At 51.7% G+C, this 283,168-nt stretch overlaps 5 protein-coding genes and 1 non-coding gene across 8 annotated transcripts; 3 read left to right on the top strand and 3 right to left on the bottom strand.

Moving 5' to 3' along the window:
• Positions 1 to 43,756: 43,756 nt before the first annotated feature.
• LOC128060023 (beta-galactosidase-1-like protein 2) lies at positions 43,757 to 94,419 on the bottom strand. The gene is made up of 24 exons (XM_052652228.1): positions 94,312 to 94,419; positions 85,138 to 85,280; positions 78,924 to 79,019; positions 78,640 to 78,837; positions 72,249 to 72,317; positions 68,312 to 68,407; positions 66,850 to 66,958; positions 63,790 to 63,882; positions 62,805 to 62,886; positions 61,974 to 62,038; positions 57,457 to 57,541; positions 53,832 to 53,969; positions 52,855 to 52,935; positions 52,039 to 52,142; positions 51,386 to 51,535; positions 49,747 to 49,815; positions 49,272 to 49,359; positions 47,813 to 47,900; positions 47,378 to 47,489; positions 46,806 to 46,922; positions 46,322 to 46,687; positions 45,718 to 45,798; positions 44,663 to 44,757; positions 43,757 to 43,862 (listed from the first exon to the last, which is right to left on the bottom strand). The coding sequence occupies exons 1-24, from the start codon at positions 94,417 to 94,419 to the stop codon at positions 43,757 to 43,759; spliced, it is 2,739 nt and encodes a 912-aa protein (XP_052508188.1).
• A 9,952-nt stretch (positions 94,420 to 104,371) lies between these two features.
• ACAD8 (acyl-CoA dehydrogenase family member 8) lies at positions 104,372 to 120,117 on the bottom strand. The gene is made up of 11 exons (XM_052652290.1): positions 119,964 to 120,117; positions 113,914 to 114,014; positions 113,337 to 113,506; positions 112,661 to 112,770; positions 112,298 to 112,374; positions 111,907 to 112,044; positions 108,718 to 108,853; positions 108,539 to 108,636; positions 106,119 to 106,271; positions 105,847 to 105,949; positions 104,372 to 104,842 (listed from the first exon to the last, which is right to left on the bottom strand). The coding sequence occupies exons 1-11, from the start codon at positions 120,070 to 120,072 to the stop codon at positions 104,790 to 104,792; spliced, it is 1,248 nt and encodes a 415-aa protein (XP_052508250.1). The 5' UTR covers positions 120,073 to 120,117; the 3' UTR covers positions 104,372 to 104,789.
• A 170-nt stretch (positions 120,118 to 120,287) lies between these two features.
• Positions 120,288 to 124,565, top strand: THYN1 (thymocyte nuclear protein 1). Of its 2 annotated transcripts, none has more exons than XM_052652291.1 (7): positions 120,288 to 120,453; positions 121,500 to 121,681; positions 122,517 to 122,585; positions 122,905 to 122,997; positions 123,435 to 123,530; positions 123,738 to 123,888; positions 124,384 to 124,565. In XM_052652291.1, the coding sequence occupies exons 1-7, from the start codon at positions 120,420 to 120,422 to the stop codon at positions 124,428 to 124,430; spliced, it is 672 nt and encodes a 223-aa protein (XP_052508251.1). In that variant the 5' UTR covers positions 120,288 to 120,419; the 3' UTR covers positions 124,431 to 124,565. The 2 variants fall into 2 exon arrangements, with proteins under 2 accessions (XP_052508251.1, XP_052508252.1); XM_052652292.1 differs by lacking the exon at positions 120,288 to 120,453 and adding an exon at positions 121,134 to 121,290.
• Positions 124,566 to 124,909: 344 nt separating this feature from the next.
• VPS26B (VPS26 retromer complex component B) lies at positions 124,910 to 139,893 on the bottom strand. The gene is made up of 6 exons (XM_052652448.1): positions 139,616 to 139,893; positions 132,460 to 132,616; positions 130,059 to 130,223; positions 128,345 to 128,520; positions 127,141 to 127,283; positions 124,910 to 126,345 (listed from the first exon to the last, which is right to left on the bottom strand). The coding sequence occupies exons 1-6, from the start codon at positions 139,836 to 139,838 to the stop codon at positions 126,199 to 126,201; spliced, it is 1,011 nt and encodes a 336-aa protein (XP_052508408.1). The 5' UTR covers positions 139,839 to 139,893; the 3' UTR covers positions 124,910 to 126,198.
• A 793-nt stretch (positions 139,894 to 140,686) lies between these two features.
• Positions 140,687 to 204,014, top strand: NCAPD3 (non-SMC condensin II complex subunit D3). Of its 2 annotated transcripts, none has more exons than XM_052652446.1 (34): positions 140,687 to 140,768; positions 141,695 to 141,849; positions 144,427 to 144,589; positions 145,888 to 146,072; positions 146,632 to 146,799; positions 146,881 to 146,942; positions 147,133 to 147,220; positions 149,205 to 149,338; positions 153,026 to 153,098; positions 154,138 to 154,263; positions 154,428 to 154,680; positions 155,054 to 155,107; positions 155,682 to 155,771; positions 168,026 to 168,099; positions 168,622 to 168,756; positions 169,506 to 169,726; positions 176,174 to 176,365; positions 176,687 to 176,784; positions 176,872 to 176,987; positions 184,372 to 184,479; positions 186,796 to 186,910; positions 187,000 to 187,110; positions 187,776 to 188,014; positions 188,119 to 188,198; positions 196,029 to 196,166; positions 196,312 to 196,445; positions 196,852 to 197,051; positions 198,738 to 198,848; positions 200,275 to 200,397; positions 200,848 to 200,984; positions 201,106 to 201,227; positions 202,176 to 202,274; positions 203,347 to 203,515; positions 203,594 to 204,014. In XM_052652446.1, exons 1-34 carry the CDS (start codon positions 140,705 to 140,707, stop codon positions 203,697 to 203,699), a joined length of 4,443 nt encoding a protein of 1,480 aa, XP_052508406.1. In that variant the 5' UTR covers positions 140,687 to 140,704; the 3' UTR covers positions 203,700 to 204,014. The 2 variants fall into 2 exon arrangements, with proteins under 2 accessions (XP_052508406.1, XP_052508405.1); XM_052652445.1 differs by having other exon boundaries at positions 168,023 to 168,099.
• Positions 175,718 to 175,790, top strand: TRNAS-GGA (transfer RNA serine (anticodon GGA)). Its single transcript has one exon. It is a non-coding gene; the product is annotated as a tRNA-Ser (tRNA).
• Positions 204,015 to 283,168: the final 79,154 nt, after the last annotated feature.

Genomic DNA, 283,168 nt, shown 5'->3' with positions numbered 1-283,168 from the left:
AATGAGATGGGAATACCAGAACACCTGACCTGCCTCTTGAGAAATCTGTATACAGGTCAGGAAGCAACAGTTAGAACTGGACATGGAACAACAGACTGGTTCCAAATAGAAAAAGGAGTACGTCAAGGCTGTGTATTGTCACCCTGCTTATTTACACAGAAGTTGTAGTGGTTATACCTTCATTTACTATTACTCAGTTGGTACAGTGTGAAATGCCACATGCTTGTAAGTTCTGAGATTTTTTTTTCTGAAAATGATACCAAATTGCTATGATTTATTCAGTAATCCTGGATACTTTGGTATTATGTAGGAACTTGGATGATCCTTTCAGTTTTATTCAGTACTGTTATTTTTTAGAGACCATGTACATTTCAGATCATCAGCAGTAATGTAGCAGATAGGTGAATTTCTGTTTTAGAGAGGATTGCCAGGTATTATACTCTCACAGGTTCTTAGGAAATTTTGTGGAATGTTTAAGAGTTACTGAAATTCATTTATGGAATATTTTCATGGAAAGGAAATGGCAATCCACTCCAGTGTTCTTGCCTGGAGAATCCCAGGGACGGGGGAGCCTGGTGGGCTGCCGTCTATGGGGTCGCACAGAGTCAGACACGACTGAAGTGACTTAGCTTAGCTTAGCAGAGTATATCATGAGAAACGCTGAGCTGGAGGAAGCACAAGCTGGAATCAAGATTGCCGGGAGAAATATCAATAACCTCAGATACGCAGATGACACTGCCCTAATGGCAGAAAGTGAAGAACTAAAGAGCTTCTTGATGAAAGTGAAAGAGGAGAGTGAAAAAGTTGGCTTAAAGCTCAACATTCAGAAAACTAAGATCATGACATCTGGTCCCACCACTTCATGGCAAATAGATGGGGAAACAGTGGAAACAGTGGCTGACTTTATTTTTTAGGGCTCCAAAATCACTGCAGATGGTGATTGCAGCCATGAAATTAAAGACACTTACTCCTTGGAAGGAAAGTTATGACCAACTTAGACAGCATATTAAAAAGCAGAGACATTACTTTGCTAACAAAGGTCCGTCTAGTCAAGGCTATGGTTTTTCCAGTGGTCATATATGGATGTGAGAGTTGGACTATAAAGAAAGCTGAGCGCCGAAGAATTGATGCTTTGAACTGTGGTGTTGGAGAAGACTCTTGAGAGTCCCTTGGACTGCAAGGAGATCCAACCAGTCCATCCTAATGGAAATCAGTCCTGAATATTCGTTGGAAGGACTGATGCTGAAGCTGAAACTCCAATACTTTGGGCACCTGATGTGAAGAAGTGACGCATTGGAAAAGACCCTGATGCTGGGAAAGATTGAAAGTGGGAGGAGAAGGGGAGGACAGAGGATGAGATGGCTGGATGGCATCACTGACTCGATGGACATGAGTTTGGGTGAACTCTGGGAGTTGGTGAGGGACAGGGAGGCCGGGCGTGCTGCGGTTCACGGGGTCAGAGTCGGACACGACTGAGCAGCTGAACTGATCGTGTGAGAAGCTACGGCCCTGTAGATTCTCTTTAGACAGATGTGTCTGTCACACGTTTGAATCGCAGGGGGACGGGTGCAAGGGGCCAACCGGAATATCCTCCGCCTTTGGGTGCACAAGTCTTGTTCTGGTCCTCACTCCTACCACTTCCAATTTTTTAATTTTAAAAAAGTCCAGATAAACCTTACATTTTAGGAAAAGATAAATAAAAGTCTTATTTTGGCACAGAATCATGTCAGAAAGGAAGTTGTATGATATTTGGGCAAATTTATGCTTTCTAGCAATCACAAACCCCACTCATCCCAAGAACAAAATTCAGAGTTTACTGACAGAAAATATGAAACGTGTCTAGGGAGGCTGATGTTTTTCTCAGCATCAGAGTTTCCAGAAAACACACACTCAGGCGCATGCACACCACCGCATGTTCTGAAGCTGTGTGCCACCCTTGCACACTCTGGACGTTAAGAGCTGCTAGGAACACAGCGAGGCTTCCCTTCTGGAACAAAGACAAGCCGCGTTTACTTTGAAGTGTTTTTTTCCAGCATTAAGCAAATATTTGTCAGCTAGAGAAAGTTAAACCCAGGAGAGGCAGAGAGGAGAGAACACACAGAAAGCCGAAGACCTGGTGCAGTGGGGGGGGGTGGGGGGGGGGTGTGGCTGGGGCTGACCCAGGGCTGGAGCCACCTCGAGTCTCCAGGGCGCAGTCTCGCCCCCTGAGCGCACTCCCCAAAGCCAGTATCTTCAATCCGCTGTTTTTAAGACATAAAATTGCCCGAAAGGTGTTAAGACTGTGATAAAAGCGTGTTGGTATAATTGGAATGAGAGACGGCCCTCAAGACACATGGGGAAGGTGTCACAGGGGAGGCCCCTTTCCGCCTGTGCAGGTGTGTCCCAGACACACACCCTCACCTGCCCTGGTTCCTGGTGATGCTGCTGAGCAGCAAAGAGCACAGTCCTTGGGACTTCCCTGCTGGTCCAGTGGCGAGAAATCCATGCTCTCAGTAAAAGGGGCCCAGGTCTGATCCCTGGTTTGGGAGCTAGATCCCACAAGCAGCAACTAAAATTTGGCCAAGCCAAATAAACAAATATATTGTTTAAGTGAGCTAGGATTCACACAAATTATTGCAAAAGTAATAAATGAAAAAATAGCACAGTCCACTAAACACCAGGGTATCCTTAAGCTATTTAAACAGTACCAGATTCTCCTTTTTTTTTTTTTTTCCAGATATTAAACTTGTCAACATGGGCTATAAAAACCATGAAATCCTTAGCCCAGCCCTGTGTCCTTTGTTTTTATTTCTGGGAGAAAATGTGAATAACTCAGTGCTACAGAAGAAATCCTTACCCCTTAACCTGCTGAGAACTACAGGCCTGTAGACACGCCCTACTCCTGGATTAAGAACACATTTACTCCATCAGGATTTAGCAATACCAGGACTGTACTGCAGAGACGCTGCTACTCCAGACGTGTTTGCTGAGGAGCCAAGACTTCGGGTTTTTAAAAGAGTAGCAAGAGGTGCCTTCAACATACTCCTTTGCAGAACACTTGATTGCTCTTGACCCTGAGCAGAGCATGAAAGTCTCACATCACTGGGCAGGGAGGCTACAGTTCAGTGACCCAGGCAATGGGGCTGTAAACAGTGGCGTGCGGGCAGATCGTACCTAATACCCACAACGGTAACCTGCACAGGCCAACTTCCCCATGCTGGGTGTGCAGAGAACAGAACAAAGCAAGTGTTCCTTGAAGAACGGGGTCCTGCTGACCTCCTCCCCTCCCAGGACTCTCCCGCTGCTCCCAGTGGAGACAGGGGTGGACGAGAAGTGAGGAGAGGACGAGGAGCCCAGTTTCCATGTCAAGCTGCCAGAGTCTGGAGCCAAGAAACTGTGAGCGTGGGGAGTGCGGGGGACTCCTGGGATAAGTGAGCGTCATCTCAGCCCTGGACGAAAAGAACGCGGAAAACCGCTGTCCGTGAGGTGCACGTACATACCTGTGGCTGATTCATGCTGCTGTTTGGCAGAAACCAGCACAATTCTATAAAGCAATAAGCCTTCGATTAAAAAATAAGTTAAAAAAAAAAAAAAGAAGAAGAAAATCCTTATCTTTGGAAAGCGAGAAAGGAAAATGGGTCCAAGTCGGGACGGTCAGTCAAGGCCTACCCAGAAAGGCACATCCGGGGTGCTGGGGGCCTGTGTGTTTGCCAGGCTGCACCGGCTCCAGCGCTGGCCTGGGCGGTTCCCAAAGGCCACTTTGCAGCTCAGCCTCTGGGCAACTGAAAAGCAAGGTCTGGCTCAACAGCGTCCATTCGTCCAGACGGGATCAACAGCGTTTGGGTTCACTGTGTGCGGAGCACGGTTTCGGGTGCCAGGGAGGCTTCAGTGGCCCCTCTCTCGGAGAAGTCTGCCCGGCTGAGGAAGCAGAACAGCAAAAACGCACAAACAAATCAGTCCCGTGTGTTCAAGGCGGCACCAACCCTGGGCTCTTTAATCCGCGGGAATGGGCCAGAGGCCAGAGGAGGGGTCGGGGGAGGCCACTGGGCCCCAGCTGCAGCTCGGGGAGCCAGAGCAGGAATGGGGGCGGCTCCCTGGGGGGCTGGTCCAGGGTGGGCCTGGGTGTGGGGAGCAGGCGCTCCCCCCTCGGCGGTGCTGTGTCCAGGGACCCCGCTTTCGCGCCCGGCACCTTGGAAGCAACAGCTGGATTGTGGCCTTTCTGTGTCTCAGGGATGATTTGCTCCAATCGCTCGCGGTCACGTTTCGTCCTGTACCCACAGTTGCTTTGTATCTGTCGGTCCAGATACTGGTCCAGGTACAAACACCACAAAACGCCCATGTCCCAGCCTGGCTCCAAGGCAGTGAGTTCCACAGCATGAAGGAAGCGGATGAGAGAAGCGGGTGTCGGGGGTGCTATGTACAGAGGAGACCTCACCAAGAGGGCATCGCCGAGCAGAGCCCTGAGTGGTCGCCTGTGTACGGGGCTGAGGTATGGCTGGCCAAGCAGAGAGGGCCCCGGGGGGCAATGCCCAGGGGTCCAGGCCTGCAGGGAGGAGGCCAGGGGAACCAGGACGCCGACAGGCAGGCCTTCCAGAGCAGAGCTCTGACTCAGGCAGTCAGGGAGCCAGGGCAGGCTCTGGGCGTGGCGTCCACTGTGTTTCCAAAGGTCATCTGGGTGCCAGGAGTGGGCGGCAATACAAGAAAGGGGACCGACCGGAGGCTACTGCAGGCGTCCGTGTGCTAAGACAAGCGGCTGCCTGGCACGGGGCGGACTCTGGTCCCTGGGTTGTTTGTGGGGCAAGAAAAATAAGGAGGATTCGAGAATGACTCCGTCACGCTGGGCCTGAGAAAGAGGAGGAACTGGGGTTGCCATCCCTGGGATGGAGGAGACTGGGAGGGTCAGCCTGTCCAGAGGCCCAGAAGCCCAGCTCGGGCCGGCTGGTTTGGCCCGCAGAGGGTTTGGTCCACCGAGGACTCTGGCCACTGTGATGCAGGGGCGTGTGGAGGGGCTGGGGCAGCGGAACGGGCTAGGGAGGAAAAGGGGCCTTGGGGGGACGCAGACAAGCCTCCTTCCAGGGTATCTGCTGGCAAGAGGGAGAGAGAAATGGGAAAGCGGCTGCGGCTCGCAGCCCTGAGCCGAGGACACTGCCCAGTCCTCATCTCCGTCTCGGGTGGGAGATGGACTCCCAGTGCTGGACACGGACATGGGATCGTGATCAAAGAGACGGAAGGCAGCGAAGCAGAACGGACGCGGGGCATCTCGTCCGCCACATCCCGGGGCGTCGTGGGTAGGCTGGGCCGTGGAAGCGGGCTCCGGGGTGAGCAGACAGGGCCACGCATGGCAGCACGCCTGCCTGGTGGCTCAGCGACTGCAGATACGAGCCGTGTGAGCTGTCAGCGCGAGCGAGCACCAGCCGCGCCCTCGGAGCCTGTCCTGAGTATCTGAACGTTCGCTTTCAAAGGTAGGCGCGCGCGTGTGTGGGAGAGGCCGCAAAGTGAAACATTAAACCTGCATTGAGTTGAAGTAAAATAAAGCAGGGGTTAAAGACTACTATGAAACTATCAATATCACCTACAGAAACAATCACTAGGAGCTTTCATACACTTTCATCCTCCTGGACTGTGGCTCAGAGGGTAAAACCATCTGCTTGCAGCGCGGGAGACCCGGGTGCGTTCCCTGGGTCAGGAAGATCCCCTAGAGAAGGAAATGGCAACCCACTCCAGTACTCTTGCCTGGAAAACTCCATGGATGGAGGAACCTCGTAGGTTACAGTCCATGGGGTCACAAAGAGTCAGACACGACTGAGCAACTTTGCTTTCCCTTTTCATATACTTAAGCACATTAGGAAATAAGCTGACAGCTAACAGGAATGTTAAGAATACAGTAGCTTTGTAAGTGTGGGAAGACTATGAAATCCTTTTGAACCAAGAGATATATGAAATAGATATATCTAAAAGACAATTTTAAATATAAATTATATAGATATTAGATATTCACAAAATTTAAAATTTTAAGATACTGGTAAGAATTAGGTATATTTTTAAAGATTGTTTTAATCACAGTTTTTAATCATGGTTGAACTGTTTGTGTTCACTGTTCCTAACATTACACAACAAGCTTTTCAAAAACTGGATTTTAGTATTTAATTTCATTTTAGCCATGTGTCTTGGGAGGCAAGCTCTTCGTTGGAATTCTTACCATTCTGAATAAAGTTGGGAGGAACTTCGATGAGGGGGACGAGCTCCGGGATGACGTGCAGGTGCCTCTATCAGGAGTCGCGTTTGATCCAGAAAAAATAAACACTGGGAGACGCGAGTGGTAAGCAAGCAGCAGGCACATCTCCTCCCACTGGACCAGCCTCAGAAGCACACGGTTCTTGCGGTCCTTTAGTTTCTTATAGCTTTGAGCTTTGTCCTTGTTGTTCAGGTGTTCAGTCGTGTCCGACTCTCTGCGACCCCATGAACCGCAGCACGCCAGGCCTCCCTGTCCGTCACCAACTCCCAGAGTCCACCCAAGCCCATGTCCATTGTGTCAGTGATGCCATCCAACCATCTCATCCTCTGTCATCCCCTTCTCCTCCTGCCCTCAATCTTTCCCAGCATCAGGGTCTTTTCCAATGGGTCAGTTCTCCGTATCAGGTGGCCAAAGGCCTGGAGTTTCAGCTTCAGCGTCAGTCCTTCCAGTGAACGCTCAGGGTTGATTCCCCTTAGCACTCACTGGTCGGATCTCTGAGTTTCTTCCCAGTCGGTTTTCAACTGCCGAGGGACCTTTACACCTGCCCAGATTGTGACTCTCAGACGCCAGGTTCCTTCTACGAAACAAAAGATAAATACAGGAAACCTTTTCCCTGAGTTTATATTTTGCTACATACTAGTCGCGATGTTACAAAATATATACTTTGTATCTCAGGTATCTGTACAGAAAGTTTTCTTGAAGTTCAACAGTGTGTTAGACAATAATGAATGTAACTATGCTTCTTATTTTGGTGCCATTAGAGCTTTTCCACCACACTCTGCAGATAACAGTAGCATCAGAGGAGGACGAGCAAACGGCGAATGGGTTCGTTGCCTGAGCCTGCTGCGGAAGGAACACGGCTTGAGGGGCTAGCTGTCCTGACATGGCAGGCGCGTAACAGGTTATTCGTGATTCTCAGAAAGCACCAAGACGGAGTGACCCTCACTTGCGTCCCTCCCCTGAAACGCTTCACATCCTTTACACCTGGGAGACGTGGTTAGACTGCTCCTGACGCCTTGCTGAGCTGGCGCTCTGTGTTGGATGCTGAGAACACACTGGTGGATGAGACATCTGCCTCCATTCCGGCACCACTGGGCTTCTGGAAGGAAATGGGCCCTTACATCTTCCTCCCAGTTTTACTGAGACAGAGTCAACATCAGCATGGCATGCATTCGAGGTGTGCACCGCAATGATCTGACTCACATAGGTCATGAAATGATGATCACAGTAAGTTTAGTAAACCTCCATCACCTCATTTAGATACACAATTTAAAACAACAGAAAATAATTAGAGCAGGGATAGGAAAGCAGAAGAGGAGCAAACCAAAGACACAACAGTCATCCAAAGAAAGACACATCTCCTCGAGCCTTAGCTTCCTGTCTGGGCATATCTGAGGTATGCTTTCTTGCGGTCTGATGGTTCTGATTTCTGGGTTTCTCCACAGACTCCATGGGTTTAAGTCTAAAGCCCCAGAGAATAAGGTCCTTTGGAGGAGCTGTGTGGTTCATGGCAGAATTCTCCTTCGTCGAGCCAGCCATTCCCAACAGTGGAGTAGAAAACAGTCTCACTTTGTCCTCCTGCCAAACAGGATGGCTCCTTCTGCCCTCTGGACACCAGACTGCTTGCTAAACTTCTTGAAGCCTCTACATAGCATAATGAAGTGATGTCGGGTTTTGGTGCGCTGCTTTGCGTTCAAGCCAGGTGCTGTATTTTGATTATAAGCACAGTTTGTCCTCCACATCCACAGGTAACACATCCATGGTTCAGCCAACCGAGAATCGAAACCTACTCGGGAAAACAATTCCAGAAAATTCCCAAGAGCAAAAGTTAAATTTACCATGGGCCAGTAACTATTTACTTAGCATTTACATTGCATTAGGAATTATAGGTAAGCTAGACAGGATTTAAAGTGCGGTACAGGGAAGGATGTGTGTGGGTCATACGCAGATGGTCTGCTCACCGTGTTTTGTAAGGGGCTTGAGCACCATCGGGGGGCCTGGAATCAGTTCCCTCAGACATGGAGGGAGGGCTGTAAGCGACTGCCTCCCAGGGCTGCCATTTGAGAGAGCTAGTTGCAGTATTCATGACCATGGGGCTCCCATCACCAGTCTGTCCTCAACCAGTAAGAGCTTTGACTGCACACAGACGGCTCAGGAGTCATAAGACAGATGCTCCATGCCAGGCCCTGTTGTCACATGCGTGTCACAACCAACAATCACACTGTTGTTCCTTCTCTGACTGGATGACCCAGCAGACCACCAGCGAGACACACAGACTGGAGGGAAAAGCCTGAAGACATCACTCACTGCCCCTGCACCCCTGCAACTACACACACACACACGCACACACACACAAATACACACACACACATTCCCAAATGCACACACACACATGCACGTGCACACAAATACACAAATACACACATACACACGCACACACAAATGCATGCACGCACATGCACACGCACACATGCACATGCGCACACACAAATACACATGCGCACACACATGCACACAAATGCACGCACACACGTGCACATGCACACAATTACACACACAGAGACACATTCACAAATGCACACGCACACACATGCACACACACACAAATACACACACATTCCCAAATGCACACACATGCACATGCACACACGCACACGCACATACACAAATGCACGCACACACACATGCACACACACAATTACACACACACATGCACACACACACACAAATACATTCACAAATGCACACACGTGCACACACATTCACAAATGCACGCGCACACATGCACATACACACAATTACACACAAATACACACATGCACACGCACACACACAAATGCACGCACGCACACACATGCACACACACAATTACACAAATACACACACATTCACAAATGCACACACATGCATGTGCACACAAAATACACACAAATACACACATGCACACACAAATGCACACACGCACACATGCACACGCACACACAAATACACATTCATAAATGCACGCGCACACACATGCACGTACACACAATCACACACACAAATACACACATGCACATGCGCACACACACAAATGCACACACGCACACATACACACACACAAATACACACACACATTCACAAATGCACACACATGCACGTACACACAATTACACACACATGCACACACACACATGCACACACACACAATTACACACAAATAGACACACACACATTGACAAATGCACGTGCGCACACATGCACACACACAATTACACACACATGCACACGCACACACAAATACACACACATTCACAAATGCACACACATGCACGTACACACAATCACACACACAAATACACACATGCACACGCACACACACACAAATGCACGCACGCACATACACACACACATTCACAAATGCACACACACATGCACGTACACACAATTACACACATGCACACACACAAATGCACGCACACACATGCACATGCACACAATTACACACAAATAGACACACATTCACAAATGCACGCACACACATGCACGTGCACACAAATACACAAATACACACACATGCACACACAAATGCACGCATGCATGCACACATGCACACGCACACACAAATGAACGCACGCACACATGCACACACATACACAAATGCACACACATGCACGTGCACACACACACATTCACAAATGCACGCACACACATGCACGTACACACAAATGCACACGTACACACATGCACATGAACACACAAATGCACGTGCGCGCACACGCACACACACGCAACACAAATGCACACGCACACACATGCACACACAAGCACACACATTCACAAATGCATGTGCACACCCACACACACACACACATACACAAATGCACACACGCACACATGCACAAATGCACGCACGCGCGCACACACACACACACACACCAGGAGTCTGCAGAAAGAACATACAACACGCTGTCTTCACTCTTTCTTCAGCCAAAGACAGTTCCCTTTCTCCCAGCTGAGTATGGAGAGCAGAAATAAAATGCGTTTATTTGTATCTGCCCCAAAAGCACTTTAGAGCAGAGACTAAAGCATGCTGAAGGCTGAGCATCTAACTGGCAAATCCATTGCTGAAGATTTTGGGGACGTTTTAAAGGCTGAAATCAGCATCATGTGAAATTACTGTAATAAACATAGTGATTTCACTGTTGACTTTTGGGGCATTTTCAATTGCTGCTACTGTAGGCAATGCTCTGTGATATTCTGGATCTAATCTCTGGCCTGAAAGTGTGCCTGGGGATGGACTCAGGCAGTGCAGAAGGCTGTTGGGACCCGGCCCTGCCCACCTGCGGACGTCTGTGCTGAAGACACCTGAGCCTCTCTTCTCCTTCTCGAACAGGACAATCTGGAAGGACAGGCAGGGCGGCGGAAGCAAGGGTGAGCCCCACGCAGGGTGAGCAGGCCAGGGTGAGGGCAAGTCAGCCATAAAGGGAGGCTGGGGCCACCCACCTCATTGGCGCCAGGCTGGAGCCAGGAGCCAGGCAGGTAAAGCGCTTCCTGAGGCCCAATATTCCAGTAGCGCCCAAGGTTACGTCCGTTGATGAACACACACCCATGATTCCAGCCCTGCAAGGGAAGCAGGCTGCAAACCCAGGAACAGCGTCCCTGCGCGGCCCCCGCAGTGAGCCACAGGCGAGGCTCCTGGGCGTGGAGCGCGGAGGGGGGTCCACCCAGGAGGCAGAGTCCGAGGCTCCCAGGCATGGAGGGGGCCAGGGGGCACAGGCGAGGCTCCCGGATATGGAGCGCGGAGGGGTCCAGGGGGCACAGGCGAGGCTCCTGGGCATGGAGCATGGAGGGGAGTCCACCCGGGGGGCAGAGCCCAAGGCTCCCGGGCATGGAGCACGGAGGGGAGTCCAGGGGGCACAGAACCCCTACCACCCCGGGGGCAGCCTGAGGCTCCCGGGCATGGAGCACAGAGGGGAGTCCAAGGGGCACAGCCCGAGGCTCCTGAGGGGCAGCCCGAGACTCCGACCTGTGACAGGCGGTGCTGTTTTCAAACAGCAGGGCTTCTCCTTCCAGAAAGAAGGACGAGGTACTAGGGGTGACTGCCACTGTTGACGAGAACCATAAAATCTATGTGGCTTTAAGCATCTGCCTGTGACACGAGGGTGACTCGAGGACCAATACCCGGGGGAAGACAGGGAAACAGTGGGAACGAGAGGTGCCGGCTCACCCTGGAAGGGGAGGCGAGAAGTGGAGTGGAGCTTTCGTGCCTCACACACACCCAGGTCTCATCCGGAAACACTGGGTGTCCGAGAGCCTCACTAGCTAGTCTGCTCTGCACGGGGCCCTGTGGGGGGGGGGGCACACTGGGAGGCGCGTTGGCAGTGCTCCAGCGTCTGTCTCCGTCGTGATTTTATGGTGTCGCTGCTGTGATAACTTGTTGCTCTGTACATGCGTATTTTGTGCATCATGCAGGTATTCACAAACAGGAGATATATTAGGTAGAAAGTAACATCCTAGGAAAGGAGGGAAGCTGGAGAACACACTTCATGGAGCAACCTCATTAGTGTAAAAAGGTGACATGTGGGTGTCCAGGCACAGCTACTCATGAAGCCACGCGTGAAACCGTTGGCTGCGCCCAATTCTGGGGAGCAGAGAGGAGTTGGGGGGTGGGTGGGGAGAGACCCACACCCTTTGCTGTCTGCGCATTATTATTGTTTGAACTTTTCCACTGTGCTTTGACGTATTCTTTATTAAACAACAAAACATTAGGAGGGCTGAAATCTGCTGGAAACCTGGGTTGAAGTGAGGAAGGGAAAGAATGCGGGGGCCTCCCTTCCAGATTCTGCAAGGACAGGCGTGCGTGGAGGGGCACCACTTACAGGCAGCTGGAGGAAGGTGTCCTGTGGAGAGGAGCCAGCCGTCAGCGTGCCCAGGTAGAAGGCAGGGCTCGAGGAGGGGCCCCCGAGAGGCCTCCAGGGTGCAGAGCGGAGCCTGGGGGCCACACATGAGGGGCAGGAAAGCCTTTCCCAGTGCCAAGGCCCACCTGACCCCGGGCCCCCACAGGACAGGCTGACCCCTGACCTCCCCTGCAGGATGGGCTGACCCTGGGTATCCTACAGGACAGGCTGACCCCTGACCTCCCGCACAGGACATGCTGACCCCTGACCTCCCCACAGGATGGGCTGACCCCTGACCTTCCCATGACCTCCGCCACACATGGGCTCACCCGAGCCCCCACCCCACAGGAAATGCTGACCCCTGACCTCCCCCACAGGACGGGCTGACTCCTGGACCCCCCACAGAACATGCTGACCCTGGGCCTCTCCCACAGGACATGGGTTCTGTGTTAGGGGCTCTGCTGGAACCTGGATCCTCGATAACCCTGAGCACCTCACTCTGGGGCCATGAATCTTGGCCCCTCATCTGCAAAGGGAGGAGTTGGAGACCTCGAGCTCCCTGGTCTCCAAGGTTGGGCCAGCCCGAGAGCCAGGGTCAGGGTCAGAGTCAGGGTTAGGGTTAGAGTTAGAGTTAGGGTTTAAGGTCAGGGTCAGGGTCAGGGTTAGGATTAGGGTTAGAGTTAGGGTTTAAGGACAGAGTCAGGGTCAGGGTCAGGGCTAGGGTCAGAGTTACTGTCAGAGTCCAGTTTAGGGTCAGTGTCAGGGTCAGAGTCAGGGTTAGGGTTAGGGTTAGGGCCAGGGTCAGGGTCAGAGTCAGGGTTAGGGTTAGGGTTAAGAGTTAGGGTTTAAGGTCAGAGTTAGGGTTTCGGGTCAGGGTCAAGGCCTGGGTCAGGGTCAGGGTTAGGGTTAGGGTTAGAAGGAAGGTACTTCTTGAAGAATCGCATTTTCAGTTCCAGAGAATAGATGGTGAACCAGTCCAGAGGAATTTTATCCAGAGTAACAGGTCCGATCAATCCTGCAGGGGGGAGACAGCAGAGGTAAGATGGTGGGGACACTCTCCGGTGTCCAAGCACAGACTCACAGTCCGGAGTCATTAGTGACTGGGGCTCGCCCCGGTGGGGCACGGACTGGTCTGACCTGCGTGACTGAGGGTCTCCAAGCCACCGGGAAAGCTTCCCACCCAGGCCCTGAACTTCCCCTGGAGTTCCCCAGAGGGGCAGGGTCCCGCTGCAGACAGCCAGGATGCCCCCACCCGGCAGTGGGAGTCGACAGGACGGAGGGTGGGGACGGGTGCCGCGGGTCCCCACACCCAGAGGCAGCCTCTCCTGGGGCTCAGACTTTCCTCCCACCCCACCCTCAACCTTTGGGTCCAAGCCATGAGGCAGGGAGGGCACGGCTGTCACGAGAGCCCACCTTTCCGCTGGTTTTGAATTTTCCATGAAAAACTGACTCGACCTTGATTCTCCACCAGGATCCTTAGAAGCTGACATTCCTGGTTGGGACAGACCAGCTCATTGGATACACGGCCACGGAAGGCTTTCCTCTGGAGCCCAGTCTTCTCAGAGTCCCAGAGGGAAGACAAGCGAAGGGGAGAAGCCGAGGGCCCCCAAGGACCCCGAGTGCTCCGCTCCAAGGGTCCTGCCTGGCCCACCCTCACAGAGGCCTGGGGCTCAGCAGCAGTGTGAGAGCGCCAGCCAGGGGCTTGGCAGGAAGCGTCCACCCTCACCCAAGTGCAGGAGCTGAAGCCCAGGGCACATGAGGGCCAGGGGCATGCATGTAGGCTCGCAGCCCTAGCCCTTCTGCCAGGACCCTGAGGGGCCCATCGCCCCCGGCAGATGGGGAGGTGGGAGGGTCTGCCGCTGGAGGCCCGGGTCTAGGGCAGCAGCTTGACTTTCGAGTTACATACCGTGATTGGAGGAATGTCTATGTCCCGATGAACATCGGTAAGAATCCCTAAACTCGTCTCATTCAAAAACACCTGTGAAAGAAGAGCTGGCATCGGACGGACAGGCCCACCCAGAGGAAGGGGGCAGATCGGGCTTGGGGCAGTCTCCAGGAAGGGAGCCACCAGCCTGCTGTCCATGGGCGGCCAGAAGCGGAGGCCCCAGTAGACTTACAACGCGACAGGTAAGTGGGCCTTTTCCACCCCAATCAAGCCTCACACACAGAGGTGCTTAAAAGCATAGCAACCAGCAAAGGGGCCCACGGCAGCCCCCACGGCAGAGCTTGGCTGATGTCCTGCCTGCAGCCAGACGCCCAGCCCCACCTGAGCCTCGTCTTGCGCGTTGGCATGGAGCCGGCCCCCGGAGCAGATGGTCATCTCATAAAGCACGAACCCGAAGGACTGGCCGTTGCCGTTGTTGGTGGGCAGGTTCTCCATGTTAATCGGAACGTTAGAGGTGACTGGCTGAGAGGTGGGCAGGGAGCCAGGGTGAGAACCAGGCCCTTCTCGCTAAGATGCTGGGCAAGCTTGGCTACGCCTCCTAACGGTCCCCGAGAGCCCTTTGATGAGATGCCGTGTGACGACACCTGTGCCCTAGTGTCCAAGGACTGGGAGTCTGGGGTTGGGCAGAGGGGCCCCCACTCTAATCCTGAGAACCAGCAGCATCAACGACTGTGTCCCAGCTCGACTGCCAGGGAGCTTCGCTACCGCAGCGTGCGCGGCATGGCTCACTGGTGGCAGGAGGCTCAGCACAGGCGAAACCCTGTGAGCTCAAGTGGGAACGCCTCCCAGGGCCGCCCCTGGGGCTCCAGGGGCTCAGACGCTGCGCTCCTCGTGTGGGGGGCCTGGCTTCAGCCTCTGGTCAGGGAACTAGCTCCCATATGCCACAGCTAAAGATCCCCCGCACGGCAAGTAACACAAAGAGCCTCGAGTAAGACCTGGCACGGCCAAAGCAACGCTCGCAAAGCAAATTAATACAGATAAAAGAGCTGGCATCTTCCAAGCAAGGCTCTGCTCCTCTTCTGCAGGGACACGGACCCTAGTCTTGAGGGGAGCAGGGGGGCCCCGCCGTCGGACGAGGTGGTGCTGGAGAGAACGCAGAGCCCAGCTGCACGGGCTGCTGGCTCGGCCACGCTCAGGGCGGGGCCTGCAAGCAGGGGTCTCCGCAGTCCCATTACCCCTCAGGCCCCCCACTCTTCAGTTCACACCCATTCAGGGTCTTCCCAGGAGGCACCCTCACTCTGTCCACTGGTGCCAAACGTGGACAAAACGTAGAAGCATGTCCCTGCTTCCACAGAAAGCCCCGAAGGCCTCCCTGCTCTGTGGCCTCGGCCCGGCCCCAGCCCCCGTGGCCCCAACAGCAACCCTCAGTCCCCAGAGCCCAGGGTGCTCACCCTCTGCAGGTAAGGCAGGGCCTCCCACAGCGGCAGGTAGTGAGATAGCTTCAAGGAGGGGTACACCACCTTGGGAGTGGGACTCGGAACAGGGGGCAGGGGCCTGACTGCAAAGGAAACGGGCAGAGGGAAGTGTCCCCTCCTTCCCCACACCGCCCCGCCCTCCCCGGGATCTCAAAAGCGCACCCTGGGGCCATGGGAGATGGGGGGGCCCCAGCCCAGTGGGGTTCCTCGAGCCATGAGACGCTGGGAGATCAGATCCCCAGGGAGCTCAGAGCAGGAGGTCTCTGCCTGACGCTGCCCCTGCCTGGCTCCCTGGCACGTGGGAGGCGTCCCCCTAACGTGATCTCCACAGATAGAGTTCACAGCGTGGCTCTCAGGAGTTCATGAGGGCGTCTCCATGCACAGAGCTGTGTCAACAGTCGTCCCAACTTCTAGCGGACAAGCACTACTCTCTTCACATTTAGAGAAGACGCTGTCACTTAAAGGGCTTAAAAACAACACGGCTCTCGGGTGGGAAAACCAGGGTTTGAATGAAGGCAGCCCCTGCCCTCAAAGTGCCTTTTAAGTTTCTGCCCACAGGGAACCGTTCCCTCTCCTACCCCCTCCCACAGCTTCCCGAGGACGGCCAGTCCCCCAACAAAGTGGCAGCTGAGTACCCAGGATGGATTCAAAGAGGCTCCGGAACATGAAGTACTTGGCGGTGTAATCCCCAGCTTCCGTCAGCACCGCGTCGTAGTCTGCAAGACACCAGCCGCCTTCGCTGGGCAGGGCCCCCGACCGGCCGCCCTCTCTGGGCAGGGCCCCCGACCGGCCGCCTTCGCTGGACAGGGGACCCGACCGGCCTCCTTCTCTGGGCTGGGCGCCCCCCACCGGCCGCCTTCTCTGGGCTGGGCGCCCCCCACCGGCCACCTTTGCTGGACAGGGGCCCTGACTGGTTGTCTTCACTGGGCTGGGCCCCCCACGGGCCGCCTTCTCTGCGCAGGGCCCCCCACCGGCCACCTTCTCTGGGCTGGGCCCCCCCCACCGGCCGCCTGCTCTGGGCTGGGCACCCCCCCACCAGCCGCCTTCGCTGGGCAGGGCCCCCGACTGGCTGCCTTCGCTGGGCTGGGGCCCCTGAAGGAGGTGGGAGCCGACTTCCTGGCCCAGACCACTCTGACCATCCCTGCAGCCAAGCCCGGGTCCGAGGCCACGGCCACCAGGCCTGCCCTGCTTCCTTTCACAGACACTCATCTGCCCCCAGCCCAGCCACCCAGGAGGCCTCCAGGGCCCACACAGCACCACCCCGGGTTCTACCAAGAAACCCAGGTCAGGGGCCCGTGGTCAGGACGGGCAGGGCAGAGTGAGAGGGCACGGTGGCCCCTCTGTGGCGAGGTCAGCCTGCTCTCTGCACTGTGCGCATCTCAGAGGAAGGCAGGCAGAGAGAAGGGAACTCTTGGTGCTCAGCGTAGATTAGGGGTCAAGAACCCCGCGGTGCTTGAGGGGCCTCCCCGGGCAAGCCGCGGGGCCCCAGGCTCAGGGTGGCCCCTCCCGGAGAGCACTTGCCGTAGCTCGTGGTGACACCTCTGTGCTTCTCGAAACTCGTGGCCCCGTTCATGAAGCCAAAGTTGGTCCCCCCGTGGAACATGTACACGTTGAAGGAGATCCCAAATCTGATAAATTCGGACACGCTCCTTTCCACCTCTGCAGAGGAGGAAGTCGAGAAGTAGCGGAGGTCACAACGTCAGAGACGACAGAATCTCTGGGAAAGCCGCTCCTCTCTGGCGCTGCCCCACAGTCAGCCCAACCGTGTGTCCCTCAGCGTCCACGGAGATTCTAACCAGACAGCAGGCGGAACTGACCACCGCGACCCTAGGAAACTAGGCTTGTCCATACCAAGCAAGTGTTAGTCGCTCAGTTGTGTCCGACTCTGCAGTCCCATGGGCTATAGGCCCCCCGTCTCCCCTGTCCATGCAATCATCCAGGCAAAAATACTGGAGTGGCTCGCCATTCCCTCCTCCAATACTAAGAGCCTTTCCAAAAGTTACTTCTCCCAGAGAATTTCACTCTGAGCCTCCTCCATTAAATAGCAGCCTGAGAGCCTCTGCATCACTTAAGGATCTCATGTTCATTCAATGTTTTGAAATTATACAAATAATTTGTCTATTCTTGTGAACCACCTGCTCAGAGGGTGCCTCTGGGGCCAGTGGCCGCCACACTCTCATTTGTGACCCATGGCCATCTCCACGCCAGCCCTAAAGGAGGCAGCCTGGCCGGAGGTTCGCCAGGTGTGGCTCAGCACTGGCTGTGCGCCTTGCGGTCCGTCTGGCCATGCTCAGCCCACTTTCTCTCTCAGAGCCTTGGCTCCCTTGCCTGCTGAACAGAGGTCCTCACCCCTCCCCCATCACAGTGGCTGAGAATTAACTAATAGGGAGAGACACACACGGCGCCTGCCAGACGCGTGGTCGAAGCCCGGTGCTCACTTGTGCAGTCCGGAGCCATTTTTGTTTCCTTCCTATTTTGCAGTTCAAAGCAGGCCTTTCTCAGTTCCCCACTATCTTTCGATTGTTGTCTATTTCTGGTACAAGTGAGCTTGCTTTTGTAAATATCGTTAGTAGAAAAACACTTCTATTAACAGCCTCCTCCCCGCACTGCTCTGGGTGGTTCACCCGGATCCACACTTCCTCCTGACAACAGGGCTCTGGGGAAGAGGCGGTTTCAGGGGCCGCCTCAGCAGGGCCATAGAGCTGGGCCTGAGACCCTTGCTGCTCTGGCTCCAGGATCTCCAGTCACTCCTGCCTCCTGGCCCCTCAGCTGCAGAGGCCACTGTGACTGTCAGGAGGTGCATCCCGCCCTCAGAGACCGTGCGGGACCCCCCAGCAGCCGGCCCTGCCTCTTCTGTCCCCGCACCTGCTTGGTCAGGGGTGGGGGACTCTTCACTGAGTGTCTTCCCGACCACCTGTCCGTCCATGGAGCGGCGAGCCTCCGGGGTGTGGAGCCAGTGGCTCAGGCCCCCGCCCTCAGGCTTGGCCGCGGCCCTCCACAGCAGGTGCGGGTCGAGAGCTGACGGAGAAGCGGGGCAGGGTGAGCGGCCCTCGAAGGGCAGATACCACGGCAGACTCACCGCTCACGCCCATCACCCTGTGATCGACTCCCCAGGTATCAAACCAGCCGACCCAGAATTCCATGATCAAAATGGGCTTGTGTCTCTAGGAACAAACCAAATCGAATGCTAAGTCTGACGCCAGGAAGAAGGGAGGTCAGAAGATCTGTAGATGACAACTCAGCATCGGAGGGGCTCCCTCTGTCCACGCGTCCCTGCTGGGCGTGGACGCTCCCTGCCCCTCTGCCCCTCTGCACCCAGCGCACCTCTGCAACCACCCATACCAGTGGCTCCTGTTCCCCACAGGCCCCAAAACACACCCCACATGTATCAAGACAGAGGGACAAGAAGAAACGCAGAGCCGGGGGTGGGGGCTAACTGCCTGTCCCAGGAAGTCAGAAAAGAATAAGCCGAACAGCTGATCAAAAGGAGTAATGGCCTGATGGCTGGTGCTGAGGGCGTCCTGCGCTCATAACAAGGACGGCGGGGACCCGTGGCCTGGTGAGGACAGGCTGAGAGCGGCACAGACCACACGCAAACCCAGAGCCATCAGCTCTCTCCTCTCAATCAATGGCCTGGGCTCTGATCACCAGTGAGGGCAGAGCTTACCGGCAGTGACGCCCGCCAGCCTGACCTGATGGAAACGTACACGCAGACGCAGAGCAGCACCATGCCCGCGCACAGACCAGGAATGGCCGTGGCGTAAGCCGCAACGCAGACCGCACAGACAGAGAGCAGAGGCCACACCAGGTGAGTTCTCGGACTTTCACAGTGCCAAAACAGGAATCACCAGCAGAATGATATCTAGGAAATCCCCAAACACTGAGAAATTAAACAGCATGCTTCCAACGGATACATGGAGTAAAGAAACAAAAAGTCAGTGATTAAATTCAATGAAAAGTTAATGCTCTGAACATTTTTAAAAACATCCCCTGAAAATTAAAAAAAAAAATACAGCATTTAAAAATTGGTGGGATGGAGCAAAACCAGTGTACACAGGAAAATTCATAGCACTGAATGCTTGTGTCAGAAAAATAGAAAGTCTCAAGTCAGTAACCTAAGCTTCAACCAGGAAAAAAAAAAAAAAAAACGAGTTAAAGTAGAGCAAATTCTATCCATTAAGGAAGTGTGAGGAAGAAAGTGTTAGAGATTACAGCAGAAATAAGCAGAAAACAGAAGCATAATAGGGAAAAAAGCCAAAATCTGGTTCTCTGTAAATATCAACAAAAGTGATAAGCTTCAAGTCACACTGACCAAGATCTTGTTAAAAAGAAGAGTACATGAAATTGTCAATAACAGCAGTGGAAGAAAGGTCATCATTACTTACAACAAAGGCATTCAAAGGATAGTGATGGATCGTTACAAACACTCTATGGTCGTGAATTCAAAGCATAGGTGAAAAAGGATAGAATAAAGACACAAGCCACTAGAACTCACTGAAGAAGCAGTAACCTGAACCACGCTGTATCCAGTAGAAAAATTAAATTTCTAATAAAAGGCTTTCTAAAAAAGAAAACTTCAAGTCCAGATGCGCTCAATGGTGAACTTTACCAAACGGTGAGTTAAGATATACTAACATTTCTACACAATCTCTTCCAGAAGATAGAAAAGGAGAGCATTTTATGAGGTCAGCATGACCCAAACTCCAAAATCAAATAAAGGCATTTCAAGAAAAGAAAACCAAGTGTCAGCATTCCTCACGAACCCGGAAGCAAAAGTCCTCAACAAAATCTGAACGAGCTGAAGCTGGCAGAATGTAAAATGAGACTACTCCACTACCAAGAGGGATTCGGCCTGAGAATGCAAGCGTGGGTCAGCATCCAAAACACAAGCGACCTGTCGGTGCCAGCGAGGCGGGGAGCGGTGCCCTGAGGTTCGTGCCCGGCGGGAGCTCCAACGGCAGGAGGGACGCGGCCGCCCATGGGAGGGGCGCGGTGGCAACTGAGGCCACAACACGTGGGCCTCAGAGTCGTCAGGAAGCACAAGAGACTGGATACCAGAGGCCCCATTTTGATGAACCGTCCAGAAAAGGCCGATGGACTGCTGCCTGGGGCGGAGGGAGGGAGGGGAGCTAGCTGGAGGAGGAGGCCTTCTAGGCAGGCGCCGGCTGCAGAACGCGCCATGCTAATCATACGCTTTCCATGGGTGGATTCAACGGTGTACAAAACGTTCGTTCTTCAGTAAAACTGCTTTTAAAGGAGCGAGAAGAAAACAGCAGCAAGGGAAGCGCTGCCCTCGGCACAGCTCCCCGCTTCCAAAGAGGCCGGAGGCACAGCAACCGGCGAGCAAAGGGGCTAAAACCGAGGCGGCTCCCCTGGCGGGCTAGTGGTCAGCGCCTGGCTTCCTGACGCAGGGGGTGTGCGTGGGATCCCTGGTCAGGGAACTAGGGGCCACATGCCTCTTGGCCAAAGAGCCAAAACAGAAAACAGAAGCAATATTGTGACAAATTCAATAAAGACTTTAGAAACGGTGCACATCCAAACATCTTAAGAAAAGGGCTGTGAAGGCGGGTGGAGGCCGAGGGGAGGGTGCTGTGGCGCAACGGGGCGCTTGCGCCTGGAAGGGGGCGTGGGCAGGCTGGGCCTGCAGGCACAAGGAGCCCGCGGAGTTCTGGCGGAGCAGAGCTGACCCCGAGCACCGGGCCCCACTGAGCCGGGAGAGAGGGTGCCGGCCTGGCGCCGTGTCTGTCCATGGCGCAGCTCACGGGGCCAAGGGGCAGAGCTGCCCAGCGTGCCTCTGGGGAGACTTCTCGGCCACGGCCCCGCGCCAGGCACCCACGTTCACCCCGCTCTGTCCCTTGGGGCCTCCTGGGAGGCACTCCCGGCATTGCCCGAGACAAGCGGCACCGGTCCGGAAGCTGGGCCCAGGGCCTGTCCTCGAGCAGCTCTGCCCAGGCCCGCGGCCGTCACCTACCTGCAGCTTGTACAGATGCTTGAACGAGTCTACCTTGAACGCCTTCACGTTGATGCTGGCCAGCACTGCAGAGACAGGCAGGGCGGGGGTGCTGCTGGGGCCCGCCACCCCTGACGTGGGTTGGGGGGCGCCCTCGGGGGAACGGCCCCTATTCATGCCCTCACACCCCTGGCACTTTGGGGACAACGTGAGGGAAGAAAGGCAGTTCAAAGCAGCCCTGCTGTGTGCAGAGACGTGGACTAGATCAAGGTCACTCGACTCACGTGGACCTGGGACCCCCAGACCTGTGGTCAGCACAGCGTCCACGGCTAGCACGCTCTCCACGGTCAGCACACTCCACGGTCAGCACAGGGTCCACGGTCAGCACACAAGGTCAGCACACTCCACGGTCAGCACAGGGTCCACGGTCAGCACACAAGGTCAGCACACTCCACGGTCAGCACAGGGTCCACGGTCAGCACAGCGTCCACGGTCAGCACAGCGTCCACGGTCAGCACAGCGTCCACGGTCAACATGCTCTCCACGGCCAGCACACTCCACGGTCAGAACAGCGTCCACAGTCAGCACACAAGGTCAGCACACTCCACGGTCAGCACAGCGTCCACGGCCAGCACAGGGTCCACGGTCAGCACAGGGTCCACGGTCAGCACACAAGGTCAGCACACTCCACGGTCAGCACAGCGTCCACAGCCAGCACAGCGTCCACGGTCAGCACAGGGTCCACGGTCAGCACACAAGGTCAGCACACTCCACGGTCAGCACAGCGTCCACAGCCAGCACAGCGTCCACGGTCAGCACAGCGTCCACAGCCACCACAGGGTCCACGGTCAGCACACTCCATGGTCAGCACGCTGTCTACAGTCAGCAGTATGAGCGAGTATCCCACCGAGAAGGGGCCCTGGACACATGCTGCCCTGGTCACTGCCCCTGCGGCTAGAGCCTTTTGATTCTGTCCTCCACTGCTGAGTGACATCCCCTACCACCTGCTGCCCGGGGGCGCTACGTGCCCACAGTGACCACAGCCGGGGTCCCAGCTGGCTCTGGAGGCCAGGCCCCACTCAGCACTGCCTCCTGCCACCAAACAGCTCCTAGGCCGGGCAACGCTTGACTCTGAGCATCTCCAGCTCCAGCCCAGACTCTAAGCCACAGGAAAACTGGGAAAGAGGGAAAGGTGTGAGGAAGAGGCTCCAGGGAGACGTCAGGAGTGAGGACCCAGGAGCCTGTCCACAGGCATGCCACCCCCAAGCCCAAGTCCTCACCAGGGCAACATGGTCAGGCCTGGGTCCACCCCTGACCTCGAGTTCTCACCAGGGAGACATCATGCCCAGGTCCACCCCTGACCCCAAGATCTCACCAGGTGACATCATGCCCGAGGCCACCCCAACCCCGAGTCCTCCCCGGGACGACGTCACGCCCGCCTGACATCCTGGCACTTGGGGGCAGGCGTGGGTGTGCGCTTGGCCCTGCTGAGGCTCCTCTGGGAGTCAGCGGTCTGGCCGCAGCCTCGCCTCTCCCCTAAAATAAGTCTGACTTCCTACCTCCCTTTATGTGCCCTCTCGTCACTTCCTCTGTGCTGTCTGCGGTCAGGAGCAGCCCTCCAATGCCCCTCTGCTGCAGGGCCTGTGGAGAGAGTCGGACAGGATGAAATCACCCCCTTGTTTTCCTTGAAAGAGGGAAATACAAGGCAAGTAGGAGGCAGGTATGCTGGGGCTCAGGCAGCAGCGTGGGCGCTAGACAGGAAGGCCCGCGTCGGCACTCTGCACAGGGCCGCTCCGCAGCTGGAGGCTGGAGGCTCCGGCCAGCCTGCCATCTTCCCAGGGGTGGGCACACGGCGGGAGTGAGCCCTGGTACCCTGTGGCCGTGGCTCAAATGAAGAGGTCAGAGCTGAGACCACAAAGGGAATGGGGGTTCCTACGTCGGGGGAGAGACAGATGTGGAGAGATAGATACATGGGTGAGACATACAGAGATGGACCGATAGATAACAGGCAAACGATAGATGTGTGGACAGATGACATACAGGCAGACAGATAACAGGTAAGTGACAGATGTGAGACAGCTGACATACAGGCAGAAAGACAGCAGACGCCGACAGATGATGGACGGGTGGCTGACAGCGAGAGGGGCGGACAGGAAGGGAGACAGGAAGGGAGACAGCAAGGGAGACAGGAAGGGAGACAGGAAGGGAGACAGGAAGGGAGACCGGAAGGGAGACCGGAAGGGAGACAGGAAGGGAGACAGGAAGGGAGCGATCACTAGACAGGCGTGTAGATGAGAGACGGACAAGGGAGCCTTGGGAAGGGCGGGACCGCGGGCCAGAGAGGTGAGCGTCGCAAATCCGGGTCCTGTCTGGACTCAGGGACGCCCACCCTCCCTGGGAGGTTGGGGGGGGGGGGTCCCATCTGGAAGCCACGCGCACTCAGAGAACACGCAGCAGACAGATGCCTGGGCCGAGGACCCCCGGGCCGAGGACCCCCGGGCCGAGGACCGCGTCTGTGAGTCCTGCGCTCACCTAGCCAGCCTGGGGCCCGCAGTGAGTCTACGGCCACAGTCTGCAGATCGAGCAATCAGAATCTCGCTGAATGAGACGGACATGGGGGGCCGGGGCGACAGTGGCTGCAGGACCCCCCCCCCACTGTGCACGCCCGAGGCGGGCAAGACACGTGGGACCCCCCGCCTTACACTCACGCCCTGGTTGCTTCCTGAGGGCTGCGGGCTGGGGGGGGATCTCACCCCGGGGAAGAGCACTAGGACCGCGGGTGCCCCCCAACCTGAGACGCCCCCCAGACGGCAAAGATGTCCCTGGAAGAGAGTGTGCCCACGTCAGGGGCCGCAGCGGCACGGTCACCGCCCCACCCCCCACCCCCGCTCGGGTGAGGCAGCAGGGAAGGAGCCGCACGTTCACCCCATGCCAGCGCCGCCCCGGCCTCCCTGGCCGCCCTGGCCACGGGCGGACTCACAGGGACGCTGAGCCGCGGCCCGGGGGGTGGACGCCCAGCCGGAGGGCGGCAGACGGCTCACCCGCAGCAGGTAGGGCATGTAGGCCGTGTCCTTGTAGAAGAAGCCATACTCGTTCTCCACCTGCACCGCGATGATGGGGCCTCCCCGGCGGTACTGGGACAGGATGGCAGGCCAGCGGCTGAGCCCCGCAAGCGAGGTCCGGGAGCCGCTCACTCACGGGCCCCAAACCTGCGGCCCGCCGCCCACCCCCGCCGTCCACCCCCGCCGTCCACCCCCGCCGTCCACCCCCGCCGTCCACCTGCTCGGGAGGCGGGGTTCCGTGCTGGCCCCTCCCCTCCTGCGCCCCATCCTCCCCCACAAGACCCGCTGACTCCCATCACCATGGAAACCACCCAGGGAGCTGGAGGGGGCACTGGCTCAGCCCGCAAGCCCCCTCCAGGGGCTCCAGCCCCTGAGCGCCCTGGCTGCCCTCACGGCCTCTGTTTCTCCCTTGCACCCACTGCTCAGAGCACCCCGTCAGCTGCTGAGCCATCGACGGGCCCCTGGACGTGCGAGCACACGTTCTTCGAGGCTGACGGTGATCTCACCCACCGCCCTGCACTCTAAGTCCCTGCTCCCTGAAGCCCAGCCCACCGCGGGCAGAGTGGCAGCCGCCCCCCCTCCAGCCCTGCAGCTCTGCCGGGCGACCGCAGGCCACCCCTGTGAGGGGCACGTGCTCAGCTCCTGAGCTGGATCCGGGAAGCTGGCTCTAGAAAAGGCGCCGCGGGGCGGGGGTCTGGAGTTCCCGCTGCGGGCGGTCAGCTCCCTTCTCTGTGGACACAAGCCGGGACGGCTGTGGTCCTGCAGCAGAGGATGGCGGGGTGCAGCTATCTGCCTTCACCTGGAGCGGAGCCACCCTGGGGATCAGGTGGTCAAAGTACTTGTTCACGGCGTTCACAAAGCTGTGGTTGGTGGTCCTCAGCTGCGACGCGGGGTCCTGCAGTAACCAGCTGGGGTGTGGGGTGGCAGGCTCAGCAGGCGGGGCAGGGTCCCGGGTCCACCCTTATGTCCAGTGCCCGGGGGCTTTTGGGCCCGTCCCAGGAGGGGCTGCAGGACAGGCGTTGTGAGGATCTGTGAACACTCTCCTGCCTTTGTCAATTCATGAAAAGCCTGTGCTGTGAGCAGTGCACAGGCTTAGGGACAGAGTTAGCTCTCTGTCAGGAGCCGGCAGCAGGAACGAAGCAGCCCCAGGTCACCTGCAGGGTGTGGGTCCTGCTCCTCAGTCAGACTGCAGACACGCCCGTCCCGGAGGGCAAAGCCTCTACTGACCAGGAGGCAGACTGTCCACGGAGGGGCGTGTGGGCCCACGGGGAGCCCACGAGCTCCAGGGATAACGGAAGAGCATCAGCACCTGCCTTGCTGTGATGACAGCGAGACCCAAAACAGGCGCCATTGTCCTCGGACTGGACCCAAGGGTCAGCAGAGCTCCACCAAGGCCGCGGCTCCTGGCCGGCCCCGCTCACCTGGGCAGGCCCCCGAGGTCCATCTCACTGCAGATGTAGGGGCCTGGACGCAGGATCACCCACAGCCCCACCTCCTCCGCCAGCAGGATGAAGGCCCTGGGGGGTCGGGGTCACCAACTCTCAGGGCTTGGAGCCCAGGGGCCCCTTGCCCAGTGCCCCTTCCCCTTGACGGCCCAGCCCTCCCTGGGGGGCTGGGGACGCTGAGGGCAGGACACCTGGCAGAGCAGAGATGCCCCGGGGTCACCGCCGAGCCCCCAGCGTGGGATGTCAGTGCGGCCGCTCTGGGGCACGAGCAGAAGGAAGCACTTCGCCCGGGGTGTGGAGTCCTGACCAAGGGCCCGACCCAAGGCCCCCAGCCCAGCAGGGATCGCCCCGCAAGCCAGGCACCAAGGCCCCAGCCCAGCAGGGATCACCCCACGAGCCAGGCACCGAGGAACGGCTGTGGGGCTGGACTCGGGGGCCAGGCCCGGCCTGGGGGTGGCAGGGTCGTGATGGAGGGCGTGGGGCCGGCACAGGGTCCCCAGCCCAGCAGGGACTGCCCCGCAAGCCAGGCACCTGGGAACGGCTGTGGGGCTGGACTCGGGGGGCAGGCCCGGCCTGGGGGTGGCAGGGTCGTGATGGAGGGCGTGGGGCCGGCACAGGGTCCCCCTACGGCCCCCTCTGCCCAGATGCCCCGTGGGTCCCCGCCCCTCAGACCCCCGGGCCCGCCCGGCCGGGTCACAGAACCTACTCCAGGTCCAGGTTCCCGGAGAAGTCGAATGTGCCTCTCTCCGGCTCGTGGAGGTTCCATGGGACGTAGCTGTGGCAGGGAAGAGGGAAGTACAAACAGCATGCTTTTATTTCTTTCCTCCAAACTGCCAGGCCACTCCCAACCCCTGAGAGAGCTCTACTGTGGAAAAGCTGAAGTTTCCACTGGCACTTCGACCTTGTCACACACACAGTGGTTATTTCCAGTAGCTCCTTTCTCTGTTATCCACTTGTGTTCTAAGCTGCCAATAATCCTATGGCTCTAAATTCCTTGAGTTTATGCATAAATTTTCCCACTCACCATCCTACCCTTTGTCATATCCATTAGAAATTCAAAGAAAAGGTGAAAACCATAAGTGTCTATATATACCTCCCAAATATTGCTAAAAATTAATCAAAATAACAACAGACATGGGATTTCTATGAGGTGCAGGAGGGCCGAGAGGAGCTACTCCATGTTCAAGGTCAGGAGGGGCGGCCATGAGGAGATACCCCTCGTCCAAGGTAAGAGAAACCCAAGTGAGATGGTAGGTGTTCCAAGAGGGCATCAGAGGGCAGACAGACTGAAACCATAATCACAGACAACTAGCCAATCTGATTACATGGACCAGAGCCTTGTCTAACTCAATGAAACTAAGCCATGCCTGCAGGGCAACCCAAGACAGGCAGGTCATGGTGGAGAGGTCTGACAGAGTGTGGTCCACTGGAGAAGGGAATGGCAAACCACTTCAGTTTTCCTGCCTTGAGAACCCCATGATCAGTATGAAAAGGCAAAAAGATAGGATACTGAAAGAGGAACTCCCCAGGTCGGTAGGTGCCCAATATGCTATTGGAGATCAGTGGAGAAATAACTTCAGAAAGAATGAAGGGATGGAGCCAAAGCAAAAACAATGCCCAGTTGTGGATGTGACTGGTGATAGAAGCAAGGTCTGACGCTGTGAAGAGCCATATTGCATAGGAACCTGGAATGTCAGGTCCATGAATCAAGGCAAATTGGAAGTGGTCAAACAGGAGATGGAAAGACAGAACGTTGACATTCTAGGAATCAGCGAACTAAAATGGACTGGAACGGGTGAATTTCACTCAGATGACCATTATGTCTACTAATGCGGGCAGGAATCCCTTAGAAGAAATGGAGTAGCCATCATAGTCAACAAAAGAGTCCAAAATGCAGTACTTGGATGCGATCTCAAAAACGACAGAATGATCTCTGTTTGTTTCCAAGGCAAACCATTCAATATCACAGTTATCCAAGTCTATGCCCCAACCAGTAACACTGAAGAAGCTGAAGTTGAATGGTTTTATGAAGACCTACAAGACCTTTTAGAACTAACACCCCAAAAATATGTCCTTTTCATTATAGGGGACTGGAATGCAAAAGTAGGAAGTCAAGAAACACCTGGAGTAACAGGCAAATTTGGCCTTGGAATATGGAATGAAACAGGGCAAAGACTAATAGAGTTTTGCCAAGAAAAAGCACTGGTCATAGCAAACACCCTCTTCCAACAACACAAGAGAAGACTCTACACATGGACATCACCAGATGGTCAACACCGAAATCAGATTGATTATATTCTTTGCAGCCAAAGATGGAGAAGCTCTATACAGTCAGAAAAAACAAGACCAGGAGCTGACTGTGGCTCAGATCATGAACTCCTTATTACCAAATTCAGACTTAAATTTAAGAAAGTAGGGAAAACCGCTAGACCATTCAGGTATGACCTAAATCAAATCCCTTATGATTATACAGTGGAAGTGAGAAATAGATTTAAGGGACTAGATCTGATAGACAGAGTGCCTGATGAACTATGGAATGAGGTTCGTGACATTGTACAGGAGACAGGGATCAAGACCATCCCCATGGAAAAGAAATGCACAAAAGCAAAATGGCTGTCTGGGGAGGCCTTACAAATAGCTGAGAAAAGAAGAGAAGCAAAAAGCAAAGGAGAAAAGGAAAGATATAAGCATCTGAATGCAGAGTTCCAAAGAATAGCAAGGAGAGAGAAGACAGCCTTCCTCAGCAATCAATGCAAAGAGACAGAGGAAAAGAACAGAATGGGAAAGACTAGAGATCTCTTCAAGAAAATTAGAGATACCAAGGGAACATTTCATGCAAAGATGGGCTCAATAAAGGACAGAAATGGTCTGGACCTAACAGAAGCAGAAGATATTAAGAAGAGGTGGCAAGAATACACAGAAGAACTGCACAAAAAAGATCTTCACGACCCAGGTAATCATGATGGTGTGATCACTCACCTAGAGCCAGACATCCTGGAATGGGAAGTCAAGTGGGCCTTAGGAAGCATCCCTATGAACAAAGCTAGTGGAGGTGATGGAATCCCAGTTCAGCTATTTCAAATCCTTAAAGATGATGCTGTGAAAGTGCTGCACTCAATATGCCAGCAAATTTGGAAAACTCAGCAGTGGCCACAGGACTGGAAAAGGTCAGTTTTCATTTGAAATCCCAAAGAAAGGCAATGCCAAAGAATGCTCAAACTACCACACAATTGCACTCATCTCACATGCTGGCAAAGTAATGCTCAAAATTCTCCAAGCGAAGCTTCAGTATTAGGGGAACTGTGAACTTCCAGATGTTCAAGCTGGATTAAGAAAAGACAGAGGAACCAGAGATCAAATTGCCAACATACATTGGATCATTGAAAAAGCAAGAGAGTTCCAGAAAAACATGTACTTCTGCTCTGTTGACTATGCCAAATTCTTTGACTGTGTGGATCACAACAAACTGTGGAAAATTCTTGGAGAAATGGGAATACCAGACCACCTGACCTGCCTCCTGAGAAATCTGTATGCAGGTCAGGAAGCAACAGTTAGAACTGGACCTGGAACAACAGAAAAGGAGTACGTCAAGGCTGTATATTGTCACCCTGCTTATTTAACTTATATGCAGAGTACATCATGAGAAATGCTGGGCTGGAGGAAGCACAAACTGGAATCAAGATTGCTGGGAGAAATATCAATAACCTCAGATATTCAGATGACACCACCCTTATGGCAGAAAGTGAAGCAGAACTAAAGAGCTTCTTGATGAAAGTGAAAGAGGAGAGTGAAAAGTTGGCTTAAAGCTCAACATTCAGAAAACTAAGATTATGGCATCCAGTCCCATCACTTCATGGTAAATAGATGGGGAAACAACGGAAACAGTGTCAGACTTTATTTTTGGAGGCTCCAAAATCATCACAGATGGTGACTGCAAACATGAAATTAAAAGACGCTTGCTCCTGGGAAGAAAAGTTTTGACCAACCTAGATAACATATTCAAAAGCAGAGACATTACTCTGCCAACAAAGGTCCATCTAGTCAAAGCCATGGTTTTTCCAGTGGTCATGTATGGATGTGAGAGTTGGACTATAAAGAAAGCTGAGCGCTGAAGAATCGATGCTTTTGAACTGTAGTGTTGGAGAAGACTCTTGAGAGTCCCTTGGACTGCAAGGAGATCCAACCAGTCCATCCTAAAGGAAATCAGTCCTGAATAGTCATTGGAAGGACTGATGCTGAAGCTGAAACTCCAATACTCTGGTCACCTGACTTGAAGAGCTGACTCATTTGAAAAGACTATGCTGGGAATGATTGAAGGCAGGAGGAGAAGGGGAAGACAGAGGATGAGATGACTGGATGGCATCACTGACAGGGTGGACATGAGTTTGGGTAGACTCCAGGAGTTGGTGATGGACAGGGAAGCCTGGAGTGCTGCAGTCCATGGGGTCACAAAGAGGCGGACAGGACTGAGCGACTGAACTGAACTCCATCATTACCAGGCTGACCTGGGTGGCCCTACCTGGCATGGCTCACGGTTTCATTGAGTTCGACAAGGCTGTGGTCCATGTGATCATTTTGGTTAGTTTTCTGTGATTGTGGTTTTCATTCTCTCTGCCCTCTGATTGGTGAGAATAAGAGGCTTATGGAAGCTTCCTGATGGGAAAGACTGACTGAGGGGAAAACTGGGTCTTGTTCTGATGGGCGGGGCCATGCTCAGTAAATGTTTTGTCCAATTTTCTGCTGATGGGCGGGGCTGTGTTCCTTCCCTATTGTTTGGCATGAGGCCGGAGCCTCCTGGACACTCACAGGCAAGTCCGGCTCAGTCTCCTGTGGGGTCGCTGCTCCTTTCCCCCAGGTCCTGGTGGGCACAAGGTTTTGTTCGTGCCCTCTGAGAGTCTGTTTCCCCGTCCTGTGAAGTTCGGTAATCAAATCCCACTGGCCTCCACAGTCAGACTCCCTGGGGAGCCTCAGTCCCTTTGCCAGATCCCCAGGTCAGGAAATCTGTTGTGGGCCCTAGAACTTTCTTAACAGTGTGAGAACTTCTTTGGTGTAATTGTTCTGTATAATTGAATTTCCCTGGTGGCTCAGCTGGTGAGGAATCCGCCTGCAATGTCGGAGACCTGGGTTCCATCTCTGGGTTGGGAAGATCCCCTGGAAAAGGGAACGGCAGCCCACTCCAGTGTTCTGGCCTGGAGAATCCCATGGGCGGTACAGTCCACGGGGTCACAAAGAGTCGGACAGACGGAGCGACTTCCACTCACACAACTGCTCTGCAGTTTGTGAGGCGTATGTATGCTCGGCGGCTCTATGGTGGGCGGGGCTAACGGTAAAAGAGGGGGTCCTCCACGGAGAAGGTCCTTCAAGGACTGAACTGAGCTGAAGTGGTGGCAGGACTGACTGTGTTTCAAGATCTCCTGTTGTGAGAAGGAATGAAAAGTTGGTTTGCTCAAGACTAAATATGCCTGGAAAAGTTTATACCTAGACATTGAGAGAACAGAATGAAAAAGCTTTGCTAAATGAGGCTTAAAAGTGATTTACTGTAAAGAAAACTTCTTAAAAAAGTTGAAACAGAAGTATAGAAAAGATATACATGAGTAAGAATTAGTCTCAGTTCAGTTCAGTCGCTCAGTCGTGTCCGACTCTTTGCGACCCCATGAATCGCAGCATGCCAGGCCTCCCTGTCCATCACCAACTCCCGGAGTTCACTCAGAACTCATGTCCATCGAGTTGGTGATCCCATCCAGCCATCTCATCCTCTGTCATCCCCTTCTCCTCCTGCCCCCAATCCCTCCCAGCATCAGTCTTTTCCAGTGAGTCAGCTCTTCGCATGAGGTGGCCAAAGGACTGGAGTTTCAGCTTTAGCATCATTCCTTCCAAAGAAATCCCAGGATGGATCTCCTTCAGAATGGACTGGTTGGATCTCCTTGCAGTCCAAGGGACCCTCAAGAGTCTTCTCCAACACCACAGCTCAAAAGCATCAATTCTTTGGTGCTCAGCCTTCTTCACAGTCCAACTCTCACATCCATACATGACCACAGGGAAAACCATAGCCTTGACTAGATGGACCTTAGTCGGCAAAGTAATGTCTCTGCTTTTGAATATGCTACCTAGGTTGGTCATAACTTTTCTTCCAAGGAGTAAACGTCTTTTAAATTCATGGCTGCAGTCACCATCTGCAGTGATTTTGGAGCCCAAAAATATAAAGTCTGACACTGTTTCTACTGTTTCCCCATCTATTTCCCATGAAGTGATGGGACCAGATGCCATGATCTTCGTTTTCTGAATGTTGAGCTTTAAGCCAACTTTTTCACTCTCCTCTTTCACTTTCATCAAGAGGCTTTTTAGCTGTGTCTAGCACTCTTAAAAAGCAAGCAAAATGGATTTTAAGGCAAAGAAAACCCCACACAAATAGAGGTTGAGAGGCTTCAAGTAGGAATAAAAGGAATGAAGCCTCAAGAGGATGTGATAATCACGGCGTTGCAGGTTCTGAATACACAGCTTCAGGGAGAAGGTTACTGAACCAGAGGGGGAAAGGGTCCATCCACAGCCACAGTGGAGAGTTAAAATACTTCTCTACAAGACAAAGACAACAACAGCAAAAAAAAAAAAAAAAAAAAAAAAGGTAAGAACATAGATTTGAACAAGACAGTTGAAAGACTGAATCTAATAAATACATGGAAAGCGCAGTGGCTGACTGTGCAGAACACACAGTTAGCACGCAAACGCGAGGTGCGTAAATCTCAACCAGCGCCAAAAATCCCCATCTCTTAGTCTGTGATCCCAGGGCAAATGCAACTAAATTGGAAGTTTATATAGAGAAGATTAATAAATATACAAGCTAGTTCTTTGAAAAGACTTAAAGTCTACATAAGATTCAGGGGAAAAAAGCCCCCAAAACTCTGGGACTTCCAAGAAAGAACTTTTAAAGTCCCAATCAATCTGAACGAATAAAGGAAAGGGAAAAAGAGTATAGCATAAAACAGGAAACACTTTAGAGCAGAAAAGTGAAAGTCGCTCAGTGCTGGCCCACTCTGTCACCCCATGGACTATACCATCCACAGAATTCTCCAGGCCATCAAACCCAGGTCTCCCGCATTGCAGAATCTTCACCAGCTGAGCTATGGGGGAAGCCCTTTAGAGACATGAATTAAATAATAACTATTCAAGAGAGTTATACTGTCCCTAAAACCTTTACCACACAACCACAAAAGATAGTAGTCAAGAGTTTGACAAGTGAACTTCAAGAAACATTCAAGGTAAAAATACTTCTTTTGCAAAATATTTTCAGTGAATAAAAAAAGAAGATAAAGTCAGCTCACAAGTGTATTGTAAGATTGATTTAGAAACTGAGCAAGACACTCAGAAATAAAATTTTAAGTCAAGTTTAGTTATCATCATAAAGGTACATCTCTGAAATAAAACACTAGCACTCCAGTTCAGCAATCTGCCTGTGGGTGCCCACAGCTGCACATCTCATAACCAAGCAGAATTCATCCCAGAGCCGTGGATGGCTAAATATCAGGAAATAAACTTTTCAGTGTAATTTACTGCTTTAACGCACTTTCCTGGTGGCTCAGACGCTAAAGCATCTGGCTGCACTGCAGGAGACCTGGGTTTGATCCCTGGGTCAGGAAAATCCCTGGAGAAGGGAATGGCAACCCACTCCAGTATTCTTGCCTGGAGAAGCCCATGGACAGAGGAGCCTGGGGCGGCTACAGTCCACGGGGTCCCATAGAGTCGCACAGGACCGAGCAGCTTATCACTACTGCTTTAGCAGAAGAGTGAAGAAAAACCGTCTCATCCCTTCAGTACATGCAGAAAGACCTCAGCAGAACTCAGTAATACTTTGTGGTTAACGTCTCTGCACATGAGATGAGCCAGTTACCAAATGACGGCTCCCAGCCTCCAGTCCCCGGTGCCGGGCAGGTTGGTGCTGACCAGCCCTGGCCCTCAGTGAGTGTGATGCTTAGCTCTGCCACCAGGGGGCGGTGGGGACACTCGGGTGCAAAGGGCTTCTGCTCTGAGTCCAGCTGGGAGTCAGTGGTATGGGGATAGCCAGTGGTCCCTGCTTCATCCAAACTTCAGTGCGGTCTAAGCGTCAATCGAAACGACTAGTGGAGGCTTAACCCAGGAAGGCAAGCGGACGGAAACCTTTTGGAATGAACGTAACCAGCGCAGGGACCGATGTAGACGTTAAATTACCGCGCCCCCGGGTGTCTGCTACCACGTTTCTGCTCTTTCCTCTACGTATGGCAAGCCCTAGATTCTCGGGACTGCCCTCACTTTTTCTTGACATTACCAAACAAAACCCCAAAGCCTGACCATGGAAACAACAGACCTTTCTGATTGCTGGTGACATACGTCTCATCAAGAAGCAGAAAAATAAAGTTTAGCACTGGGGCCAGTGGTTAAGACGCTGGGCTTCTGATGCAGGGAGCACAGGGTCAGGTCTGGCTGGGGCACTGAGATCCCACATGCCGCAGAGCAGGGCCAAGAAAAGATACTTTTAATTAAATAAGTAAAAATAAAGTTGAATAGCTATTTAGGGATCGCTGACCTAAATAACCTACAATAATCATTCAGTTACTCCCTGTTCCAACAATTAGAAGATTTAGGTCGAGGGTAATGATGTTTAAGAACATAATATAGGAAATGAATTTAGGTTACTGTCACTTTGAAGAGATAAGAAAACCAGAAACTCTGCTTCATAAAATGATGAAATACCCTGCCAAGGGCACTTGGACTTGATAACAAAACCTCACAGGGAGGGGTGCTAAGCTCCAGGCAGGTAACCCAGCTGCCCAAGCCGAGTCCAGTCCTGAGGGGCTGCGGGCCCTGGGGCCTGCCTGACCCTCCAGCAGGCCCTTCAAGGCCACCGTCGACGATCCCCGCCCCGGGCCCCTCTTCCCAGGGCAGGGAACACGGGCCCGAGTTCTGGGGGAGGGGCTCTGGGCTCTGGGCTCCGGGCGGGTGGCTCCACGGGAGGGCCTCCCTGCTGGCCAGACCCTGGCGCGTGTTCCTGGAGCTCCTGTGCGTCCGTTCCGGCCACGTCCACAGACTTTCCCTCTTGGACTCACTGTCACCCCAACACCATCAGCTCCTGCTTCCCTCAGCTTCAAGACGTCTGTGGAAACGGTCCCTTATGAAGGGACCACCACTGTTCCTCTTTCAAATATGGCTTTTACTTGGGACGTGGCTTTTTCTCCACCAGCCAGGTGCTTGCAGGCAGGAACCTCTGCTCCACTGCCTCAGAGGCAGCCTCGCTCCCCTGAGGGCTGTGGCAGGTCACTGGGCAAAACTGACCCTGGAACCCGGCTGGCAGAGCCCCCAGGGTAGGGGACCGTATATCCACAGTTGTCAGGACCACGTAAGGCCCCGAAGACGCTTAGAAATCCCACCGTCGTCAGCACACCTTAACCACATCCCCCCTCGACACACAGTCAAGGTAAACGCCACACTGACTGAACCGGGCTCGCTTTTCTTTATGACGCCACCATTGGGTGCATACACGCACCGGCACTATGACAGGCCTTTTCCTAACACGCGCCCTTAAGAGGCAAACTGCCCTGCGTCGGGAAGATCCCCTGGAGAAGGAAACGGCAGCCCACTCCAGGACTCTTGCCTGGAGAATCCCAGGGACAGAGGAGCCTGGGGGGCCACAGCCCACGGGGTCGAAAGAGCCAGACACGACTGAGCAGCCCACTCATTCCTCCCAGTGCTCATTTCACAGACGCGCAAACGTGTGAAAACAACGTGCGTTTAGAGGGGAAGGGACAGTTGAGCACTTTGGGAAGGTCAGGTACAGGCTGCTGTGTTTAAAATGGATACCCAACGGGGACCTGCTCTACAGCACAGGGTACTCGGCCAACTCATGCGGCAGCCTGGATGGGAGGAGGGTTTGGGGGAGCAAGGACACGTGGATATGTATGGCCGAGTCCCTTCACCGAAACTATCACAACGTTGTTACCAGCCATACCCCGATGCAAAATGGTTTTGGTGTTTAAAAACAACAAGCCTTTACCTAGAAGTCTACGTTGAGCGTCTGTCATAAAGCAGCTCTCCTAAGGAGCCCGGGGCCCTCCTACTGGGAAGGCTCCTGAGCGAAGCCTGCCTCTTACCCTGTTCCCCGCGACCCCACCCGCGGACGGACCACGGCACTCTAAGCACACGGCTGAGGGGCACGAGCCGTGAACGGCACGCCCGGGACCCGGCATCGCGGGCTCCGGCCCCCGCATCCGAGGCCCGCGCGGCGCTCACGCACCGGGCCCCGCATCCGAGGCCCGCGCGGCGCTCACGTGGTGACGGTGTTGAAGCCGCAGGCCCGCAGCTTGAGCAGCCGGTCTCTCCAGGAGGCCCGTGGCACTCGGAAGTAGTGTATGGAGCCCCCGAGGAGGAGGAACTCGTGGCCCTCCAGCGTGAAGTAGGGGTTGCGCCCGGCTTGCTCCTCAGTCTGAATCCCCCACGAGCGGTTCTGCAGCTCGCGGGGCGTCAGGTGCGACCAGTCGAACCTGCCGGGGGCCCAGAGGAAGAGGTGGCGGCGGGCAGAGCGAGGCTTTGGGGCCCCGCGCGGAGAGAAGGCGCGGGGCTCAGGCGCGGCCGCAGTTTCAGCCCAGAACGGAGGAGGGGCCCCCTGCTCAGGCAGACCTGCGCGGGCTCGGATGCAGCTTTCCGTGTTCGAATATAAAGTTATTTCTGTGTTTCGCCGGAGGAGCAAAACCCGATGAGGCAAATGGCAGGAAAAGGACGCACAGGACTCTTCTCCAGGAGAGACGGGGGCTGAAAGGACAAGGAGACCGCCCGTGACCCCGGCAGGCGAGGGAGGCCGAGGGACCCGGGAGCCGCGCCGGGCGGCCGGGCGGCCCGAGCGGCCCCGTGCTGAACTGGGGCCGCCGGGGCTGCCCCGCCGCCCGCCTCATTCTGCTCTGAGGGCTGCCTGTGGACTTTGCCTCCTAGAGGCCTGCGGCCACGAACAGGGCAGGAGGGGCACCGGGCGGGGTCCCGGGGACGTGGAGGAGGGGACGGGGCCGCCCTTCTTCCCGGGGTGCTGGGCCGAGGCGGGCTTGGCCGGGGCAGAAGCCGCGCTGGGGGACTGCCGCCCCGGGCAGATCTGGGGACCGCGAGGCCGCCCGCCCCGGGCGAGGGCCCCAGGCTGACCGCGGCAGACGGCGGGAGGCCTCGGAGGCTCCGGGGCGAGGACGGGGAGAGGCGAGGGGGCCTCAGGGAGCCCGCGCCTGGAAGGCCCACGGGCCGAGGGGATGGGGGTCCTTCACCTGGAGCGCGGCGGGGAGCCCATCCCCGCGAGGGGAGGCGTCCAGGTCCCCCGACGCCGGGACGAAGCGGAGGGAGCAGCGGGTCGGAGGCCTCTGCGCGCAGACGCTTTCCAGCTGCGGGAAGGAACCGGAGGGTTAGCTTGAGTTCCCGGGACCGAAGGGCGCGAGAAGAACCCGAGGGCGGAAGCGCAGGGCAGGCGGTCAGCGCGCCCCGTGGCCCAAGGTCCACTACGGAGACGCTCAGCAAGGAGGCCACCGGGCGCGAGGGCTCCCCATCCCGCCGCAGGAGACGGAGAGAGTCACGGGGCGGGGTACAGAGGGACGCCGGTGGACGGAGAGTCCGTCCAGTGTCCGCAGCGAAGGCGGGGGCACCGCGGAGGCCTCGTTGCTGGGCACCAGGGGCGTCGCGGCGTCTCCTGCCGGAGGCTGCCGGCGGACCTTCAAGCCGGGTATCCGTTCTGCGGGGACTGCCTGGTGCAAGGCGGAGGCGAGGTGAGAGACAGGTCATCGAGGAGCCGGGGGTCCCAGGAGGAGCACCCGAGCCCTTCTCCTGGTCCCTACGCTCTGCGAGGACATGGAGGGATTTTAGGAGAATTTCCAGGTGAAATGGGGAACTTCTGGTAATTGACTGATGAAGCAGGTGCTTCAGAGAGAGGAGGCGGACGGCTCCCGCGCTGGCAGCCCAGGCGAGCCGGGTAGTCAGTGGGGATGTCTCCTGAGACCAGGAACGCAGGTCTGGGTAGAGATTTGAACACGCTGAGCCCTGTCTGGAACACCTGGACCTGAAGTCCTGGGATGAAAAATCTCTTTTCAGAGACTGGAAAATCAGACAGTCCTTGGCCTTTTCTCCCTGAAGCCCTTTGCTTTTCCTCTGCCACTGGAAGGAGCAGAGCCCATGGCACCAGGTCGAAATTAAGACCAGAGTTTTCCGTGAGCATGTGGGTGTTTGTTACTCTTGCCTGGCTCATCACAGGTACGTGTCCATCCTTGAGACCCGACCTCCCTGAGAATTTTGTACAATGTCCCTCTTTCTCTCATTCTTAGGTTGGATGCTAGGGGCTGCCTTGACTTTCCACTCCTTAAACACAGAAGCGCAATGTTCCATTTATTTGAATATACCTTGTTTTATAAATCTGGTTTTACAGCCACAAAACTGTATTCTTTTTTATCAAGATTGTAAAACTATTCTAGGGCCAATTTAGAAAAAGCTTGTCTATTTCTACCAAAGGCCATGCTGACATTTTGATGGGAACTGTGTTAGACTTTCCCCCTCCGTGAGGAAGATTTAGCAGCCTCACTGTGTTGAGTCTTCAAATCTGTGAACCTGCTGTTTCTGAATTCATTTCGGTCTGCTATCACTTTGGGGGGTTCCCTCATAGCTCAGATGGTAAGGAATCCACCCGCAATGTGGGAGACCTGAGTTCAATCCCTGGGTTGGGAAGATTCCAGTATTCTGGCCTGGAGAATCCCATGGACTGTATGTATAGTCCATGGGGTCAAAAACAGTTGGACACGACTAAGCAACTTTCACTTTTTTGATCAGCGTTCTCTGTTTTTTCCATGCATAGTTTTTAGTTGTATACCTCGGCGTTTCATTTTCTTTTGAGCTATTTTAAAGTCACTATTTGTTTCTGGTGGTGCTGGGCCTTTGTTGCTGCACAGACTCCCCTCTGCTTGCAGTGTGAGGGGGCTGCTCTCCGGCCGCGGTGTGCAGACTTCTCATTGCCGTGGTTCTCTTGTTGGGGCGCATGGGCTCTGGGGCCTTCGGGCTTCAGGACTCGGGGCTCCCGGGTATAGTTGCTTCAGGGCACGTGGGATCTTCCCTGACCTGGGCCTGGACCCATATCCTCTGCACTGGCAGGTGGATTCTTTAGCACTGAGCCCCCAGGGAAGCCCCTCTTTTGAGCTATTTTAAATGGCTTGGTATTTTCAAGTTCAGTCTCAACAAGTTCATGGTTAGCATAGAGAAATGCAGCCGGACATCTTGTGTGGATCTGGTATTCTGTGACCTTGGTATTCTCTCTCATTAATTCTACACAGTTGTTTTGAAACCCAGTTCCACGGGACTTTCTAAAGAAGCGGTTATGTTGGGAATTCCCTGGTGGCCCAGTGGTCAGGACCCGGTGCTTTCACTGCCAAGGTCCCACAAGACACATGGCCCAATAATAATAATAATAATAATAATAATAATAATTAAATAAATAGAAGAATCTGGGATAGAAGAAGCAGAGCTGAAAATTGAGGGAAAAAAATCTTTTAAAACAGAAAGTCACGTTATCTGAAAATACAGGGTTTTTTTTTCTTTCCAATCGCTCCAATGTCTTATTAATTCTTCTTATCCCATTGTGGTAGCTGGAGTTCCCAGTACTATCTTGAATAAGAGTGGTGAGAACCATCCTTACCTGTTTCCAGGTTTCGGGTAGCAAGCAGTTGTTTACCACTAAGTGTAATGCTAAGTGTAGGTGGGTTTGTATACATTGTTTATCAATTTGAAGTGGTTTCCTTATAGCCCTCTGTTAGAGGGCACTCTAACAGAGCAAGTTGGTGACACTCGTCGAAAATACAGCAACACTTCTGCTCGGAAACATCTGACCTTCAGAGTAAGAGGGGTAAACAGGGGTCAACCAGGGAAGTGTGGCTGAGAAGCTGCCTGCGGTCCAGGAAGACACCACACGCTTAGAACAAGCCCACGCTCCGGAGCCCAAGCACCCTGGAGCCCGTGCTTCGCACCAAGAGAAGCCAGGGCCCACAGCTAGGGGCAGACGCTGCTCCCTGCAACCAGAGGAAGCCCGTGGGCAGCAGCAAAGGCCCAGCTCAGCCAAAAGCGAAAGACAAGATGACTCAAAAAAAAAGGGCGGGGAGGGCGGATAAAAATGACTACAGTCTGTCGGGCCAATGCCTGAGAGGTTTTGCTTCCAAACTCGCTCGCACTGATCCAGCTTTGCTGCCAAATAATTTTAGAAGACACTTCAGGCTTTAGTGTTTATGGGCGTAGAGATTACAGAGAAGGGGTTGCATGCGTGTAAGTGTTAGCTTTCTTCCTGGAACGTGCATGGCTCTAGTTTCAAGAGGCCAAATGGACAGATCCTCCAATCTTGCCCCCTGAGCCGAGCACCGGGAATAGTCGAGGACAGACTCCACGTGAAGCAGCTAAGCAGAGAAGTAAACTCAAAAGCAAGGGGAAGCAATGCCCAGCGGCCCAGAGATCAAGACCCCCAGCAGACCGAAGTGTGTGGATCATGCTCAAGGGGAGGCCGCTTAGAACGGCCGCGGGGAGGGCCTGGGCCTCTAATGAAGGAGAGAGCTGTGGAGAAAGGGCGGAGCCCCGGGCCGGGGGTCGGAAGGGGTGCCGGGCCGGGTCGCAGCCTCTGGGGGGGCCCTTGGGCCCGGGGTGGGGGCCGGGGTCGTGGCCTCCCTGTCGCGCTGGCCCGCAGAGGATTCCTGCACTGGCTGTCTGTATTAGACAGTAAGTCCCCGACCGACGCACCCTCCAGCTTTGAGTTTCCGCAGGTGGAAACCCGCGTGTGCACGTCCAGCCCGGTGAGTGAGTCCCCGTGCCTGGTGTCTGTCGTCCTTGCGCGCGCCCTCTATCGTGGCTGTGCGGTTGTGCTTTACGCCCAGTGCCCTGTAGAGGGCGGGAGCACACACCACGTGGGCCACTGGGTACTGGCGCACAGTAGGGGTTAAAGGGAACAAACTTACAAGAGGGAAGTAGCCAATTTGCACAACCCCCAAATTCTGACCACCCCGGGGCTTCAGCCAGGGGCTCAGTGTGCGCCCCGGCCCAACCTGGCAGGGCCCATGTACTTACAGGGCCCCGGGTCGGAAGCAGCTCTGAGTCCACGTACGGAGGTTCCCTGTTTGAAGAAGTGACCGTCTCAGGAAAAGCTCCGCTGGCTCTCAGCTGAGCTGAACCGACCGCTCGTGCGGAGGCCGTCTGCGCTCAGCCCGCCGAGGCGAGGCGGCCGGAGCCTCCGGGCCACCCAGTCCCCTGGGTCAGCACACTGCCAGGCCCCAGGACTCACCAACCGTGCCAGCGCTCCCCACCTGCCTGACTGATGTGCAGGACGGTGATCCCGCCGAGAGTCAGGCGTCTGGTCTGGGACGCATGGACGTGACGAGGAGTTCCCGTGATGGGTCACTGCCTGGGACGCCGGTGGAGGCTGCCTGGGGCTGTCTGGCCCAGACGTACTGGAGGAGGGCGCGTTTCTCAGTCCGCATCGGCCCCCTCCCACCTTCCATCCTCTGCCTTCGCTTGCTCAACGGCCTGAGACTGATGTCCCCCCTGGGGCTGCACCAGTCTACCTGCCTGCGTGTGTGTGCGCCAACCACCTGCCTGCTTCCCGAGCAGTGAGCTCCACAGTTGCTCCGCTGTCATTCCAAGGCACCTCCAACAGGGGCGGCCGGGGGCTGCCCAGGGCAGTCAGCGTCCAAGGCGCTCCAGGTGTCTTGGCACCAGCCACGGCCTGCAGCGTCCGGTCCCGGGTGGTGGGTGAAATGCGGGTCCCGGCCCACTGGGGGGGTAAGTGTGCCAGGCTGCGCTCTTCAGCAGGAGCAGCCTGGGGGGTCAGCCCCCTGCGAAGGCCGGTGGCACAGCCGCGCCGCCCCAGTGGGCCCGCCCGCTTCCGCTTGAGCTGTTTCCCCTGTGAACCAGGCATCTTTTCAGGTGCTGAGTCTCATGGGCAGCACCCCAGCCCAGTAATTTACTGCCTGTGTGTGTGCTGAGTTGCTCAGTCATGTCCAACTCTTTATGACCCCACGGACCGTAGCCCTCCAGGCTCCTCTGTCCATGGGATTCTCCAGGCCAGAATACTGGAGTGGGTCACCATTTCCTTCTTCAGGGTTTCTTCCCGACCCAGGGACTGAACTCAGGTCTCCTGCATTGGCAGATGGTTTCTTAACCACCGAGCCCCCAGTGAAGACCCAGTGATATCTTAGGCAAAGGTATTAATCATCTGAGAGTGGGGAGAAAGCCCGCTGTGTGTGAAGTGATGCTGGTCTTTGCAGCCCAGGAAAGCTCATAGCAGGAGGCGTCATTTTCATGTCATGATGGAACTCTTTGGAATTTCTCTCATAACACTGAGATTTCATTACAAGAGGACCTTTATCAGGACGAGAATGCTGGATCAGATACTCAGGACTTTCCTCACTATGAGGCAACCTGTTTTCCATCGTCTCTCAGAAAAAAGGCACAGTCTTCACAGCTGAGCGCACGGGGACAATGAGCGGAGGAGTGCATGGTCAGAGTGCAACGGGCCCCGAAGCGGAAAAGCTCATCGCTGAGCCGTGTCCTGCTCTTTGGGACCCCAAGGACTGTAGCCTGCCAGACTCCTCCGTCCATGGGATCCTCCCGGAAGGAATACTGGAGTGGGTTGCCATGCCCTTCTCCAGGGCATCTTCCCGACCCAGGGACTGAACTTGGGTCTCCTGCACTGCAGGCAGGTTCTTGACCATCTGAGCCACCAGGGAGCCCCAACAGGCCCTGAGGTGGCCGGCAATAGTCATTCTGTGAGATCGGTCTACTCTCTTCTGGATGACTTCCAAGGCTGCTGGTTGCAGGAGTCCGCTGAGAGTTGGCATCTGTCTAGCTAGCTGGCTGATAGGGGGTTTATTGTTTTTAAATGAATTAAGCAATGGGTATTTACAATTTTTAAAAAACTTCACACCTCCATGATGCTGTGTGTCTGTCAAGACACCCCAGACGACTCCAAGGCCGACCGTGCCCTAGGGCCTGAGATGGTTCTCGGGTTTTGGTGTTTACATCCGGCATGCTGGTGAGCAAAGTCCGAGTTACCCTGAAAGCGTGGGCGGCTGTGTCCTGTCGGCTCCGCGGGTGACCTGCTGCACGCCTGTGGTAAAGAGCCCCTGCCTTCACGGCAGCAGCAACAGATACTTTGCTGGCTCTGGACATGCCCGGGCCTGTTGTTGGACGTCATCCCTCCTTCCCAGAAGGTCCCAGTTGCCTCTTCCTTTCCATGGGTTTCAGGAGCAGCATAACAAGAGAAAACGCCCTGCTTTGAGCTGAGAGACCCTTTGCACACGGCCGAGACAGAATCCAGACATGTCCGACTCCCAGAGGCCGGTGGTCTGTCCCGGGTTCCCGACGAGTCTGCCCCGGGTCCCCGATGAGTCTGCCCCCTGCCCTCTGCTGCTCTGCGCAGAGTTGCGTCTGCTCACCCCCGGGAACAGCCATGAATGTGATTTCTGTTATGCACCGAGCCCGTATCTCCGAACCAACAGAGAGAGCAAGTCCACCACAGTAATGCAAAGGCAAGAAGGGAGTTTATTTCTAGCGCGCTAGGGCCCAAGTCTCTTCCAGCAGAGTGGAATCCGACAAGAGCCCTGAACAAAGGAGTATGGCGGCTTATATACAGGCAGTTCTTTGTCTCAGTTACAGGAGTAGCTGGCGTTACATGATTGGCCAGGCAGGATGAGCGCATGTCCTGTCTCTTTCTGGTAAACATGACTCAGGTCCTAGAGCCCGTAGTTTGGTCCCTAACAATTTCAGAGGGTGGTGCTCCGACGGTTGGGGGACAAACAGACCCACCAGCCCTGTCCCCAGAACGCCACATGCTCTCAGCCCAGTTCCACGATCTCTTTAGCGTCGGCAGGCGACCACCCAGGGGTCGGCTCTCCCGGGGCTGTGGGCACGCTGGGGACCGTGACCAAGCCACCCGTGGGGCTTTGGGAGGCGGGGAGCCCACGGTCACTGTGTGCACCCGCAAGGGCAGTCACGGGCTGGGGTGGAGACCCGGGCCTCCCCGAAGGACAGCAACCCTCGGCCCGCCCTCAAGCTGATGAGCATTGTCTTCCCCCAGGTGGGCTGCCGAAACGAGCGCAAGTCCATCTGCGGTCGGCACCTGAGTAGGGAAACTTGTTTCAAAGTGGGGAGCCAGGGGAGGGCTCCCCCTGATAGAAACCGGCTGAGCTTCTCAAGTTGCAGCGGGGTCTCCCCTCCCCTGGGGCTCTTCTGGCAGGGGCGGGAGCGGGCAGCCCCCTGTGAACACGCCCTGGAGATGCAGGGACCTGCACGTGGGCCCACGGAGGCCACATTTCCCTGCCAGGGCCCGCCTCCCAGCCTGCCCCGGGAGCCTGGAAGCCAGGGCCCCTGAGATGCAAGCAGCGTGGAGTCACCTTGCCGAGGTTTTTGGCACAATCTAGGTGGGGATGTTGGATGCCTCTCCATTCCGCTTGCCGCAGTGACTCCGCCACGCCTAACGCTGAGAGGGATCCCAAAGACCCAACAATCGAAGAAAGCCGCCCGCCGACCCTATGACTCACACGGGCAGAGGACGGCCGCGCGTGTGTTTTGTTCACAAGTTACCGGTTTTCTGTGCAAGGCGCTGCCCTTGGTTATGGATGGGAAACAGCACTGAAGGGCCCCAGAGGCCTCTTCCTGCAGATCCGAGGCTTGGGGAGAGGTCTCGGCTGGCCGGAGCGCAGCCACCGTGCCCAGAAAGGCCCATGATGAGGGAAGCAGGCCTGACGCCGATGGCGGTGTCCACGCCGGCTGTCACCCCAGGGGTGGGGTTCTCCTGGCACCCGGTGAGCAGACGCCAAGCGAGCAGCCTGACAACCTGGGGGGCACAGGGCACCCACCCCTCAGCCACGAGGCTGGGAGGAGGGCTGTGCGGGCCGAGGTCATGCACGCGGAGGGCTGGGTGGGTGGGGGGACGGCCTCAGTCCAGCAACACCTGAGGACCTGGAAGGTGCCCGCATTCTGGGGGTGTGGCCCAGTGCCCACCCGGGCCCTCTGGGGGTCTGTGCTGCACACCTGGGGGGGCCCATGGCGGGAGCAGCACGTCTGACCATCTCGCGGGGGTCACACGCCTGCACTTCCTGAGAGCGTGGGCGATGAGGGCAGCGCCCCCGACCACCTGGTCCACACCAGGCCGTTGCCTGGACACGGAGGGTGCCGGCCGAGCACTTGCGACCCTGACTGGTCGACTGGGGCGGCGAGTGTAGCCCCCGACCTGGCCCAACCGCGGCCACTCAGCCCACGGCTCGGAGCTCCTCAGCTGCCCGCTGCATGGTGCCCGTGCACCTCGCGGGGAGCCCCTTTCCGCAGGGCCCGTCTGCACTGGAATCTGCAGGCCTGCCCTGCCGGGCACCAGGCTGCCCCACCCAACTGTGGAGATGCCCCTGGTGCTCCCCACTGTGGCTCAGAGCAAGGCGTGTGCCCCAGGGGGACCCGGAGCAGGAGAGGAATCCACCGGTGCTGGAAGTCAGGGGCCAGGGGAGGGGCGTGGAGTGGGATGGGGGCAGGGGGATGGGAGGGGGGCTGGGGAAGGGGGAGGGAAGGGAGGGGCGCTGGGGAAGGGGTGGGGGAGGGGCTCCGCTCGGGACCAGGCCACTTGGAGTCTTGAGCCTCCAGAAAGCAAGGTTTCCACAGGAGTGTGGAAAAGCAATGATGTATGGAATGAGACTTGGGAAGTCAAGGGAAAAGCTTTCTTCACACTGAAAATAAGAAATGCGCATGAACTGCCTGCCAATCCCTCACTGAGAGCTCGTGTTTTATTCGATTTCTCGGGGGACACCTCTTGTTCCAGATCGGCACTTGCGGGGTCGAGTGCACCGAGCACCTCTTCACCACTGTCCTCAGGGGTCAGCAGCTTTTCCTGCGGAAGCACGACAGAGGGCCGGCTGCGGTCAGCTAGCTGTGTTTATTGTGCTGCTGTGACAGGGAAGCTGACCTACGCCAAAGGCGGAGTGGGCCGGCTGGCGGGGAAGCAGACGGCAGACCCGGTGCAACACGGCTTCACGGAGCCTCTGGGGTGGTCCCGGCGACTAGGTGGGCCTGGAGGACTGGCAGGCACTCAGGGCTCTGAGACGGCTCGGCTCAGCCACACCTCCGTTGCGTCAGAGGAAGGGTGGGCAGTGTGACTTAGCTCTCAGTACCCTGAGGAGGAGGGGCGGGTGGTGATTTAGCTCTCAGTACCCTGAGGAGGAGGGGCGGGTGGTGTGACTTAGCTCTCAGTACCCTGAAGACGAGGGGCGGGTGGTGTGACTTAGCTCTCAGTACCCTGAGGAAGAGGTGGGGGTGGCATGACTTAGCTCTCAGTACCCTAAGGGGGAGGGGCGTGGTCTCCCTTAGCCCCAGCCTGCCCTGGGGGAGCGGGTGGAGGAAGCAACCCGCCTCACAGGCCCCGAGGAGGAGGCCGCTCCGCACTGGGGTCCGGGCCCCACTCCCACCGAAGCCGCGAGGCGGGCGCGGTCAGCTCGGGCGTTCTGGCTGGAACGCACACCCCCTGCCCGGTGACGCCCAGGAAGGGCCCAGGGGCCACGGCAGCAGGAGACACAGCAGACGCGGCCGTGAGAACCTCGGAGAGGCCGGCAGGGCTGGTGCTGGGGCGGGTAGTGCGTGACCGGGACCGGGAAGCGCGCGCAGACGCCTCGGGAGGCTGCGAGCTGCCGGAGCCGCTTACGGGGAGGAAGCCGCTTACCCAGCTGGGAGGCGTTGGTGAAGCAGATGAGCAGGGTGGACTTGAGCTCCTCAAACACGACGATCTGCGGAGAGGCAGGGGTGCCCCTGAGACACACGCTCGGCCGAGGCCGCTCGGCCGAGGCCGCGCGGGGCGAGGCGAGCGCGGCCTGGGGTGGGGAGAGGTGCAGAGCAGGAGGTCACCTCATTTAACCCGGGCTTGAGCCAGGGTCCCGGGACGTAAAGCGTTTCCTGGGGCCCGAGGTTCCAGTAGCGCCCCAGGTTCTGTCCGTTGATGAAGACCACTCCTTTTGTCCAGCCCTGGAAGACATTGAAGCAGAGTTGCAAGACACACACACACACACACACACACACACACACACACACACACACACATCCCGATGCAGACTGCAACCACAGCCACACTCAGCGCGCAGGCCCAGCTGCGGCCCTCAAGGGGCAGTGACCTGGAGAGTCTGCGCTGCTGCCCCCAGCCCTGGCTCCCGCTCTGGGCCCCCAGGAGGGAGGCCCTGGGTTCCCACTCACCTTCCATGTGCACCCACCTCAGGGACAGGTACTGCCGTGTCCCCACCACGTCCCCACTGCCGCTCCCCCCAGGACACAGGGCAGCAGGCAGCTTGGGCATGTTTTTTTGGCCTCCCTCCCCATCCTGAGTCAACGCCAGGAAGGGGCAGCCCCTGGATGGCCGTGGGGTGGCGGAGGTCTCCTGGGACGGAAGCTTGGCTGGGGACACAGCCGGGAAGAACACCACTCACCTGCAGGCTCATGAAGGTGTCCTTGGGTTGACTGCCGACTCTCAGGTGGGCAAGGAAGAATGCAGGGCCTTCAGTGTGGAGAAAGCTGGGCTTCCAGATGTTGGGAAGTTTCCTAGGGAGAGTCAGACCAGTAGACAGGTTACATGGTCCTTGACAGCATGTCAGCTGAGCCTTCGGACGGCTGTCTCCTCCCTGCTGAGCCCAGTGTCCCCTCCCGTGGCCCATCCGGGGCCCACAACGCAGCAATGAAAGAGCAGACCAGGGCTGCAGAGTGGGGGCAGTGACCACTCTGCCCTGGACAACCAGGAGACGTGGGGTCACTCCTTCAGTGCTCTGGGTCTCTGCCTCATGTGTGAACACAAACAGGTCTGGCTGGCTGGCCTCTGGTCTCCGCATCTGCGGTCAGGCACCTGGAGCCAGTGGTCGGGCACCCACCTCCGTATGAATTTATTCTGCATCTCCAGGCTGTAGATTTTAAATTTTCTCAGTGGAGAACCGTTTAGATAGATGTTCCCAGTAAGACCTGCAGAAGAGGGAGAGAGGACACTGAGGCAGGGAAGCTACAGAGAAGTGCCCCGAACCCCTGAAGGAGGGTGGAGGAGGCCAGGGGAGGACGGGGAGGACGGAGGATGCCAGGGGAGGACGGGGAGGACGGAGGATGCCAGGGGAGGATGGGGAGGACGGGGAAGACGGAGGATGCCAGGGGAGGACAGGGAGGATGGAGGAGGATGGGGAGGATGGAGGAGGCCGGGGAGGATGGAGGATGCCAGGGGAGGATGGGGAGGACGGGGAGGATGGAGGAGGCCGGGGGACGGGGAAGACGGAGGAGGATGGGGAGGACGGGGAGGACGGAGGAGGCCGGGGAGGACGGGGAGGACGGAGGAGGCCAGGGAGGATGGGGAGGACAGAGGAGGCCAGGGAGGATGGGGAGGACGGAGGAGGATGGGGAGGACGGAGAGGACGGAGGATGCCAGGGGAGGACGGGGAGGACGGAGGAGGACGGAGGATGCCAGGGGAGGATGGAGGAGGCCGGTGAAGGACGGAGAGGGTGGAGGAGGCCAGGGAGGATGGGGACACTGGAGGAGGCCAGGGAGGACGGAGGAGGACAGAGGAGACCGGGGGGGAATGGGGAGGACAGAGGAGGATGGGGAGGATGGAGGAGGCTGGGGGAGGATAGGGAGGACGGAGGAGGATGGGGAGGATGGAGGAGGCCAGGGAGGATGGAGGAGGCCAGAGGACGGGGAGGGTGGAGGAGGCCAGGGAGGATGGGGAGGACAGAGGAGGCCAGGGAGGATGGGGAGGACGGAGGAGGATGGGGAGGACGGGGAGGATGGAGGATGCCAGGGGAGGATGGAGGAGGCCGGTGAAGGACGGAGAGGGTGGAGGAGGCCAGGGAGGATGGGGACACTGGAGGAGGCCAGGGAGGACGGAGGAGGACAGAGGAGGCCGGGGGGGATGGGGAGGACAGAGGAGGATGGGGAGGATGGAGGAGGCCAGGGAGGATGGAGGAGGCCAGAGGACGGGGAGGGTGGAGGAGGCTGGGGAGGATGGGGAGGACAGAGGAAGATGGAGGAGGCCGGGGGGGTATGGGGAGGATGGAGGAGGATGGGGAGGACAGAGGAGGATGGGGAGGACAGAGGAGGCCAGGGAGGATGGGGAGGACGGAGGAGACCAGGACACAGGCATGGGCCCCAGGGAGGGACCATCAGCACTCCCAGGGCAGCACTCAGCCCACTCTGCTCTCCGAGGGCGCTTCTGCAGCCTCCTCCCAGAAGAGGCAGGGCAGTGCACGTCCTCAGTGCTGGGAGAGCACCTTCGGGGGAGCCTAGCAGGACATGGCCCTCCTCCCCTTGAAGCCTACTCCCATCCTGGCGCCCCGCGGTCCTGAGCCCACCTTTCCTCTCCTGGTTCATGCTGGTCCCGGAGGCAAGCCGGCCTTGGTTCTCCACCAGGATCCGCAGCGTCAGGAACTCCTTGTAACGCTGCCCAACACACACCAGCTGGAGGGGGCTGCTCAGGCCTCTTCTGGAGACCACTGGGGCCCCCCTGAGACTGGGATGATCTCGGAAACTGGGGGCTGTCAGAGGGTGGGGCTCGGCACCCCAGACCTCAGCTCTGGGCCAGGCAAACCCTGCAGCTCCTCCTCCACCCCCCTCCCATACTGGGCCGTCAAGAAATGAAGAGTCATTGAACATTCTACTGGAGACTTCTGAGGCTGGTGCTCAACCCAAGGCTTTCTGAGCAGCAAACACCCAGGGCGGGACCACCCTGCCACCCCGGGAGGAGCGCACAGCTTAGCCGTGTGGGGCCTCTGCGAGGGGTGAGCCCAGGGCCCCGGGGGCTGGAAGCCTGGAACCGTGGGGTATTACGTCGTTGGGAAGAGTCAGCTTTTGATGCGCGTCATCCAGGACTCCTATATACTTGTCATCCAAAAACACCTGCCAAAGGGAGCGGGGAAGGCTGGGGGCGTGGGTAAGGCAGGAAGGGGCGAGGCGCGGGGTCCCAGGGGAGGACTCAGTCTGCCTCTGGGAAGGCGACACGCTGACGCCGGTCCACAGGCACTCTGAAGGCGGCTGGGCCCAGGGGTGTGAGGTGAGCCCTGAGCGCCTGCGGGGGCCATGGGGACTGGGGAGGGGGGCGGAGGGCGGCGGGCACCACGACGGACACCCCGAAGCACATGCCGACGAAGGGCCGGCGGGGGCTCCGGGGCAGAGACGCTGAGACTGTGTCCCCACCCTCCCCACTGCCCACCATGCTCTGTCCACCCCCGACGCCCCCGCAAGGCTGCTTGAGCCCCACAGGACAGAGAAGGGCACGCAAAGGGCTCCACAGAGGGTCTGAGTTAGGTCATCCAAAAGGGATCTGACTAGGAGACTGTAAAAATCAAGATCCACGAGGATCCAAAATGCCAGTGTACGCAGAACAGATTCACATCTATGCGCACCAGGGCCCCAAGACGAGAGCTGCAGGCTCGACAGCCGCTGCTTGAGGGACCACCGCCGAGTGACTAAAGATCCCCCCGCAGCAGTGGCAGCCGCGCAGCACACACAGTCCCAGCCCAGGGCTGAGCAGGGCAGAGCCCACCCTGCGCTCGCGGGTGGGGGAGCCGTTCTCAGACCCAGGAGCACGAGGGAGAGCGGCGGGGAGCGCCTGGGAGTGGAGGCAGTCAGGACGGGACTCGCCCTGGGGAAGGAACTCGGGGGGCCCCACGAGATGGGGACACAATGAGCCCTCTGAGACAGGAAGGTCAGGAACGGGGTCTGACGCAGCTCCACCAGGGACCCGGCAGACAAGGCGAGGGGGAGGCCCGGGCTGGGTGGGGTGGCCACGGGTTGGGTGCAGGGCTGCGGCTGTGGCTCCTCTAAGGAGCTCACGACGCATTGGGTGTGTTGAGTCTGAGAAGCCACAGGAGCGTACGTCCAAGTGAAGACACGTATTCAGCGAACAGCAGGGAAAGAGAGTCTGTGGCTAGGAGGCCACGATGAGTGTGAGGGGACACGGATCCTGGGGTGACGGGACCACAGGGGTGGGAGGGGCCTGCAACAGCCCCTGCGCAGGGCGGGCAGGAGGGGCCCCAGCGCCCCTGTTTTCTGGGCAAGGTCACTGCACCTCTCTGCGGCTTCCTTGCTGGTAACAGGTACCTTAGATGGGAGTTTGAAGAACTAGAGGCGCAGATCCGACCACGACGCTCCAAGGAAGCATCTGGGGCCTCTGCCCGAGGCACAAGGGGGCGTACGCAGCCCCTCCTGGGTCTCCTCCAAGGGCGGCATCACGTGCACTCAGGCTTCGGCGGGCACCCCCCCCCCCCCGGGACACCGAGTGCCTTAGACCCGCGGGAGCAGTGGCTGACATGTGAACACCAAGCGTTTCACCGAAGGGACCAGGGGTAAGAAACAAGGGCAGTTTCCCACACGTCAGGAAGAGGCCGGCCTGCTGTTCAGACGTTCAGCCACACGGCGGGGTCTCACCAGCAGAGAAGGGCACACTCCGCCCACCCCTGCCCCCTACCTGGCCCCGATCCTTCACATGGCCATCTGAGTTTAGGACGCCTCCTCTGGTGATGACGGTCTCATAAAGTATATACCCAGCGGACTGGCCGCTCCCTTCGTTCACAGACAGCTGTTCCATGGAGAGTGGCCCCGTGGACCTCACGGGCTCCTGCAGAGACGGGAGTGGAAGCCAGGCTGAGCGGTGGCCTCATCACAGGCCAGGAAGCTCAGGGAGCACGGGGGCAAGTGAGCGCCCTGCAATGACGAGTCTGCAGCAGCTGCTTGGTGGTAACCAAGAGGGGCGGGAAAGGGGTCCCCAAGGGAGGGGATGGTATTGGGCTCCCAGGTGGCTCAGCAGTAAAGAACCCGCCCGTAGTATGGGAGACTCAGAAGGTTCCATCTCTGGGTGAGGCAGATTCCCTGGAGGAGGAAATGGCACCCCACTCCACTACTCTTGCCTGGACAATCCCATGGACAGAGGAGCCAGACTGGCGACAGTCCACGGGGTCGCAAAGAGCTGGACACAGCTGAGCGACTCTGAAATAACCTAGGTCTCCTAATCTGAACTGTAGAAGGAGAAGGGACTGAAACCGCAAAGACTGCCTTCTGTCCCCCGTGTTCATTCCCTCCCCCGCCGAGTCCTGAGCTCACGTCCATGCGCAGGGGACTCACGTCCTGGTGAATCAAGGTGTCCCACAGGGAAATGAAGTGACCTGCAGCCAGGGGAGCGTACGTGTCCTTAGGTCTGCCGTCTCGATGCTGGAAGCTGGGAATCTCTGCAAACCACAAGCAGGAGGCTGGCTCCTTCCCCAGACCCGCCCAAGGGTGTAGCGCCCTCTGCTGCCCCCGGCCAGCCTGCCCACCACCACGGACGGCCCACGGGGGCGGGGGCTGAAGGGAGGGAGTCCTCCTGCACCCAGAGGCCTGCCCCGGGCGCCCTGAGGGTCAGAATCTCCTGAAAGCCAGCGGGGGGACGTGCGTGCTCAGATCCTGCCCCCTCCTGCACCCAGAGGCCTGCCCCGGGCGCCCTGCGGGTCAGAATCTCCTGAAAGCCAGCGGGGGGACGTGCGTGCTCAGATCCTGCCCCCTCCTGCACCCAGAGGCCTGCCCCGGGCGCCCTGCTGGTCACTATCTCCTGAAAGCCAGCGGGGGGACGTGCGTGCTCAGATCCTGCCCCCTCCTGCACCCAGAGGCCTGCCCCGGGCGCCCTGCTGGTCACTATCTCCTGAAAGCCAGCGGGGGGACGTGCGTGCTCAGATCCTGCCCCTCTCCCCACTTCCACTCAGACACGCGCATCTCATGGCTCTGGGGAGGGCCTGGACCCTCTGGTTTCCACCGACAGCAGGGCTGGGGGGACCGTGTCTCGTGCAGTCCGAGTCCCCAGGCCCTGCGGATAAAACACGCTGGGGAGAGCTGGACTCCCCCAAGGACCACGTCTGCGCCCCCCCCCCCCACAGCCCAGAGCCCTCTGGAGGGCGGGGCGGGCACCTGCAGCGGGGCGAAAAAGCTCTCGAAATGCAAGATACTCAGGTGTGCAGTCTCCGTCCTCTGTCAGCAGCGCCCCGTAGTCTGAGAAACAGAAACAAGCCGGTCACCTTCCCTGAAAAGGCCCGACTTCGGGAGGGAGTTTGGCACTTGGTGCTGAGTCAAAGGGCCCTTCGTGCAGCAGCTCTGGGAGGAAGACCTTGAGGCAGGAAGGTGCCCGATGCCGGCTCCCCTCGGTCCCCCAGGAGGGACAGACGGCAACCCCGGGGGTGTCGGGAGCCCAGGCTGGAGCCCAGTGCTGGGACCCGCTGGTCTCCAACCAGACCCCTTCCCCTCTCTCACCCTCGCTGCCTGCTTGGTCTCTGAGCAGAGTCGCAGACTGGGGGAGACCTAGTCATCAACACCCAACACCCGGGATAGGGGGATCAAGGGAATGGGTTTCACAGTGAGCCCCGAAGAACAAAGGCTTGTGGAGTGAATCGGAGTCAGTTGAGCTAAGGCGGAACCTAGAGCCTGTTATAGAGAGTGAAGTAAGTCAGAAGGAGAAAAATAGATCTCACATGTTAACGCACACACGTGGAACCTAGAGAAATGGTACCGATGAGCCTAGCCGCAGGAGGAACAGAGCGAACGGCGGCGCGGGCGTCCAGGCGGGAAGGGAGGGCAGGCGGGCGGGCTGAGAGCCGCGTGACGCACGACCGTGGGTAGATGGTGGCTCGTGGGAAGGTGCGTCTCGCACCGGGAGCCCAGGCAGCACTGTGCGCCCCCCTGGAGGGTGGCTGGGGCGCAAGGACCCCTGTGGCCGATTCACGACGGCGGGAAGACGCAGCCCTCCGCCAGTTAAAACTAAGGTTTTCACAAACGCTGCACAGCGGCCGGGCAGAGCTAAGCTACCAGCTTCCGTGCTCGCAAAGGACCCTGCCCGCGACTGCGGAGGCGGGGCAGCCGCGGGCAGACGGCGCGGACCGACCGGGACTTGCCGTAGCTGGTGACCATAGGGAGGCGATGGCCGGGGAACGCGGCCCCGCCCGTGAAGCCGAAGTTGGTGCCGCCGTGGAACATGTAGAAGTTGAGGGAGAACCGGAGCTGCAGCATTTCCCGGACACTCGCCATCAGCACTGCAGGGGGCGGGGAGGGGGAGCCTGGTGACTTCAGGACCGCACGTGGGGGGCGGGGGGAGGGGGAGGGGTGGGGGAGGGGAGGGGAGCGGAACCTGGTGACTTCAGGCTGGGGTGGCTTCAGGCTGGGGTGGCTTCAGGCTGGGGTGGCTTCAGGCTGGGGTGGGGGGGTGGGGGCCAGGCAAGGGGGGAGCGCAAGGGGGGAGCGGACCCTCGGTGACTGACGTCAGGACTGTTACCGGTGGGGGGCGGGGGAGGCGGGAAGGGGAGGGAGGGGAGGGTGGATGGGAGCGGAGCCTCCCTGACTTCAGGACTGCACATGGGGGGCGGAGGAGGGAGGGGGAGCGAGGGGGAGGGAGGGGGAGCGGAGCCTCCCAGGACCGCAGGTGTCAGCGGGAGGGGGAGGAAGGGGGCCGCGGGGATGAGAGGGGGGCGCCCCGCGGTGCCATCAGGGCCCCGTGGGTCTGATCTCTCCAACATCTCTGTCTCCGGGTGTCCAGCTCGTGCCTCTGAAGCACGGATCGACCTGTCCGTGATGGTCTGAAGTCACTGCCCCAGGAGCACCGACCCTCCAACCACCTCCCGCCTGTGGCTCCTCCCAGAAGGCGGGGCTGGCAGAGGATCTGGGCCCACAGCACCCCACTCCTGGGTGGAGCCCCACTAGCTGTCCCTGAACTGCCCCCCAGAACAGCTGGCTCTCTTGACTTTAGAGCTTCAGTCCAACAGGCAAAGTCACTCCAGACAGAATAATCACCAGGTCACGCTGACACGCGGGGCAACCCTCCGGTGTGGCTCAGACACAGCCACTGATACAGACACAGAGACAGACAAAGAGACAGAGACAGACACACAGACACACACAGACAGACACAGAGATACACAGGCACACAGACAGACACAGACACACAGACACACACACAAACACACACAGAGATACAGACACACAGACAGACACAGAGACAGACACACAGACACAGACACAGAGATACACAGGCACACAGACAGACACAGAGACAGACACACAGACACACACACAAACACACACAGAGATACACAGACACACAGACAGACACAGAGACAGACACACAGACACACAGACACACAGAGACAGAGACAGACAAAGAGACAGAGACAGACACACAGACAGACACACATAGACAGACACAGAGATACACAGGCACACAGACAGACACACAAACACACACAGAGATACACAGACACACAGACACAGAGACAGACACACAGACACACAGACAGACAAAGAGACAGAGACAGACACACAGACACACACAGACACAGACACAGAGATACACAGGCACACAGACAGACACAGAGACAGACACACAGACACACACACAAACACACACAGAGATACACAGACACACAGACAGACACAGAGACAGACACACAGACACACAGACACACACACACAGAGATACACAGACACACAGACAGACACACAGACAGACACACAGACACACACACAAACACACACAGAGATACAGACACACAGACAGACAGAGACAGACACACAGACACACACAGACACAGACACAGAGATACACAGGCACACAGACAGACACAGAGACAGACACACAGACACACACACAAACACACACAGAGATACACAGACACACAGACAGACACAGAGACAGACACACAGACACACAGACACACAGAGACAGAGACAGACAAAGAGACAGAGACAGACACACAGACAGACACACATAGACAGACACAGAGATACACAGGCACACAGACAGACACACAAACACACACAGAGATACACAGACACACAGACACAGAGACAGACACACAGACACACAGACAGACAAAGAGACAGAGACAGACACACAGACACACACAGACACAGACACAGAGATACACAGGCACACAGACAGACACAGAGACAGACACACAGACACACACACAAACACACACAGAGATACACAGACACACAGACAGACACAGAGACAGACACACAGACACACAGACACACACACACAGAGATACACAGACACACAGACAGACACAGAGACAGACACACAGACACAGACACAGAGATACACAGGCACACAGACAGACACAGAGACAGACACACAGACACACACACAAACACACACAGAGATACACAGACACACAGACAGACACAGAGACAGACACACAGACACACAGACACACAGAGACAGAGACAGACAAAGAGACAGAGACAGACACACAGACAGACACACATAGACAGACACAGAGATACACAGACACACAGACAGACACAGAGACAGACACACAGACACACACACAAACACACACAGAGATACACAGACACACAGACAGACACAGAGACAGACACACAGACACACACACAAACACACACAGAGATACACAGACACACAGACAGACACAGAGACAGACACACAGACACACACACAAACACACACAGAGATACACAGACACACAGACACAGAGACAGACACACACACAAACACACACAGAGATACACAGACACACAGACAGACACAGAGACAGACACACAGACACACAGACACACAGAGACAGAGACAGACAAAGAGACAGAGACAGACACACAGACAGACACACATAGACAGACACAGAGATACACAGGCACACAGACAGACACACAAACACACACAGAGATACACAGACACACAGACACAGAGACAGACACGCAGACACACAGACAGACACACACAGACAGACACAGAGATACACAGGCACACAGACACAGAGATACACAGGCACACAGACAGACACAGAGACAGACACACAGGCACACACACAGAGACGGACACACAGACACACAGAGACAGACACACAGACACACACAGAGATACACAGACACACAGACACACAGACAGACACACAGACAGACACAGAGACAGACACACAGAGACGGACACACAGACACACAGACACACAGAGAGACACAGAGATACACAGTCACACAGACAGACACAGAGACAGACACACAGACTCACAGAGACAGACAAAGAGACAGACACACAGGCACACACAGACAGACACAGAGATACACAGTCACACAGACAGGCACAGAGACAGACACACAGAGACGGACACACAGACACACAGAGACACACACAGACTCACAGACAGACACACAGACACACACACAGACAGACACACAGACACACACACAGACACAGACACACAGACAGACACACAGACACAGAGACAGACACACAGACAGACACACAGACACACACACAGACACAGACACACAGACAGACACACAGACACAGAGATAGACACACAGAGACACAGACACACAGAGATACACAGACACACACACAGACACAGAGACAGACACACAGACACAGACACTGGCGCTGCACACAGGGCCGCCCACCCCGTCAGCCTCAGGGACCCTAATCAGCGGGCAGGAGGCAGGCCAGTGCCCTGGGAGTCCGCCGACACCCCCCTCAGAGACAAACAGGGGCGACATGCGACTCACTGTGCAGGTCCAGGGTGTTTCGAGAAGAGCCCCACCCGTCCGGAGACCTGGCGGTGTACACCATCATCATGACCGGGCCAGGGCCCTGCAGAGGCGGAGAGTGCACGCATTCAAGCCAGCCGCCACCCGGGCCGCCTCACCCGCATGCATCCTCACGCCCCTGACTGCTCTCGCAGCACACGCCCAGCCTGGCCTGCCTCTCATGGTCTCACTGTTACGGCTTTGGAGAAATCTCTTCATCCCCCGGACCAACCCCAGGAGAGGTCTTGTAGGGAAGCACCTGACCCAGAGAAGGCACTGAAGATGTCGAGAGCCAACTGCCAACAATGCAAGCCCAGCGAGAATCCCACACAATCCCCAGCTCCTGCTCCGCCCTTGGCCAGCCTGAGCCACCCCGAGGCCCTCCACCGTCCCAGCCCGAGCCACCCCAAGGCCCTCCACTGCCCCATTCTGAGCCATCCTGAGGCCTGAGGCCCTCCAGCATCCTAGCCCGAGCCATCCTGAGGCCCGAGGCCCTCTACTGTCCCAATCTGAGCCATCCCGAGGCCCTCAATCGTCCCAGCCCTGAGCCATCACAAGGCCTGAGGCCTTCCAGCACCCCATCCCGAGCCATCCCGAGGCCTTCCAGCGTCCCAGCCTGAGCTGGCCTGGGGCCCTCCTCCATCCCAGGCCTTCAGGACCTAAGAGCTCCGCATTCAGGCTCACACACTCCACAGTTAAAGTCAATGCTGCTCCTTCCAGCTCTGAAAGTTAATGCAGCCTTGGAATGTCTGCTCTCAGCGCAGGGACCCTTGCCCCCAGCCACCCGCAGCATTCACATTCCTGCCTCAGCTGATAAATGCTTCAAAGAAAGTAAGACAAAAATAAGTAAACTAACAAAACCACTGCCAACTTTGTGCAGCACAAAATCACGTGAACTTTTCATTCATTTCTGCCTGGCATCCTGTACTTCAACATTTTAAAAATATTCTACTGAATTCCAGAGATAACGTGCTCACTTCTCTAAGTCTGAGTCAAGCTTCCCAGGTGGCGCTAGAGGAAAAGAACCTGCCTGCCAGTGCTGGAGACACAAAAGTCATGGGTTCGATCCCTGGGTCAGGAGGACCCACTGGAGGAGGGCATGGCAACCCACTCCAGTGTTCTTGCCTGGAGAACCCCACGGACAGAGGAGCCGAGTTGGGCATGGCTGAGCAAACGCACACAAATGGAAGCTGTGCATCTCAAGTCCCTGCAGCTTCCTCCACCCCAGCCCCGCAGGACCCCCACACTACAGGCCCTCACGTCGGGAAGAGGGCTCTGGCCGCCACCCCATCCTCGGGAGGGCACTGACCCCTGCAGACACCCTGCCTTTGCAGGTGATGGCGAGTTCATCACGAGACAGTATATTCCATTTCTGGAGAATTCAGATTGCGAGAAAGTACAACCCCTACATACAGCCAATAAAGTTCTATTATTCCTTGTACCCACTGAAATTAATTCTGTTCCCTAGTACCCGAAAAAATTTCCCCTTTTTCGTGAAAATGCGCCAAAATTTTGAAGATGCCACTAAATGAATCTTCCCTTAATGTGAGATTCACTCCCAATTCCTTCTTTCTCTTGTTTGGTTTTTTTTTTCGGTAGGAACATCTATGTCACATTCTTTCAACCAACTTCGATTGAGCGAGTCAGTGCTGTTCGCCCCCGGCATCAGGCGTGCATCCGAGATGCCGCTGGCCCTGTCGGTGTTTGTGCCCTTCCTCCAGCTTCGCCCATCTCCCTGGCGCCCCGCGGCTGCTGGCAGCACACGCCTCTTCAGGGCGATAACTGTTTCCTCCCTAAACACCTGCAGACGAGACCGCTGCATCAGAGGCGGTTCTATTCCCCCTCGAACCTCCACACGGACTTCCACGGTGGCTTTGAAGAGTTGCTTCTTTGCTAAGGCCTAGCAGGTCTTAGGGGCACAGTCCCTGTTAGCCTTCAGAGCTGGGTGTTCGAGAGCCCACTGTTCGGGTAGGAGTCCAGGAGTTAGGCATCAGGGCTGGCACAGGCTGAGCTGGGGGCTGCCTCTGGTGGCACGGTACTGTGTCAGGGTGGAGTTCTTGGCAAGAGTGCGTCTCAGCCTTTCCAAACCACTTTCATGTACGTTCTCATTCTTCCGCCCTGACCCTCTCCTCACTGGAGGAGTTCAGAGGGCAGATGGTATAAAACAGGGAAAGAGCACGGGATCTGGAGGCAGAAGGACTGGGTTAGAACCTGGGTTATTCTGTTACATGACTGACCACAGATGATCTCAAAGCCGAAATTTTACCTTTCTGAATCATGGTTCCCTCATAGGCAAGATAAGGATAGGACCAATAGCTTCTTACATGGCAATGTAAGAAACAAACATTAAAAATGGTGGGGGGGGGAGTATGTAAACTAAAACTTGCATATATAAATATTATCATAGAATGTTTTCTTAGCTTGTGTTACAAGCTTTCTCCATAGTTGACTTGTTTACCACCTGTCTCTTACCACTAAAATACAAGTTCCAAAAGTGGTGATTTTGTAGGGTTCCTTCCCTGCTTTATCCACAATGCCTTGACAAAGACACACCTAACTGGCACCTCTGCTGTCCTTGTTTAGTTGCTAAGTCATGTCCAACTCTTTCGTGACTCCATGGACTATAATCTCACCAGGAGTCTCCAGGCAAGAAACTGGAGCGGGCAGCCATTTCCTTCTTCAGGGGATCTTCCTGACCTAGGGATCAAACCCACAACTTCTCCCAGGCAGGTAGATTCTTTACCACTAAGCCACCTGGGAAGCCCAGCTGGCACATAGAAAGAAAGAAAGTGAAGTCGCTCAGTCGTGTCCGACTCTTTGCGACCCCATGGACTGTAGCCCACCAGGCTCCTCCGTCCCTGGGATTCTCCAGCAAGAGTAGTGGAGTGGGGTGCCATTTCCTTCTCCAGGAGAACTTCCCAACCCAGGGCTCGAACCTGGATCTCCCGCTTTGTAGGCAGACGCTTTAGCATCCGAGCCACCAGAGAAGAACTGGCACAGAGCAAGTGCTAAAAACATTTACTGGCTGATTTGTTTAATGAATAAATGAACTCAGTTTTAGGACTTTATTAATTATAGTTAGGATAATCATTTTTAACTCCTGAATCCATACTGACTGTCTCATATTGTTCCATCACCACCACCACCACCACCACTATCACCGTCACCACCATCACCACCATCATCACCATCACCACCATCACCACCACCATCGCCATCATCACCATCATCATCACCACCATCGCCATCACCGCCATCATCACCATCATATTCTCAGTGTCTGCTCTGCCCCAAGAGTTACATTCCCTCTCCATATTTTCTCAGGATTCACTGGCCCCAGTCCTCGCAAATCTCTGTACTACTTGTACCATTTCCCTTGTACCAGGGACCAACAGCCCTTGATGTTGGTCCAGTTGTTAAATGGCTGGATACTCGGCACTTTGTATCTTTGCACTCTTCTCTAAATGTTGGTTCTATCTTAGACTGAAGAAGGAGAGAATCAGGGAGCTAACTATTTTTTTAGAATTCCAGGCATTGTCTTGTCTTGATGGAAATTAGGAGAGTGCTCCCTTCCTTCTAATACTGCAGAGCTCAGACAGGTGCAGAGTGAAGCATTCAGCCACTGGTTTCTTTTGGTGGTAGAGGTTTGTGTGGCCTCTGATTCCCCCTAATGCTTCTATTGGAACCGGCACTTCCTACTGAGTTCTGTTTACTTTTGTTTCTTGTCTTTCTCATTGGGCCACAGGTAAATGTGAATGAGGCTTTTCATTCAAAGGGTAAAAACTTTTGCAAACTGACTTTAGGTCCACTTTGGTTTGGAAATCTCAATAAAGGTGGAATGTTACCCATATTATCAGGCAGATTGCTATGGCAAAGAGTGACATCTGTTTAGCAAACTGCATGTGGAATGGAGAGCAATGCGTGATGTATAAACTCCCAGTGAGCGTCACGGCTTTCTGTGTGCAGGGCATCCTGAAACAAGAGGCTCTGCTGGCAGAGCCAGAAGCTCAGGCTCTGGAGCCATGACCTGGGGCCCCAGCTGGTTCCTAGTGTTGCTCCCAAACTGGCGGGGTGGGGGGGTGGGGGCAGTGGTGGAGAGGGCATAGCGCCTGGACTGTGGGGGGAGAGGGCAGAGACTTTGGGCTGTTGGGGGAGAGTGTAGCCCCTGGACTGTGGGGGGAGAGAGAGCGTAGCCCCCTGGACTGTGAGGGGAGAGTGTAGCCCCTGGGCTGTGGGGGGAGCAGAGCCCCACCCTTAGTGAGGACACTCTGCTGCGGTGCGCTGGCTGTGCCACCCTGAACCCCCCTTGCGGCTGGGGGCCAGGCCCTGTGGGCACTTGGATGCCATGGCACCGGAAACCACAAGAGCCGGCATTTCCAGCGTGTAGCAGATCCAGGTGTTACCTGAGCGAGTCAGAGCTGAGAAGTGCCTGAACATCTGAGCCCAGTCCTCCCTGAGAGGAAGGAAAGCACCCCGCGCCTCTGAGCTGCCCTCACCTGAACTGAGGAGAGCTGTTCGTACGTTTCCCGCCTTATGCTCTTCATGTGGAGCGTGGCGAGCACTGCGGAGGGAAGGGGAGATGAGAGGCGTCCGCCGCTGGCGGGGCGCCGCCGCCCGCCGCCCGCGGGCGCTGCTGGTGCAGGCGCGGCCGCGTGTGTCCCCGGGCTCGAGCAGCGCGCTCAGGCACACGGCGCCTCTGCTCAGCCTTCGCTGCGAGTCACCCGGAGGACAAGAAGGGCGGAGTCCCCCGGTGTGCTCGTGGATAAAGAGCCCGCAGAGGAAGCCGAGCCCGGGGCGGGGCGGCCGGAGACCTCGGGCCGGGTCTCCCGGGCCCAGCGCGGGACGCTGTGTCTCTGCCACCGCGAGGCGAGCGCCACCACCGCGCCAGGGAAGAGCGGGCGGAGGGCCAGGCCCGGGCCAGGCGGGCTAGAGAAGCCCGCGGCACCGCTCTCCAGCTCGTTCGCGTGACCCTTCCTCCGGCCTGTGCGCCCACCCGTGTTTCCCCCTGTGACTCTCCTGCACGTTTCCTCGCGGCTTTTATGCCCGGACTCTTCGCCCCACGCGCTCCCAGGGCGGGCCTAGGGCAGGACTTTTTCTGGAACCCTGCTCTCTCCCGGGGATTCCGGCCTGGCCTGGGGCAACTGCAGAGATGCCTCGGCTGCGCCCCGGGGCCGGAGGCCAGCAGGGAGACGCGGGGCTGCGAGGGGGCCTCATCTCGGGGCCACGGGCGCCTGGACACGGCCCGGCCCAGAAAATGGGGCAACGGAGCCTCAGACAGACGCTCAGACTCAGCCGGCGGCGGAGGCGGGCAAAGCCCCCATGCATACCGGTAGGTGTGTGTCCCTTCAGGAGTCCCTGGCCCGTGTCCGCCGTCATGAGCATCGTCTTGATCCCTCTGCTCAGCAGTGCCTGTGGGACAGTCGGGAAGATGAACGGTGGTCCACAGCCCTGGTGGGCGGGAGGGGGGTGGTGTGGGGCGCTACCCAGGAGAAGGCGAGGGTCGGGGCACCGGAATGAGCTGAGGGGAGGGAAGGCAGCCTCACCACCCCCCACACCCATTGCTGGTAAGTTGTTCAATGAGAACAGCTGAAAGGGACTTAAATGCAACCATCAGCAACGACCTGAAATGGACACCAACCACACTCCAAAGACAAGCATTTTCATAATGGATTAAGGAAAACAAATTCTTCTAATTATATATAGAGTATGTACCTGAAGTACGTGGATACAGAAAAATCAAAGACGAAAGGTTGGAAAACCCTGTACTATACAAACACCAACCAAAAAAGATCTGTGATGTCCACAGAAGGGAAGATTATTGTGACTCACTCTGTGCTTCAGAGGCATGCAGGTGTCCCAGGCCCCTGTCTGGGGGGAAAGCCTGGGAGCACCAGCCGCACGGCTGCGGCCTCGTCCATGTGCAGAAGAGCAGCACGATAGTGTGCGACTCTGTCTTTTCGCTGCAACCGAGGCGTCCTCTGATTTCTCTTTGGTTTTCAAAAACTAAAACTCTGGACTGTTCGGAAGTCAACACTACAAACTCGTTAGAATGAATAACTTTTCTCTGCCCTATAGTTTGAAAAAGAAGACACAGAGAAGCCCCCAAGTGGTCACAGCATTGATTCGTGAGCTCCGCAGGTTTACAAAGTACTCCGTGTAAGACTTTGACACTTGAAAGTTCTTCATCCACTGCTAACAGATGCTGCGTCCCAGATGGTACCTTGAGAGCTCTAGCTGCTCAGAATGTTGGCTCCATGAATCAGCAAAGTGAGAAAAGCATGTAAAGACGGAGGAAAATGAAGGGGCACTTACGTTTTTAACGTACAGCATGTATCTTTTATCCAGATTATAGGAACCGTACTCATTCTCCATCTGCACGGCAATAATGGGGCCCTCTTCTTGGAACTGGGGGTCAAGGAGACGAGAATCTGAGGATGAGTCAGCTGGTGGGGAAAGGCTAGACTGACTTTCTCAATTTGCTACTGCACACGCGCGTTCAGAGTGCCATAGCAAATAACCTGCTCCTAAACTCAGCCCCGAGGACATGGCGGTGGGGGCAGTTTCCGTCACCAAGTCAGCAGCCGCCTCGTGGGGTCAAAGCCTCCAGCACCCTGCCTTCCCCTGTGCCCCCACGGAGCAGCGCCCGCTGACTCCCCTAGTCCAACACCTTAAGCAGAGGCTTAGACCTCCGCCCAGCCTTCCTCCAGGGCACCAGGGAAGCAGGGGCGTGGCCCTCTCCTACATCACCCCCCCTCAGGGACCCGCTCTGCTTCCGTCCCTGCACCCCCATCTTCACTTGCCCGTCGCCGCCACAGGGCCCCTGTCCTCCCCTCCCTCGTGGCCTCCCTTTGTGGTCAAGCGGTGCAGCAGCTCTGCACGCCCCGCGCCAGCCCACCGCTCGCGGCCCTGTCCTCTACTGTGGCCTCACGGACGCCCTCTGCATTCCACCCTGACCTTCTCTTTGCTAAATGGATACAATCCCTCTTCTCCCTGGTCTGACTTCTCTCCACCAACAGTCTCTCCTCGTCCAGGAAGCCCTCCCTCCTGCAGCACCCTTCCCGGGCTCTGCACTCGCCAGTCACCCCTCAGCCTCCTCCTTGAGCTCCTCTCCCCCCGCCACCTCTTCCCCAGACCCAGGAGCCTGTGGGATCCCGTGGCTTCCGCCCTCTCAGCTACACACTCACGCAAATGTCTCCTCCTCCCCCTTCCCAGCCGACTCCCTTCTGCGATGCTCACACGCCCCATCAGCCCTGTCTTTGCAGCTCTTGCCAGCCCCGCAGCCATGTTTTCTCTCTGCCCCTCGCACCTGCCATGTGCTAGCCAGTTTCACTACACTCAGCTCTGCCCTTGGAGACATGTGGCCACCAGAAGGTCTCCTCCTGGCACGCAGGACTAAGGAAAAGGGCATTGCTCCCTCAGAATTAGACGACACACCAACAATGAAAGGAAGAAGCCAGCTAGCTCCCAGGATGGTGGTCTACACACCAATGCCTGTACTCGTGGCCCGGGAGGACCTGGGCAGGGAGAGCTGAACCGGGCCAGACTCGGCAAGCAGAGCGCAACCAGCTGCGCTAGAGCTGAGTGGGCAGAAAAGAGCCTAAAACAGTTTCCCAAATCTGTGTGCTTCCCAGGGGGCTCAATGGTAAAGAGCTTGCCAATGCAAGAGACGTGGATTTGATCCCTGGGTCGGGAAGATCCGCTGCAGTAGGAAATGGCAACCCATCCTAATGTTCTTGCCTGGAAGAGCCCATGAACAGAGGCGCCTGGTGGGCTACGCTCCACAGGATTGCAGGAGAGTCGGGCATGACTCAGTGACGGAGCGGCACACACAGGAAGAAAGCCACAGCACCGGGAGCTGCCCAGTAGCCTATTGGTTAGGGCTCCAGGCTTTCCCTGCTGTGGCCCAGGTTCTACGCCTTGGTTCCCCAACCCCACAAGCTGTGTGGCACAGCAAAAGATAAGTGAAAACTTTTTAGGTGGCATCCCTGGTGGCTCAAAGGGTAAGACCCCCAACTTTGGCGGCTCCGGGTTTTGTGCTCACCAGGCAACCTTCTGATTACTGATTTTGTCTTGCAAGCGCTCCAAGATGGGGAGTGTCCTGATCTGGGGTGCAGAGAGTGTGCTAATTCACACTAGAACTGTCTTTGATGATGAAAATGTTCTGTGTTCTCACCGTCCAGTGTGGTAGTGACCATCCACAGGTGGCTACCTAGCGCTTGAACTGTCTGGTGTGAATAAAGAGCTAAATCCTTTATTTAGTTTCAATAGATTTTAAGTGAAATAGCCTGTGGTGGCCAAGGTTACCACCCTGGCCAGCACAGCTCCAGGGCCGCAAAGGACCGCCCCTGTGTCTCCGGTCCCCAGCTGCACACGGACCAGCCCTGCAGCCAAGTCACCTCGTCTGCTGACTCCAGGGCACACTCAGTCAGGAGCCAGCTCTGCCCCGAGAAGATCCACACCACCTGAAGCCGTGCCTGGCCACGTCCAGGCCTGTCGCTACCCCTACAGTAACATCCCTTTCCAGTGATTGCTGTGAGGATAAAATATGCTCCGTAAACACCAAATGCCTAATAAAAAACTTGATGCAGGCGTGCCAAGTCACTTCCGTCGTGTCCGACTCTTTGCGACCCCATGGACTGTAGCCCGCCAGGCTCCTCTGTCCATGGGATTCTCCAGGCAGGAAGACTGGGGCGGGGTGCCGTGCCCTCCTCCAGGGGTCAAACCCGAGTCTCCTATAGCTCCCACGTTGCAAAGGGACCCTTTACCGCTCAGCCCCCAGGGAAGCCCAGTAGAAACCTGATGCTGGTAGACGCCTTTGCTCCTTCCCTCTGCTCATTTGCCACCTACTTACACAGTCCTTCGTGCATTTTCCAACCTTGCAGCAGTATGGCGGCACACTATTTCTACTGAAACGATGAATGTGTATGCCACCATGGTTTTATTGCAGGGGGAGAGATATTAAAAAAACAACCAAATGGCAGTTTCTACGGCATCACTGACCTAAGGCCATCTGTGTCATCTATCACTCGTGAAAGACTGACACATCGCTGTCTTTAGCAGGTTAGTTAAGACATTCTGGTGGCCGTCATAAATCCCCACTTGTGGTGCTGGAGAGCAAACAAACAATGCAGAAGACAGGAAAATATACAGAGCGCGGCTCCCAGCACCCTGCCAGAAATGGCATGCCAGTAAGGCAGGAGGCGAGGAACAGGCCTAAGAGCAGGAGCAGCGTATTTCTTAAGTGAGGAACTGGAATTAGCTGCTATACATGCTTCCCGCTTATGAGTGAGAGAAAGTAGGCTGAGCCCTGCCCAGGAAGGCCATTCAGGCAAGTACCTCCCTTGGTCACAGAGATGGGGAATCAGGTTTTACCTGGAATCCTCTAATCCTGGGAATCAGGTCATCAAAATAGCGATTCACTGCTGCTGTGAAGCCCTTGTGAGTTGTTCTCAGCTTCATGTGAGAATCCTTGAGTAACCAGCTAGGAGGGAGAAGGCGAGACTCAGCCTTGGGGTGGGAGACAGCAGACAGAGAAGTTCACGGATCTGAGGCTGGAGAACGTGAACAGCCCGGGTTCACATGGCCAGACGAGCAGCAGGCTGAGGTGCTAACCCGTCTCTAAGAAGAAGTCGTCTGTGTTCGGTCACACACATCTCAATACCTCAACCGCCACCTCTTGCCCCCAAATGCAACTGAGGCTTGGGGACGTGGAAGCATCCAGGGCAGGGTCGCTGAGCTGCAGCCCACAGGCCAGGTCAGAGCTGCTGACTGTTCCTATCAATAAAGTTTTATTGGCACTTGGCCCACCCTTCGCTTGCTTACATGTCATCACAGCTGTGCTCCTGAGGCAGCGGCAGAGATGAACTTCGCAACAGACACTGTCTGTGCCCCCTGAAAGCTGAAAATATTGATCATCTGGCCATACCTTACCTTAGTCATACCAAACCTTAGTCTGGTATGAGATTTTTTTAAACAAATGTTTCAGAGTTTTTTAAAAAATGTTTTTTAATGGAATATTATTTGGTCATTTAAAAAATGAGGAATTGGTTCATGTTAAAGCATGTACAGACTTTGACAACATTATGCCAAGGGAGGGGCGTCCCTGGCAGCCCAGTGGTTAGGGCTCTGTGCTGGGCTCAGTCACTAAAATCCCATGAGCTGCATGGCACAGCAGGAAAAAAAATTATGCCAAGAGAAAGAAACCAGGCACAGAGGGGCGCGTAAGGTACAATTCCATTTATATGAAGTGTGCAGACTAGGCAGGCCCACAGAAACCGGAGGGAAAGCAGCGGTTGCCAGGGGCTGGGGGTGGCCGGGCCGGGGCTTGCTCTCCGAGCAGCAGAAAGCGTTCCGGAACAGGGCAGTGGTGACGGTTGTTCAACATTTTGATGCACTCGACTGCCACAAAATTGCATCGTTTTACATGGTAAATTTCATACTATGTACATTTCACTACCATTTTCAAATGCTAAGAAAAAAGGCCCTCTTTGAAAAGAGGTAATCAATCCAATTGTGTTCTATTATTAGTATCATCACAGAAGTTAGAACTTATGAAGATACTGATTGCATGATACGATTAGCCAGTAGCTTTCGTTAAGGAAGAGAAGGAGTCCACCTCTGCACTGCAAGGGTGAGATGCAGATTTATACAGACAGACACCGTATCGTTCTCGGTATTCTTTTTTTTTTTTCTTTTCGTTCTCGGTAAAGTGCATTTTCTAGGTCATGAAGCGGAAGGGGTGCGAGGCACGGACTAAAAGCACCCCTAGGAAACCAAGCGAGACTCTCTGCTCCGACTTGCTGCCGAACAGGCGCGGGGCGCGAGCACGGCTCACCTGGGCAAGCCTCCGAGGTCCAGGTCGCTCCCGACGTAGGGGCCGACGCACAGGATGACCCACAGGTCCACCTCTGACGCCAAGGATATGAAGGCGCTGAGGAGGGGGCAACAGCGGCAGTCACCAAGAGCGGAGCCTGCAACCGCCGCCTCCGCGAGGCCTCTCCTGCGGTTAGGCCAGGTGGAAGCAACTCCCAGCCTGCTCGCAGAAGTCCCTGCCGGAGGCAGGACCCAGGGACGGGGCCTCCTTCCACACAAAGGCCCTAGTCCAGAGGCCCCGAGGGCAGGACGCATACGACTCGCAGGAACCCCGGCCACACTCCGGCTGCCCCCTGGACCAGCGCGGAGCCTCCTGTCCCCACGAGGGCACCACCCAGGACCCGCCCTCACGAACCCCGCTGGCTCCTCCTTCCTTATCTCCCACTTCCAGTCTGCCCCGAATCAGGTTTATTCCTTGCAGTTAATATTTCTGACCGTGAAATTCCTCTTAATTTTCACCGCTACCACCCTGCGTAAAGAACTCGCATCCATTCCAACGGCTTCCTCCCTCCCTCCTTGCCGCCTCTCTTCCGATGCCGATGCCGCTCCAGGCAGCGCAGAATCATCCAGGACAAACACGGGAGTAATGTGTACCGAGCATCAGCACTCAGTTCACTCAGCTCTGCAATTATCTTCTCTCTCAATTCTATCACATAGGGATCAATATCACCTCCATTTTACAGATAAGAAAATAGGCACTTAAGGAGTCAGAGGTCACATTCCTGGGAAACCGGAAGCGTTAAAAGACAATCCGCCTCCAGAAAAGAAATCTTAACTGTGTTATTCTGCCTCTTAGAAATACCACCAGCACGCAAATAGTAACTTCCTGAATTTCCCGAATTAAAATTCCCCCAGTGACTTACTTCATAGCCCATCCGGAACGGATTTCGAATTTTGCAGCACAGCACCCAAAACGGGCCAAGATAAGCTTGACTCTCTCTCCAGCTCTATTTTCTGACGTTTCCTCTACTCAGAGCCAGCAGGAGGGTCGGATGGCGCTACTGCCGTTCCAGGACAATGTGCAGTCAGTCCCAGGACCTGCTCCTTGCCTCCCCGGCACGCGCTCACCGACACATCCTGCCGCCTGGCATTGACCTGGGCGGATCCCAAGCCACCAGGACAGAAGCAGAAGCGAGTGCTCCCGCTGCCAGAAACCCCCCTCCGCCTGCTTCCCGCTGTGGGCCCCGTGCGGGGGCGGGCGCCGTGGCTTGAAAGCTAGGTGCTGGCAAAAGCTTAAGCTACGAGAGAGAAAGACCCTGAAGCCCTGGTTCTCTCTTGGAAGAGCAATGCACACTCACTGTGAATATCTGTTTTAAACCTTCCCTAATGAAAACAGATCTTTATTGACAGATGATGTCGGGGTTCCCTCGCTGCAGCAGGAACGTCAGTCTAACTCAGGTCAGCGCCCTCCCGCACCTATGACTGCTCCGATTGTGGCCTGAAATCACGTCTAACAAACTCCTGCTCGGAGTCCCAATGTACTGGAGCTACCCCTCTGCTGTTACCCACCCCAGGCTGTTCCCCTAGTTTGGGTTACGAGTCCTCAGCTGCTATTTGCCTCCCTCTAATGTCTGAGGAGGTCTTACAAATAGCTGTGAAAAGAAGAGAGGCGAAAAGCAAAGGAGAAAAGGAAAGATATTCCCATTTGAATGCAGAGTTCCAAAGAATAGCAAGGAGAGATAAGAGAGCCTTCCTCAGCGATCAATGCAAAGAAATAGAGGAAAACAACAGAATGGGAAAGACTAGAGATCTCTTCAAGCAAATTAGAGATACCAAGGGAACATTTCATGCAAAGATGGGCTCGATAAAGGACAGAAATGGTATGGACCTAACAGAAGCAGAAGATATTAAGAAGAGGTGGCAAGAATACACGGAAGAACTGTACAAAAAAGAGCTTCATGACCCAGATAATCACGATGGTGTGATCACTCACCTAGAGCCAGACATCCTGGAATGGGAAGTCAAGTGGGCCTTGAGAAGCATCACTATGAACAAAGCTAGTGGAGGTGATGGAATTCCAGTTGAGCTGTTTCAAATCCTGAAAGATGATGCTGTGAAAGTGCTGCACTCAATATGCCAGCAAATTTGGAAAACTCAGCAGTGGCCACAGGACGGGAAAAGGTCAGTTTTCATTCCAATCCCAAAGAAAGGCAATGCCAAAGAATGCTCAAACTACTGCACAATTGCACTCATCTCACACGCTGGCAAAGTAATGCTCAAAATTCTCCAAGCCAGTCTTCAGCAATACGTGAACTATGAACTTCCAGATGTTCAAGCTGGTTTTAGAAAAGGCAGAGGAACCAGAGATCAAATCGCCAACATCCGCTGGATCATTGAAAAAGCAAGAGAGTTTCAGAAAAACAGCTATTTCTGCTTTATTGACTGTGCCAAAGCCTTTGACTGTGTGGATCACAATAAACTGTGGAAAATTCTGAAAGAGATGGGAATATCAGACCACCTGACCTGCCTCTTGAGAAACCTGTATGCAGGTCAGGAAGCAACAGTTAGAACTGGATATGGAACAACAGACTGGTTCCAAATCGGGAAAGGAGTATGTCAAGTCTGTATATTGTCACCCTGTTTATTTAACTTATATGCAGAGTACACCATGAGAAACACTGGGCTGGATGAAGCACAAACTGTAATCAAGATTGCCGGGAGAAATATCAATAACCTCAGATATGCAGATGACACCACCCTAATGGCAGAAAGTGAAGAGCAACTAAAAAGCCTCTTGATGAAAGTGAAAGAAGAGAGTGAAAAAGTTGGCTTAGCATTCAGAAGCTCAACATTCAGAAAACGAAGATCATGGCATCTGGTCCCATCACTTCATGGGAAATAGATGGGGAAACAGTGTCAGACTTTATTTTGGGGGGCTCCAAAATCACTGCAGATGGTGACTGCAGCCATGAAATTAAAAGACGCTTACTCCTTGGGAGAAAATTTGTGACCAAACTAGATAGCATATTAAAAAGCAGAGACATTACTTTGCCAACAAAGGTCTGTCTGTTCAAGGCTGTGGTTTTTCCTGTGGTCATGTATGGATGTGAGAGTTGGACTGTGAAAAAAGCTGAGCACCAAAGAGCTGATGCTTTTGAACTGTGGTGTTGGAGAAGACTCTTGAGAGTCCCTTGGACTGCAAGGAGATCCAACCAGTCCATTCTAAAGGAGATCAGTCCTGGGTGTTCATTGGAAGGACTGATTCTAAAGCTGAAACTCCAATACTTTGGCCACCTCATGAGAAGAGTTGACTCACTGGAAATGACTGATGCTGGGAGGGACTAGGGGCAGGAGGAGAAGGGGACGACAGAGGATGAGATGGCTGGATGGCATCACTGACTCAATGGACATGGGTTTGGGTGAACTCCGGGAGTTGGTGATGGACAGGAGGCCTGGCATGCTGTGATTCGTGGGGTCGAAAAGAGTCCGATAGGACTGAGCAACTTAACTGAACTGAACTGACTGGTAGACAGTCTTATTCCACAGCACAGCACATAGTCTGTGTATTTCCAGCATCAAAGACAGTTAGGATTACAGTGGATGGAAGATACCTAGTTTTGAACAATTACTCTTACTGTATTACATCTCAAAACTCCTACAAACTATAGTTCAGAAATTTCCTCTTATAATTGAAATAGTGGGGTCCCCGCAGTAGATTAGGGCTGCAGGGACGCTGTCTGAGCAACACGTGGGTGAAATGTGCAGCGGACATGGAGGTCTGGGCTCCACCACTGACAACAGGCTCCCTGCGCAGGGGGCTGCCATCTGGGGGATGGAATCATCAGAGCTTCCAGGGGATTCCCAGAGGGAAAGCAAGGTGACTCTTGCTTCATCTGACCCTACAGAGTCAAACTCCCGTCTGTGAGCCAGAGAGGCAGCGACTTAGACAGGAAGCGTACAGCAGATCCAGGCCTCCCCTGTAGTGAAAGTGGCCTCTTCTTGGTTCATGAAGGCTCCAAGGAACATGCCTGAAACAGAGGAAAAAGAAACGTGAAACCTTTCTATTTTACAATTATGAGTCACATAATATTAGATTATACAATATTATCTAAATGAAGACAAAATGAAATCCAGCACCCAATAGTATAGCATTCACAACACCCAGTATACCCATTTAAAGCTTACTAGGTACGCCAAACTCACTCTCCATAACAAGCAAGCAAAGAAATCCAGAAAAACTGACGCATAAGCCAGAAAAAACAGTTGAGCAACAGAAATAAACCCAGAAACGACATGCAGGGTGAAACTGGCAAAAAATGTTAACAAGGTATAACAAACATATACCATATCTTTAATAAGTAGATAAAAGCATGATCATAATGAAGAAAATGGAAGATATAAAAAGGATCCCAAAGGAACTTTTAAATTTTAAAAAATATAATATCTGAAATCAAAAATACTCTAGATGCAATTAAGAGCAGGAAATGAAAAGTATACCACTGATACTAACAACAGAACACAAACCGGAATAGAATCCCAGGATGTTTTAAGATAGAGCAAAAGAAATTACCCAAACTGGAAAACAGGAAAACCACTATAAGTTAAAATGAACAAAGCATCAGTAATATGTGGGATCTTATCAAGATGTCCAAGTCCCAGGGGAAGAGGGGAGACAAAATTACTAGAAGAAATAGGAAGTTTTACCAAATTTTGGCAAATTGATGAAAACTATAAACCTACAGTCCCAAGAACTTCAATGAAGCACAAGTGGTGGTGGGGGTGGGAGGCGGAACTCTACACCAGAATGCATCAGAAGCAGATAGCTGAAAAGCAATGACAAAGAAAGCGTCTTAAAAGCAACCAGAGAGAGGAAAACGAGAAATTACACAAATAATTTTTTTAAAAATATAAGAACTGCAGAAGAGTTGCCATCAGATAGCGTGTGAGTCAGAAGATAACAAAGAAACATATTTAAGGTGCTGAGAACGAAGCGCCAAACAACAAAAAAATCAGTCTAAAATGCTATACCCAGTGAAATTATCCCCCAAAATTTAAGATGAAAGAGAAATATCCTTCAGAGAGATGAAATCTAAGATAATTCATGATCAGCTGACTTCGGCAAGTCTCTCAGCAGGAAGAAATGACACCCGGTAGGAACAGTCACCTGCACAAAGGAATGAAGAGCATCAAAAGAAGGCAAATACATGGGTAAATACAAAAGATATTTTGTCACCTTGACTTTATCTCGGATGTAACTGGATGTTCAAACCAGGAAAGGAATGTTTCACGAATTTCATAGTTTTAAACAATAAGGCTCGTGACACAGCATGGCACAAAGGAGGGTGAGATGCAAACACATCAGGGCAAGATGCTGCGGCCCCAGTGTGTTACTGTTAGAAAGGAGGACAAGTTAGAATTTAGGTAAAGAACTTTATATAAGAACTTAGGGAACAAATCCAGGATCCTTAAAAAAATGATTCATATCCCACTTTTAACAGTGGACCCATCATCCAGACAGAAACTCAATAAGGGAAATTGGACCCAAGCTACACATTAGGCCAGAAGAACACGTGTTGGTGCGGTGCTTGACGGAATTACACACAGTGATGGGAATGAACAAGCTAGAGCATGGCAGATCGTGGAGGAAGCTCACAAACATGATCTTGAGCAGAAGATCAGACACAAGAGTAAAGGCTGTACGATTCCAGGTGCATAAAGTTCAAAAGAGGCCACGGTGATGTATGCGTTGGAGACATGCTCTGCAACCCCTCTGCCGGGTGGTCCTGACTGCAGGCGATGGGAAGGCTTCTGAGGCCAGGCCACAGGAGCACGTCCATGCGGCTAAGCTCACAGAGCTCAGTGCTTAGATACTGGACACATGCCAAACTTCAATAAAGTGCGACTATGAACGTGAATACAAGACAGCGACGAAGCCAGGCTTCGACAGTACGTGAACCGTGAACTTCCAGATGCTCAAGCTGGATTTAGAAACGGCAGAGGAACCAGAGAGCAAATTGCCAACATCTGCTGGATCATCAAAAAAGCAAGAGAGTTCCAGAAAAACATCTACTGCTTTACCGACTCCGCCAAAGCCTCTGACTGTGTGGATCACAGCAGACTGTGGGAAGTTCTTCCAGGAGGAGGCAGGAGGAGAAGGGGACAACAAAGGACGAGATGGCTGGATGGCATCACTGACTTGATGGACATGAGTTCGGGTGGACTCCGGGAGTTGGTGATGGACAGGGAGGCCGGGCATGCTGCAGTTCATGGGGTCGCAAAGAGTCAGACACGATGGAGCGACTGAGCTGAACATTACCAGTGAGGCTGTGCTGGGGAACTTGGACCAAACATTCCGCACCCTGTGCGCCCCCCACCCCGACAAAGCCTGGCTGCTGAGCTCGGGCTCAGGTCTCACCACCCCTCCCTCAACGCCTGCCATCTCTTGGGCTAGAATCTCACCATTCTAGCTCTGCGGCTCCAGCTCGCCAACCACAGATCCTGAGATTTCTCATCACTGTATGAGCCAGTTCCTTAGCTCACACACACACACACACACACACACACACACACACACACACACCCCACCCCCGCTGGCCCTGCTTCTCTGAGAAGGCTCCTACCACAGTTGATGACATTCATTCAGAGCAGATGGCCAGGGCTGAAGCCAGCTGCCGGAGCCGGGGTTGGCAGCAACATTCACTCTGTAAGTGACGGCTCGCCGGAGGCTCTGTATCAATGAGCCTGAGAGGCAAAACCTGCAGAAGCCCCAGGGTTCTCGCTGTGAAGGTCTCAGACAGATCCCTCTCGCTTCCCACAGGGTTAGGGGAGAGTGGGCATTTTAAAGCACGTCCAGGCTCTTCTGTCCTTGACAAACGCCCGCCCTCAGCTGAGAGTACCATTGCCAGAGCTGCAGGGGACATTCCCCAGACGACCACGGGGAGGAAGAGAAGCATGCAGAGCCGGCCTTACGCGGCCAGCTCGGGGCAGAGACCCACCGAGGCCGACGGCACTCGGCCTCCGCCCTCCCCTCGCAGCGCGTCTGTCTACAGGCCTCCCATAGACAGAAGGGCTTACAGCCAGAGGCACTCTAGGCCTCAGGCCCTGCTTAGGGGAAATCTCCAGGGAAAGCCAAAGGCGGCGGGGAGACAGCAGCAAGGACGCAAGAGGAGAAGTTCTTCTGAAACCAGTCAGAGCAGCAGCCCCGCACACCAGACAGACGTAACAGCTCCCACACAAGCCTGCTGTGCCAGGCCCTCTCGCCCGCGCCAGCTTGCCCGGCTTTCGACAGCAAGCTGTAAGACAGGCAGAAACAAAGGCCACTGCTAAGGAGGCAAAGCAGATGAGAACCAGGCTTCGACATGGGAGACACCGTGGAGTTACTAGACCGGGAATTTAAAACAGCTCTGCCTCAGGTGCGAAAGGAGGAAGTGGACAGTGGGCAAGGTGGGCAACATGAGCAGAGACGGGAACTCTGAGAATAAGAAGGAAGCGCCAACACACAGGGGCTGGCGCCCGGATGGGCTCAGCTGTCACAGAGCCACGGGAAGAAGGCGTGAGCTTGCGGCAGGGCAGGAACACCCTCCAAACTGAACTGCAAAGAGGAAAGAACACGGAAGGAAGGAGGACAGTATCCGAGTCCTGTGGGACAGCACGCGTGTGACAGAAGCGCCAGAGAAGATTCAAGGGAGAAAGGAAAGAAGCAACAGTCCAAGAAGCAACGCTCCAACAACTTCCCAAGTGAAGGGCCGTTGTCAAACCACAGACCCAGGAAGCTCCGCGAACACAAAGCAGGGTAAACACATTTAGAAACCTGTGTGAAAGGATATCAGAGACCAGAAGTGCTGCGATGGCGCAAGAAGGGGTGGGCCACAGGGCGCCACCGAAAATGGGCCGGACCCGAGCCCGGCTCAAAGCGCGTCCGCAAAGCATCGTGGAGACCCTCCACCCTGGGGCGGAGCGCTTGTGAACCTACAGCGCCATATCCCACAACTGAAGACCTGTTCAAGACAGAAAGAAAGAAGTGCAGCCTGACAGCTGTAAGATGTGGCCCTTGGGAGCGAATGCTGGCTTCTCGTCCTCAGGCTCCTTGCTGTGCCCAGCTGCTGCTGCTGCTAAGTCACTTCAGTCGTGTCTGACTCTGTGTGATCCCATAGATGGCCTCCTACCAGGCTCCTCTGTCCCTGGGATTCTCCAGGCAAGAACACTGGAGTGGGTGGCCATTTCCTTCTCTAATGCATGAGAGTGAAAAGTGAAAGTGAAGTCGCTCAGTCGTGTCCGACTCCGCGACCTCATGGACTGCAGCCCACCAGGCTCCTCCGTCCATGGGATTTTCCAGGCAAGAGTACTGGAGTGGGGTGCCATTGCCTTCTCCAGAGGATCTTCCTGACCCAGGGATGGAACCCAGGTCTCCCACATTGCAGGAACATGCTTTACCATCCGAGCCACAAGAGAAACCCCAATATATACGTGACTGTGTGTTAAACAGGCAGCGAGTGGGGAGCTGCTGCGTAGCACAGAGAGCCCAGCCTGGGGCTCTGTGACGGCTGAGAGGCTGGGGGGGAAGGAGGCTCAAGAGTGAGGGACGCGTGTATACACACAGCTGTTGTACAGCAGAAACCGACACACCATCGTGAAGCAAATGGACTCTAAGTTTAAAAGGGGGTAGGAGGGAGAGGGGTGAACTGGGAGTCTGGGGTTAGCAGATGCAAACTGTCACACTTAGAATGGATAAAAGTAAGGTCCCCTCTATAGCACAGGCTTCCCTGGCGGCGCAGCTGGTAAAGAATCCGCCTGCAGTGCAGGAGACCCCAGTTCGCTTCCTGGGTTGGGAGGATCCCCTGGAGAAGGGACAGGCTGCCCACTCCAGTATTCTTGGGCTTCCCTTGTGGCTGAGCTGGTAAAGATTCCACCTGCAACGCGGGAGACCTGGGTTTGATCCCTGGGTTGGGAAGACCCCCTGGAGGAGGGAAAGGCTGCCTGCTCCAAGATTCTGGCCTGGAGAATTCCACGGACAGTCCATGCGGTCACAAAGGGTCGGACACGACTGAGCGACTTTCACTACAGCACAGGGAACTTTACCCAATCTCCTAGGATAAACCATAATGAAAGTGACTTTAAATGTCTGTGTGTGTAACTGAGTCAGTTTGCTGTAGAAGGGCAATCAGCACCATGCTGGTGGTTCAGATGGTAAAGAATCTGCCCGCAATGTGGGAGACCTGGGTTGAATCCCTGGGTGGGGAAGATCCCCTGGAAAATGGAATGGCAACCCACTCCAGTGTTCTTGCCTGGAGAGTCCCATGGACAGAGCAGCCTGGCAGAGTACAGTCCATCGGGTTGCAAAGAGTCGGACATGACTGAGCGACTAACACTCTCCACAAAAACTTTTGTAAATCAACCATAATTCAATTTAAAGAATGTATGTGTGTGTATATATATACACACACGTAAAGACAGCGCAATCTTTCCTACAAAATGCAGGCACGGTGCTGCTGCTTCATTCTGAGACAATGTTCTGCTTTGAGTGACTCAGAGCATTTATAGTTTATGAAATAATGGTGATAATTTTTATATTTCTAAACAAGGATACTAAAACAGACAAAACTTGGCAGTTTTATTTCAGCCACAAATGTCTTAACATTTTTACTGGTTCCTGATATTTTTAATGGAAGCCCCACCGACTTCAGTGGCGTATTATTTTCAGGTGTACAGCGCAGTGACTCCCGGTTTTTACAGAACGTAAGCGTTCATGAAGTTTCAGAGTCTGAGTCACTGCTATTCCAAAGCAACAGCACAATGAGGAAACAAGGAAGGGAAATGGTGTGATGCGTGAAGGGTTTCATGACAATTTGGGGAAAATGCTTTAAAACCTCATTCCCCATCATTTGCCAAGTTAAAATCCAAATATTTAAAATACAGGGTTTTTTTTTTATTTTTTCCTAAACTTACACTTTAAAAATCAAGTCACTGAAAAGGACGCAAATAGAACTATCCAAACAATAATGGATGGGCACTTTCTAAGCTTAGAAGGTGGAAAACAAATCCACTGTTTGTTCTTTCTTCACTTCAGTGAGCAGAATGAGGACAATCACAGGATTCTCCAGGCCTGCCTCTCAGTGAGACAGGACTTTCCCTGGCACTCATCACTGGGCCGACTCTGCCCACAGGGCAGCTCTCCCAGGAGGATGGGGCCCGCTGCCTAGATCCCCGGGACCGAGGGGACGCTGGGCTGCAGCTGCCTGGGACAGGAGACCGCAGTATGCAGGCGGGAGCAAGCCTGCTGAGACAGACGGCCGCAGGAGCGCGCGACGCCAAGCAGAGGCCGGTGCAAGGGCCGCGGCAGACTGCACTCACGTGGTGACGGTGTTGAAGCCACAGGCCTTCAGCTTCAGGAGGCTGTCCTTCCAGTAGTCCCGGGGCACGCGGAAGTAGTGGATGGTGCCCGACAGGATGAGGAAAGGCGTGTTCCCCAGTGTGAAGTTGGAGCCCCTCACCTGCAGACCCACAAGCCGCTCACTGACGCTCGAGGGCCTCAGGAGAGCCTGGACCACGCTGCAGAAACACAGGAGGCGTGTGACTCCCACAGAGGTGGGCCCGTTGTGAGGGCCTCTCCTCCAGGGCCCTGCCCTCAGACCTACCTCTCTGGGAGGCCTTGCAACGCGGACGTTACCAGGAACCTGGAAGTCAGGCTCAGGAGGCCCACCAGCCTCACCAGGAACAAGAAGGCCTGCATGCTAGACAGAGGGGACAGACAGAGGTCAGGGCCCCGGGCCAGGAAGGAGTGGCTGCCGGGAGAGGCCAGGCCTTGGGGGCCTGGGGGGGGCGGGGGCGGGGGGGTGAGGGCAGGCAGGCCTCCACAGCTATCCTGGGTTCCAGACATGCCAAGGCCAGGTCTCCTGCCAGGAGGGAGGTGGGCTGTGCAGAGAGGCTCCTGCTGAACCATGGGGTCTTCAGACACCCCTGACTTTTTAGAAAAGACCAGGCATCCCTCAAGGAAGCTTTATAAACAAAATCATCTCGGGTGATTTGCCAGAGACATCTTCCGGCTGAGTGACTCAGGGATCAGTGTCCAGCAGAGAATACGGGCTAGCCGGGCCTCTGGGCCTGGGTCGTCTCCGCCCACCACCCCCAACCCCTCCCCCACACGGCGGCCCGCGGCCCACGACTTTCTTCAGGGAACAGGGGCCGCCAGGGCGGCCCACCTAGCAATGAGGGGTGTCCCCGGAGACCCGGTGGGGGGGGGGGGGAAGTGTCAGGGAGGTCATGGGGAGGGTGGACCCAGCTCCAAGTGACAGGCCCCAGACTCACAGCGCCGACGACCCCCGCCCTAGACCTGCTCCCCCAACAGGCCATCCCAGGGGAGCGCATACAGAGAGGGACCCCAAAACAGCCAGGACCCCGCCCTGGGCCTCCTCCGGAGCTCCCTGTAGACCAATGGCCCACTGTGGCTTCTCTCAGGACCCACGTGGTGCCCAACCCGCTGCGGCCTCTGGGCGGCCCGCACCCACCCATCTCCCTCCGAGACCAGCCCCCACCGCCAGGACCCCTGCCCCTTCCTGCACCCCTCCCCCTCCTGCTCCTGTCTCCCCTCCTGCTCCTGTCTCCCCTCCTGCTCCTGTCTCCCCTCCTGCTCCTGTCTCCCCTCCTGCTCCTGTCTCCCCTCCTGCTCCTGTCTCCCCTCCTGCTCCTGTCTCCCCTCCTGCTCCTGTCTCCCCTCCTGCTCCTGTCTCCCCTCCTGCTCCTGTCTCCCCTCCTGCTCCTGTCTCCCCTCCTGGTCCTGTCTCCCCTCCTGCTCCTGTCTCCCCTCCTGCTCCTGTCTCCCCTCCTGCTCCTGTCTCCCCTCCTGCTCCTGTCTCCCCTCCTGCTCCTGTCTCCCCCTCCTGCACCCTCTCCTCCGTCTGCACCGCCCCCCTAGGACCCCACGCGGTAGCGGCCGTCCCCTAGGCACGGTCGCCGCACATCCCTGCGCGAGGCTCTGAGAGCAGGAGGTCTTTTCCTGGACTTGGGATCCAGCCGGAGCGCCTCTCAGGCCCGGCGACATCCCCGGGGCAGGTCGGGCTCTTGTCAGACCGACCCTGAAACCGCCAAGTCCCAGGCCGCGCCGGCGAACCTCAGGCGCGGAGCTCTTCTGGCTCCAGACCAGCAGGACCTGCAAGGCGTTCGCCGGCGCGGGGGCGGGGCGGGGCCGGGGGGCGGGGCGGGGCCGGGGGGGCGGGGCTGAGAGCGCTCCGGCGGGCCCGCCCCTCCCCGCGCGGGGCGGCCGGCTTGGCTACAGCCCTGCCGGCTGGCCTGTGCTGATCCGGATTCAGGCTCCGAGAGCGGCTTTGTTATTCAGTCGCTCAGCGTGCCCCTACCGACTCTTTGGGACCCCATGGACTGCAGCACGCCAGGCCTCCCTGTCCATCACCAACTCCTGGAGTTTACTCAAACTCATGTCCATCGAGTCAGTGATGCCATCCAACCATCTCATCCTCCGTGGTCCCCTTCTCCTCCCGCCTTCAATCTTTCCCAGCGTTAGGGTCTTTTCCAGTGAGTCAGCTCTTCGCATCAGGTGGCCAAAGTATTGAAGTTTCAGCTTCAGCATCAGTCCTTCCAATGACTATTCAGGACTGATTTCCTTTAGGATGGACTGGTTGGATCTCCTTGCAGTCCAAGGGACTCTCAAGAGTCGTCTCCAACACCACAGTTCAAAAGCATCAGTTCTTCGGTGCTCAGCTTTCTTTATAGCCTAACTCTCACATCCGTACATGACTACTGGAAAAACCATACATAGCTTTCACTAGACGGACCTTTGTTGGCAAAGTGATGTCTCTGCTTTTTAAAATGTTGTCTAGGTTGGTCATAGCTTTTTTTCCAGGGAGCAAGCATCTTTTAATTTCATAGCTGCAGGCAGCATCTGCAGTGATTTTGGAGTCCAAGAAAATAAAGTCATGTTTTCATTTTCCCCCCATCTATTTGCCATGAACTGATGGGACCAGATGCCATGATCTTAGTTTTCTGAATGTTGAGTTTTAAGCCAGCTTTTTCACTCTCCTCTTTCACTTTCATCAAGAGGCTTTTTAGTTCTTCACTTCTGCCATAAGGGTGGTGTCATCTGCAAATCTGAGGCTACTGATACTTCTCCCAGTAATCTTGATTCCAGCTTGTGCTTCTTCCAGCCTAGTGTTTCTCATGATGTGCTCTGCATAGAAGTTAAATAAGCAGGATGACAATATACAGCCTTGACGTACTCCTTTTCCTATTTGGAACCAGTCTGTTGTTCCATGTCCAGTTCTAACTGTTGCTTCTTGACCTGCATACAGGTTTCTCAAGAGGCAAGTAAGGTGGTCGGGTATTCCCATCTCTTTAAGAATATTCCACAATTTCTTGTGATTCATATAGTCGAAGGATTTAGTGTAGTCAATGAAGCAGAAGTAGATGTTTTTCTGGAATTCTCTTGCTTTTTCTATGATCCAGTGGATGTTGGCAATTTGATCTCTGGTTTTTCTGCCTTTTAAAAATCCACTTGTATATGTGAAATTTCTTAGCTCACATACTGTTGAAGCCTGACTGGAAGGATTTTGACCATTACCTTGCTAGCAAGTGAAACGAGCACAATTGTACGGGAGATGCAATATTCTTTGGTACTGCCTTTCTTTGGGATTGGAATGAAAACTGACCTTTTCCAGTCCTGTGGCCACTGCTGAGTTTTCCAAATGTCCTGGCATATTGAGTGCAGCACTTTCACCCATCATCTTTTAGGATTTGAAATAATTCAGCTGGAATTCCTTCACCTCCAGTAGCTTTGTTGGTAGTGAGGCTTCGCTAACGCCATTACATGTAGCACATTGCTCTGGAAGTGGAAGTGAATAAGCAGCTGTGAGCTCCATGCAGGCTGCCTACAGAGTGGCTGCAGCTGTTTGCCCAGCTGTGTTCTTCCTGTGTCTTGGTGCACATTTCATGCCCATCACTTCACTGTCTGACTGTGAGTTCCACACATGGGGATACTGAGGACTGATGGGGAGGGACCTGAGCACCTGTGGGCTTGGGTGTCTTCGGAGGTTCTAGAATCAGTCCCCCGGGTTCTGAAGGATGCGTATTGCTTTGTATGTGCTCCTGCACAACCCCTGTTGTTGCTTGTACGGACATGCTAAACGTCAACGTTGACCCACTCAGTACTGACTCTAGCCTGATTATAGCTCCGCACCCGAGCGCTGAGCACCTTCTGTGGCAGTGCTCCTGTAGAGTGCTCCACGATGCCTCTGTTTTCTTCTAGTGTTTCTTCAGCTAGTTTCTTCATTTAAATCTCTGGTTCATCAAAACTTTATGTTAATATAAGATTGAAAGGTAGATGAACCTTTCATTTTTTTCCAAATGGCTAACAGATTTCTCCCAAATGTAATTCTTCCCTCATCAGTTTGCAAAGAACTTTATCATATACTAAATTCTCATATACTTTTATCTGCTTTTGATTCTGTACTTTATTCCATTTATTCCACTGGGTCTGTCTGATGAGATTCAACTCGCAAAAAGAACTTACACGGGGCCAGACACAGTTCTAAACTCACTACCTGTGAGCTCATTTATCAGCTTTATCAGCTAGTGCTCTTTTTATTCCTATTTCACAGATTTAGGAACTCGGGCAGGAAACTCCCTGGCAGCCCAGTGGTTAGGACTGCTCACTATCACTGCCAAAGGTGAGGGTTTGATCCCTCGTTAAGGAACAAAGATCCCAAAAGATGTCAATGTATGGCAAAACCAATACAGTATTGTAAAGTAAAATTAAGTAAAAAAATAATAATAATATAAAAATATAAAAAAAGGAACTGATGCAGAGTGAGCTGAGGTAACTTGCCCAAGGGGACACAGCAGTGGCAGACCCAGGTTTCCGTCCCTGCGACAGAGTTCTAAAGCCTGTGCTACTAACCTCTGGGCCAGGCAGCGTGTACTTTAACATTTCAACAAGTTTTGCTCAGGAACTTACTTTGATGCAATATTGGCATCTAAGGGTACTACCAACAAATTGTCCCAAAGGCCAAGGAACAGAAAGGCTGACAGATCAAACTGGCTCAGACCACACGGTTTAGTAAATAAATTTAAAACACAGAGTGAGAAGCAAGAGATGGAGTGGTAACGCTCTTAGGATAGAGTGACAGTGGACAGGCGGACGCCGGAGCCCGGGGAAGGTGCGGCTAGGAGCATGCAGCGCCCCCCCACCCCCGCCCCTCCCCCGAGAGACGGCTGACAGCTGCAGCTCTCCGTTCAGTCTGCAGGGCGGCCATGGGACTCATCTGCGCTCTGCAGTCGAGGACCCTGTGGGCGGCGTGAGTATCCCCGGTGGGTACAGGAATTAGACCTCGTGAGTCCCAAGGGCCTCGCAGGGTTCACGGACACTTAGTATATTGCGGACTGTCAGGCCTACGCACAGGGCTGGGACTAGAGTGGGGTAAGCAGGCGCAGAGGTTAAGGAGGGGTCATAAATATTCGGTGCAAGCTTGGTCCTTCCATCCCTTTCTGCGCTCACAAGCAGGTTATCTACCGACATCAGCCCAGTCTGGCACATCCCGCTGAGGGCTTGTCTGTGCCTCACACATCCTATGAGTCTTATCCTTTCTGTTTGCTTTCTACAGATCTGAACATTATTGCACAACACAGCATATTCCATAGCTTGAGTCTGTGAGTTTGTTATTCTCCTTAAGGAGGCTTCCTGTTTATTCATGTGGTACTCCAGATACATTGTAGAATCATTTCGTCAAGTTCATCAAGCTATAATTAGATCCCACTTAAACACAAGGTATTTCAATTATTGTTCACTATCTCTCTTCAAGGGCCTGAAAAAATTAGAGAATTTTCCTTTCTGGACAATAGCACACTTTCATTTTTATTTATTCACTAAGTTGAAGAGTACTTATTGGGAACCCATCCAGTCCCCGGGTCGGGAAGATCCCCAGGAGGAGGGAATGTGGGTCCAGTCCCTGGGTCGGGAAGATCCCCTGGAGGAGGGAACAGCAACTCACTCCAGCATTCAGCGGAGCCTGGCGGGCTACAGTCCACGGGGTCACACAGAGTTGGACACAACTGAGTGACTAACACACACCGTATTCCGAACGCTGCCCTGTGTTACATAAGCAGCTTCCACAAGAGAAAAGTTGTTTTTGTTAACCTGCACCCCAATGTCCACTGCAGCACTATTTACAACAGAACATGGGAGCAACCTAGACGCCCACTGACATGATGGATAGAGAGGCTGTGGTGCGTATAGCCAATGGAATATTACTTGGCTGTATAAAGGAATGGAGCTGGGTCATTTGCAGAGATGTGTATAGACCTGGAATCTGACACGGAGTGGTCAGAAAGAGAAAAGCACACACCATACATTAATGCACATATGTGGACTCCAGGAAAAAAACTAGTTCAGATGAGCCTATTTTCAGGGCAGGAATAGAGACAGACGTAGAGAGCAGACATGTGGGCACGGGAGGGAGGCGACGGTGGGGTACACTGGGAGGCTGGGACTGCCACATATACAAGACCACGTGTTAGACGGAGAGCGAGGGGGGGCCGCTGCATAGCGCAGGGAGCTCCGCTCGCAGCTCTGTGACAATCGAGGCGAGTGGGATGGGGTTGCGGGGGAGGGAGACTCAAGTGGGAGGGGATATGTGCATACTTACAGCTGACTCATTTTGTGGTACAGCAGAAACTAACACAAGCTTGTAAAGCAATTACACCCTAATAAAAACATTATGTTTTTAGAAAGGTGAGCAGTTGCCACAGGCAGTTCTAAACCATCTGTCCTCGGGACACTGATGTGAAGAACAGTGGCTGCTTGAGCTTTTTTCTCGGGGACATGGCCTGGGACTTAAAAGTGGCTACCAGACCGAGGAGGGCTCAGCGCCCACACCAGTGACGCCTCCGCAGGCCCGGAGCCCGGACCCGGACAGGTGGAGGTCCCCACACAGTGGCACCGATGTCAGGCCCGGCTGGAGGGGCAAGCAGCCACCAAAGGCCCGGTGAAGCTGGAAAAGGACCAGGGCGGGGGGTGGTCAGAACTGCTCACGAGGAGCAAGCAAACCTTCACACGGCTTGTACCCATGTTTAGAGGGAATGGATGCAGTTACCGCAGAGGCTGATGTGGGTTCTGAGAGCAGGGATGCCCACTGCCATTCAGAAAGGGCTGGGAGCTGGGCGGGCTCAGAGAGGGCAGGTGATGGGGGGCGTCTCCACTGAGGGACGGCTACCCCCGGAGCCCGTGGTCCTCCCAGCAGGACCCTGTGAGCAGCGGGCCAGGCAGATCTCTGGGCCAGCACAGGGCACCCACACCGGAGGCTCTGGTCCCAGCCCGACGAGCTGACCCTCAGTGGAGGCAGGTGACTGATAAGCGAGTACTTTCTGGGAGGAACACTAATTTGAGTGAACCTGTGTTCCAGGCCCAGCTCTCGGCCACGCCATGACCGGTGCACCCAGCACTTGTTCAGCCCCCAGAAAGGACTAGACTTGGGTGAAGATGCGCATTAGTCTCCCTGATCAACAGTTTGTATGTGACAGGAAACTCTATCCTCAATCAACTTGCCATCAGTGGAAAATGCTTGTAATGAAGTAATCGTTACGTCAGGAGGAGTCTATATAAAAACAAAGACACTTTTTTTCTTACAAAGACACTCATTTTATGACAGGCACTTAGTGTTTGTTGAGTGGATACATAATTTAAGGAGCCATCTGATGAAGGGAATCATCAGTCTCTCCTGAATCAAGGGAAACAGCATCATCAGTGATGAAAACGAGGAGAATCCAGGGTGTCTGGAGCACGGGTTCAGCTTGGGGACCAGTGAGTGGCCAGGGGCTGTCTTCAATGGCTTAAAGAAACTTGTCATTTACGGGGACAAACTTTGATCCTTGTGAAATGACTCCTCTCCCCTTAGGCAAAATGAGCAGAACTGCTTTGATGGGACATTGAAGGCAATTGCAGTCAGCTTAGTCATGCCCTTCTGTTATCGAAATGTGCCCAAGAGGAGGTCAGTTCAGTTCAGTCACTCAGTTGTGTCCAACATTGCAACCAGACAGACCTTTGTTGGCAAAGCAAAGTCTCTTTTTAATATGCTATCTAGGTTGGTCATAACTTTCCCTCCAGGGAGCAAGTGCCTTTTAACTTCATGGCCGCCGTCACCATTTGCAGTGATTTTGAGTCCCCCCAAAATAAAGTCTGTCACTGTTTCCACTGTTTCCTCATTTGCCATAAAGTCATGGGACCAGATGCCATGGTCTTAGTTTTATGAATATTGAATTTTAAGCCAGCTTTTTCACTCTCCACTTTCACTTTCATCAACAGGCTCTTTAGTTCCTCTTCACTTTCTGCCGTAAGGGTGGTGTCATCTGCATATCTGAGGTTATTGATATTCCTCCCGGCAATCTTGATTCCAGCTTGTGTTTCTTCCAGCCCAGCGATTCTTATGATGTACTCTGCATATAAGTTGAATAAGCAGGGTGACAACATACAGCCTTGACGTACTCCTTTCCCGATTTGGAACCAGTCTGTTGTTCCATGTCCAGTTCTAACTGTTGCTTCCTGACCTGCATACAGATTTCTCAAGAGGCAGGTCAGGTGGTCTGGTATTTCCATCTGTCTCAGAATTTTCCACAGTTTGTTGTGATCTACACAATCAAAGACTTTGGCATGGTCAATAAAGCAGATGCTTTTCTGAAACTTTCTTGCTTTTTTGATGATCCAACAGATGTTGGCAATTTGATCTCTGGTTCCTCTGCCTTTTCTAAATCTGGCTTGAACATCTGGAAGTTCACGGTTCAGTGAACTTCAATATCTGGAAGTTCAACAGTTACTGTTGAAGTCTGGCTTGGAGAATTTTGAGCATTACTTTACTAGCATGTGAGATGAGTGCAATTGTGCAGTAGTTTGAGCATTCTTTGGCATTGCCTTTCTTTGGGATTGGAATGAAAACTGACCTTTTTCAGTCCTGTGGCCACTGCTGAGTTTTCCAAATTTGCTGGCATATTGAGTGCAGCACTTTCACAAAATCATCTTTCAGGATTTGAAACAGCTCCACTGGAATTCCATCACCTCCACTAGCTTTGTTAGTAGTGATGGTTCCTAAGGCCCACCTGACTTCCCATTCCAGGATGTCTGGCTCTAGGTGAGTGACCACACCATCGTGGTTATCTTGATCGTGAAGACTGTTTTTTGTACAGTTCTTCTGTGTATTCTTGCCACCTCTTCTTAACATCTTATGCTTCTGTTAGGTTTATACCATTTCTGTCCTTTATCGAGCCCATCTTTGCATGAAATGTTCCCTTGGTATCTCTAATTTTGTTGAGGAGATCTCTAGTCTTTCCCATTCTGTTATTTCCCTCTATTTCTTTGCACTGATTGCTGAGGAAGGCTTTCTTATCTCTCCTTGCTATTCTTTGAAACTCTGCATTCAGATGGGAATATCTTTCCTTTTCTCCTTTGCTTTTCGCTTCTCTTCTTTTCACAGCTATTTGTAAGGCCTCCCCAGACAGCCATTTTGCTTTTGTGCATTTCTTTTCCATGGGGATGGTCTTGATCCCTGTCTCCTGTACAATGTCACGAACCTCCGCCCATAGTTCATCAGGCACTCTGTCTATCAGATCTAGACCCTTAAATCTATTTCTCACTTCCACTGTATAATCATAAGGGATTTGATTTAGGTCATACCTGAATGGTCTAGTGGTTTTCCCTACTTTCTTCAATTTGAGTCTGAATTTGGCAATAGGGAGCTCATGATCTGAGCCACAGTCAGCTCCTGGTCTTGTTTTTGTTGAGCTTCTGCATCTTTGGCTGCAAAGAATATTATCAATCTGATTTCGGTGTTGACCATCTGGTGATGTCCACGTGTAGAGTCTTCTCTTGTGTTGTTGGAAGAGGGTGTTTGCTATGACCAATGAGTTCTCTTGGCAGAATTCTATTAGCCTTTGCCCTGCTTCATTCTGCATTCCAAGGCCAAGTTTGCCTGTTACTCCAGGTGTTTCTTGACTTCCTACTTTTGCGTTCCAGTCCCCTATGATGAAAAGGATATCTTTTTTAGGTGTTAGTTCTAAAAGGTCTTGTAGGTCTTCATAGAACTGTTCAACTTCTTTGGCATTACTGGTTGGGGCATAGACTTGGATAACTGTGATATTGAATGGTTTGCCTTGGAGAGGAATAGAGATCATTCTGTCTCTTTTGAGACTGCATCCAAGTACTGCATTTCGGACTCTTTTGTTGACCATGATGGCTACTCCATTTCTTCTGAGGGATTCCTGCCCACAGTAGTAGATATAATGGTCATCTGAGTTAAATTCACCCATTCCAGTCCATTTTAGTTCACTGATTCCTAGAATGTCGACGTTCACCCTTGCCATCTCTTTTCTGACCACTTCCAATTTGCCTTGATTTGTGGACCTGACATTCCAGGTTCCTATGCAATATCACTCTTTACCGCATTGGACCTTGCTTCTATCACCAGTCACATCCATAGCTGGGTATTGTTTTTGCTTTGGCTCCCTCCCTTCATTCTTCTGGAGTTATTTCTCCACTGATCTCCAGTAGCATATTGGGCACCTACTGACCTGGGGAGTTCCTCTTTTGGTATCCTATCATTTTGCCTTTTCATACTGTTCATGGGGTTCTCAAGGCAAGAATACTGAAGTGGTTTGCCATCCCCTTCTCTAGTGGACCACATTCTGTCAGACCTCTCCACCATGACCCACCTGTCTTGGGTGGCCACACAGGGCATGGCTTAGTTTATTTGGGTTAGACAAAACTGTGGTCCTAGTGTGATTAGACTGATTAGTTTTCTGTGATTATGGTTTCAGTCTGTCTGCCCTCTGATGCCCTCTTGCAACACCTACCGTCTTACTTGGGTTTCTCTCACCTTGGATGTGGGGTATCTCTTCACGGCTGCTCCAGCAAAGCATAGCAATTGCTCCTAACCTTGGACTAGGGGTATCTGCTCACCACCGCCCTTCCTGACCTTGAATGTGGAGTAGCTCCTCTAGGACCTTTTGCGCCTAGAGAAAGGCAATGCCAAAGAATGCTCAAACTACTGCACAATTGCACTCATCTCACACGCTAGTAAAGTAATGCTCAAAATTCTCCAAGCCAGGCTTCAGCAATACATGAACCATGAACTTCCAGATGTTCAAGCTGGTTTTAGAAAAGGCAGAGGAACCAGAGATCAAATTGCCAACATCCACTGGATCAAAAAAGCAAGAGAGTTACAGAAAAACATTTATTTCTGCTTTATTGACTATGCCAAAGCCTTTGACTGTGTGGATCACAATAAACTGTGGAAAATCCTGAAAGAGATGGGAATACCAGACCACCTGACCTGCCTCTTGAGAAATCTATATGCAGGTCAGGAAGCAGCAGTTAGAACTGGACATGGAACAACAGACTGGGTCCAAATCAGGAAAGGAGTACGTCAAGGCTGTATATTGTCACCCTGCTTATTTAACTTATATGCGGAGTACATCATGAGAAACGCTGGGCTGGATGAAGCACAAGCTGGAATCAAGATTGCCGGGAGGAATATCAATAACCTCAGATATGCAGATGACACCACCCTTATGGCAGAAAGTGAAGAGGAACTAAAAAGCCTCTTGATGAAAGTGAAAGAGGAGAGTGAAAAAGTTGGCTTAAAGCTCAACATTCAGAAAACAAAGATCATGGCATCTGGTCCCATCACTTCATGGCAAATAGATGGAGAAACAGTGGAAACAGTGTCAGACTTTATTTTTGGGCTCCAAAATCACTGCATGTGGTGACTGCAGCCATGAAATTAAAAGACGCTTATTCCTTGGAAGGAAAGTTATGACCAACCTCGATAGCATATTGAAAAGCAGAGACATTACTTTGCCGACTAAGGTCCATCTAGTCAAGGCTATGGTTTTTCCTGTGGTCATGTAAGGATGTGAGAGTTGGACTGTGAAGAAGGCTGAGCGCCAAAGAATTGCTGCTTTTAAACTGTGGTGTTGGAGCAGACTCTTGAGAGTCCCTTGGACTGCAAGGAGATCCAACCAGTCCATTTGGAAGGAGATCAGCCCTGGGATTTCTTTGGAAGGAATGATGCTGAAGCTGAAACTCCAGCACGATGGCCACCTCATGTGAAGAGTTGACTCATTGGAAAAGACTCTGATGCTGGGAGGGATTGGGGGCAGGAGGAGAAGGGGACGACAGAGGATGAGATGGCTGGATGGCACCACTGACTCGATGGGTGTGAGTCTGAGTGACCTCAGGGAGTTGGTGATGGACAGGGAGGTGGTTCATGGGGTCTCAAAAGTCGGACACGACTGAGCGACTGAACTGAACTGAACTGAACTGAACTGAATCTATCAAGGAGGCATTGTCAACAGGTGGCAGAAACCTTCCTCTGCATAAACATTCACACAGGGGAGTGGGTGGGCTTCCTTCCCTTGGGACAGGGGCTCAGAGGGCCAGAAGGGAGCAGCCTGAGGGGGGTGGAAGGGCTCAGCCCACTGGGTGAGGCGGCTGTGACTGAAGCCTCTGTGTCACCCGCTCAGGAACCCAAAGGCCTGGCACTCTATGCAGGCTCGGTGCCCAGCCACAGCCTGAGCACCTCCCAGCCTGGCAGGTCTGGCCAAGGTGGGGCATGTGGTCCCCTGTGCGCCTCATGCACCGCCCGGAGCCCATGGCAGCTCAGATCCTCAGGAGCCGTCCGTTCTGCTCTGTTGGTTTCATTTATGGACCAGAAAAAGGGCACTGACAGAGGTGAGCCACAGTTCACTGCGTTCCCACCACAGAGCCCACAGCCAGGCTGTTGGGAGGCCAACAGTGAGAGTCAAAGTTGCTCAGTCGTGTCCGACTCTTTGTCACGCTATACAGTCCATGAGGATTCTCCAGGCCAGAACACTGGAGTGGGCAGGCTTTCCCTTCTCCAGGGGATCTTCCCAACCCAGGGATCGAGCCCAGGTCTCCCGCATTGCAGGCGGATTCCTCACCAGCTGAGGGAAGCCCTGGTTGGAGGCTGGGCCCCAGAAAACAACAGGAGGGAAAGCACGAGCTACATGTGAGATCCCAGCAGCTCGCCCCCACGCTAAGACTGCCAGATCCTCCCAACGCCTGTTCTGGCCTCGGGTCAGAACTGAGCACCAGCAAGCATTGGACCACCCAGGGGGCTGTCCAAGCCCCATGGCGGCAGCACAGTCCATCTCCATCTGCCAAGTTCAGCCTCAGCGCCACTTGGATGGCTTCAAGAGCCCAGATTGCCATGCCCCATGCCCCATTTGCCCCACTTGAATTCCTTCCCAGAATGTTCCTCTAATGGGTTAATCTCATCAGATCTTCCCTGATAAAACCCTCCTTCACTCTCCACTGCTTGCAAAATAAAACCTACCCTGGGGCTTCACTTGTGGCTCAACTGGTAAAGAATCCGTCTGCAATGTGGGAGACCTGGGTTCCATCCCTGGGTTGGGAAGATCCACTGGACAAGGGAAGGGCAATGCACTCCAGTATTCTGGCCTGGAGAATTCCATGGAGTGTATAGTCCATGGGGTCAGAGAGAGTTGGACACGACTGAGCCACTTTCACTTGGCTTCCATAGCGCTGCATCCAAATTCAACTTACACCTCCTTTCCATCCCGCTGAAACAAAAGTGTAAACAGCTCCCAAACAAAGCCCACACGTTTCCTGCCTGAAGCTGACTTCCTTGGCCATCTTTAGGTACCACACACATCATTAGAGCTTAGTTTGAATTCCTAACTTCTTTACAAATTCTGAAGCACTTGTGCCAGACTGCTCTCTCTTCTGCAGCCCCATGCTACAGTTGCAGAATCAGGCTTCTGGAGGCTGAAGCTTCAACTCTGCAGAACAGCTACACTCTGCTCCCCCGCTGTACTCAGCACAGGCCTCAGAGGACACATTCAAAACTCGGTGTAGCTAATGGTGCATATATTGGTTTCTCGAAATGCTGACATGCAGTTAAAAAATAGTCTGGATGTTTTTTTCTGTAGGGATGAGATGAATTAATGTGATGATCATTTATAACAGCATTCTCTAAAAAGCCTATATCTTTAGGAATTTAAATCTGCTGTCAAAAATCATAAACAGTAGCTTACAAAGCTATTAGAAATTTAAGGGACCTTTTTTTTTTTTTTTAAGTTTTTTGTCTTTAAATATTTATTTGGCTGCACCTGGTCCTAGCTGTGGCATGTGGGCTCTTCAGTTGGAGCATGTGGGACCTAGTTCCCTGACCAGGGATTGAAACCATGGCCCCTGCATGGGGGCAGATAGTCTGTGTAAGGTATAGTTCAGGCCAAGGCAGAAAGAGAAATGACGACCTCAACAGAAGTAGGTTACCTTTATTCAGGCAAGGAGGGGCGACAGTCGGCCTAACAACCAGGCTGAGCTTGGAGAAGGATCAGGGAGGCTCCATATTTATAGGGAAGTTTGTGTAAGCGATAAGGGAGATGTTAATCAGGTGGGGTATTTTGGGTATATTTTAGTTGAGATGGCATTTGTAGTTGGGCAGGGGGTGATAAGTCTTTTGGGAAGGTGTAGGGGGTGGAAGGTTTCTGGAAGGGGGGTGATAAGTCCCAGATAGATGCAACCTGCCTGGAGCATCATGGTGGGACCTAAAGTTCTGTTTTGTTTTCTCCGAAGTTAGATGAAAGGCAAAGGGCCTTTGAAACTGTTGTTTTCTTTTCTAGGCCCAAAAGACTCCTTCATTCCAGAACCTGAAATCATTAAAAAAAATGGGAAAGGGGGTGCCGTATCTCTCTGGCTACTTCCTGCTGTGTCGGAGTCTAGCTCCAGCAGCCAGGGAATCAGCCTGAAGAGATGAGCGGTGTCTGTGGAGAATGACGCAGCGTCCGACTCGAGGGGCGGGACTGCATGTTTATTTCAAGCATTAGGTCTTCTTTTATACTTTGACAAAGGCATTAGGTCAGAGGCTTTGCATTTTCAGCTCCCCTCACCCAGGTTAACTGTCTCCATAAATCATTGTTGCCCTTCAACCAGAGCTACACTGACTCACGCTTCTGTCTGGGCCGCATACCATGTCCCTCAGTTTACTTCTTATCTTTCTAAACCCTGCTTGCCCATAGTATCCTAAGCTCACTATCTCCTAAAAAGGCTTCTAGCTGTCTTTAATTATTTTTAAACCCTAAGCTCAGCAAGCTTCTTTTGCCATAAACATTCCCCTCACAAACAGGTCTCAGATAACAATCCTTCCCACGACCTCAAGCTGGGGCCTGTGTGCTCATCCTGGAACATTCTTTGTAAAGATCCTTGAACAAATGTCAATTGTTACTTTATAGATTATTTTTTGGGCACAACTGCAGAAGGGTTCTCATACTTCTCTCAAGAACAATAAGCACTTTAACATTCTTTTCAGCCAACTCAGCCAAAGAAAGGAAAGAACAAGTCAGAATCACAAGACCTAACTCCTTCATCCTGGGACCGTGCCTGCAGGATGAGGAGAGGGGGTTGGGGCCGTGCCTCCACTTTGTCAGTAATGTCTAATGTGGCTCCCGACATTGCTGGATAGGGGCGACAATTTGGGGTCTGGAATGGAGGATCGTCTTAGGGCCCAGGGTCTCCTATTTTTGAGCTTTGGGTGAGGCTCTCAAGAATGGTCTTGACCTGATCTTGAGAAATGGCCTGAATCCGTTCTTGGAGAAATCTTTGAAAGAGATTGAAGAGACAGGGTCCAAATAAAAGGATTAGAATGATAAGTATCAATGGCCCCAGAAAAGGGAGCAGCCAAGGGAGGGCCTGTTGGAGCAGGTTTCGGGGACTATGAAGGTTTTGTAACTCTTCTGCGACATTCAGTTCTGGGTTTTGGGGACTGTGAAGGCTTGTAACTCTTTCCTGCAGGGTTCAATTTTGTCTCTAAGTTCTTTGACTCTATCCTGGACTATGCCCATTTCATTAACAAAATAGCAGCAGTCCTCTCCTAGGGGAAGGCAGGTCCCTCCCTTTTCTGCAGTGAGAAGGTCCAGGGCTCGCCTATTTTGTAGGGCCACAGAAGCTAATGAGTTGATTTGTCTTTGGATTGAAACGAAGGACTCCACTACCTGCTCCATGTCCTCATTAAGTTCTTGGGACAGCTTGTCGTAGAAATGGGCAGAGGTTGAGATGCCTCCAATGCCGGTGCCTAGGGCTGCTGCTCTGCCAGTCCCCATCAGGAGGGGGGCTATGACAGCTCGTCTTTTCCTGTGGGAAAGTTCCCCTTGGGGGTAGACTATTTGTTCCACCTCTTCTTCTTTGAGGAATGTTAGGCCCGGGGTCAGGAAGACCCAGATGCAAGGTCCAGGGGGGTCCGAGGGGAGACACGAATATGCGTAGGTCCCGCAGAGAATGAAGACTCCCGGATTGGTGCAATTCTTTGTGCTGTTCCAGAGAGCCCAAGTGGGACAGAAGGAGGGAGGGGAGTTTGTGAGACCAGTGTAGTTGGGACTAGAGTAGTTAATACAGGTTAGGCTTGAAGAGGCTGAGGGTAGGACATTGTCAGAGACTGGCCCAATGAGTTGTGTACTTTTTGCTGGGAAGGGGAGTACAGTTGCCCTGTGACAGCCAGGCTGAGGGTAAGGGAATTGCTGTGTGTGGCGAGGGAGACAGTGACATGCACGTCCAGCACTGGGATGTGTGCTGTGTGCACTGGAGGAATTGGAAGGAAGAGTTGAGAAGGTGGGTAAGGTGTTGGTTGCCAGAGGGAGGTTTTAGGAGAGGCTGTAATTGGGAAAGGAGGTCTAGGCCTTTATAAGGCTCAGGGGTCGCCTGTAACCGGGAAATTATGTTCTTTATGACTTGTTCTTGTTTCTTTTCCCGGTTTTGATCTAGTACCCCGCCCCCGTCTGAGTACCCCCAGTGGGTAATGGGATAGAAACATACGTTTCTTCCATTTGGCTTATGGCACGTGCTCACGAAACTCCCTCTCTTTTGTACTTTAACAGTGAGTAGGGATTTGGACTTCCCATCCCCGAGGTTCATGGTGCATGGTTTTGGAGCTGTATTATAACATGAGGAATGTACATAGGAATAAATGTCAGAGCAGGGGCAGGGAGTAGCCAGAAGGCTGGGAGTGCAGCAAGGATAGGGAACAGGGGCGTCATGGGCTGTTAGTTAGGCAGCGCAGAGGAAATAGCAGCCTAGGAGTGGAACCCAGCTGGCAACGCAGGCGATACCCACGGAAGGACGAAGGGTCGGTGGCCAGTCCCGAGGGAGACAGTTACTAGGCCTACAGCAAGGATTAAGATTAGCAGTGCGGTGATGGTTAGAGAGACAGGGAGAGGGGGAGAAGGCCCCAAGCTGGTGGTTGCCTGAATCTGCAGGGGAGCACTGTTCATTAGGATGTAGAATGATGTAGAGAATGAGAGTAGAGAAATCAGTCTCGTCTGGAGTCAAGTTGTAGAAGACTCCCTGGAGCCACAGTTGAGACACCAGTGTGGTCAGGTCTTTGGAGGAGGTTCCTGCGGGCACTGGTCCAGAGGTCTGGTGGTGGTTGGGTCAGGAACAGGTGTAGGTTGAAGAGAGTCCAGGTCATTCAGTGTCTTCTTGGATGGTCGACAGAGGTTGTCACTGGGTGAATTTTAAGGAGATAGGTCCTGTGAGGGAGACCTGATGGGATCAGTTAAGGAGGGCAGCGCAGGGTCAGAGGTGACCCGTTTTAGGCGAGAGAGGTGTATCCAGGAGGTGACCTTCTTGAGTTTAGCTGCAGTTGGGGTAAGGAGGATGATTTACAATGGTCCCTGCCACTTTGGGGTTAGGTCACCCTAGGGATTATTAGACATAGACCATGTCCCCAGTTTGTAAAGGGGGCAGGGAGGATTGGGGGTCGGGGCAGGCAAGTTGTGGTTGAGGTATTTCCAGAGGGCATTGTGGAGTTCCGCCAGCAGAGGGGAGTGTAAGAAGCTTGGTATGGGAGGAGGTTCAGGCGGGCGTCCACGAGGGAGCATGGGCCTTCCATACATCACCTCAAAGGGGCTCAGCCCCAGGGGCTTTCTGGGCAAAGCCTGTATTCTGAGGAGAACAATGGGCAAAAGTTTAGTCCAATCCAGATGTCCTTCGAGGGTTGGTTTGGTAAGGGTTTCTTTGATTCTTCTAGTCATCCTTTCTACCTTTCCTGAGGCCTGGGGACGGTAGGGAATGTGAAATTTCCAGGGTATCTGTAGGAATGGGACAAGTTGTTGGGTGACCTTGGACGTAAATTCCGGGCCATTATCAGACTGTAGGGATGAAGGCAGGCCAAACCTGGGGATAATTTCTGTGAGGAGGATTTGGGCCACGGTGTGGGCTCCTTTGTTTGTAGTGGGAAATGCTTCTACCCATCCCGAAAAGGTGTCCACAAGGACCAGGAGGTATCTGACTCTCCAGACCAGGGGCATATGAGTAAAGTCTATCTGCCAATCCTGTGCTGGGAGGCTGCCTCACACTTGGTGGCTTGGAAAGGATGTCGGGTTAAGGTTGGAATTGGGGTTAGTGTGTTGACATGTTTGACAGGAGCAGGTAAGGTGATCTAAATATTGTTGGTCAGCATTGGATATGGGGAAGTGGTTACGGAGGAACTGTTGGAGTGTCTTGGATGAGGGCTGAAAAAGTGAGTGTAGATAAGAGAGGATTTCTCTGGTGGTGGGGGGTCGGGAGGAGTCAGCTAAGAGGACAGGGGACTGGAGGGAAGGATGGGACAGGGCTGTCTCCTTTGCCTTCTGGTCTGCGGCACGGTTGCAGGTGGATATGAGACTTCCCTCTTGATGTCCCCTACAGTGGAGGATGGCGGCTTTGTGTGGTAAGAGCGCTGCCTCTGGAAGTTTGTGGATCAGGTCTGAATTAATGATGGGGGATCGCTTTTGGGTTAGGAAACCTCTTTCTCTCCATATTAGGATGTTTGAGTGAAGTATGTTATAGGCATATTTGGGGTCTGTGTGGGTGTTAACCCTTAGATTTTTAGCCAGAGTTAAAGCTCTGGTGAGAGCTATCCGTTCTGCCTGTTGGGAGGTGGTGTGAGGCAGCAGAGGTGAAGCCTCAGTTCTCTGGGTCCCATGATTGTGACGAAGGTCCCCCTGGATGATGGCACATCCTGCTGAAAAGGGTGGGGAGTTTTGAGAGCTGCACTCAACGAACCAGTGTGGGGCGTCTGGGTCTAGGATGGGCTGATCTGTTAAATGTTGGAAGGGGTTTTGGGTAAGACCTACTGTTAGGCTGCAGCTGTGTAGGAGGGAATCTGTTGTAGAGGACGTGGGTAACAAGCTGGTGGTGTTAAGGGGAGAGCAGGGGGAGAATGAGGGCCAAGGGTCGAGGAGAAAGGCACGTAGGACCTGTGCCCTGGAAGGGGGAAGGGAGAGGAAAGCCCGATGTGATAGCAAGTCTCGGAAGGTGTGTGGACAACAGACTGTTAAAGGGGCATGCCTAGAGAGTTGATTTGCTTCGGGTACAAGGGCTGCGACGGCCTGCATGCAGGGAGGCCACCCCTGGGTCACCATGTCCAGCTGTTTGGATAGATAGGCTATGGGAGCCCAGGTGTCTCCAGCCCGCTGACACGGAAGTCCCAGGGCCTGTCCTTGGTTGGAAAGTGCAAAGAGGAGAACGGTCTGGTGGGACCTGGCAGGCGGAGAGCAGGCACTCGGAGGAGGCTCTGGGTGAGCTCGCAAAGAGGACTGGCCAGCGAGGAGGGGTTAGAGAGGGGCTCATCCAGGCATCCTTTAGTTGCCTCATAGAGCAGCTTTGCATGAGGGAGGTGTGAGGTTGGACCCCGGGGGCCATGATGGGCCACCCCTCCTCTCTCTCCCGCCGGCGAGAAGGTCCCTAACGGAAGGAACCTCCCAGATCCCGGGGACCAATGACAGCACACTTCGCCAGCTAAAGCCGCCCCGCCCCAGCCGCATAGAAAAACCTATCAGCTCGCCACGCCGCGAACCGGCAACCTATCCAAACCCCCATCCACTAACCCGGCCGCGATCCCTCGCAGCGGGCATGTATAAACAAACTTCTAACACAGTCCGGGCGCCCGGACGTCCTCGACCTGCCCCCTTCGGTCCGGGAACCCTGCCCGGGAGCGCTTCGCCATTAAAGCCTCTTAGACATTCTTTTGGTGTCCTGGTCGTCTTTCACCTAACAGGAGAAGTTAGGGATCCAGATACGGAAAAAGTTTAGGAGGGTGAGGATACACAGGCGCTCCCTTTTTGTTTTTGGAAGTGGACAGTTAAGGCCTGGATTCTATCTGGGGAATAGTTCTTTGTTGATGGGATATGGAGAGCCCCAGGTAAGTGACATTTGTCTGGGCTATTTGGGCCTTAGATTGGGATACCGGATAACTCCAGGATCCCAGGGCCCCAAGGAGTTTGGCAGTATGTTGGAAGCAGAGTTTTCGGGTTGGGCTACAAAGGAGGAGGTCATCTACATATTGGAGGAGATGACTCAGGGCTAGGTCGAGTGTCTGTAGGTCCTTTTGTAAAGCCTGTCCAAAAAAGTGAGGACTGTCTCTGAACCCCTGGGGGAGAACTGTCCATGTTGGTTTCCAGGAAACGTGAGTCACGGGGTCTTGCCAGGTGAAGGCGAAAAGCGGTTGGGAGAGGGGGTGGAGGGGAATGGTGAAAAAGGCGTCTTTGAGATCTCATACCGTGAAGTGGGTTGCAGTCGGGGGTATGGTGGACAGAAGGGTGTAAGGGTTAGGGACTACTGGGTATGTCACTGTGATGGCCTCATTGACTTTTTGCAGACCCTGGACCAGTCTCCAAGAGCTTGGTCCCTTCCTTACTGCCAGAATAGGGGTGTTGTGTGGTGAATGGGTAGGAATTAGGATAGAGGCTTGAAGAAGATGGTCTGTGATAGGCTTAAGTCCCTTGTGGGCCTCCGGGGTGAGAGTACTGCTGTTGGGTGATTATAGTCGAGGGGTCTTTTAGGGTGATGTGGACTGGGGGCTGATGTTTGGCTATGGATGGGTGATCAGTGTCCCAGACTTGGGGGTCTAACGCGGGTAGATCCAAGGGAAGGTCAGGGGTGAGGGACAGGGACCGTCCAGGATGCAGAATCTAGAGACTGTTTCGAGGTGGGGGTATGGTAATAAAGACCCCCAGTTTGGATAACAAATCTCTCCCTAGGAGTGCCATTGGGCACCGAGGCATTATGAAGAATGAGTGTATAAGGGTTGATTTTCCAAATTGACAGAGTAATGGAGGGCTGATTTTTGGCCTTAGAGGAACTCCAGAGACCTGCTTGATTGTGAGTTCTGAGTCTTGAGTTGGGCCAGAGTAGGAAGTTAAGAGAGAGAAAGTGGCTCCAGTGTCTACTGTAAAGGAGGTCTTTTTCCTGGCCACTACCCCGTCTACCCTAAGTTCCGAGCTCATGTTCAGGACACGGGCCGGGGGGCTGGAACCTGGGCCCCATCATTGGACAACTCTCATAGGGTTGGGCTGGGGTTCTGGGGAGAAGAGGGGATTTCCCCAGAGGCACCAGGGCATCCCTGTGGACATTCCACTCTCCAGGTCTGGGAGGTGGGGACCTCCCCAGGGGTGCCAGGGCATCCCTGGGGACAGTCCATCTTCCAGTGTCCTCACTGGCCACAGGTTGGGCATGCTTTTGTGGGGGGCCGCGGGTTTGGGCATGCCTTTGCCCAGCGTCCTGACTGGTTGCATCGGAAGCAGGGTCTGGGGGGCAGGTCTTAAGCCCCGTTCTGGGATGGCTTGGGCCAGGCTGATCTCTTCTCTTAACTGCTGCCACTAAAAAAGCATATTTAGCTTTTCTCTCACGTTCTTTTTCTCTTTTAGCCTCCTCCTCCCTATTATTGAACACCTTGAAGGCTATTTCTAGAAGGTCTCTTTGAGGGGCCTCAGGGCCCTTTGCTAGTTGTCGAAGCTTGTGTGTGGTGTCAGGGGCGGACTAGCTGATGAATTGAACGTGAAGGAAGAGTAATCCAGCAGGAGTGGTGAAGTCTAGGTCGGTATACTTCTGGGCTGCCTCTGTGAGGCGTGCCAAGAATAAGGCTGGATTTTCATCTGCCCCTTGGGTGACTTCTCTGCCTTTATCATAACTGACATGGACATGAGCATTTTTCTTCATTCCTTCTAGAATGCAGGTAATCATATGATTGAGTCTCCTGATACCTGGGTCACCGGGCTGGGACGTCCAGTGGGGATCTAACTGAGGCACCGCCTCAGCAGCAACTGGGCTATCCCGGTCTTGGTTATGTAAATGATCAGCAACGGCTTTTGCCGCTTGCCAGATACAGTCTTTTTCATCAGGGGTGACAGTGGCATTTAGGATATAATATACATCACTCCATGTGAGGTTATAGGCCTGGGAGAGTCTCAGGAATTCTCTTCTGTATCTGGTAGGATTTCCAGAAAGTGGCCCGAATTTTTCTTCTATCTGGCTCATATCTGACTGAAAATGGCACATGGACTCAGGTGGGGCCCTCTGGTCCTGCCCCTCTCTCAGGGAAACGTGTGTTGGGTACGTGACCGTGTGGCAGGGCGGGAAGGAAGTGGGGAGGGGGAGTCGGGGAGATGGGGTAGCGGGGTCGAGGGCGAGTCAGGAGAGGTTTCCTGGCCAGTAGGAGAGTTGGATGAAGGGGAAGGAGAGGGTTGGCGGGGTGGCGGGTAGGGAGGGGGCTTGTCCGCAGGGTTGAACGCTGGGGATGCGGAAGGTCGTGGTCTGTGGTTAGTTGAGTACCGGGGTCCTACCCCGGTTGGATCCAGGGTATCCGAAGCGTGGATGGCAGGGCAAGGGAGATATATAGATTTAGAGAGAGATAAGGAAAGAATTTGCAGTTAAGAGAATAGAGGAGAGAAAGAGGCTTATATTCCTTGGTTTACACAGAAAGTCAATAAAGTCTCGAGACAAGAGACTTGCACCGCTTACGTAGGCCGCAGGCGCCCTCCCGGTCTCCCGAGGGAGTGAAGACGCAGGGCGCCTTCCCGTTCAGGTCTTAGAAGCCCAGGCAAATAAGTAAGCACGGCAGACCTCTGCGTTCCAGATGGGAATTAGCCTGAAAAGGGGAGTAAGAAAGAAAAGACGACACGGGGAAACCAGGCTTTCGTGGAACTGGTCTTGGTCCTGGTCATTATTTTTCAGAGAAGCCTTTACACTCTAAGTTGTACATAGAGATAAATGTAAGAAGCAGAGTCACGACCCTTATCTAAAGACAGAGTGTTCTTTGCATACCTTTGTTCTTACAAGGGTCTCATGTTTGCTTACAATATCTTCTGGTCTGGAGACTGATTAACATTTTATGGCCCCATCTTTCTTTCTATTGACAAAGGTTTAGTCAATCAGAAAATTTGTTTTCCCTTAAGATCTACTTAGTCTTAAGATAGTGATAAAGTTACATTCTTACATAGCAAGGATACAACGATTTATAACAAAGAAAGAGGAGTACAGTGATTTATAATAAAGAGAAAATTCATTAACTCAAAAGTCCAATATTGCTAACATCAAAACTATTATGCTTCTTTTTCTACGTTCCATTTACATTGATTAACATACTCCCAGGTGCCTAAGGATATGGAGACCCGGCAGCAATCATTAACTCAGCAATGAAACACTTCGCCAACCTGATTTTTATCTTTAGAAAAACCCTATGCTAACTAAGACTTTCAAAATGCTCCAGACTCTCTGTGCTGTTTATGGTTGAGAGGTTGTAAACAATCATGTGCGCAGTAGCAGGAGTGTGGATAATCCCGTCACACAAGCTAGTCTGCCAGCAGAGAGGTTTGACCTGAGACACTCTTTTTATATGCAGGAGACTATTAAGTGGAGCTCTAAGTTAATTTTCCAGAGAAAGGTGGTCAGGGATAGCCCCTGTTAATGTCAGAAGAGTGTAGTATAACAGACGGATTTTGGTTTCGGGGGTAGATGCTCGAGCAGATCTAAGGGACCCCTCGAGTCTTGATCCGCCTTGCCTTCATGACCTTGTCATGGGTGGGGTCGGGGAGTCCCTCCAGTCCTGACCCGCCTTTGCCCATCAGGGCTCTTCCTCATGACCTTTGCCATGGGTGGGATCTCCCGTGCTGGCTCCCTCCTGGAAGTTGAGGAAGAAGAGTCCTTTTGCTTGGGAGGCAAGGCGCATAGAAGGACCTCATGGGTGGAGCAGGCCTTGCATAGGGAGGGCCTGCTCCGAAGAGCCCAAAAGGCTTGGGCATAGGGGACCTCTGACCACTTGCCACTCCATTTAAGGAAGTTGGTGAGATTTTGAAGAATATTAAAGTCAAATGTGCCGACTTCAAGCCCGAGGTCTTGACTGTCTAATTGGTATTGAGGCCAAATCTGCGTACAGGGTTGTTTTAAACGGTTAGCTTGGAGTTCAGTGAGTGCGAGTGGTTTGAGATTTTTGAGAACACAGCTCAGAGGGGAATCTTTTGGGACAGGTTGGCCAGACCCCATCATTGAAAGGCAAGCAGAGACTCCTATCGAGCGCTTGAGTCGTCACCCGTAGTCGCGACTGGAGTTACGAGAGGAGAGCTGTGTGTCGAGGTGGAGCGTCCCCCACCGCAGCCTCCAGAGTGGCCCCGGGACCCGGAGGGGACTGAGTTCTAGGCCGCCTCTAGAGCGCCGGCCGGATCTTGCCTCGCTCCAGGGGCCGGCTTGAGTGGAGAGCTGGAGGTAGAGCAGTCAAATGGCAAGAGCTCCCTATTCCGGGGCCGGGGAGAGGAGGGAGGCGGCAGAGCCGAGGCCTGGGGGCACGCAAAGCACCTGTAGAGCCTTAGCACGAGGCTCGCCCCGCTCACAAGGCACTGGGCATCCCCGAGGGGAGCTTGAGCCCCGGCAGAAAAGTGAGCTCGGGGGATGCTCGTGATCCCAGACTCCAGGAAGATGGAAACCAGTGAGGAGAGTGAGAGCGAGCGAGCCGAGGGCCTCGCCCCCTCCCGGGTTTCAGCACCAAGAATGTAAGGCACAGTTCAGGCCGAGGCAGAAAGAGGAAAGACGACCTCAATAGAAGTAGGTTACCTTTATTCAGGCAAGGAGGGGCGACAGTCAGCCTAACGACCAGGCTGAGCGCGGAGAGGGGTCAGGGAGGCTCCATATTTGTAGGGAGGCTTGTGGAAGCGATAAGGGAAACGTTAATTAGGCGGGATGTTTTGGGTATATTTTAGTTGAGATGGCATTTGTAGTTGGGCAGGGAGTGGTAAGTCTTACGGGGTGGAAGGTTTCTGGAGAGGGGGTGATAAGTCCCAGATAGATGCAACTGGCCTGGAGCATCATGGTGGGACCTAAAGTTCTGTTTTGTTTTCTTCGAAGTTAGATGATTCAGTGGGCCTTTGAAACTTGTTTTCTTTTCTAGGCCCAAAAGACTCCTTCAGTCTTAGCCACTGGACGAACAGGGAAGTCCCAAGTAACGTATTTTTAAAAAGTCAACTTGGTCCAGGAGTATTTTTGTTTATAATCCCCAAATCTAAATAAATGTTTAATCACATATAATAAAATTATAAAAAAGTTGGGAAGGATTTGTTTGAAAGAAAAAAACCAACAGACTCAGAAAAGGTAGACAGTGGTAGATTTATCAATGTAGTGATTAAAAACATTTAAAAAGAAGAGCGTAAAAGAGAAACGAAAACTCAGAAAAGAAACATACTCAAAGCATTTATCAGGAAAGGTTGTAGGAGCTTTGAGGACCATTCCCAGACCACGTGCTTCTAAACAACCAGTCCCAGACCACCTGAGTGGCAGAGGTGCAGGCGCGCCCCACTTGTGGCTCGAGAGGAGGCTTTGCACATCCCTCTCATTGCGACTTGCATTCAGAGGAGCCGCTCAAGGGTGGCCGCGGGATGGTCTCGTCTTCAGGGGACAGAGCAGAACCGACAGGAATCACCTCTGCCCGGCTCCTTCCCCACGCCTAGCCCTGCTCGGGGCATCCAGGGCCCTGGGGATGGATCCAGGCCACCACCAGGACTCTGTGGGCCGGGCGAGGAGCTCCCCACCACCAAGTGCCAGGAAGACTGGTTGGCATGTCTTCTCGGGAGCTCCAGTCTGGGGGCCCTGCCATCCTTCAGCTGATGCCATGAAGCCGCTGTGGAGATGTCAGCCCCTCCAGCGGCCCGACTCACTCGTCACCTGTTGAGGTCCTTTAATGGACTGGAACCTGGTGGCCCAGAGTCAACGATAAGAAAGTAAAAGAGAGAGAGAAAGACACGGGGACCAAAGTTCTGATGGAGCAAAGGTGTTTTATTCAACATTGTGTGAGTACTTATACTGTCTTACAAGGTAGCTATTTTCAGCAGAGATAAAGTCAAAATTTACAAGTTATCAAGGAAACATGAGGTCATCCATATGAAAGAGAGAGGGTTGTAAATAATCACTTTTAACCGTATGGTTCATAAAAAGGAAGAGGGTCGTAAATAGTCACTTATCACCCTAAGGAAAAACTAACGGAGGAAATGCATGCATTCCTCACCCAACTGCTCCACTTAACTCCTGAATATTCAGGAGTCAATAAGGGATGCAGGATTCATGACAGATCCAAAGCAGCACGCAGGAAGCCTCCTGTTCAATGCTTCCTGACAGTCACCGTGGCTCCACCGGGGCCATCCCCCTCCGACCTGCTGTCAGAGCCTGGGGCGGGCTACTCCTGCAGCAGGCTCCTCGAGATCAGCATCCGCATCACTTCATTGCTGCCTGCGAGAGGGAGAGGGCGGGCTGGGCCTCAGGGTTAGGGAGGCTCTGAACAGTCTTTCTGACCAGTCTGACCAGGACTGTAAACAGCAGTGCTTTTCATCTCGACAGATGTCAGGAAGAAGGAAAAATTGACTTGTCAAAAACCTCTCCGGATGATAAAAATGCTTTTATTAGGTAAAAAACAGAATAAAACAGCAGAACATACATGTAGTATAATTCTATTCTTTAAAAATATTATCTACAGGCACAGAAAAAGTCCAAAAAAAGTATTTTTGGTCTAAAATATAAAAGGAACACAAAATATTAATTCAGATGTCAAAACCTGAATGATTTTTTTAAACTTTTCTTGTGTTTTGTAATTTTTCAACAATAAATACACCAACATCGTTGGTAATCAGAAAACTGGATTTTAAAAGAACAAAAACATTTTCCCTGAAAGGGGGTGGAATCAGTTGCTGAGGGGAGGAGATGAGTTGCTTGCTTCACTTTTACATTCTTTCTGATGCAAAAAATGCTCTAGAACCCGGGAGCCACGGCTGCCGCATCTGCGCTCTAGAACCCAGGAACCACAGCCCACTGACCCTGGGCCCTAGAACCCGGGAGCCACGGCCGCCGAGTCTGCGCTCTAGAGCCCGGGAGCCACGGCCACTGAGCTCGTGTGCGGCAATGACTGAAGCCCGCGCTCTGCAATAAGAGAAGCCGCTGCCATGGGAAGCCGGTGCATGGCAGAGAAGAACAGCCCCTGCTCCTGCGGCCAGAGAAAAGCTGTGCAGCAGCCAAGACCCAGCGCAGTCAAAAAAACAAAACCAAAACGGACACAGGCCAAGAGCAGGGGGAGGGTGACCTCAGAGGGGACAGAGCAGAACTTCCTGATGCCCAGGCCAGTGCCCTCCCCTCCAAAGGGGCCAGGAGGGAGGAGGAAGGCAGGCGGGGCCCAAGCAGCACAAGGACAGATGCTGGGCTGAACACTCCGACAGGGAGGAAACCATCTGGGGCGCGTTTACCTTCAAGGATCTGGTGGACGCGGGAGTCCCGCACGTACTGCTGGACGGCATAGTCTTTCAGGTAGCCATAGCCACCGTGCATCTGCAGGGCTTGGTTGCAGATCTGCAGGGAGGTGGGGGAGAGGAACCTCGGGTCCCGGGAAGGTGCTCCTCCCCACAAGCACCCACGTGGGCCTATCCTGAGTAACTGGTGCCTCAAGTAGCATCCCAGGGGTGAACAGAAGGCCCACCACGTCCCGGGCACCCAGGAGAGCTGGAGCACCAGCACTCACCGCAAAGCACTCGTCTGTGGCGAAGAGCTTGGCCATGGCGCACAGAGCCACCGCGTCCTCCCGCTCCTCCTGCAGAGCCACGGCCGCGGCACGGACCGTCAGCCGCGAGGCCACCAGCCTGGCCGCCATCTCGGCCAACTGGAACTGCAGGTACTGCGGCGAGAGGGGGAGCAGCGCACTCACAGACGGCTCAGCACTGCCGGGGCCTGGGAGCCCCTCCAAGGATAGGCCGCCGCCACGGGCCCCTGGGCCCCACCGAGAACGTGCCTGGGAAGCTCCAGGTCCACTCCCCTGCTGCACTGCAGTCACCACCTCCTCAAGGAGACGCCCCCTCTGTCTGCCCCTTCAACCTACAGCCAGTAAAGCGCCCACAGCTCCACACAGGTGCCTCTGCCCAGCACACCAGGGTGCCCTGGTGGCCCACACCTCTGCACCTCACAGTGGTGGGCTGGGACCTGGAGGGGCAGGACCCGAGGACCTGAGACCCCAGACCTCAGCCCCTGGCCCGGCAGCTGAGCCCAGAGCAGCGCCCAGGACCCAACAAGTCAAGACAGGCGAGGCACTCGAGAGCCCAGCTCCGCCCCTACTTGCCTACCCCCGGTGACCCTGGACAAGGCAGAGGGGCCCACCCGCCGGGCACCTCCAGGGGGATACCAGCCACAGCCAGAAGCCTGGGCACAGAGAGCAGCAGGGACGCCGGGCAACACCTCAGGGAGAGGCCATGCAGGCAAGAGAAATCAGAGCCTGGGCTGCACAACCGCCTACTGGAAACCAGAAGAAAAGCCTCTAGCTTCCAACCTGTGGGGTTGTTAGAATCAGGCAGAAAAAAGCTTTACCTAAGAAGGGAGTGGCTACTTCTAATGAGCCAGCTGAAGAGGAGTAACTCACCAGTAACACAGGATATCACAAACCAAACCAGTCATGGATACTGGCTCTAACTGGTGGAGAATTCAAAAGAGCCATCATGAGGAAATTCAATGAGCTATGAGATAACTCAGGAATAAAAGTAATGCACAGATGGAATAGTTTGCCAAGAACACTGACATTCCAAGAGAGAATCAAACCAAAACCCTGGAGCTGAAGAACTCAATAAACGCGATGGAGAATGCATGAGAGAGCTATGGAAACACAGCAGACCATACAATTAGAGCGCCTGAAGACAGGACCCTGGGAATGACTCAGGGAGAGGAGGAGAGCTAGGTTGGAAACAAAGTCAACCCTACCAGAGCTACCCCACTCCAGCAGGAAGGGCAGTGCAAGGATGGCAAGCATCCCAGAAGGAGAAGACGGGGGACGGGGGTACAGAGCTCGTTCACGGAGGAGCCGAGAACGTCCCAAATCTGGGGAAGGAACTGGATATACATGTCCACAAGGCTAAGAGACGACCTGATTACCTCAAGGCAAACAGACTGTCTCCCAGACATCTATTAAACCTGTCCAACGTCAAAAACAAAGAATCTTAAAGTCTGTCAGAAAAAAGACCGTAACCTATGAAGGGACCCCAACAAGCTAAGAGCTGAACAGAGCTATCCCACGATCCAGCGATTCCACTTATGGTATTTTTCCCAAAAAATACGAAAACACTAATTCAAAAAGATACATGCGTCCTAAAGTTCACTGCAGCACTATTTGCAACAGCTAAGACATGGAAGCAACCTAAGTGTCCACAAGAGAAAAGGACAAAGAAGATGGAATATATGTATTCGATGGACTACGACTTAGCTGTAAAAAGAATGGAATTCTGCCATTTGTGACAACATGGATGGGCCTAGAGTGTTACATTAAATGAAGTCAGACAAAAAAGACAAATACCATATGACTTCACTCACATGAAGAATCTAAACAACACACAGTAAATGAAAACACAAAACCACCTCACAGTTACAGAGAACAGACTGGGGGTTACCAGAGGAAGAGGGCGGGAGGATGAAATGTTTGTAAAGAGGGTCAGCTGAACGGCGCTGGATGGAATCAGACTTCTGGTGGTGAGCTCGCTATAGTGGACAAGAAACCCAATTATAATGTATGCAGGAAACTTTAACGATGCTGTAAACCAGTGTTACCTCAATAAAGAAAAAAAAATGAAAAACTGGGTCACAAGCAATCACTCCAATCCCACTCCCCTGAAATAACTACTTTTTGCATTTTCAGAGGTATCTTTGAAAACGTGTTATTAGTGTTTACATGTACCTATGTATCTCATAAACAAAACAGCACATGCTCCTAAAATATCATGTTTCTCTTGCCATGTCATACATCACGAATCTTCCTGCGACTACAAACAAAGCTATCATAAACTGGACAGAAAGAAAGCACAAGTTCTGGCTGCAATGAGGGCAGAACCAGTAGGGACGTTAGGGCCCCACTGCTCCAGAAGACGTTCTGGAGACCAGAGCAAAGCAAGGGACGCGGGGAGTTACCTGGCTGTTGGCCAGAGGCTCTCCAAACTGCTTCCGGACCTTGAGGTGGTCTCGAGCGAGGACGACCGAGGCGTGAGCGGCGCCCAGGGAGCAGGAGGCTGGGAGGGAGGGGACCAAGGAGGCCAGTGAGCTGAGGGCCGTCGCGCCCGCCCCCCGCCCCCCGCCCCCGCGGTGCTCACCGACATTGATCCTCCCGCCATTCAGGCCCTTCATGGCGATGAGGAAGCCCTGGCCCTCGTCCCCGATCCTGTTGGCCACCGGGACGGCACAGTCTTCAAAGATCACTGCTCGGGTCGGCTGTGAGTTCCACCCCACCTGGCGAAAACCAGGGGCTGTGTGGCGGCCCGGCAGTCACCACGCAGCGCGGCGTCCGCTGTGCACCCGGGCCGAGATGGGCGCTCCAGCGTCCCGGGACTCAGGCTCCCGAGAGCTCCGCTGAGGCGGCACAGGAAGGCCACACTTCCGTATGTCAGCGCTGACAGACTTCCCTTTCAGCACAACGGTTGAGCATACGAAAACACCTACTTCCGCCCATCTGCTCCCCACACCAACCGGGTGCGGGACGGGCTCCCGAGCGCGGGAGCCGGTCACACACCTTGTCCCAGCGGGCCGGCGCCGTCACGCCGGCGCCGTCACGCCGTCACGCCGGCGCCGTCACGCCGTCACGCCGGCGCCGTCACGCCGTCACGCCGGCGACCGGAAGTGGGAGTATTCACACCACAGACGCCCTCGACGGCCGCACAGGAGGACTTCCTGGCCTCTGCTTTTCCTAGGGAGCTGGTTTAGCAGGACACCCCTCACCGTGTCAGTCTCGAGCCCAGGGAGTTTTCCACCCCTAGGACGCAGCCCATGCCCTGTAACTAGCCTGCTGGCGGCCCGCGTGCCTTCTGGGGCCACGGTGTCCCCAGGGGCAGCTTCACCGGGAGGCCGGCAGAGCCCCCTTCCTCATGGAGAGCCAGATTTAGGGGCCCCACAGACAGACTGGCCGCCTTCCTCTCCGCTCCAGGAGACCCACGCTGTCAGAGCCTGCGGACACAGGGCCAGTTGCGCCCCCGGCCCAGGGGCCTGCAGCCCTCCCCACACCGCTCCCTTCAGGGCGCCCTGCCTGGGAAGCGGCCCCCGCCCATGCATGGCCTTTCCCCTGAGGCCTCTGTCCAACCCTGGCTCAGCCCCTCTCCTGTTCCTCACCCGCGCCCTCCCCTGAGCCCTCTCTCCTATCCCGCCCCCTTCGGGGCTTCCCGCACCGCACTTCTGCTGCCTCTGGCCCTCCCTGGGAACACCCCCTACCCTCACCTCCCTGTGGAGCCTCCCAAGGCCCCTCTGGTCAGCAGGGCCAGCCCTGGCATCTTGTCTTCCAGACCCCGAGTCTGAACCCTCCCACCCTGGCCGTGGGTCTCCCTGGATACTCACCTCCCATCCAGGACACACACCCCTGGCTGGGGCAGCTCGGGCGACCTTAACACTGAGTTGTAAGAGAACCACAGATACGTGGCTGCCACCTCCCAGCCCCTTCCAGTGAAAACGTCTCCCTCCTTCCCAGGGCAGAGACCGGCTCCTCACCGCCTAGAGTCCCTGAGAAGCTGCAGCCAGAAAGATATTCCCTGGTCCCAGCCCAGAAGAGGGAGTCCCTTCCTGTCCGTCTGCCTTTCATTCCAAAGACCACCTTCCCACTGCCATCGAGGAGTCCTCCCCGCTACCCGTACAAAATCTTTTGACATCTAAATCCAAGCTAAAGCCATTCCACACTCCTTTTCTGTTTCAAGTTCTCAGCTACAGAAGGTGCTCAGTACACCAAATGGAAGCATGTGCTTGCAGGAAAGACGAGTTGGGGAGAAAGCCAGCTGCTCAGGCCACTAGAGCAGCCAGATCAAGCGAGGGGGTCAGCAGGTGACCCCTCGCCTGGCCTGCAAGCTCTCTGACCTCACCCCACATGGAGCCCTCTGCTCATGACCCTCTGGCCACACTGAGAAATTCTGGCTTCTAACACACTAACCTTGTTTCCACATCAGGCTCTTCGCAACCACTGCTGCCTCTGCCCAGATCCCTCCTCAGGGCTGGCTGGCAGCTGGCTCCTGACCTGGCAGATTGCATCAAGTAACACCTTTCTTTGGCTGTCCCAACACCATGCAGCTCTCCTCCGCCCGCGTCACACCCTGGCTCGCTCCCCTCCCTCAGGCTGACCTGCCCGCTGCTCACGGGCGGCCCTACAGCCCAGCCTGGTGCGTCCGGTCTGGCCTTCTAAATTTCCCATTTGTCAAGAGAGATGCAAAGCACAACTAATCATCAAGAAGAAAACCAAAAAGCAAAAGAAGAAAATAATGTATGCTTGAAAGTGAGAGGAGACAGAGCGTAAGGAGAAAAAGAGAAACTTTTTGTATAAGGAATTTATTTACAATTTTTTTCTAAGCTAGCTAGATTTTGTAATACTGCCAACAGATACCAGAAATACGAAAATGTTGAATCAGCCAACACTAGCTTTATGAGCAGAAACACCAGAATCAGTATAACCTGGTTCTGTAATACAACGTGTCAGACTCCGTGTCAGTCCGTCTCCCAAGCCACGTGCACACAGCTCAGCGTTTACAAAGGTAAGAGGGCACGTGTCTTACAACCGCAGGCAGGCACGAGCATAAGGCTTTGTACACCCGGTGCTGAGAGGGTCCAGCTTTGCTGCACGAGAGGGGCGTGGAGCCTCTCGGGCCCTGGCAGGGGCAGAGGGTCAGGATCAGGGATGGCACGGAGCAGCCTGGGGGCCTGGGGAGCCAGCAGAGGTGGGGAGAGGCAGACGCGGGGCCATCTCCTCGCAGACGGCTACCCGGGCCCGACTCTAAGGGCGCCTGCTGGAGCTGAGGACTCACCGGGCCAGCCCACCTGAGCAGACCCCAGCTCAGGACCAGGGGCAGGGACGTAACCACAGGTCTGTGGCTCACGGCCTGGCTGTGGGATCTGTCCATCCTGGAGATGTCTTCTCGAGGCCCAGGGAAACACCCTCCTCTTACGTTACTGAGGGACCCATGGTTACCTCCAGTGAGCTTTGCTGAGCTAAAGAAGAAAAGTGGGCCAAAAGCATTTCACTCCTGAGACCTCTGGTCTCCTGTCTCAGAATTTCTTCCTGGCTAACAAGTGGGCGGAGAGATAGGAAGTAAGAAATACAGGCCAGAAGTGGCCGCAGGAGCCAGTGGAGAAATCCCTCTGTTGATGTAAGCCACTGGCAAACGCGTGCCACATGACGCAGCGAGGCCCACCCCTGCTCCCTGGCTGTCTAAACCCTCACTGACGCAAAAGCCTGCAAGGCCCGCGCCAGGGTGGGCCACTTGCTGAGCTGGGGCGGGGCTCCCGCCAGATGCTCCCTGTCCAACCGTACTCACCTTTTTCTCCTTCTTGCCAAAGCTGAGGCCGGGGGTTCCCTTCTCCACCACTACACAGGAGATGCCTCTGGGGCCCGGCCCTCCTGTGCGGCACATGACTACATAGACGTCAGCTTCGCCGCCGCCACTGATGAAGGCCTGTGGGGTTGCAGCGGGAAGACAGCAGGTGCCTCGGTGATGGGGCAGTGGGAGGTGAGGGGCAGCGGGACGAGGTCCCAGGACGGGCCTAACTGGGCTCAGACTGGAGAGAAATGGCGGCAGCGAGCACAGGGAAATAGGCCTAAGGTCCTCGCCCCACACACGGTTCACCTGCAAACACGCGGGCCAGGCCGGGCGGGCGGCGAGGGGGAGGGCTGCCACCCTGCCTGGGGGGCTGCGGCCAGCCGCGTACCTTGGAGCCATTGAGGATGTAATGGTCGTGTTGTCGCACGGCAGAGGTCACGAGGGAGGCAGCATCGCTCCCACTCCCTAGGGCGGGAGGAAGGGGAGCTGAGAGGCGGGGGTGCTGGGAAGGGGAGGGAGCCCCTGCGAGGCCCCAGCTCCTGAGAGACCGACCCTAAAGACAGGCGCCTTCGATCCAGGCCTGGAGAAGCGCTCTGTGCTCAGGGAGATTCCCCCCGCTCCCCCTCCACACTCCCGCTCCAGGAAACCCTGAGCCTTGTGACCTGCGAGCTTGTGGTGGGCGTGGAGACACACGCCGGGGGTGGGCGGCCGGCCGAGGCTCCGCAGGCCCACTGGCTGCACGCACACCCACCTGGCTCGGTGAGGCAGTAGGAGGCGAACTTCTCCATGGCACAGAGGGGCGGGCACAGCCGGTGCCGCTGCTCCTCGCTCCCAAACCGGTCGATCATCCAGACACACATGCTGAGCGCACCCAGGAGGCCAGGGCAGAGACAGGCAGAAGGGAAAGGCAGCCTGAGGGGGAGGGCGCACGCGGAGGAGAGCAGAGCACAAGAGCGCGGCGGGGAGGAGCCACAGCTGAGGCTCACTCTCAAGCGAAGGCCTGGAGTAGCACACAGTCCGGGAGCACAGCGCCCAGAGGGGCCCAGAGCCAAGGTCCCCTGGGCGCTGGCCACACCATCTCTGGTTAGGCTAACTGAGCTCCCTGAAAATCAAGCTGTCCTATGTAGTCTCCCAAATTAGGGGAGGCTTCATCTCTGGGTTGAGGAAAAGGGAAGCGAGGCCCTTCCCTAATGCAGAACTCTTGTCTGGAACCAGGGCAGCTGGCATTTGGGAGAAGGCCAGCATTCTCTAAGCAACACAAGATGACAGATTCGAGCGCAAGAGGCAGCCGCAGACCTCGTGTGAACTGCTAACAGTCTGGCTCCTCGGGGGCAGGCAACCTACACAGCGAAACCCTCTCCCGTCCACACAGAAGGTGCCCGCCGACCCATGCGAGCACGCGCTGCGCCTGCCAGGCTGGCACTCACTTGTGGATGCTCATGTAGGCCGTGGTGCTGGTGCAGCCCGTGGCCAAGGCTTCAAAGATGACGGAGGTGTCCAGCCGCGAGAGGCCTGCCCCTCCGACATCTGTCCGAACGTACACCCCCCCGAAGCCCAGCTGCGCTGCCTTCTGCATCGTGTCCACAGGGAACAGCTCCTGTGGAGAAAAGGGCAGGGTCATCGGAGAGGGACTCACAGGCGGGCTTCTCTCCAGGGGGCGTGAGGAGGGACCCAGACGTGTGCACCCAGGAGGGGACGGAGCCCCACGACTCGGCGCCGCTTTTGTCTCCCACACAGCGGCACCAGTTAAAACGCACCCTACGAGGACTGCTCTCTGGCACCCAAGTTTCTTTTTATCATTCCAGTACTGCCTGGGTTTTAAGAGTGCCCAAATCTTAATTTTCATCTACGAATTAAAGCAGTGGCATCTGCGGGAGGACTCGCGCCCCTACAGGAACTCGCATTTGCTGTGAGTTTTCAGAGCAGAACAAACACTGCGCAAGCTGGGTGCTTGGGAGGAGGCGGGCTCACGGCGGGAGGCACCGCGCAGCTGGACACCCGCACCTTCTGGTCCCACTCTGCCATGTGCGGCGCCATCTCCCGGGCAGCGAAGTTGAAGGCCACTTTCTGGAACTCTTTCTGCTCTTCATTTAGTCCCATGGAAGCTGTGGGCAAGGCAGCATTTACTCAGAACCGGGTCGAGGCTCAGGGGAGAGGACAGCAGGCCAGAAGCCCCTTGCAGCTTGGCGGGCAGACGACTTCGAGAGCAACCCCACATGGAGCTCCGCTGCGCGCCCCCGTGAACCCGCGCCTCCCTTCGGCACTCCCAAGCACACTAGCCGACTCTTTTCACCCCGTTACTATTTCTTCCATTACTCATCTTTCTCTTTTCCTCCTCGTAAAACCACATTAAAAGAATAATAAACACACATTGACCCTCATATTATGGTAAAACGTCTTTTTTTCTTTAGGGTGCCCCACCTTTTCTGTATCGGAATCTGTGCCTATTTGTCTATATGCATCAACAGAGTCATTTTAAAAGCTCAATCAGGAAAGGAAAATAGGTGTACTCTGGCTTACTTTCCAAACTGAGGATAAAGGTCCTGCGGCAAAGCTGCGCATTTGATAGTCACTGATAACACGGACCCTGAGTCTTCCAGCGCTGCAAACAAGGCTAAGGGCCTCCTAAATCTGTTTTTGCCAAACGCATTCAGAAATTTTAGAGCGTTTTCTTTCCCGACTATTAGTGCTTTGGGTAATTCCTTCACTTCCAGCTGTAAGCTACTTAAAAGCTAAGGAACTGACTGAGCGACACCATCAGTCCAGTTTCATCAGGATAAGTTTTTCTAGAACCATAAACATTTTGAAAGAGACGATACTACTCCAGTATCTCATGACAGGTGACAGTCTTTAGGAGAGAGACCCCTGCATCACTCCAGTATCTCATGACAGGTGACGCTCTTTAGGAGAGAGACCCCTGCATCAGCCTGACACACTGACCACCCAGTTCAGTGTCAGTGCTTTGCAGCTTTTCTCTAAACAGCCAGTTCTCTGAATGACGTGAACACTGTTCTTTTTCTATGTACTTCGTTTACCACCAAACACTGCATAGGGTGAATGCAGGACAGGACTGAACTGTCAAACACAGCAACAGGCCCATTAGCCAGGCCCGTGCCTCAAACACTTATCATTTTCCCCATTTTGCAAGGTGACAGACATTCTGCTCCGGGCAGGTCGGAAGCTAAGAGGAAAGAACCTAAGCAGAGCTCCCATGAGAAGACCACCACCTGTTGGGAACAGTGCAGAGGATGCAGGGGACAGGACCGCGACTCCGGGGAGCTGCGCCACAGCACGGGCAGCAGCCCGCACAGGGCAGACCCCATTCATCTCTCCTTGGCTTTCTTCGTGCCGCCCCTTGAAAAGCACCCCTTGCCTCAGATGTGCTAAGAAGCATCAAGGAGTGTCTCTTACTGCAGGGGGCACAGTGGTGGCTGTGAAAATGTCAAGGGCCAAGTGGAAGGTGTGGGCTCTGTGTGGCCTCCTAAGGCTCCGTCCTTTCACGTTAAACAAGGTCGTGGGGGTGACGGTATAGAGCACGGGAGGCGTGGAGTCTCAGGGGACAACCCCCTTCAGCACCTGACTGCTCCGCAGCCATCCTCTCAGAGAACCTGGGCGAGCCCAGGCCTCGGGAGCAGCTGCCTGTGAGCCAGGAGAGCTGTGTGTCCCCACCTGGACTGTCAGTAAGATGGGAATTGTGAGGATTAAAGGTGGCCTCACCTTCAGAAGTCCAAGGCAGAAACTACACTGGGTGGTGCTCTCAGAAATATGGTTAGGGATGAACAATTCAGGGTTCCCTACTCAGGACTTGGGCCAGTTTCCACTCACAAAAGAATTCGGACCGAAGGTCTACCACGGGGCAGTGCTGGGATAGGATGTCATAAGTGCTAAGGAAACAAACACTTGAGTGTATATGGGCTACAGAACTTCAGTCTGAGCAACAGCTCAACACGTTTACAGATGCTATTATTAGTACTGACAGAGTCAAACAAGTAGTTCAAGGTATAAAAGGTCTAAGTACATCTAAACTACAAGGAGATCCAACCAGTCCATCCTACAGGAGATCAGTCCTGGGTGTTCATTGGAAGGACTGATGTTGAAGCTGAAACCCCAATACTTTGGCCACCTGATGTGAAGAACTGACTCATTGGAAAAGACCCTGATGCTGGGAAAGACTGAAGGCAGGAGAAGGGGACGACAGGATGATATGGTTGGATTGTATCACTGACTCAATGGACGTGAGTTTGAGTAAGCTCTGGGGGTTGGTGATGGACAGGGAAGCCTGGCGTGCTGCCGCAAAGACTCGGACACGACTGAGCGACTGAACTGAATTGAAACTGCATCCAATGCTAATTCACAGGGAACGAGTCCACACAAGTCAGACATGAAGGCACACATTCTCTTTCTGTCCTTCATCTCACTCTGCAGAACCTGTTTTTTTACCCAATCAAAGGCCTGCAGCGACCCTGCATCGTCAAGTGATGATTAGCCTTGTTTTTTGTTAGCAATGCAGTGTTTTTAAATTAAGGTGTGAACGTTGTTTCCTTAGGCCCGATGCTGCTGCACGCGTCGCAGACCACAGTGGAGTGTGACTATAGCCTTCACAGGTGCTGGGCAAGCAAATCCGTCACTGCAGTATCTGCTTCACTGCAGCGACCCAAACCTACAGCGGCTCTGAGGGTGCCTGCATGCACACAGCATGGTCACGTGTTCATTTAAGATCAGTAACAGTCAATTCTGGAGAATGGAATGCCAACAAAAGGAGCTCCCAAACTTTGGCCACCTGATGCGAAGAGCCGACTCATTAGAAAAGACCTTGATGCTGGGAAACATTGAGGGCGGGAGAAGGGGACGACAGAGGATGAGATGGTGGGATGGCATCGCTGACTCGATGGACGTGAGTTTGAGCAAGCTCCGGGAGTGGGTGGTGGACAGGGAGACCTGGCGTGCTGCAGTCCATGGGGTCGCAGAGAGCCAGACATGACTGAACAACAAGAACAACAACCCCACTGCTTGGGGTAAACAAGCAAAGAGTCAAGTTAAAAAGTAAGTAACACACAAGAAAGCATGGTCACTGAGTGTAAGTACCCCAGTTTCCAGGAAACATGAGCGAAAAAAACACAACAAAAACCAGGCCACATGAAGCTTGCTGGAGCTACTGGCAGAGTTCAAGAAGCCAGTACTTACACACAAAGACACACACACACAGAAGCAGTAAAGCTAAAGAGAACAAGACCCTCATTAGAGGAGGAAACCCTTGACTGTACAGTAGTTCAAGGGTAAACAAGAGGCCGAACAACTGAACACAGGTATCTCTGAATGCATCCAAAGTCCACACCTCGCCAGCTCGCAACAGTCCCGAGAATCCTGGCGCTGAGAGCGCACGTGGGACCTGAATGCATCCAAAGTCCACACCTCGCCAGCTCGCAACAGTCCCGAGAATCCTGGCGCTGAGAGCGCACGTGGGACCTGAATGCATCCAAAGTCCACACCTCGCCAGCTCGCAACAGTTCCGAGAATCCTGGCGCTGAGAGCGCACGTGGGAGGCCGCAGCAAACTGCAATGGGCGAGCAACCAGGCGTTCAAGCTCTGGGTCTGCAACTATTAATTACACAGCTTTCAGGAGGGCAGGCTTCCCTCTCAGCCTCAGGTTCCCCACTGTAAAATGAGAGGGCTGCACTAGACCCGAAGCAGGTTTCTTATCTGTAAAACGATATATAAGGAAAATGAGAACCCTCTTAAAAATTACTTTCACATTAAAATGCACCAAGAAGCAATGAGAAATGTTTGTTGATCACTCCCATTAACTTGATATTAGAATATGCAGAATGACACACTGAAAGGACAACTTCATTTCACTAAAGTTTCTTTTAAAAAGCTGATAAAGCAATTCATTTGTTGAAGCTACACCTCTAGCCACAGGAAGTATTATTTAACCTATTTGCTGCCAACCAACAAAGGTGATCCTGCTTACCAAATTCTAAGCGCAAGGATGGGGTGGCACCCTGTGAAGGTGCTTTAAGACACTGGAGAGAAAACTGCCCTATTCCTTAGTGTCCTTGAACTCTAGACATTGAGCTGAGGCACTCAGAAGCTGCTCTATTTGCTTACAAGTGCCATTTACTTTAGATTTTTTAAAAGAAAGATTTCAAAAGAAAAGTGTTTTTCTTTTTCGACAGCATCACAGGGTTACGGTTACCCCCTAGTCGGCCTAGGTCTCCCCGACTCCGTTGTGGGTGTGTGTCCAGTCGTGTCCGATTCTTTGCAACCCCAAAGACTGTAGCCTGCCAGGCTTTTCTGTCTCCATGGGATTCTCCAGGCAAGAACACTGGTTCCCCCTCCAGGGGACCTTCCAGACGCAGGGAAGTTCTGCTGCGCTGCAGGCAGGCTCTTCACCGCCTCTTTACCAGGGAAACCCCGCTCGGTGACTCGCATGGAAATTACTTGCTAGGAGACACTCCACTCAGGTCTATAAGCTCTGGTAGTTTCCCACTTGCTACAAGTTACTTTTCTGCAGGAGTTTCAACAGCTGTTTTATAACCATAGATGTTACGTAATTTATATGAGCGAGTCTTGGATCACCAGAGGTTTGTTTACCTATCACAACCAGCAGCAGGCTTTGCACATCCTCCCTAACTTTAGGACTTAAGTTTATGATTAATAGCAGCAATGTGCTGGGCACAGCAGCTGCAGGGAAGTTTCTGTTCTCAGGGAGCAGATAGCTTCGTGAAAGTAACCATAGGCAGCTCTTCTGGCGTGGGAAAGCCGTGCAGCACATTTTCCATTGGGGCTGCCTACTGCAGGGTGCAGGGCATGCGGTGGGAACAAAACCGAGAATCCACACTGGTCTGCTTGCTGATGGACCTGGCCGTGCGCTCAGGCCAGCTGTGTGTGTGGAACCAGGTTAAAAGCCCAGGGCCCCGGGGCCCCAGGGAAGACGTCGGGCTGCCTCACTTTTCCGAGCCTAAAACTGGGATGACGACCTAGGGCTTTTGGTGAGAGCGTGCGGCTCTAAAGCACATGTTCCAGCTTTCTTGCCTGTTTAGTTTGGGTTTTGTGAGTGCATTGCTATTTACCCCCGTGAAATCACGTGTACAACACTCTGCTTTGTAACTGGACTTATTACCTCTTTTTTCTGTGACCACCCATTTCATGTTAGCTGCCTTGTTAGTCAGCTTATAATTAAATTAACCGTGAATCATTTTAGCGGCCTGTGAAGCAACTAGTCCATTTTGTGGTCTTTTGCCACACTGTTTTTATAGTTTGCATCATTGGCTAATTAGTTGATATTTTGAATTCTTTGACGATTTCTCTGTGGTTTCATGCCTGTTTTCTTTCCGAGTATTTGTTAAGGAACAGTTCTGTGTGTTCTCCTTGCTGTTGGAGTTCTCCGGCGGTGCGTCTGCTTTCATCATTGGTTTAGATTTCCCGTCTCATCCCGTTGTCTGCTTAGTCATCGTCAAACCAGAGCCCCCGCCCGCGAGGCTGTAGTTCACCCATCCATCTCCCCTCCCCCGTCCCCCACTCGCTCTGGTCACGGCCGTGCTGTGGTCCACAGCGTGTGTGCCCTTAGTCGGGTCTGTGCTTTGTCTTCATGTCTCATTAAATGGTGTTTTCCCCCCACAGCAGTAAGCTGAATTGGTGTATCACTATGCAGTTACAGGAGAAGGCAATGGCAACCCACTCCAGTACTTGTGCCTGGAGAAGCCCATGGACGGAGGAACCTGGTAGGCTGCAGTCCATGGGGTCGCACAGAGTCGGACACGACGGAAGCGACGTAGCAGCAGCAGCAACAGCAAAGCTCACGAGTCCCCGCGGCGAAGCTCGCCCTTATCAGCTAGCAGAGGTAACAAGGCAGCTCCGAGCGCTGGGAGAGAAGGGAACCTCGGCCCCGGGCCGCCTCGCCGGCCCCCCACCGCAAACCGCCGGGACGGATCGGCGGCGGCCGCCGAGGGCCCCCGCGCGCCCGCGCGCCCCCGGGCTCCGCACGCGCCGACGCGGGGCCGGGGGCGGCCTGGCCGGCTAGCTGGACGGAGCCTACCCCCGGCGGGCCTTACGGTCGATGCAGGAGACCACGCCCCGCCGGGCGCTGTCGGCGGGGCCCCGGGGCCCGCGGCGCAGCCCCCGCAGTAGCGCCCCGACACGCTGGCGGCCTCCTCGAAGCATCGCCGCCGCGCGCTCCTCTCCCAGCAGCTCCGGCCGCGGTCCGAGCTCCCGCGACCTCGCCGTGGGGGCCGCGCCGCACTGCACGCCGGGAGCTGTAGTGCGCGCCGCGGCCCCGAGGCGCGCTGGGGGCGCCTGCGGGAGGAGCCGGGACTATAATTCCCAGAGGCACGCGCGCGCGCCAAGCGCGGAGGGCGCCGCGGGGCGCCGGCCGGGGTCGCGGGGCCGGGCCAGGGCGCGCGGCGCGGACTGAGAAAGGAGAGCGCCGGCGGCCTCGCGGGTCCCCGCGGGGTGGGGTGGGGGGCCCAGTGGGCGCCCGAGGCTGCGGCCACCCCGACCCGCGGGACAGCATGCCGCGAGCCCGGAGGAGGCCGGCGGGGCCGGGTGAGCGCGCCGGGCCGCTCAGCGCGCGCGGGGAGAGGCCGGGAGGCTGGTTCTGTGGTCCGGGGCCCCGAGCCGCCCCCAGGCTTCTGTGCTGGGGCCATCTCTGCCGCTCGTCCGTCCGAGCGCTGACTGTCCGGGGAAGGCGCTGGGACGAGGGCTGGCGCTCGCGGCCCCCACTCCGAGCGCTCAGAGGCAGAGGGAGTGCTTCCCGGAAACGGGGAGGGTTGCGGGTTGTTGATTATCAGCGCACGCGGTGTTTAGTGTCCCGGGCACTGTCCAGGGGGACCACCGGCACAGCAGGAGGGTGCCGCGTATTAGGGGGCCGTCAGGATGGCTCACATGGGGGCTTCCACTTAGTCCCGAGGCCGTGCAGGAGGGGTCAGGTGGGTTCAGGCCAGCGTGGCGGGCTGGCGTATAATCTGGCGCATACCCTCCAGGTGGATGGTGTGGACTGACTGCTTTAGGTTGAGCGTGACCACGGAGCACAGGTAACAACTTAGCAGCTCTTAGGTACCAGGTACCCATTCTGCTTCAGGCACATTTCCTTCACTGGAGGGCAAAACTCAGTCTCATCCATGTCTGCCAACTCCTCAGTGGCGTTTTTATCCAGCTTCTCTGAGCACCTTCAAGGAGTGGAAAGGAGGCAGGCTCAGAGCACAGTGAGCAAGGAAGGAGTCTGAGGTGACATGGAAGCTCACGTTCCTGAACACTGATGATAACGCCAGGCACCGCCTCGGCCCACTGTATTGTGCTTGTACTCAGTTGCTTAGCCGCTTCAGACTCTGTGACCCCAAGGACTGCAGCCCGCCAGGCTCCTCTGTCCATGGGATTCTCCAGGCAAGGATACTTGAGTGGGTTGCCACGCCCTCCTCCAGGGGATCTTCCAAACCCTGGGGACTGAACCCCATTTCTGTTTCCTATGTTGGCAGGTGGGTTCTTTCTCACTAGCGCCACCTGGGAAGCTCTGACTCCAGAGCAGCTGTTTTTCCTGCATCAGAACTTTCTCAGCAGGTAAAAAATTTCCCTTCTTTTTGCTTCTGTTGCAGACATGAAGGGGCCAGAAGGAAAACGCTCCAAAACTAAAAGCCTAGGGGGGGCATCAGCCCAAGTGGAGAGCTCCAGCCTCCAGAGGACTCCAGCCTCTGAAGACGGTGGGGAGGCTCTCGGCAGCTACTGGCTGATGAAGTCAGAGCCAGAAAGTCGACTGGAGAAAGGCGTGGATGTGAAGGTGAGGTCCCGCGCCCGTCTCCGTGGTGCACAGGGGACACCACGGGGCCCATCGCCCGCGTCTTGCCTTTGAGGAGCAGGGAGGTGTATGGAGTGGGGCCAGCAGGGTTTACCGCTGTCTGCTCTGTGAGCCTCCACCTTCTTTCTAAAGGGCCAGGTGGTCGTGCTTGCAGCGCAGCCGTCGTCACTAGGCGTGGCCTGCATGGGAGGGGCGTTTGGGGGAGAATGGATTCCTGTGGTCGGATGGCTGAGTCCCTTCGCTGTCCTCCTGAAACTCACCACGTTGTCAGTCAGCTGTACGCCCACGCAAGATAAACAGTAACAACGAAACTGGCCTTAGGCCAGTCTGTGTTCTAGTGAACCTGTCTGCAAGTCAGGCACGGGCGGATGCGGCCCGAGGGCTGGTCCCCCAGCCCCAAGCCAGGCCACGCTCGGCCTTGGCTGCCTTTCTCTGGCCACCCACCGTGCCCTTAGGTATCTCCCTGCCAACAGCCGGTAAGCAGGGGGTGAGTGTGACTCAGTTCTCACGACAGCCCAGAGACAACACAGCTGGAGATGCTATAGAAGGGATGTATAATATTTTAATAATAGAGATAACCGGATTAGCAGATTCATTAACCACTCCCCTGATCCTCTGGACTGTGAGCGATGACAGGGTGGCACAAGGCTGCCGCCTGCGTGCCTGGCATGTGCGGCTCTGTGGGGTCCTATCCCAGAGGCCCCTGGGCCCTGCTGCTGGCAGTGTTCACACTAAACGGGGAGGAACGAGTCTGCTTCCATGCGTCCTGACCAGCCGGCCCAGGAGAGTTCACCGAATGACCTTGTTTCTGGCCCAGTTCAGCATCGAGGATCTCCAGGCACAGCCCAGGCAGACGACGTGCTGGGATGGTGTGCGCAATTACCAGGTAGGCGGGCTGGCGGGACCGTGAGGCTTGTGGGGAAAAGCCTGCTTCCCTCTGACCTACTCAGGAATGAAGCTGTCTCGGCCAAGGGGGTTTTTTCCCTGAACCCAAACCTGAAGATACACAAAAAGTACCTGAATTCCTCTGGCTGCCTGCAGTTTTGAAACTGCCTGTGTTCCAGCCAGTGTCCTGATACACCTCGGGGCAAAAGGCAAGGATGGAACTGAAGTGGGGGGAAGCTGCAATAAGGAGTCTCAGCTAACAAAGGCAGACTCGCTTCCCGCCAGTGGGAGGACAGCACTTTCCTTGTCTGCTGCCACAGGCCCGGAACTTCCTGAGGGCCATGAGGCTGGACGAGGAGGCCTTCTTCTACCACAGCAACTGCAGAGCGCCGGGCATCGCGGGCCTCGTGAAGGTGGGGCATCCAGGCTGAGGGCTGAGCCGGCTCCCTTCATGTGGGTCTGGGGACACAGCCTAGGCGGGTCATCCGCGCCCCCCTGCCCCGGTCAGGAGCGCGTGGCAGGCCTACAGCTAGGTGGGCCTGCGTCCCAGGCCCTGTGGGCACAGGCTTCTCGTGGTCCACTCCGTGGCCTTGCACTCAGGCGGGCTGGCAGCCAGCGGACACGCGGCTGTGGGTGGGGAAACCGGTGCCAGCAGCGAGCTCTGCCTGGTTGGGAGCCCACCGTCAGGGTCGTCTCAGACTGCAGTGTCCCCACGTCTGAACCCTCGCTGGCTCTGCGGCAGACAGACAGGGCGAGACCGTGTAGGCCAAGAAATGGGAGCTGGACTCAGACTGAAGTCTGGCTGTGGAGCTGACTGGACAGATGACCAGAGACTTGGACCTGATTTCAGATCGTGAAGGAGGCTTACCCGGACCACACACAGTTTGAGAAAAACAATCCCCACTATGATTCATCCAGCAAAGAAGACAACCCCAAGTGGTCCATGGTGAAGTTACTCTTTTTCCCAGCTCACGGGTGGACAGAGGGCGGAGGCTCTGGGGGTCTCTAGGGCAGGGCACAGAGCCCCGCTCGTCAGTGAGGCCGCCCTGCCCCTGGGGCGGAGGACGGGCGTGGGCAACCCGCCCGTAGGGCCTCCTACACTGAGCTGACACAGTTGGACGTGCCTTCTGTCCCGTGCACCGCTGCCCTGTAGGTGGACGTACAGTTTGTGCGGATGATGAAGCGTTTCATTCCCCTGGCTGAGCTCAGAGCCCATCACCAAGCACACAAAGCCTCTGGCGGCCCGTTAAAAAACATGGCTCTCTTCACTCACCAGAGACTCTCCGTCCAGCGCCTGACCCGAGGTAAGGCTGGCCCTTGTCTTTGGACCACATGCCAGAATGACTGTGAATTCACTTGTAGTCGCTGGCGAAGCCTAAGCACCACGGTTAAGGGCCGAGTCTGTGTCCCCACCCCCCGTAACTCCCACGAGAGGAGCTCCCTGGGCTGCCCAGGATGCTGTGCACGGCAGCAGCCAGAGCCCCTCCCCGTTCCCAAGGGAGCGGCTGCTGGCCTTGCACCTGAGACATGCCTGCCGGACCGCTCCCTTCAGAGTGGAGTCGTGTGACTCCACAGACCATATCCCCCCAAGCTCCTCCGCCCATGGGATTGTCCCGGCAAGAACACTGGACTGGGCTGCCATGCCCTCCTCCAGGGGATCTTCCTGACCCAGGGATCGAACCCGTGTCTCTTACGCCTCCTGCATTGACAGGGGGGTTCGTTACCACTGATGCCACCTGGGAAGCCCATTCAGGAGGTGATACAGACCTAATTCTTCCTCTTCGTGCCCTTTTCGGTAGAGGAGTTTGATTTTATCCTGAGCCTGGAGGAAAAGGAACCGAGTTAATGGAGACGCGGCTGCTGAAAAGGACAAGATGTTGCCCCAAAGTCAAGCTCCCACAAGACGAGAGGCAGTGTGGGGAGCACGCCGGCTGTGAGCAGAGGTGGGGCCTGGTCCTCTCTAATAAACACCCATGCTTAAGTTGGAAGCGTTTCTTTCCGTCAGCGTCTCGGTGGAACAGGTTTCACAGCCCCTTGGCCGGATGCAGGGCCCGGCCTGGTGACACGGCTGTCTCTACTCTTCCCTGACTGCCCCTCAAGTGTCTGGTCCCACGGAGGTTAAAGCAGCAGTTTCAGGACACCTTGCCAGGCTGGAATCAATCCGAAATTCCTTTCTCAGCCATGTGCTTGTCTGAAACTGGCATTAATAACATGGGCATTGCTGTTCAACGGGGGCCACAGGCGTCGGGAGGGTAGGTGTCGTGGGCTAGAGTGGCGCGTGTGGCGGGGCAATAAAGACACCACAGAGCCTAGTGGACTGTGGGCACGAAGCCTCCGAGCCCAGGGGCTTGCTTTAATCAGACACACAGCTGAAACAGAGCTTGGTTTAAAACACAGCCACTGCAAGACACACATCGAGAAGCCTGTAAATGCGCAGCGGCTCAACTGCAGGCCACACTGCCCACCTGGCCCTTCCGCTCTGCCAGGGTCCCAGTCGCACTTGTCTGGCGCAGAGGCAGACCATGGGCAGGCAGAGGACGGAGGCGGCTGCGCTCTGGCTCCCTCACAAGACTGGCATCGGGCGCAGTTGGCTGGGGGCAGACGGTGGGTGCACGGTCCTTGCAGGCAGGGTGCAGGCTGCCCCGGGGGGCCCAGGGCTCGGCTCACGCTCTGGAGAAGCCGAGGGGCGCTGCTCCGTCCTCCGGAACCGTGGTCCACCCGAGGGAGAACCTGCCCTCGCCTGGCTGTCCTGCCCCAGTGCCGGCACTCTTCCCGGTGCCGCCCAAACGCCCTCTCTCCAGTCTAGCTCTGACCCACAAGCCCTGCCCAGTCCGAGGCCCACAGCTGCCCCGATTTCCGAGGAAAAGAGGGGTTCCTATAAAGACGACACAGAACAAACCGTCTGCTTCCCAGAAGACACAGGACCCAGACCCCCGAGCGCATGGTACCTACTGACCCCAGGGTCTGCCTAGTCTTTCTAGAAGAGATGAGAGACCAGGACGGACAGCCATACCCTTAACACGATAGGCCCAGGCACGGTGCGGCCGCGGAAGACCCCCTCTAGCGTGGCGAGCACCCACATACACAGAACACCCCGGGTCCCAAGCTGTGGGGGGAGGACAGCTTCCAGGCGTCAGACTAAGCCCTGGTCCCTGGGAATGAGACGGACAGCAGGGATCAAGAGCCTTGGCTCCTGGGTGCCCAGGGCCACGACCGCGGAGTTTTCCCTGTTGCCATCCATGTGCCACACGGACCCTGGTGTCTCTGTGCCCAGGGGCGGCGGCCAGAGGCGCCCCACACCCCGTCCGGTCCAGGACCACGCTTGGGAGTCGGAGGACGACAATGGCGGCCTGTGGAGGCGCCAAAGCGCCACGTCCAGACTCCCGAGGCAGCTCCCAGCCGAGCCCTCTGCAGCCCCACAGACAGCTCCCCGGGGACACCCCTTCTCTCCCCGCGCCCCTGTCGGGCACAGGGTCCCGGACACCCTGCCTCCCAACCCCAGCCCCTCAGGTTCTTCAGGAAAAAGGATTTACGTCGAAGACATGGTTTGTTTTCAGGCTGCGAGCGCGGGTCAGCAGTGGATCTCCCGCCCCAGCCACTTCCCCGCCCTGGGCCTACTGTCTGCTGCCTCCGTCGGACAGTGGGCCGGGGGTCCGTGCTTCCCCCAGGGGTGTCGTGCCCTCAAAGCGCTGGGAGGCGATGGCTGCCTGGTGCGACATGCTCTTCCGGACAATGTCGCCCTTCCGCCACAGCACCACCTCCTGCAGGGTGGCGGGAACGGCACGTGAGGGGGGCCTGGGGAGGGTCCCAGGGACTCTTAGGCAACGGCCTCCCTGGTCTCCCGCCAACGAGCAGCTGTCCATCCCCTGGGGCCTCGCGGCTCCTGCTGGCCAAGGGGCTGGGAGGGCGGAGCAGCCACGGGGGCTGGGCCCGAGGAGGCCAGCTCTGGTGTCAACTGGGACCTCGTCCCGGCCGCAGGGCTCGGGGCGAACCAAGCAGCACAGACCCCCACCAGCTCACCCCCGCCCCTCCGCCCGCGGCCCCGCCCCTCCGCCCGCGGCCCCGCCCCTCCGCCCGCGGCCCCGCCCCTCCGCCCGCGGCCCCGCCCCTCCGCCCGCGGCCCCGCCCCTCCGCCCGCGGCCCCGCCCCTCCGCCCGCGGCCCCGCCCCTCCGCCCGCGGCCCCGCCCCTCCGCCCGCGGCCCCGCCCCTCCGCCCGCGGCCCCGCCCCTCCGCCCGCGGCCCCGCCCCTCCGCCCGCGGCCCCGCCCCTCCGCCCGCGGCCCCGCCCCTCCGCCCGCGGCCCCGCCCCTCCGCCCGCGGCCCCGCCCCTCCGCCCGCGGCCCCGCCCCTCCGCCCGCGGCCCCGCCCCTCCGCCCGCGGCCCCGCCCCTCCGCCCGCGGCCCCGCCCCTCCGCCCGCGGCCCCGCCCCTCCGCCCGCGGCCCCGCCCCTCCGCCCGCGGCCCCGCCCCTCCGCCCGCGGCCCCGCCCCTCCGCCCGCGGCCCCGCCCCTCCGCCCGCGGCCCCGCCCCTCCGCCCGCGGCCCCGCGGGGCCCCACCTGCTGCTTGAAGTAGCGCCGCTCCTCGTCGTCGATGAGCACCAGGTTGAGGTAGTAGCGCACCGAGAACTTCTTGTTGATGTCCCGCATGGTGGGCGTGAGCTCGTAGCCCGCCAGGAAGAGGCGGATGGGGATGGACTCTCCTGCAGGGCCGGGAGGGTTCAGGGGGGCAGGGCAGGTGCCCCGCCGGCCACCCGCTTCCAGGAGGCGCGCCGCCCACTGACGGGCTAGGCCCGCTTCGTCTCCTCCTGGCTGAGCTCGACAGGACCGGGGTGGCAGAGTGCCAACCACAGGACGCCAGGTGAGCAGCTCTGACTCTCACCAGTGCGAGAGTCCAGTGGCTGGGCTGTGAGAGCCAGCTGTCCCACCCTAGCTAGCGCACTGTCTTCCCCAGCAATTCCAGTGTCAGCCCCCCCCACCCCAATTGGCACGGCCCACCCCATGCCTCCAGAGACTGGCGGGCCCCAGCTCTCTCCACTGAACTCTGGTGGGTCTGCTGCTGTCCCTGGACCCTCCTGTTCTCACGTTAATCAGGCTATACGGTATCTCAGATCCTTTCTACCTCTAACACCGGGCCTTCCTCAGCTAAGTGGAACAGACTCAGGACAGGGCTCCACTGAGCAAGCGCAAAGACAAGAGCAGCCCAAAGCCACACACGGAGCCCACGTCACCCTGCGCGGCTCACAGGCCCCACGGTGCCCCAGGGAGGGCAAGCCTTGCTCGGCTGTGTGGCTGGGGACACAATGGAGCCAGCGGGCAGGATGGACAATTCCTGCCCCGAAGACCCCGCTCGGGAGGCCAAGGACCTGAGAAGCCACGACCCCCTCCTCCCACGTGGCGTGGACTGGGGAGAGCTGCATGAGGCCTGGCGGCACTGAGTCCACGGGAAAACGCACATAGTCGGCAGCTGCAGCGCCGATAAAGAACCACAACAATCGCTCCTCCCAGGAACCACCAGGCTCCCACCAGCTCCCGCTCCACTCATCCTAGAGGTCACGCCAGCACTGTGCACAGCAGCAGGGAGTGTCGGTCAGCGTGTCCACTTGGCCAGGCAGCCCAGAGCCTGACTGGTCAGCCTGATGCGGGAACTAGCAGGAAGGACCATCTCGCTCCCCCAGCAGCAAGGGCGGTGTAAGTGGAGACAGCACAGGCTCACGGCCACTGGCCGAGACAGCGGCCCCGACGGCCAGCCGGGCGGGCTCACCTCTCACAGGTGCGCCGTCCATGATCTCGTACTTGGCGATGGTGTCGTTCTCGTGGTACACGTTGGGGCCCGTGCCGGTCGTCTCCCGCTTGATGATGTCGATCTCCATGTGCTTGATCTTGATCCGCACCAGCAGGAAGTAGATCTTCCCCACGATGACGTCCTTCAGGTGGTACCTGCAGAGAGGAAACCAAGAGGTGAGGCTCCGGGCGGGACTGGCCTCCTGGATGCGGAGAGGACACTGCTCACCTGGGGGTGGTGGGCCAGGAGAGCTGAGGCCACGCGGGCCCATGCTCCCCCCAGGCTGCCCCGCGGAGCGAATTCCAATGCCCTGCACTGGAACCAGCCTCACTCCCACTGCCTCCCACACACACCTCAGAGAGCGGGTCCCCGTCACCCCTACCCGGTGCTGTAACCAGCATGTACTTCAGAGGCTGTGGGGTGAGAGGCTGACCCACCAGGAGTGGGGACCAGGTCCCGGTCTTCCTCCAGCGCCTGGGAGCTAGGCCCTCCCGGATCAGTCAGCTGTGGGGCTGGTCTGCACCCGGTGTGGCCGCCAAAAGCAAATGTTCTGAGTGAAGCTCAGGAAGGGGATGGGAGCTGGGGGTGGGGGCTGAGGACGCAGGCCCTGACCACAGGGGAGGACAGACCACTGACAGCTGCAGGGTAGGGGCCTGCCCGCATCCGGCCTTGTCTGCCCCCGCTTCCTGGGGGGGAAGGCGGGCACCGAAGTGCAGCCTCCGGGAGGGATGCCGGAGCACACGCTCTCCTGGCTCTCACTGGTCTGCAACCCGGATGCCCCTCCATGCTCAGTGGACTCTCACCCACAAGAGACACAAAGGAGCCGTTCCGGGGGCCTGTGCTCTTCCTCCTTCCTGGCACCTTTCCTCTCACCTGACCCAAGCCCCTCATTTTCGGACAGGAAACCCAGGTATAGGAGCTGAAGTGCCGGTAAGCCCAGCCTGAGCCCTTGGGGGCAATCGCGGGCTCCCCCTGTGGGTGGGACAGCAGGCGCCCGTTCTGGGCTCAGCCTGCTCTGCGGGCAGGGCCCGGTGTGCCCGTCCAGCCTCAGACAGGCCCGTCTCCTGCTCAGCTTGGTCTTCACTGCACTGCTGGCTGGAGGCTGCTTGCGTATCTACGAGGCGGCTCCTCCTACACCAGGTGGCTGGGGTGCTGGTGGGCAGCACTCTGGGGGCTCCGTCCTGGGAAGGTCTGTGAGCCCCGGGACTGCAAGGAGAAGGCAAACGGCCCCTCCCAGGGGCAGGGCCACTCCCACAGGCGGAGCCCATGGGGCTGCTCTGGCTCCAGGCTGGGGCAGGGGAAACACAGCTGTCCGTCACCCGTCCTAGGAGGCCCTGTGTCCCCAGTCCCGCAGGAGGGCCGCCCAGGCAGCCCTCGCCCCAAACCTCTGGAGGCCAGCAGGTCTGAGGCGAGGCCGCCCCACCCAGAGACCCTCCTTGGCGACATGGCGGCTTTTTTAGTTCTGTGAGTCGAATAAACATTTACTTTGCATATATGATTTTTGAGCATTTTCAGGAATGTCCTATATTGAAAAGAAGCTCGTGGTAGTTTTTGAACGGTCAGTAGGTTCTGCAATTTACAAGCACCGAGATATTTTGACGCTGTAATAGCAGGCACGGTCTAAAACGTTCTGGCCAGTTAAAATCAAGTCCTGCACGCCCTCTCCCTCAGGCACCAGGCATCCACCACTCACTTGGACTTGTTGTACTCAAACTCGATGTGCAGACAGTCCTCAATGCCGACCTCCATCTTGATGGAAGAGTTCAGCTCGGGGTACGTGCTCAGCGTGTGCACCACGATGTCCATCTCCTTGACAACGTCGTTGAGGCGGCGGCTGATAGTGGCCCGGAGGAAGTACCTGTGGGAGGCGGGCAAGCAGCGAAGGGACCTGGGTTTACTCACTCCCCACCGCCCCCGAGAACCCCTGGCCAAGTCGGCCTCTGCGGCTTTGACTTCTCCGAGCAGTTGCCTCTGGGCACCCCCTCCCAGCAGAGACGAGACACACTCCTGCCATTATAGCTGCAGGGAGATCCAAGGCCCTTCCCCAGCCGCTCCCTGAGCCCGGCCTGGGGTCCAGGGGGGCTGTACCCCAGCAGCAGCCTCATGGCCACCTGCCAGGCACCGTGTGCAGCTTTTATTTCTGCAGCCCCTTCTGGCTCTTCGGATACAGGGACCACGTCCTCTTAGGTCTGCACGCTAAGACAGTGCTCCATGAGTGAGCATGTTTCAAGTCCCCCACAGTTAAGTGACAAGAAGAGGCAATGGAGAAGCCAGGTCAGCGAGTCCCCACAGCGTTTATTTCCAGACCTAGGACGCAGAGATGGAGTCGCAGGCGACTGGCCATCCCATCTCCCTGCCTGGGGAGTCGGGAACTAGAGCGCCTGCGGAATGTCAGCCAGAGGCGGCACCTGGCGCTGAGGGGAGGGGCCTTCAGGGAGAGCCGGCCTCGTAAGCACAACAGCAGAGGAGATGTCTCAACCTGAACGGCGCCCGGCTGCACCACCCTGGGCATGAAACTGCCCTGGAGGAGGACACGGGAACCTGCACTTCTTTTTTTTAAATAATTCCCACCCCAGCCGGTGAGTCTAACACAGGACCCTGATAGAGAGCCACTGCCCGACATCTCGATCCCGCAGCATCCCGCCTTCCTCCACACATCCTGTCTCTCCAGCTACGCTTTCCTCCTGAGCTTCTTCTAACCTGTCCCGGAGTTGTCAGTACCCAGAGCACGCCCCAGAGATCGCTATCCAGAGTCCCGCTCGAGCCTGCAGCTTCCTCCCCAGCCCCTCGCCTCGCCTAGCCGTCTTCACCACCCTGCAGGAGCTGCCCGCCAAGGGAACACAGGCGCCTTTCACTGCACATGAGGTTCTCCAGGCTCCGCCGGGCCGCAGCAGGGGTCAGGGTCTGCTTCCCCTTCAAGGCCGAGCACTATTTCACCATGTGGACACGCCTGGCGCTCAGCCACTCAGCCACTGATGGGCGCTGGGGTCGTGCCCACTTTGTGGCCACTGGGAACGCCGCTGCCAAACGCGAGCACACTCGCACTTGTCTGAGTGCTGCTTCACTGCGTTTGGATTTATACACAGAAGTGGATTTGGTGAGTCATTTGGTAGTTTTATTTTTAATATTTTGAGGAACTGCCATACTGTTTTCAACATCTTTCTGACATAAGAACGTCTATGAGCAATCTACTGCAGAGTGTCACATTAAATCACAATAAGACCCCGTCCCAGCTTAACTGACAACTAAACAGTGCTTGCTGTTGCTGCCTCCTCCGAGAGCAGTCACAGATCGCTGCTGAATGGGGCACCTTCAGCACTTGGACCTCCCTGCAAAGGCTGGAAAAGAAGAGCCTGCAGTCCGTCTTCTGAAGGGAGAGGGGAGACGTCCCCAGAGCCTGTGTGGTCCCCCACGCAGGCCCCAGGTGCTGACCACGGCTTGGAGCCAGAAGTCCGGGTGACATCACATAGCTCAGAGGCCCTGGGATCAGTGCCCCCCTTGGGTTTTCAAGATTGAAACAAGGAAAACAATCCCCTGTACTTAAAAGGTGTGTATTCCTGTTCTAAAGCTTCTCATCCCGTGCTAGGTTTTATCCTCTCCTGTCCCAAAAGATGCAGAGGACAGGTCTGGGATCAGAATCCAAACCTGGGACTGCCCTGGTGGTCCAGCAGCCAAGAATCTGCCCGCCACCGCAGGGGACACAGGCTCGATTCCTGGTCCAGAAGAGCCCGCACGCCTCGGGCAGCTGGCCCTGTGTGCCACGAGAGCAGTCACCGCGGCGAGGAGCCCGAGCACTGAGACCAGAGGGGAGACCCCGCTCTCCGCAGCGAGAGGGAGCCTGCCGGCAACAGCGGGGCCCTGGCGCAGCCGAGCGGCAGTCTAAAAGAGAACCGAATCTGTGGCCCCCTCCTCGCCTGACAGCACGCAGGCCCGCGTCCCAGCGCGTGTGGAGTCGCGTCACTCACCGCAGCCTCACGTCCTGCCTGGGAACCCCTTCTCGCGTGACAGCACGCAGGCCCGCGCTCTGTGGGCCCCCTCCTCGCCTGACAGCACGCAGGCCCGCGTCCCAGCGTGTGTGGAGTCGCATCACTCACCGCAGCTTCACGTTCTGCCCGGTGTAGGACTCGTAGGGCTTCTCCACGTGGGTGAACTCGAAGTCAAAGGCCTGCGACTGGGTGACCTCTCCAGGTCGGGCCAGGTCCTTCACCAGGGACACGAACTCGTGGTGGTTGCCGCGGTCATAGTAGAGCTCTGCGGGGAGAGCGGAGACCTCCGCTGCTGGTGCCCGGCCCACAGGGGGCGGCGGGGGCCCGCTGCCGAAGTGCCCCTCCCGGCCACGGAGCGGCGCGGCGGTTCACGACCCCCCCTTCCCGCCCTGCACCCAAACACCCTGCGCTCTGTGCAGACCCTGTCCCGGGGCAGCACCCAGGGGACACAGCAGGGGCACCGCCACCGAAACACCGCATCACCTCTTTTCACAGTTACAGTGATTCCTAAGTGTGGGAAGCGTGCTCGACTCCGTCACTCAGTCACAACATCCTCGCGGCAACCTGAGCGGCTGGGTGGGCCCGTCACACATTTGACAGACAGGGAAACTGAGGCGTGGTGGAGCAGGGCCGGGCCCAGCGCCCCAGGTCTCCTGCTGGGCCGCGTCTGCTCCTGGGCCCCAGGAGATCAGGGGTGAACACGAGGTGGGAGGCAGGTGAGGACTTGCAGACGGGTCCACGTGGCCCCGCTGACGGAGGGGCTGTCAGGCTACCCCAGTCTAGGCCACAGTCCCCGGACTCGTGTGATCACCAGGACCCCCGAGGCTGTGCTGAGGCACAGACGGCTGCACTCCCCCCCAATCTCTCTGATTCCGGGGCCTGGGTGGGAATCAGGATGGACAGCCCAACAGACTCCTGCTTGTTCCGAGACCGCCCTCCGAGAAGGCCTCCTGTACACCCACCCTCCTCTCAGACAGTCCTGCTGGCTGTCGGTCCTGAGTCAGGCCACCCGTGTGTCCTGGGCTGTCTGTGCCCACGTCACACAGCTGCTGAAGTGGTGAGCTGTGCTCCAGGATGGCTGCTGGAGACGAGGCCCCGGACCCCAGCACCCCCGGTCCCCAGCTGTGCAAAGGGGACACTTACTACCGACCGCCTCCACGTGGCCCCAGCGCAGTCAAGATCTGACCCCCCCGCCCCGCAGCGGCCTGAGCAGGACAGGACGGGTCGGCGGGACGAAGCGGGAGGCGGCGTGCTCTCACCGAGTCTGCAGCTGGCAGCCTGGACACGGGGGCTGGGACCACCCCCCCGCCAGGCCTGGCCCGCACCTCTCGGCTGCCTCTCTCAGGGACAGCCTGAGCATGAGGGGCTGGGCAGACCCCAGACAGCAAAGGCCTGAAGCCCCTGACGATCGAGCCTTCTTGGCGTTGAGAAGCCAGATCCCCTGCCTCCCAGAGCCAACGCGGCAACCAGGCCTGCCACGGGGGCGCGTGGGGCAAGCACAGCTTCCAGGGAGCTCTCGGGCTGGCTGCCCCGGGCGCTGGCCCTGACAGGCCCGCCCCGCGGAGCCTGCTGTCCCAAGCGGCAGGGCAGCGGCCGCGTCACGGGGAGCTGCAGTGCTGTCAGGCCCAGCCAGCACCACTACTTCCGCAAGAAGCGCCCTGTGATCGCAGTTTGCTGCTGACCCCCCGTTATACATGGATCCATCTTAGGTCACCAACAACCCACCTGCTCCTCCAGGCCAGGTGGTGTCAGCAGCGGGCAGCGAGCCTGCCACATGGGGGGCAGCGCAGACCATCGGGGTGCGGCTGTGGGGGCAGGGTGCCCTCTCGGGGCAGTGGGGGTGGGGTACACACAGGGGCCAAGGGGACAGGGGCCAAGGGGACAGAGGCCTGTCCTTCGCCTCGTGCTGGGCCTTCGCTACAGGAGCCTCTGCTGACCGGAATGGGTGGAGCTCTTAACTGGGGAGCTGGGTGTCTCGGGTGCCAAGCTCTGAGCTCTGCCGTGGTTTCAGGGGACAGCAGCGGTGGAGAAAAGCCCAGTGTCTGAGGACCGTAACTGGGAAATGCCAGGCTGATGGCTGTCGGCTCTCCTGGGGGCTTTACTTCTAAAAACTTAGATCCCGAGGCTAGCCCTCTACTTTGGAGTGCAATATTCTCTAAGAACATTAGAGATACCAAGGGAACACTTCATGTAAAGATGGGCTCAATAAAGGACAGAAACGGTATGGACCCAATAGAGGGAGAAGAGATTAAGAGAGGTGGGAACGATACACAGAAGAGCTAAACAGAGCAGGTCTCCATGACCCAGACGGCCACAACAGTGTGGCCGCTCACCTAGAGCCAGACACCCTGGAGGCGGAGCCAAGTGGGCCTCTGGAAGCACTGCTACCAAAGAAGCCAGTGCAGGTGACGAAGTTCAGGCTGAGCTTCTTCAGACCCTAAACGCTGTTGATGATGATGCTGTTAAAGAGCTGCACTCAATACGTCAATAAACTTGGAACACTCCGCAGTGGCCACAGGACTGGAAAAACTCTGTGTTCATTCCAATCCCAAAGAAGGGCAATGCCAAAGAATGCTCAAACTGCTGGACAACTGTGCTCATTTCCCATGCTAGCAAAGTTTTGCTTAAAATCCTTCAAGCTAGGCTTCAGCAGTACTTGAATTGAAATCATCCAGATATACAAGATATACAAGGTTTGGAAAAGGTAAAGGAACCAAAGATCAAACTGTCAACATTCGTTGGATCATAAAAAAAGCAAAAGAGTTCCAGAAAAACATCTACTCCTGCCTCACTGACTATGGTAAGGCCTCTGGACTGTGTGGATCAAGTAAACTGGAAAAATCTTCGAGAGACAGGGATACCAGACCACCTGACCTGCCTCCTAAGAAACCTGTATGCAGGTCAAGAAGCAACAGTTAGAACCAGACACAGAACAACAGACTGGTTCCAAATTGGGAAAGGAGTACGTCAAGGCTGTATATTGTCCCCCTGCTTATTTAACTTCTATGCAGAGTACATCATGCGAAATGTGAGGGTGGATGAATCACAAGCTGGAATCAAGACTGCCAGGAGAAACATCAATAACCTCAGATATGCAGATGACACCACCCTTATGGCAGAAAGTGAAGAACTAAAGAGCCTCTTGATGAAAGTGAAAGAGGAGAGTGAAAAAGCTGGCTTAAAGCTCAACTTTCAAAAAACTAAGATCATGGCATCTGGTCCCATCACTTCATGGCAAATAGATGGGGAAACAGTGGAAACAGTGACAGATTTTCTCTTCATGTGCTCCAAAATCACTGGGGATGGGGACTGTAGCCATGAAAATAGGAAACATTTGCTCCTGGAAAGAAATGTTATGACAGTTCTACACAGCACATGCAAAACCAAAGACCTCATTTTGCTGACAAAGATCCATCCAGTCAAAGTGATGGTTTTCACGGTGGTCATGTAGAGATCTGAGAGTTGGACCATAAAGAAAGCTGAGCGCCGAAGAACTGATGCTTTTGAATTGTGATGCTAGAGAAGACTCTTGAGAGTTCCTGGACTGCAAGGAGATCCAACCAGTCCGTCCTTAAGGAAATCAGTCCTGAATATTCATTGGAAGGACTGATGCTGAAGCTCCAATACTTTGGCCACCTGATGCGAAGAGCTGACTCACTGGAAAAGACCCTGATGCTGGGAAAGGTGGAAGGCAAGAGGAGAAGGGGACGACAGAGAATGAGATGGTTGGATAGCATCACCAACTCAATGGAAATGAAATTGGGCGGCGTGCTGCAGTTCATGGGGTCGCAAAGAGTCGGACACGCCTGAGCGACTAAGTCAGAAAAATAGGAGCAAAGGTATCTGACGGCCCCTCTTCAGTGAGATTCTCTCAGCGCAGATCAGAGTGGGGCTCCCACCAGACCAGTCCTGGCAGGGGTCAGGGGGACAAGATGCCATGCAACTCCTTACGTGGTGACAGTGTGAACCCAGCCTCTCGGATGGAAGGTCACGGACTTCCCAACAAAGTGCATCTCAGCCCCGCGAACCACAGGGGACCCTTATTCATGCCTGTCTTTGACCCTTCTTCTTCCAGAAGGTGCAGAGTATCTCACAGCCATCTGATGGGGACAGTCAGTAACACATGCCTGGGTGAAGGGTTAGAGAGACACGTCTGGAGAAAACCAGGGGCACCTCAGGAAAGAGCTGGATGACTGTCCCCTTCAACCCACTGGGAGTCAAGGAGAAGTTTACAGAAGGGACTGAGAGCATCAGAACTACCTTTTAGAAAGTTCGCTCTTACAGAAACTGAACTGAAAGAAAAGGTAAACAGAGGCAGGAAGGCCGGTCAGGAGACTGCTCCACACAGAGGCGTCAGGGGCAGCGGCACCGAGGAAGGTGAGGGAGCACTGAGGCGAGCTGCCCCCGGAGCCGCTGGGGGCGTGGGGGTAGGCAAGAGCACTCCGGGGCCTCCCCCGGTTCCAGAGGCTGAGGCGACCCAGGGGACGTGCAGAGCGGGGGAGACGGGAGGAGTGGCAGTGCAGGGGCTGGGGCAGGGAGAGAGAGGAGCAGTCTGGTTCGGATGTGTCCTTGGGCAACCCGTGGTGTCTCTGCGGGTGTTCAGCAGGCAGTCAGAGACCCAGGCACGGAACTTGGGGGCGAGCTCAGGAGAGGAGAAAGGCTCGGGAGACGTGAGTCCAAGCAGACAGGGCAGCGGTGGGTGCAGATGGGGCTGCCAGAGCGGGCCGCGGCGCAAACGGGCCGGCCTGCCCTGAAGACTGCGGTCTGAACAGGACCCACGCAACAGCCACCAGAAAGCTGTCCCTGCGAGAACTCGGGCGACCCCTCCTACTGGGAGGAGACGCAGGGCACGCAGCAGGTGAGGCTGGCCTGATACGGAGATCCTGGGGGCAGTCAGCAAGGCAACCAGAGCTGACTCTTCGAAGGTCCAGCCCCCGGATCCGGCCTAACAGGGGTTACGAGCGCTTAGGTGATAAGTGCCAGAGCCTGCACTTCACACACATCGATGCTCTCTAGTCCTCACGAGACCCTAGCGACGTCTGCCCGTTACAGAGCCTCATGTAACCGGAGTAACCCCCTGCTTCAGCCTTGGTCACACGCCAGGCTGTCCCATCGAATGCACAGGCAGGACGTACACACTTCCAAACCGGACAGACAGTGGTTTATAAGAAGAAAAATTCTGAGTGAAACGAACGAGGCAGGTGGCTGGAGCACAACATCAACACCCTCCCAGGCGGCTAGGGCAGGACCACCCCCTGGCGCGTCACCGGGACAGCAGGCCTCAGAGCCGCAGCGAAGCCCCGCCTGCTGCATGCCGTCAGGAAAGCGAGGAAGCAGAAACCACACGACCGCAACGTGGGGACCTCACTCACCAGCCTCGCTCCAGTGCCCTGAGGCTGGGCCACCACAGTCTCTCGGGTCTAGCACACACACCACACGCTGCACAAAGCCTGGGCCCTTGACCCCTCACCATTCTCCCAAGGGGATTCGGTTGCTGTCCCTGCCTTACAGGTGAGAGCGCTGAGGCCCAGGGAGGGGACAGCTTCCCCAAGGCCACAGGGTGGACTCAGGGGCCCAGGAAGAGCTGTCGATGGAAGCAGAAGAGGCTCTGAGAAGTCTGGGGAGGGATGCTGCCCCGGGACGCGCGCGGACAGGAAGCCAGGCAGGGCAGCCAGCCCCCTTCCAGTTGGGCTGGAGGGAGGCCTTGCCAGCGCCTCAAACAGCCCATTCCACAACTGCTGGGGCAGGGGCGCTCTGGCTACCTTTCATGGACGGGGAGCCATCCCGGGAAGGATGGCACAGCTGCTGGCTAGACGCGCCCATGTGCACTCTTGATGCAGAGCCGCGGAATCCAGTGACAACCTTAAAGCTATGCTACGGAAACACTCAATCTAGGGAGGCCTGAACTTCATCGCCTGACTCACGCCCAGCACAGAATGCTGGGGGTTCATCCTGTGGCCCCAGGAGCTCTTTGCTAGGAGTGATTTTAGCTTCCACAGATGTAAGACATTTCTGTGGTTCTGGCATCTGGCTGGTAGAGGCTGTGAAATGCAACCCCCGACAATGGAGAACGAGCAGGCCCGCCGTGCCGACAGCACCGCTGTTGAGGGGCACTGCCAAAGCCGGAAGCGAGCGGGCAGAGAGCCTAAAGCCCACTCTCCAGCTCCAGGCCACTCATTCTGGGTTTAGAATAGCGACGGATGGGCTCCTAGGATCAGCTAGCCTTCGACCTGATTTCCGTTAACTTAAACAGCAGAAGCCAATACTTCAGGCTGGGCACTGAAGTGCTGAGCACTCAGCCTTTCCCCAGGGCTCCTGTGTTTTCTGTCGCATCAAAATGGAGAACAGATTCTGTGCTGGGATCTCAGGGAGTGAGAGAGAGCCTCTGAGGAGTGTTCCCAGGAAATCCCCCACACAGGACCAGAGCGGGCGGGGGCACGGGGCATGATTTCTCCGCTCGATGTCTTTTCAGCCAACTGTGGTATTTACCGTGACCCTACTCCTGAACTACTGACACAAACTATTTCAGAAGTACCCGTGAGTTTTAATAAACAGGAGAGTCCAAACAGAAGTGGAGACAACCCTGTGTTGACTGGCAGCTCCCAAACCTGTCTTTTATTGTCTAGCTGTAACTGCTAACAATCATGTTTGAAAACTGTTAGAGCTTTAGGAAATTTTGGCCACTTAGATCTGGGGCTTGGGAGCACCCTTTCTTTAAGAAGAGTGCCGCAGACTCTTCTAATCAGGAAGTCTTAGGGATGCAGCTTGTGTGGACACAGGGCTGATGCTGGAGCCCACGGGGATGCTTTCTCAAGCAGCTCCCAGCGAAGGTGCAGTAAGAGGCTGGTGGGCACAGACACTAGAGAGAGGGGGGCGGGCCACGCAGGGCTCGGAGTGGTGGTCACGACCTGCAGGCTGGCCCAGCTGGCACGGAAGCCGAGGCAGGCCCGCGGAGCTCGGACCCAGGGCGGCGGGCAACAGACCACAGGGCCTGGGGCGGAGTGGGGGACAGGGGGTCTGGAATTGCAGCCGTGGGTGCAGGGGTTAGGAGACAGGGGTTCGGGTCGCGCCAGGGGCTGGAGGGGGCGCAGAGGTCTGGAATCGCAGCAGGGGGTGCGGGGGCTGGGGGTGCGGGGGCTAGGGGGCAGGGACAGGGGTTCGGGTCGTGCCAGGGGTCTGGAGAGGGAGGTCAGAGGCTGGCTCGGGGTCAAGGGTCGAGGGCGGGTGCAGGGGTGGGCCCGGGCGGGGCGGACCCCGCACTCACCGATCTGCCCGATGAACTCGACCTTGATGCCCTGGTGCTCCAGCCGCTTGTTGGGGTTCTTGAGAGCCAGGCTCACCTTCCCGGACACCGTCTCGCCGTCGTAGAAGAGGAAGTACTTGTCCTTCTTCCCATCCTCGGTCTTGTGCTCGGCCCGCCGCCTGCTATCCGCGTCGTTCAGCAGGATGTCCACATCCACACTCTGCCCGAAGCCAAAGAAGCTCATGGCCCCGCCGGGCCGGCCGGGCCTGGGGAGGCCGGCGGGCTGAGCACGACGCCGACGCCCGCGCTCGCCGGGCCGCCGCGGTTCCGAGGGCGGGGCAGAGCGGGCGCGCCAGGCACCCGCCGGCCGCGGCCTGCGGAGCCCACCTCAGAGGCAGCGGCCCGGCCCCGGAGCAGCTTGCAGCGCGTCCGCCGCTCAGCCGGACGCGCCGGAGGGGCTGCGCGCATGCGCACGGCCCGCCCCCCGCGCGGCCGCCGCGCCCCCGGGGAGCTCGCACTGCGCCTGCGCGCCGCGAGCCCCGCCCCACGCTCGGCAGACGGCGGGGCGGCGGCGGCTCCTTCCTGGCTCCGGCCCGGCCCGTCAAACACCAGTCCAGTAAAATTCAGACCTAAGGGTATCCTTTCTAAAAAAAGAGAGTCATTTCTGGCTGCCTTTTCTGCCTTTCCTGTGTTTAATCCGTTGACCGGTAGGCAGCTCCCCCACTCGGCTGTGTACGCCTCCGCTTGCTGACTGACGGGTAAACGCGGCCCTTCGACAGGCCGCCTGACAGGGGGCAGAAGTGACAGTTACCACAGGAAGTGCCCTGCTTCAGCTTCTCTTCAGTGCGTCCGCCACGTAGGGAGAAGGAGCCGGAAGGCAGCATACTTGGCTCGTTTCTTTAGCCCCACTTTGAAGCGACAGCTGAAAACCCCCAACTTCAGTTGCGTGGGCGGTGCTCTCTCCCTCTGCGCATCCGGCGGAAGGCCCTGCTGATTGGCTGCCGTCCTGCCAGCGGGGCGCGGTGATTGGTCGGTGCTGACCTTTGACGTCAGCGGGGCCTTCTGGGCGCGCGCGCCCGAGCAACTTTGAAAGTGAGGTGAGCGGCCGTCATGGAGGCTGGCGGGAACCTGGCGTGCGCCCTGCAGACCTGGTGCCCCCTGGACCTCAGCCAAGGTGAGGACGCGCCCGGGGCCCGGGTGCTCCGGGGGATGCTGGGCAAGGGCCGCGTCCTCCTTCTGCTCTGTACTCCTGTTTCTCGGCCTTGCCCCCGGGTCTGGCGCGGACAGCCTCGCAAGTGCCGAGGCTTCGGCCGCGCGGCTGTTTGTTGGCCCGAGCTGACCTTCTGAACGTGGGGCCCAGGGGTGCGGCTGGAGCCTCCGGGCGCCCGTCGTCACTGAAGGGCAGTGGGTGTCCCCACCCGCCGCAGTCGCTGCTGGCCGCTGTCTCGAGGCTGCGTTCCATTCCGCGGCATCTCCGTAGCCGGCAGTCATTTGTTTTGACTCATTTTTTTTTAGTCATTTCATTTCGTTTGCCTCACCTGTCCCTTTCCACTGTACACTTTATTTGGATTTATTAGCTAGTGACTCAGACGGTTAAGAATCTGCCTGCAGCGTACGAGACACGGGTTCGATCCCTGAGTCGCCAAGATCCTCTGGAGAAGGGTAGGGCAACCCACTCCAGTGTTCTTGTCTGGAGAATCCCACAGACAGAGGAGCCTGGCGGGCTACAGTCCATGGGGTCACAGAGAGTCGGACGCGACTGAGTGACTTCAGCTTCGTTATAAGACTTTCACAAAGGGGCAGCTGAGACAGCTTTTTATTACCTTTTCTCTAGCTTGAACATATGGGAAGGCTGGGTCTTCCCCCAAACTGTTAACATCTGTAAAGTGTTTTCCTACTTCATGTTTTTAGAGGATGGCCAGCCTAATAGCCAGCTGTCAGTTTAATGAGTATACAGATTTTTCTAACCCTTTCTGCTTCTCTTCATTCTGCCTCACCTGTGTGGTATGACTTGTGCCCAGAAAACTGTTCTATTCTTGAATGTATTTAGAGTCTAAAGCTACAGAACATTAGTTGACTGTAGTTGCATTTTCCTACTAGAATGGGTGGATGGAGTATGGGAACTGGAATTCACGGAGACCGAGCCTCTGGATGCCAGCATAGAAGCAGAGATCGTGCAGACTGGACTGAGCGCATTCACAGAGCTTTACAGTGCAATGCTACCTTTTGCTACTGAAAAACGTGACGCTGCTGAGGTAAAAGAGAGAAAAAAAAAAACAAAACCAGGCTAGCCATTTCGTTGTTAGAAGTGTCAGGTAAACCCCGGTATCATCTAGAGCTTGGTCTCTTTGGTATGCAGTGCAGAAGGAAGGAAGAGCGGTGTAAAGAATGCGGTTCACTTACTGGGATGGCCTCATAACCGTCCTCCCAAGTTATTAGTCTGTGATTCTTTTTGTGTCATGAGCATTGTTAACGAGCAAATTAAAGGAAAAGAGTAAAGGCCAAGGTAAGGATGAAAACCAATAAGCGAAATAAGAAAAAATGGCCAAGGACAGTGCAGTTAACAACTCAGGATGCCTTTGCTTTAAGGAAATTGAATGTTAATCTGACAAGTGATTAGTTGAACTAAGAAAGGAAAAAAAAGAGTTGCTTTAAATGGAGTTCTATGTAGTGTGACTGTTACGCTTTAGGTCATAAACTTCTTTCCAAAAAACTGAAGGACTAGAAAGCAGAACAAAGAATACTTATGTATTAATATCTCTGAAAGATTTAAACTTAAAAAATATTTCTGTTATTAGTTTCAGGTAGCTGTTCAGAAATTAAATCGACCTGTTAAATACTTGTTAAGCATAATGCTGAGTACCACGTGCAGTACCCAGGAGCGTAACATGGTGAGGGTACAGAGCCTCTCCCTACAGGGGGTTGCAGGAGAGGGGAGAATTAAGCTCTGGGAGCGTGCACTGCACTGTCATTGCTCTGGCCAGAGCCTGTGCAGTGACCACATCCACGGGCCTGAAGAAGCACGGGCCACCGGCTCTATGTGTTAGAAACTTCTGTAGGACACGTTAAATGCCATCTTGGCTTGCCTGGAAAAGGCAGCTTGCTGAGGTTGAGGCTGGGAAGGTCCCAGAAAGGTAGCTGGCTGGAGGCACATCTTCACAAATGGCTGGAGTGCTGACCAGTAATGAGGATTCCAGGGCAGCCTTGAGAGGGATCCTCACAGTGGGGATGTACAGCAAGTCCGAGGGGATGGGGCAGGGTGGGGGCCACAGGATAGCTGTGAGTGGGGTCCGTGGTAGGCTTCTGGAGTGAGGTGTTTGCTGTCCACAAGGTTCAGGTCTAAGCGTCATCCCTAGACTAAACTGCTTGTCCTCCCATCTGCCTCTTGGAGGAAGGGGTTCTAGTGTGCAGTAGACCCAGGAACATGAAGAGTGCTGTTTCAGTGGGTGTTCTTAACTAAACACAGACTTAAGAGGGGAATGCTGTACCCAGGGAGCTCCCTAGGGACATTATGACTGACCCCTGAATCCCATGGTTTTGGCTGCACAGGCCCACTTCTGTGCAGAGTTTTCAGCAGTACCTGCAGGACTGCATGGTCCCGGGAGTTTCAGTCCCTGGATGCAGAACCGCAGATGTGAAGGACCTGTGTCTGTGGAGGGCCGGCTGTGAATTACGTGAGGACTTCCCACTCGCTCCGTGTTGTTCAATAGTCAGTTGTGTTTTGCTCATTGATTTTTTGAAAAATGTGTGTTGTGGTGTGGTCTGGGTTACAGTTGTGGAAATTGGGGTGGAGGGCTAAAAACTGGGGACTCTTTTCAAATAGAGTTAATAGAATTTTGTGAACTGGGTCTTTGTCAGGTATGAAATGCTGCCAAGGTGATTGGGTGCCCCAGGGTCACAGTTCCAGGCAGCGGGAGGGGAACTGAGGTGGCCTTAGAAATGAAGATGTAACTGCTTTCTTCCACAAGCTTCGTGGTGAAGGAAAGAGGTTGTCGAGGTCTGATTTCTTGAACTTCTGTGGGCTTATGTTTTTTTAAGGTGGCCCATAGTAAACCATATTTCGTTTCTACTGTTTGCTTTACACAAATAAGCTATTTTCTCATCATGTCTATAAGAGGGGAAAGCGTGAATAGTGATCAAATTAATGAAAATATGGTTTGTGCTCTAAGGCTTACTTCCTCTCCTACCGAGGCTGTTTCTGCAGTCTGTTGAGCGAGACACTCGCAGGTTTTCCTCTCCTGCTCCCATTGCCCACAAAACATTTTGACTTAAAAAAAGTTGCTCTGATTTTTTTAGTTAGTAATTAGAGTAATAAATGGATTGAGATACATTTAACATAGATGGAGGGGTGACTTGTCTGAGTAATCACTGACAGAGGTGTCCTCAGAGTCTTAGTGTAGCTTTCAGGTGTAGTAATTTCAGAAATACATATGCTTCAAACTTACCCAAAGTTATTTTGCAAGTTTAATTAAGATTCTTGTATAGTTTCTTATCTTTGTGACTTTCGTTTATTTTTTCTTTTATTGGCTGAGCCACTCAGCTTGTGGGATCTTAGTTCCCAACCAGTAATGGAACCCAGACTCTCCCCAGTGAAGGCATGGAGTCCTAACCACTGGACCACCAGGAAACTCCTCAACTTTGTAAATTTTGAATAATACACTTTTAAATGTTCTGTTTTAGTCCCTTTGAAAATGGCAGACGTTTATAATTAGGAGGCAGAATGGTCTGTTCGTTTTTTTATAGGGCACTAAGCACTCAGAAGAGTCAGATACGGCAAGAGGAGACTCTCACAGTGCTCTAACGACTGGTGCTTACCGTTTGCCCTCCCCTAGAGCATTTGGACCTTCTTCGTGGAGAACAGAATTTCCCACAATGCGCTGATGGCCTTGTTTCACCACTTCGTTTATAAGGCCCTTAAGAAAAATGTCAGTGCTCAGCAGCAGGAATTTGGCCTTCACGCTGCCGGGCTGTATTTTCTGCTGTTGGAAGTACCAGGTATGCACGTTTGGTGTGATGGGGTAGGCCTTCTGTTTGTAATTTGTCTGCTTGGTTTTGAACTGTTAGATCAATGCTTTGTCCTCGCTGGGAGGTTAGGTGACAAGGAATCTGTGAAGCACATGGTCTGTCACAGGTGTTCAGAAAGCTCTCCTGTTTTCCTGTAAATGTGGCTTCAGATGTTCCCGTGCTAAGTCTGTAACCCAGCACACAGTCCCAGAGGGTTAAGGCTGGAGGGGCGTGCCGCGTGCCTTCCTGGCGTCCCTGCCTTCTCACTCCTGTCCAGCCTGAGAACAGTGCCGGTTGGAGGGCTGCTGCTCTTCCCGCTGTGTGGTGTGGACGGTCAGTGGGCTGTCTTCACCTGCAGGGCTGAGCACAGCTAGTCACAGTGAGGGAGCACAGGGAGGAGTGTGTCTGGGACGGTGCCCCACCTCGCTCAGGCGGGACCCGCCCCGAGCCCAGGGCAGGAGGTGGTGCGGCTGAGGAGTCAGCCGCGGCTGTGGGACTGCGAGTCCACTAGGAAGAGAAAATCAGGGTCAGTCAACCTGCTGCTTGTCATTGCTTATGTCGGTGCCTTTATAGTAAATGTTAGGGACCTACTCCTATGATCTGAGAATTGGAAGAAAAGCTATGACCAACTTAGACAGCATATTCAAAAGCAGAGACATTACTCTGCTGACAAAGATCCGTCTAGTCATAGCTGTGGTTTTTCCAGTGGTCATGTATGGATGTGAGAGTTGGACTATAATGAAAGCTGAGCACTGAAGAATTGATGCTTTTGAACTGTGGTGTTGCAGAAGACTCTTGAGAGTCCCTTGGACTGCAAGGAGATCCAACCAGTCCATCCTAAAGGAGATCAGTCCTGAATATTCAATGGAAGGGCTGATGCTGAAATGCCAATACTTTGGCCACCTGATGCAAAGAGCTGACTGATTTGAAAAGACCCTGATGCTGGGATAGATTGAAGGCAGGAGGAGAAGGGGATGACAGAGGATGAGATGGTCAGATGGCATCACCAACTCGATGGACATGAGTTTGAGCAAGCTCCAGCAGTTGGTGATAGACAGGGAGGCCTGGCGTGCCGCAGTCCATGGGGTCGCAAAGAGTTGGACACAACTGAGCGACTGAACTGAACTGACTGCTCGTTGCCTAGGGTGGAAGTTGAATTACACTTTTTTGCTAAAGGTTCCCGTTAGTTAAGGAAAAGCCTCGTTTGTTTTTAAGTATTTCATTGTTGTAGCAGATACATTTCAGGGCAATTAACCCTACCTTGCTTACTCTCTATTCTTTACAAATAGGCAGCGTAGTCAATCAAGTTTTCCATCCAGTGATATTTGACAAATGCCTTCAGATTCTAAAGAAGTGCTGGCCTCAGGAATCCAGCTTGAATCAGAAAAGAAAGAAAGAGCAACCAAAGAACACTCAGGGCAACTCTCAGGAGAGCAGTAAGCGGGCAAGACCCCACAGGAGAGAGGAGGTGGAGGTAAGCGGGGGTGTGGCCATGAAGCGTGTCTGACTCGTGTAAGGATTTATATCAAGTTAGGATGTCGGGCGTCATGATTATACCAAAGCTCTAGTGTGCTGTCTGCCTTCCCTCCCCTAGGCATGGCCTCGTGGCCTGCTGAGCCTCTGTTCCCCGTGCTGTCTTCCAACCTCCCTGTGGCCTCCCTCCAGTCTGTTCCCAGGTGTGCCTCGCCGCAGGCCAGCAGGTGTTACCTTATTTTCATTAGAGACCACGGTTGAAGTGTCCAGAGGACTCATGTCCACAAGAACATAATAGAATAGCATTAATTCCAAATTCTTGTGTGACTGGGTAGAGGTTCATTGACACCAGAACTGGTAAGAAACCCAGGCAGTCTCACTGATGTGAAAATCCGGACCCAGAAGCTGTGGTAGCCTTCATGTGGTCCAGACTGAGCTTGAAGCCGTGGGGCCCAGGGTGGCCACCTAGAGTCCACTGGCCTTGACTCAGGGACATTGCAAACCTCGGGACAGGCTGCGAGGCAGTGCTGCAGTCGGCTGTGTATTTCCGCATAATCTAGATGGATGAAACTACTCAAGAAGAAGAGGATGAAGAGGATGTTTTTTATTCTTCTGAAGATCGTCGTCAAATTCGAAATGTCCTCTTTCAACTTTTGAAGAACTTTATAAGGCTTCTTTCTAAATTCTCCTTAAAGGAAAAGCCAGAGTGTATACAGAATTGTGTGGAGGTAAGTGAGAATGCCAGGGACCTTGGGCAAGTTCAAAGAGAGTGGAAAAAACCAGGCCTTTTCTTGGTGTCTGTTTTCCAGGTCTTTGTTGCGTTAACTAGTTTTGAACCAGTTCGTTATGAGTTCCAGGTTACACAAGCCAGGTGAGCAATTAAATCTCCCAGTGCTAACGTTTAATTATGGTATGATATTTTGCTGCAGCAGAGCTGTAAATGTCATTTTATCCTAATTGGCACACAGGTAGAAATTATTCATTTAAATAAGGCTGATAGGGTTAGGAGTTTATCCTAGTGAAATCACATCCATTAACTAATCTTTTGCCTTTTTTTTTAGAGTTCTCAGAGAAATGAAGTATATACCAGAACTGGCCTACCATGGACTGTATCTGCTTTGTTCCCCTCTTCACAGAGAAGGAGACACGGTAAAGGAGACGGGAGCTGAGTTACAGGGAATTGAAAGCACACGGGTCGTGTGACTAGAAGTGCTGCAAGGACTCAGCGCGATGCTGTGTGAACTCGCTGGGCCGTTGGTGTCTGTGATGAGAAGCGCCTGTCAGCACGTGGCGGCCGCTGCTCGCTACAGGCTCATACCCAGGCCCCTGGTGCCGCAGGACACTCCTGTTGAGCTCAGGCATAAAGCAGGCCCCAGCGGGACCTGCAGAGGCGCAGGAAAGCTGCTGGGCAGGGCTGCCGCTCGAGCGCTCACGGGAGCCCTCTGGGGGGCAGACAGCCACGGGCCTTGCAGCTCCCCCGCAGGCCCCTGTGCCCCTGTGTTCCTGTTAGCGTCTGTGCCCTAGTGGATAATTCCAGAGTCCTCTGGGAGGATGGACAGCCACGGGACCTTGCAGCTCCCCCGCAGGCCCCTCTGCCCCGTGTTCCTGTTAGCGTCTGTGCCTTAGTGGATGATTCTGCTGACACTCCTGGTCAGCATTCATATCTGGATTTGCCCGCGGTGACCTTCAGAGCCGCACAGCCCTAGACACTGGGGTCAGGGCTTTGTGAGCCCTGGGGTGTTACTGAACCTGAATGTCGTTAGTGCAGCAGGAGTCTGCAGAAAACATGGCAGACCAAGGCCCTTGCCTTCAGCGCCTGCAGTGCCCTGGTTTCCAGGGAGTGGGGTGAGGAGGCCCTGGGCACTTGGGTCCTACACCTCACTGCTGTGTGTCTCCCTTTAAAAAGAAAAAACATTCCAACTTACTTTTGGCTGTGCTGGGTCTTTGCGGCTGCGAGCAGGCTTTCTCTCAGCCGCTGTGAGTGGGGGCTGCTCTCTGATTGCGGTGCAGTGGCATCTCGTGGAGCACCGGCTTAGTGGCTCTGAGGCATGTGGGATCCTCCCAGACCAGGGGTTGACCCGGTGTCCCCTGCATTGGCAGAGGGAGTCCTCACCACTGAGCCACAGAAGAAGCCCTGTGTGTCTTCCATGAGTCCTTGGTATCCTCACCTGGACAAGGAGGATGAGGGCCTTCCCTTCCTGTGGATTTCTCAGGAGGACTGCAGGGAAGAGTGCCTCGGCGTAATGCCTGCTGTTTAGAAAACACGCCATACTTCTTTAATTTTTGATGTCATTATCTTTTCCCTGTGTCTGGAATATGTGATAGCATTCACAGTAAAACTTTTAATTTCTGTGCCCTTTTTAGCATTGTAGAAAGTGCAGAGGATGGGAAATTACCCTTTCAGGCGGCAGTGTCTCTAAGGACAGGGTGTTTTTCATTGCAGAAGTGTTGGCCTGACGTTGGGTGACTGTGGTTGTAGCCTTATCTTTGATTACTTGACTTGGGACTACTCATCTTCAAAGTCTTTTCGTATGTATAAAGTGGAGATAATAATAGTATCAAGTATAGAATGGAAATGTTTTGCTGACATTGAGTTGAGAGATTTCAGAGTAAGTATGGTCAAATCTTGTAGTACAGAGACATGCTTAATGCAGTACCGGCCACATCCTTGGTTTCCAGTAATTATTTTATTCACTGGATGCACAAGCTAACTCTTTGAGTAGATTCTGTGAGATGATATATGGGAAGGTGTTCTGTAAGCTTCAGCTGTAACATAGGTGGAGAATCATCCCCTTCCTCTTTCCTGTGGGGGGTAATCCGTTGCATTCTTCGGCCTTGCTCAGTTGCAGCTGATTCTCGAGCCCTGGTTTCTGGGCTGGAGTATAAGGCAAGCAGAGAAACTGGGTGGAATCCGGCTGATCAGTCTGTAGGCAGCACCTCCGCACTGTTCATTTTGTGCAGGTATGACACCTGGTTGTTGTCCAGCAGGCGCACCCTTCGTGGTCAGCCAGAACCTGTGCCAACCTCCTTTACCTGCTGGCCCTTGGAACAGCTCACTGGGGTCTGCGTCACAGTTGGCAAGGCCCCAGGATTCTCTGTCATGCCTTAAGCTGCATTTCCTTTCCTCTTCCAGGTTCTCAGATACGTTTTGCATCAAATGCTCTGCATAATACTGATGGTGGAAGTGGGTAAAGGCCCCCATCACGCCCCCCTTGCCATCACGCCGCCGGTTCTCAGCAGTAGGAAGCTGGCCGTCCAGTTGGTAAGGTAAGGGCACACAGCTCGGGTCTCTCTGTCACTCGCCTCGGTGGCCTGGGCCCTGTGCTAGCCGGGGCTTCTGGCACCTGAGGAGCTGACGCGCGTCTGGGCCGTGTGTGGCTTGTGGTTCAGGATAAAGCGCATAGCAGCCCATCTGGCTTGTGCGGTAGGGGTGGTGTAGGGCGTGCTGTTGGGGGTGTAGGGGGTGGTGTAGGGGCTGATGTAGGGGTGGTGTAGGGGGTGATGTAGGGGGTGGTGTTGGGGGTGGTGTTGGAGGTGCTGTTGGGGGTGGTGTTGGGGGTGGTGTTGGTGGTGTAGGCGGTGGTGTAGGCGGTGGTGTTGGGGGTGGTGTTGGGGGTGGTGTAGGCGGTGCTGTAGGGGGTGGTGTAGGGGGTGATGTACGGGTGGTGTAGGGGGTGGTGTTGGTGCTGTAGGGGGTGGTGTTGGTGCTGTAGGGGGTGCTGTTGGGGGTGGTGTTGGTGCTGTAGGGGGTGGTGTAGGGGGTGGTGTTGGTGCTGTAGGGGGTGGTGTTGGTGCTGTAGGGGGTGGTGTTGGGGGTGGTGTTGGGGTGGTGTAGGGGGTGATGTAGGGGTGCTGTTGGGGGTGGTGTTGGGGGTGGTGGTGGTGGTGTAGGCGGTGGTGTTGGGGGTGGTGTAGGCGGTGGTGTTGGGGGTGTAGGGGGTGGTGTTGGTGCTGTAGGGGGTGGTGTAGGGGGTGATGTACGGGTGCTGTTGGGGGTGGTGTTGGTGCTGTAGGGGGTGGTGTTGGGGGTGGTGTAGGGGTGGTGTAGGGGGTGATGTAGGGGTGCTGTTGGGGGTGGTGTTGGGGGTGGTGTTGGTGGTGTAGGCGGTGGTGTTGGGGGTGGTGTAGGCGGTGGTGTTGGGGGTGGTGTAGGCGGTGGTGTTGGGGGTGGTGTTGGGGGTGGTGTAGGCGGTGCTGTAGGGGGTGATGTACGGGTGGTGTAGGGGGTGGTGTTGGTGCTGTAGGGGGTGGTGTAGGGGGTGATGTACGGGTGGTGTAGGGGGTGGTGTTGGTGCTGTAGGGGGTGGTGTTGGTGCTGTAGGGGGTGCTGTTGGGGGTGGTGTTGGTGCTGTAGGGGGTGGTGTTGGGGGTGGTGTAGGGGTGGTGTAGGGGGTGATGTAGGGGTGCTGTTGGGGGTGGTGTTGGGGGTGGTGTTGGTGGTGTAGGCGGTGGTGTTGGGGGTGGTGTAGGCGGTGGTGTTGGGGGTGGTGTTGGGGGTGGTGTTGGTGCTGTAGGGGGTGGTGTAGGGGGTGATGTACGGGTGGTGTAGGGGGTGGTGTAGGGGGTGGTGTTGGTGCTGTAGGGGGTGGTGTTGGGGGTGGTGTAGGCGGTGCTGTAGGGGGTGGTGTAGGGGGTGATGTACGGGTGGTGTAGGGGGTGATGTACGGGTGGTGTAGGGGGTGCTGTTGGGGGTGGTGTTGGTGCTGTAGGGGGTGGTGTTGGGGGTGGTGTAGGGGTGGTGTAGGGGGTGATGTAGGGGTGCTGTTGGGGGTGGTGTTGGGGGTGGTGTTGGTGGTGTAGGCGGTGGTGTTGGGGGTGGTGTAGGCGGTGGTGTTGGGGGTGGTGTTGGGGGTGGTGTTGGTGCTGTAGGGGGTGGTGTAGGGGGTGATGTACGGGTGGTGTAGGGGGTGGTGTAGGGGGTGGTGTTGGTGGTGTAGGCGGTGGTGTTGGGGGTGGTGTAGGCAGTGGTGTTGGGGGTGGTGTTGGGGGTGGTGTTGGTGCTGTAGGGGGTGGTGTAGGGGGTGATGTACGGGTGGTGTAGGGGGTGGTGTAGGGGGTGGTGTTGGGGGTGGTGTAGGCGGTGCTGTAGGGGGTGGTGTAGGGGGTGATGTACGGGTGGTGTAGGGGGTGCTGTTGGGGGTGGTGTTGGTGCTGTAGGGGGTGGTGTTGGGGGTGGTGTAGGGGTGGTGTAGGGGGTGGTGTTGGTGCTGTAGGCGGTGCTGTAGGGGGTGGTGTAGGGGGTGATGTACGGGTGGTGTAGGGGGTGGTGTTGGTGCTGTAGGGGGTGGTGTTGGTGCTGTAGGGGGTGCTGTTGGGGGTGGTGTAGGGGTGGTGTAGGGGGTGTTGTAGGGGTGCTGTTGGGGGTGGTGTGGGGGGGCTGCTGTTCGGGGTGGTGTAGGGGGTGCTGCTGGGGGTGGTGAGGGGTTCGTGGCCTGTGGGCCCGCCGGTGAGGCCAGCTCTGAGCCCCGACCGCGGTCTCTGTCTGCTGCTCCAAGTCTGTCTCTGCCTTTCTGGCTCCTCTGAGTCTCTTTCCTTAGGCTCCTTGCCACTTTTTTTTTTAACTTTTTAATCAATAATTGATAGACTCATCTTCCCCTCACGAGTCAGCAGGCTTTGCCTGCAAAGTCCCACATCGGGGCTTTACTGGGGGATGCTGCTACATCACTCGCTGTTCTGTCCTCGGTTCTGTCTGTCTGACAGCAGCATGGGGGTGGTGGGGACAGCGGAGAGCGTGCCTGCGAGCGGAAGCGGTGCCCGGGCAGGCACAGAGTGCGGGTGTGGGCAGGCGCGGGGTGCGGGGTGCGGGCACAGGTGTGGGGTGCAGGTGCGAGCGCAGGGCATGGGTGCAGGGTGCAGGCGCACGTGCGGGGTGCAGGCCCAGGTGCGGGCGTGAGTGCGGGGTATGGGCGTGGGTTGTGGGTGCAGGTATGGGGTGCGGGGCATGGGGTGCAGGTTGCTGGTGCAGGTGTGGGGTGCAGGTGCGGGGCGTGGGGTGCGGGTGTGGGTGCTGGCATGCAGGTACAGGTGCTGTCTGACCCCTGAGTGAGCCTCTCTCCTTAAGAATTTTTTTTAAACAGCAAATAAGATGTTTTAAGTAGCAGCACTTGTTCTCAATTTTCCATGTATTCATGATGTCAGTAATTGTAATATTTCTATAATGGCGTGAATAAACTTGAAGATGGGTTGAATCTGGGCATTTTAATAGGTTCTTTGAGGGTTAACTTTGGAGAAGTACTGTTAGAAATTCATTTTGCTGACCTACCACAAGGTAGTACTATGTCTCAATTTGGCGTTTACTTCAAAGTCAAGCTCTTCACAGAGAAAGCTTGCCACATTTGAAACATTGTTTCTTTATTTATGGCTCTTCCCGGGCTTAACTGCTGCGTGGGCCTCTCTCTAGCTGTGATGACAGGGGGCTACTCTGATGACCGTGTGCGGGTGTCTTGCTGCAGAGCATGGACTCGAGGGCTCCCAGGCTTCAGGGGCTGAGGCATGGGGAGGTGCCTCACGCACTCGGGAGGCGTGGCTCACAGGCTCGATTGCTCCTGTGCCTGTGGGTTCTTCCTGGGTCGGGGATTGGATCTGCGTGTACTGCATTGGGAGGTGGATTCTTTACCACTGAGCCACGAGGGGAGTCTTATTTCAGCCTTGGTAAGAACCATCGTAAGCAGTCCAAGGATCTTGGGAGGTCTGGGCCCTGCCCCTCCCTGACTGGCTACTGGAAGCAGTTTGGAGACCACCTGGGCGTGGGGAATGGTGCTCCGCTGTGACGCTCTCTTCACACTCCACACACTCAGGCCTTGCTTCCAGCACAGGCACAGATTGCTCTTGGTAGTCAGGCTTTCTACAATGTAGAAGTGTCACTGTTTTTGAGGATAGGTTTAGGGGAAGCTGTTATTTTATTTTTATTATAGATGTATTATAAACAGTGACTCTTTCTTTTCTTTTTTAAAGTGTACTGGTGGATGAACTTAAGGAAAGCATGTACCCGGTCCTTCGTACCCTACTGCAGCACATCTGTGTCAAGGTACTGCTGGCTGTAGTATTGAGAGTCTGAAAACCACGCGAGAGTAGACGCATGTATCAGTGTTCCCAGAAATGAGTCTGTGTCGTTACCAAGCGTGGTCTTTTCTGTTTAGTATGTTTGCTGTTCTCTTTGAGTATTTGGGGGGGATAAAACAACTTTTTTTCCTTTTTTAGAAAACTTCAAGTATATAAAGATATAGAACAGAGTAATGAACAGAATGTTAAGTGATTTTGTATAAGGAAAAGGTCTGCCAGCACATAGGCACACTGGATTTTCTTAGGAAGCAGATTTCATCATATTCTTTCAGACATAAATATTGCATGTGTCTCTCTACAGCATAAGACCTCTTTAAAAACATATCCACAAAATATTAACACCTAAAAAATTCAGAATAATGCCTTAATATCATCCAGTGTCTGGTTAGCATTCAAAATTCTGTGAATATCTCTTAAAATGTTTAGCAATTTGGGCAGATGATGCTTCACTTGAACTCTGTGGATCCTAGAGATCTGTAAACTCTGAAATCGGGCTTGGAGATCTCTTCTAGGCTAGTTTCCCAGGAGGTCTGAGGCTTGGAGACCTCTCCTAGGCTAGTTTCCCAGGAGGTCTGAGGCTTGGAGACCTCTCCTAGGCTAGTTTCCCAGGAGGTCTGAGGCTTGGAGACCTCTCCTAGGCTAGTTTCCCAGGAGGTCTGAGGCTTGGAGACCTCTCCTAGGCTAGTTTCCCAGGAGGTCTGAGACGTAGAACTGGATAGTCATTTCTGTAGCATGTAGACACTTGCACTGTTGCTGAGCGGGGTGCACTCGGCGCTCGTCTGCTTCCACCAATGCACGTGTCTCTGTTGTCCTGCGTGGGGACCAGCGGGGCAGCTTCTCAGGGCCTGTGTCTGTCGTTCTGTGTGGGGACCGGTGGGGCAGCTTCTCAGGGCCTGTGTCTCTGTCATTCTGCGTGGGGACCGGCGGGGCAGCTTCTCAGGGCCTGTGTCTCTGTCATTCTGCGTGGGGACCGGCGGGGCAGCTTCTCAGGGCCTGTGTTTCAGGTGGTCGACAAGTCTGAGTACCGGACTTACGCAGCTCAGTCCCTGGTCCAGCTGCTCAACAAGCTTCCCTGTGCAGAATATGCTTCTTTCATGGCCTGGCTTTATGGATTAACACGCAATGCCAAGGTAGGCACTACGCCTGTGTGAGCTCCTGGCTCACAGCTCTGCAGCTCTGTACCTGCAGACTGCAGCTGCAGTGGCGCTGGATGCTCTTCCTCTGCGGCGGGGATGCACGCGGCGCTATGCGCTGTTCCTCTGTGATGGGGACGCGTACGGCTTTCCTTCACCAGGTCTCCCACCGGGTCTTCACTCTTGACGTGGCCTTGGCCCTCCTGGAGCTGCCTGAACGAGAGGTGGATGGCCCGCTGGCCCCAGAGCACGAGAAGTTCCTGAAGCATAAGTTCTTAGTTCAGGAAATCCTGGTCGCCCGCTGCAGAGACAAGGCCCCGACGGTGCGCAGCAAGGCGCTCTCCAGCTTTGCACTCTGCCTGGAATCCTCTGCCTCAGCCCCGTCGGACAGCATCCAGGAGCTTCTGCATAACAGTGAGTGTGCTGAGCACCCCGAGCCTGGCCTCATTCCTGCTGGTCCAGACTGGGTGGCAGAAATGATCAGAGTGCTGTGATAACTGCAGCCCTCAGCCCCCTTCCAGCTGGCAGTGCTGTGGAATAGCTCTTACACGAGCGGTTTCACAGTCTTGTCCTCGGGTTGAGGTTGCTGGCTGCAGTCTCTGTTACTCCGTCATTGGCTAGCGGCTGTACTGGGCCTGTTTACACAGGCCTGACACAGGGAGTTGTCAGTATCTATAATCTGTCTCACCTTCAGGCTTGCTTACCTCGATTTGGGTTCTTCTGTAAATATTCACATAGGGTTTTGATGCTGTGTCTTTTCTCCTCTGACCTGTCGGCTTACTTGTAGCTCCTGCAGTTCCAGTACAGAGCCACCGACAGAGTCCGTCGACAAATTCATCAGGTAGGAAAGTGGGCCAGTATACTGTCGGATGGTGAATAATTGACCCTTTAATTAAAGGACTCGCTGAGTATTTGTGTTTTCTGTCTGCATATTACCTGATTTAGTACTGCACTTTTTTCTTCAAAGAAATTAAAATTTATTTCAGTAATGATTCATAGTAACTGAAATGTGTAATATGCCATGATTGAAGTGAAGTGAAGTGAAGTCAAGTCAAGTCTCTTAGTCGTGTCCGACTCTTTGCGACCCATGGACTGTAACTTACCAGGCTACTCTCACCATGGGATTTTCCAGGCTAGAATGCTGGAGTTGGTTGCCTTTTCCTTCTCCAGGGGAGCTTCCTGACCCAGGGATCGAACCCAGGTCTCCTGCATTGCAGGCAGATGCTTTACCATCTGAGCCACCGTCTTGCCTGGAAAATCCCATGGACGGAAGAACCTGGTAGGCTACAGTCCATGGGGTCGCAGAGTCAGACACGACTGAGCGACATTTACTTTACTGTGCCATGATTATGTTAATGAAAAGTGTAACAGTTTTTTAGTGTACTGACAGAGCCTTTTTAAAATTTATTTTTAAGCTTTTTCCTATCAGAGGCAGATGCTTAACCCTTCTGCAGGTTCAGAGGTCATCCACACGGACAGCAGCGGTGAAGCAGCCGGATCCATGGGTATGTTGGATCTTGTCCCTTATTAGATGAGCAGCAACCAGGAGATTTCAGACAGCTGTAGGTAGAGCCTCGAAACATGGGAATTTTTTTTCAAATTCACCCTTACTATTGGAAGATCTTTTGTTTTCCCTTAAAAGTAATTTCTATTTTATTTCCTTAGTTGATGTCCTTACACTAGTCTGTATTTCATTTCAAGGTAAAGAATAAGATACGTTTCACTTGTCGTGTATTTCTATATTTCATATATTTCTGTCACACTTCAGGGAATGTTACAAATGTTTTATTTGCTCACTGAAGTTAGTTGTTATGAACACCTGGGCTTGCTGACCAGAAAGGAACAGTTACTAGGGAAGGTACTGCCGCTGCTGCTGAGTCACTTCAGTCGTGTCTGACTGTGTGTGACCCCATAGACGGCAGTCCACCAGGCTCCGCCATCCCTGGGATTTTCCAGGCAAGAACACTGGAGTAGGTTGCCATTTCCTTCTCCAGTGCATGAAAGTGAAAAGTGAAAGTGAAGTCGCTCAGTCGTGTCCGACTCTTCAAGATTTACGGACTGCAGCCCACCAGGCTCCTCCGTCCATGGAATTTTCCAGGCAAGAGTACTGGAGTGGGTGCCATCACCTTCTCCAAGGGAAGGTGCAGTAGAATTAAATGTGGTTTAGAGGAAAAGCATCACAGAAGAGGGGAAAAACGCACAATACTGTGGCCCTCGTTTACTTTTACTCCTTGTTACTGTTTCCACGTGGCATCTTGACTGTGCTCATGCCATCCCAGAATCCACTTCTGATACATGGTAGGGAACTGTGAGTCCTGGCTTCCATGGGAAAGTGCAGAATCTGGGTTATAGTTTCTCTATACCAGTGATACGAACTGTCTTTTAACGGGTCACACATACCGTGTGGAGATTCTGGGATCCTCTCTCCCATGAATCCTGTACTTGATTCTAAACACAAGCGATGTTTGTACTCTTTTAGTGACTTACTGAACCAGAATAATCTGGGATGGTAGAGTGTCAGTGTAATTCAGGAGGGCAGAAACACACCTGGCTAGGTGGTAGAAAGACCTGGAGCTACTCTCAGATTCTGTTTCTGTCTAGCTGTATGGTCTGTGAAAGTCACTTTTATGGGTTCTTCCTTCACCTATATGATGATATGGCATATTGTCGTAGAGAAAAACTACATTAAAAGTGAGAGGCAGTCTGAATACCTAGGCCAGTTCTGTTCCTAAAGAGCTGGATGACCCAAGACATGGGAGTCAGCAGACCTCCCTGACTGCTTGTCAGTCTGATCCTGAAACCTTGTCTGCCCTTCACAGAGGGCTTTTGTCAGGTCTGCAGAAATCATATTTAGAGAAATGACTTTAAAAGATAGATAGAAGAGAGAACATGTGCAGAAAATAACTGATACAATGAGATCTATCAGTTTATTTGATAAACATGGATATCATTCCTCCCAAGGAGGCACTGCAGGTACGAACCCTAACAAAAATAGTTCCACGTCCTAAGGAGCAGGCGGAGAGGCATATATGCAGGTACCTAAAATCGAAATGCTGTGAGATGGGTGCTGAGGTGCCGTAAAGTGCCATGAGAGTTAGTACTTAGCATTGCAGTCTGAAAGACTACGTTTAAATGACTAGATATTAGCCTATCAGCTAATTACTCAAATTCAGAGTAGTAACTCAGGATGTGCTAACAGATTCCCTAAAATAACTAAAGAAATTTAATATGGAAAAATGTTGAATGTTTGCGTTAACTCCAGTCTGAGCACGTTACAGATTCACTGTTGTACATTGTCATTCAGGTGCTCAGTCATGTCCAACTCGTTGAGACCCCATGGACTGCAGCACGCCAGGCTTCCCAGTCCTACACCATCTCCCAGAGCTTGCTTAAACTCAGGTCTGTTGAGTCAGTGATGTCATCCAACCATCTTGTCTTCTTCGTATAGTTCTTCTGTGTATTCTTGCCACCTCTTCTTAACATCTTAATACCTTCTGCTACTGCTAAGTCCATCCCGTTTCTGTCCCTTATTGTGCCCATCTTTGCATGAAATGTTCCCTTGGGATATAGAATTTTCTTGAAGAGATCTCTAGTCTTTCCCATTCCATTAGTTGTTTTTCTCTATTTCTTTGCATTGTTCACTTAGGAAAGCTTTCTTATATCTTCTTGCTATTCTTTGGAACTCTGCATTCAGACGGGTATATGTCTTTCCTTTTCTCCTTTGCCTTTCACTTCTCTTCTTTTCTCAGCTATTGGTAAGGCCCCCTCAGACATTGAACACCTCCTCAGACATTGATCACCAAGGCAGTGATCAAAACCACCCCCAAGAAAATGAAATGAAAAAAGGCAAAATGGTTGTCTGAGGAGGCCTTACAAATAGGTGAGAAAAGAAGAGAAGCGAAAGACAAAGGGGAAAAGGAAAGATGTACTCATTTGAGTGCAGAGTTCCAAAGAATAGCAAGGAGAGATGAGAAGGCCCTCTTCAATGATCAGCGCAAAGAAATAGAAGAAAACAATAGAATGGGAAAGACTAGAGATCTCTTCAAGAAAATTAGAGATACCAAGAGAACATTTCGTGCATAGATGGGCACAATAAAGGACACAAACGGTATGGACCTAACAGAACAGGAGAGATTAAGAAGAGGTGGCAACAATACATAGAAGAACTGTACAAAAAAGATCTTCACTACCCAGATAATCATGATGGTGTCATCACTCACCTAGAGGCAGACATCCTGGGATGTGAAGTCAAGTAGGCCTTAGGGAGCATCACTACAAACAAAGCTAGTGCAGATGATGGAATTCCAGTTGAGCTATTTCAAATCCTAAAAGGTGATGCTGTGAAAGTGCTGCACTCAATGTGCCAGAAAATTTGGAAAACTCAGCAGTGGCCACAGGACTGGAAAAGGTCAGTTTTCGTTTCAATCCTAAAGAAAGGCAATGCCAAAGAATGTTCAGGCTACTACACAACTCCCTGATGTTCAAGCTGGTTTTAGAAAAGGCAGAGGAACAAGGGATCAAATTTCCAACATCTGCTGGATCATGGAAAAAGCAAGAGAGTTCCAGAAAAACATCGATTTCTGCTTTATTGACTATGCCAAAGCCTTTGACAGTGTGGATCACAATAAACCGTGGAAAATTCTGAAAGAGATGGGAATACCAGACCACCTGACCTGCCTCTTGAGAAATCTGTATGCAGGTCAGGAAGCAACAGTTAGAACTGGACATGGAACAACAAGACTGGTTCCAAATAGGAAAAGGAGTACGTCAAGGCTGTATATTGTCACCCTGCTTATTTAACTTCTGTGCAGAGTACATCATGAGAAACGCTGGACTGGAAGAAATACAAGCTGGAATCAAGATTGCGGGGAGAAATATCAATAACCTCAGATATGCAGATGACACCACCCTTATGGCAGAAAGTGAAGAGGAGCTAAAAAGCCTCTTGATGAAAGTGAAAGAGGAGAGTGAAAAAGTTGGCTTAAAGCTCAACATTTAGAAAACGAAGATCATGGCATCTGGTCCCATCACTTCCTGGCAAATAGATGGGGAAACAGTGGAAACAATGTCAGACTTTATTTTTTGGGGCTCCAAAGTCACTGCAGATGGTGACTGCAGCCATGAAATTAAAAGACACTTACTCCTTGGAAGAAAAGTTATGACCAACCTAGATAGTATATTCAAAAGCAGAGACATTACTTGGCCGACTAAGGTCCGTCTAGTCAAGGCTATGGTTTTTCCTGTGGTCATGTGTGGATGTGAGAGTTGGACTGTGAAGAAGGCTGAGCGCCGAAGAATTGCTGCTTTTGAACTGTGGTGTTGGAGAAGACTCTTGAGGGTCCCTTGGACTGCAAGGAGATCCAACCAGTCCATTCTGAAGGAGATCAACCCTGGAATTTCTTTGGAAGGAATGATGCTAAAGCTGAAGCTCCAGTACTTTGGCCACCTCATGTGAAGAGTTGACTCATTGGAAAAGACTGATGCTGGGAGAGATTGGGGGCAGGAGAAGGGGACGACCGAGGATGAGACGGCTGGATGGCATCACGGACTCGATGGATGTGAGTCTGAGTGAACTCCGGAAGATGGTGATGGACAGGGAGGCCTGGCGTGCTGCCATTCATGGGGTCGCAAACAGTCGGACATGACTGAGCGACTGAACTGAACTGAACTGCACAATTGCACTCACTTTACATGCTAGCAAAAGTAATACTCAAAATTCTCCAAGCCAGGCTTCAATAGTAAGTGAGCCGTGAATTTCCAGATGTTCAAGCTGGATTTAGAAAAGGCAGAGGAACCAGAGAGCAAATTGCCAACATCTGTTGGATCATAAAAAGCAGGACAGTTCCAGAAAAATGTCTACTATTGCTTTATCGACTATGCCAAAGCCTTTGACTGTGTAGATCCCAACGAACTGTGGAAAATTCTTCAAGAGATGAGAATACCAGACTACCTACCTGCCTCTTGAGAAATCTGTACGCAGGTCAAGAAGCAGCAGTTAGAACTGGACGTGGAACAACAGACTGGGTCCAAATCGGGAAAGGAGTATGTCAGGGGTGTATATTGTCTCACTGCTTATTTAACTTATACACAGAGTACATCATGTGAAATGCCAGGCTGGGATCAATACAGGCTGGAATCAGGATTGCCAGGAGAAATATCAAAAACCTCAGATATGCAGATGACACCACCGTTTTGGCAGAAAGTGAAGAACTAAAGAGCCTCCTGTTGAAAGAGAACGAGGAGAGTGAAAAGCTGGCTTAAAACTCAATATTCGGAAAACTAAGATCGTGGCATCCGGTCCCATCACTCCATGACAAATAGATGGAGAAACAATGGAAACAGTGTCAGACTTTAATTTGGGGGGCTCCAAAATCACTGCAGATGGTGATTGCAGCCAGGAAATTAAAAGACACTCCTAGGAAAAAAAGTTATGACCAACCTAGATAGTATATTCAAAAGCAGAGACATTACTTTGCCAACAAAGGTCCGTCTAGTCAAGGCTATGGTTTTTCCAGTGGTCATGTATGGATGTGAGAGTTGGACTATAAAGAAAGCTGAGTGCTGAAGAATTGATGCTTTTGAATTGTGGTGTTGGAGAAGACTCTTGAGAGTCTCTTGAACTGCAAGATCCAGCCAGTCAATCCTAAAGGAGATCAGTCCTGAACATTCATTGGAAGAACTAATGCTAAAGCTGAAATTCCAATACTTTGACCACCTGATGCAAACAGCTGACTCATTGGAAAAGACCCTGATGCTCGGAAAGATCAAGGGCAGGAGGAGAAAGGGACGACAGAGGATGAGATAGTTGGATGGCATCACTGACTTGATGGGCATGCATTTGAGCAAGCTCTGGGGGTTGATGATGGACAGGAAAGCCTGCATGCTGCTGTCCAAGGGGTCATGAAGGGTCAGACACGACTGAGTGACTGATCTGAACTGAACTGGACTCCTGTACTATGTATTAACCTCTGTCCATCGTTCCTCAGGCACTCTGTCTATCAGATCTTATCCCTTGAATCTGTTTCTCATTTCCACTGTGTGGTTGTCAGGGGTGTGATTTAGGTCATACCTGAATGGCCTGTGGCTGTCCCTACTTTCTTCAGTTTAAGTCTGAATTTGGCAGTAAGCAGTTTGTGATCTGAGCCACAGTCAGGTCCTGGTCTTGTTTTTTGCTGACCATATAGAGTTTCTCCATCCTCCCATGCAAAGAATATAATCAATTTGATTTCGATATTGACCATCTGGTGATGTCCATGTGTAGAGTCGTCTCTTTGTGTTATTGGAAGAGGCTATGTGTTTGCTATTACCAGTGCATTCTCTTGGCAAAAGTCTGATAGCCTTTGCCCTGCTTCATTCTGTACTCCAAGGCCAAATTTGCCTGTTATCCAGGTATTCTTGACTTCCTACTTTTGCATTCCAGTCCCCTATGATGAAAAGGACATCTGTTTTTGCTCTTTGTTCTAGAAGGTCTTGTAGGTCTTCATAGAACATTCAGCTTCAGCTTCTTCAGCATTACTGGTCGGGGCATAGACTTAGATTACTGTGATATTGAATGGTTTGCCTTGGAAACGAACAGAGATCATTCTGTCGTTTTTGAGATTGTATCCAGGTACTGCATTTCAGACTCTTTTGTTGACTGTGATGGCTACTCCATTTCTTCTAAGGGATTCCTGCCCACAGTAGTAGATATAATGGTCATCTGAGTTAAATTTACCCATTCCAGCCCATTTTAGTTCACTGATTGCTAAAATGTCGATGTTCACTCTTGCCATCTCCTGTTTGACCACTTCCAATTTGCCTTGATTCATGGACCTAACATTCCAGGTTCCTGTGCAGTATTTTTCTTAACAGCATCAGACTCTACTTCCGTCATCAGACACATCCACAGCTGGGCGTTGTTCCTGCTTTGCCTCCGCCTCTTCATTCCTCCGGGAGCTATTTCTCCACTGATCTCCAGCAGCATATTGGGCACCTACTGACCTGGGGAGTCCATCTTCTAGTGTCGGATCTTTTTGCCTTTTCATGCTATTCATGGGGTTCTCAAAGCAAGAATACTGAAGTGGTTTGCCATTCTCTTCTCCAGTGGATCACATTTTGTCAGAACTCGCCATCACGACCCGTCTGTCTTGGATGACCCTATGTGGCATGGCTCAGTTTCATTGAGTTAGACAAGGCTGTGATCGGTTTGGCTAGCTTAATTTTCTGTGATTGTGGTTTTCATTCTCTCTGCCCTGTGATAGATGAGGATAAGAGGCTTACGGAACCTTCCTGATGGGATCACTGACTGTGGGGTAAATCGAGTCTGGCTCTGGTGGGGGGGCCGTGCTCAATAAATCTTTAATCCAGTTTTCTGCTGCTGTGTGGGTCAGTGTTCCTACCCTGTCGTTTGTGACAGTTGCTCAGTCCTCTCTGACTCTTTGGGACCCCATGGACAGTCCATGGAGCTCTCCAGTACAGAATGCTAGAGTGGGTAGCCTGTCCCTTCTCCAGGACATCTTCCCAACCCAGGAATTGAACCAGGGTCTCTGCACCGCAGGCAGATTCTTCAGCAACTGAGCTATCAGGGAAGCCGCCTGTAGTTTGGCTTTGGCTGAGGCCAAACTGTGGTGAGGTTGATGGCGGTGACGACGGCCTCCTTCAGAAGGACTTGTGCCAGCACGCCTCGGCTCCTAGGGCTGTTGTACTCAGTGCCCCTGACTCCATGGCAGGCCGCTGTCGAGCCATGCTTCCACTGGAGACTTGCAGATACTCAGAGCAAGTCTGGCTTTGCCTGTTGGGGGTCGCTGCTCCTTTCTCCCGGGTCCTGGTGGGCACAAGGTTTTGGTTGTGCCCTCTTGAGAGGCTGCTTCCCTGCCCCGTGGAAGTCCGGTAACCAAATCCCACTGGCCTCCACAGTCAGAGCCCCCGGGGGTGGTCAGCCCCTTTGCCAGATCCCCAGGTCGGGGAGTCTGTAGTGGGCCCCAGGACGTTTGCAACAGTGTGAGAACTCCTTTGGTGTAATTGTTCTCCAGTCTGTGCGTCCTCTACTTGGCAGCTCTGTGGTGGGACTAATGGTGACCTCCTCCAAGAGGACTTCGGCCAGATGCCATGGCCCTCATCCTGCTGCAGCCAGAGCTCCGTCCCCAGGGCAGGCCACTGCTGACCTGTGCCTCCGCAGGAGACACTCAGACACTCTCAGGCAGGTCTGACTGAGTCTCTTGTGGGGGTCACCGCTCCTTTTCCTGGGTCCTGGTGCAGACAGGGTTTTGTTTGCGCCCTCTGAGCAACTCTGGCGGGTATGAGGTTTGATTCTAAACGCAGTTGCACCCCTCCTGCCATCCTGTTAGGGCTTCTCCTTTGCCCTGGGACGTGGGGGTATCTTTTTTTGGTGAGATCCAGCATTCTCCTGTGGATGGTTGTTCAGCAGCTAGTTTCAATTTTGGTGTTTTTGGAGGAGTCGGTGAGCGCAAGTCTTTCTCCTCCGCCTCAGAATCCAGCAGTGGATTCTCAGTGTTGTGCAGATGCTTCCAAGCACTACTGTATTGCTTTAATGATGCTTCTAAATTATAAGAGCTTGCCAGATGTAAAGAGCCCATGTTCCCACTTTATTTTTGATAAACTAAAATGACTTGTGTTGTTGGCATTAATTGTGCATTAAAAAATTTGTATAGTTACTACATGCCAGATACTGTGCTAATAAGTACCATTGTGGGTGTTTTTTCTTTTGAGAAGTAATTCATAAAAGTCACCATTTAAAGTATGTTGAATCCAGTGGTTGTTGCTGCTGCTGCTAAGTCGCTTCAGTCATGTCCGACTCTGTGCGACCGCAGAGACAGCAGCCCACCAGGCTCCCCCATCCCCGGGATTCTCCAGGCAAGAACACTGGAGTGGGTTGCCATTTCCTTCTCCAATGCATGAAAGTGAAAAGTGAAAGTGAAGTTGCTCAGTCGTGTCCGATTCTTAGCAACCCCATGGACTGCAGCCCAGCAGGCTCCTCCGTCCGTGGGATTTTCCAGACGAGCACTGGAGTGGGGTGCCATTGCCTTCTCCACCAGTGGTTGTTAGTGGTTCATAAATTTGTGTAATCAGCTTCCAGAAGCTTCTCATTAACTGAGTGGGAAACCGCATCCCCACGAGCAGCCAGTCCCTGTGCTCCCCCTGTCTGTGGATCCTCCTTTTCTGAACATGTCACACAAGTGGAACCCTGGAACATGTAGCCTTGTGCAGACAGCTTCTCCGCCATCTGTTTTCAAGGCTCATCCGCGGTGAGGCATGCACTACTGTATCAGGACGCGATTGCTTTTTATGGCTGAATATAGTCCATTGTTGGAGAAGGCAGTGGCATCCCACTCCAGTACTGCCTGGAAAATCCCATGGACGGAGGAGCCTGGAAGGTTGCAGTCCATGGGGTCGCTAAGAGTCGGGCACGACTGAGCAACTTCACCTTCACTTTTCACTTTCATGCATTGGAGAAGGAAATGGCAACCCACTCCAGTGTTCTTGCCTGGAGAATCTCAGGGACTGGGGAGCCTAGTGGGCTACCATCTATGGGTCGCACAGAGTCGGACATGACTGAAGCGACTTAGCAGCAGCAGCAGCATAGTCCATCGTATGGATGGACCACATTTTGTGTGTTCATTCATTCTGGCAGTTCCTCAAAATGTTAGACGTAGAGTCACCACGTGACCCAGCAGCTCCACTCCTCAGTGTGCAACCACGAGGGAAGAGGAGTGGATCCATAGGCACGCGCACACACAGCATCCACACTCATGCACAGCACGGTATGAGGGTGTTTGTAGAAGCACCCTTCACAGTAGCCAAGAAGTGGAAACAGCCCAAGTGTCCGTTTAGCTTTTGATTTTTGAGGCAAAAGTTCATATTGTCTACATCCGGCTCCTTTTCGAATATGATTTGCACACCTGTTTTTCTCATTCTTTGGGTTATCTTTTCACTTTCTTGATGGTGTTCTAAGAGTTTTTTAGTTTTAGCTCTTAACCTTTTGGTCTTGGTTCAATTTTGAGTTAATTTTTACTTATGATGTGAGTTAGGGATCCAGCTTTCAATGTGAATATCAAATTGTCCAACTCTTTCTGACCCATTGGACTATACAGTCCATGGAATTCTCCAGGCCAGAATACTGGAGTGGATAGCCTTTCCTTTCTCCAGGGGATCTTCCCAACCCAGGGATTGAATTCAGGTCTCCCACATTGCGGGCAGATTCTTTACCAGCTGAGCCACCAGGGAAGCCCAAGAATACTGGAGTGGGTCGCCTATCCCTTCGCCAGGGGATCTTCCCGACCCAGGAATGGAACCAGGGTCTCCTGCATTGCAGGCGGATTCTTTACCAGCTGAGCCATCAGGGAATGCCATTGTGGGATACAGTGCCACTGTGAGAATACTAAGCTTTCCAGCCCGTGAGCCAAGGGGTGCCTTTCTATATGTAGGTCTCCTCTAATTCACTTCAGTGATGTTTTATAGTTTTCAGTGTGTAACTCTTGCGGTTTACACTTAGTCCTAAGTATTTTATTCTCTTTGACTCTGTTTATTATAAGTGAAATTGCTTTCTTAATTTCATTTTTGATTGTTTATTGACAGTTTATACGACTAATTTTAATGATTGGTCTTGTATCCTGCAATGTTGCTAAATTAGTTACTAGCCTTAAAAGGTTTTTTGTGTGTGAGATTCCTTAAGATTTTCTGCCTATCAGATCATGCCATCTGTGAGAGTAGTCACTTCCTTTTTCTAATCTGAATGCCTTTGTTTCTTTTTCTTGCCTATTTTCCCCGGCTGGGACCTGTAGTGGAGTTGAAGTGGGGGACGTAGACATCCCTGTCTTCTGTCTGTCCTTCCCGTTGAGTGTGGAGTTAGCTCTGTGTTGCATCAGGAGGACCTTTATCATGTGAGGAAGTCTCCTGTTTTCTGACTTTGTTGACTGTTTTTATCGTGAACGCGTATAGGATTTTGCACACACCACTTCTGCATCTATGGAGATGATCACATGGCCTTGGTCCTCTGTTCTGTGATGGCGTATCACAGTGAATGATTTTCCCATGTCCTCGGATAAATCCCAAGCATGGAGTATAATCCCTTTTGTATCTTGCTGGGTTAATTTGCTAATATTTTGCTGAGGATTTTTAAAAAAAATTTTTTATGCTTTGGCCACACCCCGGGGCATATGGCTCCTTGACCAGGGAACAAACCTGTGTACCCTGCCTCGGAAGCTTGGAGTCTGCACCACTGGACCCAAGGGAAGGCCCTTGCTGAGGATTTTATGTCTGTATTCACAAGAGATTTTGGTCTGTTTTCTTGAAATATTTTGTCTTGTTTTGCTCTCAGGATAATACTGGCTTCATAGAATGAGGTGGAAAGTGATATAGGGATTCTGTTTTTTGAAAGAGTTTAGGAAGCGTTGTTATTAATTTCTGTTAATTGGTGTTTTTGTTAACAGTTGACCGACTCCAGTAGAGCCATCTGGTCCTGACCCTTTGTGGCTGTGTGGGAAGTGTTTTGCTTACTAGTTCAATCCCTTGACTTGTTACGGTATATTCAGTCTTTACTTCTTCTTGAGTTAGTTTTCCTAATGTATATCTTTAATAATATTTAGATATTTAGTCCAGGTTACTTAAATGTGTTAGCACAAAACTGTTCCTAGTGTTCATAACCTTGTCCCTCCTTCATTCCTGATTTTAGCAATTAGACTCATCTATTATTTTCCATCTAGGAAAATGTTAGTTTTGTTGATCTTAAATAATCTACTTTGATTTAATTAATTTTATTTGATTTTAATTGATTTAATCTGATTTAATTGTTGTTTCATTTTCTACTGTTCTTTCTTGTGCATCAGCATTTCTCAAGTGTGGTTTGGGGTCCCTCAGCCTCCTTCAGTGGGCCCTTGAAGTTAGTAGTTTTCATAGTAATATTAAGACATCAGTTACCTTCTACTCTCTGGTTTTCTCAAAAGTGTACTTTGGAGTTTGTAGTTTGTACACTACACAAAAGTGTGGTTTGGAGTTTGCAGCAGAGGCCCCAGACAGGCAAAAGCAGATAGGAGCAGAGATGACAACCCAGCTGTCTTTTAAGTCTGACATTAAAGAGTTTGCAGAATGTAAATCAGTGCCATTCTCTTCACTACTTTGTTATTTTTCAGTTATAAAGTATGCCGTTTATTTGGTATCTTAAGATGAATTATTAAATCTTTTTATAATTCTCATTTTAAGTTTCTAATTCATGTTAAAAGCTATAATCCACATTTATTTGAAAAAAAAAGAAACCTCTTATGAGTCTTCAGTAATATCTAATAATGTAAAAGGGACTCTTGACGGGAGGGTTTTAAAATTCCTGTTATGTCTTGTCTTACTTAGTCTTTAAAACACTCAGTGGTTTACATCTTCCCATTTGTAGTAAACAGAATGAAGAATCTAGATAAAGTCAGAATCGTAGTCTTAGGGGCCCAGGTTAAAGCTTAATTCTCCAGAACTTAGGCCCTTTTGAAATGTTACTACTCTGCCTACTACTGCTTCTGCATGATTGTGAATAAGTAGTTATTTGAATTTTCTTCTTTTTCTACATGATTTCATGCTGTGGTTTCTTATGATTTAAAACCAGCTGACTGGCCAGTTTTGGGTTGGCGCATGCTCTCAGGAGTGTGTTGAGAGGATTGGTGCGTGCTCTCAGGAGTGTGCGCTGAGAGGATTGGCGCGTGCTCTCAGGAGCGTGCGCTGAGAGGCTGGGGCTCTCGTGTCCTCAGCCTGTAATGACTTCTCGGTGTTTCCTCAGCAGAAATGGGTTTCCTGGTGTCACTGAGGAATAGGGTCGGCGACGAGAAGACCAGCGTCAGGAAGTCTGCGGTCCAGGTGTGTTTCTCTGGACATTCTTTCCGTGCCCGCTTTTTAAGCACTAACAGCTTGAAGGTGCAAGAGAGTGTCTTAGAACCTGTCCTGTCATAGTCAGTGCCCATGTCCCACTTGATGTCAGTTCACCTTGTCCCTGTTAAATGTAAATTACACAGATGGACTGAAGGACCCTCTGTTCTTAAGTGGCCTGCTGGATTGCTGGCTTCCTAGGAACCACAATTTTAGATCCTTAATTTGTTTTTTAGAGTAGGGATTCTTAACCTGGTGACCACAGATGGATTTTGATAGGGTTCATGAAACCCTTGAAATGGTTTCTGAGTACATGTTGATGTAAAATATATGTCAGATTTTCTCCAGAGAGGTCTTAAATTTCCTCACATTCTAAGGGGTGGGATGTTACTGGGAGGAGGGACGGATCTGTGATCTCAAAACAGAGAGTCAGGAACTTGAAGGATTGTTCTGTGTGCAGTCTGTGCTGAGTGGCGCCTGGGTCGCCGCCGGTGTGACCTGCGTACCTTCTAGGTCCTGGTGAACCTCCTGAAGCACTGTGACATCGCGAGTCTGCAGGACGAGCTCATCATCCTGCAGGACCGCTGCCGGGACGTTGCAGTGTCTGTCCGCAAGCAGGCCCTGCAGTCTCTCACCGAGCTGCTCCTGGTGAGGCTGGCCACGGTGTGTCTGAGGTGCCCTTCTCCATCAGGATAACCCAGCCTAATGATGATGGCGTGCCCGTTAGCAACCCTCCTGAGCCACCATGGGACCAGCAGTGTACAGAGAGGAACCTCTCCACCGCTTGTGCTGGATTGCATTTCCTGTTAAATATGCATGTACCATGTGGACTAGTGCTGGAAACCGCTAATAGTCAGCATGCATCTCACACAGAAATGTGAGGTTTAAAACCAGTTTGGTCAGGCCAGAGGCCTGCATTACTTTTTGTCCACTGAAGCCTGTATAGGCGACATTCCCAAAGGAGCAGATCCACTGACACTGCCTGGATTCTGTATGTAGCTCACTTCGGCTGGCTAGCTTTCGAAGAATTCAAGTGTTTGTTTTTTTTTCACAGCAGAAGACTTTAAACAATGCCTGGTTTGACTTTCTTCATTAGCATCTTTTCTGATTCCTCCTTGAGATAGATACTTTTTCTCTCAATCTTGCGTTATTCCAAAAAAGTGCTGCTTTATTACCAGTGATAATCACTTTAAGTCTAAAATTTCACTGTGCTCTGCTTTCCAGCAACTGGAACTTGAACTCTGTTTTCAGTTATATTTGGAGCATGACATTTTCCCACTGTTAGGTTTTGTCTGTAATTGTGTTGGAACCACCTAATAACACACCCTAAAACATGGCTCACACCTTGGTGTGATCCGTGCTCGCACCTTTATGACTTCCTGACTTGGACTTCGCAGGCCCAGCCGCAGTGTGTGCAGATACAGAAGGCCTGGCTGGGGGGCGTGGTCCCGGCCGTGGCGGACGACGAGGGCAGCGTGCAGGACAAGGCCCTGGAGTGCCTGGACCGGCTCCTGCTGCAGAGCGTCCTGCACCACCGCGAGGGCTGCGCTGCGGACGGCGGCCAGGCGCTCGCCTGGGCGCTGCTGTCGCTGCTGGACACGGACAGCCGGAAGCTGGGGTATGCTTGTCCTGGGCGGCTGCGTGACGGGCCTTGGTGATCAGTTCCCGGGTTGATACTGGAAAATCAGCTCTCCAAATTGCTTGACATACAGAGACTCAATCCTGGTCTCTCTCTTGACCTAGCTCACGTCTCTCAGCGTTTGTGGTGACCGGCTCTGTGAAGCCTGCCTTCGCCTTTCTGAGGGTCCCCAGCTTCGAGCTGCTGACTTAGCGTGTAGTAGGAGGCATTAGTGGATCAGCTGCATTGCCGTTAACGTTCCGCAGTTCTGGCTGCGACGGATGACTCCCTGATGAGGATGCATTAGGCTTTCTGACGCTCTGCTGGACTGGTGACCTAACCGCGCTGCCGTGCCCTTCCCGCGTGGTGCTGCCTGGTGCTCGCTGTGCAGGGGCAGTGCAGCGGCGAGCTGGCACCTGTGTTGATCAGTGCTGGTCTCTGCGGCAGGAAGCTAGCAGCTGGCCTTTGCTTGGGCTCCTTTGACTGTGTTCTCCGTTCTTTGTTTTCTTTACTGTACAAGAGGCACCTCCCTCCTTGTTTCTGTGTGGGTATGGAGGACTCAGCATCCAATGGGAAGAGTGACGGGGTTCGTACAGTGCTGTTGCTCAGTCACTAAGTCATGTCTGACTGTCAGCAAACACATGGATGGCAGTGCCCAAGGCTTCCCCGTCCTTCACCCTCTCCCGGAGCTCACTCAAACTCATGTCCCTCAAGTTGTGATGCCATCCAACCATCTCGTCTTCTGTTGTCCCCTTCTCCTGCCTTCAGCCTCTCCCAGCATCAGGGTCTTTTCTAATGAGACCGCTCTTTGCATCAGGTGGCCAAAGTACTGGAGCTTCAGCTTTAGCATCAGTCCCGTCCAGTGAATATTCAGGGTTGATCTCCTTTAGGATGGACTGTTTGGATCTCCTTGCAGTCCAAGGGCCTCTCAAGAGTCTTCTCGAGCAGCACAGTTCAGAAGCATCGATTCTTCGGTGCTCAGCCTTCTTTATGGCCCAACTCTCACGATCATACATGACTGTGGAGAAACCATCGCTTCGACTATATGGACCTTTGTCAGCAAAGTGATTTCTTTGGTCTTTAACACAGTCTAGCTTTATCATAGCTCTCCTTCCAAGGAGCAAGGGCCTTTTAGTCTCGTGGCTAAAGTCACCACCTGCAGTGATTTTGGAGCCAAGAAAATAAAGTCTGCCACCGCTGCCTCTTTCCCCCTTCTGTTTACCATGAAGTGATGGGACCCGATGCCAGGATCTTAGTTTTTTGAATGTTAAATTTCAAGCCAGCTTTTTCACTGTCCTCCTTTACCTTCATCAAGAGACCCTTCTTTAGCTCCTCTTCATCTCCTGCTCTTAGAGTGGAACCATCAGCATATCTGAGGTTGTTGATACTTATGCCGGCAGTCTTGATTCCTGCTTGGGATTCATTTCCCAGTATTTCGCATGATGTGCTCTGCATAGCAGTTAAATAAGCAGGGTGACAGTACACAGCCTTGTCATACTCTTTTTCCCAGTTTTGAACCATTCATTTTTTCCACGTAAGATTCTAAGTGTTGCTTTTTGACTTGTATACACGTTTCTTACAAAGACAGGTAAGGTGGCCTGGCGTTCCCATCTCTTTAGGAATTTTCCACAGTTTGTTGTGATCCACGCAGTCAAAGGCTTTTGCAGTGTCAGTGAAGCAGAAGTAGATGTTTTTCTGAAATTCCTAACTTTTTTCTCTATGATCCAACAAATGCTGACAATTTGATCTCTGGTTCCTCTGCCTTTTCTAAACCCAACGTATACATCTGTAAGTTCTTGGTTCATGTACTGCTGAAGCCTGGCTTGAAGCGTTTTGCGCATTGCCTTGCTAGCATGTGAAGTGAGTACAGTTGTACAGTAGTTTGAACATTCTTTGGTGTCGCCCTTCTCTGGGGTTGGAATGAACACTGACCTTTTCCAGTCCTGTGGCCACTGCTGAGTTCTCCCAGCCGGCTGGCGTAGAGTGCAGCACTTTCAGAGCATCATCTTTCAGGATCTGAAACACTCAGCGGGCGTTTCCTTGCCTTCACTAGGTTTCTGCATAGTGATGCTTCCTAAGGCCCAGTTGACTTCGTACTCCAGGATGTCTGGCTCTAGGCGAGTGACCACACCTTCGTGGTTATTCGGATCATTAAGACCTTTTTTGTATAGTTCTGTGTATTCTTGTCACCTTTTCTTAATCTGTTCTGCTTCCATTAGGTCCTGATTATTTCTGCCCTTTATTGTGCCCATCTTTGCATGAAATAGTTCCTTCGTATCTCCAGTTTTTTGAAGAGATCACTGGTCTCTCCCATTCTGTTTTTTTCTCTCTTTCTTGGCATTGTTCAATTAAGAAGACTTTCTTATCTCTCCTTGATATTCTCTAGAACTCTGAATTCAATTGGGCATGTCTTTCCCTTTCTTCTGAGAGGGTAACAGGCAGGAAGGCCAGGGGTTTCCAAATGGAGGAAATAAGCTGCAGGTGTCAGACATTGTTTTATCTCTCTCTTAAGCAGCAGGAGGAAACAAGCTAGGGATATATATACATATATATATTTCCCCCGCCTTTGTGCAAATAAAAAGAGGTTTCTCTTAAAATACTGTGTTGCCATAATGACACCTGGTTCCACCTGAACTTAACTTTTCTCAAACCTTGAGTTAACCAATGCATTTTTCTTACGGAAATGTTTGTCTTAAGCTATGTTAATGTCCTGTGCATTTACCCCAAACTCTGTCTTCAAGTTGGTTCCATCTAATGGCTCAGAACCCACTTGACAAACCAGTATGTTATACTCAGACGTTGTTCCCCTAATCTATGTAAACGAAACTGTTTGTATGGTAATCTGCCCTTCTACAAGATTCAAGTCAATCGTTTTATGGCCTGGGATGAATCCTCTGGTGCTGAGATTACCCCAAAATACATTTTATGGATGAGGGGCCTGGTGCCATTCTCTGAGTTTTAAGACATTCCTTTCTTTCATTAACAGACTGCTCAGTTCAGTTCTGGAGAAGGCAGTGGCACCCCACTGCAGTACTCTTGCCTGGAAAACCCCATGGACAGAGGAGCCTGGTGGGCTGCAGTCCATGGGGTCGCGAAGAGTCGGACATGACTGAGCGACTTCACTTTCACTTTTCACTTTCATGCATTGGAGAAGGAAATGGCAACCCACTCCAGTGTTCTTGCCTAGAGAATCCCAGGGATGGTGGAGCCTGGTGGGCTGCCGTTTATGGGGTCGCACAGAGTTGGACACGACTGAAGCGACTTAGCAGCAGCAGCAGTTCAGTTCGGTTAGTTCAGTCGCTCAGTTGTGTCTGACTTAGTGGGGGGGGGTACTCTTTCTGCCCCTTTCTGATGTCTATGTCAGAAGCTTTCTCTGTCTCCTTTATACTTTAATAAAACTTTTATTACACGAAAGCTCTGAGCGCTCAAGCCTCGTCCCTGGCCAGAAGCCGGGAGTCCCGGCGTGTGGCGTGGCTCAGCCACAGCCTTCCACTCCTCGCCTCCACCTCTGTTCTTCTCGGCTCAGTGGGTGAGGAAGCCGTGCAGCCCAGAGGACGCGGCCCGAGCGGGTGTGGTCCCTGCGTCCAGAGGCAGAGCCGTGCTCAGCCGGGGAGCACCCCCTCTCCCTTCCAGGGGCGCTCCTCGCCTCAGAGGCGGGCCTGCTGGCGCTGGCTCGGGTGTGGCTTCTCTGCGCCGCCTGTTCACCTGAAGGGGATTCCGTGGTCTCTGCGCTTTGTGGGTCTGGCTGCTTCTGCTCACAGAAGCAGCCAGGCCCACTCGGGGGCCCGTGTGCAGCTGTAGCGCGTTCACCGTCATTGTTGGGTGTGTGTGTCACATTCATGAAGGAGCCACAGTTCATGTATCCTGTCGGTTGTCGGCTGACGATGGATCATTTCCAGTTTTTTATTGTGGGGGAGAATGCTGTGACTATTTCTGGGCGTGTCTTTGGTGCACATCTCTGTTGCGAGTGTCCCCAGGAGCAGTGCTGCTGGGCGTGCTCTTATCCTCCCTGAAGTCGCTGCAGGCAGCACTCCAGAGTGGTGGTGCCGGGCTGAAGCACTTCTGAGAGCTGCAGTTGCTGCCTGTCTTTGTGCCCTCGGTCTTTGTTTTTAGTCATTTTGGTGGCCAGTGCTTGTGTTTCTTGGGGGTCTTAATTTGCACTGCCATGGTGACTGATGCAGTGAGCCCCTCTCACAGGGGGATTAGCATCGGGATAGTCACGTTGTGTATTGCCTGCCCAGATATCGCACCCGGTTTGTAATCAGGCTGTCTGTCGCTCTTTTGCTTGTTCACCCAGAAGCGTTCAACGTGTAGAATCACTGCTGCACGCGTCACAGATTCCTCCCCCAGCCCAGTGCTTGCCTCTTCAGTCTCCTAATGGTGCCTTTTGACGAGTTCAGTTTGTTAGTGGTTTTCTTTATGGTTAATGGATTTTTTAAGAACTCTTTTCCTATAGATGTTATGTAGGTTTTTCGTATAGATGTCTTGTAGGTTATGTAGATGTCTTCCTGAGTAATTTCCTAGAAGTTTCGTTTTTTCTTTCCCCTGCATGGTTTTTATCTCCTTTTCTTTCTCTGGCTTAGAGTGGCTTCCGTCGATGGTGGTGTGACTGCAGTCATCTCTGGAGGTGGGAAGAGTTGAGATGAGCTAGACCGGCCTGATGGTGAGGGTCTCCAGGCAGGAAATGGCAGCGCAGAGACCGAGAGGCCTGACCCTCTCGGATCCTAAATGACAGGGCTGCTAGGGGATTTCTGGGCCAGGAAGCAGAGCTGGGGCCAGCCAGGGCAGGGGAGTGCTGTGCGTGGAGCCCTGCTTTAAATGCCTGCTTTTGGCTCTTCTCGCGGTGGAGGGAGTCGCCAGGCTAGGCTATAGATTGGAGCAGAGAGCGTGGAACAGACCTTCTTGGAGTCCGCATCTGGTGCGATGAGAAGCACAGGAGTCTGCGCACCGGTCAGGCGGTGGACTGCGGTGTCAGGGAGAAGGGCCAGTCCTCCGCCGCAGGGGTCGCTGTGGCAGGCCCCGAGGGCGCGGTGGGTGGCTCTCAGGCTGGTGGCCAGCCGTGCTTTTCAGGAAGCCCAGGTGGTGTTTGCTGAGCTGCATTCTTGTGATTGCAGTGGGTTGATACTGGCTGGGTCCAGTCAGGGGGCCTTTGGAGACAGCTCATCGCTGGTGGAGGGTGTGTGTGACCACCCTCCAGGGGAGCTGGATTTGAGCTCTTGAAACTGTTAAGTTCAGAGGACACTTCTCATTCTGTTGGCTTCCTGTAGTAAATGTCATTTAATACTCTGTGTGATTCTTGTAGATAAATTTTAAAATATTTGTCAATTCACTGTATCTTGGTTTTGGACAGCAGTCAGGTTTGAATCATGTTAGTCATTTGCAGTAAAAGTCTAGATAGATTTTTTAGATAAAAGCTAATTTGTTAATGCAGACCATTCATTTATATGCATATGCTTACTGTGTATGGGTGTGTTTATTTTCTTGTAGGCATCTTCTGTACGCTTTGAGAATTGTTTTTTTCATTTAATGAAAAGATTTTGCTAACCTGAATATGTGTGTGTGTTCCTAGCAGAAGAAGAAATTACTTGGAGAAGGAATGTGTTTGTTTTTCCACTTAAATATAAAATGTCGCATTTGTCTCACGAGTCATATGTCATTCACTGCTGTGGGAAAAATAAAGTAAGAAATGGTCTAAGAGCAGCAGTGACATCACACAGACACTTTAATACATCAGAAGAGTTGTTTGTTTTCTTTTAGAAAAGTTTGAAATATGTAGTTCTGAGTGGTTTTGACAGGTCATAGCTAAGTTGAGCTCCTTTAACACCACCGTATTTCACCTCTGGGATGTTCTTTCTCTCCAGCCCTTCCACTGAAAAAGGACATTGTCTGCTTGTTCTGTGACTAAAACCTCATAAGCTCTGCATGTGTGTGCTATTGGCATCCTACCACATATGGGTACATACAAGTTTTAGAGGGTCTCACGTGTATTCTTCCCTGGTGGCTCAGAGGTTACAGCGTCTGCCTGGAATGCAGAAGACCCGGGTTCGATCCCTGGGTCAGGAAGATCCCCTGGAGAAGGGAATGGCACCTGACTCCAGTACTCCTGCCTGGAGAATCCCATGGAGGGAGGAGCCGCGTGGGCTGCAGTCCATGGGGTCTCAGAGTCGGACACGACTGAGCGACTTCACTTCCACTTTTCTGTGTATTCTGAAACTTTATTCTTCCCTTTAAAAGTAAAAACTTTGGGGAGGAGGTGGGTTAACATACCGTATTTGGTGTTGTAGCATTTGGAAGGACACCTCGGTTGGTATCAGACGTGCCCCCGGGTGGGAACCCCTTTGTGGCTGCTGTACTGGAGGCGAGGCTGCCGCAGAAGCCCGCAGCCTGGACTGAGGGGTGGTCGAGGCTTATGCACTCAGTGACAGTCCTGCTTTCTGTCTCTTCCAGCTGCTATTTAAACAAGGCTTTTCATATCTGGTCCCGGAAAGATAGATTCTCCCCCACTTTTGTAAACAACGTGCTCTCCCACACGGAAAAGGAGCACTCTGCGCCTGCCTGGATGCTGCTTGCCAAGGTGGCTGGCGCATCGCCCGTGCTGGACCACTCCACTGTCATCGAGGCCTGGGAGAGGATGAGCAGGTTCGCACTCTTGTCACGGGGCTGCCACCGGACCCGAGGGAGTCCTGGACACAGGGCTTGTGTCTTGAGGAAGTGGGCCCTCTCTTAGCTGTTTGTGTACATGGGTCTTTTCTTTAAATTCTGGTGTAAAAACCAAGAGGGAAAATGGAATCACTGTTAAGCTTTGATTGTCCAAGTACAGGAAGTGCCGTCGCGTTCCCCAGCTTGGCTTGTGGGCCAGGCTCCCTCCTCCCTCCGGTGCGATCATCCGGGAGGAGAGCACTGCGCCGGCAGCAGTGCGCCCCGACCTCTGCACTGCCGCTTCCTCTGCCCTCTCCCCAGCCAGCAGAACCCCAGTGAAGACACCTTGGGGCACATCCTGTGTGTCATCCGGCATATCGCCAAGCACCTTCCTCAGAGCACCCGGGACATGGTGGCAGGTGAGTGTCTTCCGGAGCATCGTGGAAAGGCTTGCCTCTCACTTTATTTTGAGAGTTAAAAACCTGGAGGGAATTGGCTCTTTTTAGATGTTCTCAAGAGAAAGCTGAATGGATTCTGCTGGTCGACAATGTTGATCACCCCAGCTGTTGACACTTTACAAAGCCTGTGCCGGGCAACTGCAGGGACACCAGCGGAGGAACAGGTACACCACAGACTCGTGCGCGGCTGTCACTCGTCCATGCGGAGACAGAGGGCTCTGCCCTGAGGCTGGGGGTTGCCCCTCGGCCAGCCTGGAAGGGCAGTTAGGTCTTCAAGGAAGCGCCCATCTGACCAGCAGTTGACATTCCCCAAGAAGACCTTGGCTGCTAAAGACACAGCACCTTTAGGAGGTCACCTCCTTGGTTCTGGGCACCACTGTCTTCTAGAAAGTGCAACCTGGGCACTTAAGTCACTCGGTCGTGTCTGACTCTTTGCAGCCTCATGGACTGCAGCATGCCGGGCTTCCCTGTCCTTCACCAACTCCTGGAGCTTGCTCAAACTCATGTCCATTGAGTCGATGATGGCATCCAACCATTGATCCTCTGTCGTCCCCTTCTCCTCCCACCTTCAATCTTTCCCAGCATCAGGGTCTTTTCAACTGAGTCAGCTCTTCACGTCAGGTGGCCAAAATATTGGAGTTTCAACTTCAGCATCAGTCCTTCCAATGAATATTCAGGGTTAATTTCCTTTAGGAGAGACTGGTTTGATCTCCTTGCTGTCCAAGGGACTCTCAAGAGTGTTCTCCAACACCACAGTTCAAAAGCATCAATCCTTTGGCTCTCAGCTTTCTTTATGGTCCAACTCTCACATCCCTACATGACCACTGGAAAAACCATCGCTTTGACTAGGTGGACCGTTGTGGGCAAAGTAATGTCTCTGCTCTTTAGTATGCTGTCTAGGTTTGTCATAGCTTTTCTTCCAAGGAGCAAGCGTCTTTTAATTTCATCACTACAGTCACCATTCGCAGTGATTTTGGAGCTCGAGAAAATAAAGTCAGTTACTGTTGCCATTGTTTCCCTGTCTGTCTGCCATGAAGTGATGGGACCAGATGCCATGATCTCTGTTTTCTCTCTTTTATTTCACCTTCATCATCTTCTGCCATAAGGGCGGTGTCATCTGCATGTCTGAGGTTGCTGATATTTCTCCTGGCAATCTTGATTCCAGCTTGTGCTTCATCCAGCCCAGCATTTCGCATGATGTCTCTGCATATAAATTAAATAAGCTGGGTGGCAATATACAGCCTTGGCAATATACTCCTTTACCAATTTGGAACCACTCTGTTGTTCCATGTCCGGTTCTAACTGTTGCCTCTTGACCTGTATACAGGTTTCTCAGGAGACAGGTTAGGTAGTCTGGTAGCCCCATCTCTTTAAGAGTTTTCCACAGTTTGTTGTGATCCACACAGTCAAAGGCTTTAGTGTAATCAATAAAGCATGAGAGTGGAGTTGCTCAGCCGTGCCCGGCTCTCTGCAACCCTGTGGACTGTAGCCTACCAGGCTCCTCTGTCCATGGGATTCTCCAGGCAAGAGCACTGGAGTGGGCTGCCATTGTCTTCTCCAGTAAGCATAAGTAGATGTTTTCCTGGAATTCTCTTGCTTTTTTTATGATTCAAGAGATGTTGACAATTTGATCTCCAGCTTGAACATCTGGAAGTTCTTGGTTCACATACTGTTGAAGCCTAGCTTGGAGAATTTTGAGCATTACTTTGCCAGCGTGTGTGATGAGTGCAATTGTGCAATAGTTGGAACATTATTTAGCCTTGCCTTTCTTTGGGATTGGAATGAAAGTTGACCTTTTCCAATTCTGTGGCCACTGCTGAGTTTTCCAAATTTGCTGGCATATTGAGTGCAGCACTTTCACAGCATCATCTTTTAGGATTTGAATAGCTCAGCCCGAATTCCATCATCTCCACCAGCTTTGTTTGTAGTGATGCTTCCTCAGGCCCACTTGACTTTGCATTCCAGGATGTCTGACTCTGGGTGAGTGATGATACCATCACTGTCATCTCAGTCATTAAGATCTTTTTTGTACAGTTCTTCTGTGTGTTCTTCTAGGAAGCACGCCTGCTGGGCCCTTGGTCCCAAGATGGAATCCGCAAGGTTGTCTTCTCATCCTCTTAGGCTGGGTGCTCACGGTAGCCTGGTGGCCCCTCCTGCCTCAGTTCCTCCCTCCCTCCCACGGTGTGTAAGCGCTCTCCTGGTCGGGCCTCCCCCCAGGCCAGAAGGTTTTGGTAGATCTTTGTGCTATTTCCCCCTAATGTCTCTGGTACCAGCGCCTCCTGCTGACACACCCTCGGGAAGCTCCCTCACAGACCAGCGTTCTGTGGGAGACGGGGGGTTAGTTTAACTTCTGAGTGCTCTCCATTTCAGTATCTCTAATGATGGGTCATCTTATTACCATGTATTCAGTTCTTGTCATGAAATACACTTCTGAAAGTGAAGAAAGTGAAAGTGTTAGTTGCTCAGTCATGTCTGACACTCTGCAATCCCGTGGACTGTACCCGCCAGGCTCCTCTGTCCATGGAAGTCTCTGAGGAAGAATACTGGAGTGGGCAGCCATTCCCTCTCCAGGGGATCTTCCTAACCCAGGGATCGTACCCCGTCTCCCACTTTTTAGGTAGATTCTCTACCGTCTGAGCCACCAGGTATGCCTGGGTTGCACTTCCAGACAGTGCTAATCATGATGAAGCAGTGTAGGATTGGGGACTATTAATGATTTTAGAAGTAAAAAATTAGATAATTGCCGAAATATTGAGTTGGCTAGAAAGTTTGCTCTTGTTTTTATGTACCATCTTATGGGAAAACCCAAACGAACTTTAAGGCCAACCAATATATTTACATTTCCTAGAATAAAAACATTTTTGCTTCATCTGAGCCACCTGCCACCTTCCTAGGCTTCCTTTTCTTGTATAAGTTCCTTTTAAAATGTCCTTCCCTCATAAGTTAACAGGTAGAGTAAGACAGCATAGTGTAACTTTTTTGCTTAGGGTATGAACAGGTTGAAATTTACTTAATTTAAAAAATGCCCAGCTCTTTCTGTGTCTGGGATTTTCCTTACTAAACTTTTTGACACTTCTTGGTGGAAGGGATACTTATTATTTGATTTTCTAACCATTTATCTCTGATCCAGGAAAGTGTGTGAAAACCTTTTAAGGAACATTCCCTCAGTAAGGAGCACGTGTGAATAGCAGAAAACAGGTAGAAACAAAACGAGAAGCTGATAATGAGGAAGAGTGCCAGGGGGAAGGTGGGGGTTTGTGGCCTGTGCCGAGGGTGCCATCCTGCTGGTGTCTGAGGTGCGTTGCTTGTTGGTGCGGAGCCAGGCCTGTGGCTCGGACCCCAGGTCCCCAGCCCTGGCTGGAGGAGGGTCTGCACTGGGGGGAGCCGGGCCGAGAGGACGCACTGTCTGCCCGCCACAGGCCCCGGTGCTCAGAACAGTAAGCTGGGTCCTTGTTCGTCTGTGGGGAAGGCTGAGTTCTCTTCTCATGTAGGAACGAGACTGGAAGAGTGTGGAGCTCACTGCTGTGTCAGGAGAAGGCAGGGTTCTGGCTCTGCCCCCACAGCGTGGTGGACAGGGGACTGAGGCCCGATGTGTCCCGGAAGCTGGGGGTGATCTCCATCCAGGCGACCAGAGACATACCTCTGTCTCTTCTTTTTCTATAAATGAACATCCTGTGTTTTACGGAGAAAAACAGGTGCCAAAGACACGACCACGGAGCCACAGGCTGGGACTTGGGCGTGGCTGCTCTGCCAGTGGCCCTGAGCTGACGGCGCTGTGGAGCCGCGGTCCGCAGTGGGCGCTGTGAGTGGCACCGGGGTCTGCAGCAGAGGTGCGGTCTTGCTGTCTGCACCGGTTGGGTCCGAGACCAGTGCCCCATCCTCTGTCTCAGGACAGCCTTCAGAGCAGGGTGGGTGAGACCGGGTGAGCGGCAGCGAGGGGTCAGAGCAGGCTAGCTGGGGCGGCTGAGGGGCCTGGCGTGAGCAGCTGGAGGAGGAAGTGCGTAAGAGGAAGAAGCGTGGGGCAGCAAGTCGGCCTAGAGACTCAGACAATCAGAGTGACTCAGGGTCACTTAGGACTGGTTTGGACCAGTAGGTGGGAATTGCAAGGAGACAGATCTTGGGCAACTGAAGAAAAAGCATTCTGAGGTCTGCCTAGACCAGACAGACTCACCTCTGGACACGGCTCTGGTCAGCGGGGATGCTCAGGGCAGAGCTGGAGGCAGGGCGGGAGCGCCTGTGGGGACAGAGCCCAAGGTGGGCAGGCAGGCGGGCTGACCGGCAGCTCACCCAGCCTCTGAAGTCTTCCTCTCACTAGCAGTCGGGGGCCTGGGGACCCAGATGACTGGGACACAGCATGTTCGTTCCAGAAGGTCCAGGTTGTGCTGTTGATGTGTAAAGCTCAGCAGGGGTGTGCACACATTTTAGGCCAGGTCAGCCACAGAAGTCTGGGTTGTGATGGTTGGTGGTTTGCCAGCAGTTTGGCAAACTTTGAGTACCGCCTTGTGGTTGAGCTGTGGGGTGCTACCTGGGGTGATGGTCAGACTGCCCATTCCTAAGGCCCCTGCCACGCAGTGGGGGAGACCCACATGTAGCAGGTAATTCTGTGATAGATTAAGTCCTGAAACAGAAGTGAATGTCCTTCTGATTTTTTATTGTTAGTGTATAGGAGTGCAAGGGATTTGCATATTAATTTTGTATTCTGTGACTTTACTGTGTTCGTTGATGAGCGCTAGTAATTTTATGGTGGCATCTTTAGGGTTTTTTATGTAAAGAATCATGTCATCTGTAAAGTTTTTACTTTTCCAATCTGGATTCCTTCTATTTATTTATTTTTTCTCTGACTGCTGTGGCTGGGACTTCCAAAAGTATGTTGACTAATAGTGGCAGAGTGGGCACCCTTGTCTTGTTCCTGATTTTGGATGAAATGCTTTTTTTTCCTGCATTGAGAATAGTATTTTCTGTGGGTTTATCATACCTGGCCTTTATTATATTGACGTATGTTCCATCTGTGCTTACTTTTGGGCTTCGCTTGTAGCTCAGTTGGTAAAGAATCTGCCTGCAAATGCAGGAGACCCGGGTTTGATTCCTGAGTTGGGAAGATCCCCTGGAGAAGGAAACGGCAACCCATTCCAGTATTCTGGCCTGGAGAACCCCATGGACAGAGTAGCCTGGTGGGCTACAGTCCATGGGATCTCAAGAGTCAGACACAACTGAGCCACCACCGCCATGCCTGCTTTCTGGAGAGTTTTTATCATAAATGGGTGGTGAGTTTTGTCAGTAGCTTTCTCCCAATCCGTTGAGATGATCATTTGGTTTTTATACTTAAATCTGTTAATATCATGTATCACATTGATTGTTTGCATGTATTGAAGAATCCCTGTGTCCCTGGGATAAAGTCCACTTGATCATGATATATGACCCTTTTAATGTTTTGTTGGATTCTGTTAGCCAGAATTTTGTTGAGGATTTTTGCATCTATGTTCATTAGTGATAACTGGCCTGTAACTTTGCTTTTTTGTGGTATCTTTGTCTGGTTTTGATATCATAGAGTGAGCTTGGGAGTTTTCCGTCCTCTGCAATTTTCTGGAAGAGTTTGAGCAGGATAGGTGCTGGCTCGTCTCCAAACTTTTGGTAGAATTCGCCTGTGACGCCATCTGGTCCTGGTCTTTTATTTATTGGAAGATTTTTTTATTACAGTTCTGATTTCCATGTTTGTGATTGGTCTGTTCATATTTTCTGTTTCTTCCTGCTTCCATTTTGGAAGACGTTCTGAGAGTCTGTCCGCTTCTTTCAGATTCTCTGTTTGATTGGCATGTAGCTGCTCATGGGAGTCTCTCACGACCTTTTGTATTTCTCTGTCGTCTGTTGTAACTTTTTCATCCCTAATTTTATTCATTTGCGTCTTCTCCCTTTTTTTCTTGATGAGCCTTGCTGTTTGTCAATGTTGTTTATCTTCTCAAAGCACCAGCTTTTAGTTTTATTGATCTTTGCTATAGTCTCCTTCATGTCTTTTTCATTTCTTTCTGCTCTGATCTTTATGATGTCTTTCTTCTACTAACTTTGGGGGGTTTTTGGTTCTCTTTCTAGTTGCTGTAGGTGTAAGGTTAGTTTACTTGTTTGATTTCTCTGTTGTTTCTTGGGGTGGGCTTGTGCAGCTATAAACTGCCTTCCCACCCGTACTTTTGCCGGCTCCCACAGGTTTGAGTCATCGTGTTTTCATGTCATTTGTTTCTAAGCATATTTTGATTTCCTTTTTTATTATTTTAGTGATTGTTGGTTATTTAGAGGCATACTGTTTGACCTCCATGTGTTTGTATTTTTTATAGTTTCTTCTCTCTGTAATTGATTTCTAATCTCATAGCATTGTCAGGAAACATGCTTGAAATGATTTCACTTTTTAAAAATTTACCAATGTTTGATTTATGGCCCAGGATGTGATCTGTCCTGGAGAATGTTCTGTGTGCACTTGAGGAAGAAAGTAAAATCTAGGAAGATGGTACTGATGATCCTATTTACAGGGCGGCAAAGGAGATGCAGGCGTGTGGACACTGAGAAAGGGAGGGGGTGGAGGGCTTGAGAGTGCAGCGCTGGAGTGTGGAGGTTACCGTGTGTGAAATAAGACAGCTGGGGGGAGTTGCTCTGTGGTGCAGAGAACCCAAAGCTGGTGCTTGTGGGCGCTCGGAGGGCTGGGATGGGAAGGGAGGTGCACGGGAGGTCTGAGAGGGAGGGAACATACGTGCGCCGGTGGCCGGTTCATGCTGATACATGGCACAGACCATCAAAGTGCTGTAAAGTAAGTGTCCTCCAATTAAAAGTAAACGGAAGATGTGACAGACAGCGACTGTCTGGCAGTGTGGCGGCCTGTCACGGTGTGGAGCCGCTCGGCTCAGCCTGGGTGTTGAGTGGCATCCAGGTCATGGGGAGCAGCTGAGACCCTCTGCAGCCCGTTGGGTGTGGTGAGGTGCATGGGCTGGAGATGGGACCCCTGGAAGTCACTTTCACTAACAAGAGACTCTGAAAACTTGTCTCTAATGAATACATTCCAGGAGGGTAGCAACTATTATTTTTAGTCTGTTTATTTAAAATGCACTCTTCAGTACAGCAGTTAACTCGCCATCTACATGCACCAGAAGAGTTGCAATGTGCCTGTTATTGGAGGAGCACTGCTGTTACAGACCTCTTAGAAATGGGGCCTCGAGACCTTCCTGAGTAGATGTCTGTCCCTCTTATAGAGCCAATGTAGAAAGACAGACCTAACATATACGAAGACTGTTACGTATAGAATATGTATACACATACAAAATGTAGTACGTAGAGTGTATTAGAAAGAGCATACCTAAAGCGTTCTTTGTGAGTCCCACTTGACCAGCTCGTATTGCCAGGTCACTAAAAGGAAGAGCAAAGATGCAAAAACATGATGGCTGGGATTTTCGTGGCTTCCAGCTTATGCATTTGGAGGCCATAGCATTTCTTCTGTGCGAGTTGTATGCCAGGGGCAGTCTGCTGGATGCACGGCGCCCCTCAGAGGTGACCTTTGACTTGCCACAGGAGTTACTGGCGCGGGCGTCAGGGGACGTGCTTGCCACCTGCGTGCGCCACCTTTCCGACATCATCCTGAAGGAGGACGGGCCGGGCCGGATGAGAGAAGACCTGATGGTAAGTGGCTGCCGTCTCCCCGTCCTCCCCGTGCCGTGCCGGCGCGGCTGGGGATGCCTTTGTGGTGTGTGTTTCCAACACCGTGAACAGGAGAAGGACGTTCCTAGCCTGATGCTTCTAGAATGCTTCTTCTTTTCTAGAATTTTTTACTGCTGACCTATTCATTTTCTTCTCACTTACTACCTGGGGGAAATGATGGCAAATGCTTCTCCCAGTTGGGTCCTGTGAGATTCCTGATCCAATAGGGAGAACACAGTGTGTGTTGTGAGCTCAGAAGTAACAGGTGAGAAGAGAGTAATGTGCGTGTACTCTTGCTTCTTTGGGATTGAGTGTGATGTTTTGTAAAATGGTCTACTGTGTCTGCTGAGTGGTTTGAACATCAGGCTATAGAACAGTTCCCAGGTCACATGTGAAACAAGAAGAGATGTTTGAAAGCCGGAGAAATTCCTGCCCTGGGAGCAGTGAGATTGTGTGACATGCACCTGCTTTAGAAATTGTGTCTTGAAGAGGTGCCTTTGAGTCTTTGCACACGGGGCCTGTTTTCTCATCCAAGTGGCTGGCTGTCAGCAAAACATTGGTGATTCTGATTCTGGCATCTGACACCATCCAGGAAGGGCCTTTTAGGCTAGGCTATCACTTAGCTGAAACTGGCCATCTTCCTCATCTGTTTGTTCAATTCCTGTTCCCCCCTGTTCAGGTCAGTTACCCCTCGCACTTGAAGCTGGGGGTCGATGGCTATGTTTGGATATTTTGGAGGAGAAGAATCTTTGTGCTGAGACATCAATACGCTCCCAGTTCAGTAATTAGAATTATCCTAATCAGTAGGAACCCTGGTGTTTTGGGTCAGAGGCCGCAGTGTGTAGAGTGGCCTTGACCCAGGGCTTCTCTGGAGGGTCTTTCTCTGTTGATGGGTCTGGGATTCCCTACCCAGTCTAAGAAAAAGGTGTAATATGACCAGGGAGTTTTCCTTAGAAAGACTTTTTTTCCTGTTCAATATGTCACCAAAATCTACCCTTCAGTCAAAATATATGGAGAAGTTTCCCGTATATATATTGTTTACTTCACTCTTATTTAACTATAATTCAAATATTCCATCCGTTCACTGAGATACAGTAGGTTCAGGTTTCTCTAAGCACATACATCATTATTAGCTTTCTTACTCTAAAAAGTCTTTACTTAACATTTTACTGTTTAGTTAATATCACTCTTGTATTTTTATGATTGAATAATTAAAATACTGTTGCTTAACTATTAAGCTGAACATCCTCAATAAAGACACAGTAACGGTGCCTTGAGGTTTTAATGAGTTTCGGGAGGAATCTTACTAGTAAGCTAACCAGGAGGACAATTTGAAAGTGCATTTAAAGTGTGTAGCAGGCTCTATCGGAGAAGGTGATGGCGCCCCTCTCCAGTACTCTTGCCTGGAAAATCCCATGGGCAGAGGACCCTGGTGGGCTACAGTCCATGGGGTCGCACAGAGTCGGACACGACTGAGCGACTTCACTTTGACTTTTCACTTTCATGCATTGGAGAAGGAAATGGCAGCCCACTCCAGTATTCTTGCCTGGAGAATCCCAGGGATGGGGGAGCCTGGTGGGCTGCCGTCTATGGGGTCGCACAGAGTCAGACACGACTGAAGTGACTTAGCAGCAGCAGCAGGCTCTATGCCCCCTCATCCTACACGGCCCTTCTGAGGAGGCAGAGCGCCATCCCAGGGTGCAGGGCTGTGCGTTGGAGACGATGCAGGCAGCAGAGGATTCAGTCGCGTAGACACGTGGCGATACGTGGTAAGCTCTGCTGACATCCTTGGCTTTTAGCACACTGTTGTGCAGTTGTCAGACGTATTTGTTGTCTAATTGACATGAAAGGGTGCCTGATGCTGGACTTTAGAGTTGCGACCTTCAACCCAGTGGGATTGCTAAGTGTGGGAGAAACGCAAGCATGGAGCCCTATGACCATAAAAATACTTGGAAAAGAAAGTCATCCAGAAAAACAAGGGTGGTATCTTGTGGGTGGCAGGATTGTGAGTCGGCTGTTCCGTGTTCCTGTTTACTTGGGAGCACTGAGGTCACCCCTGTTACCACAGTGTACCTGCTAGCCAGCGCCCCTTTGACTTGCAGGAGTATCTGGAGGTAGATGATACAACTGCTTTAGGCAGTGGCTGAGTTTTTCCATTGGCTGTGTCTTGTTTCGGAGGAAAAAGACAGCCATTTAATTAGCGGGACAAAAAGAAGAACTCCGCTGACACGGCCTTCATCCCACTAGAGTTCGTTTTCCTCTGCCATACTCTTACTGCAGAACCAATTCTCTTTGCAGGTGAAGTATGTTTTCACCTTAGGAGACGTCGCCCAGCTCTGTCCAGCCAGAGTGGACCAGAGGACCACCCTCCTGATCCTGTCTATCCTGGCCGCGTCTCCCAGCAGAGAGCCTCGTAAGGCCCTTGACACGCCCCATGCTCGCTGCCCAGGGCTGGCCTCGCCCTGAGCGGTGCAGTAAGCCCACCTCCCCTCTCTCCTGCAGGGCCCCGGGCACCCCCAGGCAGCAGTGTGGCCCCGGCCTCCCAGCCCCTCTCCCAGGTCCAGGGTGTCGTCATGCCCTCGGTGGTCAGAGCGCACGCCGTCATCACGCTGGGTGAGTGAGGAGCACACACAGCTCCGGGTCTCCGGTAAGCCAGTGGTCTGTTCTGGGGGCGCGGCCCTGCAGGGCCCTCACCGTCAGTGCACTGGGGTTCCCGTGGTGCTTTTACCCTCAGTCTGTCCATCAGATTTTTCAAAAATCTCAGAACTAAAGAAGAGCAAAGTGTTCTCCAGGCCAAAAAAAAAAGGTGCAGACACAAAACTCAGCAACATCCTCTTTTCTCCCGACTGAACGAGAAGTGAAGGGAAGGACATAACCGTGTTTACCTAGCTCAGGTTTCAAGTCCATTACTAAACTTTTTACTTATATTGATTATGTGTATAATCAAAAATAAGAAGTATCATCAGTTACATTTTCTTGGTCATTTTCCAGGTAAGTCGAAAACTCCAAAATCCGTACGTTGGCCTTAGAAGAAGGCATTTGTACTGCCCTAGAGGAGCATCTCAGTGTTGTCTGTCTCGTGTAGCCTGGGGGTGGGGAGTACATGTATTTTGAGCGTCTTAATATTTAGTATGGGTCTGTCTGCCTTTGGCTTCTTTGTTTGTAATTGTTGATGTGATGTTTTAACTGTAACTAAATAAAATCCCTGGCAAGATGTAGCTGAAGAACCTGTGAGGCAGAGTGAGAGTACAGTTGGGGTCTGTCTCTCTCGGGGACAGGAAAGCTGTGCTTACAGCACGAGGATCTTGCAAAGGAGAGCGTCCCTGTCCTGGTGCGGGAGCTGGAGGTGGGCATAGACGGGAACGTCCTCAACAACATCGTCATCGTCCTGTGTGACCTCTGCGTCCGCTACACGGCCCTGGTGGACAAGTACGTTCCTACCATCTGCACATGTCTGAAGGACCCGAACCCGTTCGTCCGGAAGCAGGCGCTGCTCCTGCTCACGGGCCTCCTGCAGGTGTGCGGCGGGGCGCCCCGCCAGCCGGCCCTGGGGCCAGGGTGGGGAGGAGGGGTGTGGGGTCTGAGCAGCGGAATAAGTGTGCGACCTCCTTCTCTCTGCAGGAGGACTTTGTGAGGTGGAAGGGCTGCCTGTTCTTCCGTTTCATCATCACAGTCGTGGACCCAAACCCAGAGGTCGCCAGGTGAGCCTCTTGCCTCGCACCAGGCAGCTGAGTGATTGGCCTAGTTTCTGGAAAGTTCTCTTTTAAATTGCTTTGGATTTGCGTTGTGTAGGATTTAGTGAGGTTTTGGCAGTTGCCAGATAATCAGTCAGCTTTTAAAGTACTGAACTGTACAACAAAGCTTTAGTTTCCATGTAAATTTAAGAACAAAAGCACCGCGGCCCAGGGGGCCTCGGGAGAAGCCGAGCGCCGACTGTGCCTGCCGACACTGCCGACACTGCCTGTCCCAGGCAGAGGCCGAGAGCAGGGCGAGCCCCTGCTGCGCCCACTGCTGGGGCAGGAGCCGTGCCTACCGCACGACGCACAGTCGACTTCTGGGCCAGTGACACAGGACCTCAGACTTTCCTCTAAGTGCAGAAGCTAAGGAAGGCGCTCTAGGAGTTAAGACAGGATTGCTCAGTGCGGGATGAGAGTGCACAGTTTATAGGGCTCCTTGGAAATGGGCATTTCCTGATTATTAGAAGGCAAGAGAGTTGCCTTGCCACTTGTTCATTCCTGTCCTTCTGGCATTTTCTTAAAGATTTCAAGGGGTTGAGAATTTGCTAACCTCAGTTGTGTTACACGAATAATGCTGTTTAAAGCAAGTCTATAGTGGGAAAATAGAGTGTTGAATGCGTGGCAGGAGCTCCCACAGTTGAAAAGTGGTCTTTACAAATTCATCAACTCTAAGTAGCATGTAATAATGGGTCCCTCTGGTTCTAAATGGGCTTCCCTGGTTGCTCAGACAGTAAAGTATCCACCTGAAATTCAGGAGAACCAGTTTGATGCCTGGGTCAGGAAGATCCCCTGGAGAAGTGAATGGCTGCTCACTCCAGTCGTTTTGCCTGGAGGACCCCATGGACAGAGGAGCCTGGCGGGCTGCAGCCCACGGGGAAGAGCCAGACAGGACTGAGCAGCTAGCGCCTTCACCTTCACTTGCTGCGAGCACTGTCGACAGTGGCTCACTCTGGGCTCCGTGGGAGAATTCCTGTTTGGTCTCCTTTGCGTGTGTCTCTGCAAGGAGGCGCATTTCCCTGACAAGCTGGGAGAAGGCTGGCGTGCTGATCAGCATGTCTAGAGCCAGAGTCGGCGGCTGAGGCGCCCGCGCTTCCTTTCCCTCTGCGTAAGTGGGGAAGGGGTTCGGCCACTGCGCGGTGTCCTCTCCGCTTCTCCGGCCAGGCCAGCCCCAGGCCCTGTGTGCCGTGGGGGACCCAGGAGCAGAGAGGAGCTCAGCACGTTGGCCCCTCCCGTGTGCGTCACAGCCTTGATAGCTGTGTGGAGCACGCAGTGACGAGGTCACAAGTCACAGGGACGCTAGAGGACAGGCAGGCGTCTCCCCGAGTGCCCTCGTCGCCTGAGGGTTGCCCACTTTAGCCCTGCCTTCTGAGTTGGTTTGAACCACGGCAGAATGTGAAGCGTGATTTGAAGAGCTTTGAAAAGCTGATTTAAATCAACCTGATCATCTATTTTTAGGCCAAAGGTCAGGCCTATCTGCTTCCTTACACATGTTGATTTTTCCATGTGTGTCTGCTAGGGCAGATCTTCACAAGAGACTCTAGCGGCAGAGCCCTGTGAATTTATTTTTGGTCGAGGTGGATTTCCTGACAATTCCAGCATGAGCAAAATTGTATGGCTTTTTTTAAAATCAACTTTTATTGGAGTATAGTTGGTTGGCAATGTTGTGTTTCTGCTGTACAGCAAAGTGACTCAGTCGTATCATACACGTGTCCACTCTTTTTTAGATTCTTTTCCCGTATAGGAGAGGATGAAGTGTGTTCCTGGCGCTATGCAGCAGGTTCTTATTTTATACATAGTAGTGTGTATATGTCAATGCCAGTTCAGTCCAGTCGCTCAGTCGTGTCCGACTCTTTGTGACCCCATGGACTGCAGCACACCAGGCCTCCCTGTCCATCACCAACTCCCAGAGTTCACTCGGACTCACGGCCATCGAGTTGGTGACGCCATCCAGCCATCTCGTCCTCTGTCGTCTGCTTCTCCTCCCACCTTCAGTCTTTCCCTGATCCAGCATCAGGGTCTTTTCCAGCAGCAGTCCCAGCCTCCCAGTGTACCCCTGTGTATACCCCACAGTGTACCCCTGTGTATACCCCGCAGTGCACCCCTGTGTATACCCCGCAGTGCACCCCTGTGTATACCCCGCAGTGCACCCCTGTGTATACCCCGCAGTGCACCCCTGTGTATACCCCGCAGTGCACCCCTGTGTATACCCCGCAGTGCACCCCTGTGTATACCCCCCAGTGTACCCCTGTGTATACCCCCCAGTGCACCCTTGTGTATACCCTGCAGTGCACCCCTGTGTATACCCCACAGTGCACCCTTGTGTATACCCCACAGTGTACCCCTGTGTATACCCCGCAGTGCACCCCTGTGTATACCCCGCAGTGCATCCCTGTGTATACCCCGCAGTGCACCCTTGTGTACACCCCACAGTGCATCCCTGTGTATACCTCCCAGTGTACCCCTGTGTGTACCTCCCAGTGCACCCGTGTGTACCCCGCAGTGTACTCCTGTGTGTACCCCCCAGTGTACCCCTGTGTGTACCCCCCAGTGTACCCCTGTGTATACCCCCCAGTGCACCCCTGTGTATACCCCGCAGTGCACCCCTGTGTATACCCCGCAGTGCACCCCTGTGTATACCCCGCAGTGCACCCCTGTGTATACCCCGCAGTGCACCCCTGTGTATACCCCGCAGTGCACCCCTGTGTATACCCCGCAGTGCACCCCTGTGTATACCCCGCAGTGCACCCCTGTGTATACCCCGCAGTGCACCCCTGTGTATACCCCGCAGTGCACCCCTGTGTATACCCCACAGTGCACCCCTGTGTATACCCCCCAGTGTACCCCTGTGTATACCCCCCAGTGCACCCTTGTGTATACCCTGCAGTGCACCCCTGTGTATACCCCACAGTGCACCCTTGTGTATACCCCACAGTGTACCCCTGTGTATACCCCGCAGTGCACCCCTGTGTATACCCCCCAGTGTACCCCTGTGTATACCCCCCAGTGTACCCCTGTGTATACCCCCCAGTGCACCCTTGTGTATACCCTGCAGTGCACCCCTGTGTATACCCCACAGTGCACCCTTGTGTATACCCCACAGTGTACCCCTGTGTATACCCCGCAGTGCACCCCTGTGTATACCCCACAGTGCACCCTTGTGTATACCCCGCAGTGCACCCCTGTGTATACCCCGCAGTGCATCCCTGTGTATACCCCGCAGTGCACCCTTGTGTACACCCCGCAGTGCATCCCTGTGTGTACCTCCCACTGTACCCCTGTGTGTACCTCCCAGTGCACCCGTGTGTACCCCGCAGTGTACTCCTGTGTGTACCCCCCAGTGTACCCCTGTGTATACCCCCCAGTGTACCCCTGTGTATACCCCCCAGTGCACCCCTGTGTATACCCCGCAGTGCACCCCTGTGTATACCCCACAGTGCACCCTTGTGTATACCCCACAGTGTACCCCTGTGTATACCCCGCAGTGCACCCCTGTGTATACCCCGCAGTGCACCCTTGTGTATACCCCGCAGTGCACCCCTGTGTGTACCCCGCAGTGCACCCCTGTGTATACCCCACAGTGCACCCTTGTGTATACCCCGCAGTGCACCCCTGTGTATACCCCGCAGTGCACCCCTGTGTATACCCCCCAGTGCATCCCTGTGTATACCCCCCAGTGTACCCCTGTGTATACCCCCCAGTGCATCCCTGTGTATACCCCCCAGTGTACCCCTGCCCTCCTTCCCCCTGGCAGCTGTGAGTCTGTTTTCTCCATCTGTGGCTCTTCTTTTTGTAAATCAGCTCATTTGTACCATTCTTTAGACTCCACCTGTGAGTGGTGTTCTGATGCTGGTCTTTCTGTCTGGCCTCCCTCACTGGGAATGATGATCTCCAGGTCCAACCACGTTGCTGCACACGCATTATCTCCTTCTTTCCTGCTGAGTAGTGTTCCGCAGTATATATGTTCCCCATTATCTCTATCTCCTCCTCTGCTGATGGACGTTTAGGTTACTTCCGTGTCCTGGCTGTTGTGCTTAGCACTACAGTGAACACTGGGTTGCGTGTGTCTTTTCAGATTGTGGTTTCCTTGCATGACATGTTGGATTGGTCCTAAAATATAAACCCCTAGTGTGGAGGCTACAAGCTTGTATGAGAGGTACCCTGTCTGCCAACTACGTGAGCCCTGCAGACAGCAGTCAGGATGATGGCCAGGCAACAGGTCGGCTGTCTCGGGGCAGGGCGGATGCTGTAGCTCTGCAGGAAGGCAGGGCTGGAGGGCACTGCAGTGACGGGCCGGTGACAGAGAAAGGAAAGAAGAGCAGAGATGGCTCGATTGGGGAAAAAAGTGCGTCACTGAGGATCCAGAGGGCTCCGTGCAGGACAGGTGAAGGGCCGAGGGAGTCAGAGAGCTGTCAGAACAGTGGACGGTTTGTCCGACCTCCACGGGGCTCCGGTGTTGTGACAGAGCCTGGGTCCCTGGAGTCGATGAAGCCGGGAGGACAGGAGGCTGTGTGGAACTGAAGGTGCTCTGCAGACTGTTGCAGGCTGGCCAGCCTCCTGGAGCAAGCCCCACAGCCTGGGCAGCTGATGAGCAGGAGACACTGCCCCCTCCCTGCTTGGAGGTGGGAAGTCAGAGGGGGGCACCAGCACAGCAGTTTCCAGGGAGCCAGACCCACCCTGTCTACACGGCCCTCGTGTCCTCACGAGGTGGGAGGGAGGGAGGGATTCCAGGACTTTGTTTATAAGATACTCCCCATTCGAGAGAGCCTGGCCTTCATGGGCCCGTCTCCTCCCAGATGTTCACCTCCTGATAGCACCCCCCTGGGGGCCCGGTTTCCAGCGCAGGAATTTGGGGAACACAGACTGGTATGCCTGCCCTAGAAGTGATGTTGGGGCTTGGAATGGAGAAAATTAGGAAGCACTTAGCAAGCAGGTGAGGGTGAAACAGATGGGTTCAGGAGTGGCCAGAGGAAAGCCTGAACCTGGTAACTCTAGGGGAGGACATGGGTTCTCCCCAGCAGCGGGCCCCTTCCCTTTCCCCTACGCCCTCCCAGCCACCTTTTGGCTTCAGATCACTTTTGTCAACACATTCTGTGTAGTTTTGATAACACCTGTCCACCTGGTGGGACACAGGCATCCTGGAGTCGGAGGTGGTCTCGTTTGTGGGCATCCCTCCTGTCTGAGATGGCCTGAAGTCAAGGAGACACTCAGGGGACATTGGATGAGTCAGTGAGTGAAAACGATCGAGGCAGAGGGTGGGCTTCACTCCCTGGGTCCTTGAAGAACAGCTCACTTGCTCAGAAGAGGAGGGACCGATGGGGAGCGGTCAGTATGTTGTGGGAACAGGACCACAGCACACATGACAAGATGCAGGCGGCAGAGCAGAGCTGGGACGCACGCAGGTGACAGCAGGGCGCGAGAAGAGGCAGCCACAGGCCCAGCTCACGGCGGCGGTCAGCGCGGGGTGGGGCCCACCCGCATCACGGCGGCGGTCAGAACAAGGCGGCGGTCAGCTCGGGGCGGAGTCCACCCCCATCATGGTGGCGGTCAGAACAAGGCGGCGGTCAGCGCGGGGCGGGGCCCACCCCCATCATGGCCGCAGTCAGCACAGGGGCTGGTCAGCACTGGGTGGCGGTCAGCGCGGGGCGGCGGTCAGCGCGGGGCGGGGCCCACCCCCATCGTGGTGGCGGTCAGCGCTGGGTGGCGGTCAGCGCGGGGCGGGGCCCACCCCCATCATGGCCGCAGTCAACACAGGGGCTGGTCAGCGCGGGGCGGCGGTCAGCGCGGGGCGGGGCCCACCCCCATCATGGTGGCGGTCAGAACAAGGCGGCGGTCAGCGCGGGGCGGGGTCCACCCCCATCATGGCCGCAGTCAACACAGGGGCTGGTCCGCGCCGGGCGGCCCTCAGCGCCAGGCGGGGTCCACCCCCATCACGGCTGCAGTCAGCACAGGGGGCGGTCAGCGCTGGGTGGCGGTCAGCGCGGGGTGGGGTCCACCCCCATCACAGTGGCAGTCAGCACGGGGCGGGGGTCCATCCCCATCTGCTCACGGTGGTGGTCAGTGCGGGCCGAGGGTCCATCCCGCTCACAGCTGCAGTCAGCGCAGGGCGGGGGTCTATCCCCGTCCAAGCCGGAGAGCATCCGGGTCGGGACTCTGAGTCATCCACTCGGCCTCCACCAAGGGGATACCAGCTTCTGAGTAGCACGTGTGTAGGAAGACGTCCAAAAGAAGAGGGACGTGTGTGTTTCCTGCTCTGTCCAAAAAGGAAGCGGCCTCGCTGCTTGCCCCTTGAGCCTGTCGGGCTGATGGAATGGAGATCTGGATTCTTAGTGCTCCTCGGGATTTTCCAGAGGGATTTCCTCCCTTCCCTCTGGTTTTCACGTGAGATGGTTCTGTGTGAAGTCTGCAGTGTGCCTGACTTGGTGGTGTGTTGCATGTGGTCCCAGTTCGGGTCCTGGGGGTGAGGAGGGCAGAAGGGGCCGGCCCCAGCGGGCACTGCGGAGGACGCTGGTTTCTTGGAACTTTTCAGCTGACAGATACCACACTGTCCCTCTTGGTGAGTCGGTCGAGCTGGCTGGCTGTGTGTGCCCTCGTGCACCCAGGGCGAGTCTCTCCCTGGGGGCCTGTCTGTGTGTCTGGGTGTCCTCCCCACTCTGGACCTGCCCTCCACCTGTGTCCAGACCCTGCGTGTCATTTACATGCCTGTGGGATGACTTGTTCAGCTGCTTAGGCCGGTGACTCACCAGGGTGCTTGCCCGTGCATCCCGACTATACCTACTTTTGACCTAATGTGAATGGACCAGCACTTGACGCTGAACGTCTGAAAGTCTTAGTCGCTCAGTCACGTCCTGCTTTGTGTGACCCCGTGAACTGTGGCCCGCCAGGCTTCTCTGTCCATGGGATTCTCCAGGCCAGAATACTAGAGTGGGTTGCCATGCCCTTCTCCAGGGGATCTTCCCGACCCAGGGATCCAACGCAAATCGGCAGGCCTCCTCCCTGGGAAGAGAGGCCATTCCCCTGAGCAGATGGTGCTTTAGCGGTTGTGTGCTCAAGGGTGCATCCGGTGAACATTCCGAGGTCGCCGTTGGCAGCAGGTCATTGCCCTGTTGAGGTCTCTGAGTGGCCACCTCTGACTGGCTGCGGTGTGAGCTCTGAGCACACTGACCGCGTCCTGAGCCTGGAGGAGAGCTGCCGGGAGGGCTCTCGGGGGTCTTGTGTATCCCGTGGCCAAGAGCAACCCATTCAGACTTCTCTTGTCCCCTGTCCTTCCCCTGGGGGACGGGCTCCTGGCAGCTGGAGATTGCAGTCAGCTCAAGGTGTGAGGAAATGTGGGTCTGGCTGGGGCCTGGGTCAGAGCCAGCCCGCTCCTGGGTTGGCCCGGCCTGGGCGCCTGCCCTGTCCTTGAGCGTCTGCTCCGGGGGCTGTGGGTGCTGCACTGTGGCCCTCTGCCACCTGGGTTGAGCGGTCGCTGCCTGTGGACGGTCCTGTCTGCCCACTCGTGGGTTTCGTGTTGGTCCTCAGGAGAGTGCAGGCTGAGGCAAGAGGCCTGGGGTGGTCATGGCCGGCGGGTCCACCTGAAGGGGCAGCTTGGGGGGCTCCTGCACATGAGGTGTGGCTGAATGATGGTGGGCTGTGAGCTTGCAAGCACAGCTGGGGAGCCTGGGTTCACAGGGCAGCCCAGCCCCGGAGTTGCGTGCGCCGGAGAGCTGGTGCCCACCCCGTCGTGGCCTCTGCGGGAAGGCTCCTGGGGGCCTGCGAGGTGCCCGCGGCGTCACACGGCCCGTCCGTTCTTTGCAGCACCGGGGAGGTCTGCCTGGTGCACCTGCTCCTGAAGAGGAACCCGGCCCTATTCTACCAGCACTTCATCGAGTGCATCTTCCATTTTACCAGCTATGAGAAGCACGAAAGTTTCAATAGGTTCCCCCAGTCGGACAGGTCAGTGCCGAGGCGGGGGTGGCGCGGAGGGCCCGGGGGGCAGCATCACCACCAGGCACGGCGGCCTCCTGGCAGGTGGCCCAGGAGAGAGAGGTCCTCCAGCCTCGCTGAGGGGCTGTGCTGAGACGGTCCTGCTCTGTCCCAGAGAGAAGCGGCTCTTCTCCCTGAAGGGGGCTAAGAACAGGGAGAGAAGGATGAGGATATACAAGTTCCTCTTGGAACACTTCACAGACGAGCAGCGGTTCAACATCACTTCCAGAATCTTCGAAAACATCCTGGGTAGGACCGGCCAGAGCGGGGATAAAGAGTGTGGAGGGAACTGCTGAGTGGCTGGGGGCCTAGCCGCCCTGCAGCCCAGGGGCCCCGACACCCTGACCCTGGTGTCCTTGGTCATCGGCCCGATGTCCTGACCCCGATGCCCTCGGCCATCGGCCTGACGTGCTGACCCCGATGCCCTCCACCGTCGGCCTGATGTCCTGACCCGTGTCCTCGGCCATCGGCCCGACATACTAACCCCGACGCCCTCTGCCGTCTGCCAGACGTCCCAGTCCTGACGTCCTGACCCCGTCACCCTCAGCCATCAGTCCTGCCCTCAGGCCAGCAGGCCACTGCCTCCATCCATGCCCAGCACCACCACCCCCAGCTGTGGGCAGCAGTTCTCAGGGTCTGCCTCTGCTTCCTCCAGCCTGCTTCGCTGACGGCGACCTGCCCCTGGACATGGAAGCCAGCGAGCTGCTCTCGGACACGTTTGAAGTGCTCAGCTCGAAGGAGATCAGGCTGCAGGCGCTCAGGCCCAGAGCAGACAGGGAGCAGCTAGGGGAGGAGGAGGAGCTGGCCCCGGTCCGAGCGGCCCTGCAGGAGTCGCAGAAGAAGCTCCTCTCGCAGGCGAGTGCGCTGCTCCCGAGGCGGGGGCGCTCCTCCCGAGGCGGGGGCGCTGCTCCTGGAGGCCCCGGCTCCCCTGAGGCGAGTGCGCAGCTCCCGAGGAGGGGGTGCTGCTCCCGGAGGCAGGGGCGCCGCTCCCCGAGGCAGGGGCGCCCCTCCCGAGGCAAGTGCGCTCCTCCCGAGGAGGGGGCGCTGCTCCCGGAGGCCCCGGCTCCCCTGAGGCGAGTGCGCGGCTCCCGAGGAGGGGGCGCGGCTCCCGAGGCGGGGGCGCTGCTCCTGGAGGCCCCGGCTCCCCTGAGGTGGGGGCGCGGCTCACGAGGCCCGGGGTCCCCGGAGCCCCTCCAGCCTCCCCTGAACACCTGCCCTGTCGGGGCTCCTCTCTGCCTGCGCCGGTGGCTCCGGTGGCTCGCGTGTGCCTGGCCCTGGTGTTGTGTGTGTGGACGTTATACCCACTGACAGTATCTTTAGTAAGTGGGTTGGAGGCTTCCTGTCACCTTCTGGGTAAACTCTCGATGCCCACGTGTGGCCTGGCCCACGCCCCCCAGCTCTGCAGCCCGCTGGCTCTGGTCTCCAAGGGGCCGCGCTTCCGCCTGCGGGGCCTCTCCCTGCCCAGCCTGCCCTGTGCCGCCTGCCCAACCAGTCCCCCAGACACACACCCCGCCCTGCCCCTTCACTCCCGAGCACCCTCACGGCCCCTCACACCTTGCCAGCCTCACGTTGTGACACACAGCCTGGTCTGGAAGTAGCTTGAAGGCGTGAGTTCTTGGCCCCATTTCTGTCGCCCGGGAGGTTAGCCTGGTGTCCAGTGCAGGGAAGGTATTGGATGATATTTGTGGAGTGAATGTGTTTAAACCACTTTTCAAGGTTCTCCCTAACTTAGCCTCTGCTCAGACTCATCTTTATTAAATTATTTCTTTAGTCTTGGCCCTCCTGTTCCAGGGACTCTGGTAAGTCTTTAGACATGAGTGGATCACAAGTAAAGAGCGTATGCTGGCGACTTCGCATGGGACAAGAGTGACCTCCGGGCTCTGAAGGGTCGTCTGGCACGCAGGGGCTAGTGCAGCGTGCTGTCTCTGATTCTCAGAGGTTTGCGCAGACGTCTGTGCTCGGCGCTCATTCTGGGTGACGGCAGCGTGTGACCTCCTGCGTACAGAGTTTCGGAGAGGGGCCCACACCCTCTCCAGGCCCGGCCCCTCCTGCGCTGCCCCACCTGCAGGCACACGGCGTGCTCGTGCGGCAGGGCCGAGCCCCTCTCATCTCGTGGAGGAGCCCGGGGTGCAGCCGGGCTGTGTGACGGGCTCGTGGGAAGGCTGGGAGCTCGTTTTTAGTCCTTCATTCAGTTGGCCTTGGGGTCGGTGGGCGAGGGTGCCAGCTCCCTGCTCCCCACACAGGTGAGGCTCTGTACTTAGAGACGGGGCTGTCCAAGGCTCTACTGTGTTTCTAGTTGCTCTTTCTTGTTTGGGAATAAGTCTAGTATGTGTATGCCTCCTGCTTTACACCATTTTGCAGTGGTGGTTTCCTAGTCTCCCCAGCTGAGGTAACTTCCTCTCCAGTTCTCAGAATGACATCAAAAATAAAAAGTAAACTTGACATCATGTTCGAGATCTGCCTTGCAAGAACTAGATGAAGGAAACACGTTTGTCTTTCAGAACTTCATGCATCTGAAACAGCCTTCTTTTGTTACCACAGGTTCAAAAGAGGAATTTAATAGAAATGATTATTCCAATTATTACCTCCCTGAAGTCTGCCCTAGAAAAGAACAAGATCCCAGCTCTGCGAGAACTCATGCTCTACCTCAGGGTAAGGAGGCCTCGGGCTGTGTGGTTGCCCCCCCCACCCCCAGCCCTCACTGGTCACTCAGGACCCCACAGTCCTGACCGTGGGTCCAGCATGGCTTGGAGCAGGGCCCCAGGCTGCCCTTTGCCTGGGAGAGAAGACAGGGGCCACAGGTCCCCCAGAGGCTGTCTCTGCCTTTCCTGGGGAGTTGGGTCTTTGTCCTTAACCGTTAGGTTCAGATTTGAAGTTTCTCAGCTGTGGCCACAAATGGGCCCCCATCTCGGTTCACTCTGCATGGGGTGAAGTGGAGGTGCTCATCGCTGACGGGAGCTCACCCCCGGCTCTGTGTCTGGGTGCCAGTCGGGGGGACTGCACCCAGCAGCAGCCTTTCTGCCTCCTGGCCCTGGGCTCCCCAGGGGCCGCGTGCAGACCAAGAGTGCACAGAAATGAGGTCTCAGACCTTCCTATAGAGTCTTGCAGTCCGAAACACAGCATTTCCCCTTTCCGTTTATGCTGTTTTCTTCCTCAAAAAAGGCTCAGATTCCTTATTTCCCAAGAAGGGCTGTGGCAGGATTACATCGAATACAGTTTTCAAATACACCTTCATCCTACAGAAGTGAAGGTGGGAAAGACGGGCTAACTGTGGAGAAAGTGAGGGCTTTAGGTCACTCACACTGTCCTTGCCCCGGTGAACCTCAGAAAGGAATAAAATTTTGGGTAGCCCCCTGAAACACTTGCGGACAGGGAGCCCCCGCCTCTGGGCACGCTCGAGCAGGGCTGTGCGCCCGGCTTTGTGTGGACCCTGTCGGAGCAACCCCTGCGGTTCTCGCCTGCACCTGGGAGCCCCCTGGTTGCCCGAGGCCTGGGGGGGGCTCCTCCCTAGAGGTTGGGCCAGGTAGATCTTCCCTGCCTCCAGGAGGAAAAGTGGCTTCTTCCTCACAGCACAGAGGCCGGGTCTCCGCCTCCGACCTTAGCCTTGGTGTGGTCACAGCCTCTGTCACGTCATGAGGAGACGCTCAGATGGCCCCAAGCCTCAGCCTCAGCTGCGTCCTGAGAAAGCCGGTGTGGACAGCTCCCCATGCCCGATCTAGCCAGGATGCTGTGTGTTGCCCGCCTGCCAGCCTCCCGCTGGGATTCCTGAACAGGTCCCACAGCCCTGCAGCCGCAGGCAGTTCTGAGTCCTGCTGGGGGCTGCTTCCAGCCGAAGTTCTAGGGGTCCATGGTGCCTAGCAAGGGTTCAGGAAGTTTCCAGGAGATGAGGCTCCTGTGGCCAGCACAGGAGCAGTTGGCACTTCCTGGGAAAGTGGCGTCAGGTTCGCTGGTCTGTCGATGGAGCGGAAACCGTCTGCTCTGAGCATGCGTCCTGCCATGTTCCCGTTGGGATCAGGTTGCGGGGAAGAGCCCATTTACCGGCTCGGGGGGCGCTCAGGGATGCTGCGGCCCATTCTAGGAGGTGATGCAGGATTACGGAGATGAAGTCAAGGACTTCTTCACCGTTGACAAGCAGCTGGCCGCGGAACTCGAGTACGACATGAGGCGCTACCAGGAGCAGCTGGCTGAGCAGCAGCAGCCGGTGAGGCGGGCAGCCCCGGGCGCCCCGGGTTGCAGAGCGGCCAGTGGGCGGCGGCCCTGCCCCTGTCTGCCCAGTGTCACCCCACACCCACCTTGATGGCCTCCTGTCTCAGGGGGCACCGTCAGCGAGGCCCTTCCCTGTCACCCCTACCCTGCTGGAAAGTTGCCGCGTCCCAGTGGGGGAGGGAGGTGTGCCTATTCCCAGACAGCGCTGACCCTGATGGGGTCCTGGCTCCTTTGGTGGCAGAGAGTGCAGTCCCCCTGAGTCCCTCCTTGGGGTGGCTGCTCGCCCGGAAGCCTGGACAGCCCCACGGGCTCTGTGCGAGGCAGTGCCGGAAGCCCGGGTCTGACATGGTTTTGAAGTGAGTTCCTCTGGGCCTGCGCAGAGCATGTAAGATGCCCTTTACGCTAAGTGCTGGGAGATGTGCTCTTTAATTCTTTTCTGTGACAGGTTCTGAGCTTGGAAACAAGTCCAGCTCCTGCTGGCCGAGAAAAAGACACCGCGGCTGCTGCCGTGGACCAGCCGTTCACGCCCAGGCCCCACGTTGCACACACGGCCGCACCCCTATCTCTGGTGCCCAAGGACAGGTGTGCGGCGCCGGCTCAGCTCACTGCAGGGGCGCCCCTGGCACCCGTGGGCGGGGACTGGGCTCCAGGGAGCAGGAGGGCGCGTCCGCCTCCGTGCTTCACGGTGTCTTTGCACCAACAGGCCCATGTCGGCGAGCACCATGGACATCCTGAGTTCCGTCAAGAAGGTCGTCGAGTCGCGCCGCTGGCACAGTAGCCGGACCACGGGTCCGCTGCCCTCGGACAGTCGTCCTGAGAGCCCAGGTGAGCCCTGCGTGCGCCCACTGGCGGCCCCGGAGCTCAGGAGACCGGGGCCCACCCCTCTTCCCATCAGGCACTTCTGTCTGTCGTCTAAACGAGCCACTGGGATGGGCCCGGGGTCGGAGGGTGTCCAGCAGCCCTGCTCACAGTGGACGGTCTGGAGGGCAGGGTGAAGCCGACCCGCCCGCAGCGAGGGGCGTGAGGAGGGGGGGCGTGCGCGCGGACGGCAGCGAGGGGCGGGGCGAGAGAAGGGCGTGCACGTGGCCGGCAGCGGCAGCGAGGGGCGTGAGGAGGGCGTGCGCGTGCGCGTGGCCGGCAGCGAGGGGCCGGCAGCGAGGGGCGTGAGGATGGGACGTGCGGGCGGCTGGCAGCGAGGAGGAGGAGGGCGTGAGCGCGGCCTTCCCGCGGTCTCCTTGCTCGGCGGAGAGGGGCTGGGGGCTCTCGTCGGCCTCGCCCGGGCCTTGATGGCTGTGGAGCAGGGCTCACCTGCCTGTCCCTGAAAATGCAGGTGTTTTTCAACTTTCCGAAACCAATCACGTCACAGTAAACGTTGGGATGTAGTCTTGTGTGTGTATGATCTTCAGGATTAACTCCCACGAGTAGTATTTTAAGCTTTTGATGGTGTCAGACCGTTGTTTCTTGTTCCTTTCACGTGAATTCCCACTTTGGCCCACGAGAGCCCATGTCCTACAGAGAAAGGGGTTCATAATATCCCATGAGCTGTAGGCCGAAAATTTTAATTTCATTTGTTTGAATCCTAGTGAGAAAGGCCATGGTTTTTCATGCTTATCATTTGTGTGTATCTTTCTGAATTATCTCTTTATAAAAACTTTATTTGGGGCATTGAGTGTACCGTGTATCTTGCAAATGGTTTTCTCAGCGGCATGTTTTGTTTCTGGGGCTGTCGCGTCTGGGTTTTTGGAGAGGTAATGCTGTCCACTTTCCTCCCAGTGCCCGTGCGGGTCTTGGAGCTGGAGTCCAGTGGAGCTGACCCGGAGTCCAGTGGAGCTGTTGACCTCGAAACGAAGCGAGGGATCAGCACCCCTGAGCGTAAGTAGGCTGCGGGCACGAGCAAGTCTCCTGACTGCAGCGCATACCGCGTGTGCAAGGGTCCCAGCACAGTTTCCTCATGCACGCCATGGGGCGTGTGGTCACACTGACTGCCCCTGAGTGACTGTGACGGTGCTGCTGACCAGGCATAGCTGACCGTGGCCCCTTCCAGGTGCCACCAGTGGACGTGAGGGGTTTTCAGGGCTAGGTTTAACTGAACAGGGCTCACTGGGATAGCAGGTCCCTCTTCGTGGTGAATCGGCTGCAGAAGCAACACCGCCTGGCCACGCTGGGCTGTGCGAAGGGCTCCGAGCCCCATCCGGGGTCTACACTGCAGCGGTGAGGGGCGGGAGGGGCTCCCAGGCCTGTGGTGCCACGGACGCACCAGCAGACCTGATCCCCGGCCGGGAAGGTCTCCCCAGACCTCAGTGGTCGCAGCACGGGGAACCCGTGGTGCCTGGCCGTGTGGCGGGTGTGGTGAGAGCACAGCTAATTGGGATGGGGCAGGGCGTCCCGGGGCAGTAGCACCCGCTGTGAGGCGCGGCGCAGGCTGAGGGCCACACAGGGCTCTGGGCACACACAGCCCTGGGTCGAGAGGGAGCCCCACCAGCGTACGACCGCGGGGGCTCCGTGTCCTCAGCACTCAGGTTGTCCTGGCCGAGCACCGAGTGAGGACTTGACCCCACTGATTTCCTTTAAAGCTGGCAACTCCCCTGAGGGCAGTGCCTGTGTCCCCTCTAAAGAAAGAGGTTCTCAGTTTAGCTCACGCTGGGATGCAAAGCCCGAGTTGGCCCAGGTGGGAGGGTGGGTGGCAGTGAGCAGGGGGCAGCCGGCAGGGCAGCATCTTCAGGGCACCCAGGAGGAGTGGCAGGAGCAGGGTTCTTCAGGGGCTCTGAGTGCAGGGAGGCCTTCGGGGGGCCAGGGAGGAGCCGTGAGCGGTGGTGCTTGGAAGGCGGTCAGGGCCAGGAACCCGGGAAGGGAGGCAGACCGTGGCCCCACCGTGCACCTGCCCTTGCTCAGCTTCTCCCCCGAAGGCCTTTGCTAACCTTCCACTGAACATTCTCCCTTCCAGAGACCATCCCAAATGTCACTTTTGGCTCGGAAATCAGCTATATCGTGTCACCGGGCCAGTCGCTTTCCCTCCAGAGCAAGAGCAGGAGGCGCGCTCCAGGAAGCCGGCAGGGCTCGAGAGCTGCAGGCCAGGGGGACAATGTTCTGTGTCTGTCACTGCCCGACATGCCGTAAGTCCCCAGTCCCTACCCGGAACAGTCCCACCTCAGGGCTGGGGCCCCACGTGACGTGTGCACCTGTCCCCGCAGGCCCCCGCAGACTTCCCAGTGGAACGTGAGGTCTCCCTCCAGAAGCGAGGACCGCACCGCCTCCAGGAGGCCACGCCGCCAGGCCTCCAAGAAGAGGGGCAAGTGACCACCTCTTCTGGGAGTTCTCGCCTGGAGCCCTGGGGCCACCCACCTGGTCACCTCTGTGGCTGGTCAATACCTGGTTAAGAACTGTAACACACCAGGGAGACGCCTTAGGAATTTAATACAGACTTAAATATCTGAAAACACCCTGCTCATTCTAATGAGCTCTGTTCTGGCCCCAATCCAGAATGTTGTCTCTCAGAAGTCCTGCTTCTGTCAGCTGTTCTCCAGTTCCTTACGGTAAGGACGTTGCTTTCTATATCTGCTATCCTGACTGTCATATTTTTTCTATTGTTATTAAATTGCAAACTTTTTAAAGTTTATTCCAACGCACAAAGGTCAAGTATGAGTCCAGCCTCTGAGTGTTTTTAGCACAGGGTTTTTATCGGTAGTCATTTAACTGACAAAGTGTTGGAGGAGAATAAAACCAAATCTCTCCTGTTAGGGAAAAGGGACCCAAGCTTTCTTGAAGTTTCAGGTCCTCTGCCTCCTCACAGCAGCTGTCTTAGCATAGACTGCAGTCCCTGCTTAGAGAGAACCTGTTTCTTACCCAGAGCAGCAGGAGCGCTGCTTTCCGTCCAGTCCCGAGGGCCGTCCCCGCAGTGGAGGGGCCTTAGGTTCTGGGCCCACTTAACACTGGTGAGCGTGTGCCCTGTCCAAGAGGGAGCAGAGAGAAACGGGGTCGGCCCAGGGTTCATCCCGGATCTGCCGAAGCAGAACGCAGGGTTTCTGTCCATGCTGACATGGAGTGCTGATAGGTTAGAGCGTGGAGGCTGTCCTAACCCTGGCTTCCCATATGTGAGCAGTTGTGTGTGCACACGTCTGCACCGCACACTCTGCATGTGTGCGTGGCGGGGTCACAGGGCAGCCCCCGAGGGATGTCCTCGCCCCCGTCCAGCGCTTCAGACCCAGGGCACGCCCGACACAACGCAAGAAGGAGGCAAGTGGAGAGGCCCTGCTCCCACTTTTTTTGGTAAAGCTTTCATAAAGGACGTTTAACAAACACTGAGCGCAGGCGTGTTAGCACAAGTCTGCGGCACGCAGCTCAGCTGCAGCCAAGGCCGCAGCAGCAGGGGTGCCGGCCCCCAAGCTCCAGCCACGTCCACATTGTAAAGCCTCTCAAGGCTTCTGCTCTGTCTGCAGCGACCTCCCCGACCCGCGCCACTGCCCTCTCTGTCAGGGCTGGGGCACAGGCTGGAGGCTTTAGGATCCACGAAGTCCACCTCATCACAGAGCTGCCCCCAAGGCAGAGGGCACCTCTGTCCCCACCGAGTGGAGCCGAGGGGGAAGGGCCGTCTCAGGTCTGCGCTTTCGAGTCACACACTCAGAGAAGACGCTCCCCCAGCACCACGAGGGGCTGCCCTCCGCTGCTGCCATCCTTGTGGCAGGGTGCCCACACGCTCAGGAAGGAAAGGTCAGCGTTGTCTGGGGTGCTGAATTAAAAACAAAGCATAAATGATGGCAACACTGAACGTAATGATGACCGTGTCCTTCCCTGTGAGAGCCGGTGACACAGAGGCGTGGGAGCATCCTTCTGTGAAGCCCCTGCTCCAGAGGGCTTCATGACGGGTGTGAGCACAGTGGCGCGTCTGAGGCCGGGAGCGCCCGCTTGCAAGGAACAGAGGCCTTTGCAAGGCATCCCTGGCATCCCTGACGGCCCTCGAAGCAGGCAGCATGTCAGGTGGCAAGAACTTCATCAGCGTCAGGAAACTGCCCTGGACTCGGGCCCACGCTTCACCCCCGTCAGCTGGGCCACTGCCCGACCCCCGACCGCCCCCCCACCCCCACCCCCAGCTGCCGGCCTCACAGCCCCGCAGAGCAGCCTCCCGGGAGGTGAGGCGGAGCCTGCCCTGTCTCACGGCAGAGAGGGAACGGCGGTCACTGTCTTTACGCAGATGTAAATGCAGTTGACAGATTCGATTTTAGAACTGCTTTTGCCCCTGGACCGTCTCATGAGCCACACGAGAAAGTGGAAGGCACTTAGAGGCCAGAGAGCAGGTGCTGTGCTTTCTGAGTCAGGGCCACAGAGCTCGGTACCAGGGAAGCCAGGCTGAGGGGCCACACAGAGGACCCTTCCCCTCCCAGCCCCCTTGGCGCGATCCGGGCGGACCCATGTGGCGTGTGAATGGCATGGGCAGGGCTGGTCCACCCTTACCTGCATTGGGCATCAAGTGGGCCAGGGCGGGCGAGCTGGCCTGGGCACTCGGGAGCCCGCCACTCTGAGTGGGCCTGAGAAGGCAGCTGCGACTGCAGGGCCCAGTGGGCGGGAGGGAGCCTGACACTGCGCGCTCTGTGCCGCGAGCTCTTGGTCGGGGCGGCAGCAAGGCCTGCGGACCAGAAGCCTCCGGAGCGCACACATCTCTCTCCTGGGACCCGCTGGTCCCAGGAGACATCACCTTCCCTGCTGATGACACCGAGGTCTCCAGGCTTCCTCGCCTCCTCACCTGTCCTGCCGTCGTTCACTGGCCAGCTTCCCTGGGTTCTTGCAGCTGAAGCCAAGTAGCGGAGTCGAGTGAGGCCCGACAGGCTCCAGCAGTGCCCGGGGCACACTGCTCACGCCTGGCAGGCTCAGTGCTCCATGCTCGATCGTGGCTGACGAAGGAGCCCCGTGTGTAGGCACAGCGGACGCCCCTGTGATGAGGGTCAGGACGGCCAGGACCCTCGACGGTGCCGCTAGTGTTGGGGTCATCTGGAGAAGGGGAGGGGTGAGAAGATGCTGTCCCCCACCCTCCCCAGGCCTGGAGCGGCTCTGCCCGGCGGCGGTGACACCCACCAGTGGCAGCACCCACCTGCGGGCACCGCCTGCACTGACCAGCCTCTGGGCACGTCTGGCAGCTTTCTTACTAGGAAATGGTTCCCCACAGAGACAGAACTAGGAGCCAGAGCCCCAAAGAAAACCCCTGAATCTCTAGGACTTGCCACAGAGTATTTAGTTTCAAGCGGATTAAAAGGGCAAATAGGAGGTGAGAACGTGGCCTTGCAGCCCTCAGCTGACCCTCAGGAGACCCTCAGCTGCGCTCATGCTTCAGGCTGGGCGCGGGGCTGCCCCGTGTGCAGATGAAAGTGCTGGAAACCACCCAAGGGTGTAGCAGCCTGCGCTGGCCAGCCTGGGAGCTGCTGCCGTCCTCCCTTGTCGGGCGCAGGGTTCTCGACTGTGAGCACACTGTTCCTTAAAGGTGCATGTGAATGCTGACTTCATAACTTCAGTTCCCAAGCTCCGTCTCTGGGGTCAGGAGCTCTGGGGCACAGCCCAGGAATCGTCCTGCCCCAGAGCACCTCCCCGGATCTGACAGCAGCTGGGGAGTCCCCAGGGGCCGACTGCACAAGTGGGGGTCCTTGCACCCGCCCCCATCCTGCCTCAGCCTCCACTGAGCCCTGACACCCAGAGGAGGAAGCACCCCAACAGTGTAAATTACTGGGGCAAGCCCTAGTTTCCTCTTACTGCAAGATGGTCAGGGTGGATAAATTCCTGGAGACCTTATACAACCTTACGTTTCCATGATTCCGTCAGTTACCAAAGAAATGGAGCTCATGATTCTTCGTTAAAAGTTTCATGATGAGGAGAGAACCCTTGTCCGTCCTTCAGAGGGTCATCCCGCCAGACCTGGTGGACTCCAGTGGGCAGCCCGCATGGAGGGCACTGAGCTCCAGGGCACCAGCAGGCGTCACCGGCCTGGGGCAAGGCTTGGTGGACACGCTCGCATGTCCTGTCCTTGCAGCGGGGCCAAGCCCGTGGCTTCGGGGGCAGGGCAGCAGTTCTGGCCCGAGTCCTCCTCGTGGACAGCACTGAACTCCGGCTGGGGCTTGGGGGCAACAGGGACCCAGTCGCAGGGCTCTGGTGCCGCCCCTCCTCCCCAGGGGCTGTCCCCAAGCGCCTGTGGTTCAGTCCTGCCCACGACCCACTGGGGCCCCAAGGGCACCACCAGCGCCTTGGCATCCCGGCACCCAGACGGAGCGCCCCCCAGACTCTCCCGTGCACAGAGTGAGGGGCCCCGATGTGAGGTCTGAGGCTCCTGCCTCACGAAGGTCGCTGTCTGCCCACGGGCGCTCCGTCCGCAGCACGGACGCCCGCACCCGCCCTCTTCCCAGGGCTTTCACCAGAGGGCCAGCCTCAGTTTCCCACGAGGGTGAAAAGGCTGGGACGAAACGTCACGTTAAAAAACTAAGATCGTGGCAAGTAGAAGAGGAACACGTGGAAGACCTGGCAGGCTTCTCGGGCCCTAAAATCGCGTGGTCGGTGACTGCGGACAACGGAATGAAAGACGCTTGCTCCATGGAAGGCGAGCTACACAAACCTAGACAGCTTATCAAAAAGCAGAGACGCTGTGTTGCCCACAAAGGTCTGTATAGTCAAAGCTATGGCTTCCCAGTAGTCACAGACAGGAGAGTCAGACCATAAAGAAAGCTGAGTGGCAAAGAGTCGACTCTCAGACTGTGCTGCTGGAGAAGCTCTTGAGAGTCCCTTGGGCTGCACAGAGGTCAAACCAGCTCACCCTAAAGGAAGTCGACACTGAACAGTCACCATACTTTGAAGAGCTGACTCATTGGGAAAGACCCTGATGCTGGAAACAATTGAAGGCGAAAGGAGAAGGGGGCGGCAGAGGAGGAGACAGCATCACCAACGGAGCGGACACGAGTCTGAGCAAACTCCAGGAGGCTGGGGCCCGAGGAGCCCGGCGGGCTGTAGTCCACGGGGTCGCAAAGGGCCGGGCCCAGTGACTGAACCGCGGACTTTCACAAGAAGTGGACACCTTTTGTGCTTCAAAGGACACAGGCGAGCGAGAGGACAGTTCATTGACCGGAAGAAGATCATACATCTCTGACAGAGGTCTAGGACACAAAATGTAAGAAAACTTGCAATTCAGTGAACTGACAAATAAAATGGACAAAGAATTTGAATAGACCTTTCTCTGAAAAGATACACCATTAGCCAATTGAGGCCAGGAGAAGGGGATGACAGAGGATGAGATGGTTGGATGGCATCACCGACTCAATGGACATGGGTTTGGATGGACTCCAGGAGTTGGTGATGGACAGGGAGGCCTGGCGTGCTGCGGTTCATGGGGTCGCAAAGAGTCGGACACGACTGAGCGACTGACCTGAACTGAACATGAAAGATGCTCAACAACATTAGTTGTCAGAGAAATACAAATCAAAAACCACAGTGAGAATCCACTCCACATCCCTGAGGAAGACTGGAATGAAATGATGGATAATCACAAGTGTTAGTGACGATTTGGAAGCACACGGCCAAGAGAGAGTAGAATTGCACAGCCACCGTGGGAGACAGTTTGGCGGTTCCTTAAAAAGCTATACCTGTGATAGCATCAGTTCAGTGGGCGTACTCCTTTCCCAATTTGGAACCCATCTCTTGTTCCAAGTCTGGTTCTAAGTGTTTCTTCTTAACCTGTATGCAGAGTTCTCAGGAGACAGGTCAGGTGGTCTGGTATTCCTATCTCTTTAAGAATTTTCCACAGTTTCTTGCGATCCACACAGTCAAAGGCTTTAGTGTAGTCAGTGAGGCAGAAGTAGATATTTCTATGGAACTCTCTTGCTTTTCTGATGATCCAGTGGATGTTGGCAATTTGCTCTCTGGTTCCTCTGCTTTTTCTAAATATAGATTGAACATCTGGGAGTTCTCACTCCAGATACTATTGGAGTCTAGGAGCTAATTGTCTACGTGGAGTTTTACTCCGTGATAAACTGAAAAGCAGTTAATGATTGTACTGGGTCTGAACGTTTTATGACCCTCCAGACCAGGGAGGCATTCTTCTGAATGCCTGGAAATTGGTACAAACGCAGCTTTAGGCTAGTGGAGCCAAAAACGTTTATGTGAGAGAATTAAAACGGAAACGAGAGAAAAGAACCGAGGCTCTGACTTCTACAGTGACTGTCTTAACAGTCTCACCAGGGCAGCGTAGGGGTAAGCGAGACCCTCACAGTGCTTTGTCTGCCTCGGGGGAGTTGGCCCTAATGGCCCGGGAGCGAGGAGAAGGAAGACAGAGCTGGAAACCTGGTGCAAAGGCCCGGGAGGCCTGCAGCCTCTACTGGACCGAGGTGCAGAGGCCGCTCAGGCCAGCTTGAGTTCCTGATTGCACACTACGAGACTGTCTCAGATCTTGTCTTTCTCAAGATGCCTGCTGTGTTAATCACCTCCTCCTGAGTGTCCGGGCTGACGCTGACGTGGCCCAGATCTCCTGTGTGCACCCAGGCCCTTCCCTTCTGGGCTGTAACAGTCAGCAGGCAGCGCTCACGCCTGCCATCGACCCAGTGTTCCAAGGTCCATGCTTCCCTGACCCCAGTTGTACCCCTTCTGGGTCTGGCCTTGGGGGTTGTAACAAGGAGATTTTTTCTTAATACGTGCTGTTTGTCCAGGTGCTATTTCTGTGGGATTTCTCAAGGCTGTGAAAGTACATTATTAGGAATTCCCACTGCAGGCTATGCTGTTGTTAACAGAGGATTTGATGTTAACCAGAGGGCATTGTCTCTTGCAGTCTTAACTTGATAGACACAGGGATTGAAACACGCTGTCTCCCTTAAGGCAAGCTAAGCAACTTTCCACGTGTTCCCTGAGGAGTAACCACTCGGAAACATGTATTTAGAATACATGTTTAGCACAATCGTTGACCCCACAGAGACTTCTCAAGACTGTGGGGATCTCATGGTTCTGCTTATTTTGCTGTTAACAATGAAATAATGATTTCGAGTCAGGATTTAAAATTTTATCCCATCAACATTATGCTTCCTCCCTGTCTCCATCTTCTTATTATTATGCCTACTTTGAACTTGTCCCTCTCCCTGGGGCCTTTTTCCCCCTTCTTTCTTTTTCCCGTGTGGAAATCAAGCATATTTTATATACTACCCCATAGCCAGGCAAGCCTCAGTGCAGCGATCCCTGTGAGTTGGAAGAACTTTGCTTCGTTACAACTTATTTCTGGCAAACAGAATCAGGGACGGCCGGCTCTAAGTTTTCATTCTGACCTGGTGCTTGCAGCAACCACTGTGTGTGAGCCATCAAAGCATTAATGTTGTTGCCACTTCCCAGGCTGAAGAAAGCCTTTTGTAAGGTCTGTGGCTAAACTGGTGCTGTTTGGCAGTCCACCTGGCCATGAGTGTGAGAGACACTTGGGATCATTAGGGAATCTCTGAACCCTGAGTATTCAGTAAAACACAGACTTGGGACTGTTTCCCTCTCCAGAGCAACCCACAAGGGAAAATGAATTCCTGCTCCCCACACGGATTTTCATAACATAGAACAAGAGGAATACTACTTACAAGGCTCTCTTCCTGTTGAGAGATCAGTGTGTCTCTAAGCCTTGAATCATCTGTATCATGGTTTAAGCACAAATTCTCCACAGCTCAGATTTACAACATCTAAGACACAATTTTGTTAGTTGATTCTTCGCCTTAAGGGATATGAGGTTTTGCCTCCTGGTTTGGGGAAGGTGTGTGGCAAGACCGATCTGACGGCTAACAATGTGTATCAGGCTAAGAACACTGGGAGGAGTTAACAAGCAAGAGGCCCAGCAAGCGTAAGATTCACATCGGTATTAAATATGGACGTGCTCAGTATCATCCGAGGGAATGACTTCAAGGTGGACGTTTTTATGTTTATTTTTCTCCAGATTGTTACGTTTTCTGTAATGCTATGAAAAGCCTTCATTTCCCTTTCCCCAATATTGAAGTTCAAAAAGCTAGCTCTCAGCCATAGACTAATGTGGATTTAGTTTCCTATGTAAGAATTCATGTTAGTTTTCCTCAGGGATATATATATGTGTATAGAATCCTCATCTTTCCGCTCGGCAATGCCGCTTTAACTGTGCTTTCACACGTGTTCCCTGGTCAAGGTCACTTGCCAGAGCAAGCTGGGTTTCTGAAGTCTCGTTTGGTGGGTGAAGGGTCCACTGAGGGAGGCTCAGTAGTTTTTCCCCTGTGTTCTGATCGCCTGGACCTCAGATCTGGAAATGGGGAAGCTCTGATGTCCCCGACTAGCCCCCGGGGTCACAGGAATCTTCACCAGTTGAGTCCCCCCTTTCTGGTCTCGCTGGGTTTGCTCCTGAAAGATGTCCGTTCACTTTCTCCTTCTCCCTTTGGAATCTGGTGGTGTCTTCTGAGTGTATTACTTTGAAATAGGTTTGCTGCTTTTTGCTCTGGGATCTCTGCTTGGGGAGAAGGTCCAGGCTGTGGATTACTGGGTTTTCTTGGATGAAAGAACTCTTTAACTCAAGATGACCAGATCCAAACTGAGAAAACATTCCATTCAACATTCCCCACAGAGGGTACAAACCGAGTCACCCATTTTAATGTTTTTTTACAGGATGGGGAAAAAGATACAACGAGACAAACTTTATTAAAATGGGTTTTTAGAAAGCCGCTTGCGGACGTTCTTCATTCGCCTTTAAACTTTTTCACTCTGGACCGAGGCCCTGATGGTTCTGTTCTTTAGTACGTAATAAAAGGAACTTCTTGTATCAAGGACCTGATAAGCAAAGTGTTAGTGGATTGATTGTTAATATTAATACATTTTAAAAAGTGGTCTTAATCTAAGTCATTGAATTTTTCTACTAAATAACTTCTCAAGTTCTTCCCAGTTAAATACCTTGTACAGTGATTCAGAGACACAGCACGCAGGGGACCTACAGGGAGGACTCAGTCAGGTCAAGTACATCTAACTCACTTCTGTTCTTGGCTTGCTCTTGACCAAGAACGGCAATTCTCACTTTTGGACCCTCAGAGACTCTAAGCCTCTTCCCGAGTCATCTCGTCTCTGAACAGACAGGCTCACATCTGAAAAACTGATTAGAGACGACTGTCTATGTAGGACGACAGGATTTGGGGGGTCATTCTGGAAGGGATGTGGATGGGAATTGCCTCGCCGTTGAAGGTTTCTCCCCTCAGGAACCAACACATTTTGCTTTTGATGTTTTCCTTTTCTTTTAGTTTAGAAGCCAGTGACCATGCTTTATAAACACTAAACCTCTACACCAGACACACAAGGACGTTTATTTTTTCTGGTCAAACAAATCAAATTTAAACTATTAAGAACTGGATGCTCCACTTCATGGTTACTATGCAGTAAAAGAATGTAGAACCAGTGGAAAGTGAGTGGTTACTCCACTGTAGTCAGCACAAAACTGTACTTTGTCCAGTGGCACCTGTTGTGGTGTAAGCGTAAACGACACACAAAACGTACTTTTACGTTCAGAATTTTCTGGATGACCCTCCCTTGTTCCTCGCATTCCATGGTCTATTGATTCTCTCCTTCCCATAAACCAGCTCTCCACAAGAGGGTCAAGACTTAGGGACCCAGGGACTGAAATTAGCTTGCAAACTTTGGCACGGAGCAATGAATACAGACAACAGTATTACATCCTAATCGTCAAACTTAGGAAGAGACTAGATCTTAACTACGCCAGTCACAAAGAGAGACGGTAATTACGGGGCTGGATAGAGGCGCTAACAGTCACTATAATGGCGATCATATGACCATGCACAAATGTTTCAAACCCGCACGTTGTTCGGTATGATCTTACACAAGGCTGTGTGGTAAAACGGTTTCACTTGAAGAAAAATGGAGCACCTCCATCACCCGTTTGATTGCACGGGTGACGGAGCTTAAAATAGAGGATTCCTGTGTTACTGTCTCCAACATCTCTCACTTCCATCTTCCTCTTCTCCACGCCCCGATTCCAGCTTCAGCCGGCGTCACTCACAGCCTGAGGACCTGGGACCCAGCCCGGCAGCCACTGCTGGGTCCATGCCTCTCACTCCTCTCCATTACTGCATTTCAGCCTCACCAAGCTCCCCGCCCTGGTTAGATTTTTCTTCTTATGAAGGTTTTCAAAGTTAAATGATTTCCGTTCTGAATTAACCTGATACACTGGGTAAATGTATGTAGGGAACTGAAATGATCAGTTGCTTGGGTAGGGACTCAGCTATTTCCTTCTTTTCCTTCCTGTTCTGAGGCTATATCTTTATTGATACAGCCCCAGATATATTTTATCTCAGCCTGTGGACTGAATTTCATTCCGAAAAATACAGAGCTTAGAGATCTTGGTCTCTTGGTCAGTTCAGTTCAGTTCAGTTGCTCAGTCGTGTCCATCTGTTTGTGACCCCATGGACTGCAGCATGCCAGGCCGCCCTGTCCATCACCAACTCCCGGAGTTTACTCAAACTCATGTCCATCGAGTCAGTGATGCCATCCAACCATCTCGTCCTCTGTCGTCCCCTTCTCCTCCCGCCTCAATCTTTCCCAGCGTCAGGGTCTTTTCAAATGAGTCCGTTCTTCTCATCAGGTGGCCAAAGTATTGGAGTTTCAGCTTCAACATCAGTCCTTCCAATGAACACCCAGGACTGACCTCCTTTAGGATGGACTGGTTGGATCTCCTTGCCGTCCAAGGGATTCTCAAGAGTCTTCTTCAACACCACAGTTCAGAAGCATCAATTCTTTCACACTCAGCCTTCTCTATAGTCCAACTCTCACATCCACACATGACCACTGGAAAAACCATGGCTTTGACTAGACGGACTTTCGTTGGCAAAGTGACGTCTCTGCTTTTCAATATGCTGTTTAGGTTGGTCATAACTTTCCTTGCAAGGAGCAAGCATCTTTTAATTTCATGGCTGCAGTCACCATCTGCAGGGATTTTGAAGCCCCCCAAACAATAAAGTCTGACACTGTTTCCATTTTTTCTCCATCTATTTGCCATGAAGTGATCGGACTGGATGCCATGATCTTAGTTTTCTGAATGTTGAGTTTTAAACCAGCTTCTTTCACTCTCTTCTTTCACTTTCATCAAGAGGCTCTTTAGTTCTTCTTCGCTTTCTGCCATAAGGGTGGTGTCATCTGCATATCTGAGGTTATTGATATTTCTCCTGGCAATCTTGATTCCAGCTTGTGCTTTATCCAGCCTGGCGTTTCGGATGATGAGCTCTGCATATAAGATAAATAAGCAGAGTGACAATATACAGCCTTGACGTCCTCCTTTCCCGATCTGGAGCCAGTCAGCTGTTCCATGTCCAGGTCTCTTGGTAGCTGATGCCTTTAAAGTGTTACCTAAATCTTTAGCCTCACTAGTGACAGGTGTCCAGCCATATGCTAAATATCCTTCCGAGAGGCTTTCCTTTGTTTAGGGTTATTTTGAAATGCATCATGCAAATCCCAGCTGTCCCGAGAGCAGAGCTTTGTGAATGTTGACTAGCCAGGGCTTACGGCTGTCCCAGCTGCCAGTCCACAGCTCTGACCTGAGGCCGTCTTGCTCCACCCTCAGGTAATTTGAGTTCGTCGTTTCCACTCCTTCTCTCCTACCGAAGGCTGACACACTTTCAGTGAGTTGTGAATGGGTCTGAATGCCAAGGCCGCTGTTGGCCGACCCCCAGGAGATACTGGAGCAGACAGGTGAATAATCTGGTCTCACTATTTTCCCAGGACCTGCTGTGTTTGATATAGGGACCTGTCACTACCAACTTCTCCCCTCGTATCTTCCTTCTGCCCCGAGGTGCCTGCCTCCCAGGGATCTAAACTTTACTTGATAATTAGAGACCACACAGCCCGTGGATCACTCTCCCTAGGATTATACTTCAAATAAAACAGACTCCAGGCAGAAAAGGATGCATCTCCTACTCTACTTTCTCATGAAGATACAGACACATACACCTCTATCCTAAAATTTTATCTGAAGAGAACTGTTTATCTTCATTGCTCGATAGACATGGAATCCAGAAAGCTGCAGCTCTTATTCACTATTCAGAGACAACACAAAGTCAAACAATTCCTGCTGCAACCTTAATCCCCTTGATAGGTCCATAACAGAAGCCAGTGCTTCCTAATTCACCAGATAAATGAAATACGTATTACATATCTGTGGCGATAAAATGCTTCATTCCCCCATTTGACCACTTTCCTTGCTATGATCAATTCCATGAAGGAGAATATCCACAAATACACAGAAAGATTCACTGCAGTTGTCTAAATACAAAAAAAAAAAACTCTATATTCCTCACAGACCTTTACATATGTAAAATTTTTCGCATCATCAAGGTAACACAAAATTGTAAAATGTTTACACAATAGAGAACTTTACCTATAATGTTCCACCATCTTAATAAATTATGACGGTTTTGACTTGTTTACATGATAATAATTGTAACAACAGACTTTTTGTTTTGGGTTTTTTTTTTTTTGAGTACTTACTATATGGCTAGACATTTTTGCTGTGTATTTTATATGCCTTATCATTGAGTTCACTCAACAACCTTTTGTGATTGAAGCATTAGTCTCATCTTAGAGAAAAGTGTGACTTGAAGGGGTTAAAATGGCACAGTTGGTAGTCCTGCAGGGCGGAGGGACTCAGAGCTGGCTTCCAGGCCCCTTCTCTCCTCACCCCACCCTTGCTGTGGGGTGTCTCCCACCCTAGTTCACATGGCTCCCAGAATCCCGAAGATTTCTGTATCTCATTTCTGTGTTTCCATAACATTGGTGTAGTTGTAAATGGTATATTATCCATTTTGTTCCATTTAATATCATGCCCTAAACATTATTTTCATTTATATAAAACCTTTATGATTTAGATGCTTAGTATCTATATAATGTTTATAACATTTAAGAATATATGCCAATATCAAACAGCAAAGTCCAATGTTAAACCGTAATTACTTTTGTACCAACCTAATATATAGAATGCTCAAACTACCACACAATTGCACTCATCTCACACGCTAGTAAAGTAATGCTCAAAATTCTCCAAGCCAGGCTTCAGCAATATGTGAACCGGGAACTTCCAGATGTTCAAGCTGGTTTTAGGAAAGGCAGAGGAACCAGAGATCAAATTGCCAACATCTGCTGGATCATCGAAAAAGCAAGAGAGTTCCAGAAAAACATCGATTTCTGCTTTATTGACTATGCCAGAGCCTTTGACTGTGTGGATCACAATAAACTGTGGAAAATTCTGAGAGAGATGGGAATACCAGGCCACCTGACCTGCCTCTTGAGAAATCTGTATGCAGGTCAGGAAGCAACAGTTAGAACTGGACATGGAACAACAGACTGGTTCCAAATAGGAAAAGGAGTGCGTCAAGGCTGTGTACTGTCCCCCTGCTTATTTAACTTCTATGCAGAGTACATCATGAGAAACGCTGGACTGGAAGAAACACAAGCTGGAATCAAGATTGCTGGGAGAAATATCAATCACCTCAGATATGCAGATGACACCACCCTTATAGCAGAAAGTGAAGAGGAGCTAAAAAGCCTCTTGATGAAAGTGAGAGAGGAGAGTGAAGAGGTTGGCTTAAAGCTCAACATTCAGAAAACGAAGATCATGGCATCTGGTCTGATCACTTCATGGGAAATAGATGCGGAAACAGTGGAAACAGTGTCAGACTTTGTTTTTGAAGGCTCCAAAATCACTGCAGATTGTGACTGCAGCCATGAAATTAAAAGACGCTTACTCCTTGGAAGAAAAGTTATGACCAACCTAGATAGTATATTCAAAAGCAGAGACATTACTCTGCCAACAAAGGTCCGTCTAGTCAAGGCTATGGTTTTTCCAGTGGTCACATATGAATGTGAGAATTGGACTATGAAGAAGGCTGAGCACCGAAGAAATGATGCTTTTGAATTGTGGTGTTGGAGAAGCCTCTTGAGAGTCCCTTGGACTGAAAGGAGATCCAGTCCATTCTGAAGGAGGTCAGCCCTGGGATTTCTTTGGAAGGAATGATGCTAAAGCTGAAACTCCAGTACTTTGGCCACCTCATGCGAAGAGTTGACTTATTGGAAAAGACTCTGATGCTGGGAGGGATTGGGGGCAGGAGGAAAAAGGGACGACTGAGGATGAGATGGTGGATGGCATCACGGACTTGATGGACGTGAGTCTGTGTGAACTCCGGGAGATGGTGATGGACAGGGAGGCCTGGCGTGCTGCGATTCATGGGGTCGCAAAGAGTCGGACACAACTGAGCGACTGAGCTGAACTGAATATATAGAAATATAATTCATTCAAGTTTGCTACACATTTTTGGCTCAGAGCACTGTTTTCATCTTTTGAGTGATTAAAATGCGTTTCCAGAAAGCCGGCTCATGGTGAGCACCACCAGACTCTTCTCCACCCTGCCCCGTCAGCAGCAGCGTTCAGGAAAACTACTCAGGCCTCTTCATTCTTTGCAGACTGGAACTAACTGGATTATACTGCATTGTATTTATCACAACTGGCGACCTTTATGAATAGGACAGGACTGGGATGAGCAGAAATCGATTTTCTGACAGGTAATAAGGATCTGCTAATCAGCGGCATAAAGTGGCCTATGCATGGTCTCTCTTAGGTCTGAAATGATACCCTAATAACTGGAATACCTTTTGGAAGACATGTAGGCATCCTTTACATGGGGCAGAGGACAGGTGTTCTCCCAAATGCTAAAGGCATTGTTTAATTGCCACGAAGCAAGAGTGCTCCACACTGATACCTGGTCGCGTGAATGATCACCACTAAGAATATTAGGTATCAATTGCTTTTTAAAAATGATTAATTTGGGTAAATGTCCCTCAATTTCACTGTCTTACCTAATAATTTCATACAATTCCTGTGTCCACTTTATTTTTTTTAGCATCATGTGTTGCTGAATGAACACTCTTTAGTTATTTTTGGTTAATTTTGCCACTAATTTTCCCAGTGAGATGACTAGGAAGTTACGATCCTTGAATCTCTTTTTTAAAATAATGTTATTGTTTCCTTAAGCCTGACTTGAGTGATGTGATCCTCCCCTCCAAATTTCAGTTAAAATATTTTTGCACATGATTTATGGAGTAAAATATTTGAAACTTGATTTATATGCTGGAATGTGGGCTTAAAAATAGTCTCAGCTATAACTATAAATATTTCAGTTAATCAAGGCTCGCCATCCATCTATATGAAAACATTGCTCTTCAAATTCCATTAAAAAACATAAAACTTACTACCATCTTTTCTAATTTTTACAACTTTCAGGCCATTACAAGCATCTTCATGTTTGAGTTGTTCCAGAATAACATATACCTGAGAATGGCCTAACAACCCATTCTTATCAATGATCCAAGATTTATTTATGAAATACTTGGAGTACGTAATCTCATTAATGCTCCAGCTCTCCAGGCTTTATCTTGTGATCACTAAGAAGCAGCATTGTTGGCTCACAGTTCCTTGGCACTTGATGCAAAAGTTTTAAAAGAGTTTAACACTCAGATAGGAAGACCAGGGGTCCCCAAGCAGCAGGAAGAATAACCTGCTAGTGGCAGACGTTCATCTTTATACCAGATTACAGGGGGCTCCTCCAACCCTGTGTTGCCATGGCAACACCAGGATAGACCTTACCTTTGAGGAGCTAATGGCTCGCTAAACGAATGCGTTTTTCTTATGGAAATGTCTTTCCTAAACTATGTTAATGAAACTATGTATTTGCTTTGGAATCTGCTTTTCCTCAAAATCTGTTCTACCTCAGTTCAGTTCAGTTCAGTTGCTCAACCTTTTCTCAAACCTTGAGCTGATAATGACTCAGCAAACCAGTATGCTTACTCATGGAAATGTTTTTCTTAAACTATGTCAATGAAACTTTGTATTTGCTTGAAAATCTGCCTTTCTTCAAGATTCAAGTCAATTGTTTTATGGCCGGATAACATGTTGTGGGAGAGGGCTCTGGTGCAACTCTTTCAGTCTTGAGGCTTTTCTTTTATCTGATTAGCAGCTTGCTAACAGATATATAACCCCTTGCGACCCCGTGGACTGTAGCCCGCTGGCTCCTCTGTCCGTGGATTTCCCAGACAAGAATACTGGATTGGGCTGCCATTTCCTTTTCCAGGGGGTCTTTCCAACCCAGGGGTCATGACCTGCTTCTCCTGCTTGGCAGGAGGATTCTTTACTGCTAAGCCACCTGGGAAGCCCATTTTCATGGACAGAGAGGGTGGGCTGTGTGTAATGACTGAATTTCATCTTCATGTTGCCTACCAGGGAGCTTATAGCGATGGTGACTCAAATTTGAAAATTCATAGGGTCCTAAAACCTACAGATTTACATTATTATTTTCTTAGTGATTTCATAAGGAACATACTTCAAACTGCATATGTTGGAATAATTTAATATGTAGGATTGAACCACCCTGAATTAATATTTTTTGTAGATAAGAAATGGTCTAGTATCAGCAATTTTCTTTCGAACTAATATATAAAACCGTACTATATATTTGTGACAATGGAAGCTAATGAACATTTCCTTAATACTTGCTCATTTTAAATTAACTTCAATTGTGTTATAATTAATTTATGGATATTTAACCTCTTTAAAACTTATGTGGAATAAGATACAATATTAAAAATAATTCATTTATAATTTATTACATCTTATATCATGTATACATGCATCTTTAGTCAACATTTACTATGAAAACAGATTTAGTATAAAAATATGTCGCTGAGTGCCAGTGGAGAAAAAAGAACTGTTTTCATCAAGAAGTTGCTGCATCTCTTTGCCTGGACAGACTCGGAAAGTCACTCGGCAGACCTTTTCTGACTCTTTCTTGAACACTCAGGGGCTTCCCTGGTGGCTCAGTGGGTAAAGAATCCGCCTGCAGTGCAGGAGACCGTGGTTCGGTTCCTGGGTCGGGAAGATCTGCTGGAGAAGGGACAGGCTACCCTCTCCAGTATTCTTGAGCTTCCCTGGTGGCTCAGTGGGTAAAGAATCCACCCGCAATGTGGGAGACCTGGGTTTGATCCCTGGGTTGGGAAGATCCCCTGGAGAAGGGAGAGGCTTCCCCACTCCAGTGTTCTGGCCTGCAGAATTCCATGGACTCGCAAAGAGTCAGACATGACTGAGCGACTTTCACTTAGAAGAGCAGGTACTGAGAGCCTCAACAAAGATGCTCCTTTTGGTGAACAGAACTGGTTTCGACAGAGCTGGTTGGTGGGGATCATGTGGGCAAATTTTCACAGAGAAGCCTCCTGGGAGGAGACAAGCTGAGACCCTGTAATTTCCAAATTGGTATACTGCCAAGAAGAGGCTGCGGTGACAAGCTCCTAGTCTTAGAACCTGCTGTGTCTGATACGCGAGCCCTGAACAACATGTTCGTGCAACTTCAGACCTCCGGCATCTGGGAATGAACCTGTTACGCACAAATGGTGATGCTAGCATCTAAGAATTGGCTCACTGGAAAAGACCCTGATGCTGGGAAAGACTGAAGGCGGGAGGAGAAGGGGATGACAGAGGATGAGATGGTTGGATGGCATCACTGACTCAATGCACATGAGTTTGAGCAAACCCTGGGAGTTGGTGATGGACAGGGAGGCCTGGCGTGCTGCAGCCCATGGGGTCACAAAAAGTCGGACACGCCTGAGCAACTGAACGACAGCAACATATGTGTAACATACATGTGTCATACATGTATTGACTGTTGCATCAGTTATCTCATGTGAGGCCCTTATTGAGGCCTTGCAGTTTGGGCAGCCACAGGTTTCAGGATCTGCTCAGTCATTTGGAGCCACTGTTTGCGCCCATGCGAAATGGGGATTAACAGTCTCCATCACTTCCACATCAGGGCGGCACCAAAACTCTCAGCTTATTTTCAAATTTAAAGTCGCTAATTGTTAAAGAAAAATATATATATAGATAACATGCACTTACTTCTTGCCAAAAAATCATTCCTCTTTTAAATAAAAACAGTGTAATTTCAAATCCGATTAGAATTAGACCAAGCGCTGCAAGGAGAAAACTGTTCATGTTCATCCTTATGGCATACTTCAACTGGAACAGACATGAAATGTCAGCTAGTCATATGTGAAAGCAACAAGCTGTGACGAAGTTATCAGTTTCCCTTCCAGGCATACATGTTAAAGTGGATGACTTGTTGTAATATCTGACGTTTCCAGAATCAAAGTTACTCTATGGGTTCCCCAACCTCCAGATTTACCCAGACCCCAATAGCCTCTCTGGTTTTTTGTTTTGGATGTTGCATATATGCACTTCATTTACTCCTTTAACAAAAAATTCTTAAATGCTGAAGCATAATAGTGATTTGGAGAAGGCAATGGCATCCCACTCCAGTACTCCTGCCTGGAAAATCCCATGGACGGAGGAGCCTGGTAGGTTGCAGTCCATGAGGTCACGAAGAGTCGGACACGACTGAGCGACTTCACTTTGACTTTTCACTTTCATGTATTGGAGAAGGAAATGGCAACCCACTTCAGTATTCTTGCCTAGAGAATCCCAGGGATGGGGGAGCCTGGTGGGCTGCCGTCTATGGGGTCGCACAGAGTCGGACACGACTGAAGCGACTTAGCAGCAGTAGCAGCGCAATAGTGATTGATACTTTAATATCTGCCCAGACAATGCAGAGACCTTAGACCACCTCACTCTATCTCTATTTCAGCCTTCATACTATTGTCGAGTATTTTGGTCTCTTCATATATTTTGAAAATTGCAAAGTATCATCTCTATTATCTCATGGAGTCGATATTCATTTATATTTAACTACATATCTACCAGTTCCTTCGATTTTTCATTGCTAAGACATGGCATTCTGAAAACATTAAAGCCATAAACATAAAAAGAAATTTTAGGAGCCCTGTAACAGTTTCCAATGGCAGCGCGGCGAATGTGCCCTTAAAGAGCATACGCTGGGTGTGCAGCTCTTTTCGTGCACGTACAGGTGAAAGTCACGCGTAATTCAGCGTGTGCCGACTGCTCCCTTTTGGCTTCCTCACCCAGCACTGCCGGACCCATGCTCGCTGCCGCTCTTCACCTGAGCTTTCGCCTCTTCACTGCTCCACAGCAGAGCGGTATTTATATGCCACAGTTTAGTAAGTCATAAGCATGCTTCCCTCAGGGAAGGAAGGAGGACAAGTTCAGTTCAGTCGCTCAGTCGTGTCGGGCTCTTTGTGACCCCATGGACGGCAGCACGCCAGGCTTCCCTGTCCATCGCCAACTCCTGGAGTCTACTCAAGCTCATCTCCATTGAGTCGGTGATGCCATCCAACCATCTCATCTTCTGTCATCCCCTTCTCCTCCCGCCTTCAGTCTTTGCCAGCATCATGGTCTTTTCTAATCAGTCAGTTCTTCGCATCAGGTGACCAAAGTATTGGAGCTTCAGCATCAGTCCTTCCAATGAATATTCAGGACTGATTTCCTTTAGGATGGACTGGTTGGATCTCCTTGCAGTCCAAGGGACTCTCAAGAGTCTTCTCCAACAACACAGTTCAAAAGCATCAATTCTTTGGCGCTCAGCTTCTTTATGGTCCAACTCTCACATCCATAGATGACTACTGAAAAAACCATGGCCTTAACTAGATGGACCTTTGTCAGCAAAGTAATGTCTCTCCTGTTTAATGTGCTGTCTAGGTTGGTCATAGCTTTTCTTCCAAGGAGCAAGCGTCTTTTAATTTCATGGCTGCAGTCACCATCTGCACTGATTTTGGAGCCCCCAAAAATAAAGTCTGTCACTGTTTGCACTGTTTCCCCATCTATTTGACATGAAGTGATGGGTATGGATGCCACAACCTTAGCTTTCTGAATGTTGAGTTTTAAGCCAGCTTTTTCACTCTCCTCTTTCACTTGTATCAAGAGGCTCTTTAGTTCTTCTTTGCTTTTTGCAATGAGAGTGGTGTCATCTGCATCTCTGAGGTTATTGATATTTTTCCTGGAAATCTTAATTCCAGCTTGTGCTTCATCCATTCTGGCATTTCGCATGACGTATTCTGCATATAAGTTATATAAGCAGGGTGAGGATAGACAGCCTTGACATCCTCCTTTCCCAGTTTCCTTTTGCTTTGGCTCAGCCTCTTCCTTCTTTCTGGAGCTGTTTCTCCACTCTTCTCCAGCAGCATATTTGGCTCCTACCAACCTGGGGGGTTCGTCTTTCAGTGTCACATCTTTTTGCCTTTTCACACTGTTCGTGGGGTTCTCAAGGGAAAACAACTGAAGTGGCTGCCGTTCCCTTCTCCAGTGGCCACAGTTTTTCAAAACTCTCCATTATGACCCTTCTGTCTTGGGTAGCCCTACATGGCATGGCTCATAATTTCGCTGAGAGACAAAGCTGTGATCCAAGTGATCAGTTTGATTAGATTTGAAGACTGGCAGCACTTAATTGTGGCAGCTTCACAGGACTGGGGAAAATAAAGACTTCACTGTAAAGAATCTCACATGCACCAGGATCCATGGCAAAAGCAAGAATTTGCTAGGAGCCTAGGCCAGGCCTCTCTCTGGTCTTGCAGTCTCTTGGAGAGGCAGGGGCGGCTGCAGCTCGTTCTGATGACATAGACACTGGTGTCTCACATACCAGGGAACACCCAGCTGTGCAAATGCTGCTGCCCTGCTGGCTCATTGGTGCCAAGAACAGCCCGTAGGCGCCAGCGCTGAGATGCCTAAGGCCAAGCAACAAGCAGAGTCAGGACACAGTCATACCCATCACCAGAAGGGCTGCCTAAAGACGGAAAAGCCCACAGGTCAGTTCAGTTCAGTGGCTCAGTCGTGCCCAGCTCTTGATATGTCTCCTGGCAATCTTGATTCCAGCTGGTGCTTCATCCAGCCCAGCGTTTCTCATGATGTATTCTGCATAGAAGTTAAATAGGCAGGGAGGCAATATACAGCCTTGACGTACTCCTTTCCCTATTTGTAACCAGTCTGTTGTTCCATGTTCAGTTCTAACTGTTGCTTCCTGACCCGCATACAGATTTCTCAGGAGGCAGGTCAGGTGGTCTGGTAATCCCATCTCTTTAAGGATTTTCCACAGTTTGCTGTGATCCACACAGTCAAAGGCTTTAGTGTAGTCAATGAAGGAGAAGATGATGTTTTTCTGGAACTCTCTTGCTTTCTCTATGATCCGATGAATGTGGGCAATTTGATCTCTGATTCCTCTGACTTCTAAAACCAGCTTGAGCATCTGGAAGTTCTGGGTTCACTGACTGCTGAAGCCTAGCTTGAAGGATTTTGAGCATAATCTTGCTAGCATATGAAATGTGTTCAACTGTACGGTAGTTTGAACATTCTTTGGCGTTTCCCTTCTTTGGGATTGGAATGAAAACTGACTTTCTCCAGTCATGGGACCACTGCTAAGTTTTGCAAACTTGCTGACAAATTGAGTGCAGCACTTTAACAGTAACATGTTTTAGGATTTGAAACAGCTCAGCTGGAATTCCATCACCTCCACTGGCTTTGTTCGTAGTGATGCTTTCTAAGGCCCACTCGACTTCGGGATGTCCGGCTCTAGGTGAGTGACTACACCATCAGCATTATCTGGTTCATTAAGATCGTTTTTGTACAGTTCTTCTGTATGTTCTGGCCACCTCTTCTTAATCTCTTCTGCTTCTGTTAGGTCCATACCATTTCTGTCCTTTATCATGCCCATCCTTGCATGAAATCTTGATATGTCCAATTTTCTTGAAGAGATATCTGATCTTTCCCATTCTATTGTTTTCTTCTATTTCTTTGCATTGTTCATGTACGAAGGCCTTTTTAGCTCTCTGTGAATCTCTGGAACTCCGCATTCAGTTGGGGATATCGTTACCTTTCTCCCTTGCCTTTCACTCTTTCCTCAGCTACTTGTAAAGCCTCCTCAGACAATGGCTTTGCCTGCTTGTATTTCTTTTTCTTTGGGATGGTTTTCAACATTGTCTCTTGTGCAGTGTTACAAATCGTGGTCCATAGTTCTTCAGGCACTCCGTCTATCAGGTCTAACTCCTTAAACCCATTTGTCACCACCACCGTATATTCACAGCAGTAGTGGCAGTCACCACATCACGCAACCCCCTGGACCTTAGCCCACCAGGCTCTCTGTCCATGGGATTTCCAGGAAAGAATACTGGAGTGGGCTGCCATTCCCTTCTCCAGGGATCTTCCCGACACTGGGATTGAACCAGGGTCTCCTGCATTGCAGGCAGATTCTTTACTGTCTGAGCTACTAGGTCATACCTGAATGGTTTAGAGTTTTCCCCTGCTTTCTTCAGTTTAAGCCTGAATTTGGCAATAAGGAGTTCAGGATCTGAGCCACAGTTGGCTCCAAGTCTTGTTTTTGCTGACCATATAGAGCTTCTCCATCTTTGGCAGCAAAGACCATATCGATTTGGTTTCACTATTGACCATCCGGTGATGTCCATGTGTAGAGTCTTCTCCTGTTTTGTTGAAAGAGGGTGTTTGCTGTGACCACTGTGTTCTCTTGGCAGAACTCTGTTAGCCTTTTCCCTCCTTCATTTTGTACTCCAAGGCCAAACTTGTCTGTTTTTCCAGTTATATCTTGACTTCCTTCTTTTGCATTCCAGTCCCCTACAATGAAAAGAACAATCTTTATTGGTGCTAGCTTTAGAATGTCATGTAGGTCTTCACAGAACCAGTCAACTTCAGCTTCTTCTGCATTAGTGGTTGGGCATTGACTTGGATTACTGTGACACTGAAAGGTTTGCCTTGGAAAGGAACTGAGGTAATCCTGTCGTTTCTGAGGCTGCACCCAAGCAAGTACTGCATTTCAGACTCTTTTGTTGACCGCGAGGGTTACTCCGTTTCTTTGAAGGGAATCTTGCCCACAGTGGTAGATACAAATGGTCATCTGAGTTAGATTCACCCTTTCCGGCCCATTTCAGTTCCAATGATTGCTAAGGTGTAGCTGCTCCCTCTTGCCACATGCTTGACCCCGACCAACTGACTCTGATTCATGGGCCTCACGTTCCAGGCTCCTGCGCAGCAGTGTTTACACCGCTGGACTCGACTTTCGCCACCACACATATCCACAACTGAGCGTATTTCTGCTTTGTCCCAACTGCCTCATTCTTCCCGGAGCTATTAGTAATTGCCCTCTGCTCTTCCGCAACAGCGCATTTAACACCTCCTGATACGGGGGATTCATATTCTGGTGTCGTATCTTTTTGCCTTTTCATACTGTTCAGGGGGTTCTTACAGCAAGGACGCTGGAGTGGTTCATCATTCCCTCCTCTGGTGGACGGCGTTTTCTCAGCACTCTCCACTGTGATCTGCCTGTCCTGGGTGGCCCCACACGGCACGGCTCGTAGCTTCATTGAGTACACAAGCCCCTTCGCCATGACAAGGCTGTGATCCATGAAGAGGAAATCAACTCTACCTCAATTTAAAAACCAAATAAAATGGGTAATAATATTACCCGCTCGGATAGCGTGTGTGAGAGAGATAATGTGCAAAAACTCGTCCTGAGGCATTGAACGCATAGAAACTGTTAGATAAATCTTAACTTGATTTGCTGTTACTATGCTATTCACACATGTGTCTCCTTCCACTGCTTCATATGCCCGTGTACACACGTCTTCCGTCGTAGCTGACATGTCAACTTGAAAGGATGGCTGCTGCTGCTGAGTTGCTTCACTCGTGTCCGACTCTGTGCGGCCCCACAGACGGCAGCCCACCAGGCTCCCCTGTCCCTGGGATTCTCCAGGCAAGAACACTGGAGTGGGTTGCCATTGCCTTCTCCAAGGATGACATACCTTATTTAAAATTTCACATCTGATTTTCTGGTTTGTTTCATGCATTCTACATTTTAATATTTTGTGAAATTAGCAAAGAATTCTGTTGAATTACATCTATTAAAAATAATTGTAAATATTATAAGACAATATTTTGCATTTTAGTATTTTGGGTCGATATCTACTGTTTAAGATGCAGTGTTATCTCCTCTTTATGATACTCTTGCTTTTTTTTTTTTTTTTTGATACTCTTGCTTTTGAAAAATTAAATTAAAAAAAATTCCTTCCATTGTTTTGACTCACCAAATTTGGGGAATGCCTCCTCTCTGTTTCTATTGTTAAAACTCCTGATATGATAAACTGAGGATGAAAAGAGGCACACATAAGTATTTTTTCATTATCATCCAAGGAATTCTTCTCACAACTTCAACAACAACCCCTTTTTAGAAAAATTAATAAGTTTAATGAGAAGTCAGTGAAATATAACATCATATCAACTTCATTAATTGCTAAATTTAGAATCTATAACCATTTTATTATATTTGAAAATAGTTTATAAGTTTTTATTTTCACTTAGTGAGGCTGTCCTCATTTCAAACACCAGCTACAAGCTCAGGGAATTCAGACATCCTGTACTTACAACCAAGTGGCTACAAATATCTTGTTCAGTTGCTAAGTCACGTCCAACTCTTTGTGATCCCATGGACTGTAGTCCTCCAGGGTCCTCTGTCCATGGGATTCTCCTGGCAAGAGTACTGGAGTGGGCTACTATTTCCTTCTCAAGGGATCTTCCCAGACCAGGGGTCAAAGCTCAGTCTCCTGCACTGGCAAGCGCTTTACCACTGAGCCTCCAGCGGAGCCCTCAGCAAATGCGTAAGTTCTCATTGCATCCCAGACTTGGTGACTCATTCATAGAGCTCAGGAAGGCAGGGTACTTATGATTATACTTTTATCACAAAGGATACAAATCCGGACCAGCCAAATGAAGAGGGGCATCAGATGACCTCTGGGGTGGTCCTAGGCATGAAACTTCTGTGTCCTCAGCAGGCAACACCCTTGTGGCACATCAATGTATGTCATCAACCAGGAAAGTCACCTGTTCAGAGTTTCATTATGGGGTTTCATTATCTACACAAGGTTTGTCTTTCTGGCATGGCCAGCCCCCGAAAACTCAGGTATCATATGAGAGGCCCACCATGAATAACAAAGATATTCTGATCACTTGGGGAATTCCAAGGAATTTAGAGGCTATCTCCAGAAACCAGGGAGTCACGTTCTTTATTATATATCAGAAAGCCACATATGTCTTACTCACTGAAATAAGTTAGGGCTTTCTTCCTTGTATCACAATTATTTTTCTGGGTTCCCCAAAAGAGTAATCCAACTTTTAATACCTTTTTAAGTTCTCTCTCTTGAGCAATTTGAACTAATTTCTTTTCTTTTTTGAAGTTTCTTCAAAGGGTAACAGAAGTTTGAGAGGAATTTGCATGAAATACCAAAATTCCTATTGTAGTTCTATAATGGCCCCTGGAAAAATTATTTAGTATTAATAACATTTCCCAAGGTTTTCTTTTACAGAGATGGAGAAAACCGTTACTGGAAACTCAAACAGGAGCTCGGCAGTTTAGTCTTTGAAAAATAAGAATCACACATTGACTTGCAAAGGAACGTATCCTGAATATTTCATTATTTTCTGAAATTAGTTAAAGACACTTGTTTTTGGTGCATCAAAATAGATAGCTACCAGGAGTTTGCTGTATGGCTCAGGAAACTCAAACAGGGGCTCTGTATCAATCTAGAGGGGTGGGATGGGGCGGGAGATGGGAAGGGGGTTCAGAAGGGAGGGGATATATGTGTACCCATGGCTGATTCATGTTGAAGTTTGACAGAAAACAGTAAAATTCTGTAAAGCAATTATCCTCCAGTAAAAAACTGATGTTTTTTCCATTGGTAAAAACTGCATGTATGACGTTAAAAAAAAAAAAGACTGTCCACAGTGCAGGAGCCTTCCCCAGATACATGGGGCCTCTGCATATTAGGGTTTCATGTCATATTAAAGTATAAAGAAAATAGAAAGGTATGATATGATAGAGGGTACCATGTGGGGGAATTTTAAGAGGGTTTTCAAAAAGGTCTCTCAGAGAAGGTGCCGTGGAGGCCGCGATCTGCGTGATGAGCGTTTACCCGGTGCGCGAGCCTCTGGGAGAGGAGCCCGCCGCTGCAGCTGAAGGCAGCGCTGGGCGAGTGTCCGGAGGCGCCGGCAGAAGGCTCTCGGCAGGGCGGTGCCGCGCCACCTTTCTCTGCCGACCAGGCGGACACGGTCACCGCTCGGCTCCGCTCCCCTCCGGGGTCCGCCAGGCACTGCACCTTCGGATGCCCATGGAGTTCCGTCTCGACACAATTCTCACAGGAGAAGTTTCAGTTCTCTGCAAGACTGCGAAAGGCACCTGGAACAAATCTTTCCTCAAAAAGATGAAAAGGTTTTGGGAAGATGGAATCCTGAAGTTGCTTAAAAAATGGCAGAAGGTAGTGGAAGAAGACGGTGAAGACATTACTCAATGAAGTTCTTGGTGAAAGTGAAAACTGTGTCTTTTATTTTTACTTAAAAACATGAAGGAACTTTTTGGCCGGCCCAGTACCTCCTTTCGTACAGAGCTGATCTCTCCAACCGGCTCCTCTCAGCTCGTCGTCTCACGTAGGCCCGGCCTCCTCTCCACCGGTCCTCTCTTAGCTCGGTTTGCCCTGACCGCACCGGCCTCCCCGGTGTCCAGTGAGCCCTGCAGGGCGGCTGCCGGTCCAGGCCCTGCTCCCCTCGCACGCTCTGCCCATGGATAATCCCTGGGGCTCACGGCGTCCACTCCTCCTCCAGGTCTTTGCTCAAATGTCTCTTCTCAACGAAGCTTCAATCTGCTGTAAAAAACTGCAACCCGCACTCACCTCATGGCTCCTTACCTTCCCCTACATTTTATCCACCCCCAATCCTCCTGATCTAAGGTGCATAAGGACCGAGGCACTTGGAACAGAGACTGGCCCACATCAGGTGTTTGGCAGATATCTGCCAAGCCAGTGAACTGAAACTGTTTTCGTGAGATAGGGAGACACTACTGAGAAACTTAGGGGAGGCCAAGAAGACGGACTACCTTACTCTGCTGTAAGACGATCCGCTAGCAGTGCACGAGGCGTGGGTTCGATCCTTGGGTTGGGAAGATCCCCTGGAGAAGGAAATGGCAAACCACTCCAGGATTTTGTCCTGGGAGGACAGAGGAGCCCAGCGGGCTATAGCCCAAGGGGTCGCAAAGAGTTGGACATCACTTAGTGAGTAAGCAACAACAAGGCAACACAAATTCTTCAGTGATCCCTGTGGAATCCTTCCGAATTTCTCTAATGCCAGTAACACACTGCTTTCTCGTCTTTGCTCTTTTGATGAACTACTTTTAAAAGTCCCTTCTGTCGCCTGAACAGCTAAACTCTGGCTGTTAGCGTGCCTATTTCATCCACAAACATGAGCCTTGTAGGGAGGCCCAGCCGTCGCCAGCCATTTCCTTCTTGACTAACATGCTCTTTAAGAAACTTACCATTCCTTGGGCTCAACATTCACTTAATTAAATAGAATATTTGTATGCAAGAATTTTATATATAAATGTATCACTTAAAAACGACTTCAACAGACACAAGAACGAACCGACAGCAGGGACTGTGTGTCTCCACCGATGGTATCTCTCTCGTGTTGCCTGGCCTCAGAAGCAGTCACTGAGTATCTTCAAGAACTGAGTGAATGCTCACCAGTGAGATCATTTACTTACAAACAAGAATGTCCAAAATGGGTATCCTGATAGCAAAGCTACAGGCTTATACTCTGTTGAAATTTCTCCAAATTGTCTGGTATAAAAAAGTAGCCAGATACGTCCCAGAGCACCGTTGATCAGGTCAATCATTACTTGGACAGCCTACAAGAAAAGAGTATCACAATCAATTACCCAGACATAAAACGCCAAGAAAGTTACAAACTGGGTGCTTGGAAGGGCTTAGGGGGGTATAGTGGCCATGTTTCTGAATCATAGGGGTCTCCACTACTACTCTTACTTGGGCTTAGAAATTATCAAAAACTGGGGAGAATCCAAGGGCACGGAGGAAGGTGGCAGCCGTCAAAGCACTTGGAATCTCTGTCTGCAGCTCAGGGATCAATCACGAGAGTGGTTAGTGACATGGACAAGTGTGGCTGTTTTCAGGCAAATGAAGGTGTTGAGGGACTTATTCACAGCCCAGAAGGACACTGGCTGGGGGACCTTGGGCTCTGAGAGAAGGGGAGGCTCTGTGAGCCCTTCTGCCTCTTCTTCCTCTTGCCTGTTTGACGTTGCACGCACCATTCTTAGTTCCAGTTCTTTTCTCTGATACATTTCTACCATCCCCACGCCCTTCAGCCTGTTAATGGGACAATGCTTTCCTTCTGGTAGCAGTTCTGACTTTCAGCACTACGAGGTGGGGGACCCACTCAAAACCAGACCTGCTGAATCTTAAGATCCCAGCCCCAGTGATCTTAGATGCTTTCCTGAGGTGTAATGTATCATCTTACAGCCCCAGTTTCTGATCTGACTCAAGGCCCCAGTAATTGGGGTGTGATGAAGACAGACGTAGCATGCTAGGTTCTGCTGGGACAAAGGAGTATAAAGAGTGGCCTAGAAATTCATCTTCCCTGAAATAAATGTACAAGGAATATGTCAAGAACACAGAGCTGTGAGGTGATCAGTGTCCACAAAGCCCTGTGGCCCAGCTTATTTCTTGACTGTAACCCCTGACCTCATCATCTCTGAGACCCACAGTCTCACATTTACTTCAAACTCTTTATAAGCATACACGGATAGACAGACAAGAGAAAATCATAGAGGTGTGACTGCTGCAACTCACTCCATCAACTCTCTTCCACTGGCTAGCTGAGGCAGAGGATTCACTGTCTCTTTTCTAAAACAGTTGGAACTGGCAATATCACCATCATTTATCCACTCAAGTAGCATTTAGCCCTTACCCCCAACATTCTGGTTTCTTTTTTCAACACAAGGCAATGTGGTGGCATCTTCTCCAAAACGTAACGTAGGCATTAGAGCGGATGAATGAGGTCTATCTCTAGCAGGAAATGAAAACACAATAATGATTTTCTTGTGTAAGCCACTTTAAAGTCACTGAGAAATTTATTCTTGCTTTCTCTAACTTTTCACAATTAAATAACTCCCTGAAATAATAACTAAAAATCAACTTATTAATATGCTCTCTTGGACAAAGCTAAAAAGTTTTAATTATCCTGTTAGACTTTTTCCACTTTTTATCAACCTTAGAGACACTTTAAGAGTCCTTAGGTTCTTAGATGCAGACAACAGAATGTAATCTGACTGGCTTAAGCAAGATAGGCTATTAGGCACCAGTGAGCTCAGAGGGTCACTGGGAGGGTAAAACCTGCAGAACAGGGCCCAGAGCCAAAGCACCAGCCTAGGCTGAGCAGACTAATACCCCTGTTGAATCCCCCTGCAGGGCTCTGCTGCAGAGGTCGAATCTTCCCTGCTCCCTGGGCCATCATCTGTGCAAGTGGAACTGATGCCCAGCGTGGAGCAGCTTTTGTTTTTCTCTTCCAAATTAGATTTCAGGGCATGAGAAGGTGATTGGAAGAACCTCAATCAAATGCCTTCACTCTCACTACAGGGGAGGCAGTGGAATTCATTTATTTACTTTTTTGATTCAGCTTTCAGAAAGACAGCTTTCACAATTTAGCAACCAATAGAAAAGATGTTCAAAAGAGGTGGCAGCCACGAATGACTGATCTCTGACGGACGTCTCTGGGGATATATGGTCCACTCACTGCAGGCTCATCCTCCACATCTGAGGACCTATTCCCTGATCACATCTGACTGGAGGGGGCGGCGGAATCTGCCTCCAGTTGGATCCACCAGTGCCTCTTTCCCAGGAATTGTATCCTTAGGACAAAGCTAGTTTGTTCTCAACATACAATTTAATCTGGGATTGTCTCTTGATAAGAATATATAAATTCTTAGAGAGCACTGATGTGTTCTGTGGGCTGAAAGGACATCCAGAAGAATCAGAAATGAGGAAAAAGAACGAGAAAACTGAGGACTCTCAACTTCCTAATTCCAATGCTTTCCTGAAACGGAGAGGCCTTTAGGCTCTTGGGTGCTGGATAACATACACATATCCTTAAATACAGTTTCCTTTGTTTTGCTTAAGCTAACATGAGTGTTTCCTGTCACTTGCAATCAAAGTAATTTTTTAATCTGTGCTTTGTCTTTCCTATAGCTATCATCCTATGACTTTGAGAATTCACTTTTTGGTTATCCAAAATCTGATGGATCTTCATTCTCTCCCCAGTTTAGATTTTTTTCCTCAATCTTTTGTCAATAGCCAACTCTGACACCTAAGTTCTTGATTTCAAAATCTTTACTTACATTTATTTCTCTTCCAACTTACATCACCCATCAATTCTCAAGAATAAATTATCAAATAGATGTACCAAAGACATGTGAAACAGAGAAAATGGAATATATTATCGTGGGACAAGCGACACGCGTTTGAGTGCGAGTCTTGCTTATATCAGGTACTAGTGTGCACTCAGTGGCTGTTTTGTCCAACTCTTTGCGATCCCACGGATTGCAGCCTGCCAGGCTGTCCTCTGTCCATAAAATTTTCCAGGTAAGAGTGCTGGAGTGGGCTGCCATTTGAATGGTAGTGGGATCCCCTACTCAAAGGGATTGTCTCAAGCCAGGGATTGAACTCGCATCCCCGGTATTGGCAGGCAGATTCTTTACTGCTGAGCCATCCGGAAAGCCCTCATGTCAATTACTAATTGACCCAAATCCTACTCAAATATTTCCGAGAATTAGTTTTCTGATCCCACAGAGTTGGTTTGAGAGGCAAATAATAGGAACTGGCACGTACTTGAAAATCAAAATGAATTCATCATTAATTATTCTTTCCTATTTCCCTTCGACCTTTCTCCAGTTACTTGAGTGTGAGAGCCCACTCACCTGTTACAGTTTTGGACACCTTTTTTGATATCTGTGCTCTATCTTGTTAGAGACAAGTTCATTGATTATTTCATGTAATTATTTTAAATTATTCCCTTGAACTTAGTATCTGCCATCATGAATTTACCCCCAGGTTACCACAGCAGCAACCGTAGTGCGCCCCCACGTTAATCCAACTCACAAAAAGCCATCTGTAGACCATACGTCCCATACGACAGCGGCTGCTGCCATGCTTGGTACTCCACGAGGCCGGGAGACTGAGGACCCCCGCCTGCGTCTGCCCTACGCCTCCAACAAGGCGCCTCATTGCAACAGCGCAGCTTCACAACCCTCAACTGTCTGATGGTCCAAACTGGGTACACCCCCAGTTATAACTCACTGAAGAACAGGGAAATACAAAGCAATAATAACCCAGTGACTGCAGGGGAGAAACCTAAAGCCTTAAACCCAGTGTCTGGTCTATGACCACAATGAGATTTCTAAACTGGGGATCAAATGTAGAAATCACTTAAAATCAGTGGCTCCTGGTTCCCTCAGGCCTGGGGGCTCTTTCCACTGTGTGGCTCGGTAGAGCAGGATACGATCTGACCTCAGCTCTCCTCCCTGCATGGCACCCTGTCCATTCCTGACCGTGGACATTTTCACTACCAAGTATTATTACACTCACATTTTTGAGCATCTTCTTGTATACATCTTTGCTGCTGTGAGGCTTCACACAGTGTTGCAGGGTCTGGCTCTAGCAATGTATTTGTAAATTGTTTGAATTTGACAATTGCTTGGTAAATCAACCTGACAAATAAAATAAAATTCTGTCTGTTACACTGCCGGGAGCCAGCGTGAGGCATCCCGCCCGTGGCAAATGTCAAGAGGAAGGAGGCTTGACATTACGCAGAGGCGGGATCAAGCCTCAGGGGTCCCCCTGGAGATTCTTGAGCATCTGCCCCCAAAACCAGAGTCTGCCTGCCTTACTGCACTGTGCTTTCACCTACACTCTGACGTTAGGGGGGCTATCCCCCACCACCTCTCTCTGAAAAGGAGTTAACTTAGGACTCCAGTTAATAAATCTCCTGGGCGTGACAAGAGTGTTTCAGTTCAAAAACTCCTCTGATGGCTCTCTAGCCTGCCTGACAGGTTTATCCATGCCACTGTGATTGTTTACAGCCTCCCAACCGTGAGAGGCATGGGATGCTTTAAACTTTCTAAAAACAGATTCTTTTGAGAAGTTAGAAAATTATTAGTATAGTATTAGTGAGTTAGTTAGAAATTATGTTGGTGAAGTGTTTCATTGCCGCCAGGCCTCCATATCCTTAGGCACCTGGGAGCATGTTAATCGATGTAATTGGAATGTAGAAAAAGAAATATCATAGTTTTGATGTTAGCAATACTAGACTTTTGAGTTGATGAATTTTCTCTTTGTTATAGATCACTTTACTCTTCTTTCTTTCTTATAAATCATTGTGTCCTTCATATGTAAGAATGTAACTTTATCACTATCTTAAGACTAAGTAGATCTTAAGGGGAAACAAGTTTTCTGATTGACTAAACCTTTATCAATAGAAAGAAAGATGGGGCCACAAAATGTTAATCGGTCTTCAGACCAGAAGATATTGTAAACAAATGTAAGAACCTTGTAAGAACAAAGATATGCTGAGAACACTGTCTTTAGATAAGGGTCAGAGCAGCTGATGCTGTGTGACACTGTTTCTTACATTTATCTCTATGTATAACTAAAAGTATAAAAGCCGACCTGGAAAATAAAGAAACAGACCAGTTCCTGGAAAGACTGGTTTCCCCCGTGTGGTCTTTTCTTGTTCTCTTCTTTTCTGGCTGAATTCCCATCTGGAGCACAGAGGCTCGCCAAGCCTACTAATTTTGCCTGGGCTTCTAAGATCTGAACAGGGGGGCACTTTGTGTCCCCACTCCTTCGGGAGACCGGGAAGACGCCTGTGGCCTACGTAGGTGGTGCAAACTCCTTGTCTCGGAGTTTCATTGGTTCTCTGCGTAAACCAAGTCATTCAGCCTCTTTTCTCCACTAATTTTCCTACTACACTATTCTTTCCTAATCTCTTTATATCTCTAATTAAATAGTTCTTTCCTAGACACTGACTGCATCCCCGCTTCGAATTCCCTGGATCCACTGGGGCTGGACCCCAGCATTAATCCGTTACCACAAGTAGACAGATTTGTTTACACCAGTCATGTAACCGATGTTTGGGAAGATCACCCCTACAGCGTAGTTTCTCTGGCATTTATTGAATTAAGTTTGGGCGTCCCGGGAGATTACCACAAAGACAAGTACAGCCATTCTCTGGAGCAAGTGGATTCAAGAAAAAAAGAACAGGCTGACCGGGACATACGGCATGTGCTAACATACGGCATGTGCTAACATACGGCATGTGCTAACATACGGCATGTGCTAAGAGCCTGGGGCTTTGGTGTCAAACTGAGCGTCTGTGGGCAAGTCAGCCGATCTGCAATAAGCACTTTCCAGAAGAACCGCTTTTCAATTCTCTGTGGCCCACTGACATAGCTAGTGGGAAGTTGCTATATAACACAGGAAGCCCAGCCTGCTGCTCTGTGACCACCTGCAGGGGGGGGTGTGGGTGGGGTGGGATATATATGTGCACTCATAGCTGATTCCCCATCTGCAGCAGAAACAAACATTGTGAAGCAATTATTGTCCAATTAAAAAAACAAAAAAGGTCCTCCCAAACAAGGCTTATGAACTCAGCTAAGAAAGAGAGCACACAGAGAAAACTCTTAACTTGTTGTGTTTGGAAATCAACCATTCCTATCATCAAGAATATGAGTTGCTGTTCATGTATTTTTGATTGCAAAATCGAACACCTATCTCCTAAAACCACAAAAAACATGGGAGTGTGGTCCAAAGGCGGAAAGCAAGAGTCACTATTGCCACTCCTTGCCCCATGGCCCTGGGACCCCCAAGTCACTAGACTCTATTCTGTAAATTAGCCAACTTGCTTGTATCTTTGAGGATGCTGTGTGTGTAAAATGGTTGAGTTACTGAAAACATGCTTTGAAGAGGGGATACTGAAAGGAATAAACAAAAAGTAGCAAATGAATACTTGGGTTCTTCCCAACTGTGGGTGGTTTGGGAAGCCCTCTGGCCGTGGGGTTACTGGGAACATCCCGGCCCTCTCCACCCCCGACCCCCGACCTCCACCCCCCCGAGCCGTGGCAGTTTATTCCCAGCATCAGCCACCCCCCGACCAAGGTTCCCGAAACTCACACGCAGGCCCACAGCGGCGCGACGCTGCAGGCTGTGCCCGCGGGCCTCGCAGCCGGGTACCTGCGGGGCGCCGCTTCCCCATCCCCGGCCCGGCCCAGCTCTGCGGTCGCGGCCCGGCGGCGCCCGGCTGCGGGGGGCGCTGCGCGAGGGGCCCCCGCGGACTCCAGCGGGCCCCGGGCTCCAGGCCGAGGCTGGGGTGGCGGGCGGGCAGCCTCGCGGACCGGGGCCCGCGCGGGGGGCACGGGCCGCGTGCTCACCCCGTCGCCAACGGCCGGTCCCCGCGCGCCGCAACTGAGGGTGGGCTGCGCGGGGCTGCGGCGCCCCGGGAAGCCTGTCCGCAGACGGCGCGTTTGACAGGCTTCAAATAAGGTCCGCCGACGGCACCGGGGCCTCAGTTCATTCCCTTGGGGAGCGGAGATGACAGCCGCGCTGAGCCCGCGCAGGCCCGTGCGGCCAGCTCTGCAGGCGGCAGTTTACATACTCCGCCGCCTTTATGCAGTCCGGTACACGCGCACACACGTATGCACACACGCACGCACGCACACACGTATGCACACACGCACGCACACACGCACGCACGCACACACGTATGCACACACGCACGCACACACGCACGCACGCACACACGTATGTAAATGAGGGCAGTCAGGAAAGTCACTCTGCCAGAGGACTTTTGATCCAGGCCCAGAGCGGGCGAGGAGAGAATCTCGCCGGCGGGAGAAGACGCGGGGCGTCTGCGGGGGCTCAGGGAGCAGGCCGAGGCTGCAGCAGGGAGTGAGGAGGGCAGCCGGGCCACGCAGGCCTTCCTAGGACTTTGGCTTTACCTGTGAATGGGATGAGGTGCGTTGAAAGTTTTATGTTTAACATGGACCATTTCACACATGCAGGAAAAATACTGTGGATCCCAGGGAGTCATCCCTCAGCCTCAAGGATGGCACTTGGCGACCTTGTTTTATCAATCGTCCCCCTTCTTCATATTTTTCGGCACTGGGCAATACATCATTTCACCTTTAAATGGTTTAGTGTGTCTTCTGAAACACACTGTAAAGAGTTCTTGTTTCTTTTAAACAATATCAGTCAGTTCAGATCAGTCGCTCAGTCATGTACGACTCTTTGGCACCCCATGAATCGCAGCACGCCAGGCCTCCCTGTCCATCACCATCTCCCGGAGTTCACTCAGACTCACGTCCATGAAGTCGGTGATGCCATCCCACCATCTCATCCTTGGTCGTCCCCTTCTCCTCCTGCCCCCAATCCCTCCCAGCATCAGAGTCTTTTCCAATGAGTCAGCTCTTCGCATGAGGTGGCCAAAGGACTGGAGTTTCAGCTTTAGCATCATTCCTTCCAAAGAAATCCCAGGGCTGATCTCCTTCCGAATGGACTGGTTGGATCTGCTTGCAGTCCAAGGGACTCTCAAGAGTCTTCTCCAACACCACAGTTCAAAAGCATCAATTCTTCAGTGCTCAGCCTTCTTCACAGTCCAACTCTCACATCCATACATGACCACAGGAAAAACCATAGCCTTGACTAGACAGACCTTCATTATTAAACCTAATAAAACAGTAGTTTTTTTTAAAGATTACCTCCTTCCTGGTAGCCTTTAAAACCACCGCCTCAAAAGAATGGCAGCTGTGAAAACCAGCAGCCTGGCCAGTCACTGGAGGGGGGAAGACAGAGCTAAACTCCCCCGTAAGCCTTTCTGCTGGAGAACTTTCACCAGTATGGCAGCCCCTTGGAAAAGCCCTAATCACAGGGATTATTTTAACGTGGTTTGACTCAGAGCTCGTTCAGTGACAAAGCCCTAATCCAAGGTATCTGTGGAATCCAGTGGGAGGCTTTTTAAGAATACCAGCTACCAGGTTACTGAGGAAGCAATACCAATAGCAGTATTAACAAAAATGATGCTGGACAAAAAATCTACAGTGAAAATTTAGGGAATAATGTGTTCACAAGTGCCCTGTAGAGTTCTGACGTATTTCTTGAAATCAGTTAGCCTCACACACATTCAGGGTTGTGGGTGTGCCAAGGAAAGAGCTGGGAAAGCCCTAATTTCTGGCTGACTTTGAGGCTCTGTGTGAGCAGAAAGTGCAGGCTAAGGCAGAGTTTTAAACTCTCAAAATCTTGAAGGAATGAACCAGCACACTTACACATCCTTTCAGCAATGGGTGGAAAACTTGTAGGTTCAAGCCACTTAAGTACGTCTCATTCCAGCCATCAGCTGACCGGCAAGTTAATCAGGCAGGGGCGTCAGTGTTGTCACGTGAGGAAGGGTGCAGACTTTACAACTAGGCCAAAGTGACAGTGAAGTGAAGTCGCTCAGTCATGTCCAACTCTTTGCGACCCCATGGACTGTAGCCTACCAAGCTCCTCTGTTCATGGGATTTTTCAAGCAAGAATATCAGAGTCGGGTGCCATTTCCTTCTCCAGGCGGGCCACTAAACAAACAGTGACAAGAAGTATTAGAGATCTAGTGAAAACTCTCAGGATCTGACTTCCAAAGTTGCCTTATTATATTATTCAGAATGTTAAGTTTAAACAAAAAAAAAGAAAAGAGACATACAAAAAATTAGGAAAATACAGCCCATACATAGGAAAACAGGCATTAACAAAAAGTATCCCTGAGGAAGCTCAGATAACAATCCTAACAAAGACTTTAAATTAGCTATTAGGAATATATTCAAAGAGCCAAAAAAAAAAAAACCTATGAGGAATAAAAGGAAATGTGCAAGAAGTAGAGAAGAATGTCAGTAGGAGAGTAAAATTATAAAAATAGAACCAAATAGAAACTCTGGAGCTGAAAAGTACAGTGACTGCAAAATGGAAAACTCACAAGACGGGGCTCAACAGCAGGTCTGACCTGCCGGAAGGAAGAGTCAGAAACCCCGAAGCCAGGCTGAGCGAGATGATGTAGGGCAGTGCAGAGAAATGAAAAGGACGCAGAAGAACGAACAGCACCTCGGTGCTCTTAGGGGCACCCCCGGAACACCAACACAAGCACAGCAGGGAGAAGGGAGAGAGGGAGGGGCACGCGGGAGAGCTGCGAAGACGATAGCCACATTTCCCGATTTTGATGAAAACCATTAAGCCAAGAGTCTCAACAAGTTCTGAGTAGAGTAACTCAAGGAGATTCATATCCAGACACATCAGGTTCAAAATAATGAAAGTCGTCTACATCAAAGAAAGAATCTTGAAAATAGGACGAGAAAAGCAAGTTATGTGCGAGAGATCCAAAATGAGATTAAATAGCTGCTCTCAGCACAAACCGTGGGGATCAGCAGATACTGGAGTGATGTCTTCATGGTGCTGAAAGAAAGGGATATCAAAATGAATTTTATATCCAGCAAAAGTAAAAACAGCCCTTAGAAACTGGAGAAATGGCTCAGATGGTAAAGTGTCTGCCTGCAGTGTGGGAGACCCGGGTTCAATTCCTGGGTTGGGAAGATGCCCTGGAGAAGGAAATGGCAATCCACTCCAGCACTCTTGCCTGGAAAATCCCAAGGACATAGGAGCCTGATAGGCTACAGTCCGTGGGGTCACAAAGAGTCGGACATGACTGAGCAACTTCACTTCACTTCACACATATAAAAACAGATAATTTATTGTTAGCAGATCTGCCTTAGAAGAAATATTACAGAGAGCACTTTGTGCAGAAAAAAAATTCTAGACATGAAATTAACTCCATTTGAGGAAATAAAAATCATTTATAAAGGTTATTAGATAAACATAAAAGTCAGTATAAATATATTTTTGTTCATAACTTCTTCTCTCATATAATTTTAAAGATAATTTTATTAAGCAATAATTAAGAGGAGGGATAATATTCCCAGAGTAATGAAAATAAAGATAAAAATAAACAAATAAAACTTGACTACACTTAGAAGCTTTTGCACAGCAAAGGAAACCATAAACAAAATGAAAAGATAACCCACAGAATGGGAAAGAATATTTGCAAATAAAGAAACTAACAAGGGATTAACTTCCAAAATATACAAACAGCTCATGCAATTCATATATTTATATATACATCTTTAAAACCCAATCAAAAATAGGTGGAAGATCTAAATAGGGATTTCTCCAAAGAAGAGATTCTCCAGGCAAGAACTGGAGTGGGTTGCCATTTCCTTCTCCAATGCATGAAAGGGAAAAGTGAAAGTGAAGTCACTCAGTCGTGTCCGACTCCTAGCGACCCCATGGACTGCAGCCTACCAGGCTCCTCTGTCCATGGGATTCGTCAGGCAAGAGTACTGGAGTGGGGTGCCATTGCCTTCTCTGAAAGAAGAGATACAGGTCGTCAAAAATCACACGATGTATGTAAACGCATAACCGAGTCACTTTGCTGTGCATCTGAAACTAATACAACACTGAAAGTCAACTAAATTCCAATGTAACATTTTTTAAAAAGCTTGAATGGAGGGGGACTATCACACCTCATTCTATTGATTTTTGACCAGGTTACTTAGGCAATTCAATGGGGAAAAGGATAGGCTTTTCAAAAAATGGTGCTGGGGTAGCTGAATATTTATATGCAAAAGAATGAAGTTAGATCCCTACCTCACAACATATGAAAAGTTAACACAGAATTGGTTAAGGACATAAATGGAAGAGCTGAATTCCAAAATGCCAAAAAAATGTTACTGTTCAATAACCCTGAACTGATCAACACTAAACTCAGAAGTGACAAAAGAAAAATATAAATTGGACTTCATCAAATTAAAAACTTTTTGTGTAGCAAAGGAAACCATCAGGAAAGTGAAAAGACAACTCACATAACAGAAATAAATGTTTGCAAATCATACATCAAATAACGGAAGCTCCCCTGATGGCTCAGACAGTGAAGAATCTGCTTGCAATCTCAAAGACTGGGGTTCGATCCCTGGGTTGGGAAGATCCCCTGGAGACGGGAATGGCTACCCACTCCAGTGTTCTTGCCTGGAGAATTCTATGGACAGAGAAGCCTAGAGGGCTACAGTCCATGGGGTCACGAAAGAGCCGGGCATGACTGCGGGACTAACACACTCAGATCCAGTAAGGGGCTTGTACTGGGAATATGTAAAGAATTCTTAAATGGAACAATAAAAGCCCCCAAAAGCTAATTAAAAACTTGGTAGAGGCACATTAAAAGGTGCTCAACATCACTGATCATCAGGGAAATAAAACCTGATGATAATCAAAACCATAATGAGCTATCACTTCACACCTGTTAGAATGGCTGTTACCAAAAATGACAATGTTTTGGGCACTGTTGGTGGGAATGTAGGCTGCTGCAGCAACTGTGAAAAGCAGTATGGAGGGTCCACGTGACCCAGCGATTCTGCTCCTGAGCATAGAGCCAAAAAGCACCAGATAATTACGTGAAAAACAGCCAAGACTTGGGTTGTCCAAGTGTCCAGCGACAGATGGACGGGTTAGAGCATGTGCTACCCCAGCACCTCTCCACACAGAAAGAGTAGCCATACTCCTCAATTTAGGCTTTTATTAATGGGCAAAAGGAGATGCCGAGATGAATTTGATTAAAATGTATTTTCCCACCAGCTTCTTGAATAAAGTGCAGTTCTTCATTCGCCACTACGCCTTCCTCCTTGACTCGTCATGATGGTTCTTTAATGTGTAGGTAAAGGGTCCTCTCCTGCCCTGCACCTGAGGCAAGTTAGGTGTTAGGAAATCGACAGTTAATACACTCTAAAATGAAGAACTACAGAATCGGGGGTAGAAATTTGGAAAGAGCGCCAACTGGAATATTCTCGACATTGAGATTTTAAAAGGCTGCCATAGTCTTTGGTTTCCTTCCTTCCCTCCCTCCCTTCCTTCCCTTTTGTATCTCTAGGTTGAAAGCCAAAGGCCATGAAGTGCAGACAGACAGATTCCAAAACACAGACTGACCCTGTAAGAGCATATATTTTTCTTTTTTTAAATTATGAGTGTTCTTAATTTTAAAATATTTTTCATTATGTTTCCAATTCTTTTCCCGTTTAGGTTACTGAAGAATATTGAGCAAGTGTTCCTGTGCTACACAGTAGGTCCGTGTTGGCTATCCGTTTAAATATAGCAGTGTGTGCATGTCAATCCCGAACTCAGAGTCTATCCCTTCTACCCACACTTCCCTCCTGGGAGCCATAAATTCACTCTCTGAGTCTGTGAGTCTGTTTCTGTTTTGTAGGTCAGCTCATTTGTATCCGTTGTTTAGATCCCGTGTGTAAGTGACAGATTTTTCCTTGTCTGTCTGACTTACTCCATGTGGTATGACAATCTCTAGGTCCATCCATGTTGCTACAAATGGCATTGCTTCCTTTCGTGCGGCTGAATAATATCTCGCTGTATGTGTGGGCCACGCTCTCTTTACCCGTTTCTCTGCTGACGGGCGTTTAGGTTGCTTCCACGTCTTGGCTTTTGTACGCAGAGCTGCAATGCATGTTGGGTCGTGTGCACACTTTCACATCTCTGCGGCTGTATGCCCGAGAGTGGCAATGCTGTGCCATCCAGGAGCTCCAGGTTTCGTTTTCTAAGGAAGCTCCACATTGCTCTCTACCGCGGCTGTACCAGCTACATTCCCACCAGCAGCATCGTAGGGTTCTCCGTTCTCCACGCCCTCTCCAGCACTCATTGTAGACTTTTTGATGGTGGCCATTCTGACTGGTGTGAGGTGGCATCTCATTGTAGTTTTGATTTGCATTTCTCTAAAAATTAGTGATTTTGAACGTCTTTTCATGTGCTTCTTGGCTATCTGTACGTCTTCTTTGGAGAAATGTCTATTTAGGTCTTCTTCCCATTTTTTGACTGTGTTGTTTGTCTTTATGGTATTGAGCCATGTGAGCTGTTTGTAAATTTTGGAGACCAAGCCTTTGTCATTCACATCATTTGCAAATATTAAGAACATATATTTTTCTACTCAGACTAAATTATTATTTAGTACCGTGTTGGTTATATATCAGTTCATTTGAGTAGAAGACTATACTTCTCATATGTTCATGTTTTTTTCTCTTTTCACGAGACCCTGATCATATAGCACATTTATTTCTGAAATAATTCAGCCCAATTTAACTTCTTGACCCCCATTTCCCACCACTCACCCCCACAGAGATTATATTTTAGCCTCACTAATGTACTTACATTCCATAACGATGCTCTGTTTACCATCTTAATCTTCAGATTGCCTTGCTTAAATAATCTTTATTTTGAATCAGTCTGATAAAATTAATTAGAAGTAGAAAAGGGATCATCAGAAAAAAATTTTCCCTTGGATTTTAGTTTCTCTTGATGCTCAAGGGCTGCATCTCCATTCGCACTGCAAAAGGCATTTCCTTTTAAGCATGTATGAGTTGGGTGTTACTCCAGAGAAATTCGGGTTTTGAAAGCCTAATACCTCTTGATCACTGCTTGCCTTTCAGTAAATTTTCTGTAAAATTTTCCTTCCCATTGCTAGTTTTTGGGATCCTTGAAAGGATGTCATTTGGGGAAGTCTCCCCATATTCTGATATTCTATAATTTCTACCATTATACTTATCATACAGTGACACTTTTGCTTGGGGGAAAACAATCAATGGTGTTGGGTAAGACTTCTAGCTTGGAGATTTACCTCCATTATTCCCACTGCTTCATAGCTTAGACCTAAGGTTTCCTTGGCGTTCTTTCATTTCTTCACATTATTTGGGCATTTTGTTCTCATTTCCATTATCCTATCAGAACAGTGGCTGACTTGATCTCAGATATTTGTGCTTCAGTATTTAGTTAGCAATGTCTATTCTCAGCAGATGCTTGAAGTAGAGGCAAGTATTAACTACGTATCAGTGTATTCATCCAAGTATCCATGACATCCTGGAACCAGAAATATTTGAGACTAGGATCTGCTTTGCTCTTTTTTCCCTCGACTCTCGCTTTCCTTCTTCCGCTCCAGGGCCCCAGGTCCTAGGCATCCCACCCTCTCGTTATCCCGGATCTCTCCATGTCTCTGTTCTGGGACACATGGGCGAGCCACTGTCCCTTTAATGTTCACTTTGAACTTCTTCTGAGTTGTTCTTATGATTCCATTGATCCCGAAGCCTGGACCTGTGCTATGGCCACTGGGGAGGAACAGGCAGATGCATCTTCCATGAAAGCTCTCTGATTCTGTGATGCTGAGGTCAACTGGAGATAAAGTTTGCCCTTTAGATGTAAAGTAGTAGATATGGAAGAAGTAAGAACATAGCTTTATTTAAAAGTTTTAGTATCTTTCCCAACTTCCCAGTTATCACCCCCAAATCTTGGTGTCTGAACCACTGAAAATACTAAGGGTCCTGAGCTTTAAGATTCAACTGCTCCAACATTTGGAGAAGTAAAGTTACGAGCTTCAGCATCGAATATCCCTAGAAGTAAAGTTACGAGCTTCAGCGTCGAATATCCCTAGAAGTAAAGTTACGAGCTTCAGCGTCGAATATCCCTAGAAGTAAAGTTACGAGCTTCAGCGTCGAATATCCCTAGAAGTAAAGTTACGAGCTTCAGCGTCGAATATCCCTATGCCTGATAACAACCTTTATAGAGTTTCTTTTTGTTGTTGTTTTCCAGGGGACGATCTATTGAATTAAACAGACCTCAGCCGGAAAATCATGCATCTTCTTCTCTTACGAGATGTGAATATAAAAATATCCTGTGATATAAAACACCTTTGCTACAGAAGGTTATTTACATTTGCACAGAAATCCATGTAGCAAACCACAGTTAGAGCAGAGTATATTCAGTTACCTACAGCTGCAGCTTAGAGGTGACACCATTCACACGTAATTCTGATCAAAACCTTAGTTCCTCAAACAGGATTCGTAACAGAAGACAACATCTTCTGACTCACCAGGGGAGGAATGAGACACCTACCACATCCTTATCATCGGCCATGTTTTGCTTTGTACAACCAGCTGATCAGTGTCGATGTCACACACAACTCCAGAAGGGTGAATAGGAGCAAGTAGTTTGAAAGGATTTTGCCAGCTCTCTGTTTTCAAAAAGAAAATGCCATTCTTATATATCTTCATATGTTAACACTTAAAAAAATAAAAGTATAATAAAATTTCAGGAAGATGAAAAAGAGAATAGAAAAACTGCTCATTATATTCTCCCACCCTCAACCACTATGGTTTTATATACATATATATAATTACATATAATTATATATAGTTACACATACATATGGTTACATATGTATGCAGGTCAGGAAGCAACAGTTAGAACTGGACATGGAACACCATACTGTGGTTACTAGTTAATTAACTAGTTCCACAGCATATATTAGTTTCCATTTTGCTGAATTTTTCTTATCTCTACATAATGAAAATGATTTTGCAGTAATTGGGATATATAGTACACAGTGTATGCCACATCAATACCTGGTTACATATACATGTCCAGTCAAGGCTATGGTTTTTCCAGTGGTCATGTATGGATGTGAGAGTTGGACTATAGGGAAAGCTAAGTGCCAAAGAATTGATGCTTTTGAACTATGGTGTTGGAGAATATCCTTGAAAGTCACTTGGACTGCAAGGAGATCCAACCAGTCCATCCTAAAGGAAATCAGTCCTGGGTGTTCATTGGAAGGACTAATGTTGAAGCTGAAACTCCAATACTTTGGCCACCTGATGCAAAGAGCTGACTCACTAGGAAAGACCCTGATGCTGGGAAAGATTGAAGGGCACAACAGAAGATGAGATGGTTGGATGGCATCACCAACTCAATGGACATGAGTTTGGGTAGGCTCCGGGAGTTGGTGGACAGGGAGGCCTGGCGTGCTGCAGTCCATGGGGTCACAAAGAGTCGGACACGACTGAGCGACTGAACTGAACATATACACATATATATTAATGATAACTGATAACTATTGAGGATGATTTTAAGGTGACTGGTTTCACCACACGAATAATAAGAATCATTGTGTTCTCCTCTGTTGTTGGGCATATTGTCAGCACCTTTCCATTGAGTGGACTTCTAATGGACTTCTGAAGAAGATGGAATTGCGACATTTGAGGTTCAGTGTTACAGAATAAGGAGGAGGTCACAGTGAGGGAAGAGGAGGTTTTGATGGGTGACTTAGGCTCAACACAGGGACTGTTGGGGATAGGTGGAGTAGACCCATATCATTGCAAGATATTTGGGTTGGAAACAAGAATATAGAATCTGTAATTCTGAAAGCCAAACCCTGAAGGACCCTTGCGACAAGGCCACCATGGGTTATGGGGATCAGTTTTCAATACTGACACCATTTAATAGTATCTGAACCCATGACTTCAGATGAAGGTAAATTGAAAGTGGTCAAACAGAAGATGGCAAGAGTGAACACTGACGTTTTAGGAATCAGTGAACTAAAATGGACCAGAATAGGGGGCAAATTTAACTCAGATGATCATTATATCTACTACTGTGGGCCAGAATCCCTTAGAAGAAATGGAGTAGCCCTCATCGTCAACAAAAGAGTCCAAAATGCAGTACTTGGGTGCAATCTCAAAAATGACAGAATGATCTCTGTTTGTTTCCAAGGCAAACCATTCAATATCACAGTAATCCAAGCCTATGCCCCAACCAGTAAAGCTGAAGAAGCTGAAGTTGAATGGTTCTATGAAGACCTACAAGATCTTTTAGAACTATAACCAAGAAAAGATGTCATTTTCATCATAGCGGACTGGAATGCAAAACTAGGAAGTCAAGAGATCCCTGGAGTAACAGGCATTTGACCTTGGAGAACAAAATGAAGCAGGGCAAAGGCTAACAAAGTTTTGCCAAGACAACACACTGGTCACAGCAAACACCATCGTCCAACACAAGAGAAGACTCTACACATGGACGTCACAAGGTGGTCAATATGGAAACCAGATAGATTATATTCTTTTGCAGTCGAAGATGGAGAAGCTCTATACAGTCAGAAAAACAAGACCAGGAGCTGACTGTGGCTCAGATCATGAACTCCTTATTGCCAAATTCAGACTTAAATTGAAGAAGGTAGGGAAAACCACGAGACCATTCAGGTATGACCTAAAGCAAATCCCTAACAATTATACAGTGGAAGTGAGAAATAGATTCAAGGGATTAGATCTGATAGAGTGCCTGAAGAACTATGGATGGAGGTTTGTGACATTGTACAGGAGACAGAGATCAAGACCATCCCCAAGAAAAAGAAATACAGTATAAAAGGCTAAATGGCGTCTGAGGAAGCCTTACAAATAGCTGAGGAAAGAAGAGATGCGAAAGGCAAAGGGGCAAAGGAAAGATATAAGAATCTGAATGCAGAGTTCTAAAGAATAGCAAGGAGAGACAAGAAAGCCTTCCTCAGTGATCAGTGCAAAGAAATAGAGGAAAACAATAGAATGGGAAAGACTAGAGATCTCTTCAAGAAAGATAGAGATACCAAGGAACATTTCATGCAAAGATGGGCACAATAAAGGACAGAAATGGTATGGACCTAACAGAAGCAGAAGAGATTAAGAAGAGGTGGCAAGAATACACAGAAGAACTGTACAAAAAAGATCTTCATGACACAGATAACCACGATGATGTTGCTCACTCACCTAGAGCCAGACATCCTGGAATGTGAAGTCAAGTGGGCCTTAGGAAACATCACTACAGAGTAAGTGGAGGTGAAGGAATTCCAGCTGAGCTATTTCAAGTCCTAAAAGATGATGCTGTGAAAGTGCTCCACTCAATATTCCAACAATTTTGGAAAACTCAGCAGTGGCCACAGGACTGGAAAAGGTCAGTTTTCATTCCAGTCCCAAAGAAAGGCAATGCCAAAGAATGCTCAAACTACCTCACAATTGCACTCATCTCACACACTAGCAAAGTAATGCTCAAAATTCTCAAAACTAGGTTTCTACAGTATATGAACTGAGAACTTCCAGATGTTCAAGCTGGATTTAGAAAAGGCAGAGGAATCAGAGATCAAATTGCCAACATCTGTTGGATCATAGAAAAAGCAAGAGAGTTCCAGAAGAACATCTTCTTCTTCATTGACTATGCTAAAGCTTTTGACTGTGCAGATCACAAAAAACTGAGGAAAATCCTTGAAGAGATGGGAATACCAGACCACCTTACCTGCCTCCTGAGAAATCTGTAGGCAGGTCAAGATGCAACAGTTAGAACCAGACATGGAACAACAAACTGGTTCCAAATCGGGAAAGGACAATATTCAAGGCTGAATATTGTCACCCTCCTTATTTAACTTATATGCAGAGTACATTATGCAAAATGCCGGGCTGGATGAAGCACAAGCTGGAATCAAGATTGCCAGGAGAAATGTTAATAACCTCAGATATGCAGATGACACCACCCTTATGGCAGAAAGTAAAGAAGAACTAAAGGGCCTCTTGATGAAAGTGAAAGAGGAGGGTGAAAAAGCTGGCTGAAAACTCAACATTCAGAAAACTAAGATTCATGGCTTCTGGTCCCATCACTTCATGGCAAATAGATGGGGAAACAATGGAAACAGTGACAGATTTCATTTTCTTGGGCTCTAAAATCACTGCAGTTGGTGACTGCAGCTGTGAAATTTTTGCTCCTAGGAAGAAAAGCTTTGACAAACTAGACAGCATATTGAAAAGCAGAGACATTACTTTATTGACAAAGGTCCATATAGTCAAAGGTATGGTTTTCCCAGTAATCATGTATGGATGTGAGAGTTGGACTATAAAGAAAGCTGAGTGCTGAAGAACTGTTGTGTTGGAGAAGACTCTTAAGAGTTCCTTAGACAGCAAGGAGATCCAACCAGTCGATCCTAAAGCAAATCAGTCCTGAAGAGTCATTGGAAGCATTGATGTTGAAGCTGAAGCTGAAATATTTTGGCTACTTGATGTGAAGAGCTGACTCATTGGAAAAGTCCCTGATGGTGGGAAAGATTGAAGGCAGGAGGAGAAGGGGACAACGGAGGATGAGATGGCTGGATGGCATCACCGACACAATGGACATGAGTTTGAGCAAGCTCCGGGAGTTGGTGATGGACAGGGAGGCCTGGCGTGCTGCAGTCCACGGAGTTGCAAAGAGTCGGACACGACTGAGTGACTGGACTGAACTGAAGCCATGATGGTGGGAATCACAGGTGAGCTGGGAGGCCCCCTAAGATGTTCCAGGATTGTATCGACTAGAGGCACAGAGTCAGTATTGAACTTAAGGCTCCCAATGTTCTTGAATAAACTGAGAGTATAAACAGGGATGGGACCTCAACAAGAGCTCAGATTTATGGCTAATATGAACAATGGAGGTTCAAGAGATGAATTGGAAAAATGAAACAGTTAAGGTTGCGATTGTATTCCAATCCAGTAAAACGAACATTCTTATTATGCAAAAATAATCTGGAGCAACATCCAGAGGTTTACATTTATTTACGATTTCACTTTAAGTTTTCCTTTAGGGTAAGCGTCGTAAAATATTAACATCCTGGACACCAATAAGACAGTTCTTTGATGTGCCACTTAATTGTTTCTCTTAAGGGTCAATTTCGTGTAGTGAAATAATTTGGAATTTAAGCCATCCTGATTAGTTCATCAGGATGGCCATCCTGACAAGTTCAGCAAGGGACCAGCCCTGTGGCCCTTAGCAAGTAGCTTAACATTTCTTAGAGTTGTTTCTTAAAGTGAACCAGACATAAGTCATTCCCTGAGGAAGTCTGCTATCCCAATTACTGTAGCCATTTTCATTATGTAGAAATAAGAAAAATTCAGCAAAACACAAACTAACATAAGCTTTGGAACTAGTTAATTACTCAACAGTTTGGGATTTTGAAGTAAGGAGAGCGTGCTGAAAAAACAGGCAATATCCAACGGGCTCTATTCAGAAAAGTTGGTTTCTAGGTCTTGGTTGAAGGCCCAGCTGTTTCAACCTCTGCCAAGCCCTGGGTAGATGGGATAGAGCAGAAGAGGGAATCTACAGAGAAGGCTTCAGTTCCTACACAACTTGCTTAGGACTGACTTCCATCTTCTTTCCCCTCTTAGCTTCTCCTCTGCATAGCAACAAACCTATACAGATAAGAGCACGTATGTCTGCCCAGCGTCCCACATGCATCGAAAAAGATATGCACGGATACTGAACTGCAAACACAAACACACTTAAACAGACTCGCTGTTGACAGGCACAAAGCAGGCAATGCAACAATGTCCAGTCATGTGCACACGGGACTGAGGACACCTGCGCTCCAGGCTGCTTGCATCTACAGAATTTAGCTTTATTCTGTCCATAGATTATACTGACAAAATATATGCAGCCCTGATATTGAACATAAATTCTTGGCTATTACAAGTACATAGGTTATTATTTCCTTCACTGAAGATCAAATCTTGCTATAATTACCTTGCTCTTCTAAGGCCTGAGAAAGTTGGCCTCAGAGATGCAGGTAACTGAGAGGAACTGAACTGCCTGTCATAAAAATACCTTGGTTCCAAGGTGGGGCTGGAATTCAGCATAATGCTAAGTCACTCGAAATACATCTCTTAATGTTTATGACACATTCCCTGTGGTTCCTCGAGGTTTTGGGTGATCTGAGGTTTAGGAATGTGGGTATCCTGGTGGCTCAATGGTAAACCATCCACTCGCCAGTTCAGGAGATGCAGGTTCAATCCCTGATTGGGACAATCCCCTGGGGAAGAAAATGGCAAGCCACTCAAGTGTTCTTGCCTGGGAAAGCCCATGGACAGGGCAGCAGGGCGAGGCTACAGCTCACAGGGCACAAAAGGGTCAGATGCGACTTAGTGGCTAAACAGCAGCAGCAGGTTAAGGGACACAGGCCGCAGCTTGAGCTGTGTCGACAGTAGGCATATATGCAGAGAGTGAACTAATGAGGAACGTCCCCTCCACATCTTGCCAAGTGCTTACTTTGGTAAATCACTAAAGGATTTAAAATGTAATTGTAGATTTGTGATGAAATTCTCATAGAAACCCGGTACTTACATGTGGCCAAATAGATTTTTTAGCTAAAGCATAGGCTAAAAATTCCAGACATAGTAAAAGCAGACCAATCACGGCACTGCAGGCACTCAAGATGTTCAGTACTATAGAGCAGGTCATCTGAAAGAGAGAGGAAGCGTCACTCGGCCACTGGAAGTGAAGTGCACTCCAGTAGAAGATTTATATGAATTCTGATCTTTCCCGAATGGCAAGGTCATCAAACGGACAGTCAGAACTGCAGCCTTTTCAGAATATCAGTGAGCCTGAACTTTGATGAGAAAGTGGAAGTCGCTCAGTTCTGACTCTTTGCGGCCCCGTGGACTAGAGCCCGCCAGGCTCCTGTCCATGGAATTCTCCAGGCAAGAACACTCGAGAGGGTAGCCTTTCCCTTCTCCAGGGGATCTTCCCAACCCAGGGATCAAACCCGGGCCTCCTGCATTGCAGGCGGATTCTTTACTGTCTGAGCCACCAGGGAAGCCCAAGAAAACTGGAGTGGGTTGCCTGTCTCTTCCCCAGGGGATCTTCCCAAGCCAGGAATCAAACCAGGGGCTCCTGCATTGCAGGCAGATTTTGTAGTGTTTATATATTTATTCCTTCAAGGACAAATAACTATTGAATGTCTTATCTGTACCATGCAAACTGCTCTTCATGAATAAAGAGGTAGAAAAGACATGGTCTCTGAACTCAAGGAGCTTTCAGACTACTGAGGAAGAGAAACAAGTGCATGTTAAATGTGAATAGAATATTAGAAAGAGGTTAACCCTACAAGCAAATCCAGAGCGCCTCCAAGGGCCAGATTACCGGAGAGTTAACATTCCAGGAGTTTGCCGCGGTTCATTTTATAGTGCAAACAAGGGAGCTGAGGGGAACTCTTAGAGAGACAGATGCTATCTAGATAGAGAGTTAGGGTTTTATCTTGAAAAATAGTGGGAAATTACACTGCTGGGCCGGCCTGCTCTGGTTTCAGGCCATATTCTTTTCAAGGCAAGTACTCAAGACAGCATCTATGGAAAACGTTGCTGCATAAGGAGATCTTGCTCGTGTGCGATGTCAGAGAGGAGCTGAGCTGCGGTGCTGCTACGGGAGACACTATCTTATCCTTATTTTATTGTCCTAATTTGCATCAGTAGGATTTATTTTTATTTTACATAAATTAGATAATGAGCAGGATAAACTAATGGATTCTGGAACTTACTTCACCAGATAGATTATATGTTTATCTATGTTGCTGTCCATGGTTATACAGTGATCTCAGGTTATTCTTTTAGAAAATAAAAAGATCTGCTTTTAAAAAGACAATCATATTGAAATAATATATTCATTATTTTGTTCTTATAATCTAGATATCCAAAATCACTGCTTAGTAAATTATAGTATAGAAATATAATTCAGTCTTGAGTTTTAAAAATTGGACTATATTTGCTTTATGATGCTGTGTTAGTTTCTGGCGTACAACATGGTGACTCGGTTGCGTGTATTCGCCTATCCCCTCCCTCTGGGGCCTCTGCCCAGCTCCCGTCCCACCCTCTCCGTCACCGCCGAGCGCGGAGCGGCGCTCCCGGGGCTGCGCAGCAGGCTCCCAGCAGCGACTCTGCGCGCGGTCGCCTGTGCCTGTCAACGCGCCGCTCTCAGCCCGTCCTGCCCGTCCTCCACCGCCCTGACGTCTGTCCTCTAGGTGTGTGTGCGTCTGTTCCTGTCCTGCAGATGGGCTCGTCAGTCCCATTTCTTTTTAGATTCCATGGATATGCATTAATATACAATATTTTTCTCTGACTTACTTCACTCTGGGTGACAGACTCTAGGTTCATCCACATCACTACAAATGACCCAATTTTTCTCTTTTTATGGCTGAATAATATTCCACTATACACATGTTCCCAGAGAAGGCAGTGGCACCCCCTCCAGTACTCTTGCCTGGAAATTCCCATGGATGGAGGAGCCTGGTGGGCTGCAGTCCATGGGGGCGCGAAGAGTCAGACCCGACTGAGCGCCTTCACTTTCACTTTTCACTTTCATGCGCTGGAGAAGGAAATGGCACCCCACTCCAGTGTTCCTGCCTGAAGAACCCCGGGGACGGGGGAGCCTGGTGGGCTGGCGTCTACGGGGTCGCACAGAGTCGGACGCGACTGAAGCGGCTCAGCAGCAGCATGTACATACATGACCCACATCTTCTTTATCCAGTCACCTGCCAATGGACATTTAGGTGGCTTCCATGTCTTGGCCCGTGGAAACAACGCTGCAATGAGCATTGAGGTGAAAGTGAAAGTGAAGCCGCTCAGTCGCGTCCGACTCTTTGCAACCCCGTGGACTGCAGGTATATATGGTCGTTTTGAATTATAGTTTTCTCAAGGTATATGCCCAGTGGTGGGATTGCTGGGTAATATGACAATTTTATTTTTAGTTTTTTTTTTAAGAACCCCCATACTGTTCTCCATAGTGGTTGTATCAATTTACCTTCCCAAGAGGAATTTACATTTACAAGAGAGTTCCCTTTTCTTCATATCTTCTCCAGCATTTATTGTCTGTAGACTTTTTGATGATGGCATTCTGACTGGTGTGGAGTGATATCTCATTGTGGTTTTGGCTTCCATTTCTCTCATAATGAGCAATGTTGAGCATCTTTTCACGTGTTTGTTGGCTATCTGTATGTCTTTTCAAGAAATGTCTGTTTAGGTCTTCCACCCATTTTTTTTGACTAGGATGCTTGTGATTTTTTGCTATGGAACTACATGAACTGCATGTATGTTTTGGAGATTAATCCTTTGTTTGCAAATATTTTCTCCCAATCTGAGTATTGTCTTTTAAGTAATGTTTATGGTTGTCTTGGTTGTGTAAAGGCTGTTAAGTTTAATTAGGCCCCCTTTGTTCATTTTTTATTTTATTTTCATTATTCTAGGAGGTGGGTCAAGAAGGATCTTGCCGGGATTTATGTCAAAGAGTGTTCTGCCTATAAAGCATAGGCAGCATGAAACTCTCTAAGAGTTTTAGAGTATCTGGTCTTACATTTAGGTCTTTAATCCATTTTGAGTTATTTTTGCGTATGGTGTTAGGTAGTGTTCGAATTGCATTTTTTACATGAAGCTGCGCAGTTTCCCCAGCACTTCGTATTGAAGAGGCTGTCTTTTCTCCATTGTATACTCTTGACTCCTTTGGCATAGATCAGGTGGGTGTGTGTGGGTTTATCACTGGGCATGCTGTCCTGTTACGCTGATCTGTATTTCTGTTTTTGTGCCAGTGCCATACTGCCTTGATTAATGTAGCTTTGTGGTATAGCCTGAAGTCAGGGAGCCTAAATTCTCCAGCTCTTTTTATCTTTATCAACATTACTTTGGCTACTCAGGGTCTTGTTTCCACACAAACTAAACTTTTTTGTTCTAATTCTGTGAAAGTGCCAGTGGTTATTTTTTATATATATAATTTATTTTGTAATTGGAGGATAATTGCTTTACAGGATTTTGCTGTTTTCTTTCCAACCTCAACATGAATCAGCCATGGGTACACATATATCCCCCCTTTTGAAGGTCCTCCCTTCCCCTCCCCACCCCACCTCTCCAGGTGACACAGAGCCCCTGTTTCAGTTTCCTGAGCCATAGAAAATAGATGCCTGGGCATCAGCAGAGGGCGAGATGCACGGAGAGAGAACATGGAAACTTACATTACCACACGCAAAATAGACAGCCAAAGGGGATCTGCTGTATCAGTTCAGTTCAGCTCAGTCGCTCAGTCGTGTCCGACTCTCTGCGACCCCATGAATCGCAGCACGCCAGGCCTCCCTGTCCATCACCATCCCCCGGAGTTCACTCAGACTCACGTCCATCGAGTCCGTGATGCCATCCAGCCATCTCATCCTCGGTCGTCCCCTTCTCCTCCTGCCCCCAATCCCTCCTAGCATCAGAGTCTTTTCCAATGAGTCAACTCTTCGCATGAGGTGGCCAAAGTACTGGAGTTTCAGCTTTAGCATCATTCCTTCCAAAGAAATCCCAGGGCTGTTCTCCTTCAAAATGGACTGGTTGGATCTCCTTGCAGTCCAAGGGACTCTCAAGAGTCTTCTCCAACACCACAGTTCAAAAGCATCAATTCTTCAGCACTCAGCCTTCTTCACAGTCCAACTCTCACATCCATACATGACCACTGGAAAAACCATAGTCTTGACTAGACAGACCTTAGTCAGTAAAGTAATGTCTCTGCTTTTCAGTATGCTGTCTAGGTTGGTCATAACTTTCCTTCCAAGGAGTAAGCATCTTTTAATTTCATGGCTGCAATCACCACCTGCAGTGATTTTGGAGCCCAAAAAAATAAAGTCTGACACTGTTTCCACTGTTTCCCCATCTATTTCCCATGAAGTGATGGGACCAGATGCCATGATCTTCGTTTTCTCAATGTTGAGCTTTAAGCCAACTTTTTCACTCTCCTCTTTCACTTTCATCAAGAGGCTCTTTAGTTCCTCTTCACTTTCTGCCATAAGGGTGGTGTCATCTGCATATCTGAGGTTATTGATATTTCTCCCAGCAATCTTGATTCCAGCTTGTGCTTCTTCCAGTCCAGCGTTTCTCATGATGTACTCTGCATAGAAGTTAAATAAGCAGGGTGACAATATACAGCCTTGACGTGCTCCTTTTCCTATCTGAAACCAGTCTGTTGTTCCATATCCAGTTCTAACAGTTGCTTCCTGACCTGCATATAGATTTCTCAAGAGGCAGGTCAGGTGGTCTGGTATTCCCATCTCTTTCAGAATTTCCCACAGTTTATTGTGATCCACACAGTCAAAGGCTTTGGCATAGTCAGTAACTTGCTGTATAGCCATTGGTTATTTGATAAGAGACTGCACTTAATTTGTAGATTGCTTTGGGTAGTATAGTCATTTTTACAATAATGATCTTTCCAGTCCCAGAACATGGCATAATCTCTCCACCCTTCTGTTTCGTGCTCGATTCCCTTCATCGTCACCTGATAGCTTTCTGGGTGTGAGTCTCGCCGCCTCAGGCAGGGCCACTCATAGTCATTCTGCTCTTCTTGTTGCAGTGGTAAGTAGGGCTGTCTTCCTGATTTCTCTTCTGATATTTTGTTTACAGTGTATAGGGATGCAAGAGGTTTCTCTGTTAATTTTATATCCCGCAGAATCACTAAACTTTCACTTTACTAAATTCATTGATTGGCTCTAGTAGTTTTCTGGTGGCCTCTTCAGGGTCTTCAATACAGAGCGTCATGTCATCTGCAGAGAGTGACAGTCTTACTTCTTTTCCAACTGGATTGCTTTTATTTCTTTTTCTTCTCTGACTGCCATAGCTAGGACTTCCAAAACTATGTTGAATAGCAGTGGCAAGAGTGGACAGACACCCTTGTCTTATTTCCGACCTTACAGGAAACGCTTTCAGTTTTTCACCATAGAAGAAGGATGCTTGCCATGGGTTTGTCATATTTGGTCTTTATTATGTCAAGGTAGGTTCCCTCTTTGCCCACTTTTCTGGAGAGCTTTTTATCATAAATGGGTACTGAATTGTGTCAAAGCTTTCTCTGCATCTATTGAGATGATCACATGGTTTTTACTTTTCAGCCTGTTAACATGGCGTATCACATTGATTCATCTATGCATCTTCAGAACCCTTGCACTCCTTAGGATAAATCCCACTTGGTGTATGATCCTTTTAATGTGCCGTTGGATTCAGTTTGCTAGTGCTTTGTTGAGTGTTTTTGCATTTGTGTTCATCAATAATATTACCTTGTAATTTTCTTTTTTGTGTAATATCTTTGGTTTTGGTAGCAGGCTGATGGTGGCTTCGTGGAATGAATTTGGGAGTGTTCTTGCATCTGTAATCTTTTTGAAGAGTTCGAGAAGGATAGGTGTAAGCTCTTCTGTAAATGTTTGATAGAATTTGCCTGTGAACCCAGGTGGTCCCGGACTTTTGTTTGTTGGAAGATTTTTAATCACAGTTTCAATTCCATTGCTTGTGACTGGTCTGCTTATATTCTCTTTTTCTTCCTGATTCAGTCTTTAGAAGGTTGCACTTTTCTAAGAGTTTGTCCGTTTCTCCCAGGTTGTCCCTTCGTGGGCACACAGTTGCTTGTAGTAGTCTCCTACGATCCTTTATATTTCTGTGGTGTCAGTTGTTAAGCTTCTTTTTCCTTTCTCATTTTATTGATTTTCCTTTCTAATTTTCTTTCCCTCTCCACTTTTTTATTGCATCTGGCTAAATGCTTATCAATGGTGTTTATCTTTTCAAAGAACCAGCTTTTCATTTCATTGATCTTTTCCATTGTTTTCTTAGCCTCTGTTTCGTTTATTTTTGCTCTGGTGTTTATGGTTTCCACCTGCATTGAAATGCAATGCCATATCTTGTTCCATTCCCTCATTTTCACTCTGTATGTGTCCCTAGGCCTGAAGTGGGTCTCTTGTAGACAGCAAATAAATGGGTCTTATTCTTGTATCCACTGCGCCAATCTGTCTTTTGGTTGGAACATTTAATCCATTCAAGGCAATTATCAGCATGCATGTTCCTATTAGAATTTTCTCAGCTGTTTTGGGTTTGTTCTTGTAGGTCTTTTCCTTCTCTCTGCTTCCCACCTAGAGAAGATCCTTTAGCATTTGTTGGGAAGCTGGCTCGGTGGTGCTGAATTCTCTTAGCTGTTGCTTATCTGTAGAGCTTTTGCTTTCTCCGTTGAATATGAAAGAGCTCCTTGCTGGGTAATCTGGGTTGTAGATTTTCCCCTTTCATCACTTTAAATATATCATGCCAGCCCCTCTGGTCTGCAGAGTCTGCTGAAAAATCAGCTGATAACTACAGGGAGTCCCTTGTATGGTATTTGTTGCTCTTCCGTGGCTGCTTTTAATATTTTTCATTGTATTTAATTTTTGTTTGCTTGATTAATATTTGCCTCAGTGTGCTTCTCCTTGGGTTTACCCTATATGGGACTCTCTGCACTTCCAGGACTTGGGTTGACTATTTCCTTTGCCATGTTAGGGAAGTTTTAGACTGTAACCACTCCAAGTGTTTTCTCAGACCATTTCTCTTTCTCTTCTCCTTCTGGGACCCCCGTAATCCTAATGTTGGTGCAGTTAACGCCATCCCAGAGTCTCTGAGACTGTCCTCATTTCTGTTCGCTTTGTTCTGCTCCATCATCGTGTCTTGCAGCTCAGTTACCATTGTCTTCACCCAAGTTATTCTGCTGCTGCCCTTCTCGCGTACTTTCCATTTCAGTTGCCGGGCTGCACATCACGGTTTGTTTGCTCTTTAGTTCTTCCAGGCCCCTGTTAGACATTTCTTGTCTCATCTCAGTCTGTGCCTCCACTGTGCTTCTGAGGCCTCGGACCACCTGCACTACCATCGCTCTGAACTCTCTCCCGTAGATCGCCTGTCTCCTCTTCACTTATCTGCTCTTGTGGGTCTTCACCCTGCAACTCCGTCTGCAGCGTGTCTCTCTGTCCTCTCATTTTGTCTGAATCACTGTCTGTGGCCACAGTTCCTCTTGCTTCAGCTGTCTGTTCCCTCTTGGGTAAGCTTGGTCCAGGAGCTTGTGTAGTCTTCCGAGTGGGAGGGACTGGTGCCTGCAGCCTGGCGGGTGGTGCCGAGGCTTCTCCCTCTGATAGGCAGGGCCACGACAGGTGTGTGTTTTTAGATGTCTGTGAGCTTCGTATGGCTTTAGGCAGCCTGTCTGCTGACAGGCGGGGCTGTGTTCCTGTCTTGCTGTTTGGTGTGAGGTGTCCAGCACTGGAGCCTGAAGGCAGTGGGTAGAGCCAGGTTTTGGCATCGTGATGGATACTCGCTCAAGATAGGTTTGGGTACAGTGGCCACAACTGAGGTGTGTGTGTGAAGTGCCCGTGGTGCCAGAGACCAGCAAAAACTCACAACAAACTCTTATCTTGTCTAATATTATTGATCCACAATATTCTTTGCATGCGTAAATTGTCTCCAGGAAGATGACCTCTCTCAATTTCACATTAATACATTGGAGACTTCAGGAAACAAAGGTGGGGGGGGGGGCGGTCAGAGGTTCCAAAAGTCAGCCATCTGAAGTGGTCCTGGATTCATCCTTCAGTGACAGCATCCAGAAGGAAGGCAGTGGAAAGGCCTGGGGATCTTTATGACAGGTCAGAAGCTCTCGCCTAAAGGCAAGCAACTCAGAAGCACCATCATCCTGCAAGAGCTCAGGAATCTTCAAGGTCTCCTCTCTTTGGTGCAGACTCATGTTAACTGCCCCCCGCAAATTATGGTGGGCACCCCCCTGCATGCCAGTGCAAGGACTGAGAAGGGAAGAGATGAAGGGAGAAGAGGTGGTGGTAGGAAGCTACTCTCCCCTTTAGTTTTGAAGGATAGTTGCCTGGATGAAGATTCTTTGACATTTCCCCGACTCCTCCAAACATGGAAAATGGCATCCTACTACCTCAGCTGTCTACGATTTCTGATAAAGCCAGCTATAATATTATTGAGGACCTCTTGTACACTATAAATCATCTTTTCATTTGCTGCTTTTGAGATTTTTCTCTTTATTCTTGAGTTTCATCAGTTCAATTTTGGTAAGACTATATGTGGATTTTTTCAAGCTTATTCCACTTGGAATCTGTTGATCATCTTTAACATTTAGATTATTCTTTTTTCATCAAGTTGGAAAATTTTCTGCCATTATTTCTTCAAATATGCTTTCTGTCCCTTTTACTTTCTCTTCTCTTTGGGGGAATCTCTATTATAGTGAGCCTCCCAGGTGTCTCAGTGGTAAGAATTCACTTGCCAAGGCAGGAGATGCAGGTTTGATTCCTGGGGAGGGAAGATCCCTTGGAGTAGGAAATGGCAACAACCCACCTCAGCATTCTTGCCAGGAGAATTCTATGGACAGAGGAGCTGGTGGGTACAGGCCACAAGGTCACAAAGAGCTGGACGTGACAGAGCAACTGAGCAGGCACGTGGCTGATGGCGTCCGGTGGTTTCCTGAGTCCGTGTGCGTCTTTCTTCACTCCTCCATCTTTATGCCCCTCTTGTGAAGTGATCTTTGCCGACCCGTCTGCAAGGTTTCTGATTTTGTTTCCTGTCAGCTCTAGTCTGCTCTCTGCCTCCTTTAGTGAATTCCTCGTTTATGTAGTGCTTGCCCTTTTTGATTACAGAGCATCTGGTTGTTTTTAACAGTTTCTGTCTCATTATTGGTATCTATTTGGTGAGACATCACTTTCATCCTTTCTTTTACTTCTTTAAACATCATTTTCTTTAGTTCTTTGAACATGTTTTTAACAGATGATTTAGTATCATTGACTATAAGGTTCAAAGTCTGTGCCTCATTAGGGACATTGTCTGTTGGTTGCTTTTTTTTTTTTCCCCTCGAACATGTGAAATAGATATCAGAGTCTTTGCATGCTTTCTATTTTAAATGGACATTTAACATCATATATTGTGACAAATTTGGCATTAGCGTCCTCCTCTCCCATCCAGAATTCATTATCTTTGCTGTATTTTTGGTTGTTGTTTTCTTGTTCTTGCTTACTTGTTTAGTGACTTTCCTAAATTCATTTCCCAAAGTTTTGATTTGGGGTCTCTGAATTCTCTATTTTTGGAAGAAGTTCCTTTAAAAAATCCCTATATGTATATGTATAATTGATTCACTTCACTGTATACCTGAAATTAACTCAACATTGTAAATCAACTATACTGCAAAACAAGACAAAACAAACTGGCTTCCTAGGGGTTACCTCTGGGTCAGTATAATTCAATGCCTCTACCAAGGGGAACCTGTGTGAAAATACACACTTTAAAATTTCAGTAAGTTTAGAACACAGTCTTAGCTTCCACGTTTTGCTTGCCCAGGGTTTCAGAGCCAGCCAGAATGGGTATTTCTCCTTTCCCAAGTCTTTCCTCTTAGACATGGATAGTCTCCCACATGTATACAGTATTCTTGGTCTCTAAGAATACGCTGAGGCTTCTTAAAGCTCCCTGTGGTTTTCTAGTTATCGAAGACTTTCTTTTAAACTTCTGACCGAGCTTTGGCTCATTGCAGCTGAACTCACAGCTTTATGCAGCTGCACGGTAGTCAGGACGCTGATACTATTCCAGCACTTTCCTTGTGATAGGACCTTGTTTTCACTTTGTATCTACACAAATAGCCACAACAGCCTGGGGACAGAGATCTTCCAGATTGCTGGAAGTTAAGACAATATCGACTGTGCCCAGAGAATGATGATTTGAAGAGAGCATCAGGGGATGTCAGTCCTCTCAGCTGGGTGCAAGACTAGGCTTTTAAAACATCACCGATCTCTGTTTCTTGACACTCAGTGTGTCACCTGGATAGACACTTTTCAGTGTTTACTTTGAGTTTGGTTAACGTCCACCCCAGGTGGCGCTAGTGGTAAAGAACCCGCCTGCCAATGCAGGAGGATGAGAGCCGCGGGCTTGACCCCTGGATCGGGAAGAGCCCCTGGAGGAGGGCATGGCACCCACTCCAGGATTCCTGCCTGGAGAATCACACGGACAGAGGGGCTCAGTCCCTGGGGTCACAAAGAGCCGGACATGACTGAAGTGACTTTGCAGGCACATGCACGCACGTGAAACTATTAATTTTAGGGTCTTTCTTTTTTTTGCTGACATTTTCCTTGTTTTGGGGGAGACTCAGGGACCTTAACTTGGAGGCATGTGGTTCCAGGTGGGAGGGTGAAAGCTGAGCTGTGGTTCAGACCACAGCCCATGACCGGGGGTGGGGGAAGGTGGGGGAGAGCAGAATGGAAGGACGACATCGCAGAGCTGCTCGTGCTAGCATCCCAGAAGTCAGTCTGCCAGCACTAATATTTATAGTGACTCCAGTTTCTTATCTTCCCATTTCACTACCCATGGACATAAAACTAAGCACTACAGGAAACCGACATATTCCAGACTCTCTGCAATATCTCAGACATACTTTCCATCATACAATCGAACGCTCCTAGAAATATGAAAAAGAAGAAAGGAACAGGCAAGAACAGACACTGGATCATTTCAAGAAATCCAAGTTCAAGTGTGACATGCAACGTCTCAATTTACATTAAATGATTTATCATAACAGAAATTTAAGTCCATGATTAACTTCATGCATCTTGAATTATTTTTATGGCTAATGAAATGTAACAAAGATTTCAGTAATTAGAGTATATCCTTTTCCTTTTGATAAAGATTCAGTAGAAAATTAAAGTTCTTATATCTTAACAATCTACCCTCCAAAAATTGGGGTAGGTTTCTAGTGATTCACAGACAATGCCACTTCCTTATGGACTCTCATTCTGTCAAGTAAAATCATTTTTAGAGTTGCTACAAACATTCTGACTTACCAAAGACCTTGAACGCCTCCTCTCAAACAATACTGTAAAGATTCCTGACAGCAAAAACTGGAAACAAAAATCACTTATTAATACCCTGTCATTACACCTCTATGTAATAAACTTAAAAAGCAAGAGAATTCTGGAATGCCATAACATGAAGAGTATCATATTCACTCTTTTGTGGGACCATTGAGAAAATCATGGACCCCTTGAGGTGACTTTATGTGGCAAAAAGACTGTCAAATTTTACTTAGATTTTTTCTCAATCACAGTTTATTGAGCCCGTGAGGTGAATTACAAGAAAATGCATCTACTTGATGAACTTATTACTAAACAATGCTATACCTTAGTGATATCACATGCAAGTACTTTAAATATAATGCTTAAATATTTTATTAATAGAAAACATCACAGTTACAAAGTATTTGATTCATTATATATATTTAAATGTAAGAATTACATAATGTCTTCAATGAGTAGCTTGTTCTGTGACCGTCCATCAATCTTAAAACTTGTTAGAAAGATGGCAGTTATGGTGCATTGGAAATTTATTTTTCCACTGGTGCAACTTTAATGTATGCATGGAAACTTTCAACAGCATTTCAAGAGTAACTATTCAGTTAGTAGTGAAGGAATAGGAATGTTCTTTCCCCCCAAATGGCACCACTAACACGCCAGTGCACGCGCGGGCACTCAGGCACTCAGTCGGGTCGGACTCAGTCGGGTCTGACCACAGACTCTAGTCTGCCGGGCTTCTCTGTCCATGGACTTCGCCAGCAATAACACTGGAGGGGGCTGCCAGCTCCTACTCCATGGGATCTTCCTGCCCCAGGGAGCAAATCCACGTCTCCGGTGCCCCCTGCACTGGCAGCTGGATTCTTAACCAGTGAGTCGCCTGGGAAGCCCAACATGCCAGTCCTAAAGAGCATTTTGGGGTCAGAAGGATATGAGTTAGAATTCTTTGAACTGTGCTTTCTATGACACTCAAGAGAAATTATGTGGCTTGTCATTAAGGTTTTCCTTTTTCATTGGTAAAGTGAGAATAATATTTTCTAACTTGTGCTACTAAATGGTTATTGTAACAGTTATATATGAAGTAATTTGCTGAATTATTCATAGTCAGCTTGGTCCTACAGTTTTCACCACTGACTCAGAACTACATTTTCCAGAATTAACCTCTGTTATTTTCAGTTACAATAGTGTAGGAGAAAATCTCAAGCAATGTTTGGCGGGTAGAAGGGAAGCAGACACTGTAACTCTCAGATCATAGTGATCAGACACGGCAGCCATGGCCTCCTCTTTCTCCCTCTCCTCTGTTATATTTTCACATTATTTTCCAGAGAAAACAATTTCTAGATCTATCCATGATCTTCCCTTTGCAACCCCTTTCTGGTTCGAGATTTAATTACAGAGCTTCAGGATTTAATTACATGCAACCTGCCTGCGATCCAAGAGACCCTGGCTCGATACCTGGGTGGGGAAGATCCGCTGGAGAAGGGATAGGCTACCCACTCCAGTATTCTTAGGCTTCCCTGGTGGCTCAGATGGTAGAGAATCCACCTGCAATGCGGGAGATCTGGGTTCAGTCCCTGGGCTGGGACGATCCCATGGAGAAGGGAGTATTCTGGCCTGGAGAATTCCATGGACTATACAGTCCATGGGGTTGCAAACAGTCGGACACGACTGAGTGACTTTCACTTTCAACTTGTCCATTCATGCTGGTGCCTTGTGAAAGCGAGTGTTAGTTGCTCAGCTGTGTCTGACTCTGTGACCCCAGGGACTGTAGCCTGCCAGGCTCCTCTGTGCACAGAATTCTCCAGGCAAGAATACTGGAGTGGGTTGCCATTTCCTTCTCCAGGGAATCTTCTCGACCAGGGATCAAGCCCAGGTCTTCTGCATTGGAGGAAGATTCTTTACTGTCTGAGCCACCAGAGGAGCTGGCGCCTTGGGCAGGAGCAGTTAGTGATCTTTTTTATGATCCTCTAACCTTTCTCCCCACATCCTGTCTGCAGGAACTCCCACATTTTCAAAGCCTCCAATTCTTATTCCAGTTTCTATATTCCCATAAATATTATGGTAGCCCGTTTTTCTTTACAAAACCCTGCACTGAAATAAGTACCTTATAATAAGCCCCCACATTTGGACAAATGGTAGATAGTATTAATTTTTATTTCTTTCTGTTACATTTCTATGTCCACATACCTTCCTCAGGATTCTTTCTAGTATTTTGAAATGCATGCTACCTTTGTCTTCCAGCTACTCATCTTAGCCATTTTACACACAGCAAGAGAACACTCTGTCCTCAGCATCCTGGGCTTCCTCCATTTAAGGTGCTCATTCCAAAGTGTCTCCCAGAAAATCAACACATACAACAAAGTCATCAAAAAAGAAAACAACCACCAGAGCAGTGTTTTCTTTTTTAGTCTCCGGCAAAAGCAGACTCATAAAGGAAATTATTGTAGCTGTTTATCACATGTTGCCGAGGCTGCTTCTGAAGGACTGGAGCATGAATGTGCGTTCTCTCTCGTAGCTCTATTTCTGATCAATGAGAAATTAAGACATCAAAAGGGTATATGAGCAATAGTGATTGCCAACTGATTTACAAGTAGATAATCAACTGCCTCAAAGGCGTTGGTTCCCGGCTTAGTGGGGCTCTGAAGGAGGGCTTAGGGCATGGAGACCAGTTAACGGGATGCGCTATGGCAACAGGAAAACCTTGATTTTATGGGGTGTAATTCATTTGTGGCATTTCTGTTTCCTCTGTGAGTACATTTGCCAGGTAAGGACTAGTGACATGTAGGAGAATAGTGGGGGATACCTTAAATAGATGGGCTTAAGAAGGTCTCTTGAAAGAGAGACATCAAAGCTGAGATAAGAGTAACCTGAAGTCTTGAAGACTAGAGGAGCTTTCCAGGGAGAGGAAATAAAAACACTTACCGAGGAGAAATCTTTACTGGTTTAAGGAATAGAACAAAGACCAGTATGCCTGGAACATAAGGAGGATCATCACTCCTATGAGACTGCTCTAGGATCAACTGTTATCTTGCAGAAAGTATGCCGTTTATTTTCTAACACTAACATTGAGAGATTTTAAAATAATTGCTTTCTTGTTAACTTTTGTCTCCTCAACTGAGAGAGTGAGATCTATGAAAGTGTTGTTGCTTTTTTGCCAAGTCTTGACCAACTCTTTGTGACCCCATGAAATACAGCACACCAGGCTCCTCTGTCTTTCACCATCTCCTGGAGCTTGCTCAAACTCATGTCCATTGAGTCGGTGATACCACCAACCATCTCATCCTCTGTCATCCCTTCTCCTCCCCTGTCATCCCTTCTCCTCCCACCTTCAATCTTTCCCAGCATCAGGGTCTTTTCCAATAAGCCATCTCTTCACATCAGGTGGCCAAAGTATTGGAGCTTTAGCTTCAGCATCAGTCCTTCCAGTGAATATTCAGGGTTGATTTCCTTTAGGATTGAGTGGTTTAATCTCCTTGTAGTCCAAGGAACTCTCCAGAGTCTTCTCCAGCACCACAGTTCAAAAGCATCAATTCTCTGGTGCTCTGCCTTCTTTACGGTCCAACTCTCACATCCATACACGACCACTGGAAAAACCATAGCTTTGAGTGTACGGACCTTTGTCAGCAAAGCGACATCTGTGTGTTTTGGTATGCTGTCCGGGTCTGTCATAGCTTTCTTTTCAAGGAGCAAGCATCTTTTAATTTCATGGCTGCCGTCAGCGTCCACAGTGATTTTGGAGCCCAAGAAAATAAAATCTGCCACTGTTTCCACTTTTTCCCCATCTATCTGCCATGGACTGATGGGGCTGGATGCCCTGATCTTAGTATTTTGAGTGCTGAGTTTCAAGCCAGCTTTTTCACTCTCCTCTTTCATCATCCTCAGGAGGCTTTTTAGTTCCTCTTCACTTTCTGCCATTAGGGTGGTATCCTTGACAGCTCAGTGGGTAAAGAATCCGCCTGTGATGCAGGAGACCCTGGTTTGATTCCTGGGTTGGGAAGATCTCCTGGAGAAGGGAAAGGCTACCCACTCCAGTATTCTGGCCGGGAGCACTCCATGGGCTGTATATAGTCCATGGGGTCGCAAAGAGTCGGACACGACTGAGCAACTCCCCCTTTCTCTTCTCACCGATGAAAGCAAAGGTGCTTCTCATCTCACTTCAGCTTTCGTGTGTGTCTCGTTCAGTGTTTTATTCAAGTCCCTAGAGCAGTCCTCACAAATCGTGACTGTCCAGTATGTCTCTTTACTGAATGAATGAAAACATGATTTAAACAATGTGATTCATTTTAAAAATGAAGTCAAACAGTCAAGTGAAAGCACTGTCAATAGATGCCACGTCTTCTGATTCACTCTTCAGAGTTCATCTTCAACTAGTTCCCAGGCGACAGAGACCCTGAAACATAGCATCCTGTGAAATACCGATCAAGACCCTTCAGGTTTATTTGGTGTGTGTGAAGATTACAAACTGATTCCAAAACCTATATGGTAAGGTGATACAAGGATAGCCAAGATAATCTTGAAGAAGAACAAGATGACCTATACTGATATTAAAACTTATTTAAAGACAGTGTAGTGAAGACACTGTGATATCATCACAATTATAGAAAAATAGGTTCAGAAATGGAGTCAGTCCTATCTGGACATTTGATTTATAGAAGCAAAACAATCTTCTTCCCAATAAATGAAACTTTTGAAAATTCATATTCTCAAAAATAAAATTTGATCCCTAATGTATATTATAAACAAAAATAAATTCAAGGTACACTGGAAGTCCAAATGTAAAAAGGTAAAACAGTTTAGATTCTAGTACATAATATAAAAACAACTTCCAAATCTAAAAGCAGAAAAAATTTATTAAATTAGGTATAAAAAGTACTACCTATATAGAGGGAAAATTATAGTGGGTAACACTGAAATTAATAAATTATTTAATTGAAAGACATCCTTAAGCCACAGAGTGGAAATGATGATTAGAATACATAAACTGATACAGAGTTTGTGTCCAGAATATATAAAGAATTCTAGCAAATAAGTACAAGACAGAAAACCCAATTAAAAAATGTGAAGAAACCTGTATAGGTACTTTTAAAAGAGGATGTCAAAATAGACAATAAAAAACTCCTCTACCTCATTGGTTAGCAATGCAAGCTAAAACTACAAGGTCGAAAGCACTAACCAGAGCGGATAAAATCAGGAAAACTGGCAAAATGCAAAGAGCTGCTGAGGGTGCGGGCACCTGTGTGCTCAGCAGGTCAATCGCATCCACTCAGTGCGACCCTGTGGGCTGCGGCCTCCCCGGTGCCTTTGTCCCCGGAAATCCCCAGGCAAGGATCCTGGAGTGGGTTGCCGTCTCCTCTTCCAGGGGATCCTCCTGACCCAGGGATCAAACCCGCGTCTCCTGCACTGCGGGTGGGTTCTTCACCACGGGGTCATGGAGGGAAGCCCTGAGACTCTCTGAGGAAGCCCGCGGAGGATACAGAATGACAGTAGTTTCCTGCCTGCTAAAAAGGACATAAATGGGTAAAACCGCCTGGAACAGCTTAACATTAAACACTGAAGTTGAGTATGTGTGTAAACCTAAGACGTTGCGATTTTGCTTTTGTGTATATACCTAAAAGAGATAGCTGCACATGTCAAAGGCATGTACAAGGTTACTAATGGCCCGCATGGGAAGTTCTGTAATACTGCAAACTGGAAGCGACCTAAATGCCCGTTCATTAGATTATATAAGCTACAGTAGATGAATACAATGAAATATTAATCAGCAATAATATGAATGAACTGCAGCTATATCACAGCTACATCAATAGCAGGGGTGGATCTCACAGTCATAAGCTAAGCAAAGCAGCCAAATACAAAACAATGCGTACCGTCTGATTCTACTTAGATAAAGTTTAAAAGCACAGAAGAGTGATGTATGATATTAGAAGTCAGGTTAATGGTTAAGATAGGAGGGAGAGGTTATTGATCGGAAGGGACACGAGAGGAATTTCTAAAGTGCTGGAATTTATCTGACCTGGGTATGAAAGTGGAAAGTGAAGTGAGTAAAGCTATAGAACTAAAAAGAAAGAAAGAAAGAAGCTGGGTAGGGTGAGACAGAATGGAATCCTGGTACCAAAGGGAAATGGGTTACTGCTTTAAACCGAATGGTTCAAGCAGGCCTCATTGAGAAAGTTACTGTCGATAATCGATTATTATAGTGGGTTGGCCAAAAAGTTCATTTGGGTTTTTCCATAAGACCTGATGAACGTTTTGTCTCACCCTACACAACATTTTCTTTCTTTCCTTCTATAGCTTCATTATCTTCTAACATTTGACTCCTGGCTAGAATAAAGCTCTGAAAGGGCTGGGATCTTTGCTTTGTTTACTGATGTACTTCATACACCTAGAACAGATATGTGGTACATAGTATTGTATTGGTTGAATGACCAAATTTCAAATGTATTATTATTATCACTCAGCATCTTGTGGGGATAATAGCATATCACTCACCATGCTATCAGACATAAAAAAATTTACTTTAGAAACTTCTGTTCAATTCTACTAAAGGCTTCTTGGATAGTAAAACAAAAGATTTCATTTTATTTCCTTGTACAAATTCTATATATTCTACTATTTCCACGGCAATAGTGCTCTCTCATCTTGTTTGCCCCGCTGGAAAAAATAAATGCCCTGTGAGCGGTGGGACAATCTCTACCATGTCCTGTTTTCCCAAAATGTCCCTTGTGCATCTTCCCACTATTTCCCCCTGCTGCTAAGTCGCTTCAGTTGTGTCTGACTGTGTGACCCCATAGACGGCAGCCCACCAGGCTCCCCCGTCCTTGGGATTCTCCAGGCAAGAACACTGGAGTGGGGTGCCCGTTCCTTCTCCAATGCATGAAGTGAAAAGTGAAAGTGAAGTCGCTTAGTCGTGTCCGACCCTCAGCGACCCCGTGGACTGCAGCCTTCCAGGCTCCCTTGTCCATGGGATTTTCCAGGCAAGAGCACTGGAGTGGGGTGCCATTGCCTTCTCCATTTCCCCCTATTCAAGAGCATGTAAAAAGCGAATCTTTAACAAAACAGAGTTTCATTATAGACTAAGTATGATCTAAGTTTTCATTTTTTTCCATATTGATATATGCCTTCCAACTCGATATAAGAATAAATCCCTTGAAAACAGATATTTTCAGTGTAGCATACTGTCTCCGGTATGCTACACAGCCCAGAAACAATCATCAAATGAATAAATTAATAAAGAGCAATAAAGGAGTAGATTATTTACTCACAAAAGCTGCTGCCCAAAACGGGAATCCCGACAGTATTGCAAGAGGAAGATACACTTTCTGAAATGCTAGAATTTGTGAGGCTAACAAATGTGTCCAGAGCAGTCCCAGGGTGTGAACAAACAGGCCAGTCATCATTTGCACGGCCTGAGAGAAAAGAACACCAGCAATTACTTACTTCTATCCCGTTCAACCTTTGAAAGGAACACACATCAAGAAAACGCCAAGGTGGAGGGGGAAAGGGACAACCTAACATCATTTTAGGATTTTCAACGTTTAACTCAAATGAGGAGGGTTTGTTAATATTTCAGAGCAGTTTGCAGATACAGTGACTATATACATGTCCAGTAAAATTGTACTAAGAGCCTGTTTATCTGCTGCATTCGAGAGGCTGCAGGGCACGAGCCCTTGGAGCCTTGAACTCAACACTCCTCAGTGCCTGCACGTGGTCAGCGGTCCTCACCTGCAGAGGCCGCTCGTTGGTTTTACAGGCCGCTATTCCTGGCATTGCTGACCTTACCTGCCTTTCGCACACGGTCCCAAAACTGGGCCTTGGACTTTGATTCCGTTTTGCCCACCCATCATGCCCGCTTTTGACGGTGGTTGTCAGAGTCCTGGGTCCTGTATAAAGAAGAGCTAAAGAAAGAGCAAGGCCTTGAGTTGCCTGGTTTTCTCCAGCTCTTCCAGGGCCTGTTACCTGGCGTGGGGATTGTGGATGATTTCTGCCCACTAAAGTCAGGCTAAGTATGACAGCTTCAGAGCCACAGAAGGACAGTTCTAAGCTTGCTATGTAGAGCCCCCTAACATCTCGCTGTAGGGCCTTTCAGTTTGTTTTCACAGATGTTTCTCAGCTGTGCCTGCTTCTGCCACAGCTGAATAAGCCACCCCTCCCTGCTCCTGTTCATCCACCAAACACAGGAATTCAGCTTGAAAAAAAAAAAAAAACCAAACTAAAGGAGTTATACTGGCATTCAGAACCTAAACTCTCTTGCCTTACTATATCTCATATTTTTAAAAATAATTTAATTTCTTTCTTTTTTTTTTTGGCCACACCTGTGGGGCATGAAGAATCTTAGTTCTCCAACCAGGGCCCAAACCTGCGCCACGTGCAGTGGAGGAACACAGAGGCTGAAGCACTTGACCGCCAGGAAAGTCTGTGCAACTCAAATTTCCAGAATGTCTGGGTAAACTGATAGCCTTTTCCTCAAAAAACATATCCTCTTAAGCAGGATCACTTCAGCTTGAAGTCTGCAGTAGGCTTCTGCTCTGGTCATGCGATGATGAGCGGAGCTAAGAAGGGCCAGTTGGTGCGATACCCCTCAGCTGGAGAGTACTCTGACGGGCCCCGGCACGAAGCTCTGCACCCAGCGGCGCTCCCGGCAGGCTGCGGCGAAGGAAGGAAGGGGCAAGCGGACGCTGCATTCGGCAGGGCTTTCCCCACTACTGCAGCGGCGCCGAGTTTTAGCTCCTTGCTGAAGCTGGAATACACTGACGTTTTCTAAAGTCTGAGTTTAGAAGATCGAAGGATTAAAAAAAAAACCTCATTTCCAAATAATTATAGATTGCAGAAATAGTACCGGGAGGTCCAGTGTCTCCTGAACCTGGCGGCTCCGAGTGGGTTCACGATGCGGAGACGGAGCTCGGGACGGCGCGGGCTCATCGCGCTGCGCCGTTTCGCCACGTCCCTTTTCCTGTCTCCCACCACCATAATCAAGAAACAGGACTTTTAAATTACTACAAAGGGATCGTTCATCCCACACCTCTCTAATCACTCTCCTTCCAACTTCCCTAATGTCTGGAAATCACTGTTTTCCATCTCTACGCTTGTGTCATTCTGAGAATGTTATATAAATTGAGTAATTCAGCATGTAACTTCTGAGACGGACTTCTTCCACTCAGCTCAATGCCCTTGAAACCCATCTAAGTTGTCGTGGGTCTCAATGCATCTTCTTTCATGCGCGATATGGATGCCCATAGTTATCAGTTATTCACCTACTGAGGCGATTTCCACTTCGACGGTCTCCACCCTGGGGGCTGTTACGAATACACCGCTGTCTCCTCCTGCGCTCTTTGGTTGTAGCAGCAGAGCGATACCGGCCTCTTCAGGCCATTCAAGCGGTGCTCCCTCCTCTTCTGTTTTCTGAAAAAGATTGTGAAGAACTGGTGCTGCTAAGCGTTCTTAAAATATTTGGCAGAATTCTTTGGTGAAATATCCAGGCCTGGCAATTTCTTTTTCAGGAGTTTTAAAATTACAAATTCAAGAGCATTTTATATCTTTCCATTTCTCTGTACCATTTTCAATTTCTTTTATCAACATTTCATAGTTTTCAGAGTACAGGCCTTTCAACTTCTTTAAGTTCATTCCTTGATATTCTTTTTGATGTAATTTTCTTTTTTTTTGATAGTTCATCATTAATGCACAAAAAGAAGTAGATTTCTGTATATTACTCTTGTATCCTGCAACTTTACTGAAATCATTTAGTGTTTTTAATAGTTTTTGGGTGCAGATTTAGGGTTTTCTCTACACAGCGTCATGCCATCTGCAAATAGTGAATTTTGCTCTTCCTTTCCAACTTGGGTTCACTTTCTTTCTTTTTCTTGACTGATTTCTGTGGCTAGGACCTCTAATACCATGTTAAGTAGAAGTGGTAAAAATGGATATCCTTGTCTTATTCCTGATTTTAGAGGATAAGCTTTTAGCTTTTCACCATCATGTATGATGTTAGCTGTGGGTTTGTCCAAAATGGCCCTTATTATGTTCAGTCACGTTCCCTGTATCCACTCCAGGACTCCTGCCTGGAAAATCCCACGGACGGAGGAGCCTGGTGGGCTGCAGTCCATGGGCTCCGCTAAGAGTGTGGAAGACTAAGCGACTTCACTTTCGCTTTTCACTTTCATGCATTGGAGAAGGAAATGGCAACCCACTCCAGTGATCTTGCCTGGAGAATCCCATGGACGGAGGAGCCTGGTGGGCTGCAGTCCATGGGGTCGCACAGAGTCGGGCACGACTAAGCAACTTCACTTTCGCTTTTCAGTTTCATGCACTGGAGAAGGAAATGGCAACCCACTCCACTGTTCTTGCCTGGAGAATCCCAGAGACAGTGGGCCCCTGTCTATGGGGTCACACAGAGTCGGACACAACTGAAGCGACTTAGCAGCAGCAGCAGCAGCATGTTCCCTTTATACTCATTTTGATAATTTTTTTTTTATCATGAATGCGTGTTAAATGTTGTTAAATGCTTCTTCTGTGTATACTGAAATGATCATGTGATTTATATCCCTTTTAAAATTGCGGTGTATCATATTGGTTGATTTGCAGATATGGAACCATCCTGGCCTCCCTGGAGTACATCCTACTTCACCCCAGGGTATGATCCTCCCACAGCTGCGCTCTCTCCTTGGCAGCAGCAGCCTTTGCCCTAGAGTGGAGCAGCGCAAGAGGGCTCAGAGTGAGGTGCTCGGCTTAGATCAGCATGTACACTGGGGTAGTTGTGGGATATGCCAGTCAGGGTCCCAGGCAGCTTCAACAGGCTTGGTCTGCCTTGCTTCGTGATTAAGTGAGCATGTGAACACCCCTTACGAGCAGAGTAGAGCTTTTTCACCGCTCCACTGTCCGTCTGGAGCTGGTTTTCAAACGTGTTAAGGGAGCGTGCCCTCCCTGTGTTGGACCCCAGGTGTGGCGTGCCCAGTGTGTGGTTTCAGTCGTTCATTTCCCAGAGAGGATCTCTGAGACTGTGTGATCCTCTCTCTGTGTCGGCCTCCTAGAGGTATGGACCCTGACCTGACCTCTTCTCCTCCCTTCAAAGCTGACTTTGTGTGGGTCTTCCTAGAGCGCTGGCTATATAAGGGTTCCGCCAGCTTCAGTGTGCTTCCAGTGGGAAGCACTGCACGTGCGGATGCGTTTTTGATGTGGCTGTTGGGGGCCAAGAGCTGCATCTGCTTCTGCTCGGCCATCTGGATCGCCTCTCACACGGAATAATTTTTACTGTCACCCTTAAAGTTGACTGATTCTTTTCTCTGCCCTGTCCATACCCTCGTTGAACTCATCTGGTGAGGTTTTTTCCAGTTATTGCATTTTTCAGTTATAAAATTTCCATTTGGTTTTCTCTGTTTCTTCTATTTCTTTTCTTTGAATTTTTATCTATAAATGTGTTTTGAGTATGTTCATAATTGCTTGTTGTTACATTTTACTTAAAAATTCTTATCAGATAATTCTAACAACAGTGTAGTTCTGGTATTGGCATCTACTCACTGTCTTTTCTCATGCAGGTTGAGATTTTCCTGGTTATTTTTTGGATGAGTGATTTTCAGTTGTACCGTGGACACCACTTTGCAAATAAAGGTCTATACAGTCAAAGTTGTGGTTTTTCTAGTAGTCATGTACAGATGGGAGTTGGACCATAAAGAAGGCTGAGCACTGAAGAACTGATGCTTTTGAACTGTGGTGTTGGAGAAGACTCTTGAGAGTCCCTTGGACTGCAAGGAGATCCAACCATTCAATCTTAAAGGAAATCACCCCTGAATATTCATTGGAAGGATTGATGCTGAAGTTGAAGGTCCAATACTTTGGCCCCCTGATGTGAAGAGATGACTCACTGGAAAAGACCCTGATGCTGGGAAAGACTGAAGGCAAAAGGAGAAGGGGGTGACAGAGGATGAGATGGTTAGATGGCATCACTGGCTCAATGGACATGAATTTGAGCAAACTCCAGGAGATAGTGGAGGACAGTGGAGCCTGGTGTGCTGCAGTCCATGGGGCTGCAAACAGTCAGACACAGCTTAGCAACTGAACAACAACCTGGCTGAGAAAATAGGCTTTCCTTGTTGTTGTTTTTTTGTCTTGTGCTTAATGGTGTTTTTGGGTTACAGGCTTCTTGAGCACCCAGTTCTGGATATTTGAAGAAAAGCAAACAAAATACCCCAGGAAACTCACCACCATGTCATTCTTTGGATTTCAAGGTCCCTAGCTCTTCTGCCTCCTGTGAATCTTTGTCTTCCTTGTCCCAAGTTTTAGCTGTAACTAGTGGCAGGAATAGAGAAAAGTCTATCTACTTCACCTTGTCTGAAACTGGAAAGTAGAATTAAATGCTATCTAAACTCTTAGATAATGGTAGCTCTCCTTAGCAGGACAGTAACGTGACCAGTAACAGATGTATTCTCAAAAACACTTTATTCCTTCTCAATAACCATATCAGATCAGTGGAAAAGGGGGTTAGGGATCTAGAGCCTACCATCATAAAACTGGGAATGAGGAGTGGAAACTTGGGTTCATAGTCTGCTTTGCAGAAGGCTTTTGGTACAATTCTTGTTGAGGTCAGGTAGATCTTCAGTAAGGGAAGGCAATAAAAGAACTGAGGTGTCAGAAACATTCCTGGACCAAGCTTTAATCCTGTTGGTTTAATTCCCAATCTGGATCCATCATCCAAAAATGTGGGTGGCTAATGAAAAAGGATGTAACCTGCTAGATTTGACAAGCCGATTGGGATAACAGTGGCATGTCTGCAGGGTGATTTCAAGAACATAGTGCCATTACAATCACGGTCCCCAATGCTGGATGGTCTGCAGATTTCCCTGAATATTGTTCCCACAATCTGACCATTTCATTTGGGACCACTGTCATCATCAGCTCAGCTTAAGATAATTTATAGATGCCAAAAAGGGATTTTTATACATAGTTCCAGACTCAGAGTATATTTCTTGGGAGTATGACTAGGTTGCAGTGGTTTGAGGTTATTTAAATATAGTTGATAGATTCATAATTTTTGCTTTATTTAACTTTAATATAGTTGATTGGAAGAGGGTGTTTGCTATGACCAGTGCATTCTCTTGGCAAAACTGTATTATTTGCCCTGCTTCATTCTGTATTCCAAGGCCAAATTTGCCTGTTACTCCAGGTGTTTCTTGACGTCCTACTTTTGCATTCCAGTCCTCTATAATGAAAAGGACATCTTTTTTTTGGGTTTTAGTTCTAAAAGGTCTTGTAGGTCTTCATAGAACCTTTCAACTTCAGCTTCTTCAGTGTTACTGGTTGGGGCATAGACTTGGATAACTGTGGTATTGAATGGTTTGCCTTGGAGATGAACAGAGATCATTCTGCCGTTTTTGAGATTGCATCCAAGTACTGCATTTTGGACTCTTTTGTTGACCATGATGGCTACTCCATTTCTTCTGAGGGATTCCTGCCTGCAATAGTAGATATAATGGTCATCTGAGTTAAATTCACCCATTCCAGTCCATGTTAATTCTCTGATTCCTAGAATGTCAACATTCACTCTTGCCATCTCTTGTTTGACCACCGCCTTGATTCATGGACCTGACATTCCAGGTTCCTATGCAACACTGCTCTTCACCGCATCGGACCTTGCTTCTATCACCAGTCACATTCACAGCTGGATATTGTTTTTGCTTTGGCTCCATCCCTTCATTCTTTCTGGAGTTATTTCTCTACTGATCTCCAGTAGCATACTGGGCACCTACTGATCTGGGGAGTTCCTCTTTCAGTATCCTGAAACATCATATCCTGGACATCACCAGATGGTCAACACCAAAATCAGACTGATTATATTCTTTGCAGCCAAAGATGAAGAAACTCTATACAGTCAACAAAAACAGACCAGGAGCTGACAGTGGCTCAGATCATGAGCTCCTTATTGCCAAATTCAGACTTAAATTGAAGAAAGTAGGGAAAACCGCTAGACCATTCAGGTATGACCTAAATCAAATCCCTTATGATTATACAGTGGAAGTGAGAAATAGATTTCAGGGCCTATATCTGACAGATAGAGTGCCTGATGAACTATGGAATGAGGTTCGTGACATTGTACAGGAGACAGGGATCAAGACCATCCCCATGGAAAAGAAATGCAAAAAAGCAAAATGTTTGTCTGAGGAGGCCTTACAAATAGCTGTGAAAAGAAGAGAAGTGAAAAGCAAAGGAGAAAAGGAAAGATATAAGCATCTGAATGCAGAGTTCCAGAGAATAGCAAGAAGAGATAAGAAAGCCTTCCTCAGCAATCAATGCAAAGAAATAGAGGAAAAGAACAGAATGGGAAAGACTAGAGATCTCTTCAAGAAAATTAGAGATACCAAGGGAACATTTCATGCAAAGATGGGCTCGATAAAGGACAGAAATGGTATGGACCTAACAGAAGCAGAAGATATTAAGAAGAGGTGGCAAGAATACACAGAAGAACTGTACAAAAAAGATCTTCATGACCCAGATAATCACTATGGTGTGATCACTCACCTAGAGCCAGACATCCTAGAATGTGAAGTCAAGTGGGCCTTAGAAAGCATCACTACGAACAAAGCTAGTGGAGGTGATGGAATTCCAGTTGAGCTGTTGCAAATCCTGAAAGATGATGCTGTGAAAGTGCTGCACTCAATATGCCAGCAAATTTGGAAAACTCAGCAGTGGCCACAGGACTGGAAAAGGTCAGTTTTCATTCCAATCCCAAAGAAAGGCAATGAATGCTCAAACTACCACACAATTGCACTCATCTCACACGCCAGTAAAGTAATGCTCAAAATTCTCCAAGCCAGCTTCAGCAATACGTGAACCATGAACTTCCTGATGTTCAAGCTGGTTTTAGAAAAGGCAGAGGAACCAGAGATCAAATTGCTAACATCTGCTGGATCATGGAAAAAGCAAGAGAGTTCCAGAAAAACATCTATTTCTGCTTTATTGACTATGCCAAAGCCTGTGACTGTGTGGATCACAATAAACTGTGGAAGATTCTGAAAGAGATGGGAATACCAGACCACCTGACCTGCCTCTTGAGAAATCTGTATGCAGGTCAGGAAGCAAGTTAGAACTGGACATGGAACAACAAACTGGTTCCAAATAGGAAAAGGAGTACATCAAGGCTGTATATTGTCACCCTGCTTATTTAACTTCTATGCAGAGTACATCATGAGAAACGCTGGACTGGAAGAAGCACAAGCTGGAATCAAGATTGCTGGGAGAAACATCAATAACCTCAGATATGCAGATGATACCACCCTTATGGCAGAAAGTGAAGAGGAACTAAAGAGCCTCTTGATGAAAGTGAAAGAGGAGAGTGAAAATGTTGGCTTAAAGCTCAATATTCAGAAAATGAAGATCATGGCATCTGGTCCCATCACTTCATGGGAAATAGATGGGGAAACAGTGGAAACAGTGTCAGACTTTATTTTTGGGGGCTCCAAAATCACTGCAGATGGTGACTGCAGCCATGAAATTAAAACACACTTACTCCTTGGAAGAAAAGTTATGACCAACCTAGACAGCATATTGAAAAGCAGAGACATCACTTTGCTGACTAAGGTCCGTCTAGTCAAGGCTCTGGTTTTTCCTGTGGTCATGTATGGATGTGAGAGTTGGACTGTGAAGAAGGCTGAGCGCCGAAGAATTGATGCTTTTGAACTGTGGTGTTGGAGAAGACTCTTGAGAGTCCCTTGGACTGCGAGGAGATCCAACCAGTCCATTCTGAAGGAGATCAGCCCTGGGTGTTCTTTGGAAGGAATGATGCTGAAGCCGAAACTCCAGTACTTTGGCCACCTCATGCAAAGAGTTGACTCATTGGAAAAGACTCTGATGCTGGGAGGGATTGGGGGCAGGAGGAGAAGGGGATGACAGAGGATGAGATGGCTGGATGGCATCACGGACTCGATGGACATGAGTCTGAGTGAACTCCAGGAGTTGGTGATGGACAGGGAGGCCTGGCGTGGTGCGATTCATGGGGTCGCAAAGAGTCAGACATGACTGAGCGACTGAACTGAACTGATACTGATATTTGACAGAAAACAACAATTCTATAAAGCAATTATCCTTCAATTAGAAAATAAATAAAGTTTAAAAAGAAATTGCAACATTTTAGTCATTTTCGTAAGTAGCCTTTAGTTCTTACCCCCAACAGTCTTGCTTCCTGTCTTATCCACACCGGATTTCCTGGCATTTTTCACTAGGATACAAGAGAGAAATGAGAAGATAAATGCTTTTTTTCAATAGGAAAATACAGAGACAAATAAGTACTAATTATGTCCTTGACTAAGATGCTTAAAATTGAGGGAAATTTAATTCTACAGCTGTTCATTTTTCACTGTTTTATAATTCCCTGTGAGATGTTTTTCACCAAACCAATATCACTATCTTGAAAAATCCAGTAATTAGTTCTCAAATGCTTTTGTTCACTTAACAACCTTTTGTTCATTTAACAACCTTCTGTAGGACCCTGTGTGTGTGTGTCAGTTGCCTAGTTGTGTCCAACTCTTTGCAACGCTATGGACTGTGGCCCACCAGGCTCCTCTGTCCGTGGAATCTCCAGGCAAGAATATTGGAGTGAGCTCCCACTCCCTTCTCCTGGGGATCTTGCCAACTCAGGGATTGAACCCACGTCTCCTGTGTTGCTGGCAGATTCTTCACAGTGTGAGTCACCAGGGAAACCCAAGGAAGACTAAAAAACAGTTTATGGTGGTTGCTCCAACCCGTCAGTCCCTCTCGATATGACCCATGTCCCCACAGGGTCAAAAAAGTTGGATTTTTTGTCTTGCTGAGTTTCTCATGGCACGTGGTTCACTTCTTGCGTTTAGATTATGTAATCATATCTGTTCATACAATACAATAAATGTACACATGTACCTTCGTTTTGCTAATGCTAGTAAGAGATGTTTTTTTTTTTCTTGCAAGCCAATTGTCTTTTTTTAAAAATCACCTTGTCCTCTAATTTTTCTCACATGGCAATCTACTCTCACAATCTAATCTCCCGAATCTCCAAAGTCTGGCACCTTTTCTCCCCCTTCAACCTCTTTATTTCATAGCCGTGTCAGAAATATAAGACTTTGTCTTTAAATTCTTCACTAATAAACTTTTCCTTCCATTTACACGAACTCTCAAGGTTTGAGTTCTCTCAGCTGGCCTGCTGAAGCCCGAAAGAGGTAGAAAAGCATAGCAGAAAGAGCCAAATTTGAGTTCAAATCTCGTCCTTACCCATATCCTTCAATCTTTCACAGGGTGATTGCTCAGCAGCAAAACCCCTCTAGGATTGCGCAGGGGGGCAAATGAGGCTAACTGGTAGAAAACGGAAACTCAACACCTTGCGTCGGGAATGCCGGCCTTCGGCATGGTCTACGCCAACCGTGGGTCCCTGCTCACCGCATCGGGGGGCGAGCCAGGGGCCCCGATCTCGCAGGAGGAGCCCTTCGTTCCGGACCCCGGAGCCGGGGCGGCAGCACTGGCCGAGCCGGTCCTGCCTCCTCGGCGGGGCCCCGCGGCGCCCTCGCGCGGCTCCAGCGCAGCAGTTGTGGCCGGGAGGGCGCTTCCGGCGGCTGCGCGAGGGCCCCCGCGGACGCGTGCGCGGTGCGGCCTCGCCGCGATGCCCGGTCTGCAGGCTCCCGGGACAGGATAAGGATGAGCCGGAGGGGCAGAGGAGAGGGCAGTGGCAGCCCACTCCAGACCTCTTGCCTGGAGACTCCCATGGACGGAGGAGCCTGGCGCGCCGTGGCCCATGGGGTCGCAGAGAGTCGGACGCTGCTGAAGTGACTGAGCACGCACGCGGGCGGTTAGCAGAGACGAAGCCCTTCCCGCCTGTGTCGGCACCACTCTGCGTCTGTGAGCATCACAGTCTGGGCCACGTCCGATTACTCCCTGGCTGCGTCAACAGAGACGTCTGCAGCAAACACGCGATCTCCTGCCCCTCTTCTGCCGGGTTTGTATTGGCAACAGTGTGTCTGCTTTTAATCCTCACAAGCTGTACCGGGAAGAGAGCGGCTCAGCAAAGCTGGGTTCCAGGTTTTATCAGATGCCTGGTGCTTCAGCGAAATACGTATCTTTCCTGTACCTTCGGTGGTTTTCCTGTACAATGGAATAATATATTTTCACTAAGTTACTCTCAGAACTGGGTTATACAAGTTTAAAATTGCTGTAAACAGGTCCCAACAACAATATATTAGAATCCTAGCTTGAGAGCCATCTCCATGATGCCGTGATACTTGGTACTATCAGTTCAGTTCAGTCGCTCAGTCGTGTCTCTTTGTGACCCCATGGACTGCGGGCCTCTCTGTGTATCACCAATTCCTGGCGTGTTCAGATTCATGTCCATTGAGTCTGTGATGCCACCCAACCATCTCATCCTCTGTCGTCCCCTTCTTTTACCTTCGGTCTTTCCTGCTGCTGCTGCTGCTGCTAAGTCGCTTCAGTCGTGTCCGACTCTGTGCCACCGCAGAGACGGCAGCCCACCAGGCTCCCCCATCCCTGGGATTCTCCAGGCAAGAACACTGGAGTGGGGTGCCATTTCCTTCTCCAATGCATGAAAGCGAAAAGTGAAAGTGAAGTCACTCAGCGACCCCATGGGCTGCAGCCCACCACGCTCCTCCATCCATGGGATTTTCCAGGCAAAAGTACTGGAGTGGGTTGCCATTGCCTTCTCAGTCCTTCCTAGCATCAGGGTATTTCCCAGTGCGTCACCTCTTTGCATCAGGTGGCCAAAGTATCAGAGTTTCAGCTTCAGCATCAGTCCTTCCAATGAATACTCGGGACTGATTTCCATTAGGATTGACTGTTTTGATCTCCTTGGAGTCCAAGGAACTCTAAACAGTCTTCTCCAACACCACAGTTCAAAAGCATCGATTCTTTGGCACTCAGCTTTCTTTATAGTCCAACTCTCATATCCATACACGACTACTGGAAAAACCATAGCTTTGACTAGATGGACCTTTGTTGGCAAAGTAATGTCTCTGCTTTTTAATATGCTGTCTAGGTTGGTCATAACTTTTTTACCAACAAGATGGTACCATGGAGAACTTTAAAACAAAAACAAAAACAAAAACTCAGCACTCTGTGAAGGCCATAGTAGAAATGAATAAATGAACCAAAATGTTTTCTATTCAAACTCCCTCAGTTTATGCTGAGTTCCAGCTTAAGAATATAAGTGATTTGCTTTGATGGCTAACTAAAGATAACATTGGGAAGTCACATTATGGTAGGGAATGTAATTAACATTTGTTGAGGCTTTAGGTGCTTGATACTTTATATATTATCTAATTTATTGAACAAATTCTGAATACCTGGTAAGCATCAGTGAATGTTAGGTACTATCCCATATACTGGGGATAAAAGCAGTGAGAAAACTAAAGTGGTCAGGAGGCTTTTGTTTTAAACAGGAGAAACAATAACATCCTTTATGTATTTGTGAGAGTGATCCAGACGAGAGGGAAGACCTGAAGTCATCAAATGAAGTGAGGGTGGAGTGGGAAGTCGTTTTGCCTGTGTCTCCGGGAAGCTACGTTTTACTGGGCACAGAAATCTGTGTATCTGTAACCTCTTCATAAGAGACATTCCGTATCTCCTTTGCCTGAAA

This window comes from Budorcas taxicolor, chromosome 15 (assembly GCF_023091745.1).
Source record: "Budorcas taxicolor isolate Tak-1 chromosome 15, Takin1.1, whole genome shotgun sequence".
Taxonomy (NCBI): Eukaryota; Metazoa; Chordata; class Mammalia; order Artiodactyla; family Bovidae; genus Budorcas; species Budorcas taxicolor.
The sequence above is the reverse complement of the archived record's forward strand: the minus strand, read 5'-3'. Positions and strand labels throughout refer to the sequence as shown.

What these genes read in the sequence shown, in the direction of transcription:
- LOC128060023 (XM_052652228.1), bottom strand. Translation starts at nt 94,419, where the DNA reads ATGGGGACTGGCAGAGCAGCAGCCCTAGGCACCGGCATTGGAGGCATC. An exon ending in GCTGAGCCCTCCTCGGTCTG is followed by an intron (nt 79,020 to 85,137) that starts GTAGCCACTTTT and finishes CCCTCTGTCTAG; the next exon opens with CATGCAGGCCTTCTTGTTCC. An exon ending in GACACCGCCATCGGCGTCAG is followed by an intron (nt 43,863 to 44,662) that starts GCCTGCTTCCCT and finishes CGCCTCCCAAAG; the next exon opens with CCCCACGGGTGGCTTGGTCA.
- ACAD8 (XM_052652290.1), bottom strand. Translation starts at nt 120,072, where the DNA reads ATGCTTCGAGGAGGCCGCCAGCGTGTCGGGGCGCTACTGCGGGGGCTG. An exon ending in TGGCAGAGTGGGACCAGAAG is followed by an intron (nt 113,507 to 113,913) that starts GTGCGGGTGTCC and finishes TTTTCTCCACAG; the next exon opens with GAGCTGTTCCCTGTGGACAC. An exon ending in GCCTACATGAGCATCCACAA is followed by an intron (nt 112,771 to 113,336) that starts GTGAGTGCCAGC and finishes GGGTGCGCTCAG; the next exon opens with CATGTGTGTCTGGATGATCG.
- THYN1 (XM_052652291.1), top strand. Translation starts at nt 120,420, where the DNA reads ATGCCGCGAGCCCGGAGGAGGCCGGCGGGGCCGG. An exon ending in ATGGTGTGCGCAATTACCAG is followed by an intron (nt 122,586 to 122,904) that starts GTAGGCGGGCTG and finishes CTGCTGCCACAG; the next exon opens with GCCCGGAACTTCCTGAGGGC. An exon ending in ACAACCCCAAGTGGTCCATG is followed by an intron (nt 123,531 to 123,737) that starts GTGAAGTTACTC and finishes GCTGCCCTGTAG; the next exon opens with GTGGACGTACAGTTTGTGCG.
- VPS26B (XM_052652448.1), bottom strand. Translation starts at nt 139,838, where the DNA reads ATGAGCTTCTTTGGCTTCGGGCAGAGTGTGGATGTGGACATCCTGCTG. An exon ending in TTTGAGTACAACAAGTCCAA is followed by an intron (nt 128,521 to 130,058) that starts GTGAGTGGTGGA and finishes TCCTCTCTGCAG; the next exon opens with GTACCACCTGAAGGACGTCA. An exon ending in GGACGGCGCACCTGTGAGAG is followed by an intron (nt 127,284 to 128,344) that starts GTGAGCCCGCCC and finishes CCGGCCCTGCAG; the next exon opens with GAGAGTCCATCCCCATCCGC.
- NCAPD3 (XM_052652445.1), top strand. Translation starts at nt 140,705, where the DNA reads ATGGAGGCTGGCGGGAACCTGGCGTGCGCCCTGCAGACCTGGTGCCCC. An exon ending in ACAGGAGAGAGGAGGTGGAG is followed by an intron (nt 146,073 to 146,631) that starts GTAAGCGGGGGT and finishes CGCATAATCTAG; the next exon opens with ATGGATGAAACTACTCAAGA. An exon ending in CTGGCCGTCCAGTTGGTAAG is followed by an intron (nt 149,339 to 153,025) that starts GTAAGGGCACAC and finishes TCTTTTTTAAAG; the next exon opens with TGTACTGGTGGATGAACTTA.